At 44.1% G+C, this 274291-nt stretch overlaps 1 protein-coding gene, 1 non-coding gene and 1 pseudogene across 5 annotated transcripts; 2 read left to right on the top strand and 1 right to left on the bottom strand.

Moving 5' to 3' along the window:
* Positions 1-51409: 51409 nt before the first annotated feature.
* Positions 51410-51492, bottom strand: LOC146066125 (U4 spliceosomal RNA; annotated as a pseudogene).
* Positions 51493-138958: 87466 nt separating this feature from the next.
* STAG1 (STAG1 cohesin complex component) lies at positions 138959-263798 on the top strand. Of its 4 annotated transcripts, none has more exons than XM_083178450.1 (34): positions 138959-139342; positions 219612-219736; positions 219829-219958; positions 222085-222243; positions 222793-222889; positions 223695-223771; positions 224191-224395; positions 229129-229280; positions 230399-230472; positions 230660-230783; positions 234998-235096; positions 240099-240178; positions 240435-240542; positions 240959-241073; positions 241495-241612; positions 241771-241874; positions 242161-242253; positions 243952-244041; positions 245544-245747; positions 246982-247052; positions 247909-247996; positions 248083-248163; positions 248286-248378; positions 252347-252521; positions 255402-255541; positions 257088-257189; positions 257364-257512; positions 258260-258388; positions 258982-259190; positions 259283-259454; positions 259756-259866; positions 260005-260119; positions 261477-261557; positions 262455-263798. In XM_083178450.1, exons 2-34 carry the CDS (start codon positions 219708-219710, stop codon positions 262476-262478), a joined length of 3798 nt encoding a protein of 1265 aa, XP_083034576.1. In that variant the 5' UTR covers positions 138959-139342; positions 219612-219707; the 3' UTR covers positions 262479-263798. The 4 variants fall into 4 exon arrangements, with proteins under 4 accessions (XP_083034576.1, XP_083034577.1, XP_083034578.1 ...); XM_083178451.1 differs by having other exon boundaries at positions 138959-139352; XM_083178452.1 differs by having other exon boundaries at positions 139005-139023.
* Positions 263799-266744: 2946 nt separating this feature from the next.
* On the top strand, positions 266745-266851 carry LOC146065967 (U6 spliceosomal RNA). Its single transcript, XR_014472770.1, has one exon. It is a non-coding gene; the product is annotated as a U6 spliceosomal RNA (small nuclear RNA).
* The last annotated feature ends 7440 nt before the right edge of the window (positions 266852-274291 follow it).

The raw sequence follows: 274291 nt of genomic DNA, 5'->3' as shown, positions 1-274291 counted from the left end.
GCATTTAGGTGTGTGCAGGGGCGGATTTAGGAGCGAGGGCGCCTGTAGGCACAACAATAATGTCCGCCCCCCCTGCCTAATTGTATTCTTTTTATTGATTAAGCCCTCATTTGATAGAATAGAACAAGTAAGTAGGACAGTTTACAGGGTCAGTATCTGCATGCCCTATCCATGTACACTCTATACAAGATGGAATATGGAGCAGTACAGTGGATATTGTGCAGTTACTGGTACATTTCAGTCTGACAGCACCAACAAAAGCATCCAAGTGCCGCCCCCAAACATGTGCCACCCCTAGGCACGTGCCTCACATGCCTAATGGGAAATTCGGCAATGGGTGTGTGGAGTGTAAGGTTAATGACTGCATGTGGCATATAGTGCAAGGGGCATTATGAAGTGTGACGTAATGTTTAAGGGGCATGGGGGGGGGGGGGAGCACCAGAAACTTTTTTGGCTGGGGGGAGCAAAATTTATAGTTACGCCACTGCTCATAGGGCAGGTCTGAGCTGGATCTTTTCAGGATTTAGAGAAGTTAATATATTATTCACTTCCTGTGCACAGATATTTTCACAGCCTGACTACAAAGGCCTAGGAGTAACAGGGCAGGTTAATGTATGAAGGGGCCAGTTCTCCCCAGAATAAAATGCAATATTACACCCTGATTTGGTTATTTGGACTAAACAACCCATACACATGGGCAGTACGACTAGCAAGTACCTGAGCGCCCATACAGTACATATGTGTTTAGCAACATTGCAAGGGGAGATACATGTGCATTAGTCTAGGGCACCTAGAACCTTTAATCAGGCCCTGTGCACTCTACAAAACCCCATCTCCACACCCAACACCCTTCCATTTCACATCCAAGTCACACTTGGTGGTCGCACATATCATACTGCCTTAGCCATGACTCTGTATGTAGTGTTATAGGTGTACATTTTAAAATCATTTTAAATAACTCAAATCATTTTTGAATTACATAATGACCCCATTCTTTCCCACTATAATTGCCCTTAACACCACCCCTTGCAATTTTACCTTGCCCACTGTAATTCCCCTTTCACTGTTTCTCCCTCCTACACAACAACTTGCCACCTTCACAGCAACATACTCCACCTGCATGCCAACATGTCCCACTTGCACAGAAACATACTCCTCCTGCATTCATCGCCAGCATGCCAACATGCTTCTTATGCTCAACATGCACTGGGTGTGGTATCACTCACAGTCACTATGTCAACAGCAGAAGGTCAACATTGACAAAAGGTGGACACAAGCAAAAGGGAGTTCTGGAAAAGTTTGACACATGAAAATGTCAACATGATTTTTACAATATTTTATGAACACATTGACCCCCCTTAGTGCACAGTGTCCCCTCAGATGGCTCACTTTGCTTGCCATGCTCTGGACCTGGTGACTCACTGCATTCCCACTGCGCTCACCGCACTTTACTATTCTCAATGTTCACATGGATGGTAAAGTATGAAAAAGTTCCAAAAATTGTTGACTATTGCCATATTGTCAATGTCGATCTTTTTGTCGACCTATTGGTTGTTGACCTGGACATTGTCTGTCAGCCATCTAGATACCACATGTTCCTGTGCCATAAACATGCTCCCAAAACACCAGCAGGCCCATTATCCACATTAACTTCCCCCCACTGCATACCAACGTGCCCCTTTTGCACAAAAGCATGCCCCCTGCACACCAAGATACTTTTCTGGCACACCAACATGCTAACCAGCATACCATCAGGCATCCCCAGCATATCAGCATGCTCCCGAGCCCACCAACATGCCCCCCTTGCAAACCACATGACCCCTGCCTGCCAACATACCCTCTGTACACCAAGAAGCTTTCCCAGCTCACCAACATACCTTCCTGAACATCAACATGCCAACCAGCTTACCAACATGTCCAGTCAGCAGACCAGCATGCCTCCCCCAGCTCTCCAACATGCCCCCCTTGCACAGCAACATGCCACCCTGCACACCAACATGCTCTCTATGCATATTCAAATGGCCCACATCCTTTCTCTGGTCCCCGCGCAGAGAAAAAATAATTTGATGGTTAGTTACCATTGAGGGATTTCTCCATCTCTCCGTGGCGCTCATAGCCACCATGTGACTCAGGAGTCGAGTGGTGAATGCTGCGTTCACTCGACCACCCCCAGCGTTTCTATGGGCGTACCCACCATTTTTGTGGGCACGTGTAATGACCGGAGATTAACAGGCTAGTAACCCTTTGCTTTACCTTGTCTTCCTAGGTCCAGATGTCTTCTTTGAATGATCAACTTTGACGGGATGGTAAGTATCAGGCAAGTTAGTAGTTTGAACAGGTTAGTAGTTTGAACAGATGCTATATGATAGACAGCATACAGGAAAAGTTGAACACTCTCAATACAGTATGAATCACAATATATAAGGATAATATAGATCTCATCTGATCAAGACAGTATGTAACATGGAATATCAATGCAGGATATTTCCCAAAACATGAAGGCAATGTAAGTAGCAAAATATCAATGTTATACAATGTGTAGAATATTAAGGGCATATAGCCAATCAGAATATCAATACGGCATAATTCACGCTATACCGCTGCACTATAACTCTCGGTATATCAGCACAATATCTGTCACGGTAAAACCCATTAAACAATTCCTCAGTGAAGGTGCAGCTCGGCAACCTAAATTGCCCAATTTAGTATTTAGGCTAGGAAGTTGCAAGCTTGCAATAGATACCTCAGTTCAGAGGAGTAGCTAGGTGACATGGTGCCGGAGCAACAGTATGTTTCGCCCCCCCATGGCATTTTAGTGCCACTTACACACAATGCATCCTGTAGTGCTGCTTACATGCATAACACCCCTTGCTCGTCACCCAGGGGGAGGTAAATTGCCCGGCCACCAGCCTGCCACCAGCCTGGCAGTTTAAAGTCCATGGGAAAAAAAAACAGAGATTGTGAAAAAAGATTTCTTTATGTTGAAAATGTCAAACGGATGTCAGCTCTAGATTGCATTGCTTTCAGGATGACGTATTACTGCTTAGATTCCTAGGGTTAAGAATGAGGATGGTATGCATTTTGGCTTTTCAAAGTGAAAAATATAAAAAAAAAAAACTTTGAGAAACTTGCCATCCTACTGCATGCCTGGTATCGGAGACATGTCCATTTATTCCCTACACAAGCTCAGGGGGTCATAATCTAGCACGGCTCCTCATAGGGCAGGTCTGGGGCGAGATCTTTTCAGGATTTAGAGATGTTAATATATTATTCACTTCCTGTACACAGATACTTTCACAGCCTGACTACCAAGGCCAAGGTGTAACAGGGCACAACAGGTTAATGAATGAAGGGGTCAGTTCTCCCCAGAATAAAATGCAATATTACACCCTGATTTGGTTATTTGGACTGAGCAATCCATGCACATAGGCAGTACGACTGGCAAGTCCCTGAGCGCCCATACATATGTGTTTGTCAGACTGCAGCATCCAAAGCTCTTCTTGCATCAACTACACAGACCCTCATCTCCAGCGCCGAAGGATCAAATGTCAGCATAGCGCGTGTCACGTTTCGTGACACACGGGAATTACCAGCCGGAGTGTAACGGAGGCTGGGTGCTTTAATGTAGGGCTGTTGCATAAACGACAGAATGGAGTGAAGCAATTGAATAAAATTAAACCTTTTTTAATGAAGATACTGCGGTACAAAGATATGGATGATGGCACAATGAAATACTGTAGATATTTGTTGAATGACAAAGAAGACAATAATGATAATACTTATTGAAGAAGCTTGAAGATGATTAGATGATTGGAAGATTGGATGGTTGGATGATTGGATGGTTTGAAGATTGGATGATTGAATCATAATAAAGAAGGAATTGAAATAAGATGAAGTCCAATATTAGTTCTTGCTGAATGAGGTTGTGGCTGCCAGAATACCAGGGATACTGGCCACGGATATTGACCGTCAGGATTTGCAGGGGAAGATGACACCTTTGGGGTGTTAACCTTGTCCTTATCCTAAAAGGTGGCAGAGAAATTCCGTGGGAGGATATGGCTTGAGCAGTGGACGACCAGCAGGAAAGATCACGAGAGACTTCACCCAGAAGTTAGAGGAGTCAGCCTGCAGCGGATACTGCAGGAATTGTCAGGGATGCACAGAGATGCTATCTGGTGGACAACATTATACTGACTGCCGGTCTGACCCGGCTAGTCAGTATTTAAGTGCTGAGCTGAATGGTGATTGGCTGTAAGACATCACAGCTGGAGCCGTGCAGTATAGGTTGTGGACACCAACAAGATGGCGCTTCCCAGCCTGAGGCCTAGAAGGATGCAGACACCATCATGGCGGCTCATGCCTCACGCCACCTAGAGCCAGCATGCCAAGACACTGCACACCAGAGCTGACACCCGGCAAATGGACATGGCGCCTGGGTGACAGAGTAACAGAATGTAGCAGGTCGGCGTTGGCATCAGCAGCGGAAGTGAGCGCCAGGGCAGAGGGCATAGCATCAGAGGTCAGCAGGGCTGGAACAGCACAGGGAGCACGGGTAGCTGCAATGGTGGTCGTAACAGCGTGTGAGGGCGGCGCAGTGGAAGGCTTCCTTCCTGCGCCGCATTGGAAGGCTTCCTTCCTGCGCCGCATACTCACTGTGACACAGCATTTCCTCCGCACCGCATGATGTCACAACCCATCCGCCCGCCTCCTCTGCTGCAGAAGTCTGTCTCTTGGTGTAAAGTCCCAGGCCAGGGGCAGGCAAAGGTTCAGGAGCTTCGTAATGGCATCCGCCCGACTGACTTTTATCAACACGGATTGGCAGCCTAGAGCAGTGTCAGTCTGGTTCCCCACACTGCGCACACCCAAAGTTCCCCACACTGCGCACATATTGCCCCAGCCTGCACACTCTACCACTACCTGGCCAGCAGCAGGACAAAGCAGTGCTGTGACTCGTGGGTGGGAAGAGGGCAGGGCCTAAAATAAGCACCATCACTAGATTTAGAAGTAAAATATGCAATAACCAGTGAGAATGGGAAAATATGCAAATGCTATAATCCTGTCTCTAGCGATGACTCCTTTCCTTCCTGCATTTGGGATAGAACTGCTCCCAGTACCCTCTGGCTGGCATCAGTGTATACTTGGAATGGTTTTTCATAATCTGTATAGGCCAATACAGGCGCGTTCGTCAATGCAGCTGCTGTGAAACTACACATCCCAGCATGCCTTGCCATAGTTTTAGAATTTCCTAATTGTAAAAGATGCAAGGCATGATGGGACTTTTAGTTTCACAACAGATGGAGGCCCATAGTTTGGACATGCCTGCTTTAACTGGTAGATGGCCTGTTGCTGTTCTTGTCCCCAGTTGACCGGGGAGGATCTATTTCTCTATGGTCTATGAAACGACAGGGGGTCCACCCCGGTGTGCCCAGCTTGTCAACCAGGCTGCAAGGGGCAAATTGGCTGAAGGCGCTCGCTGCCGGGCCCTGCACATGCGCATTTCGGCAAATGTGGCCAGACCATTGGCCAGCGTCTGTATTCGGACCTGGTTGAACTGGTCTGAATCAGCCTCTCTCTGTATGATAACCTGACTTCTCCAATAGAAGACGTGCTATTTCTTTTCTTCGTTAAATGTGTGTTATGTACAATAAATGTCGAACATCAATGAACATGACTTGTCAGCTTTAAATCTTCATGTTAACAAGCTAATTTAATGCTGAAATCATTCTTAATCATATGTGCTTGATAGGAGCGAAAGTCAAGCAACGTTGCTGCCAATTAGCAAAGTGACACTTGTGGGAAACCTGATTACTGCAGCAGTTTCCTGTCAGTCGCTTGTTTTGCCTCTTTGATTTTGCTTAACAATAAATGAAAGGAGATCATTCACAAACACTGGATAAATATAAAACATGAGGATGACGGAACTCGTGGGAAATATTTTTATCTCGAATGACAGTTCCTCTTCAAGATTTAATATCATCAAGAAAGCAAATGAATCAGTTACAGTAGTGTTTCGTTCTAATAGATTATAAATATTAATCTGCTGCCATTTAATCAGATCTGTATTGAGCTGAGATTGTGCAGTGGGTAACATCATCAGCAGAGAAGACCAGCATCCCAGATCTGCTTACTCCCCATTGAGTGGTACTGACTCCATTGCTGGAAACTCTGTATCACATGATTGAGCAGTAGGATTTGAGCACTCCCCAAAGCCAGCCCTAACCAATTTGGTGCCCCAGGCATGCTGATGTTTGGATCCCTTCTTCAGCAATGGTTCCCTAGGCGTTTGCTTAATGGCCCCCTCTGCCACACCCTTTGTACTTCCTCTAGCACCTTCACTCCAAGCTCTCCCAGAGATTATTATTTATATGTAAGTAGCGACAGCTTCTTCATGTGTTGAGTAGGGGGGCTGCCATGCTGCCTGGTCTGCCGGAGGTGGAGAGCCCCTGCTGTCAGGCTGCTGGCCAGGTCCCAGCATCTGCATAATAACACTGACAAGTGCTGAGTCCGGCACATACTCACAAGCTTGATGGAGCATGTGCAAACCCCAGCTTCCATGGTCTGCATCAGCTGCAGCCCATAGAAGCTGGGTAGGGCTGCTGATAAGGCAGGGAGTGGCTTGTATAGGAAGAAGCCAGCTCTCTGCTCATCACAGTCTGGACTGGCAGCCCTAGAGGGAGAAAGCACCTCCAATGGGACTGCATGTAGTGTCTGTGACTGACTGGTAGGACTTCTAATAGGATCACTCCTGCAGTGACGGATTTTAACGGTGGCAGGCTGCAGTCCTGCAGACTTTAGGTAAAATCCGCCACTGCATGTAAGCAGATATGATGGAAATCTCTGGAACCATGAGGACTAGGAAAATAGGAAAGTAGCTTTATTTTGTGATGTAGGCACCCACAAAGAAGAGGTTTTTCAAAAATCCACTCCCAAAGGGGTTAAAAGTGGTGAAATATGTTTTTTTTTTTTTTAAATAAATTCTTCATTTCTATTAATCGAGATGAGATTTAGATTTGGGTTTTGCATACAAATGTTACCAAATTAAGTGGCAAAAAAATTATTTCAATATTTTTCTAAATTCCACCACATCTTTTCACCCATTTGGGGGAGGAATTTAGAAAAATCCCTTATTCGTGGGTGCCTATGGCAGAAAAGAAAGACATTGCCCAACTTCAAGTTCCTCTTCCTCATGGTTCCGGAGATTTTGGGATGAGTCAGTAAGTCAGTGGTATTTGGCTTTTATATTTGAAGATAATGATGATCACCAGTATTTAGCATATCTTATTGGCTTACTGTGAACTCATCTCTTTAATCCTGATATGTGCTTTTTTCATTGATCGTACATATATAGTGGAGATAGAGACTTGCAAAGGTTCCCGTAAAAGTTAACAGAAAATGCATGTCTTGCTAACAAAACACTTGATTTAAAACATGGGTGTAAGTGTACGAGAAGTGTGTAGAACATAAACTGGATACGACTGGTGCAAATGTGCAGTGGTGCCACTTTTGCATTGGAACAATTTGGTAGATGCACTTTACGCCTGTGATTTTGGAGTGTCATCAAACATTGCACCAGCCACCGGGGACCAGATGTAATGACGCCTGAGTTTGGCAGCCGTGCAGGATGTCGGACAAACTCTAATTTTTTTAAAAGATGCAGCTAAAGCGGACCCAAACTGCACATGTGGTGCACGGATTTGCACTATTGGTAACTCATCAGCTACAGGGCGTCAGTGATTGACAGTATGCTGCTGTTTGGGGTGGGCAGCTGGTGGTGATGGCTACCACTTCTGAAAACAAAGCCATGTCGTCTCATTGTAGGGGAGTAATGAGGCAAGGTTCTCCGTTGGTAGAAGAAGATTTCCTGCCCGCTTTACTGGATCTTTGGCAGGGGGATTAACCAACCCCATGGATCATGCAGCCAATGGATAACATTGACCTGAAGCTGCGTCCTGTGATACAGGAGAGGATCACAAAGGCGTGTCTCAGACGCCTCCTTCTGCATTACCATATCAGTGCATCACTGCCGCTGCTATGTAAGCAGTGATAGCTACTCCCACCACATCTAACTCATTATGGGGGAAATTTACCAATATGAAAAACCTAGTTTTTCGTATTGGTATTTCCCCTACGACTGCATACGACTGTTTCAGTCGTATGCAAAGTCGTGTTCCGGAGGGGAATGTACAAAGCAGTCATATACGACTACTTTGTAACCCACCAATGTCGTAGGAATTCGTATTAGCTGGCCATATATACGGCCGCTAATACGAATTCGTACAGGCAGTCTGCACGGATCAGTCAGATCCGTGCAGGCTGCAAGGTGTAAAAAAAATAGAAAAATTAAATAAATAAAAAAAAAACTAGCGTGGGGTCCCCCCCACAGCTGTAACCAGCACCAGGCTGAAGGAGCCTGGGCCGGTAATTAAAAATCAGGGAACCCGACAAATAGGGGTTCCCCGATTTTTAACAACCAGCCCCAGGATCCTGCTCTGGGGCTGGTTCCCAAAATACGGGGGACAAAATGAGTAGGGGTCCCCCGTATTTTAAGAACCAGCCCCAGGCAAAACCAGCCAGCAGGGTAATGCCACAGCCGGGGGGAGACTTTTTATGCAAGTCCCCCCGGCCAAAGAATTCATCCCTACCGACTAGTCAGCCTGGCCAGGGGCCCTAGGGGAGTGGGGACCCCCCCAATAAAGGGGTCCCCCCCTCCAGGACTTACCTGACCAGGCTGAAGCCTGGTGGTGTCCCTGATGCCCCTGGGAGGTGGGCATCGGGCTGATTCAAGTGTAAAAAAAAGATTAAACTATTGTTTTTTACTGTGGCACTACAAGTGCCAGCAAGCCTCCCCAGCAAGCTGGGACTTGGAGAACCACAAGTCCCAGCCTGCTGGGCATTAAAGGGCCTGCTGGCACTTGTAGTTCCACAGTTAAAAAAATAGTACACAAAACACACTGACACAAATTTTAAATAAAAGTTTAATACACACATCACACACACACTGATACTTACCTATCTTGATCCCGTCGGTAGGTCGCTGGCTCCGGTGTCGGCGGCTCCGGTGTTGGCGGCTCAGGAGCCGACTTTACTTTACTAAGTCCCGGGAGCCCGGCAGCTTGAAGAAAGAAGAAAGAAGATAAAGAAATAAGCCCTGGAAAAGAAGACACAAGACACAAGACCATCCATGGAGGACCTGGTGAGTAGGATTTCCTTCCACAGGTCCACCATGGATTTTCTTCAGACATGACGCCGACCCCGGAGCCGCTGACACCGGAGCCGCCGACACAGGAGCCAGCGACCTACCGACGGGATCAAGATAAGTAAGTATCAGTGTGTGTGTGATGTGTGTATTAAACTTTTATTTAAAATTTGTGTCAGTGTGTTTTGTGTACTATTTTTTTAACTGTGGAACTACAAGTGCCAGCGGGCCCTTTAATGCCCAGCAGGCTGGGACTTGTGGTTCTCCAAGTCCCAGCTTGCTGGCACTTGTAGTGCCACAGTAAAAAACAATAGTTTAATCTTTTTTTTACACTTGAATCAGCCCGATGCCCACCGCCCAGGGGCATCGGGGACAGCACCAGGCTGGTCAGGTAAGTCCGGGAGGGGGGGGCCCCTTTATTGGGGGGGACCCCTTTATTGGGGGGTCCCCACTCCCCCAGGGCCCCTGGCCAGGCTGACTAGTCAGTAGGGATGAATGCTTTGGCCGGGGGGACTTACATAAAAAGTCTCCCCCCCGGCTGTGGCATTACCCTGCTGGCTGGTTTTGCCTAGGGCTGGTTCTTAAAATACGGGGGACCCCTACTCATTTTGTCCCCCGTATTTTGGGATCCAGCCCCAGAGCAGGAGCCTGGGGCTGGTTGTTAAAAATCAGGGAACCCCTATTTGTCGGGTTCCCTGATTTTTAATTACCGGCTCCAGGCTCTGTCAGCCTGGTGCTGGTTTCGGCTGTGGGGGGGACCCCACGCCGTTTATTTATTTATTTTATTTTATTTATTTTTACACAGCAGCCTGCACGGATCTGACTGATCCGTGCAGGCTAAAACGAGAATACGACAGGAAAATGGTGTTCTATTTTTCTGCCGTATACGGCTGCTCAGTAAATCAGACAGGAACCACCATTCTTTTGAATGGTGATTTCTGTCGTATCCTAACGATGGTGTAGACATTCGTATTTGTAAATACAAATACGAATGTTCCATCTTTAGGACTACGAATTGTTGTATTTTGGGGATAGAAAATCCCGAAAATACAAATTCGTAAAAAAAAGGTGTATTTCTCCCTACGAATACACCTTTTTTCTACGAATCCATATTAGTAAATTTCCCCCTATAGGTCTACAGGCAATACCGTAGGTAAACACATGACAAAGGTTGAAATGGTCTAGGTCAGGGGTAGCCAACTCCAGTCCTTGAGAGCTACTAACAGCTCACATTTTCCAGCTTATCTCACAGATGCACAGGTGCACTCCTTACTGACTGACACATTTTTAAAGATTAACAGGTGGAGCTAATTACTTCACTCCTGGTCTACAGTAGGATGACATTGACAAAAGGTTGACACAAGCAACAGGTGTCTTGTTATTACTTCACGACCCAAGTGGGCATAGAGGGAGAATATAATAGTGGCAAGCCATGCTAGGTAACATGCAAGGGGATGTACACAAACACATCCACTCACATGCGGCCGACCATTGAATGATTCCTCTCCCCTTCTCTCCAAAACCGACCTTTATTTCCTTCGGAGTCCACCAAAGATAGGGCGAGCACTGATGTGTGGCGGCATCAGCTGCCCACCCCTGGCAGGGATTAGCCTGCCGGTGTTCTCCTGCTCCAGCCCATTTGCTCCCCCACCTGGCCCTCCCTCCCTGTACCAAACGGCCCGGCGAGTGTGTAACTCGCTGAAGCCCTTCGATGCCAGGTTTTGCACATGCGATGCACAAATCGAGGGTGGGGCCGAATTCGGACCACTACAAGTGATCCTGAATAAACCCCTGTATGTATTTTTCATGGAGTTTGTGCTTTTGACAGCTATGCAACACCAGCAGACACCAGACTAATATTAGCTGGGGGGGGATTTAATAGGATGAGCGAATCAGAAAGTGAGAGATTAGGCAAGAAATCTCCAGGTTTCTTACCTAATCTAAGCTGCAATCATTTACACTGCAAAATCAAATTGCTTTTGCAATGTAAATGATTGCCGCTTTAAAAAAAACCCTGGAGATTTCTTACCAAATCTCTCACTTTCTGATTCTCTCACCCTATTAAATTTCACCCATGATGGTCATTAAGAAAAATCCCCCAAAATGTTAGGATGTTTTATATTTAGCATACCACAGCACATATATTACTCTGTATAGTGACACTGTTTATCTTACGCTGTATATACAACTGTTTCATTGTTCAATCAAAAAGATAACAAAAAAATTCTTACACATTTGGCAAAGTAGACTTTCCGCTGACTTGGCTCAGTGTCTGTGCATTAGAGGATAAAGCAAATATCTGACACATGAATGAAGTACATGACAGATGAGCACAGCACTGTACACTGACACAATGGGGAGGCAATACTTTGGCATGGTACAGTATTTACAATTTTAAATGTAAATGTAAGGTCAACGGCATTTTCTCACCAGAGAGCTATGTATGGAATGCTGCTTAGTCTGTTGGTATTTCGGAGCCTTCAGGGCTCATCGTAGCTATCTGCAGTTGCACTGTTCAGCCACAAACTAGTGCATGATGAGATGGATTTCTTATGCACTCCGTTCCACAATCGTGTTCTAAAATTTTAATGCTGCATTTAAAATGTAAAATTCTGGCATGACCTATTTCTTCTGGTACAGTAGATGTGTAAAGCGTTTGGGAAACGTCTTAAAAATGTATCACAAATTGCTTCTAAAAGGTTTTCGTTTCCTTAAATTTTATCCATACATCAAGCACATGGAAGAAAAAGTTCTCATTTACGGTAACAAAATAACAATCATTTTTTTCGGGGGTTTATTCAGTCGTTTAGGAACACACCCTGAGGAAGACTTTCTAGTCGAAACGCGTTGGTGGTTTGGAGGTACCTGGAACCCCTATCTGAACTTGATGTCAGGACATTATCTTTGGATATTGTATGAGGAGGTTTACCTGGGCTGTGATCTCACATATGCTTCAGAACTAGCCATTTTTAAAAAGGCCAGATATGGCATACCAGGATTTCATTTAAGAATAGTTTTTTGTGTATATATGTGATTGAATAAATGTTTCTCTTTACGCTATGAGTCTTTCCCTTCTATATTTATATAGTTGAGGGAGTTTGGATGGTGAAAAGGGGATGAATCACTTTTAGAAAGGTGTAACCCCCGATCTACAGATGGAGCGCCTCTCTTTTGCCGGAGGCTGGCGATAGAATCAGCCCTCGCCAGCCACCGGAAGGGGACGCATGCGCACGAGACGCACGCTCGTCCCCTTCTGAAGGAGCTCTCCAACGCTCCCCAGTCACTGCCCGCACCCCCCCTAACCATGCCCATATCCCTGAAGCAGAGACGGACAGGGTTTCCACTCAACACCGCCAAGTGACTGGAACGCGCATGCATATGAGATGCTTGTGCATCCCAGTCAGAAGGAGCGCCTCTCCGCCAGCAATCGCCATCAGGGGCAATCCCAATTAAACGATAACCAAGGTATATAAATAAATACCATACATCCCTTAGTGTAAAAACGTTACTCTCCTCCGCCTCTGTATAGACAATTTCTGTGTCACCAGAATAGAGTCCCTCTTTTTCTTAGTTGGTCTGTGAGTGATGTAAACTCGCCCCAAAAAGAGATTCAGAAAATGGCAAAATAGTGTGATACCATTTAATAAGACAATATACGATACAGAAATGACACAGATAAAAGAAGAATAGGTGAGTGGTAGAATGGCCTGTTACCCGATGTGGTGGAGAACATGGATGAACAATCCAGTCCTCATAGATCGCAAAAAGAATGATGGTGATCCCGGGTTTCACCTTCAAACAGACACCGCAGTAGGCACAGAGTGCACCCAGTCCAGACACGCTATCCAAGAAGAAGTCCCAGCTCCAAGCGCTTTCGACCTCCACTGAGGTCTTTTTCAAGGAGAATGTTGGGAATCCCTAGGTTCCGGGTATAAATACCGAGCTCCTCCAATCAAACTCACATAACAAAGTAATATACACTCCCCTAAACCATAGAGCGCCCTATCCACAGTCCAGATAGGTAGGAGATGAGTTCAGAGTGGCCGCATGTTCAGAAACGTGCGGCACCAGCCACAACTTCCGGTCCGCGATACTGCACTTCCGGTCAAGTGTGTTAAGCACGCGGCCTGGTGCTGGGACTTCTTCTTGGATAGCGTGTCTGGACTGGGTGCACTCTGTGCCTACTGCGGTGTCTGTTTGAAGGTGAAACCCGGTGGCTTCTGCTATCCGGAGTTGTATCCGGCAGCCATATTGGTACCCCCCAGCACACCAACATGTGCGGCCCGGATTACTGTGTATAAAGTTGGTCCATGTATTTCATAAAAATGTTAAATATCCGGAAACTCTATAAAAAATATAAAAATACATATAAATACAACATGGATAATACATGAATACATTGGTTTGCAATATTAAGATACATCATAAAAAGGGGGAGGATGTCTCATAAAACGGAGGATAGATATCAAATATGGGACCCCATCAAGTTCAGTCCGGGGGTTTACCCATGCGCATTCGGGGATGGGGATGAATTCAGACCTGTGTGAATAACTGAACGGAACTGGAACACGCATTAGTGCAGCAGCTGTCTACAATGGATGTCAAATTATTTTTTTAGTGTGATTTTTTTTTTTTTGACCCTTTAAAATGTTCTTTTAACCTCAATCTTATTAGATAACACAGTGTGAATAATCATCACAATGGGCCTCATGTGTACTTGTAAGTAAAATAATCTAACTATATAAAAGAGTCTGTTTTAGGCTGTGTCTATTTTCAGCAGTGTATCTTGGCTGTGTTCCTAAATCAAGCATTTGGAAATCCCCTGTAGAAATCCTGTGTTTGCCCTTGCTGTAACCCTTCTGCTATTTACTCTCTGTGCTGCATGTAAAGAGCCACATAGTGGCGTAGTCGTTAGCATTACTGACTCAGGGCGTGGGTCCTGAGTTACATTTCTGGCCATGTCTTACCCGTGTGGAGTTTACACAATGGGTGAGATTTAATAGGATGAGAGATTCAGAAAGTGAGAGATTTGGTAAGAAATCTCCAGTTTTTTTAAAGCGGCAATCATTTGCACTGCAAAATCAAACTGGTTTTGCAGTTTAAATGATTGCCGCTTTAAAAAAACTGGAGATTTCTTACCAAATCTCTCACTTTCTGAATCTCTCATCCTATTAAATCTCACCCTATATGTTCTACCCATGTTTGTATGGGTTCATTGGTTTCTAAGGTTTCTTTCCACGCTCCAAAAACATTCTGGTAGGATAATTAGATTCTGAAAAGGTTAATGTGTGTGAGCTTCAGAAGCGGCCTCCTTCGTTGTGGGGGCGCAGTAGTCTCTGGCATTTGTGTCACGCTCCTGAGAACACCTCTAGTGCAAGTCAACGGAAAATGTCCATGGCGGCCATGTTCCCAGTGATTTTTTTCCATTGCACTGCCAACGCTGGATCAATGGAGAGGTGATCTTAATTGAATGGGTGCAGGTTGGGTGGTGTGTGGGCCCCTTGGACCCAGGGATCCGCGTGCACAACACACCTTGCACTCAGGGGCGCCGACAGGTCGGCTGGGCCCTCATAAAATGGGGGCATTGCCTCTGGAGGGGGCATGGTCACACCCCATGGGGATAAACCCCCCCCCCCCCTCTCGACACTACTACACCCCCATTATATATACACCAGTGCTGAGCTGGTATATTAGTGAGCTGTTACAAATGTTGGGTATGATGCTACTGCCATCTGCAGATGAGGTTACTTACTGGAGGAAAACTAATTTGTGATTTCCTTGGTAATAGTGGTTTAATAAATATCCCTGACCCACACCACCTTTTCCTGTTATCCCCTGTTGGAGTGTGGGGAATCCTTTCGATTTTTGCGGATTGTAATCCTTAGTATGCAGGTGGTGGTGTCCCAAAGTGGTTGCTGCAGCTGGTGGCCCAAATGGAAACAAGTAGCATTTTTTTTTAGACCAAATTGACCCAGTCATTTCTAATCAGCAGGTGAGGTTAATAATACTGTAGGAACAATTACCGAATTTGCCAGTACAGTACCATTTTTTAACGGTCTGTACCGGCAAATTAAACTTGTACGGAATGAACTGGTTTTTTTAAAGAATTGACAGCCAGGCAGAGAAAGCTGCCTGTGCGCTGCCCGGCTGGATCTAGTTTCTGCCGTATAGTCAAAACAGCGGCAGCAGCAGCACCATCACTGTTATCAATTCTCCCTAGTCTGGACGGCCACGAGCCAATAGGAGCTTGCGGTTCGGCAGCCACTCATGATTGGCTGCTGGACTGCAAGCTCCTATTGGCTCGCAGCCGTCCAGCGGGAGAATTGAAAATAGCGACGGACCAGCCTGCTGCCGCTACTTTGACTATACAGCTGGGCAGCACACAGACAGCACTTTCTGCCCGGCTGTCATTTCTTTCAATTGTGTGCGTCTGGCGTATCCCCCTTGTCAACGAGCAATTCCTTCCCCCTTGACAATGAGCAATTTCTCCCCCCCCCCTTAGCAACAAGCAACCCCCCCCCCCTTACAATCAGCATTTAATTCCCCCTTGCATATGTGCAACGCACTCCCTCTTAGCAACAAGCCCTTGGCAACAAGCATGAAGCCCCCTTGGCATCAAACATGAAGCCCCTGGCATCGAGCATGATGAAACCCCAGGCATCAAGAAAGAACCCCCTAGCAATGAGCATGTAGGTAAGCAGCATTTATTTGTCAAATATGTAATGGGCATTATGGTTTGTTATATAGTATGTAATGGGCATCATGATGAGTGGCACAATGTGTAATGGGCATTATGGTGTGTGGTATAATGTATAATACCACTCCCCTTTTTTGTGATGCCAGGCCCCCTTATCATGAGGCCACGCCCCCTTTCTGAATGTGTACCGATTTCTGCCCTTCAGATGTTGGAGGGTATGTAGCTGTATGATTTTTTTTTTTTTTTAATACAGATCCAAAACCAAAACCTGAAAGTGTCATTTTCGTAAAAAACAAGATTCAATACCAAAACACAAAACTTTTCCGGCGCACATCTCTGCTAATTAGTGGTTAAGACCAGAAAAGAAGTCTTGTATATCCTCTGCAGCTTATGAGCGCATAACCCTGGCAACTATAATGTTACACCAATAAAATAACAATATTTCCTAGACCTATTTTGAAACTAGGGTCTGGAAGGTAAGTGGTTAATCCAGGATTATGTTGTCCTAAACAATAGCTGTGAGTCATTTTCTTGGTATATCAATCTATCTGCTTTGTACAGACGGATGAATCATCTTTAGAAGCATTTGGTTACCACACCAATGTGAAATAAGCTTTTTGGTGGCATGTAATAAACCTGCAGCATTAGGATGTGTTCCGACAGTGCCTGGTGACGCAGTGAGTCATTATTAGATAAGAGATCTCCAGGCTGGAGGATGTGTTTTACGTAAGTCTATGCTAATTAGGTTTACACAGAATTATTAGAATGGAAAGGGCCATTGTGTGGAGCCAGGTGGTATGAAGCAAATCTTTTACATTTAATTAAAGCTGACCTAAAAGATGAATGAGAGGGGACTAGATTCTCATGTGACAATGCAGTGTAGGTGCATGTTTCTTACATGGGAAAGTACAAGCTGTGTGATGTAGATACTGAGGGCTTGATATAAGTCAAATAAAAAAATGGTGCATATGTAAAACAAAACCATTTTTGTTTCTGTGGCTGTATTTTGAATTGCACAAATCATTCTATACCTTATGTGCAGGGCAGCCGAGAGGAATGTCTGGCCCCGGGAAAATTTTTTGGGTGTGGCCTGTGTGGGGGTGTGGGCACCTCCTGCACTTAGGCCACCCCCCAAAATGTCTATAGGAGGGTGAAAGAAAACTCTAAAAACTGTAATCTCAGCAGCAGCACACACCTACTGCATGTGCTGTGCTGACAGCAGGCTCAGCATGACCTCTCACGCTGTCAGTGAGACACTCATGCTGTAGAAGTGTGTGCTGCTGTTGCTACCCGGGAGGAATGGAGGGGGAAGGGAGGGGCCCTGCGGTGCCCCTCCAGCAAGCCTGGGCCCAGGTAATTAGTACCTGCTCCCCCCCCCCCCCCTCTCATCTGCCCTGCTTATGTGAGGCATTAAATCCAACATATGGATATTGTAGGTCCAGGGCAGGAATAACCTCATCATCAAGCAAAAACTTGCACCAGGAATGTAAGATGTGCAAAGATATGTTTGCATTATAACGGACATGGTTATGTGGTTACTTAACTTTCTCGCTGTGAAGACTATACATATGTACACCCATGGAATGCTTCTCCAAGCAAATGAGGGCAGATAACACTGTGGGTGCAAGTCGGGCACATACAGTAAGATGAGACATATTGTATTTCATGCAAGGTTAATTAATACATGAATTACCACCAAGGCTTCTGTCAGGGTGACTCCTACCCCAGGCTCCTACTGCTGATATCTGCACCCCAGGCTGAGCAGGTTCCAGTGGGCCCATGGCCAGGATTGTAGGGCCAGCATTTCCATCAGAAAACAAGTTCCACTGAAACTGTCCGGGGACAACGTCTCTAACGTCTCTAATCAGGACCTGCCGCAGCTGGACCAAAAAGGGGTGGAGCTACAGTGATGGAGGGCGTGGCCTTGGGCATATCATCTGGGCAGCGCTCCCTCCCTGCACCGAAGAGATGCTGTGCGCTTGACATCTATTCAGTGATCACAGGCTGCTCTGCTCTCCGGCTCCCCCAACTACCCCCTACCCGCAGGAAATTGCCACCCTAGGAGGGACAGCGGGATAGTCTCCAAATAGCGGGACTGTTCCAATGTAATGAGGACAGTTGGGAGGCCACCAGTGAGTCAAATGCGAACCCTACTCTGACTCTGTTGAGTACCTCGGGCAGATGTCAAACCCCTGCAAGAGCTAGTGTTCACCTGTGGCCTCCGCGTTCGAAGGAGCGAGTTAGGCCCGCTCCAACCCCAATGTAGCCAGGACTTATGAGATGACAAAGAGCTTGCGATCATCAGAGGTATGCTCAAGAGGACACTCTAACCACAGGGCCTAAACTGAAAATAACCCCTATCTACCAGCACCTGACCAAGGATGGGAGTGCGACCAAGTCGCAAGCGCAAGTGGTAGAATACGGGGAGTCTCCACTCGTTAATAACAGGAGACACAATAGTGAATCCTCAAAACAAAACACAAACGGCATAGGGGATTTCCCTGCCTAACCAGGCTACCTAAATGCTGGAGCAAAATAACAGGGAGTAATGCACTGGTTAACCACCAGTTAGAGGGACGGGCCAGGCCCACTGCAGAGCTGAGACCAGAGCCACAAACTGAAGGAGCAGGCTGGGCCGCCAAATAAACGAAAGGAACAGGCAAACTGCCGGGGAACAATAAGGAAATAACCTGGCTCCACTGGAGCACTTACGTGACCCAAGGAAGGAGAATAACAATGGGAAAGGTCTGAGCACCAAGGAGCTGAACCGAAAAACCGTCTGGAGCGACTGACCAGGAGCAGGACCGAGGACCAAAAAACAGCTGATCTGCAGCTACCTGCACAGGAAACAGGAACTGGACAATAGTAGCAGGAAGCTATCACTAGCAGAGTATTGCAGGAGAGCCTGCCCTATAAAGGGCTCAAGTGATTAATTACACCTGGTGGAGATCCAGGCAGCTCCCAAGCTTGTGCTTAATGAGCTCATTACCTCGCAGACTAGTGAATAATTAGCTCCCAGAATATTGAGCTGATATGGCACAGACCTACCACTGGAGGCCACCAGTGAGTCAAATGCCAAACACAACTGAACAGAAAACAAAACAGACTGAACCATTCAACCTGGTTCCTGACAGCAGCAGCAAGAGCCGGGCGACGCAGCTGGCGCACACACGGGTGTCCCTCTCTTTTTCTATTTAGGTAAGTGTTTTGTTCATGCACTGTGTCTTTGAAAACGATCTTAAATTATCAAAATGTCAGCACTTTAGCTGCAGTGTTGTCTGCAGTTTTTTATGGTCTTTTGCAAATACCATGTCTTCCTTGACCATAGGAACGGGGAATGTCAACTCTCCTGCAAAAAGATGAAAGATCCTCACATACTTTAAAAAACAAGGTATCCATATAGCCTTTCTACGGGAGACGCACCTTATTTCTTCAGAGGTACTTAAATTAAATATGCTTGGTTGGCAGGTATTGGGCTCTAGCCCTTATTCGTCTTAGGCACGTGGAGTGTTGACACTGATTCAAAAGAACATCCCCCATGACGTCTGTGATGTAGCCACTGACCCGAGAGGCAGATACCTCATACTCACACTTAAACTGGGTACCTGCACTTTCACGCTGTGCAACATATAGGCCCCAAACACATACTCCAATAATTTTTTCCAACACCTCATTGCGAAACTTAGCCCCAAAATTTCAGACTCCCTCATAGTTTGTGGGATATGAAACGCATATACGTTTCCAAGTACAGACTTCCCTGACGACAGCCTTTCAGTAATATAAGTCCTCCCCCACGGCCACCCATAAACATTTATAGTTCTAGCTAAGACTACTTTCGACCACTACCTACAGACACTAGGTGACCGTCATTTGTTTTCAATTAAATATAGGTACCACAAATTTGGTAATAAAACTGGAAATCTATTAACCAACCTTCTTCGTGGCACTCGATCTCTAGCGACAGTTCACCCGCTTAAGAACTCATCTGGTACTCTTACCACTTCCAACTATACTGCCTTATATTCTGTCCCTCCCTCCCCCTTCTGCCCCCTCCCCTGCCTGATCCCCCCCCCCCCAACTGGAATGCCCTGTCGTGCCCACAAATTTCCCAAACTAATGTCCATGCCTTAATGGCACCTATTCTACTGGATGAGGTCAAATCTACGATATGCCACCTCAAATATGACAAAGCCCCAGGCCCTGACAGGCTCAATGGCGACTTCTGCAAATTGTTCCTTCCACAGACCTATCTCTCTATCCAAGTCCATGAAGTTATAGAGACTGTTATTATTCAAAGTCCAAGAAATATCTTGTTAATTATTCAGTCCAAGAAGTTATTGAGACTGTCTTTGTCTTGTGTATTCTATTATTCTAAAGTTTGCTTGTTATATTTATGAACAAGAATTTCATAAAACCTGCTCGATTTACAACCTAAGTCATCTGCCTCTATCTCTTCCGCTACACCTCCGAGTCCATCAAACACCCCATCAATTGTGAAAAATACATACACATGCAGTAAAACACATTAAATGCACATAGGTACATCAGTGTCTGAGACTTTTGGTGGTCACCTCTGCAAGTAAAAAGTCCTTCCTGTTGGAGATCACTCAGTAGTCCGTCTTTGCTCAAGCATTGGAGTCAGTGTGCCTGCTCCAGTGTTTTCCCCCCTAGTGCTAGCTTATGCAGGAGGAGGGGTCTTAGTGACATAGTTCCGCCTGAACGGAGCAGAGTCTGGTGTTCTTCCTGAGAGAGTCTGACTGCACGGACATACAGCCAACAGTCTCCTGCCAAAAGAGACTTCACCTCATCACAGGCACATGTCACTTACTGTAGTTATAGCTGCCGCATAACTACTGTACCACACTGTCATTTGTGAGTTCCTGCTGCTCCAGAACCTCTTCCATCTTTATCAAGCTGTTATCTCTTGTTTACAAAGTAAACCAACAATCTGGTTGAGTGCTTATGTGTGGATTAACATCCCTATCAAACACCGCAACACTCTGCCAACACTTCCCTGGAGTACAGCCATTCGAATGTGCAAGGACTGAGATAACCACTTCCGTAGCTACACAATCTGGTTGCATTGAATCCTATGGCCAAAGAGGCGGAGCTGGAGTGGGAGGAGGAGTTCTTGCATAGGCAAAATTCAAATAAGGTGTGGTCATGAAAAAGCAACTATGCAAAATACGTAAAGGGAATATGCATACTTCTGATAGGAGTTGTGTCTTGTGCACCTAGTATAGGAAAGAGACGGGTGATAATGTCTACTAGTAGAATATACTTCCCATGCAGAGGTGATCGCATTGCGAGAGGCTAGCATGTTTGCCTATGGGAGAAGATACGCTCATTTCTCATGCACATTTTTTTTATGTAAAAGATGCCTATTTTATTTCCATCAGTACCATAGTACATATTCATAAACCATGGAACAGTCTACAAGACTATCGCCAAGCAAGGAAGAGCCACAGCTAATGCTGAACCATGGCCCTTATTCAGATCTGATTGCAGATTTGTTCTTAAAATGGGCAAAACCATGTGCACTGCAGGTGGGGCAGATGTAACATATGCAGAGAGAGTTAGATTTGTGTGAGTTATTTTGTTTCTGTGCAGGGTAAGTACTGGCTGCATTATTTTTACACTGCAATTTAGATTTCAGTTTCAACACACCCCACCCAAATCTCACTCTCTCTGCACATGTTACATCTGACCCACCTGCACTGCACATGGTTTTGACCATTATGAGAACAATTTTGTACTGATCTCAGATCTGAATAAGGGCCACTGTCTTCTGTGGTCTGCACAGTATAGAATTGATTATAATGCTGCTTTTTCTATCTCCATTATTTCCTTGAGGATTTTTTTAGTCTTAGTATTGTCTTCTCTGTTTTCTGTTTTTGTTTAGAAAGGATTGAGTGAAACAAGAGTAAGAATTCTGAATTAAAAATTCCATTAAATCCCAGTATTGTAGACTGATCTGTACAAAGCCTCTTAGCGTGACTGTAAGGAGACAAAGCATTTACTTTATTATTGATTATTTCTATACCACCCTCATACTGTGCAGCCAGCACATTAGAATGGGGAACAAGCATTAATAAAACAAAGCTAGGTTTCAACAACAGACAAAGTGATAAACTCGCAAGCTAACAATCCATAGGAAAATATTTGTTTTATACACCAGGTTATCTACTGTATTATTCCAGACAGAGTTTAATAGCAAAATTTGCTTACAGTACATGATCCAGCTACATAGCTATGTTGTTGTTGTTTTCCACAGTGACTTCCATACAATACAGATGGCATACCAGTGACTGTTATTTAATACAGAGTGCATCTCAGACTTAGGGGTTAATTTACTAAGATGGGAGAGATCTATTTCAGATGGTTCTGTTTCTATGGGAAACCAATCAGATTCAATTGTCTTCTAGAATGTTCTAAATAAATAAGTAGTAGATTCTGATTGGTTGCCTATTGCAACATCTCATCGAAGTAGAGCTCTCATCTTAAATAAACCCCTTAGAGTGCCCCAGGGACCATCACAAAAGAAAGCTTCAGTGTGAGTGCCATACAATACAGAGAGCTTTTATTGCTTGGAATGCAATACAGAGAGCTCGCCACTCACAAGCACCAGTTCACAAAGATGAAATGAGCACCTCATCCAATTCTGGTTTTACCATACACAGATAAATTTGAAACTCAATTACATATTACACACCTTGGTAACATTCAGGTTATGATGCTTCAATTACCAGAAATGTTTAAGCACTTTTTTCTCTATTTTTAGTAAAAAATGGGAGCGCTTGTAAAATTGATAAACAAACAGTAAAGGTTTAAAATAAATAAAATGAAATGAAGACTGTGCTTGCCTTTTAGGGAAAAATGGGTTAATAGATAATGTTTACAGCCCTTTTTATTGAAGTGGCATTTCCCAGCCACCGCATCCTCCGTCCGTCTACCCGAAACCGGAAATTCGGGTAGCGCGTTTCCAGCTGTCGAATCAGCGCTCCCTTCTTTCTCCCCCTTGGCTGACCACGACCCCTCCCGAGATCCCATTAGGGCTGTTTTGAGAAATTACCCGGGCTGGTTTAAAATCCCAATCTGGCCCTGGGCTAAGATAAATAAAGCAGTATGCCAGACTGCTTCTGTCACCATGAATAGGTAATATTTCCAGAATTCTTTGGAACATCATAAGTATCTTTCTTCATGGGAGTGCAATCTGCCGGCAGTATACGTACACCATCTGTACTCTGGCTGACAGGTAGGCTGGTAGGTAGTAGGCAGTGCTACATGGTGTAGTTATGGAGCATGTTCCAGGTTACAATACTGAGTAGTTAGGCGATGGCCATTCACATCAATCCCTACCCCAGAGCAGCTTACAATCATAGGTGCCGATTCTGTGGGTGCTCAAGGGCCCGAGCACCCACGGAAATTGATGAGCACCCACGGGGCCGAATACCGTTGCTGGGACGCCATATTAACTTGCTAATTTGCGGCTGCAGCACCCACATTGCCGTACCCGCCACCTGGGAAACAGTATGCCGTGAAGAGAATATTCTGTCCGTGGAGTACTTGCACTGTGGGGGCATTTATGTACCTGCACTGTGGGGGCATTTATGTACCCGCACTGTGGGGGCATTTATGTACCCGCACTGTGGAGGCATTTATGTATCTGCACTGTGGGGGCATTTATGTACCCGCATTGTGGAGGCATTTATGTACCTGCACTGTGGGGGCATTTATGTACCTTGATAAACCAGATATTTATCTGATAAGATTAGATATGATAAATAACCCAAACCAAATTTATTTACTTTATTACCTTTAAATATAACGGCAACGCTGAAATGATTGCACACCCACACAACCTTGTTATAAAAGGTATGACAATGCTTTACTTAAAGAATAGCTTCATTACAGATATTTGCAAATGCAGACTAACACAAGAAACATAAAATTGATTAGCTAATACTTAAACAGTAATTCTAAATCAAATCAAAATGGACACCTTTCAAGGACAGTGATCAGCCATGATTAAACCTCCTTCATAATTACCTCCAGCCCCCTGTGCTTCCTTGTTCTTTCTCAACTGCCTTCTCCCTCCTTCTATCACTCTGATATTTAAACCTTTATCACATTAATTAATTAATTACTCATAAGCATTGAGTCTTATTGGAAAGCTCTGCTTTCAATCATGATGTCATAATTAACCCAACACCCAACTTCAGTGGCCTTGTGGGTCTACGCATGTGTGGCCTTGTTCCAATCTTATTCAGTTTGTGGAGACTAGATTCCTGTCCTTGCTACATTATACTGTCAACATCACATTCTTAAGCTTCTAAAACCAAAAACAATATTCTATAAGAAATCACTTTTACAGCTCTGTTCTGAATGATCAGCCATTTTAATAATATTATTATGCAAGTCATGCCTAACAAAATGGCTGCTGCTTCTAACATACAGTATTATAACTGTTTAGCGCAAAGGGAAGGCCTCATACGCAGTGAATAGTACAGTGTGCAACAAGCTAAAATCATCTGCAGCAATAATAGCGGCAGTCAGGAAAACAGAATATAATAAAAGCATAGATTTATTGATTAGTTGATTTTCTGTATTATCAGTCCATCCTCAACTTTTTTCATATCTCCGAAAAAAAGTTCATATCTCTCGTATTGTGCATCATTTGTTTCTCTCTTAATACATCGGAAAACCTGCTTGAAACATTTCACTAGTATACAGAAAAATCAATAATATTATCTTGGCAAAAACATCAAACTTCTTAAAGCATATATAACATTGACTTATGCGAACCAGTTATTGGGGTTCAACCAAATAAACCAACTGTAGGGAATCACATCACTCACACCTGTTCAATAAACTAATTTTTAACCCAAATAATTTCATTCAACTTTCCTTTTAACGTCACCATCAGTTTAGTATTTGTGATGCTTGTACCATATTTTAATTATATTCACAAATTCAAATACAATTTTATAAACTTGGGATAATGTAACTAAGTGTGTTTCTTTAATATACCATGTGTTACTTTCAACTCTTCATGTTGAATCACCACTGTATTAATTAGTAAAAGTAAAATTTTATTACAATAGATCTTGTTTGTAACCATTTAGAAACCTCATAATCCTTGTGGTAATGTCCATGGCTTATGAGATGGTATGTTTGAGAAAACATCATAAGAAACAATTCAATGAGTACCCCTTTTTTTTTTAATCTAGATTTTATACTAGCACACCCAACTCTGTCACATAACTACATGTTTTGTTGTACTCCAAAATATCTACTGTTATTACACTCTTTACTAATTTTAAACCTGGGTAGAGTCAGTAACCTTATAAGATTCACTTGTGTAAATCTTACATAGAAAATTAAGTGTTGTTTGATTTGACTGCAAATATAAGTAGCCATTAACCCAACATTACCGGAGTGATACCGTAGATGACAATATAACCAACAATCAGTTTACCTTATTGTTATTTTTATCAGCTCATGATGAGCGTCTTAAAGAAGAAATGTCAGTTTGCATATAAATATTATGTTTGCACCATTGTTACCATCCTTACTTAGAATGCCTCTTCTTTACTGATACCTTAACTAGATGTATTCTATCAATGGTTCTGGTGTGGGCGTTCTCAGTTACTTTTATGTTATTACTCATATATTTATTTTAAACCTTCTAATTAGTTTAACATATTGGCTATCAGTATTTTATTACCATCCTCTGATGCATACCGAAACCTGGGAGCATCAGTAGTATGATGTATATGAGTGTCTGTTATGATTATACTTGTGGGATTAAAATCAAAAGCAGAAGTAGAATACACCACCATGACTCTAGTAATACCTCTTTGATAACTATACACACTGTCCTTGCCAGCAACCAATCCCTGATAACCCTCATTCACTATAAAAATATGAAAACTTAGAAAAACAAAAATGACTTCTTCAGTTAGCGAGTGTATGGGAAACTTAGTCACTCATGGGGATCATTGTTTTACACCTTGTCCACAACCCGCAGGGACACCACTAAGGGTATCCCCCGATTCCGTGGACCTCTTCTTGCCCACAACCCGCAGGGACACCACTAAGGATGCCCCCCGATTCCGTGGACCTTGTCTTGGTCTGTGTGGGGGCCCTGGACAGGCCCATCATCAAATAAGTTTATTAAGTTAGAATCAAAGTCACAATATTTATCTGCATCAGTTTCTATTTCTTTCAACTGATATCACCACCAGGTCGGAAACCTTCTTGCAGTGAGACGCATTAATTCAATTGGTTCGTTTCACAGGGACGGGTCTTGCCTTTGATCTACGAGACATTTAATTGTAAGAATTTTCTCACCATTGCATAGTCTCCAGGCTGGACCTTATAACAACATCCCTTCATAAGCTTGTTTGCTTTTCTGGTAAAGTATTTAGATGATGTGAGAATTAGAGTGACAAGTCTGCTGCTGGATGTTGAATAGGGATTGATGGTCTCCCAAAAAAATGTATATATCAATTAAAATAATGATCTTATAAGGGGACAGGTTCAGTGGCTGCTGAGGAGTAGTGTGAATGTCATACAAAACCGAAGACAAAACTTCAAGTCAACTCATGGTAATTTCCACACCCACCCTAAATTATGTGTTCTCAATATGCATTTGTTAACATGTTCAATTTTGACTAAAACCTTTTAGTGAATGGTGAGTGCAACCAACCTTCAATAACCATACATTGATTTATTTCTTAGAATACCTTTCCTGTCAAATACCTCTATGATTTTTTTTTTTTTTTAATACCATATACCTTATGGGATAACATATCTGAACACAAACTTCTCAAAAATTTCTTTGCTGTAAAGGATGCTGTACATGGGACAGCTGGGATGTTCCTTATAATCAAGATAACATATCAGATACCATTTAAATATAATGACAATTTCAAATGCATGTAAATTCAATACATTTATTTTTAACCTTAGGAATGGACCAGTGGTAGGAGAAATGTTTGATGGTTCTATAGGAATAATTTTCCTGAGTTCATTCTCTTGCAGATGAGTTTGGGACTTTTCTGCATAAGATGAAATCAAAATACATGCCCTCTCTCTCCTTACATGGGTCATCCCATGGGCAGCTTCCGCATATGCCAGGAGGAGGGGTTTGGGGAGCTACTGGTCTGCCCCCACCATCTTTACATAGGCCATTAGCCTTTTGACTGCATCCATTCATCATCCATTGGCACATTCCTTTTAAATACACAACTCTTGATGTTTTATGAGATTCTGCTAAAAAAAACATTAAATTGTATAGTGATGTGATTCACAACAGTGGCCATCTTATTTTTGTTACCAAGTGCAACAAGATCACTTTATAACATGTGAGCTTGACACTTAACAACTACTGCCTTTGCAGGGAGTTGCACAGCCTCAATGAGCTCCTTTACTTGCTGTGATATTAGCGTATCATATCATAGCAAATTCACGATGGAAAATGAGGATCTCTAAATCCAATACTACCGCATATCCCGTATATGGCCATCCTGAGTCTCCTTGTTGGTGACAACTACAATCTTTGTAGATGGTAGTGGCGTGTCAGAGATATCAGGTCTAATTGGAGAAATTTTGCTTTAAATATTCCTCACAATCATGTTCTAAATCCTGCCTCTCATCCATCCTCTGGGACTCCCGGGTCCCACCAGGTAGCAGAGTAGCAGGATTTAGCGTACCACACCTGACAATAGTCAGGTCATGTGGCGCTGGGAGCAAAAGTTCCCAACGAGAGAACCATGCACTGGAAATGTGTCTTGTCCGTGAAGAGTTCATTAGAAAAGATGTAGCATTAGAGACACATAGTGTGCGGTGTTCTGTAATTTCTATACAAAGGCTGCAGCAGCCGCCACAGTCCTTAAACATGTTGGTAAAGCAGATGCCACTCGGTCAAGTGTGCAACTGTTGCACCTGATGGGTCTATGTGAACCCCCATGTATATGTTTTCAAACTCCCAAGGCCTCTGCTTGTTGTTCATTACAGTAAAGACAGGTATATGATAAATCTGATATATCCAGTGCTGTGGTTTCTGTCAGTGCGTGTATCAGAGCCTCAAATGAAGCAATGATGTCAGTATATTGTACTTTGTCAGCTCTGTGTCAGTTAGATTTAGTAGTAGTAATAGAAAAGGTGTCAGTAAGAGAATCCTGTAAAGAATTTAAACACATCATTAGATCATAAACATATTGAATCAGCATTGTGGTAGCAATCATGCAACTCATTGTGGGACATAGTGGGGCTGTCCATAAAACTTTGGCTTAATTGAGTCCACGTATATTGGACTGTGCTGTAAATAAATGTAGTAAGTACTGACTATCTGCTATGTGATAGTAAGAGATATGCAGATCATAAACCAATGACTAGATGACTGTAATACTTCCATAACTGTAAAGTGAATTGATTTACACTAAAAAAATAATAAGAATAATCACATTGGGCAGATAACCTGCAATAACGGAGTGTTGCAACTACTATAGGTATTAGATAATATGCTTTGTTGTAAAATCGGAAAAAAACTATTTCTTGTGGTCCATAGATGTTCAGAAACTTGTGACAGGATGAGTAGTTGAAAACTCATCAAAATACTAATTGCTAATGCCCTATGAGCATCACTCGTGTCCTCTAATCCCGTGAGGGTCCTCATATCGGTTAGTGCCTTCTGACAGCAGTCTCTCATGGATTCCTGTTAATAATACACAATTTCTTCCAAACCACTCTGAGAAAAAAATAATCATTAAATCATTACAAATATTTGAGAGAATATCATGATTAGTTGTGCAGCAAATACGATTACTAATGGCAGTACCCAGTAGTGCTGCACCTAATTGTGACCTCCATTCCTTATTTGTGGGCTCATATGCATGACCAATGGATCTAGTAAAGTGGCAACATGCAATCAGATAAATCAGTAAGCATAAAAATGCAACTCAATATGCATCTTATAATAATCACTACAAAATCTGTATTTTTAAATAAGGGCTCTGATAAGGATTCTGCAGAGGTACCTGCAGACTCAATATTTTTTCTAAATAATTTCTAGTAGCTCAGTAATAATAATAATAATAATAATAATAATAATAATAATAATAATAATATTTTTTTAAACACTTGCTTTTTCTGTGCAAAATGAAATGCATCAATTTGTAAATTAATCTTTTCTCTGGAATGGTCACACCTCTATTGGCTGGGATTTAATTAATAAAACAAGCAAAAGTAATAGCATTATTAAGCTCAGACATCATATTAGCATTTGTCATTTGGAAAAAAAAAATGGCAGTTTTTAAACAGATGTTGACAAAACAACATTATCACATGAGGGAAGCAATGGGGAGGGGGCTGGAGGTCATCCTTGGGTATGGCTGATCACTGTCCCATACAGAACATTGCAATAACTTTAATCTATTCATTGTGCCTTTTCAAAAGGGTAAACAATATCTTCAATTCTAAGATCTTTTAACACATAATTGTTTATATGTCCTTGTTATGGAAAACAGTTCTGTAACACTCCTTGGATATTTCACATCATTTAGGAATAAAACTTTACTCTCTTATCAATCCCATTAACCATTTCCTGCCTTTAATCTCCTACAGAGTTATTTCTGATGTTACTCTCACCTCATCACTGAAAAAAACTTCTTCCCTTCTGCTTTTTCAAAAATAAACAAAAAATTTCAAAATTATTCTTTTTTTCCCCATTTTTTCTTTTTCTCCCTAAGGCTCTAAAAGACATATCACCTCTCCTCACTTCTCACTGAACAGAATTAACCCCTCAGTGAGACAGTACAATCTTTCCAAACATATGTGGGTTAGTGGGATATACTATCTCAATTCTTGAAGCTTTCACCACCTGTCACCAGACCATTGCGCGTTCACTCTCATCAAATAATCATTACCTCACAGGTGCATCATCATCACCAATTCCAACTAACTATGACCAGCATAGTATTTTCTATACCTTCTCACTTGCTCACACTAGTCACATACTCAGAACTTTCTGTGATCCCATACAAATGCTTAAAAAGGTGTTACCTCTTTCAAAGACAAAAATGTAAATAAAATAAATGAAAAATGTCCCCAAAAAACCTAACCTTGCGTTATATGTCACCCAAATGTTATCATACCTACGCTGCGTTATATGTCACCCAAATGTTATCATACCTACGCATCCCACGTGTCCCACCCCCACCCTGTCTTCTTTTATTATTTTTCCCCATATATTCTACCTTGTACGTAGGTGGCAGATACCCCCTGTGAATCTCGCTACCGGTCAGCACTCTTCACAGGAAAAAATCAACTTGTCAAATCAGAAAAAAATTATATGCAATATGTCATTCTTTGTTACCATATCTGCACATTGTCTAAGCGATCATTACACGATTAGATCACTATCTCCCCTTGTTATCTAGCTAACTGTGGCCACAGTATTAACCCCTTAAGATACTCTATAAATTTAGTACCCTCCCCCTTTCAAAACAAACAAAATTAAATTAACACAAATCAAAAACAAAACAAAAATTGGCTTAAAGAAAACCCCACAGCCTTGAGTCAGTTATCACTGATTACCTTCCATTCATAAGAATAAAAATAAACCCAGGACTTATCTGCGCATTACTCAAGGTATATCTGATTCAATATATGTATCCAGATTAAGCAAATAGGCAATAGAAATTGCCAACAGAAAACACAGTCTAATATGTCAATATGAACCTTTAAGAATAGATGTTATATTGGACTTATATCTCATCGATATATATCACTTTTCTTATCCAAAATGTATTACTCATTAAATGAAAAAAAAACATTGAATTCACATGTTCATTTCCTGTTTCTTCACCTAACATGGACAACTCCTTATCTCGCATTACATCAACTGAATCCATCACTTTAGAGTTTCCAACTCACAGCTGCTTTGTTTAATAAACCAAAAAAATTAAATCAAAAACCCATAGCAGAAAAACATCAGTCCTACATTACGGACTTCATCTCCGCAAGACAGGAGACCAAAAAAACTTTACAATGAGATAAACTCGATCTTACTTTCTTTGTTATAAACAATATTCCAATTAACTTTATTTATTCTCGTGGTAAAAATGAACTGTTACTTGGCTTACAATATTAGCGTCTACTCCTTTAAACTCTGTATTTTAACGGACCTCTGTCTATGGATATAAAGAAATTAGCTCAAACTGTTATTGTAATCCGACTGCTTGCTAGCTCTAACAATGCAGCGTATACTTAATTATTTATTAACATTTTCTTATATAAACCATATACAGTAGACAATCCGGAGGTTTCCAAACAATACAGATTATGGATAAATCATGCATTCCATTTCTTCCACATGTTGCTGGCCAGTCAACCAGAAAGAGACGTAAATGCACAATCTCCTCTACCTATCTCTAATCACCAAATTATAAGCACGGGAAAACCTACAACAAATATATGCAACTTCTTTAAAATTTATAGATTGGACAAACAAAGAAACTCTAATTATCAAAACAACCGCTACAGATTAGTTACTTCAGCAATATCCTCAGCAGACAATATACACCAAACAATCCAACCGCGGTCAAAAAATAAAAACAAAAAAAAAAATACTGTCATTTAAAGAATATCTTTTTTTTTTTTTTTTTTAAAGTAGAAAATTTATTGCCAGCATAACCTTTATACCAATATGCTTGCTATAGTCTGCATGCTTTGCAAATAAACCAAAGAAATACTCTTCCTGACCCAAGCAATGTTGTTTACAACTTCTTGCCAAGTTTCTCGCTGCCCTCCTTATCTATTCTCTGACACAGAGAAGAAGTGGGCGATGCGGGGGGGGGGGGTTTAGCAAGCTGACAGTCTGCAAAATGCAGCATTGTCTTTCCATGCCTTAAATTACGATCTATTTGTTTCATAATTAAAGATCGAAGTTGCTTCAAGTAATATTGGACTATCACACTTTAACAGATGTTGAGAAAGATAAGGGTACACGAAATGCACCGACTTTACAATTTTTTCTACACATTTTTTTTATTTATTTATTTATTTTTTTTAAATAGCCAAAAAAAAAATTTTTTTTTCTCAAACTTTGATTTTCTCAATAACTGATAAAATGTAAAAACTAACATCATTGAATCTCGCTGGGGCCTCCAACTGATAAACCAGATATTTATCTGATAAGATTAGATATGATAAATAACCCAAACCAAATTTATTTACTTTATTACCTTTAAATATAATGGCAACGCTGAAATGATTGCACACCCACACAACCTTGTTATAAAAGGTATGACAATGCTTTACTTAAAGAATAGCTTCATTACAGATATTTGCAAATGCAGACTAACACAAGAAACATAAAATTGATTAGCTAATACTTAAACAGTAATTCTAAATCAAATCAAAATGGACACCTTTCAAGGACAGTGATCAGCCATGATTAAACCTCCTTCATAATTACCTCCAGCCCCCTGTGCTTCCTTGTTCTTTCTCAACTGCCTTCTCCCTCCTTCTATCACTCTGATATTTAAACCTTTATCACATTAATTAATTAATTACTCATAAGCATTGAGTCTTATTGGAAAGCTCTGCTTTCAATCATGATGTCATAATTAACCCAAAATTAGCTATTGAAAAAAAATCATAGAGGTATTTGACAGGAAAGGTATTCTAAGAAATAAATCAATGTATGGTTATTGAAGGTTGGTTGCACTCACCATTCACTAAAAGGTTTTAGTCAAAATTGAACATGTTAACAAATGCATATTGAGAACACATAATTTAGGGTGGGTGTGGAAATTACCATGAGTTGACTTGAAGTTTTGTCTTCGGTTTTGTATGACATTCACACTACTCCTCAGCAGCCACTGAACCTGTCCCCTTATAAGATCATTATTTTAATTGATATATACATTTTTTTGGGAGACCATCAATCCCTATTCAACATCCAGCAGCAGACTTGTCACTCTAATTCTCACATCATCTAAATACTTTACCAGAAAAGCAAACAAGCTTATGAAGGGATGTTGTTATAAGGTCCAGCCTGGAGACTATGCAATGGTGAGAAAATTCTTACAATTAAATGTCTCGTAGATCAAAGGCAAGACCCGTCCCTGTGAAACGAACCAATTGAATTAATGCGTCTCACTGCAAGAAGGTTTCCGACCTGGTGGTGATATCAGTTGAAAGAAATAGAAACTGATGCAGATAAATATTGTGACTTTGATTCTAACTTAATAAACTTATTTGATGATGGGCCTGTCCAGGGCCCCCACACAGACCAAGACAAGGTCCACAGAATCGGGGGGCATCCTTAGTGGTGTCCCTGCGGGTTGTGGGCAAGAAGAGGTCCACGGAATCGGGGGATACCCTTAGTGGTGTCCCTGCGGGTTGTGGACAAGGTGTAAAACAATGATCCCCATGAGTGACTAAGTTTCCCATACACTCGCTAACTGAAGAAGTCATTTTTGTTTTTCTAAGTTTTCATATTTTTATAGTGAATGAGGGTTATCAGGGATTGGTTGCTGGCAGGGACAGTGTGTATAGTTATCAAAGAGGTATTACTAGAGTCATGGTGGTGTATTCTACTTCTGCTTTTGATTTTAATCCCACAAGTATAATCATAACAGACACTCATATACATCATACTACTGATGCTCCCAGGTTTCGGTATGCATCAGAGGATGGTAATAAAATACTGATAGCCAATATGTTAAACTAATTAGAAGGTTTAAAATAAATATATGAGTAATAACATAAAAGTAACTGAGAACGCCCACACCAGAACCATGGATAGAATACATCTAGTTAAGGTATCAGTAAAGAAGAGGCATTCTAAGTAAGGATGGTAACAATGGTGCAAACATAATATTTATATGCAAACTGACATTTCTTCTTTAAGACGCTCATCATGAGCTGATAAAAATAACAATAAGGTAAACTGATTGTTGGTTATATTGTCATCTACGGTATCACTCCGGTAATGTTGGGTTAATGGCTACTTATATTTGCAGTCAAATCAAACAACACTTAATTTTCTATGTAAGATTTACACAAGTGAATCTTATAAGGTTACTGACTCTACCCAGGTTTAAAATTGGTAAAGAGTGTAATAACAGTAGATATTTTGGAGTACAACAAAACATGTAGTTATGTGACAGAGTTGGGTGTGCTAGTATAAAATCTAGATTAAAAAAAAGGGGTACTCATTGAATTGTTTCTTATGATGTTTTCTCAAACATACCATCTCATAAGCCATGGACATTACCACAAGGATTATGAGGTTTCTAAATGGTTACAAACAAGATCTATTGTAATAAAATTTTACTTTTACTAATTAATACAGTGGTGATTCAACATGAAGAGTTGAAAGTAACACATGGTATATTAAAGAAACACACTTAGTTACATTATCCCAAGTTTATAAAATTGTATTTGAATTTGTGAATATAATTAAAATATGGTACAAGCATCACAAATACTAAACTGATGGTGACGTTAAAAGGAAAGTTGAATGAAATTATTTGGGTTAAAAATTAGTTTATTGAACAGGTGTGAGTGATGTGATTCCCTACAGTTGGTTTATTTGGTTGAACCCCAATAACTGGTTCGCATAAGTCAATGTTATATATGCTTTAAGAAGTTTGATGTTTTTGCCAAGATAATATTATTGATTTTTCTGTATACTAGTGAAATGTTTCAAGCAGGTTTTCCGATGTATTAAGAGAGAAACAAATGATGCACAGTACGAGAGATATGAACTTTTTTTCGGAGATATGAAAAAAGTTGAGGATGGACTGATAATACAGAAAATCAACTAATCAATAAATCTATGCTTTTATTATATTCTGTTTTCCTGACTGCCGCTATTATTGCTGCAGATGATTTTAGCTTGTTGCACACTGTACTATTCACTGCGTATGAGGCCTTCCCTTTGCGCTAAACAGTTATAATACTGTATGTTAGAAGCAGCAGCCATTTTGTTAGGCATGACTTGCATAATAATATTATTAAAATGGCTGATCATTCAGAACAGAGCTGTAAAAGTGATTTCTTATAGAATATTGTTTTTGGTTTTAGAAGCTTAAGAATGTGATGTTGACAGTATAATGTAGCAAGGACAGGAATCTAGTCTCCACAAACTGAATAAGATTGGAACAAGGCCACACATGCGTAGACCCACAAGGCCACTGAAGTTGGGTGTTGGGTTAATTATGACATCATGATTGAAAGCAGAGCTTTCCAATAAGACTCAATGCTTATGAGTAATTAATTAATTAATGTGATAAAGGTTTAAATATCAGAGTGATAGAAGGAGGGAGAAGGCAGTTGAGAAAGAACAAGGAAGCACAGGGGGCTGGAGGTAATTATGAAGGAGGTTTAATCATGGCTGATCACTGTCCTTGAAAGGTGTCCATTTTGATTTGATTTAGAATTACTGTTTAAGTATTAGCTAATCAATTTTATATTTCTTGTGTTAGTCTGCATTTGCAAATATCTGTAATGAAGCTATTCTTTAAGTAAAGCATTGTCATACCTTTTATAACAAGGTTGTGTGGGTGTGCAATCATTTCAGCGTTGCCGTTATATTTAAAGGTAATAAAGTAAATAAATTTGGTTTGGGTTATTTATCATATCTAATCTTATCAGATAAATATCTGGTTTATCAACCTGCACTGTGGGGGCATTTATGTACCAGTACTGTGGGGGCATTTATGTATCTGCACTGTGGGGGTATTTATTTATCTGCACTGCGGAGGCATTTATGTACCTGCACTGTGGGGGCATTTATGTATGTGGAACTCTGTTGTCGTAATTTGAATATTGGAGACAACTGTGCTCCATAATATAAATTGGTATTATTATGTGGCCACACCCCTTCCTTATGAAGCCACTCCTCTATATTTTTGGCATGAGCACCCACCAGCAAAAACATAAATCGGCACCTATGCTTACAATAGGAAAAAATAATGTGTGTGGGGCGCTCAAAGGTAACAAGAAAAAATAACAATTTATTAAAACAAGCACACAATACATATACAAACAATGCAATTCTTAAAAGCACATTATTTTTGCACCAATATTAATAACACTGGGATATGAACATGACCATATGGATTGATCCTTTTCTCATCAGGAATAGTTACCGATTGAGTCCCGATAAATTTCTTATTAGGGACTAGAATTGTCCAAAGATATAGACCATAGGGTTTTCAGTAAAGGCTGTTATGCGCAAGTGCCCATGCAATTGGGGGCAAGGACTGCTGTCTGATTGTTGGGATAGACAGTGTCCGTCCTGCCTCCACACAGTTCTGGCCGCACGGCAGTAGCTTCAAATTAAACAGTCAGTCAATGGACAAAAATGCGCCTCAGCGCTCGCTCACCCCTTTGTACCGCTCGGCTTTCCTGGATAGATGCAGGCGCTCAGCCGTTTGTATCGTCCCGACAGCGGCCATCTACTTTAGTGCTGACCTCCCAGATTGTACGGCTCACATGGCGCTCTGCCACTGCGTCTGTGGTGATGGGTGTAGGTCTGCAGCTGGAGGGTATCTTACAGTCGGCTCTGAGTAAAGCGGGTGAAGTGGTAGCGGGGGTGTCCTTTCCAATGTCCTTTTGGAACGCGTTTCGCCGCACGCAGGGCGGCTTTCTCAACCAGGATATGAGGTACATCCTTCCTGACCGGCCTTAAATGCTGGTCTCCTTGGTCTACACAGGTGTTCCTTATTTGTTAATCATCTGCTCAGCCCTGTTGGTCTCACATGGTAATTGTCCCATTTTCAGTTCAATCTCTATGGGAGTGTTAACATTTCACTTGTGCTTGTATGTAGTAAAGGAGCACTTATGGTTTCAGTTTGGGTGTTCACTCCAATTATTCTAAAATTACATGCATCAAATAAAAATCTTTATAACAAGAAATTCATATTTCAATAAAAAGATAGACTTGCTATAGTGGATAGACTTATACTAAAAAAGGTCATATACAGTATGAATCGACATACGGGAGAGTCGACAGATACAAAGCATAATTCTAAAACATTTCACCAGATATATCTAAACATGCAATGTTGCTATATTTCATTTGCAACATTTATGTGGGAGATACATTCATCTTTGTTTCTATCATCCTAACATTTTCATGTTCATTATCACTGCTGTTTATTCATTTTCCACCCCCCACTGACACCAGCATCATCGCGAGTCTTAATCCAATTGTCGGCTACTTTATTGTTGACATTATCTGCCATAGGAATCTTACATCACAGTTATCAGTTACAAGCTTTTTTAGAAGCAACAATTCTACATATCTAGCTTTCTGTTTCTGCAATACCCGTACATAGGTTATACTGGAGTGTGTCTATAGGTTATATAGAATACTAGTAGGGTGGTAATTGTAAAGATCTTCGTATAATGTATTGATAGTGAAAAAACAGCGTGATAGTAGAGGTGAGAGTTAGTAGCAGCAGATAAACAAAGAATAAATAAACATATAATAATACTAATAAATAATTAATAATAAAATATTAAATAATAAAAAATGGGTAAAATAAATAATAATGGATGATGAATAATAAATAAAATATAAACAATAAATAGTATTAATACTAATATCAATAATACTAACAATATTATTGTTCATTAGAGAATAAAGGGTGTTCATGTGACTAGAAAAAGAAGGAGAGTTTCTTATCATATACTAGAACATATATGGGGGTGAAGACTGTAAGGGTTCCCCTATACAGTAGACATATAAAAATGCAATTGAGTTCAGTCAGGAATACATAATAGTTTTTTAGGGATAGGGGTATAGATACATATCACAGTGGTTGCAATAACCAAATTGTGCACGTAAATATTGCACAGATTCATACACTATTGATGATGCAGCTGTGCACTTCATGTTATATAGTTTTACATTTTCTATTCAAGTGTGGAAGCAAGGTAGAAGGAAGGGAAGAGGGGGGATATATGCGGGGTGAAAGGGACTCTGAGCAGAATTCAGGAGTGCAGAATGGATTAGATGGAACCATAGTCTTCTATGTTAAGTGCTACCTAAAGGTTGATTGGTATCAGGGCGTTCACTTGTGCTAATGGGACTGCCCAGCACCCTACACCCCTCTCCACCCCCCACTCGAAAGGGAGCGCGCACACGGCGAACAGATTTAGTGCCAAGTTTGCATGCTCCCAGCGTATGCACATGCGTAAAACATCCATCCACCTTACGAATTCGCACAAGAGCAAGTCAACCAGAATAAGGGCCATACTATGTTTTGCTTATAACTCACTAAGGCTAAAACTAACATCAATATAATCAATGCTGCGCCTGCGATAATGTCATCACTGTATCTCAAATACTAAATGATAAAGACAAATTGAGAAATGACTGGCTTATCTGTATATACAGTAAACATGGATTCAAGGGAGTGGAATGGTATCCGTTTGATAGGTATACAGTATGTAGGTTCATGGTAACCTTTTGCTTGTGTCAACATGTTGTCAATGATGACATGTCGACATTCCGTTCAAATGAGAGTCAGTAACTTTGACTGCACGTGTTAGTTTGGCCCCAATGCAGCGCAATGGCGGGTGACCTTGGGGCCAATTCTGGAACACACTTAGTGATCCAAATTCGTCCCCGGCCTCGATGGTCGAGGTTTGCGCATGTGCATTTCTGCGACTGTGAACCGCCACAGCGAGTTGCTCATTGCTGGGCAGTTTGCAAAGAAGAGGGTAGGACAGGAGCGGTGGCAGCGCTGGGCTATGGGAACACCCAGCGTTTTATGGACATTCCCATGGGTATGCGGGCGGGCCGATGCTGCCAGGAGCGGGAGGCTGATGTCACATGACGTCAGCTGCCCGCCCTGTCTTCGTCCCGGCCAGTGGCGTAGCTACGTTTTGGGCGCCCCCCCGCCGTTAGGGGGGGGGCGCCCCCCCATGTCGCCACCCCGCCGAGCACCCCTACCCCGCTGCCCCGCCGAGCACCCCTACCCCGCCGCCCCGCCGCATATGCAAACCCCCCTCAATCCCCCACAGCCTTACCTATCGCGCTGGTCCCGGCGGCTCTGTTCTTCTGCTGAGGACCACCAGAAAATGGCCGCCCCCATACAGCAGACAGTTTCAGAGAACTGTGTGCTATATGGGGGCGGCCATTTTGTGGTGGTCCTCAGCAGAAGAACGGAGCCGCCGGGACCAGCGCGATAGGTAAGTCTGCGGGGGATTGAGGGGGGGGTTAACTATAGCACCGCAGCCCCCGGCGCCCTCACATGCACAGCGGTGGCGGGGGCTGCGGTGCTATAGTTACGCCCCTGGTCCCGGCGGCCGCAAATAAAAGTCAGTTGAGACTGACTTATATTTGCAAGGCTGGACAAATCCTTTGATGGTCAGCGACCATGGAGTGTTTTCTCCTGCAGCGGCAGCAGCGGCATGCGAGGGGGTGTGTTCTTGTTATACATGGTTGTGAGCGGAAATGGCGGCGGTGGGGGGTGGATTTTCACAAGGGCGGGCTCTTTGGCACACGGTAAGCTGCGATCTTTGCAGCTTACCGGGTCAACCAGAATCAGGACCCTTGTGCCTTGGAATCCCCATCAGTATATCAATGTCCCAGTGGGCAACGCATGGCATCCGCCATCTAAAAAATGATATAATAATATCACAGCGATGTGGTAAGGCTGCATACAGTACTCGACTTCTTCTATTTCCTCCTATCTGGGAGAAGACTATAGGGAGGCTATAAGCTGCACTGTGGGGGACTGGGCCCCCTCCCTAAAAAGTCATGAATATTTGAATGGCTGAGGAGGGGATGCGGGTGGGTGAGGGGGTCTAGGGACATGCGGAAGGCTTTCCCACCCTTCTGAGGGGCCAGGAAGTGGACCCAATGTTTGGTAACCTGCCGGCCATTCGGTGAGGGTAGTCAGGTATGCATGGTTGTCTGTTATTAAGTACTAATTATTAATTATTACTAATCGACAAAACTCCGTAAAATGTTCCAGTCTCCCAGACATTCAGGGTGTCACCTCAGTGACCTGTCAGAGATTTGCCAACCCCATCCTGCTTAATCTCTGGATCTGCACCAGCACTTTCCTGGCAATTGGACTCTATTTTCCAGCACATTGCACTTTATTGAGGAGTATTCACCGTCCAGTCAAAGCAGACTGTGACCCCTCTTGAGAGCAGTGAGGAGAAGTAACAGTCGGGAGTGCCATCCAACAGGCATAACAGTCTTCTAGAGAGGATCACCCCAAATCGCAGCCCCCCAAAAGGACTGGGACACCTCCACTTATTGCTTGGATTACAAAAATTCTGGACTTCATCTTCCTCCTCCTGCACCAGTGCCGGGACTGTATGAGTGACCAGAGCAGGTTATATTACACCCTCATCATTCTGCTGACAGGTTCCCCCCCTTCTTTTATATATTTGCCACACTGTATATATATATATATATATATATATATATATATATATATATATATATATACATTTTTTTTATATTACATGTGAATAATAAATTGTTTTGTTATACTTTTATCTAATTGTGTCATTAAAACAGCGCTGCAAATTATCTCTTTTTGCTTACATTCAGGGAGAACATACAGCACAATATACACTTGTAGCTGGATCTCTCTGGCAGCTTAATGAGGTGCTTGTAAACACATATTAGACATTCTTTTCAGCTGGTAGTGACATCAATGAGGTTTAGCACAATATACCTAATATCTACCCAAAAGCCGTAAGCAACTGTACTACTGATGCACTGAAGGATGTAACAGGGGTGAGCAGAAGAGCATTCACCCCCTAAATAAACAAGAAGTAACAGGACATAGAAGCACAAAGCCGCGGCTTAGCTGGATCTGACGCTGATGCTACTTGAGCGGAGAGGGATTAAACATTACTGATTTAAAATAGGAGAGAGTCTTGTTCTGTACTTTAAACAATACAGAGGTTAAGAAAGCATCTGTCACGGATGATATACAGCCATACGCACTAAGGGAATTAAACAATCAATAGACCGTTATTTATTATATTCATGCAGCATTTTCACAGAGTCATTACCAGGCTGAGAATAGTGGATACAGTACTGTTTCCACATTTAAATCACAGTAACTTCCAAGCAGAGGTGTAGCTTGGAACCATAGTGCCAAGATCATGTCACAGCATCCCCCCCTTGCGCCCTCCCCCATGGCATTTTAGTACCACTTCCACACGATGTCCCCAGTAGTGCCATTTGCACACATATTGCCCCCATAAGTGCAACTCACTCATAATGTCCCCAGTAGTGTCTTATGCTCATAATGCCCCCAGTGGTACCTCACATTTAATGCCCCCAGTAGTGCCTCACATATTATGCCCAAAGTAATACGAACCGACCGCTGGCTTTCCCAGACCCCATAATGCCTACCATAGACCATATAACACCCACAGTTGCCGACAGTAGAAGCACTGCTTATACCCAATGCCCACATTGGGTATAAGGTAGCACATATACTGGTCTTTATTTTTGGGAAGAGGTGAAAGTTGCAGGGTGCAATGTTGGGGCTGTACGATGGGTGTGGCATTGAACTGCAACCCTCTTCCCAAAGATGAAAGGGCACCTTAAGGGTCAACACTTCAACTCTGAAGACGAGGTGGAAGCTGCCATTCAGTGTCGACAACAACCACCAGTTTTCTTCTTTGACAGGTTTGCCCGACTTGTCAAGCATTGGCGAACATGCATGGAAAGCAATGGGGACTACGTTGAAAAGTAAAGAGTGCATTACATAGAGGATAATCTAAGTTATCATGTACAAAAAATAGTGTTCAAATGTGTTCACAAATAGAAAACTTTTAGCCATGGAGGCATTACTTTTCAATCCAGTTCTGAATGGTTTTCCCATAGATAAGTGGTCCTTCTTTGTCCTCCACCTAAACGGCAGCAACATGCATCCATTTTCACACAAAGAGTTATAAAGAAGAAGATACCTTCTTTGGTAGCGCAGGAGAAGGAGAAGCTATACGCAGAACCGCTGAAAGGAATTGTGGGCCCTGATATGGTTGGGAATCTGGAGTCCTGGTATAGTTGCCTCTTGGAGACCCTGGGGACTATACGCTTATTCTGGTTCACTCACAAAGGCAAATTCCTTCTCAATGGACAACACCATGTGCACTGCAGGTGGGGCAGATGTAACATGTGCAGAGAGATTTAGATTTGGGTGAGTTAGTTTGTTTCTGTGCAGGGAAAATACTGGCTGCTTCATTTTTACACTGCATTGTAGATCTCACTTTGAAACCCCGCCCAAATCTAATTCTCTCTGCACATGTTATATCTGCCCCCAGGGCCGGCAACAGAAATCTTGGGGCCCCCGTACACTGTGGGGGCCCCCTTCCCCATTAAGAACAGTTATGGTTAAGGAGCAGGAAGGGAGTAGTGGTGCGGAGCATGGAAGGAGGGTGGGAGTAGTGGTGTGGAGCAGATATGGAGGGTGGGAGTAGTGGTATGGAGCAGATATGGAGGGTGGCAGTAGTGGTGCAGAGCAGAGAGGGAGTTTTTTGCAGAGCTGGGAGGGAGTTGTGCGGAGCAGGGAGGGATGGTGGAAGCTGTGGTGTGGAGCAGGGAGGGTGGGTATAGTGATGAGGAGCAAGGGAGGGAGGATGGGAGTAGTGGTATTGAGCAGATATGGAGGGTGGGAGTAGTGGTATGGAGCAGATATGAAGGGTGGGAGTAGTGGTGCAGAGCAGAGGGAGTTTTTTGCAGAGCTGGGAGGGAGTTGTGCGGAGCAGGGAGGGATGGTGGAAGCTGTGGTGTATAGCAGGGAGGGTGGGAGTAGTGGTGAAGAGCAGGGAGGGAGGATGGGAGTATTGGTGAAGAGTAGGGAGATAGGGTGAGAGTAGTGGTGCTGAGCAGGCAGGGAGTGCCAAGTACAAATTACCTCTTTATTATACCCCCATCCATCAGCTGAACAGCAGCACCCAGGGGTCACTTCTCCGGTGGCTGGACATCTGAGTGACAGAGGGGCAGGTGCCTGAGTGGTTGGGCTCCAGTCGCCTGGGCAGTGGTGAGGCTGGGCATCTGAGCTTTGGGCTCCTTAGAGCCCCCTGTCACCGGGCCTGATGTCAGAAACTAGGGATTACACATACATATACACGCAGAACATACATACACACAAAAGCACACACATAAAATACATATATACACAAAAATGCGTACATGCGCACACACACACTTAGAATACAGATATAGAACACAGACATACACACATACATGTAGTGCACACACTTAAAGCCCCCTTACTCTTGTTCAATTTATTGTCCAACAAGTTGGACCTGATTGACTCGAGATTTATCCTATGTGTAGGAGGATCAATCTCTTGCAATCTCTTGGTTATACCCAATGGAACGGGATTGTGCATTGGGTCCTACACATCAGGCACATAAGATTTTGTCAGTCAGGCGCATCAGATCTTGTCAGAAAAATTGTCCCAATCCATCTGAATTGGGTTTAATCTGACAAAATCTCACAAGTGTAAAGGCCCCCATACATTAGGCCGACTTCGCATGCGATTCATCACATGCAGTCCCCGGGGAGCTGCTGTCAGAGGGAGCCGGGTGCTGAGCTGAGCAGAGCGGGGCGGCGGGGGGGCTGCGAATGCAGAGCCAGTTTACTCACTGGCGGCTAGGGGACCACATTGCCAGGTAGCGTAGGGGAAGCTGGGCAGCAGTGGGCGCACATAGAAAAAACACACAGAAATGAATGGCCAGCCAGTGATTGGCTGAGAGCTCTCTGACAGAGAGCTCTCAGCCAATCACTGACTGGCCATTAATTTCTATGTGCGCCCGCTGCTGTCCGGTTTCCTCCACGCTACAGGTGCCCATCACTGCGTTCACCGGCTCCCTGCTTGCGGCGATCACCGCCCCGGATCACCGGCTCCCTGCTTGCGGCGATCACCGCCCAGGTCAGTGCGCCTCCCCTGCCCCTTGAATCAGCTGAGCTCCCCATACGCCGCGTCCCCTGCCCACCTCCAGGCTGCACATAAGATTTACCAAATCTTATGTGCAGCCCGTCCGACCTCCCGACCCCGACCCGATGCGCACCGGACCGCGCATCGGGTCGGATGGCATTTCTAAACACACGATTTGGGCCGATTTCACTGCCCAATCCATCCGAATCCAACCCAAATCGCACAGTGTATGGGGGCCTTTAGGGGGCCTTTACAGAGGAGGGGGAGAGCACAGCAGCTGTTATTGATGCCAGGTATGCACAGCAGCCTTCTTTAAGCCTCTTACCCATGGCTTAAAAATCGTGCAATTCACAGGTCGGTGGTGAGGGGGCGGTCCAATATGGCCAAGATTACAGGACAAGTGTGTCACTTAGGCTCCACTCCTTCACCACGACCCATGGCAAACAGTCGCAAGGGGGCGGGGCTATGGAAGCCAGCACTGCAGACTGACAAGATGTCAGTGTGAAAAGAGAACAGTTTGCCTAGGCTAGCGGCCGGGCAGTATTGCTGCGGAGAAGCTGAGCAGGCAGGCAGCAGAGCTGGGAGGCTGCTGAGCGACCCGGCAGCAGAGGCTGCGGGGATGCTGAACGGCCAGACAGCAGAGCTGGGGGCTGAGCGGCTGGCTTTGGGGCCCCTGAGATTGTCGGGGCCCGGGACGACTGTCCCCCTCGACCCCCCCTGTCTGCCCCACCTTCTGTGAACATGGTTTTGCCTTTGTGAGTGTACCAGAATAAGGGCCTATGATGCATAAAGGTGTATGACGATGCTAACTTCCTCAAAGCTACAAGTGCAAACTGGTTATGTGCACACAAGCATCATGCCTTCTTACAAATGTAGCACATCTCGTCTAGCCAGGGGCTGGCAGTCGGATCGCCAACCACCAGCCGCCTGAAGGTAACGCGCGCATGAGATGCTCGAGTGTCCCCTTCCAATGGAGCCCACCAACACCCTCTGCTGTCTCCCCGCCGCTACCCCGATGGTGCCCGCAGCCCCCCACACCCCCATCTACCCACCCCCTGCTGCCGAAATCCTTGGATGCACATGCGTGTGAGACGCTCATGCGTCCTTCAGATGGAGCGCCTCTCCGCCGGCGATCGCCAGCGGGGGCATTCTGGCGATCTCTGGGGGTGAATGAGAGGCGCTCCATCTGTAGCAATCATATTATCATGGTGCAGGCAGAATTACAAAATGTTTAAATGAAAAACTGAACCTCTTTCTGGGCCAGATGCACTAAAGTGATAAAATGGAGAGTGATAAACAGCCAATCAATCAGCTCCTGACTGACATTTTTCAAACAGAGCATGTGACATGGCAGTTAGGAGCTGATTAGCTGGTTCAGCAGCGTCACTAGAAAAGTACCTACCCCCGCCGCCAAACCCCCCCCACCCAAACGCACTGACAGCACAAGTACAGACTGAGCAGTACCTGCGCTGCTTTAATGCGTCAGGGCCCGGGAGGAGAGCATCCTGCTCTCTACAAGTGAGGAAGGAGCAGAGGGAGTGGCGGCCACGGTGTAAGGGAGAGCGGTGGGCAGGGTGGAAGGGGGAGTGGGAGGCAGGGTGGAAGGGGGAGCTCTCCGGCTGTCTGTGTGAGGATGCTCAATGACCCGCCCCATGGGCAGGTCATTGAGCGTCCTCACACAGACAGCCAGAGAGAGAAGTCTGCTAATCCCTACTGGCTGCCGTTGCACAGCTCACTACTGGCACCTGCTCCCCCCCACCACCGCTAGGGCTGTGGAACCCTACTTACACCACTAAGCTGGCTGTGTATCACTCTATCCGTTTTATCACTTTTGAAGCTTAGCGCATCTGGCCTTCTGACCCTTCTTTATATCAAAGAAGATAAAACAGGAAAAACTGTTTTCTTGACTTACTATCCAGCTTTATAAAACATATACACTGAGTAATGAAGGACAGAGGTTAGAATAACTTCCCTTAATGAGATGTGAATTGTTGGCAGCCTGAGTCTGACATTCTCCAGTAATAATGCACAGTCACAGACAGGTGTAGTTATTTACCGAGATTGTGTTTCATCAAATACAACTATATACACACACAGTAACGGGCTCGAAAAGCAAGAAGATCTAAAAGTCCTTTAACCAAGTATTCACAAACTATGAGGAAATACATGTTCCCTAGTTATAGAAGAGAGCAATGTGTGCTGTTATTTACTCTGGGGTTTTCTGAATTCTGGACAATATATTTCCCACAAATGATTTCACATGTAGACTTCCTGCATGCCTAGTAATCAGATGCATGACGCTGTTTTGGGGAGGGGCCTGCAAGGCCACGCCCCATTTTTGCTGCTGTGGAGGGCATAAAAAGACACTGTGTGCATGCATTCACAGAGTCTATTCACGGGTGACAAGGGGGGACTGCCAAATGCCCCCCCCCCCCCCCCGTGCGCCACAGTACACTGCTTGCCCCCAAAAAAGGGATGCTCCCATGGAAAGTGGGACAGTTGGGAGGTATGTAAACATAAGATTACATTTCTATTGAAGCAATGTAGAGTAATGCGGCCAATAACGTTGACACAGGTCAAAGGCATGCCACGTGCTCGAGAAAGGCAAGGGGGTCACTGTATATTTTGTCAGTCCTGGGCCCCATAATTTCTGATGGCAGCTCTGATGAAGAGTGCTGTGTCCCTATGGTTGCAGCCCAGTATCCATCCCTTAATAATCTCATGCCAACCCCTCTCTGCTGCTGCCTGGAACTGTGACGATGCACCAGTAGACAGGAGCAGGAGGCTCACATGGGGTTCCAGCCCAGGCACTCAGCAGGACCACTTTGAAGCTGACCCATTGAATGTTTTGCATATGTGAGATATACAAAACTCCTTTGCCTGGACAGCCCTTATGCATGGACTATCTTAGCATGTATTATTTAAACATATAGGCCCAGATTCAGTAAAGCAATAAAGCAAGTAATTTGGTGTTTGGAACAACCCATGTTGCTATGCTAGGGGAGCAAATACATTTATATTGTTTCTGTGAACGGTAAATACTGGCTGCTTTTGCATGTAGCCCAAAGATGTTAGACTGTTTTATTTATCCATTGCTATTTAGATTTCCGTTACTTTGAACACACCCCATCCAACTCACTCTGCACGTTACATCTGCCCCACCTGCAGTTCAACATGGTTTTGCCCATTTGTGGGCTTTTTTGCTTTGGTAACAAAACTGAATCAGGCCCTTAAGGCATTAAACTGCAAACGATATTAATACATTTACCCCACAGGGCTCAGTTCATAGAGCCTTGGGAATATGAGACTTCATCTTCAGACACAAAGACATATGCACAATTCCTTCATGGTAATTCAAACTGTGAAATCGTGCTACCAACCAAACACAGATGCAGCAGATGAAGCATTCATTAAAACAATCTCATTTAATCTGTTTGTCAGTTATAATGGAACATATGACAGCTGTCTCGGACTGTGTCAGTTTGAGTTTGTAGTTGTGTGTGGTAGAAGTCTATATAACCAGCCAGGAAAGTAGACACCGGGTTTCATAACAGATAACAAATTGAGTTTTCCTGTTCATAGCGCACTGAGCAATCAAAACAAATGTCAGTCTGGTGATGTAAATACATAGAAGCCAATAATACAGAGATGAATGTCACACTAATTCCCCTTTCAGACATAACAGCAAATTACCGGGTGAAGCAATTTGTGAAGTGTAAAAGGGTCTAAAATCCTGGGTCACCGACCCTGCTTTTTACCAAGGTCATCGACCCAAGATTTGTGACCTACTGTAGGTAGTAGTTAGACCCTTTCACACTACATAAATAACGCGTGTTTACAGAAAATTGCCGGGTTGACCATTTTTAACCCGGTAATTTGCTGCTATGTGTGAAAGGGGGTCAGACTGCACCCGGCAAAATGACCCGGCACTCAGAATGCCAGGTTTCTTGTCTGAAAGGGGTATAACAGAAAAATCCAGCTTCTGCGAGTCTCATCTCTAGGAAAATCGTTCGATGGTCAGTAACCGTTGAATGATTCGTCCTCTGTGCATGCGAGCGGATTTGTAAGTGTACACATGCGCTTGCATCGTAGTGCGGGGATTCCGGCATGCGTAAGGCAGGGCAAGCAGGTCTGAATTGCCCTCTTTTTAAGTAAAAAAACATTTAGAATCCTGGAATCATATTGTTAATTTGTCTTCAGTTATTACATTTTCTAGCTGAAAGTGAGGGACTATACAGGAAATTCAGAAAACCTTCCTAGCATAACATGTGATTCGGGGTTTACAGTCAGCAAGTCCCACTCAGACTCACAATAAACAGTAAAACTTGTGCTATAAATAGACCAGTAACACTGCATTCCATAATACAGTAAAACAGGACAGACATGACAGCATTCTAATGCCCCGCACACACGAGATGATGGTTACTTGTACTTGTACTTGATGATGTATTTGGGAGCGCGCAAACACTGTCAAACACATGCGATTTAGTCCGAACAATACCTTTAGTTTTGTGATGTAGGCAATGTACCATCTTAGTTGCCCTTCTTTGTGCGATCTGTAATGTATTTATATCCTTCGGGTGATATGGCCTTATCAGTACCTAGATGTAGCTGTACCTGTGACCTATATAGAGGCATTGGTAAAGAAGCTCTCTACACCCTGGCCCTTATTCAGATCTGATCGCATTACAAATTTGTTCTCAAAATGGGCAAAACTATGGCCCTTATTCTGATTGAGTCGGGTGGCTCCGAGTGCGGACGGACGGCCAATGGTTGGTGTTTGCGCATGTGCAGAGGCGTATCTGCGCATGTGCGAATGCCTCACACAGACGAACACGGCGTGAGGTCCGTGCAGAAAATGATCGTACGGAACCATCCGAGCAGGGGTGGAGAGGGGCGTGAAGGGCTGTTTGGGCTCATTACCATATGCGTACGCCCTGCGTTTCATGAGCGTTCCCATGAAAACGCTGGGCGTACGTATGGTAATGCGGCCGTGACGCACATGTGGAGGGCGGACATATGACATAGCCGGATGCCAGCTGCCCACCCATATCCTTGCTTTCATACAGAGAAATGTCCAAGTGGTCTGGAGCACTCGGTGCTGTCTGACCGCTCGGTCCATAATTTGATGGTCAGCGACCATTGGAGGATGGGGGAGGTTCCCACAGATGGAGGAGGTGTTCACATGAAACATCCACTCGTGGTCCGTTCGCTCGGTGTTTTACCGCATTCGGACAGTGTGAGCGATCCGTATGATAGGCGGGGCTAAGAACACTTGGTTCCTGTCCGAAATACACACCCGTCCGATTCAACTAGAATAAGGGCCTATGTGCACTGCAGGTGGGGCTGATGTTACATGTGCAGAGAGAGGGGATGCTATGCACCAATACAGTGTCCATAGCAACTTTGTCGGCATTCGGACAAAAATAAGAAAACCCCCCTGTGCCAAATGTAATAGGGTGAGAGTTTCAGAAAGTGAGAGAACGCTGGGCATTCCCATATGCCAATGCCCCAGCCCAGCACCCCACTCCCCTCTCCACCCCCTGCTTGCAAGACTGCGTGCACTTGGCAAAACAGACTTTTCACCGAGTTTGCACGAACCCAGCGTATACACATGCGAATATATGCAAAACATCAGTCCCCGTGCGAACGAGCAGTCGCTGCGAATGAACCAGAATAATGGCCATTATGTAAGATACTGAAGACCACTTGTAGCACCATATAAATAATATCAGTAAAGATTGGATATTGGCTTTTTTGTTGTACTGTTAATAAACTGGTTATAAAAATGCTACATAGCACCGGACTGGTTTGTTCTAAAACTGGCTACATTACTTATTAATTAGTAACCCATTTATCACTTTTCAAAGTTGTAAAATAAATAAAAAGAAAACACTACTTGAAGGCCAATTTTTATGTACACTGCTATATGTCTTTCTATGGAAAATCATTAAAGAACTATACCCATGTTGCCCCCTTGATCTCCTAGCCCATAATGTACCAGAGAGCTCAGGGCACACAAGCAAGATGGTGACTTCTGCATGGACTTTGTCAAGATGGCCGCCGTTTAGTTGTTAGTTCCATCTAGGAGTGACCTCATTCTGTAAGCAAAAAGGGGCGGAGCAAAGGAATAGCTAAACCTGGTGGCAAATGGAGGAGCAGAGCCTTGAAAAGGGGCTGGTTTGGAGATGCTGGGTTTCCAATTCCTGTTGTGGCTGGAGGGCATGCTGCTGTGGGTGCCGGACGGGGTCCCGACAGTCGGGATCCTGACAGCATTTACCTGACGTCGGGATCCCAACTGTCAAAACACCGACAGCCGGGTACCCGACGGACACCTGCTATTTTCCCTCATAGGCTTCCACGACCCCCATAGAGGGAGAATAGAATAGGTGGCTTGTGTAGCCTAGCGAGCCACCATGCCCGCAGTGTGGCGAGCACAGCGATCCCGCAAGGGGCTTAGTTGCGCTCACCATGCTGTCTGAGTCCGGCCAGTCGGGATCCCGACGTCGGGCTAATGACTGATCCCGACTGTTGGACCCCTGTACCACACCTGCTGCTGTAAGAGCTAAGAAGCACATGAGGGGCCAAATGTAATAGGGTGAGAGTTTCAGAAAGTGAGAGATTTTGGGAGAGTTTTCCCATTTTTTTCTAAAGCAGCAATCAATTACATGGCAAAATCAACCTGGTTTTGCAGTGTACATGTAATTGATTGCCGCTTTAAAAAGAAAAGGGGAAAACTCTCCCAAAATCTCTCACTTTCTGAAACTCTCACCCTATTACATTTGGCCCAGGGTGTGCAAAGAATGGTGTCGAGCTTACACTGAACCCTTGCGAGAACCAGGCCAGTACATACATAATTTGACAAGCTAGTCCCTGAACCAAGAGGGAGACTCCAGTTCTAGGTGAATATGACTATATAACCTATGTTTAGGGCCGGCGCCACCACTAGGCAAATCCCGGCATTTGCCTAGGATGCCAGCCACTGGAGGGTGGCACTTCGCCCCTCGCCTCTCGCATGGAGGCTGCAGGGGTGTCCGTGCCGGGTACCTGCAGCACTGTGTGATCTGGCGGCGGGGTCCCTGCAGTGATGCGCGCTATCCGGCAGCCAGGCGGCGCGGGAAGCGCTGCTGGGTTTGAAAACATTCCGCATGCTGATTGGCTGAGATTCAGCCAATCAGCGTGCGGCAAGTTTTTAAACCCATCAGCGCTTCCCGCGCTGCCGCCTTGCAGGGATCCCGCCGCCAGATCACACAGTGCCGCAGGTACCCCTCCTCCCCCGTAGGCACCGGGGCGCCCCATCCCCCCCTCGCCCTGCCTGTATTGAGTTCTTTATGCACAAGAAACTTTTTCATAATCACATATGAGTGGTGTGCAGATGATTTACCAGATGATAATGAACTGTACAGCTAACAGATCAAACCAGGCATATGAATATCAATTGATAGCCCAGGTCACACACAGGATTCAGCTCTGCTTCGGCAAAGTGTCCTCAGGGCCATCTCTGCACCCGCATCCACCAATGCGTTTTGGACCCAATCTGGGTTCTTTATCAAGACGTATTCTTTTATTTTATTTTTTTAGTTTGCAATAAGCAATAATCACGCCTCGGATAAACCTCATTGGCTATGATACTGCCACTGCGCAAAGCTGTATTCAAGATGTATTCTTATGTACCAAAGAGGTCTCCTGGCTGGAGATGGCCATAAAACACTGGGCGTTCTTCATGAGCATATTCATGCATGCCCATGCACAGACCCCAAATTCGGGGAAGGAGCCGAATTCAGAATCAGCCCCCTATTGTTACTGAACAGCAGGAGAGCAGCCACTAACCTCAGGTTACACCGTGACAATTTATTATACTTGGATCATAAGAGCAAACAAAAGCTGAACCAACCTTGTGTTACTGCACTTTAGTGTTTTCTATTTCTTCTTAAACATAAAAGAGCCCAAGGTACTGTGTAACCTATTGTTAGATTGTCTATTGGCTATTTTCCAGAGATGGTTTTGTTTCCTTTGTTTCAGAGGCTGCTCTCTGCTGACAGTGTTCAGTGAGGTGAGCAATGACCTGTCACTGTACAGTAATAGAGTGCAACCATTAGATCTGATTAGCCGAACATCAATGTAATCTTTCAGCACAGTTACCTGCTCAAACGGACTGTATATTCATATTTCAGAATTACTTATGTCCTGTAGCTGTACATGGGGAGCACGTTGTAACACATCCTTTTGGTTCAGAATTTATCACAAAAGGTAAAATACATTTAATTTGTTTGTTATAGATACTCAGAGAGTAGAGTAGGATAGAATGGTCCTAGATCAGTATGGACAATTGTAATAAGTCCCTCTCTGCACGCCAGGTCTCTCTCTGCAATGCATGCCAGAACCCTCACTGTACGTCAGGCCCCTCTCTGCATCCAAGGACCCTCTACGCTAGGCACCTCGATACTTGTGTATTATCACGGCGACCATCGCATTGCATACCACTAATTAAGGTATGCGATGGGACCCGATTTTTGGGTCCATAGACCCGCGCTGTACACTAAAATATCGCATCTCATCGCATGCCATTAAAATGGCATGCGATGCGATTTTTAATTGTACAAGCACCCTGATGGGTGATTACTATGTTAAATGCCCCCCCCCCCCCCCATTGTTAACGCCACCCCCACTATCAACGCCAACCCGAAGCGTGGAAAGCGCAGCGAGCCCGCGAGGGGCGGCGGTACGCGTCCTCTGACCTTTTCATACCCCCACTATCCACGTCGGCATGGAGTTGATTTTAGATAGTGTGGCGAGCGCAGCGGAATACATGAGCAGTAATCCGCGTCCGCTCGCCACGCTTCAGGCTCGGTGGCTCGCTGCACTCGCCACACTATCTAAAATCAACTCCACGCCGACGTGGATAGTGGGGGTATGAAAAGGTCGGAGGACGCTTACCGCCGCCGCTCGCCACGCTTCAGGTTGGCATTGACAGTGAGGGTGGCGTTAACAATGGGGGTGCATTTAACATAGTAATCACCCATCAGGGTGCCTGTACAATTAAAAATCGGGTAAAATCTCATCGCATCGCATGCGATCGCATGCGATGCGATGTGATTAATACGATGCCCTACGATGGAAATCGTGGGCGCCGTGATAATACACAAGTACCGGCACCTCTCTGCACACCAGGTCTCTCTCTCTGCACGCCAGGTCTCTCTCTCTCTGCACGCCAGGGCTCTCTCTCTCTGCACGCCAGGTCTCTCTCTCTGCATGCCAGGGCTCTTTCTGCACACCAGGCCCCTCTCTATACGCCAGGCCCCTCTCTGCATGCCAGGTCTCTCTCTGCATGCCAGGACCCTCCACACCAGGCACCTCTCTGCACACCAGGTCTCTCTCTCTGCACGCCAGGGCTCGCTCTCTCTGCACGCCAGGTCTCTCTCTCTGCATGCCAGGGCTCTTTCTGCACACCAGGCCCCTCTCTATACGCCAGGCCCCTCTCTGCATGCCAGGTCTCTCTCTGCATGCCAGGACCCTCCACGCCAGGCACCTCTCTGCACACCAGGTCTCTCTCTCTGCAAGCCAGGGCTCTCTCTCTCTGCACGCCAGGGCTCTCTCTTAGCACGCCAGGTCTCTCTCTCTCTCTCTGCACGCCAGGGCTCTCTCTCTGCACACCAGGTCTCTCTCTTTCTCTGCACACCAGGTCTCTCTCTCTGCACGCCAGGTCTCTCTCTCTGCACGCCAGGGCTCTATCTCTGCATGCCAGGGCTCTCTCTCTGCACGCCAGGTCTCTCTCTGCACGCCAAGTCCCTCTCTGCATGCCAGGACCCTCCATGCCAGGGCTCTCTCTCTCTGCACACCAGGTCTCTCTCTCTCTGCACGCCAGGTCTCTCTCTCTCTGCATGCCAGGGCTCTCTCTCTCTCTGCACGCCAGGTCTCTTTCCCTGCATGCCAGGTCTCTTTCTCTGCACGTCAGGACCCTCTCTGCACGCCAGGTCTCTCTCTGCATGCCAGGCCCCTCTCTGCATGCCAGGCCCATCTCTGCATGACAGGCCCCTCTCTGCATTCCAGGCCCCTCTCTGCATGCCAGGCCCCTCTCTGCATGCCAGGCCCCTCTCTGCATGCCAGGCCCCTCTCTGCATGCCAGGCTCCTCCCTGCACGCCAGGTCGCAGCCGTGACAAATTCACATAAATTTGTCACGGCTTCGGGTTGGCGTTGATAGTGAGGGTGGCGTTAACAATGGGGGTGCATTTAACATAGTAATCACCCATCAGGGTGCCTGTACAATTAAAAACCGGGTAAATGCAATTAATACGATGCCCTACGATGGAAATCGTGGGCGCCGTGATATTACACAAGTACCGGCACCTCTCTGCACACCAGGTCTCTCTCTCTCTGCACGCCAGGGCTCTCTCTCTCTGCACGCCAGGTCTCTCTCTCTGCATGCCAGGGCTCTCTCTCTGCACGCCAGGTCTCTTTCTGCACACCAGGCCCCTCTCTATACGCCAGGCCCCTCTCTGCATGCCAGGTCTCTCTCTGCACGCCAGGACCCGCTCTGCATGCCAGGACCCTCCACCCCAGGCACCTCTCTGCACACCAGGTCTCTCTCTCTCTCTCTGCACGCCAGGGCTCTCTCTCTCTGCACACCAGTGCTCTCTCTCTCTCTATCTGCACGCCAGGGCTCTCTCTTCGCACGCCAGGTCTCTCTGTCTCTCTGCACACCAGGGCTCTCTCTCTCTGCACGCCAGGTCTCTCTCTCTCTGCACGCCAGGTCTCTTTATCTGCACGCCAGGTCTCTCTCTTTATCTGCACGCCAGATCTCTCGCTCTGCACGCCAGGTCTCTCTCTCTGCACGCCAGGTCTCTTTCTCTGCACGCCAGGGCTCTCTCTCTCTCTGCACGCCAGGTCTCTTTCTCTGCACGCCAGGTCTCTCTCTCTGCATACCAGGGCTCTCTCTCTCTGCACGCCAGGTCTCTTTCTCTGCATGCCAGGTCTCTCTCTCTCTGCATACCAGGGCTCTCTCTCTCTGCACGCCAGGTCTCTTTCTCTGCACGCCAGGTCTCTCTCTCTCTGCACGTTAGGCCCCTCTCTGCATGCCAGGACCCGCTCTGCATGCCAGGACCCTCCATGCCAGGGCTCTCTCTCTCTGCACGCCAGGTCTCTCTCTCTGCATGCAAGGGCTCTCTCTCTGCACGCCAGGTCTCTTTCCCTGCATGCCAGGGCTCTCTCTCTGCACGCCAGGTCTCTCTCTGCACGCCAGGTCTCTCTCTGTATGCCAGGCCCCTCTCTGCATGCCAGGCCCCTCTCTGCACGCCAGGCCCCTCTCTGCACGCCAGGCCCCTCTCTGCACGCCAGGCCCCTCTCTGCATGCCAGGCCCCTCTCTGCACGCCAGGCCCCTCTCTGCACGCCAGGCCCCTCTCTGCACACCAGGCCCCTCTCTGCACACCAGGCCCCTCTCTGCATGCCAGGCTCCTCCCTGCACGCCAGGTCGCAGCCGTGACAAATTCACATAAATAGATAAGTGGGAGCGACAAAACCACATTGAAAGCTTGCACTGACCAATTACCAATATATCTGTATGTGTAGGCGGGCGAGATTCAGAATTGGATGCAGTTAACGTTGCTGCTGTGTCATTGGAAGCAGCGAAATGCCAATGCTGCACAGACGTCTATGGGAAAACACAGGCAACAGGTTGCAACGCAGGGGGTGAAGCATACTTGCCTACTTTGACAACTTGTTTCAGAGAGATTATAGTTGTTGGTAGAATTTTGCACTATAATCTGTCCCTGCCCTTTGGTCCTATTTAGGTGTGTAGATCCCAACCCGCCGTTCCCACTTTTTGGCACTACCTGTTCCCAGCCCAGCCCCCGGCAGCGTCGTGGACGTGACTAATAATGATGCTGCGCGTTATTGGAGACTGGAGGAATCTTGAAGAGATGCATGATCCAATGACAGAGGATCATAACCTGAAGTCCAGTATTATCTAAAATAGGGGTACTGTAGTATGGAGACAGGAGCGTAAGTAGATATTCATAGGCCCCATAGCAAATGTTTGTAAGGGCCCCCTATTAAGCAACGGATGGTGATAAATGTATGTAAAACATATTACTTAGACAGTAAAGATGGGCCCCCTTCAGCTCTGAGCCCCATAGCAGCTGCACCCATTGCACCTATGGTAGTTACGCCCATTTACAGAAATGAAAGTAGGGGTGCGTGTTGTTAGAAGAGGCGAGCATGATTAAAAATATAAGGGGGTCACATTTTTATCCAATGATGGCCTCACAATTTAGTTGCCCTGGGGCCTCGACAAACCTTAATCCAGCCCTGTTAGGATTTCTGTATCTGTAACCGCTTTTGATTCAGACTGCTAAAAATAGAAAATGATTGTCTTTATTCTAAAAGGAGGATTTAATGGCAAATATTGTATTTCTCTTCAATACTAAGTGAAAGCATTTCTTAATTCTGTCTTTTGCACTTATCCTTCATACAATTCATTTCGCTGATAAATCTGACTGACCCAATTTTATAGCTGCTAGCACTGCCTTAAAGAGCTAACTGCTTATATCACAATAATAGTATTAAATGAGAAACATACAAGGAGAGAGATTTAACGAGCGTGTTCTCCGAACCCCATCTGTACTCTCATTAATCTATCCTTAATTCGCGTCATTATGGAGATTGATTGCACTAATGAGGAAATTGAAATATTGATTTGAGAAGCAGAGGCATAAGAAGAAATTAGTAAAATATCATCGGGTTATTTATCCCCTGTGGTCTGTTTTGGGTCATTATTTATTCATAAAATTAATTTGTATGGCATATTTCTAAAACTCTTATAAAGGCTTACCCAACTTATGGTTCTACAGCAGTTAAACTACAATACTCAGCACTAAAGCCTGAACTAGTTTAATTACAGGTATTTAATGAATTATCCTGTATGTCAGGCATTCCCAGCCACGGTCCTCAAGGCACACCAACAGTGCAGGTTTTGTAGATATCCAGGCTTGAGCACAGGTGACTTAATTAGTATCCGAGGGATACTGATGAAACCATCTGTGCTGAAGCCTGGATATCTACAAAACCTGCACTGTTGGTGTGCCTTGAGGACCGTGGTTGGGAATGCATGCTGTATGTGTATATTTGGGTTCATTTTGAATTTCCCATTCTGAGATCACAGCTGTCTCATGCACCCAGGTTCTTAAGAGTCTGAATGAGTGGTCTTGCAGTGAAATGGGGCCCCTTGGCGTGGTATGGGTCATTGGGTCAACATGCATTGGGTCCACCACAGAAGGTCGACATGGCGGCACATGAAATAGGTCGACAAGGCTAAGGTCGACAGGGTTGTAACGTCGACAAAAGCATAATGTCGACAATGGGTAGGTTGACAGACAAAAGGTTGACGTGGGTTTTTCCATTTTTTTGGCCATAATGTTGACATAGCCGACATAGTTACTGTCAAAGTGTACCGCTGCACTCGCTATGCTTTGGTCACGGTGCCTCACTATGCTCGGCACACTATTCAATTCTCCCTCCACGCCCTAGTGGATGGTAGGGCATGAAATACCGCCTGTCGGCCCCCAAAAGATGTGAAAAACTTGACCTTAATGCTGCTGACCTTAATGCTGCAAGGACCCTGGTGCCCCAGTTTGTAGATAATTGGTAGAACAGGGATGGACAACGGCACTTGGAGGATTTTTTGAAAAAACATGTATTCAAACAAAGTGACCAACGTTTCGGGGCCCAGGCTCCCCTTTGTACAACAGTGAATCTGATTCACTTTTGTACCTTGACAAAGGGGCGTCTGTGCCTCGAAACGTTGCTCACTTTGAATACACATTTTTTTTTTTAAATCCTCCGAGTGCCTTTGTCCATCCTCGTTCTATAGATTTATATATATATATATATATATATACAGTGCTATTTTTGTAGGAAAATAGGTTCAGGAACTGTGGGCGGGGCAAAAAGTGGGCGGTGATGTGGGAGGAGCTACAAAAGGGGCGGGTCATTACATTTAAAAAAGAAAAGAAAAGAAAAAAAAAGAAAAAACATAATTCCTCCCAACAGTGGCAGTAACATAACAATCCCCAGCAGCAAAGTGGATTATATGCACCCAAAAAAACAGGGGTGTAGCCTCACTACAAGGGGCACAGCATTGCAGGAAAAGACTACTTTATACCGCAGTTTTGCAACCTGCACGCCGAGAATTGGCACATTATACATATGCCACACACCGTGATGCCCATTATACATATGCCACACACCGTGATGCCCATTATACATATGCCACACACCGTGATGCCCATTATACATATGCCACACACCGTGATGCTCCATTATACATATGCCACACACCATGATGCTCCATTATACATATGCCACACACCATGATGCTCCATTATACATATGTCACACACCGTGATGCTCCATTATACATATGCCACACACCGTGATGCCCATTATACATATGCCGCACACAGATGCACGTTATACATATGTCACACACCGTGATGCTCCATTATACATATGCCACACACCATGATGCTCCATTATACATATGTCACACACCGTGATGCTCCATTATACATATGCCACACACCGTGATGCCCATTATACATATGCCGCACACAGATGCACGTTATACATATGTTACACACCGTGATGCCCATTATACATATTCCACACACTGTGCTGCCCATTATACATATTCCACACACCGTGATGCCATTATACATATGCCACACACCATGATGCTCCATTATACATATGTCACACACCGTGATGCTCCATTATACATATGCCACACACCGTGATGCCCATTATACATATGCCGCACACAGATGCACGTTATACATATGTCACACACCGTGATGCCCATTATACATATTCCACACACCATGATGCTCCATTATACATATGTCACACACCGTGATGCTCCATTATACATATGCCACACACCGTGATGCCCATTATACATATGCCGCACACAGATGCACGTTATACATATGTCACACACCGTGATGCTCCATTATACATATGCCACACACCATGATGCTCCATTATACATATGTCACACACCGTGATGCTCCATTATACATATGCCACACACCGTGATGCCCATTATACATATGCCGCACACAGATGCACGTTATACATATGTTACACACCGTGATGCCCATTATACATATTCCACACACTGTGCTGCCCATTATACATATTCCACACACCGTGATGCCATTATACATATGCCACACACCATGATGCTCCATTATACATATGTCACACACCGTGATGCTCCATTATACATATGCCACACACCGTGATGCCCATTATACATATGCCGCACACAGATGCACGTTATACATATGTCACACACCGTGATGCCCATTATACATATTCCACACACCGTGCTGCCCATTATACATATTCCACACTCCGTGATGCCATTATACATATGCCACACACCATGATGCCCATTATACATATGCCACACACCGTGCTGCCCATTATACATATTCCACACACCGTGCTGCCCATTATACATATTCCACACACCGTGCTGCCCATTATACATATTCCACACACCGTGATGCCCATTATACATATTCCACACACCATGATGCCATTATACATATGCCACACACCATGATGCCCATTATACATATGCCGCACACAGATGCACGTTATACATATGTCACACACCGTGATGCCCATTATACATATTCCACACACCGTGATGCTCCATTATACATATGCCACACACCGTGATGCCCATTATACATATGCCGCACACAGATGCACGTTATACATATGTCACACACCGTGATGCCCATTATACATATTCCACACACCGTGCTGCCCATTATACATATTCCACACTCCGTGATGCCATTATACATATGCCACACACCATGATGCCCATTATACATATGCCACACACCGTGCTGCCCATTATACATATTCCACACACCGTGCTGCCCATTATACATATTCCACACACCGTGCTGCCCATTATACATATTCCACACACCGTGATGCCCATTATACATATTCCACACACCATGATGCCATTATACATATGCCACACACCATGATGCCCATTATACATATGCCACACACCGTGAGCACATAGTGAAGTTTTGTTTATAGCACTCTGGTGACTTAACTAATTTCATATATTAACTCAGAAAGCTCTGCATGCTTTTGTGGTGTGCGAAGAAAGTGTAAAGCCATCAGCTTGACTGTCAAAGCTGCAGTCGTCCTTCGCAGATAGCTGTCCCCAGAATCAATGGAATTGGACAGTCTCATTAAGTGGTTTAGATAGAGGAAGCAGCTGATGGTTGAATGCATTTACTAGAGCCTCATTTTGCACATCTTTGTGAGATCTGTGAGATATAATACAAGGCAAAATGTATATGATCACAATAGCAACCCAAAGTTGATCTATAGCAGACTGTGCTGTTATTCCAAGGTATTTCTCACTGTGCTCTCGCTACCCGATCACCTGTCACAGTGTCTCTCCCTATACTGTACCTGGTGCAACCTATAGTGACTGTTATCGTAATTACACAATGCAGAGCAGCATTAACAATAATAACTTCAGTGTGGAGGCTGCCCGGAACAGTAAGCAATATTGTAGGCACTTCACGCTGTATACAGTGCAAATGCTCACAAATTGTCCATAGTCCAGGGCTTGACAAATTTTTCTAAAATCTAGGAGCCAGGACAAAAGTTTAGGAGCCAGACAAAATAAAATCGCCCTTAAAAAAGGTACTTCCTCATCTCTGCGGCCACCGCTTACGCTATGGGACTTACGTAAGCATCATCCGCTCGCCACTCTTCAGGCTCGGTGGCTAGCTGCACTCCGCTTGTCACAACTTTACTTAAAGGTAATAGATAGTGGCGTGGACCCAGGGTGGTGGCACAGTGAAAATCCGTAACTGGCATAGGAGGTGGCCGCAAAGATGAGGGAGTACCAATAAAAATGACTGAAAACTTGGACAAGGTGTGTATGCTGCACAGAAGATAAATATATACTGCATTTCTAGAATAAAGTCAGTAACTGGATAATGTCAACTGAAATTTAGTTGACATTAATCAGTTACTGACTTTATTTTAGAAATGCACCATATATAGCTCCTCTATGCATAATTTCTATCTTGACTGCCCACCACATTTATAGTTCTATACATAAAGTGACAGGCCACCACATGCAGTATTAATTATATTATTGTGCAGGGTTCCCTAGAAAACTCCTGCTCTGAGGGGGTCGACGGGGGAGGAGGACCAAAGCATTGCAGGAGGGTGGTTGGATGTTTGGCAGTCTAGAGCCGCGGCTTCCCATTACTGAGGCCGCGGCTTACTGCCAGGGGTACAGAGCTAGTGGCCGGGTGAGCCACCGTACTTACATTTAGCAGGGTGCTGTCTGCGCAGGACGACGGGCAATAACATAGCAGGGCAGCAGGACGGTGGCTGGAGCCGCTCTGACACCCGCAGCTTCCTGCTGCGGATGTGACGGAGTAGAATGCCGGTCAGGAGGCTCCGGTCGGCGGTCTCCGCTATGCCGACTGAGGAGAGAGACGTGGTGCTAGTAAGATTCATATCTCCCGCTGGACCGCTAGCCAATAGGCGCTTGCGGTCCAGCAGCCACCAGTTGATTGGCTGCTGGACCGCAAGCGCCCATTGGCTAGCGGTCCAGCGTGAGAGGTGAATGTTAAATAGCAGCATGTCTCTCTCCTGGATTACACAAACAGTGAGCGGAGGGAGCCGAACAGCGAGCGGGAATAGCGGGGCAAGCGAATGGGCTGGCGGAGCCTGGAGCAGGTTCCGGAACGCCGTTCCTGGTGACGTCATTTTTAATTTGACCTTCAGGAACGGCGTTCCGGACCGTTCCGGCTCAAAAATAGCCCTGTATATATATATATATATATATATATATATATATATATATACTGCTCAAAAAAAAGGGGGAACACTTAAACAACACCATGTAACTCCAAGTTAATCATACTTCTGTAAGATCAAACTGTCCACTTAGGAAGAAACACTGATTGACAATCAATTTCTCATGCTGTTATGCAAATGGATAGACAACAGGTGGAAATGACTGTATAGGCAATTAGCAAGACCCAATAAAGGAGTTGTTCTGCAGGTGACCACAGACCACTTCTCAACTCCTATGCTTTCTGGCTGATGTTTTGGTCACTTTTGAAAGCTGGCGGTACTTTCATTCTAGTGGTAGCATGAGATGGAGTCTACAACCCACACAAGTGTCTCAGGTAGTGCAGCTCATCCAGGATGGCACATCAATGCGAGCTGTGGCAAGAAGGTTTGCTGTGTCTGTGAGCATAGTGTCCAGAGCATGGAGGCACTACCAGGAAACATGCCAGTACATCAGGAGACGTGGAGGAGGCTGTAGGAGGGCAACAACCCAACAGCAGGACCGCTACCTCCACCTTTGTGCAAGGAGGAACAGGAGGAGCACTGCCAAAGCCCTGAAAAATGACCTCCATCAGGCCACAAATGTGCATGTGTCCACTCAAACGGTCATAAACAGACTCCATGAGGGTTGTATGAGGGCCCAACATCCACAGGAGAACGTTCTGTTGCCTGCAACATCCTCCAGCATGACCGGTTTGGCAGTGGGTCAGTAATGGTGTGGGGGGATCATTTCTTTGGGGGGCCGCACAGCCCTCCATGTGCTTGCCAGAGGTAGTCTGACTGCCATTAGGTACCGAGATGAGATCCTCAGACCCCTTGTGAGACCATATGCTGGTGCGGTTGGCCCTGGGTTCCTCCTAATGCAAGACAATGCTAGACCTCATGTGGCTGGAGTGTGTCAGCAGTTCCTGCAAGATGAAGGCATTGATGGTATTGACTGGCCCACCCATTCCCGAGACCTGAATCCAATTGAGCACATCTGGGACATCATGTCTCGCTCCATCCACTAATGCCATGTTGCACCACAGACTGTCCAGGAGTTGGCGGATGCTTTAATCCAGGTCTGGGAGGAGATCCCTCAGGAGACCATCCACCACCTCATCAGGAGCATGCTCAGGTGTTGTAGGGAGGTCATACAGGCACGTGGAGGTCACACACACTACTGAGCCTCATTTTGACTTGTTTTAAGGACATTACATCAAAGTTGGATTAGCCTGTAGTTTGTTTTTCCACTTTAATTTTGAGGGTGACTCCAAATCCAGACCTCCATGGGTTAATAAATTTGATTTCCATTGATAATTTTTGTGTGATTTTGTTGTCAGCACATTCAACTATGTAAAGAACAAAGTATTTAATAAGGAATATTTCATACATTCAGATCTAGGATGTGTTATGTTAGTGTTCCCTCTACTTTTTTGAGCAGTGTGTGTATATATATATATATATATATATATATATATATATATATATATATATATATATATATATAGTAACCAATAGTACCGCACACATCGGGCTTAACAAAGAAATAATAACGTTAGAGCCATAAGTACTACAACGTTTCAGCGCTTTTAAACCCTTCTTCAGGTTTATAATGTCCATTATGAGCCTGAAGACGGGATTAAAGCCCTGAAACGTTGCAGATTTTATGACTCTGACGTGATTATTTATTTGTTAAGCCCGATGTGTGCGGTACTAATGGTTACTATATTTCATGTATTACCTGCACCGCGGCAATTGCTATGTTAAGGATGTGTGCCTACTTCTCTCTCTCTCTCTCTCTCTCTCAATATAGATATCTCTATCTAATACAGCCTCTATCTTGTATTGTATTAATCCTGTGAATCAGTAAATCTTGTATATTCCCTGTAGGCCATGCAAACAGTGAGCATGATGTGAACTAAATTGACTGGATCAGTATTGGGCATGACTGCAAATTAAATAGAGGATACAGTAGCTATCTGTATACAGTATGTGTTCACATTCAACAATGAGCAGTGAACAACAATATCAGTTTATACAAAAGTGCCAAGACGCAATCCCTAAGAGATGCTGGTGACATCATGTGAATACCTCTACACAGCTGCAGCTGGTTTTACAGGAAGGTGGATGGGTTTCTAGGCTCAGTGGAGAGTATCTGCCTTGGTTGTACAAATCTGTGCGTGCTGAAATAGGAAAAGAAACAGGTGCATTAATTGTTCATATTGGGCACCATTTGCATACTAATGTGCAATAACGGGATTTGCTTTTGGGGGATGAGGGAATATAAATTATATAAAAGAAAGGTAATTGCATGTTTGCATGTTTTGCACTGCAGGAGATTACATCTCATTCTGGGCCAGATGCACTAAACTTCAAAAAGTGATAAAATGGTGAGCGATAAACAGCCAGCCAATCAGCTTCTATTGTTTATCACTCTACACTTTATAACTTTTTGAAGCTTAGTGCATCTGGCCCTGTATGTGGAGATGGACCTAGTAAAGTAGGCAAACTTTTACATAAACGTTAGTAAATGGATGCAGAACCCACCTGGGTTATGCTTACTTCCCATGCACAGTAGCAGCAGAGGGATGAGTCACTGGAAATATTATTGATAGTTTGCTCAGGTTACATTCCATTCTGAACAAGTCCCGGGGGTCATATTAGTTCATTCAATAGAAAAATACTGGTATGACCCGGACTTAATCTTCCCCTGAATTGAACATAGATCTATCTATATGTCTGTTGAGGTTGTCGAGTATTTATTTTCATATTTCATCCCCGAGCAAAGATCAGCCCTTTACTACAGTGCCCGCATAGCAAATGAAATGTGCCCCTGTGGGTGAAACCCTGCAATACAGCTGGAAGCAGTGCACTGTTGATTGTATTCCCCCATTGGGGTTATGGAAGTCGAGTTACACACACGCCATTTTAGGATAGTATGGCCGCCATTTTGGTTCGCAGAGTTGCGCAAATAAAGTTTCCATACCCGAGTATGTGTGACAAAGTGGACCAGAAGAGTAGCCATACTATCACACATAAATTCATAAATACATACTGACACTAAGTAAAATGTAGTTAAAGGTTTAGAACGCCACACATAGCTTAGTTAGCCCTGCATACATCTGTCTGTATCGTGTTTAGTATCGTTCCGTTCCGTTCATTGTGCGAAGTATTCCGGTCATTGCGAATATTTCGCAATATACACGACTCGATAGTTATGGACATAATCCATATACCAGGGACAGTTTCTGTTGAAAGAATATAACAAAGAAATCCAGATGAAACCAGTTCTTATCACTGCTGACGCCGAAACCACCAAACAAAGGACTCTTAAAGTTCACTCCCCTGGACCTAGCCAAACCAGTGTATCATCTTACCCCCCAATCACAGCTGACCTGACATTCGACCTCTGACCAATGAGAACGGCCTTTGACCTCCCCTTTCTGACCCTATAAGATAGGCGACCCAGAGCAGCCAAAGTCTCTTCGGCACATCTACCTTTCCCTGACTGTCCACCGGGCTATAGTTCATTCCTGAACGATAGCGAGCTCTGACCGGACTGCACTTCGCATATTTGATGAGAACGGTAACGGTTGCATTAACGGTATTTATCCTTATTGTATTGATTGGCTGATTGTGTCTTGTATCTGTTTTCTTTCCCCCTAGCTGAGCCTGTTTAGTATTCATTGTTAGTATATTGTATCACTTGTTATACCTGTTTATTCTTATTTCTGTAACCCCCTTTTGTCCATTAGGGACTTAAATACAACCTTTTTACGGAGTTCTTATCTCCTTATTTCTATACAGTGGTCGTGTCTGTTTATTCGAATGATAGCGACAAGGTATATTACGGACACTGTCCGATAAGGTATATTCGCAGATTAGAGACAAAATACTGCGAAGGAATCTCTGATTAAGGTACTGGTTCTCTGTATACATAATACAATAAAAGGTACACTACGCTGCGCTACGCTTTGTACGCACGTAGTTAGGTATAAAGGGTACGTTGGTTGCGGACATATTACGTAACCTGCGCTTTTCACTTATTGTCTCTCTGGTCATATTTAATCGCCATTAACAATTGAGGGCTCGTCCGTCCGCTCCACATTCCAGAACTCAGTACCAGGCGTGCGACCCGACCTATACCAGCAAAAGGGTGGAAGTATTTATTTGTTTCCATTGCTGGATAGGCCGAGTCCGCGGCGGTGCGGGGTTCGGGAAGTGCTAGCGCTGAACCCGGAGTACAATAAGTGAAAGCCACGTGTTTTAAAGTATATCATACCTAAGTGTTTAGTAAACTGTACTTCCGCCTGCCACAAGTAGTTTAACGGGGTATAGTGTCTTGGGTTGCTTGTTTATTACAGTATATGTACCACGTGCGATAAGGTTCGCACACGTGGAGTCTGTGTTTATTATAGTACATAGAGGATCCCCTCTGTGCAAAACTATAACTTTTATTGTTAGTTACTGCAAAACCAGAGACTCCGCCACGTGGCGACAAGCCCTGGGCCTTTTGCAGTAACGTAAAGCGTCTATTGTATATTACGCAAGGTGCGCGCGCACGTGCCCATATCGGGAAATTTTCGCATCTTTGTACGTGATTTACGGATTAAGTGCGGGATTTATTTTGCATCTTGATACGTAACTTTCGGACGGAGTTAAGGGATTTATTCCACATTTAGGCGCAATTACTGCGTATAGCGAAACCCGAGTGCAACCTTGCAAATACACTATAGAACACGTGGGTGGCCGATTCATCGGCGGCCTGTGAGCAACGCACGTACACACGTGGTTGTTCATTGGTACTGCACATGCAGCACACATAGGAACTCAAAGGTGAACAGTATTAAACCACTAGCCTTATTTAAAACAGTATAGTAATATACTGTGGATGGGGCGGTGATTTAATAAAGAGAAAATAAGTTTTTTTCTTTTGTTCATTTTCTCATAAGCAAGCAACTCAAGCATTATTTTAATAGATTCCTATAGCGTATTATAAGGGATTTATACCTGCATAAGTATCTAGTGAAAAGCTACCGGCCTGGGAAGATTTTCTGTACAGAAATATTTCAAATATATGCATAAGACCAAGGTGTAACCAGCGCCCAGTGTGAAAAATAACTGAGGCGAACGGGTGTGTGACAACACGACTCAAGCGCAGTGTAGTCCAGTGTAGGACAGTCCAGTTAGGACCGGGTTCACGTGACGACGTGCCCATAGGAACTGCCCCTTCAGTGGAATTGATTCCGCTAGGAGGGTACAAGAAGATACATCGGAACGCACTTGTTTCCGATTAGCTACTTTAGAAATCCAGTTTTTGGGGGTATAGGAAAACAAGTTTGTTATACCCTGGAAAAATTGTGCCGCACCAAGCAAGTTGGCTAGAAGTTCGCTGCTAGTTGAAAGACTTGGTGATTGAGTATCGTACCTCGTATCCTTCGCACCTGCTTGACTGTGGGATGTTCTAGGAAGCTGTAGAAGTGAGTGTTTGGGGAGCTCTCAGATAAGTAATAACCCACCGATATCTATTAAGCTGTGAACGTTTATTCCTGTAATTATGGGTAATAACGGGTCACGCTGTGATAACGTGCATGTTAGGGAGGAAGCAAGCCGGCCAAAAGGATCGGCTGCTTTTATTATGTGCAGGAAGCACGGTGAACTCGCAGTTGTTTACCAAAATAAATGGAGAAAAATGACACAAGGCAGCAAGTTAGAATTTCCCAGTGTTGGTAGCTTCGATCCGGAAATCTTATCGGCAGTAAAAGATGAAATATGCCTACTCTCCAGTCGTAAGGAGAGAGTGAAGCATATAGATATTCTTAAATTGTGGCAGAAGGAAGGACAGGAACAATGGGGAAGCAGAGGTTTGGCAATACCAGACGCAATCAGCCACAATATAAATGCAACCGCTGCCACAATAGAATCAGCTCCCCCACCCCCATATGTGCCCAAGGGGATAATGACTCATAAGAAAGGTATAAGTAATAATGTATCCGTTGCTAACCTGTACCCTGTCTTATCCCCTTACAAGGAAACCCGAGAGGAAAACGAGCAGCTGTTGGCACTGGCCGTCTCTCATGCAATTAATATGATTGAGGGAAAAGTTCAACCCGCTGTTGAGGCCCCAGCACAGGAGGAGGAGACGGCTGATGCCAACAGCATAGTATTGGACTCAGGTAATGATGCACCACACAGCACAGACACAGACGACTCCCAAGCAGGTCCCAGTAATGCGAATGTGGTACAAACATATCCTATGCGCACACTGGAGGTTCCCTATGGTAAGGCAGACAGAGAGGGTGTGATACCTACCAGAAAGATGACCATGCTAAACCCATGGACACGGTTAGAGCTGCGGTCCATCATTACAGATTTCCCTGACCCAAGGAAAGATCTGGCATTGTGCCGGAAATTTGTAAGGGATCTAGGAAACTCTGATGAGCCCACCAACAAGGATTGGAGAATCATGTTGAGGGCCTGTCTCCCCACTCACATAGACATCCCGAAATTCATTCAGGATAGTGGATTGAAAGTGGACAAGGAGATAAATGATGAGATCAATCAGGAAAATATACGCCTGATTAACTTACAGTTGGGAGTATATTTTCCTGCGGCAGTAGAATATAGCAAGATTTTCACCATCAAACAGAAAGATGGCGAAACTGCTGCTGATTATTTTACAAAGGCCTTACTGGAGGTATCAAAGTACACTGGTGTCTCCGAGCCTAAGGACGACCCCCACCTGAGGGAGATGATTGTCTCTGTGCTGGTGGAAGGGCTTAGGGAAAACCTGAGAGCCAGAGTCCAAACTTCTTTCCCAAACTGGCGTGGAATGACAGTGGATGCCCTACGGGAATCTGCTGTAGACCACGACCGCAACATTAAGAAGCACAGGGAACTGCAAACTGACAAACTGATGATGGTTAGCATCCAAGCCCTTACTAATGCCCCAAACAAAACTGCATATCCACGAAACACCAGGGACACAGGTAGAAAACCAATTATCTGTTACAACTGCAATGGGGAAGGTCACTACTCAGCTCATTGTAGGTTAGGAAACCCCAGGAATTATCAGACACATAAGCGAGAATGGGAATCTCACAAAGGTGAGACACGGAGATACCCAGCCCCTAGACAATGGGAGGAGACAGACAGGTCACGCAACATGCCTCCTCCCCATCTGATGGCTGACACTGTGCTAAGGGCAACCCAGGTCAGACAATAGGAAACAGGTCATACCTGTATCCTACAGCCAGTTAGATTAACTCAACACCTTAGAGAGGAACCTCAGGTGAAGGTTGATATAGCTGGAGTAAGGCAAACCTTTTTGGTTGATACAGGGGCGGCCAGATCTGTTCTCAACACTCCTCTTCACTTGGGTTTCACTAACCAATCAGTAGCGGCAATTGGGGTAACAGGAAAAATACAACATTACCCACTGACGAAACCAGCGGAGGTTACAATCGGGCCTTTGCATACCAAACATTCTTTCCTGTTGGCTGCAGCGGCCCCGACTAACCTCCTGGGTAGAGATTTACTATGCAAAATGGGATGTGTCATCTATTGCACCCCCGATGGGGTATTTCTAGACACTCCTAAAAATCTTACACAAGAAGTGCAAGATATGCTGGACAGTCCTCAGAGACTAATGTTGTATTCCACTGTTGTAGAATCAAATCCATCTAGGGTAGCTGAAATTACAGCACAAATACCGAGTTCCCTTTGGACTAAAGATGGACAGGACGCTGGGCTGATGGCAAATGTAGCTCCAGTAGAGATCCGCTTAAAAGAAGGCAGGATAGCCCCAAAAATACCGCAATACCCTTTAAAACCTGAAGTTGAGCTAGGAGTATTCCCAGTGATCCAACGATTGCTCCAACAGGAAATCCTAGTTAGAACTTCCAGCACGGCCAATAGTCCCATCTTTCCTGTGAAAAAGAGCGGGGGGAGGGGCTACAGACTAGTGCAGGATTTAAGAGGGGTAAACAAAGTAGTTGAGAGCCAATTCCCCGTAGTGCCAAACCCAGCTGTCATCCTAATGCAAATCCCACCTCACTGTACTCATTTCACAGTCATTGATTTGTGTTCAGCGTTCTTCTCCGTCCCTTTGCACCCTGACAGCCAGTATCTGTTCGCCTTTACTTACAGAGGAGTACAGTATACCTGGACACGACTCCCCCAAGGATTCATAGACAGCCCCAGCATCTTCTCCCAGGCCTTGCATGATTGTTTACAATCCTTTCAACCCATGAGTGGTTCGATACTGATACAATATGTCGATGACTTATTGTTGTGTTCTGGGTCACTGGAGTCATCAGTGGATGACACTAGACAACTACTGATGCATCTCTCAGAGACAGGACATAAAGTATCAAAGGATAAGCTGCAATTATGCCAGACCAGGGTTAAGTATCTGGGCCACTGCCTTACCCAAGGGCTGAGACACCTCACCGACGACAGAATCCAAGCGATTCAGAACATGGTACTGCCACAGACCCAGCATCAGATCCGTACGTTCCTAGGCATGTGTGGATACTGTCGCAATTGGATCCCAGGATTCTCTATCCTGGCATTACCACTACAAGAGATGGTTTCCTCAACTAAGCCAGATCGGGTCTCTCATACTGAGGAATCCGAGCTGGCTTTCAAGGAACTAAAGGTGAGCCTAACAAAGGCCCCAGCACTGGGAATGCCAGATTATGGGAAACCCTTTGAACTGTACGGAACTGAATCAGGTGGGTGTGCGGCAGGAGTACTTGTACAAAAACATGGTGATGCCAACCGACCAATAGCGTACTACAGTGGCCAACTGGACACAGTAGCACGCTCACTCCCAACTTGCTTACGAAGTGTGGCCGCAATAGCACAACTAGTAAGTAAGAGTGAGAACGTAGTGTTGGGACACGATTTAACTGTTCATGCTCCCCATGCTGTCTCTGCCCTCCTAAATTCTGCCCAAACACGTCATGTGTCCTCAGCACGGTTCACTAAGTGGGAACTGGCGCTGATGGCCCCAGTAAATATTACCATCAAAAGATGCAACACACTAAACCCAGCCACATTCCTTCCTCATGTGCCCTCCAAGGCACAAAGGGTGGAGGGTGATGGGAATGTTGCTGAATATGGTAAAGCAGAGTTTAGTGAGGGTGAGGACAAACATGATTGCATGACCTACCTGAATCCGACCTTCACAGCACGTCCTGACATAAGCGACAGCCCATTAAGTGAGGTAGACATAACCTTATTCACAGATGGTAGCTGTCATAGACAGACGGACACGGGAGAGCTGTGCACAGGCTACGCGGTAGTAGATGGAGAAGGTATTGTGGAAGCTGAACCCTTGGGACCACCTCACTCAGCACAAGTAGCGGAACTGGTGGCACTGACCAGAGCATGTGAACTGGCCCAGGGAAAAGCAGTTAACATATATACCGACTCCAGATATGCTTTCGGAGTAGTCCATGATTTTGGAGCCCTATGGCGCCTCCGAAATTTCATGACGGCGGCTGGCACACCAGTGGCGCATGCGACATACATTAGGAGACTTCTGGGAGCTATTCAGCTTCCAGACAGAGTAGCTGTTATCAAGTGCAAAGCTCACACATCAGAGAAGGACCCGGTGTCACTTGGTAACAGCCGCGCTGATGAGGCAGCGAAAAGGGCCGCATGTCCTGTAAATATTTTCACCCATCCTACCAACCTTTGTACACTGAACATGGTATCCACATCCAAACTGATAGACATGCAGAATTTGTGTTCCCCACAGGAAAGAGCAGTATGGAAGTCGAAGGGATGTGGCCAAGAGCCTACCGGACTTTGGAGAGATGGACACGGGAAACCAGTGGCCCCCAGGGCATACCTTCCTAGTCTAGCCGAGGCGGCCCATGGGCTGACACATCTTGGGAAGGAAGGTATGTGCAAGCTGGTAAAGGCCTACTGGTGTGCACCAGGGTTCGCTTCTCAAGCAGGTAGAGTGGCAATGTCATGCCTCACCTGTTTGAGGAAGAACGTTGGAAAAGCCATCCCAACAGAGCCATCCCACATCCCTCCTACAGAAGGCCCTTTCCAGGTTGTTTGATAGACCGTTGGGAAGGACCGTACCAAGTTTTGTTGACCAGCACTACATCAATTAAAGTCGCAGAGAGAGAGACTTGGATACATTCGTCCCACTGCAAGAAAGCCAGTAACCCAGAATCCCAGTGTGCAGAGAGCGAAAGAGAAGAAGTGTCGCTAGAAGCATTGTTTCGGGAACACTGAGAAGCAGCCAAGGTCGAGCAACCTGAGCGAACAAAGGTCCAAGAGCAGAGCAAAATAAAAGTCTCCTGGGTAGAGATGATGGAAGGACTCCAAGCAACAGGTTCACAGTTATGCATATATTTCTTTGTTTTCTTTCTGTGTTCTTTTCTTCATCCCAAGATACTCGGTGGCTGCCACATTCTAGAGCGATCGGAGCGGAGTTCTGACAGTGTAATAATGGACCCAGATATGGGTGAGGTAGAATCCCTAAACCAGCTTGACACTTTGCCCATGACAGGAGAAGGTAAAAGGTATGAGGGAAACGTAGTTCAAGGGTTATGTGATGAGTTATTGTCTGGCGAGTACTGTGTCTGTAGATATTGTCAACCTAAAATGGAAGAAGAATGCATCCAGCGATGTCAGTCGACAAGTAAGGCAACTACAGGCCGACATCCTTTGAGTGATTATCACTCACTAGTGGGTAAGGTCTTAAACCAAACAGAATGCTGGGTGTGTTCACAAGTGTTACATAAAAGGAGTAGTGTAGGCCTAGTCCCATACCCGCTTAATATTTCAGAGATAAGCGTATTAAACAAGGGGAGGCCATTGGATAAGAGATACCTGTATACCAGGTCCCCTAGTCTTAGATTACACCCATACCAAGTGGATAAATCCCTGGTATGTATGAACTTCTCGAGTTCCAGAGCGATTGGTACTTGGGAAGTGACATGGCATAACCAGACAATAACTTACTCCCAGCGTCCAGATGGAGAGCCTATTGACAAGGAATTGTTGTTAAAAATCCGAACCAGTGGGAGACATTATAAATATGTTTACACGGTGAAGAAAAGTAAAATGATGGCCGGCAGAGTATCAGCCGACTACTGTAATATGACCCTACAGCCAGAAACTTGTGAGGAACAAGTCAGGGAGCAGGGGACGGGAATGTTCTTATGGATAATGTGTGACAAGATCATGAAATACTCTGTCCCTTATTTTCTCCCTGACGATGTTTATTATATTTGTGGTAGAAGGGCGTACAAATGGCTCTCCATGAACTACGTTGGAATTTGTTACCTAGGCAGAGTGTTACCTGAAGTGATGACCCTCACCCATGATGAGATGGTGAGCATACACAGAGGCATACCTCCTCCTTACACTCATACCCATTATGATCAAATCCATAAAAGGGATTTAACAATCAGGAAAGAACCCCTAGCTTCTGAAATGATACACGAGTCATTCGGTATCCAACTTCTCATTGCACTAGATATCACCCATACCGCCAGAGGAGTCATAAATTTTAAATATATACAAGCATTAGCCAGCTTGGTAGATAACATCACTGAGATTTATGATGACACCTTTAGATACACTGGGAAGGAGTTGCAAGCATATAAAAGAGAGCTAGTCCAACATCGGATGGTGCTGAACTATCTGACAGCTATGACAGGAGGATATTGTGTCACCCTCTCTACACAGTTTGGGGTGAAATGTTGTACATATATCACCAACAATACTGAAGACCCAGAAGAAATCATCGATCATCGGATGGATGAGATTCTTCAGCTTAAATGGGAATTTAGAAGGGAACATAATATCAGCCTGGCAGAAATAGGTAACAAAGTTAGTGAATGGACCTCCTGGTTGAATCCAATGCACTGGTTCTCTGGTTTAGGAGAATGGGCGCAAGGGATCATAGCTAGCATAGGAAAACTCCTTCTCTGTATCGGTGGTGCCATCATAGTCTTTGTGCTATTGTTCAAATGTTTAAAGGTGGTGACCCGGGGAAAGACAAAACGTACCGAAATCATGAGTGTAAGAACGAGAGATACAGCGGAAGACCAGGGTTTGGTATATGACCCTAGAATCGAAACCACCTCCCTTTAAAGAAACCATATTTGTGAACGTGTATATGTTGTAACCACCCTTGTTTTTATTTTTATCCCAAAATTGTACATTATCCTTCGTGACCCTGAGTAGATTGTTCGATAAATGCGGCCCATCGTTTATCCGTGATCCCGGATCGGCCAAGAGCAGATGGTTTACTCCCCTTATATGTTTAATTCATGGATCCCAATTTCTTTGTTAGGATTATGAATTTCTGTATTATCGTGTGAAATGTTTTGTATTGTAACAGTTTTATATTTACTGTTAAAGGGTGGACTATGGAAGTCGAGTTACACACACGCCATTTTAGGATAGTATGGCCGCCATTTTGGTTCGCAGAGTTGCGCAAATAAAGTTTCCATACCCGAGTATGTGTGACAAAGTGGACCAGAAGAGTAGCCATACTATCACACATAAATTCATAAATACATACTGACACTAAGTAAAATGTAGTTAAAGGTTTAGAACGCCACACATAGCTTAGTTAGCCCTGCATACATCTGTCTGTATCGTGTTTAGTATCGTTCCGTTCCGTTCATTGTGCGAAGTATTCCGGTCATTGCGAATATTTCGCAATATACACGACTCGATAGTTATGGACATAATCCATATACCAGGGACAGTTTCTGTTGAAAGAATATAACAAAGAAATCCAGATGAAACCAGTTCTTATCACTGCTGACGCCGAAACCACCAAACAAAGGACTCTTAAAGTTCACTCCCCTGGACCTAGCCAAACCAGTGTATCATCTTACCCCCCAATCACAGCTGACCTGACATTCGACCTCTGACCAATGAGAACGGCCTTTGACCTCCCCTTTCTGACCCTATAAGATAGGCGACCCAGAGCAGCCAAAGTCTCTTCGGCACATCTACCTTTCCCTGACTGTCCACCGGGCTATAGTTCATTCCTGAACGATAGCGAGCTCTGACCGGACTGCACTTCGCATATTTGATGAGAACGGTAACGGTTGCATTAACGGTATTTATCCTTATTGTATTGATTGGCTGATTGTGTCTTGTATCTGTTTTCTTTCCCCCTAGCTGAGCCTGTTTAGTATTCATTGTTAGTATATTGTATCACTTGTTATACCTGTTTATTCTTATTTCTGTAACCCCCTTTTGTCCATTAGGGACTTAAATACAACCTTTTTACGGAGTTCTTATCTCCTTATTTCTATACAGTGGTCGTGTCTGTTTATTCGCATAATAGCGACAAGGTATATTACGGACACTGTCCGATAAGGTATATTCGCAGATTAGAGACAAAATACTGCGAAGGAATCTCTGATTAAGGTACTGGTTCTCTGTATACATAATACAATAAAAGGTACACTACGCTGCGCTACGCTTTGTACGCACGTAGTTAGGTATAAAGGGTACGTTGGTTGCGGACTTATTACGTAACCTGCGCTTTTCACTTATTGTCTCTCTGGTCATATTTAATCGCCATTAACAGGGTAATGCATCACTGCTTGCAGTGAGATAAAGGGCCTGATTCAGATGTATATTCACAGCCTAGCAAACAGGCCAGCGTTGCCCGCATACCCGCGCTAGCATACGAGTGGATTTGTACGAGAAAGCATGTGGGCGAAGGGAAGAGAAATCATTCAATGGTCGACGGCCATCAAATGATTTCTCGGTACTTGTGTAGTTTCACGGCGCCAGCATGGCGCCTTGCATCTGAGTCCCCTTGCGGGGCTCGCTTCGCTTGCCCACGCTGCGGGCTCGGTGGCTCGCTACGCTCGCCACGCTATCTAAAATCAACTCCATGCCAACATGGATAGTGGGGGTATGAACTATCCATGTTGGCATGGAGTTAAGTTAGTTTATTTTAGATAGTTGTGGTGAGCGTAGAACCCGGAAGTAGCACGGCGCTATGCTGGCGCCGTGAAACTACACAAGTACCGATTTATCTCCCCTTCCGAAATAGGTCATTCTGAAATGACTTCTATTTCCACCGAAGATGGACAAAAGGGGGGGCTAATGTCATGTGATGTCAGCCACCTGTCCCAAGCAGGCATCGGGCCCTCCTGAATTCCCAGGGGAACACCCAGCCTTTTCATGGGGATGCCCATAATAGGCTGGGGTTTCCCCTGCTCCGGCCTGGTGTCCGCTCACAGGGTTTGCACAGACGCATAAACGCGCATACACAAACCTCCCACAATTGGTGTGAATCAGCCCCAAAGTACCAATCAATTGGCTTCTAACTGCCATGTTACAGGCCGGTATTTTATCTCTCTCCAAGCATTGATGCATATGCCCCATATGTAGTACAAGGGTGGCCAAGAGATTTTTACAGTCTTGTAAATTAGAATGTGGGCAAATGCTGAAGGTGTGATTTCACCGTAATGTATATATATCCCCTGCAGTTACCCATTGACCAAGTTTATTCTGCCTTTACTCTGTGTTTTGACAGTGTAATATTCTCCCATGCAGTTTGCAGCCAGTAATGACAAGTGCAAGGGGGCCCCCCTGTCTAAAGTGCCCCGGGCCCCCCGATGGCTTAATCTGGCACTGGTGCAGGCCCATAACTTCTCTGTGTCCCTGGATTGTAGCATTGTAAATCAGAAACTTCCTATGGAATGGGTCAGGAATTAGTGTTTCCAGTGATAAAACTGCCCTCATATCAGAATCTGCCACACAGTACTTGGCTACTCAACTGTGACAGACAAGAATCAAAATCCAGGCGTTTCAGCCTCACTGATCAAATGCAATAAGTGACATTCCATTCCTGTTGCTATTTGCTAAGAACAGACGCTGACGCATTGTCAAAGGGAAACTACTGAGGTGAAATCATATTTTATTTGCTTGAAGCTTCAGCCTGTTGATAGCAATGACTGATGAAACTGTCCAATGGCAGTGACAGCAAAAACACTCAAATATTATTGCATACGCTTGTTTGCCATCCATCATATAGACTACAGGAAGCTGCATTGGACACAACTGATGTTGTAAACTCTCTATAACACAGATGAATGGGAAACAAATATAACTAATATCAACTAAGCACTGAGAATGCCATTCAAGCTGTCAGCATTGTACAAAGGAGTCTGCTCAATCTGCCTAGCGCATTTGTCCAAATAGCCACTTTCCCTGTATAATCTGCAGGCTGCGGGTTTATTGATCCACCCTAACATGTGTGCCAACCAGAGGGATCACATATCCACTATTTAAAGCTACCCCATACTTGCCTACTTTTGGAAACTAGTTTCAGGGAGATTATAGTTGGTAGTAGAATATTGCATAGTGCCCCATTGAGGGGGCGTGTCATGCTCCACCCAAAGGGCGTGTCTAGTTCCATATATGGAGAGATTGTGATAAGAGATTGTGAACGTGGCACCTAGAAGCGTGGGTGTGTACTGCTACATCTGAGAGGAATCTTTTAAAATGACTTATATCCAAATGTAGGTGAGCGCCAAAGCAGTTAGTAAGAGCTACTATGCTTGCTAACATTCAACATGTGACATGTCAGGGATTGTTCCATATAAATAGCCACAAGAAATGCATGTAGCCTTCATTGTGTTTTATCACCAATGCTAGGAAATGGTGCTGATTCAATATAAATGTATCTATCTCTCATTCCTTTTTTCCCCCATAAAGGTAACAGCTGCATAATGTGGCAAGGAGAAATGAGGGAGATTGCTAGACTAATGAGGGAGAGAGGGAGATTGCTGCTATTTCAGGGAGTCTCCTGCAGAATGCAGGAGGGTAGGCAACAGCGAGCTACCTGGTCTCCCTGATTGCATTTCCACAATGCCCCTCTTCCCATTACTTTAGGGCTATACCCTATCAATCATCAACCATCAATCATATAAAGCATTCTGTAATACATTACACTGGTGGTTACAAAGGACAGAACAGATATTGCAAAGTTTGGAAATGTAACCATATTGGTCAGCTTTAGTATCATACAGGTGCAGCGCCATCACTATATTTGACATGGGGCCAACAAGCCCCACAGATCTGCAAACATTTCAGATCAAGATTTTAGCAGATCTGAGCACTGGCTTGTGCGAGAGCCTTAAACTGCGGTCGCATTGTGACCGCAATCCAAGGTGATGGAGGAACGGTGGGCAGAGATGGAACAATGCAGGGGCTTATTTCGGAAAAATCAGGCTTGTCTTGACTGTTTGGCAGAACGCACAATGGTTGCATGATGTCACGCGCAGCTGGTGCGACCCCCAAACATGGCCGGCCTGTGCAGCAAAGGACTAGCTGTGTGTGACTGTGTAACAAAGTGATTGCACAATAGTATGTGCCCAAAAGGACCTAGCGAGCGGGAGGCTTGCCCTGTGCTGTGTGGCACCCCGGTGCCTAATTGGCTAAATTATCATTCATCCTGACTCAGGTTTAATGCCCACAATATTAAATACTGCAAGACTAAATGGAATGATTAGTAGCTGGAATTCTGGGCACATTCTATGTACTGTAAATAGATTAAATATGCAACATAGAAACATAGAATTTGACGGCAGATAAGAACCATTTGGCCCATCTAGTCTGCCCCTTTTTTTACCCTTCAGGTAAACTCAACCCTTTTTAATCATTATTTCTTTGTAAGGATATTCATATGCCTATCCCAAGCACCTCTGATGGGAGGCTATTCCACTTATCCACTACCCTTTCTGTGAAGTAATTCTTTCTAACATTTCCCCTGAACCTACCTCCCTCCAGTTTCAGTGCATGTCCTCGTGTTTTATTACTTGTTTTCCTTTGAAGAAAATTTCCCACCTGTACTATGTTAAAACCCTTGATATATTTGAAGATTTCTATCATGTCCCCCTTTTCCCTTCTCTGCTCCAAACTATACATGTTAAGATCTTTTAGTCTATCCAGGTAAGTTTTGTGATGTAGGCCATGAAATATTTTAGTTGCCCTTCTTTGTACACTCTCCAATGTATTTATATCCTTCTGAAGATATGGTCTCCAGAACTGGACACAGTATTCCAGATGAGGTCTTACCAATGAGCTATAAAGTGGCATTATTACGTCTTTTTTTCTGCTACTGATTCCTCTCCCTATGCAACCAAGCATCTGACTAGCCTTCCTCATTGCTTTGTTACATTGCCTCCCTGCCTTTAAGTCACTTGAAATAGTGACTCCTAGATCTCTTTCCTCCTCAGTAGTTTCCATTATAGTACCCTTGATACTATATTGAGCCTTTGGGTTTTTGAGTCCCAAGTGCATAATTTTGCATTTTTTAGCATTAAACTGTAGTTGCCATTCTCTTGACAAATTCTCAAGTTTACTTAGATCATCAGTCATTTGATTTACCCCTCCTGGTGTGTCTACTCTGTTGCATATCTTTGTGTCATCTACAAAAAGGCATACTTTCCCTTTAATACCATTTGCAATGTCACTAACAAAGATAATAAGAGCACTGGTCCAAGTACAGATCCCTGGGGTACTCCACTGGTAACATGTCCCTCCATAGAATGCACTCCATTTACTACAACTGTCTGTTTCCTATCCTGCAACCAGGTTCTTATCCATTTAATTGTTTTATAATCCAATCCCACACTTTCAAGTTTATTTAGCAGCCTGCGATGTGGGACAGTGTCAAATGCCTTACTAAAGTCTAGATATGCCACATCTACAGCCCCCCCCCCCTTCATCTAGTATTTTGGTCACGGAGTCAAAAAAGTCAATGAGACTTGTTTGGCATGATCTCCCTGCAGTAAAACCATGCTGTTTTGGATCCTGTAAGTTGTTTAATTTAAGATATTCCACTATTCTTTCTTTTAATAGTGTTTCCATTATTTTCCCTACTACTGATGTAAGGTTCACTGGTCTTTAGTTACTTGCTTCTTCTTTGCTTCCGCTTATTTGCAGTGGAACTACATTTTCTTTTCTCCAGTCCTCTGAAACTGCACCTGTATTTAGTGACTGGTTGAATAAATCTGTTAATGGCGCTACCAACATCCTTGGATGCACTCCGTCTGGCCCCATATATTTATCCACTTTCAGTCTTGAAAGTTCTGTTAGGACTTTCTCCCTAGTAAATGTACCTCCATCTACCTTATTTTTATGAATGTCCGTGCAACTTAACTGTGGTCCCTTCCCTTCTCCTTCTATAGTGAATACAGAGCAAAAGTAATTATTTAGATGATCTGCAATTGCCTTGTCTCCCTCCACCAAATTCTCAGTGTCTGTCCGCAGTCTTATTATTCCTCCATTTGATTTTCTCCTTTCACTTATATACTTAAAAAAAGTTTTGTTTCCTTTATCTACTGACTGAGCCATTTTCTCCTCAGCTTGTGACTTGGCACGCCTGATCACTTTCTTAGCCTCTTTGCGTCTGGCAAGATACACTTCTTTGTCATTATTATTTTGAGTCTATAATAAACATAATACATATTAAGTGACCAGGGGTATAACTACCATAAATGCAGAATAGCAGCTGCTAAGGGGGTCAGTACTAAGTATTCCCATCACGGTGCCACTGTGTAGCGGCCACCTGTACTACAGTATGCCTCCATACTCCACGCTTTCTATGCGTATGCAATATCAGTACTCAGTGGGAGATTAATGAGCTTCCTGCAGCATGACTGCAACCTGATTGGCTTGGTTAATTTAAACACTTAACACTTAAATTGCCAGGGTTTTAATGATTGATTTAGGTTAAGATTACATATTTAACATTTTTCCACATATTTTTATTTTAAAAAAATTATGTTTGTAAAATTTATAGATTTAAAAAAATATATGTATTTTTATTATTACATCAGTGACGATCTATTGGACTATTGCGACATTGTGGATTTGTTTTCCCTGGTGACTGCTGCTTTTTACAGTCGCCAGGTAGACAGAGGGAAGGTGATAACTGGTTTATTACAGTTGCTAATCCCTGCAGCCGTGGGGTGAGGTGGTTGGGGAAAGGGGGTTTCCTGATTAGCAGTGATCGGCTGCATGGCACTGGGGTGAGGTAACCAGGAAGCAGAGAAGCCAAAAGCAGTGGCATAACTCCTGGTGGTGTAGGGAATTCACCCCTCAGTAACAGAGGTGGCACCTGGCCACTGAAATAATGAAAAGAACCGAGCCGCAAAGGCTGAGCTGCCCAGAGAAGTACAGCATGCACCCCACAGGTCAATGTAATGTCTGGTACTGTTCTGCATGTGTTAAGGCCTGTACACACTTGCCGATCTCTAATGCTGCCGGAATTGGTGGCCGTGGGGACGCTGCAGGGTGCATACACACTTGCTGATGCTGGTGGACAGCAAGCGATGGTGGAGGGGAGCAGGAGCCATGCTTCATTCTGCAATATGGCCCTCATTAACGATCCACTCTCTTGTCTTTACCTGCACAGTCACTGAAGGTTTTTTTTAATGACCCTCAGGAGGAGACATAAACACTGATACGTTAAGATGGTCCTGGGCTTTACACTCGAGCTCTGTGAGTGTGCGTGTCACACACTGCCCCCACTCTGTGCAGCTGCCATACTAGCTGCTGTTCTACCCCCATTTCTGCTATTCTGTCTGTCTCCAATATACAGTATAGGGCTGATTCTAGACCAATCCCCGCCCCCCCCCCCCCCCCCCAATTTCAATCCCCATAGCAACACACATAACATTCATTGTCTAAGGCAGTGGTTCCCAAACTGTGTGCTGTGGGACACTTGCAAGGGTGCCTTGGGTTGGTGGTACAGGGGTAATTAGAATTCAAATTGGCCAGTTTAATAGGCAGAACCAGTGCTTGTGGCTTCCCATCATGCAATATGTGGACAAACAGAATCAAATCCAGTCTCTCACCACATAGAGGGTACATACAGTGAGATTTCCACTATTCCAATGGTTTGTCCACATTCGATGCAAATTTGATCCCATTGCAAATTCACGTTTAGTGGAAATCCCCCCCAAAAAATAGGCAAGACTATGGGCGGTATTCAATTGCGACAGCGAGGGGGTCTTTATGGCTGAAAAAAAAAACATCCTTGCCGTATTTAATGTTTTAAGGAAATCCTCACCTTAAGAGGCCGGCGAGGATTCCCTTAAACGGCGAGGTTCACCTCAAATGCGATGAGTCCGCCGCATTTTGTGGCAAGCCTCTCTGTTTTAATGGCCTCACTTGCCGTTTCCACCTTGCCTCAGGGACCATGCGAGGGTGGAAGATGGGGAGTGAACCTCGCTGCAGGGGGGCGTTGAATACCCTAATGGCGAGTTATCTGCACTGTTCACCATCCTAACTCGCCGTCAAGGCATTGAATACTGCCCTATATAGTAGAAATTGAACGTCAGATCAAATCGAACGCCATATTGAATAGAATTCTACATCTAGCCGTGTGTATCCACTATAAGGATGACATATAAACACAAATTACTTAATTTTCAAAAACGTTATAAGAAACTTTTAGCCTAGGGGCGCTGTGAAAATTCTAGCTCTCTAGGGCACCATGATTTTAAAAAGTTTGGGAACCATTGGCATTCACACTTCTGACGAAGAGCAATCCGCTCGAAACGCGTTAAGTGTACCCGCTCATCCCATCTGACGTGCACCAGGACTTGGGACCCGCATAACATCATCTGCCGACCGGACGCCCTGCAGGAGTCCGGAGGACGATAGAGGTCTTCAGTCATAGGTGGCCTGCCAGTGGGATTGTTATTACGCTTTTAACTTGTCACGACATTGTAAGTGCAAGATTTTATTAAACCTTTCATTTTATCAAAGGTTCTACACTATCATTTGTGTCTTGTGGTCGAACTCCCTGTGGAGGGACATAGACCACTCTTATATCATTTCAGAAAGGACAAATTCTCCAATTCATCCTGTGAATCAGGTCTATGTATTCATTTTTAACTCAGCACCAGTGGTGTCAATTGTTTTGTTAAGTGGACAAGGGGAAGCGCCAACTGACCCACACAAATACCTTTGTTGCATGTAACCATTGGCATACCTCCCAACTTTTTCAAGTGAATAATAGGGGGCATGGTGTATGCAAATGAGGGCACCGCTTATGCAAATTAGGCAGCGCCCCCGTTTTCGGCCGCTGAATAGACGCTTTGTCTGTCAGATTGGGGGGGGGGAGATGCCGGAACGTTTCCAAAAACCGGGATGTTCCCGCGTTTTGCGGGACAGTTGGGAGGTATGCACTGGGCTAAGGAGAACATTTCTGTGATGCTGTAAAAAAAATATTTGAATGCTTTGATTGGCTGCAGGTTATTTTAGTTGTCACAATAAGACCAGTTTTGGATGAATGAATGTGATCAATGATCTAATCTTAGATGATCTAACCTAAAAGCACTATACCTGTTTAGCTCATGACATCTGGAAACGCACTGTATCACCTGCTCCTTTATCCTCCCTGGCAAAATTGATTGTACCCTGTTCTCCTACTTCCTGCATTCACTCTCCAAACTGAGATTCATTAGTTCGGCGCTTTCATGTTTGATTTGGCAGATGTAAAATGAATCGCTAAGTAAATCTTTATTTGCTAAAAGATTCTGACTTTTCTTGCTCATTATTACATTAATTACTCGTCTTCTGCACTCAGTCCTCCTCTACACTTTAACAGAGCACATTATATTCCCTCCATGTTCTAATTAGCTATTTGCAGAGACACTTCTAAATCACCCACACACATATTTTGACTGTTTCTGAGCATAATGTAAAATCCAGTGTATAATTAGTTATGAAGGCATATATACATGAATACTAGGGAAGTCTGCTAAATGACTGAGATCCAAGCTGATCATTGTATCACATTCCCTGGCGTTCTATGTTAGAAGCATTTTACCTTGAAAACTTTTTATCTAAAGTGTATCTGTCATATCCATCCATCCTAGTCACTCAAAAAGCCACCCGTAGGTTTTATTATTCCATTATTGTTAACTAAACTAAATGATTAATGACTCTCACATAAATGCAGTCTTGTTCCAAAATGAGTGGCAGAGGAGCACTCCTTTCAGCCAAGCTGTCCTGCTGTTAAGAAAGTATATATCAAAGGGCTTTTGGAGCAGTTTTCATGAAAAGCTGCTCCAAATCATTTTTATTCTTATTTTGCATTAGTAACCAGATAGCTTTTTCCATACTTATAATGTGAGGTGATCTGTCCCAATTTACTAAAAGTCAAAGGATAAAAAACACTGTGGTGAGCCCTGTGATAATTATGCCATCCTGAGATAGCACATTATCACAGGGCTCACTGTGAATCATGTTTATTGCACAGTTTTTCTGGCATAATGTGTACTGGCTGCTATTCTTGCAGGTGACAAGATAGATGATACAGTAGAATTTATTTGGCTGATGTGTATTTTAATGTTGTTTACGTTGCCTTTGTTCTACTACTTTATAAAATAAATTATTTCACGGTATCAGTGCACTGAATTGTGGCGGTTAACTGCTGCACTTAAGGTTGACTGCCTCCTTTAGATTGGTTTATAGTATACTGGATTGTAATGCTGCGCTCTACCTATATGTTGTGATGCCTTAAGGTTGAAATCAAAATAGGTACATGTTTTCTTGTTAAAATTAACTTTACTAGAATTTTTAATGCGTACAATGGCACAATATTTCCTCGTGCAGTTATCCAGCTGATAACGGGGTTCTGTGTGCACCCTAACTGCACAATATTTGCATATTCATTTTTTTATACATATCCACTGTTTATTTTATTTTTACTCTTCTTTTTACGTGGTTAGGGTGCACACAGAACCCCGTTATCAGCTGGATAACTGCACAAGGAAATATTGTGCCATTGTACGCATTAAAAATTCTAGTAAAGTTAATTTTAACAAGAAATCATGTACCTATACTACTTTATAAAATAGTTGTCTAACAATTAGTTGGAACTATACATAGTTGGTGGTGTATAATCCCAGACCCAGGATTTTCCGCACTCCCGTGCAAAAATCCAGGTCTGCGGGGCTGGTGTAAAAGTGATAGAACACAGCATTTTGTCCCTCCTGGAATAGGTCATGTTGGAAGGTACGATTTATTTATTGCCAGTTATTTATATATCGCATACTTTTCTGCAGCTCTTTACAGAGTGGATATTTGAATAATACATTCCATTCATCCCTGCCCTAGTGGAATTTACAATCTATCTTTCCTACCAACATTTTTGTTGTGATCCAACAGTTATAAAATATACATTGGAGAAAACGAACAATTTCATGGAAAGCCTTAACAGGATAGAAATTGCTGGATGGACATTACAAAGGGTGTGGTATAAATCACCGACAGTCGGGATTCCTATTTTATTCTCCCTCTATGGGGGTCGTGGACCCCCACAAGGGAGCAGTTGGGATTCCGACGTCGGAGTAATGACTGTCGGAATCCCGACTGTCGGGGAGCCGTCCAGCACCCATTACAAATGAGAAAACTGGACAAATGTTTTAGCTCCTCTGAATTAGACCCTGTGCTTCCACATTACAGCAGAATCCTTATTAATATTGCTCATTCCTAGAGCAAATAATTAAAATATGTATTAGAATAATATTTATTTGAGCTCAGCTGAGACCAGTCAGTGGTACGAAGGGGATTGTGGAAAGGTGCAAATATTTACTCATGAAAACAGAGATTCAATTAGAAGATAATTTGTCCTGGGATAAATGTATAATTTATGTGAAAAAGAGAATGAAAATTTAAATGCATCATCAACATATTATCATACATGAATCACCCCGAGTATTTGGACTAGATTGTAAGTGCAAGGACTGTGTTGTCAACAATGGTCATAATTAATAAAAAAAAAAAAATGTTACATCACTTGTATTATGGTAATAAATCAAATACACAATATATAATGTTCAATGAGACGGAGACAACTTCCACTGGAAACACTGTACATCATCCCTGCTACCTGGTGGACTCTATAACCTATCACTGACTTAATTCAGGCAATGGCCCCTATTCTGGTTCACTCGCAAAGGCAAATTCCTTCTCAAATGGACAAAACCATGTGCACTGTGTGGGGGGGGGGGGGGCAGATATAACATGTGCAGAGAGATTTAGGTTTGGATGAGCCATTTTGTTTTTGTGCAGGGAAAATAACGACTGCTTTATTTCTACACTGCAATATAGATCTCACTTTGAAGAAAGACCCCACCCAAATTAGAATTCTCTCTGTACAAGTTACATCTGCCCCACCTGCAGTGCACAGTCCATTTAAGAAGGAATTTGCCTTTGCGAGTGAACCAGAATAAGGGCCAATAGGTGTGATGAAGACTGCCGTTGAGGTTTGTCAGCAGCTACTGTAAGTCTCTAATTCTTTGGGCCGGTCCCTGGTTTGCCTTTAGATTCCACAGTCCAGACATTGCCAGTGCAAGCCACTATAAATAAATCAGTTTCATTCCATTGTCCTGATTATTTCAATGCTTACATTCTAGTGCCGATTCAGACCTGTTTGTTAAGGTCGGAATCCGGCCCCTTCTCCGATGGTGAGAGTCATGGGCGCTATTGCGCATGTGAAACCCCGTACATTTTGTTGTGAAGCATTACAACTGCAGTACAAATAAGGAAATGTTTTACCAATGCAGCTACTTTGTCTAAAATCCGGGAAGAGGGGCATGAAGATATTGGCAGGGGCATGAAGATATTGGCAGGGCCAATCACCAGCAATATATGTCTTCCTCAAATTGATGCATCCCATCACAATAATTATCTTGATTTATTTACCAATACTATATCACTGAATGGCAACAACCTGTAATTGATGCTTAGCAGCGCCCTGGGCATTAGTTATTGGTGGTCCGTGGGGGCAAATTTATTAATTTCAGAATGAAAAATCATAACACATCTTTACAGCTGAATTTAAGTTGCTGGTTTCAGTTAGATTAGATAAATCCAGATTTCTGCATTCTCCGTGACCTGCGGGTCCAAATTTTAATATCGGGTCATAAGTCAAGTCCCATTTACCCAAATCATTGGATGCCATTAGTAGATGCATAATTTATTCCATCACCTGCAGGTCATGCTATGACTTCTTGCTTCCCCAGCTCTTCACATTTACAGTTTAAGTGTAAAGAGCTGGTCGGATTTTGAAATGAGCCTATTAATGTGTAGAACATTTGTTTTATATATTTGGCTGTTGTTTCAGTATAGTATAGGGCACATTAACCTGCAGCAGAGGTGACCTACTGTATAATTATTCAAGCTCAGAGACCTGACTCGGTCAAAAGGGAGAACTAATACAACTGCATACCTCCCAACTTCTTTGCTTCAGAAATAGGGACACCCCGAAAAGGGGGTGGGGCGTATGCAAATGAGGGCGTGGCTTATGCTAATTAGCCGCAACCTCATTTTCATACGATAATAGACGCTGTGCGCATGCGCACAGTGTCTATTCTATTAGATTGGGGGGTCTCCCAACTGCCACCCCCCGCAGCGGGACAATGCCTGCCGCGGGTGGGACAGCGGGACAGGACCCGAAAATCGGGACTGTCCCGCTGTAATCGTGACAGTTGGGAGGTATGCAACTGACATTATTTATGTTTTTAAGAGTTTACTACACTAATGCAAATACAAGATCTGCGTCCCAATGCCAGATATTTCAGTGCCTTTGAAAAGCATTAATTTGGCCCCTATGCTACTTTTCATATTTAATATTGTACATCTTTGAATGAGTAAAGCTGTCCATACCTCGTACATAAGAACAATTTCAGGGCCGGATGCATTATTTCGTCAGGTTATGTGATGCATTGTGGGCCTAATTCTGGTTCATTCGCTTGGACCTGAATTCTCACAGGGACCGATGTTTTGCTTATGCGCAGCAGCATTTCTGCGCATGTGTATACGCTGGGTGCGTGCGAACTCGGCGAGAAGTCTGGCGACCAAGTGCACGCTCCCAGGCTTGCGAGCAGGGGGTTAAGAGGGGCATGGGGTTCTGAGCTGGTGCATTAGCATATGTGTATGCCCTGGGTTTCATAGGCATTCCCATGCTCATACGGTTGTGACACACTTGCGCTGGGGGGGGGGGGACAGCTGACATAGCCGGATGTCAGCAGCCCGTCCAATCAGCTGCATTTCTTTGCTCATATGTACGAGTGGTCTGGGCCACCCTTACATATGCGTGCTCCTTCACCATCATTCAATGGTCAGTGACTATCAAAATATGGGGAAGGTCCCCACTGGCAGGTGAATGGATGTTCATGTAAAACATTCATTCGCAAGCCTTGCCAACAAATTCGGTGTGCAAATGGGTGGTGCGGGCTAAACATTCACAAGGCGGGGTTTGGTTCATTCGCAAGGGCGCGTGCACACAAATGAACCAGAATAAGGCCCTGTGTGTATGTGTTTTTGTGCACATCGTGAGGTGATTTGATACGATTGCGATCTGATGCGCGGGCCCGCGGGTCGTGAGATGGATACTATGATCTGTGTGCTGCACACATGATCTGAAGACCAGTACAGTGGCGTAACTATATATTTTGCGCCCCCCCCCCCCGCCAAACTTTTTCGGCGCCCCCCTCCCCCTCTCTCTCTCCCTCCCCACGGCGACCCTCCCCATGCCCATATCTGACAGAGCCGCATCTGCGGTCACTGTCCTGTCCAGTCTCCCGGCACCGGCTGATAATGAAAAGTGACTCTTAGAATATGGCTGCCAAAACTGTCTGCAATACGGGGGCAGCCATTTTCTAAGTGTCAGTTTTCATTATCAGCAGGAGCCGGCGCCGGGAGCGAGTGGCGGGACAGTGACCGCAGATGCGGCCGGGCATCAGCGCAGAGGGTAACTATAGCACCACAGCCCCCCCCCCCGGCGCCCATAGTTACTCTGCGCCTCCCCGCCACGGCAGGGGCTGCGGAGGCATAGTTAGGCCACTGGACCAGTATGACGGCAGATGCAGATCTTATGAAAGATCTTATGTGAAATTACACAGACATAAGATCTATCGTGTGTCTGGGAAGCTGCCGGGGAGTTTAAGGGAAATGGTGACACGATCTGGATTAGATGCTTGTCGTCCTGATTAGATGGCCAGCTTTACATTATTTATTATGGGATCCTTACTACTGATTAAAACATAATTTTCAAATATAAAAGATGACTATCCATCACATTAGATTGAATCTATTTTGCTTAGATGCACCAAAGCAAAACAAACTGAAAAAATTAGAGCAGTCAGCCATCTCAAGACATCACAACTAAGTTTATCTGTGTACAATTAAAGTGCGTTACACTATTGAAAAATGTAATTCATTATGGGAACAAAAATAAACAAGCTACTTATAGGCTGAACAGAGTTAATATAGGGAATTCTGCAGTGGAGAAGGACTTGGGGGGGGGGGGATCATCATAGATAATAAATTGGGTAATAGTAAACACTGCTCAAGTGCAGCAGCAAAAGCAAACCGGACACTGGCATGCATTAAAAGGGGTATGGATTCAAGGGATGCCAATGTGATAGTGCCTCTTTACAAGGCATTGGTGAGACCACACTTGGAATACTGTGTTCACTTCTGGGCACCACACCTTAAAAAAGACATAAATGAATTGGAGCAGGTACAGAGAAGGGTGAGTAAGCTAGTAAAAGGTCTCGAATCACTAGAATACAAAGATAGGTTAACCAGGCTGAATATGTTTTCACTGGAGAAACGGAGGTTTAGAGGTGATATGATTAGTATGTTCAAATACAGGATTGGGAATCATATGGAACTGGGAGATGATTGGTCACTAACAGGCCTATACGTAGGACACGCAGGCATGTACTGAGGCTCGAGGAAAGAAATTCCGTACTGAATTAAGAAGAGGATTCTGTACTTGTTTCCTAGCACGGCCACAATCGCATTGATCTTGTGCCCTTAATAGTGGTATGCGATGGCCCCTGATGCGATGGACCCGATTATTGAAATGCATTGAAAAGTTAATAAATCGCGTTGGTCGCGTCGCATGCGGCTAAATAAGTATTAAATGGTCCCGACGCGATGCCCCCGATTTCCCATAGGGAACAATGTTAAATGGCTCAATTTACCCAAATCAACAGGGAACAATGTTAAATGGTCCAGAAACCCCCCAAAACACCCCTGAACAGTGAAATGGCCCCCCAAAATTAGTTAACGCCACCCCACGATCAACGTGAACCCGAAGCGTGGCGAGCGCAGCGAGCCCGCGAGGGGCGGCGGTACGCGTCCTCCGACCTTTTCATACCCCCACTATCCACGGCGGCGTGGAGTTGAGAATAGAATAGTGTGGCGAGCGCAGCGAGCCACCGAGCCCGAAGCGTGGCGAGCGCAGCGAGCCCCGCGAGGGGACGTGGATACCTTCACAGGTAAACGCGTCCCCTCGCGGGCTTCACAGGTGTCCGCGTCGCCACGGACACCTGTGAAGCCCGCGAGGGGACGCGTATAACTGTGAAGGTATCCGCGTCCCCGCGCGGGGCTCGCTGCGCTCGCCACGCTTCGGGCTCGGTGGCTCGCTGCGCTCGCCACACTATTCTATTCTCAACTCCACGCCGACGTGGATAGTGGGGGTATGAAAAGGTCGGAGGACGCGTACCGCCGCCGCTCGCCACGCTTCGGGTTCACGTTGATCGTGGGGTTAACTAATTTTGGGGGGCCATTTCACTGTTCTGGGGTGTTTTTGGGGGTTTCTGGACCATTTAACATTCTTCCCTGTTCATTTGGGTAAATTGAGGCATTTAACATTGTTCCCTATGGGAAATCGGGGGCCAGATTAGAATCGGTGTGGCCGTGCTAGGAAACAAGTACCGAGGATTCTTCACCATTAGAGCAGTAACATTCTGAAACTCATTGCCGGTGGGGTGGTTACAGCAACTACTGTTGCTGTAGTGAATTTAACAATAATTTATCAAAACTGGATGAATTCTTGGCCACTAAGGGAATCCTATAGATATGACTTTTACTCAAGTCAGTAGTTACAAGTTAGATAGGTTGATCTCCAATGGACTAACGGCTTTTTTCAACCTTAATCACTATGTTACTACTATGTTACTATGTTGGTTACAATTCATTTAAAATAAATCTATGTCTGTGAATGTTGTTCTAGGTATTTCCACATAACTCTTCAGCATGACGTTACAGAACATTCTACGCCAATCCAAGAGAAAGTTAATGAAAAGCACAAATTACTGGATGTATGTAAGATGTTGAAGTTACCAAGATAAATTCCCTCACTAGCCTCTTCCATGATGACTGACCACCTGTGTGTGCCTTATATGCCTTGGTAGGGAAGCCAGTACATTCAAGGTCTTACAGCGTCACACAGAAGAACCACCAAGTAGAACTACAGTATACTTGTATTGTGAAACACAAGCACCAAAAACTTTACACTTAATAAAATTCCAAGTGAACTTTGCACATGCCCTATCCGATAGTCTTTCTCTTATTACCTCCTATAGATGTGTAATCCAGGATAAGGTATCCCAGTTACAGTAGGCCCTCCAAGTTATGGGACACATGGTGTTGAGGCTCTGTTAAAGCCTATTAGTACAGCAGGTCTTGACGTCCCCCAAAATAACAAGCACTCTGCACACTGGGTCCTTCCATTTAAGAACAGATTTCTCAAGTTCTTAGATCAAGCTCATGGATAAGCTTGATATGTTACACAGTCAGAACCACTCTCCCCAGCTGTTATGATTCCAAGCTGTCTAGAAGGCCACAGTCGGGAACAATGGTGATGTACTCATTCTGTCTATGGGGAGGCAACAATATTTTTTCAGATACTTGTCTCTTTTTGGACATGTAATCAGGGTTTCCCAGTATTTACTAATAAACCAGGTTACAACATTATCACATTATCAGTAGAGAGCCTGGCTGTGCCCAGGTACATTACAGGGGGTGTGGCCTAATCATGGGAGGTGTGGCCATGCACCCTTAGAATAAAATACAGAAATAATAGTACTTTAATCACCTCACTGGCTGCATATGCTGAGATGAGAAGATCTGCTGCTGCTAATTACCTGGGTCCTACAGATCTGGGCCCGGGTAATTAGTATTCCCTTCTCTCGGCACTACTGCACATTATAAACTACACTGTATATAGTTTCCACCATATATGCCAACGAAACAGTGTATATCAGTAGAGGTAATGAGTATATACATTTCAACATAATTGTTTACATACAGGCAGTGCTTACATACTACTTAATGTGCGCTCCCGCCCCCCTGCCGCCCCCACCCCCGCCGCAATTTTTTTTCGAAGTGTCACTTTTCATTATAGCGCACGGAGACAGGACCGTGACCGCAGATGCGGCAGGCCAGTTACCGGGTAACTATAGCCCCGCAGACCTCCCAGCACCCATACTTTCTCTGCGCCTCCCCACCACAGCGGGGGCTGCGGAGCGATAGTTACGCCACTGCGTACAGGCTGTGGCTGTTGCGCCTAGGTTTTGAGTCCATTATTGCTTCTACAGACATTATTATTATTATTATTATCAGTTATTTATATTGAGCACACATATTTCGCAGCGCTTTACAGAAAATATTCCCCAGTGGAGCTTACAGTCTTTATTCCCTAACATATGTACACACGCACACATTCACTCTAGGGTTAATTTGTTGTGTATACTCAATATATTTTTGGATTGCGGGAGAATACAAGAGTACCCGGAGGAAACCCATGCAAGCACAGGGAGAATATAAAAACTCTGCACAGTTAGGGCCATGTGGGAATCAAACCCATGACACCAGCGCTGTGAGGCAGTAATGCTAACCATTACACCATCCGTGCTGCCCATGATGAGCATAATGCTAACATGGCCCATATATCCACTAGATCAGTCATAAGGTCCATACACAATGGGCAATTTTGATGGTGAAAGTCGCTAGCGGTTTTTCTAGGGGTGGATGTCTTCCCATAGCAGGACATTATGGAAAGCTGCCCAACCCGTCGCAGAGGTAATACCAGCAGATGAGTGACCGGGCCAGCGATGACGGGGGAGCACACATCACCGCTCACTGCTCATCGCTGCCCCATACACACTAGCTTGAGCTGAAAGTAGCTCAAGCAAGTAAGCTAAGTGTCTTTCAGCTCAAAGTCGCCCATTGTGTATTGGCCTTTAGAATGCACTTGCAATATTATAATCTTGGTTCAGGTGTCTGGCTAAGACTTGAGGAATTTTGTTACATCATCTTAGAAAGTATCTGCTCTGCTGCGGACTATTAAATAACATAGCATTGCATCAAGCTTGTTACCATCAAACAACCCTCAGAGTGCAGAACAGGGGAGGTACATTAGGTAAAGGTAAAAAGTACTTCACCTGCAAGTATATCTTATCTTTGTGGTTTGTTATTAAAAATACTAATTATAATGTAATGTTATTTCATATAGGAACCTATTCATCTTCTAGGGCCTGCCAGCTGTACCTGTGATTAGTAACACAAGCTGTGCCACATTCGAGGACTGAAACTAGAGGGAGGAAGATTCAGGGGAAATTTGAGGAAGAATTACTTCACAGAAAGAGTAGTAGATAAGTGGAATAGCCTCCCATCAGAGGTGGTAGAGGCAAATACAGTAGTACAATTTAAACATGCTTGGGATAGGCATATTGATATCCTTACAAAAAAATAAGGATCAAATATGGTTTGAGGTAACATGTTTAAAAAAGGGGCAGACTAGATGGGCCAAGTGGTTCTTATCTGCCGTCAAATTCTATGTTTCTATGTTTCTATTCATCCAGAGCCAACTGATTGCAAATGTGGGACATGTGGTCATACATGTGGACAGTCTCCTGCCCTCATTACAGTCAGACCAGGCAATATCCCAGGTGTCATAGCAGCATCCAGTTGCATTTCCTAACATAGGAATGGGCAAAGTAACCATGGAATAGTATTTTCGGCCCATTGTTGCTATGTACATTGTCGTTTTTAAAAGTAGATGCAAACACACTGGGCTAAATGTAATAGGGTGAGAGTTTCAGAAAGTGAGAGATTTTGGGAGAGTTTTCCCATGTTTTTTAAAGCAGCGATCAATGATATGGCAAAATCACCCTGGTTTTATTGCAATTGATTGCTGCTTTAAAAAACATGGGAAAACTCTCCCAAAATCTCTCACTGAAACTCTCACCCTATTACATTTGGCCCCCAAAGTCTAAAACTTAGCACCTGATCTCTTCCTCCAAGTCCCGAACTCCATCCTCTTCCAACCTGGGATCTTCATATCCTCTCGTCCATAGAGCATAATTATAGCCATAGAAGTTTATGTAACATCATTCACTTAATAGGAGACAGTGGGGGAAATTTACTAAGATGGGAGTTCTATTTCATGGGATGTTACTATGGGCAACCAATCAGCATCTACTTCCTATTTATTTAGCACAGGGTTGCCGACATTTTAAATCTCCTCTCCAGGAGAAACCCGGAGAGGAGACATTCAGCAGGAGTGCGGGGGCGGGACTTGAAAGTGACATCATTAATCCCCACCCCCATGCTTGAAAATTACCCGATTTGCACATCTCCATGGAGGGGGCGGGGCTAAAATGATGCAATTATGACACTTTAGCCGCCGCCCCCTCATCGGAGATTAGCATATCAGGTTGTTTAAATGGTGCGCCGGGGGGGGGCGTGATCAGGGGAGGGGGGGCGTGATCAGGGGAGGGGGGGCGGGGGCAGGCGGGGGACCCAATTTTCAGGGACCCTCCCGGCCATTCCGGGAGGTTAGGTAACCCTAATTTAGCACCTTCTAGAAGATAATATATAGTATCTGATAGTAGCACTGAATGTGAAATAGAACTCGCCTCTTAGTATATTTCCCCCTTAGACATTTTGTATGTAAAAGGTGTACAATAATTGTTTGAATCAGTAATATTTATCAGCAATCATTTTTCCTTTCTCCTTCGTTTCTATCCTGCTCTTCATTTCTGTGCTTCATTTTACTTCTCTTTTCTTTCACTCTCTTTTTAACAGTTTTAACAATAATCCCAGGTTTGAGTTTGAATATTGTCACTCGTATCCCTCCTTCTCCCCCAATTTTCTGCAGCGATGCCTGATGCCACTGCAATAAAAATCTGAAAACTGAAAAACACACAGTGAAAACATTGTGGAGAGGCAGATAATAAAACCCGTTACAGTACAATGACTTCACATTGGCGACCAGATGAAAAAATTGAAAATTAAACTAACATGTGGTATAAAGAAAACGTTTATCAGAATCACTGTCCAAATGATATTGGGTCATCAGAAAAATAACAGCAAATCAAATTGAAATCATGAAAATATAGATTCAATAACTGTAAGAGCACTGTATACATGTGCATAATCACGCAGGAACAAAGCGTAAGGTACTTATGTATTACCCAGGCGCCCAATTTACATACGTATGGTTGCGGAAGGAAATCTCATCGCATGTCCCGTTTTAGTGCCATGCGTTCCATGCGATGCGATGCGATCCCAGTAGTTTATATGCATACAGTACTGATAGACGTTTGTCAGTTACCGTATCTATGCTTTGTGAATAAGCTTAAGTTACGCAGATGGCGTAGTCAGTCAGAATTTGCGTAAGTGCTCCCGGTCACTCTGAGGTGATTTGGTGTCAGTGATGGATGCTACTCAGTTGTTCCAGTGTTACAGTGACCGGTGTGCACAGCGCAGGCATGGCAGGTGAGCAGATGTCAGTGTTCACCCTGCCGACATCAGAGGAGGAGGCTGTGCTTTTTTTTTCAAGAAAAGCAATTGCTGCCCGTGACGCAGACTTGCGTTAACGGGCATCCGATGAGGCTTTCTGTGAAGGAAGAGACGTGGCGCTGCCACATCAAGTGTTGCCGGAAGAAGCTCAGCATCAGAGCAGACCACTGGTTCCCTGGATGCCGGCTGCTGTTCCTGACCCTGGTCCGGTTTCTCTACTCCAGGGCACAGGAGCTTACCAGTGTGCAGTACTGTCAGAGGGAGCTAAATATGTCTATTAGGACGACTGTGCAGTACAACGGCCTCATGAGGGAGGCCTGCACCATGGATCTGCTGTCACAGCCGCAGACCCAAATTGGAGGCCCAGGCTTGGTGGTGGAGGTGGATGAGACTCTTTTTGTGAATATTTTGGTACTTTAATTGAAAAAGTATAGCAAAGTATCAGTTTATTATTATTATTATTATTAGTAGTAGTAGTAGTAGTAATAGTAGTAATAGTAGTAGTATTAGTAGTAGTAGTATTTGTATTATTATTATTATTAGTAGTAGTAATAGTAGTAATAGTTGTAATAATATTAGTAGTAGTAGTATTTGTATTAGTAGAAATAATAGTAGTAGTAGTATTTTTAGTAGTAGTAGTAGTAGTATTTTGATTATTATTATTATTAGTAGTAGTAGTAGTAGTATTTTTATTATTATTTTTAGTAGTAGTAGTAGTAGTAGTATTTTTATTAGTGGTAGTAGTAGTAGTAGTAGTAGTAGTAGTAGTATTTTTATTATTATTAGTAGTAGTATTTTTATTATTAGTAGTAGTAATAGCAGTAGTAGTATTTTTAGTAGTAGTAGTAGTAGTAGTGGTAGTAGTAGTAGTAATAATAGTAGTAGTAGTATTTTTATTATTATTATTATTAGTAGTAGTAGTAGTAATAGTAGTAGTAGTATTTTTAGTAGTAGTAGTAGTAGTTTTATTAGTAATAGTAGTAGTTGTAGTAGTACAGGTTGAGTATCCCGTATCCGAATATCCGTTATCCGAATTATTCCGAAAACCATACATTCTAGAAAAAAAATTTTTTTTTGCTAAAAACTTACTGGGGACATCTGTAACAGCACTACTGAGGGAATGATATGTAACTGGCACTATATATGTGCAAGACAATTATTGCTTGGCATTTAAATTCAATATTTGAGACAAATAAAATATATTTGTGTTTATTTCATGTGTTTGATGTATATGTACAACATAAATGCAAGATACCTCAAGATACATCATTGAAATATTAAAATATCCGAAATACGGAATAATCCATTATCCAAAATTCTTCTGGTCCCGAGCATTTTGGATAAGGGATACTCAACCTGTAGTAGTATTTTTATTAGTAGTTGTTGTAGTAGTAGTAGTATTTTTATTATTATTAGTAGTAGTAGTAGTAGTAGTAGTATTTTTATTATTATTATTATTAGTAGTAGTAGTAGTATTTTTATTAGTAATAGTAGTAGTAGTTGTAGTAGTAGTATTTTTATTAGTAGTTGTAGTAGTAGTAGTATTTTTATTATTATTATTATTAGTAGTAGTATTTTTATTAGTAGTTGTAGTAGTAGTAGTAGTATTTTTATTATTATTATTATTATTATTATTATTATTATTATTAGTAGTAGTAGTAGTAGTATTTTTATTATTATTATTATTATTATTATTATTAGTAGTAGTAGTAGTATTTTTATTATTATTATTAGTAGTAGTAGTAGTAGTATTTTTATTAGTAATAGTAGTAGTTGTAGTAGTAGTATTTTTATTAGTAGTTGTAGTAGTAGTAGTAGTATTTTTGGTACTTGTTTCCTAGCACGGCCACACCGATTTACATCGGGGTGGTCGTGTCGGAAAAATCGGGTCAATTGCATCGCATGCGATTTGGTCGCATGCGATGCGATCGACGCGACCGACCCGATTTTCGACCCGATTTTTTGATTGAATGAAATGTAAATCGGGTCCCTGGGACCCGATTTTACATTGGATTCAATGTAAAATATTCCCTAGACCCCCAAATTTAACGACGTAAACCCCACCCCACGATAGATGCCAACCCGAAGCGTGGCGAGCGCAGCGAGCCCGCGAGGGGCGGCGGTGCGCGTCCTCCAACCTTTTCATTCCCCTACTATCCACTAGGGTGTGGAGTGAGAATAGAATAGTGTGGCGAGCGCAGCGAGCCACCGAGCCCGAAGCGTGGCGAGCGCAGCGAGCCCCGCGAGGGGACGCGGATACCTGTGAAGCCTGCGAAGGGACGCGTTTACCTGTGAAGGTATCCGTGTCCCCTCGCGGGGCTCGCTGCGCTCGCCACGCTTCGGGTTCGGTGGCTCGCTGCGCTCGCCACACTATTCTATTCTCACTCCACGCCCTAGTGGATAGTAGGGGAATGAAAAGGTCGGAGGACGCACACCGCCGCCCCTCGCGGGCTCGCTGCGCTCGCCACGCTTCGGGTTGGCGTCTATCGTGGGGTGACGACGGGGACATCTATAATGTGAAATGGGTCATATTGGCCCATTTCACATTTTTCACATTTTTTTAAAGGTGAGATGGACTTAATCAAGTCCATCTCATCTTGTGCCATTATAATGGCACAAGACCGACGCGATCCTCACGATTTCAATGTTAAAAAATATTTTAACATTGAAGCCTATGGGGAAATCGGGGGCTTCGCGTCGGTCGCGTCGGGACCAATGTTAATGGTCCCAACCGACGCAATGCCCCCGATATTGTGTCTTAGCCGGCAAAATGGACCTGATTTCAAAGGAAATCGGGTCCATCGTGTGGATCGTGTACCTTAACTTAAAGGTACATGATCCATAAGATTGTGGCCGTGCTAGGAAACAAGTACCGTATTTTTATTAGTAGTTGTAGTAGTAGTAGTAGTACTATTTTTATTATTATTATTAGTAGTAGTAGTAGTAGTATTTTTATTAGTAGTTGTAGTAGTAGTATTTTTATTATTATTATTAGTAGTAGTAGTATTAGTAATAGTAGTAGTTGTAGTAGTATTTTTATTATTATTATTATTAGTAGTAGTAGTAGTAGTAGTATTAGTAATAGTAGTAGTAGTTGTAGTAGTAGTAGTAATATTTTTATTAGTAGTTGTAGTAGTAGTATTTTTATTATTATTATTAGTAGTAGTAGTAGTAGTAGTAGTACTAGTAGTATTTTATTATTATTAGTAGTAGTAGTAGTAGTAGTAGTATTTTTATTATTATTTTATTGCACTACAGTTCCCTCAAACATGCTGGAGCTTTAAACAGGTGAGACTTGTAGTTTATTCCCATACCATACAGTTCTTATTTGCACTGTACATTACATTAAAAGGGAAACAACACGGGTGGTAAAAGAAGAAAAATCAATAGAGCTGAGTTTCATTGGCAAAGTCCACACACATGGAAGAGATAAAAGAAAAGCATAAAAGCCAATGGCAAAAGTAAATGGCCTGTAATTTCCAGGGGATGCAGTTATGGAGCCTAGCTGTAGGGGAAACAGAAGAGAGATAATCACACAAATCAGCACATCACAACTGATGCTTCCTCCACAGGAATTGACATATAAAATCAAGACCTTCACTCTTCAAAGAACATAGGATGATGCGCACACTTTTATGTGCTTTCAAGCAACAAAGCGCATGATAGACTGATGGCAGAATACAGAATATACAGTCAGGTGGATATAAACCTGTGTCTGTTAACGCTATCACTGCTGATACACTGCACTGCAAGCATCATTGGAAACATCGCTGATTGTGCTACATTGTTTCAAGGGAGTTAATTCCTTTCATGTTTTTTAAGGAGTATGGTGGGAATGGAACCCATGACCTCAGTGCTGTAAGGCAGTAATGTTAACCATTACACCATCCGTGATGCTAATGACAGGCGGGGACCCCCAGGTTTTTATTATCTTTAACTCTTTATGGGGAACATTTACAAAGAATACGAAAATTCATATTTTTTATACGAATGAATACGACTGGCATCGCCGTCGTATTTCATTTACAAATTTGTATTCCGGAAGGAAATTTACAAAACAGTCGTATTTGACTGCTTCATATTTTCCGATGGCGTATATATTTACCAATACAAATTCATATTTAGCGGCCATATATACGGCTTCTAAATACGACTTCGTATCGGCAGCCTGCAAGGATCAGTCAGATCCGTGCAGGCTGCAGTGTAAAAAAAAGAGAAAAAAGAAATAAATAATTTTAAAAAATGGTGTGGGGTCCCCCTCCCAAGGCCATAACCAGCCCCAGGCTCAAAGAGCCAGTCCTGGTTTAAAAAAAATAAGGGAACAATTTAAATAGGGTTCCCCTTATTTTTTTAAACCAGTACCAGGCCCAAGGGCCGGTTCCGGTTCCCAAAATATGGGGGACAAAATAATTAGGGGTCCCTCGTATTTCAAGAACCAGCACCAGGCCCAACCAGCCAGCAGGGTAACGCCACAGCTGGGGGGGGGGACTTTTTATGCAAGTTCCCCCAGCCAAAGCATTATCCCCCTGACCGGTCAGTCTGGGCTGGGATCCTGGGGAAGTGGGAAACCCCCCTCCCAATAAAGGGGTCCCCTGCTTCCACAATTTACCAGCCCAGACTGAAGCCTAAAGCTGTCCCCGGTACCCCTAGGCTGTGGGTACCGGGCTGATGTTGGTGTAAAATTAGAATAAAGCCATTGGGTTCTGCTGTGGAACTATGTCCCAGCAAGCCTGGACTGCATAATGTGTATTTTCCAGGCGTATTTGGATGCCAATTAGCGGCTGTTTACCGCTAATTAGCAGCCGTATTTTCAATTTGGCGGCTTAGTAAATTAGGAATCACCATTCTTTTGAATGGTGATTCCTATTTGTATTCTGTCTATGGACTGTCTTACACTGTATCCCAGTGTAAATAAATGAGGGCATAAGTAACCCTCAAAAATTATGGATGATCATTTTGGTTTTAGTACATAAAGCCTTGTAGCTCATACACCAAAAACATTGGGCCTTATTCTAGTTCACTCTTTCTGACAAAATCCTTCTTAGATGGACAAAACCATGTGCACTGCAGGTGGGGCAGATGCTACTTGTGCAGAGAGAATTAGATTTGGGTGGGGTTTTACTTCAAAGTGAGATCTATATTGCAATGTAAAAATAATGCAGCCAGTATTTACCCTACACAGAAACAAAATAACTCACCCAAATCTAATTATCTCTGCACATTTTACATCTGCCCCACCTGCAGTGCACATGGTTTTGTCCATCTAAGAAGGATTTTGTCAGAAAGAGTGAACTAGAATAAGGCCCATTGTGACTCATTATAATTCGATTTGATAGTCTACCAACTGCCATAAAATGCTGACAGTATTTTCGTACATTTAAATGGACATTGTGATTTGAGTGGCAACTGTCGTCACAATACAGTATCCCCAATAAATGTTTTAATAATGTCCATTAAAAATGTACAAAGATTTAATAAAACATTCATTAAATTGATATATTAAAAAAATGTTTTAACAGCAAACTAAAAAGTTTTCTTATTATTAAATGACTAGTACAATTCAAGCTTTCTTTAATTTTTTAAGATGTTGATAAATACTGTATGTGTAAACCCACATTATACCACTATGTTCAAAGACAGTGAGTGCTGTTGCACACTTCCTCCTGCTATTTTGGTTACTGTACCCTATTTCAGCATCACACATTGCCAATTTTACACAATGCCTTGACACAACTTGAATGATCACAGATTTTAGATTGTAGGTTTATGACCTAGATTTGTAATCATAACTTTATGGTGAACATTTCTTAGATGCTTGTTTGAAAATGAATTATCTAGGTTCAATTAAATTGCAAATGTCCAATATAGAACTGAAATTGCATGGAAAAAGAGCAGAAACCGTAATATTACAGCAAAAAGTGCAACAGAGGAATTTTCAAACCTCGATCCATTGGGCAGTATTCAATGAGCATTTTGGCGATGTGCAGCGAATCCTGTTTAGGATTCGCTGCACATTCGCCACTGCTCGCTGCGTTCCGGAGCCTCGCCTGCTCCAGTATTCAACGAGTCAGGGGCTCGCTGCCCCTGACTGGCGAATTTTAACTCCTGCGGCGATGCCGCAGGGAGCCCGAGGACGGCGGCAGGCAGGGAGATGGAAGTCTCCCTGCCTGCCCCAGAACGTTTGTGGGGGGGAGGTGGGCTCCCCGGGTGCCAGGCAGCACAGACTGCCCCCCGGGGGTGCCAGCAGGGGACCGGGTATATTCACTACACCCGATCATGCATATGTAATGATCGGGTGCAGTGAATATATGAATATCTAATAAGCGGCTCGGCTCCGGCCCCCTGCTGGCTGGTCTGTGTAAAAAAAAAAAATATATATATATATATATATATATATATATTTTTTTTTTTTTATTAAATATATATTCATGTGCTTACAGCACATGAATAAAAATAGCATGTCCCTCCTCAGAATAAAATTCCTGATTTTTTGACACCAAATGTAAAAAACAAAACACTTTATTTTAAAAGTTCACATTCCACTTCACCATAAAAATATAGCGATTGCTACTCGGTGAATCATGGTGAAAAAAACCTTGAAATGTATTCGCCATCTGGTCATTGAATAGGGTGATTCACCGTTTTAGTCAAAAATTTGCCTTACAGCACAAAATCGCCATAAAAACATGGCGAATCAGCCTCATTGAATACTGCCCATTGTCTGCATTGCTGTATTGACCTTCCATGCCTGTATGTTTATGCTTACTTTTAAATGAGTATAGTTTTTACACAATTTAAAACAATTGATCCAAACCTCAAGTGGGAATTTACAAGATTTAATCTCAATGGGATTAAAAAGAGATTAAAAATTGTCTGTTTATCCCATTAATGATTACACAATTCTGTGGTTTGCAGACTATTTCTGTGTGTTTCTTTTTACACTTCTGCTTTTATATACTGTTGAATGATTCTCAAAGCAAAGAAAGGATCAGGCCAGATATTGACACCACTTCAGTGGAATTTCGCAGATTGCAGAAACATAGAAATATAGAATTTGACTGCAGATTAGAACCACTTGGCCCATCTAGTCTGCCCCTTTTGACATGCAGAGATACACTAAAAGATCCTGATCTGCAACAGAAAAACATTATTAATCACCAATGAACATGAGTAAAAGATGTGGATTTATACTTTGGTACGATCCTTTAAAATGATATCACAGGGCTCAATCAGCATTAGTGAGGTTTGTATAATCTGCAAACAAAAATCAAGCGAGGAATTCAGGAAAGCCATAGTATATGTTCTAGAAGAGACTGGACACATTTCCTTAGAAAGAACTGTGAAGGCTACAGAATGTTCTATTTAAAGGTGTGTGGTTAGCGGATATCTCAGCCAAGAGCATATATAGAACTTTGGGGCCACCGCTGTGACCTCAAGTAGCCAGATAGCTGCTTCCTCCTCCTCCGCTGCCAATAAACTTCCTTCTCTGAGAAGAACACTTCTCTATGAGAGGAAACAAGCTATGGTACTACAGAACCTCCTTGCCACCAGTAATTTACTACTTCATCTTTGGGTTTCTCTTTCTATGTCACCTGCTGTGACTGGCTACTATTACTGGTGTAACAACTATGAGTCACAACTGTACACTAGGAGTAGGTACTGTGGCACCTGGAACCACTTATTTATGAGTTTGGTGCATAGATGAGGCAGTACCACCAGGCTGAAGACCGGTGGGACTGCTCTTTATCAGGAGAGATATGCAGGCAAGTCAGTCATCCTCCACACCAGGGATAAAAATAAGCCAGGATATGGTCAAATGTGGGTGGGTTGTATTGCAATCTATTTTTAATAACTGATTCATCCACCCACAGTCTGGCAGAGTGCACTGTAATGTAACAGCCACTGAGATGAGATAGTAGTTTCCAGGACATTGAGAAATCCTTATATACAGGGCTGGGCATGGAAAGTCCAGAGCACCTGGGCCCAGAAAAAGGATTCTGGGCTGTGTGTAACTCCTCTAGTGTCGTGATGTACAGTAAGTATCCATTGGAATGCCAGGACAACCTCGGCATGGAACCTCTAGAACATATGTTTACATGGTTGAACGTAACTGTGAAATATTCCCAAAATACCATTTTATGTTAAAAGCCGGTTGCCACAATTACATTGATCTTTCTCCCCGTCCTGCCTGCTTCACTAGGTAGAAGGTGGTCTGCACCTGCGCAAATATGTGCATGCGCAAACCCCCCACCACTGCAACGGGGCCGAATTCAGCCCTGTGCGGTCAAATCTGAATCACCCCCATAATGCTAATGAAGAATTTGGCGACAGGTTTAATTTTCGGGAGGGATGAGGGTAGGGATGGCATTTGTCTTTGTTTCAAAACGTTTCCTGTCTGCGGGTCAATGGATTAGACTGCGTCTTGTAGGTATCAGCAGGTCAAGTCTACCAAATGTTTTAAAGGGTATGGGTCATTGGGTCAACCAAATTATGGTCGACATGCATTGGGTTGACCGGCTTTAGTTCAACACATGAAAAAGGTCAACATGGCTAAGGTCAACATGGTCAAAAGGTTGACTCAAGTGTTAGGTCGACAATAGGAAGGTCGACAGACAAAAGAGCAACATGAATTTTTCACTTTTTTGCCCCAAATGTCAACATAGTGGACATGGATGCCGTATCGGTGCACCGCGTCCCCTCGCATGACTTGCTGCACTCACAGCCCAACCACCATCTATATGGTTCCCACAGCATATTGCCAGTTGCTCTAGCATACAAGGGCTGAAAGGAAGATGACTTTTATTTTACTGTAAAAGATTGGGCAGTCTTGCATACAGAAAATGGGGGCCCAAGCCCTTGTGATAATGGCTTGTTAACCACGTTGTTGGTATGCTTGGAAATTTCTCAGGCTGAGCTGCGGTGCATGCCCCTGATAATTAGGTGTATGCCAGTGGTGCCTCCAGGTGTGCACCACTGGTGCACCACCTCTAGGAGCACACATGACCCCTGAGTCGCTCCCCACCCTGGCACATAACACCACCTGGAGCATACCTCCCCCGGCCATCATACGCCTGAAAGCCGGGGCTCCCCTGCTGCTGCTACCTCCAAGGGGCGATGCCAGGCCCCGCTCATGAGCCCTCGGGAGTTTGTGTGTTCAGCGCCTGAACACACGAATGCCCAAGCACGCTCGAGTCCCCTCCCTCTACCCCTGAGCAGCTCTGAACTTAGCTGTCTGCCAAGTGGCCAAGTGAGCCCCAAGTGGCCAGAAATAGTCAAGATCAACAGCAGGCTGGGGCTTGAGTGGTGAGTATTTCTGGAACAGGACAAACCTGCCCTGGTAGGATTGTCCTGCCCCAGGGAAAACCACCACTCAAGGGATTAATATAGAACCCCCCCCCCAATAAAAGCCATATAAATGAAAATGTGTTATTGTGTGTGTGTGGGGGGGGGGGGGGTCCTAATCAAAATGCCTTAAATTCCTTAAGTACCAAAAATCTCTGTCAATGCATTTTGTACATCTAATAACTAATTAAGTAAAATAAGTAACAAAATATTTAAAAGAACAATGAAAAAAATATATATATATATATTTAATACATTGTTCATTGATATAAATACCGACTAACATTGCAATGTCAAATTGTCTCATGTACTGCCAGAAGGGATATGGGAGTCAGTCTATATTTTATGGCATCAGTCCTCAGTGTAACAAGTTTTTTCGATGGGAGTTCTATTGAAGATGGGATGTTGCTATCGGCAACCAATCCAATTCTATCTATTTTCTTATATATCTTAGAAGGTGCTAAATAAATAAAAATAGATTCTGTTTGGTTGCCCCTAGGAACATCCCATCTTCAATAGAACTCATTTTAGTAAATATACCCCTAAGAGAGTGGTTGCGATTTGCACCTTTCCATGTAAGGACAGCAGTGGCCATTTTCTTGTAGCACTGCAGGGATCCAGAAACTGTAAGGCATAGGCGCCAATTCTGTGGTTGCTCAAGGGCCTGAGCACCCATGGAAATTAATGAGCACCCACATGCCTGAGTCCCGCTGCTGGGCCGCCGTATTATTTGCTAATTGGCGGTTGCAGCACCCACATCGCCAGACCTGCCGCCTGGGAAACAGTGCGCCAGGACGGAGGGAAGTGGGGCGGGCCAGCCTGTGCGTGCTGTGCAGTGTCAGCATCTGATATCAGATGCTGGTGCTGCACAGCGCGCATAGCGTGCACTGACCGAGTAGCTCAGCAGCGTTCCACCCACCTATGTCCCACCGCACTTCCCCTCCCCAGGGCTGGATTATAATGGGGGCACAAGGGGTCAGTGCCCCTGGGCCCCCCTCTAGCTAGGGGCCCCCTGTGGTTGGCATGTATTTATTTAAAATAAAAAATAAAAAAAAATGTTGCCAAAGGTTTTGTGCATGGCAGTGGGGTAATGCTGCAGCTTCACCTATCTGCCAATGTGACAATGATTAATGGTGCTGAGCATTGGGAGCCAAGTGTGCAGTGCATTACTGGGAGTTGACTAAGTCCCATGACACTTTGCACCAGAGGGCAGAGACTGAGCCGTTTGTGCTGAGCTCTGATTGGTGGAGCTCATTACATGCTCTCAGGCCCATGGATAACAGCAGCAGCAGCTGTCATGGGAGGGTTTTTAATCAGAGGCAGCACTGGGACTGTGAGGTCTCCTACAGAGTAAGGTGCAGAGGGACAAACACAGGCTTTTTATGTTGTATGTATGTATGTATGTATTTGTGTGTGTGTGTATGTATATATATATATATATATATATATATATATATATCCCCTGAAGTTACCCATTGACCAAGTTTATACTGCCTTTACTCTGTGTTTTGACAGTGTAACATTCCCCCATGCAGTTTGCGGCCAGTAATGAAGTGCAAGGGGGCCCCCCTGTCTAAAGTGCCCCGGGCCCCCGAAGGCTTAATCTGGCACTGCCCCTCCCTTGTCGCCGGCACAGGTACTGTGGGGGCATTTATGTACCTGCACTGTGGGGGCGTTTATGTATTTGGCACTGCTGCCGTAATTTGCATATTGGAGACAACTGTGCTGCGTAATATAAATTGGTATTATTTTGTTGCCACGCCCCTTCCCCATGAAGTCACTCCCCTATATTTTTGGGTTGAGCACCCACCAGCAAAAATATAAATCGGCACCTATGCTGTAAGGAGTTATGTTGTAGCTACTGTATGTCTAAAGATCCATATACTTATGTCATTTACTTTATTTCCTTCACCATGGAGATAATGCTGGGAAACAGCATCATGTTATTACATGACATTCCAGTTTAGCTTATATACATCTCAAGAGAATACAATTACAGCGATCACATTACTAGCAATGTAGTTACCCAGCAACCTGTAAATAAACCCTTTGTTTATACTGTACATAGGGCCGATTCAGACCCGCTTGCTAAGCAGCGTTCTTTCGCTGCCTAGCAAGCTGGTAAGCGCAGCCAGTCACCCTGCAAAAACCCCCTCCCCCCCCCCCACACACACACACCGCCTGCATCGCCCGTATCCCCTCGGTAACATGGGGATAGAAATCATTGGATGGTCGCCAACCTTAATGGTGTCAACATAACGACTGTATACCGTTTAAAAGGGCAATAAATCATTTAAAAGGCAAAAACTTCTCTAGGGTCTGAAATCCTGTTGCAGATCTTACTACGACTTACAAATAACCTTTCCTGGTAGACCACAAATATTATCATTAATGCATGTATTAAGCCACACATTATGGTGCTGCTAATAATAAATACACCACACACAAAAAACAGGAAGATGCAATAAAAGAGTTTTATTTCCCAATATACCAGTCTGGCTAATACTAGAGACCAAGAGGCAAATAATACTGGATGTTGGAATAAATAAAGCAGCATGCTGGTAACCAGTGCAGTACAGGTATTTATCTGGGGGTGTGGCCACAGCACAGGAGGCGTGGCCAGTCACCCTTAAAATAAAGTACTATTTTTTTCTGTATTTTAAGTGCCTCCCTGGCCTCACTGCAGCCCGGTAGCATCAGAGAATTCAGGATGACACAGTACTGGGAAACACAATGATGTACTGCAGGACTTGAGTAATGGCAGAATTATGAGCATTGATGAAGCCGAATAAGATCGATAACAGTCTCAGCAGAGCTGCCTGGTGCCAGGAAGACAGAAGCGACTGGAAGGACAATATTTTGCTATAAGAAGGAAAAGTCTATTCCACAAAGCAAGCAGAGTCCGGCCTAGCGGATATGAAGGTAAAGGCAGGCAGGCAGCAGACAAGAACGAAGGCCCAAATAAGAAGTTAAGGTCGTTTGTAGTTTTGGTTCTCAGACAGTTTTGGTTCTCAGACAGATACTACACCAGTGCAGCCCACCTCACACACAAGACCTTCACCACAGGCCTTAAATACGTTTGGATGTAGTATTGGGGTTTGTGTATATGGGCGCTTAGGTGATAAAACAATTAGAACAGGGTTGCCGACCCTCCCGGAATATGCGGGAGTCTCCCGAAAATCGGGTCCCCTCTCCCGGCCCCCGGAAGGGTGGGCAACCCTCCCGGAATCAGGGGGACCCCCACTGAGCCCCCCCCCCCATCGCGGCATTTAAATGCCGCAATCCGCGGGTCTCAGAGGAGGGGGCAGAGCTAAAATGACACATTTTAGCCCCGCCCCCTCCGTGGAGATCAGTTATTTCGGCTATTTGCCGTAATGGGGGCGGGGATTAATAAAATCACCGTTAAGCCCCGCCCCCGAACTCGTAATGAAAGATTCCTCTCCGGGCTTCTCCCGGAGAGGATCGTGTGCAAGTCGGCAACCCTGAATTAGAAAATTAGGTACTTGTGTATTTTGGCGGCGCCCCCGATGTCCGTCGTACGATGAACGGATCGCATCGCATGCTATGCACCCGATGGCATGCGATGCGACGCGATTTTGACCCCCTATACGATCAAAAAACGTATAAGCACCCTAAAGGGTGCTTACAATGTTAAATGCACCCCCACGCCACCCCCCCACTATAAACGTGAACCCGAAGCGTGGCGAGGGGCGGCGGTACGCGTCCTACGACCTTTTCATACCCCCACTATCCACGTCGGCGTGGAGTTGAGAATAGAATAGTGTGGCGAGCGCAGCGAGCCACCAAACCCGAAGCGTGGCGAGGGGACGCGGATACCTTCACAGGTAAACGCGTCCCTTCGCGGGCTTCACAGGTATCCACGTCCCCTCGCGGGGCTCGCTGCGCTCGCCACGCTTCGGGCTCGGTGGCTCGCTGCGCTCGCCACACTATTCTATTCTCAACTCCACACCGACGTGGATAGTGGGGGTATGAAAAGGTCGTAGGACGCATACCGCCGCCCCTCGCAGGCTCGCTGCACTCGCCACGCTTCGGGTTCACGTTTATAGTGGGGGGGTGGCCTGGGGGTGCATTTAACATTGTAAGCACCCATTTGGGTGCTTTACATTGTATAAGCACCCATTAGGGTGCTTATACAATGTTTAATCGCATCGCATCGCATTGTATGGCATCGTATGCCATCGTGCACTATCGTACGATATTGCGTCGCATCGCATACCATCGTATGCGTTATGGTATGCGATGCGATGGGCGCCGCCAAAATACACAAGTACCGAAAATTATGTTAAATACATACACACTTTGAAATCCACCTGTTTGACTGAAGGTCTGAATTTTAAGACCTCAACCTGATAATACACAAGTCAAATGCAAAACATAGTGCAATTCTGTTAAGCTTAAATGACAATTTATTAGTCTCACAGGACACTTACAAACAAACAGGGCGAAAAAGCATATAACCACCGACTGTGGTAAAAAGTTCCTCAGATACCAGGATATTACCATCCGCAGCAGGTCCCAGAATGAAATTAGGGAATGTGAGGGAGAGAGTGGCGTCTCCACTATCCTCCACCAATGCTGTGCTTCTGGATAACTCCTTGGTTCTAAATTGCAGTGTCACCAGCCTGGTTTGTAAGTGTCCTGTGAGACTAATAAATTGTCATTTAAGCTTAACAGAATTGCACTATGTTTTGCATTTGACTTGTGTCTTATCAGGTTGAGGTCTTAAAATTCAGACCTTCAGTCAAACAGGTGGATTTCAAAGTGTGTATGTATTTAACATAATTTTCTAATTGTTTTATCACCTAAGCGCCCATATACACAAACCCCAATACTATAAGAAGCCAAGGTCAGCAACAGAAAACACGGCAGCAGTAATTCACACAGGACAGCACAGAAATCAGCAATGAACTGCACAGGTTGCATAGGGAGACAGGCCAATAACATACCTCCTAACTTTTCAGCATGCCGAGGAGGGACAAAGGTGTACGCCGAAGGCGCGCTGCTGGAATTGTGCGAGCCTCTAGCCATGCCCCCAGCCCCCCTGGCTGCGGGAATAGATGCTGTGCACTATTTACTGCTGGCCAGCAACTGACAGGGGGGACTCCCAATTGCGCTGTCCATGGGAGGGATATGGGAACATCCCCAAAAACGGGAACGTTCCCGCGGTAATCAGGACGATTGGGAGGTATGCAATAAGGCATTGGCACAGGTGCAGGTGACCACCTGGTACAGAGAAGTTAACTGATGCATCAAGAGCATTGCAGGATAAAGGCTAGAATATGACTGACAATCTTACCAGCCCTTATTTGATTGATGTAGTACACAGGTTCTCAAACTCGGTCCTCAGGTCTCCACACAGTGCATGTTTTGCATGTCTCCTCACAGAATCACAAGTGAAATCATTAGCTCCACCCAGTGGCGGATTAAGCACGGGGTGACAGGGGTGGTCGCCCCGGGGCCCCCACACATTTGGGGCCCCCACACCAGCACTTCTGCCAGTGTGGGGCTCCTGTCGCACCGCGCTTGGGCAGCGCAAGCGGGCAGGGGGTCCTTGCAGCGGTCTGGGCAGTCAGTGCCGGCCAGGATCCCTGCCGTGAATGGGAAGTCAGCGGCGGGGTCCATTCGATGGATGGAAACTAGTAGCCAATACCGCTACTAGTTACCATCTGCTGCAGGTACCCGGACGCTGACTTCTCATACACCGCAGGGACCCCGGCACTGACTGCCCAGACCGCTGCAGAGACCCTCTAGCCGCCTGACCAGGTACTGTACCAGCCTCGCCTGGGGGGGGGGGGGTGTTTGTCTGGGGGAGAACAGCGGGGTGTCTGGGGGGGCCCCCACAATTTTGTTGTCCAAGGCCCCCACAGACCTTAATCCGCCACTGGTTCCACCTGTGGATCATTTCAAATGTGTCAATGAATAATGAATACATAGGTGACCTGGAAAACGTAAACTGTGTGGGGTCCTGAGGACCGAGTTTGAGAACCCATGATGTAGTGTAAAGGAATTTAATCAAAAATCCTCACAAAGGGGCCTACGTCTGAGCACCTCAGATATGGCCATGAAACAGCGTTGAAGGCCTTGTCTAAGCTCAGAAGCATTTATGGAAGGCAAGGAGTGTAGTGGTGATGATGATGCCACCACTGCTATTGCTGTAATTTAAGATAACATTTTTTTTAAAGGGGCGGGGCTAAAATGATCATTTCCCGTCATTTTAGCCCCCTCCCCCAATCCGCGGACCCGCGAATCGCCGCGTTTGAGTGGCATGGGGGTGGGGTTTGCTGACATCAGCCAAGTCCCACCCCTCCTGGCAGCATTATCTGGTCTCCTCTCTGGGCTTCTCTCGGAAAAGGAGAGAATAAAAGTCATAAGTAAGAATATAAACCATCCCTTGCAACCTTTCTTGGCTATATACTTGTACTGTATATGCCACAATATGTGAGCTGCAGAGTCCCTCCCCTCACAGTTCTGTATAAAGTCTGATGGAAAACAGATCAGACAGATCTGATGTTCGGGCGAGATGTTTTATTTTACTTGAATACATCTTTTATTGGCATCCAGCAGGTGTTCAATCAAGCTGAACAGCCTGTAATAGAAATTGCCGCCTTTGGAGATATTCTCTGCCATTTGCAAACAAAACGCAGGCTGTATTTTAAATACATTTACTTTGTTGGAAGGAGGCGGTCCTCACAGCGGAGAGATGTCAAACATGCTCCGCAAAATGAATGAACGTGCTGGGAAAATTCATATTCAAGGCAGAAAATAGGTCTCCTTGTACAATAAAAGCAACAGAAAAAAAAACCATAACCCCTCATTTTTGTCTGAAGAGTATAGTAATATAACCATAATTGTTGAACTACTATAATAAACATATATACCTGTTATTATCCGACAAACATACTTGTGGTGTGTGGTGAAGATGTGCACAGAAATCGTGGAGATGGTCACTGCTAAGGCGGGGCAGGGGAGTTAATTCTCTCAGAAACTGAGGAACCCACCTTATTGGAGCTCCCACAAGGAACCAAAATAATTATCTGGACAAAGATAGTGCCTCATGTTCACTTGGGTCTTGCCGTGAGGAAGCTATCCTGTACAATTACAGTAGGTTACAATATATTTTTGCATTAGAATGCATTTTCATTGCGCAGCTTGTCCAATGGGAGGTTAGGACAGTGATCCACTTAAAGATAGTTACTGGCCATTTGAAATCGATGCTGCAAGTAGAGCAGCTTCCGTAACACGGTAAAGAAGAATTAGGGAACATCTAAAGTAGCAAAGGTGCGCATACACGGTACAATATTTCCGTGTGTTTTCAACTAAATTGCATCGCATGCGATTTGCATGGCACCCTCGCGCCGTGTATGGGCACCTTTAGAAATAAGTCGCTGCACTGAGTTCAGGAAGATTCACCACTTGCCAGAAATTTGTAAAAAAAAAATTAAATATACAGAAAATAGTACTGTACAGAAGAAAAAGACAGGCTAGGTCACCAGGGCAACCAATAAGGGATGTCCCGGTCTTAATGGTCATTAGACATGTCAATCTCTCCCGTATGCTCCTTAGGCCTTAGTTATGGGGTAGGCCATAGTTCTCCCCCTATTTGGGAAATCACCCCACCAATGTGGCCCATGGTGAGGCTGCAATATAAGACTCAAACAGATAACGCTGAGGCACTCCTCTGCTCCCCTGCAGACAAACGGACCCACCTAAAAAGACCCATTCCGACCTGAACACTCCTTATAAGACCCATGCGTGAGATAAAGATGTCTTCAACCAGCTCTCTCGCTCATGCCTGTGGCCTTATAAAGGTATACAGTCATTAATATACCCTATTAAGGGTGACATGCATTGGGTTGACCACTGAAGGTCGACAGGCCTTAGGTCGACATCTGAAATAGGTCGACATGGGTAAGGTCGGACGGTAGACAAAAGCATTAAGTTGACAATAAGAAGGTCAACAGTCAAAAGGTTGACATGAGTTTTCACTGTGTTTTTTTGGCCGACATGTACCGACAGGCGGTATTTCATGCCCTACCATCCACTACGGCGTGGTGGGAGAAAAAAAATAGTGTGCCGACTATGTCGACCTTACCCATGTTGATCTATTTCAGGTGTTGACCTTAGGCCTTTCGCCCTTCAGTGGTCGACCCAATGCATGTCGACCTAAATTGTGTCGACCCAATGACCATACACCTTACAAACCCTCTTCTTTGTCCTAGCACTTTTCCCAGCACAGACTTTAAAAAGCTCAATTATCTCTTGTTGACAAAACAAACAAGCACCAACAATAGTTACCAAGCTGCACAGAGACCGTTCACCATCATTAGTGTCCTTTCATGTCTCAGTGAGTGAGAACGCTTATCCACAGTCAAAATAAAACATAGGAGCAGTGTCCATAATCATTGGTATTTACTTCAATTTGTAATCCACATCATATATAACAACAAAGGATCCCAGAAGCAGATAATCGCTTATCTCATACATCAAACAACAGACTTAAAAATTGTTAAAATAATGAAAACATACATCCATGTTCAATAATTAAATGTGTTAAGGTACCCATACACTTGTCCGATTGGGGGCTAAGAAATTGGCTCAAATCGGATGTGTTTGACATCCCTTCCGACCTGATGCGCTGTCCCATGCACATTGGGTCAGAGTGAGGAGGTCAGACGGGCTGCACATTAAATCTATTGGATCATCAGACCCATCAGTAGCACATCGCTGGTACACACATATGTGCGGCGGCAGGGTCTGGTCGGCACTGCGCGGTGACTGGGAGCTTGCAGTGGTATTTGCCGGGCAGCGGGGTGGGAAGCGCTGCTGAATTTGAAAAAAATATTTTGAAAAGACTGGCTGGATGCTGATTGGCTGAGAGAATTCAGCCAATCAGTGTCCTGCCAATCTTTTTAAAATATGTTTTCAAATTCAGCAGCGCTTCCAACCCCGCCGCCTGGCAAATACCACTACAAGCTCCCAGCTGCTGCTGCAGGACCCCGCTGCCTGTTCCCCGTCACTGCTGCAGCTCCCCATGCGATTTATTGCATGTAAAAATGGCACATCAAGTGCTAAATTGTAAGTGAGCCTCACGGAGAGCTGCCACGGGGGCTCTCAAGGGCAAACTGGTCCGACTTGTCCTAAGTGTATGTGGGCCTTTAGTATAAGCCAGAAGCAGAGAAATGAAAACTGATAAACACAAAAGTCTTTGGTAATGTTACTATTACGCTTCTCTCCAAGCAGCACAAAAGCAGCAGCAATAAATAGCAGCCAGATACTCAGTCATACAGTATAGTATAAAGCTGCCCATACACGGTCCGTTTAACGGATCCGTTTGGGACTTAAACAGCACACATCGGATCAGATCGCATCCCTTGTGCATGCACTGCGATCCGATACGATGTGTACATAGTACAAAAAAGTATGTGCAGCACATACTTTTTGTACCGTACTATGTGATGCGCGGGAGCGCGCATCGCATAGTACAGAACGGATGCCGGCGAACGGCTCCGCGTATGGGCAGCTTTAGGCATGCACATTGGGTTCATTAGTCTCCAAAGGTTAGAATTTGTTTCCACTGGATCCAGCCTGGCAGATGTAGGTCTAAGCAAAGCTCTTATTAACAAAGGCTCGTGTCTATTTCACATGAGAATTTCAATGGTGGGGATTCTGCGCATGCGGAACCCCCACTTTTTGGTGATCTCCGACGGTAATCAAGTCACACCATTGAATGATTTCTCTCCCCTTCATCCACATGTTAGCGAGGCGATGCGGGTGTCTGGGGGGTGCGGGTGTTCTTCGTGGGGGGCGGGCTGTGCTGACTTGTTCACTAGGCTGTAAGTGTGCCCAGCCTAGCGTACAGGCCCAGAACTTCAGCTGTAGTCACAGCAAATATAAAGCTCCTTCTCCAGCTGTATGATAACCATGGGCATTGCCATCTTGTATGTCAACGGAACAGTGGTCTGTAATGCACACTGTGGCCTGGCCAGCATTGGGTCCTGATGGTGAGAGGACAGGACTGGTCTGTACTGCACACTGTGGCCTTGCCAGCATTTGGACCTGATGGTGAGAGGACAGGACTGGTCTGTAATGCATACTGTGGCCTTGGCAGCATTTGGTCCTGATGGTGAGAGGACAGGACTGGTCTGTACTGCACACTGTGGCCATACCAGCATTGGGTCCTGATGGTGAGAGGACAGGACTGGTCTGTAATGTATACTGTGGCCTTGCCAGCATTTGGTCCTGATGGTGAGAGGACAGGACTGGTCTGTAACGCGCACTGTGGCCTGGCCAGCATTTGGTCCTGATGGTGAGAGGACAGGACTGGTCTGTAATGCATACTGTGGCCTTGCCAGCATTTGGTCCTGATGGAGAGAGGACAGGACTGGTCTGTAATGCACACTGTGGCCTGGCCAGTATTTGGTCCTGATGGTGAGAGGACAGGACTGGTCTGTAATGCATACTGTGGCCTGGCCAGTATTTGGTCCTGATGGTGAGAGGACAGGACTGGTCTGTAATGCATACTGTGGCCTTACCAGCATACAGTATGGTCCTGATGGTGAGAGGACAGGACTGGTCTGTAATGCATACTGTGGCCTTACCAGCATACAGTATGGTCCTGATGGTGAGAGGACAGGACTGGTCTGTAATGCACACTGTGGCCTGGCCAGTATATGGTCCTGATGGTGAGAGGACAGGACTGGTCTGTACTGCACACTGTGGCCTTGCCAGCATTTGGTCCTGATGGTGAGAGGACAGGACTGGTCTGTAACGCGCACTGTGGCCTGGCCAGCATTTGGTCCTGATGGTGAGAGGACAGGACTGGTCTGTAATGCATACTGTGGCCTTGCCAGCATTTGGTCCTGATGGAGAGAGGACAGGACTGGTCTGTAATGCACACTGTGGCCTGGCAAGTATTTGGTCCTGATGGTGAGAGGACAGGACTGGTCTGTAATGCATACTGTGGCCTGGCCAGTATTTGGTCCTGATGGTGAGAGGACAGGACTGGTCTGTAATGCATACTGTGGCCTTACCAGCATACAGTATGGTCCTGATGGTGAGAGGACAGGACTGGTCTGTAATGCATACTGTGGCCTTACCAGCATACAGTATGGTCCTGATGGTGAGAGGACAGGACTGGTCTGTAATGCACACTGTGGCCTGGCCAGTATATGGTCCTGATGGTGAGAGGACAGGACTGGTCTGTACTGCACACTGTGGCCTTGCCAGCATTTGGTCCTGATGGTGAGAGGACAGGACTGGTCTGTAATGCACACTGTGGCCTTGCCAGCATTTGCTCCTGATGGAGGGAGGACAGGACTGGTCTGTAATGCGCACTGTGGCCTTACCAGCATTTGGACCTGATTGTGAGAGGACAGGACTGGTCTGTAATGCACACTGTGGCCTTACCAGCATACAGTATGGTCCTGATGGTGAGAGGACAGGACTGGTCTGTAATGCACACTGTGACCTGGCCAGTATATGGTCCTGATGGTGAGAGGACAGGACTGGTCTGTACTGCACACTGTGGCCTTGCCAGCATTTGGTCCTGATGGTGAGTGGACCGGACTGGTCTGTAATGCACACTGTGGCCTGGCCAGTATATGGTCCTGATGATGAGAGGACAGGACTGGTCTGTACTGCACACTGTGGCCTTGCCAGCATTTGGACCTGATGGTGAGGAGATAGGACTGGTCTGTAATGCGCACTGTGGCCTTACCAGCATTTGGTCCTGATGGTGAGAGGACAGGACTGGTCTGTACTGCATACTGTGGCCTTGCCAGCATTTGGTCCTGATGGTGAGAGGACAGGACTGGTCTGTAATGCACACTATGGCCTTGCCAGCATTTGGTCCTGATGGTGAGAGGACAGGACTGGTCTGTAATGCATACTATGGCCTTGCCAGCATTTGGTCCTGATGGTGAGAGGACAGGACTGGTCTGTACTGCACACTGTGGCCTTGCCAGCATTTGGTCCTGATGGTGAGAGGACAGGACTGGTCTGTACTGCACACTGTGGCCTGGCCAGCATTGGGTCCTGATGGTGAGAGGACAGGACTGGTCTGTACTGCACACTGTGGCCTTGCTAGCATTTGGACCGGATGGTGAGAGGACAGGACTGGTCTGTAATGCATACTGTGGCCTTGGCAGCATTTGGTCCTGATGGTGAGAGGACAGGACTGGTCTGTACTGCACACTGTGGCCATACCAGCATTGGGTCCTGATGGTGAGAGGACAGGACTGGTCTGTAATGCATACTGTGGCCTTGCCAGCATTTGGTCCTCATGGTGAGAGGACAGGACTGGTCTGTAATGTATACTATGGCCTTGCCAGCATTTGGTCCTGATGGTGAGAGGACAGGACTGGTCTGTAACGCGCACTGTGGCCTGGCCAGCATTTGGTCCTGATGGAGAGAGGACAGGAATGGTCTGTAATGCACACTGTGGCCTGGCCAGTATTTGGTCCTGATGGTGAGAGGACAGGACTGGTCTGTAATGCACGCTGTGGCCTGGCCAGTATTTGGTCCTGATGGTGAGAGGACAGGACTGGTCTGTAATGCATACTGTGGCCTTACCAGCATACAGTATGGTCCTGATGGTGAGAGGACAGGACTGGTCTGTAATGCATACTGTGGCCTTACCAGCATACAGTATGGTCCTGATGGTGAGAGGACAGGACTGGTCTGTAATGCACACTGTGGCCTGGCCAGTATATGGTCCTGATGGTGAGAGGACAGGACTGGTCTGTACTGCACACTGTGGCCTTGCCAGCATTTGGTCCTGATGGTGAGAGGACAGGACTGGTCTGTAATGCACACTGTGGCCTGGCCAGTATATGGTCCTGATGGTGAGAGGACAGGACTGGTCTGTAATGCATACTGTGGCCTTGCCAGCATTTGGACCTGATGGTGAGGGGACAGGACTGGTCTGTAATGCGCACTGTGGCCTTACCAGCATTTGGTCCTGATGGTGAGAGGACAGGACTGGTCTGTAATGCACATTATGGCCTTGCCAGCATTTGGTCCTGATGGTGAGAGGACAGGACTGGTCTGTAATGCATACTATGGCCTTGCCAGCATTTGGTCCTGATGGTGAGAGGACAGGACTGGTCTGTAATGCACACTGTGGCCGCACCACCAGCCATCAGGCTCATTAGAGAGATGATACTTCCTTTAACAAAAGGGTTCTTAAGCTTTCTGTGATTGCAAATCCCCAAGGATTTACATATATGTATGCCATACCAGCTTTACCAGACTGTTGAAATCATCATCAACTTTCAACTAAGATTTCTCTGTAATAGACTTTCTCTAGCTCCATAGATAATTGATTCCAACAAATAAATCAACCCCTTTGACCCCAACAGAGGGCTAACCTTCCCCGCTAGTTCCTAACCCTAACTCGCGCACCCCACCATCTAAACCTAACCTCCCCTGCAGCCTAACCCTAACACACACACACACCCCCCAGCTTAACTAGTGCCTAAACGTATCCCCCTAGACACAATGAGAGCATAGGATAAGTCCAGCAACAGAGCACTGTGTCCCTCCTGGAATAGGGCATGTTGGGAGGTATGCATACGCAGTGCGGCTTTGGCGCATTTGCAGTGTCAAAAAAGTACTTTACCGCATCTGGCAGCTATACTGCGTACAAGGCAGTGTGTGTAACTCAGACTTTGAAGTATTATTACTAGCATGCATTTATTGGGTGCTGCTGTAGTATAAACAGGGCATACTTGCCTACCCTCCTGGAATGGCCGGGAGGGTCCCCCTCCTGGCCCCCGGGGAGGTGGACAAGTCTCCTGCATCAACGTCACAGCCCCCCCTTCCCCGTGGTAGAAAATCCCAAATTTCACCGGTCCGCGGGAGGGGGTGGGGCTAAAATTACACAAATTTCACCCCCCTTTCACTCCTCTCCGGGCTTCTCCCTTCTAAAAAGTAGCCAGGTATGAAACAGGGTAAATTCAATTATAGGGATGACAGAAAAATGCTACAGCATAACACAAACAGATCTACAAAACCCTATTACAGGGACAACTAGCATACAATAAGGGTAATGTTATAAAGGTATCATTTTCAAAACGCAAATACTATTATTTAAAAGAAGCCAAAGGAAGCTGAGAAAGCCGAAAGGTCAGGGGTCAGGGGGTGGGGTGAGAGTGGAGGGGGGACACTGTGATGTATGTTTCACAAATTTAAGTAGAATGTTTTTGTAGCGTTCCTAGGGAAATTCAGGCCATAGAAATGTGCATGTTTTGTCTTGCATTGTCTCCTTGTATCACAGCATTTAATGATAGCCCAGTCATATATAAACTGCTGACCTGACCTAGATATTCTCCCAGAATGTTCGTTCTCCTTTCCGCTCTGTTTCCTAAGATCAGCCGTCTCTGATACAAAATGATGTTTTGTTTATTAGCACAAACAACCGCCTAATGACAAGCTGTAAATAATTCCCCGCCAGTCTTTTCTCCTTTCACTGCTGTTAGATCATCTGTTGTAATTATTCCCAGGATTTACATAAAAAAGTGCCTAAAATGTGTCTAGCTTTCATTACAATATGCCTGTTTATGGGGGGGGTTATAATAAGTATGGCATGGTGTAAACCCTCCATATGACTAAAGCCCACATGGACCTGGCATACCTCCCAACTTTGCCTTGTCGGAAGGAGGGACACCTGCTCACGTCCGAAATCTGGGGGTGTAGCATTATAGTCAGGGGGCATGGCATATAACTCCACGAGGCCATGCCCCCCCCATTTTTCGATGCTGTGGGGGCATGGCCAGAGCTCTGAGAGTTACTCATAGCATCTATTCCCACTGTTCTGCTCAGTAGACCGGCAGGGGGCACTCCCAACTGCCCCCCACCACCAACACGGGACACTGTCGGCCTCGGGAGGGACGTGGGACAGTCCCAAAAAACAACAACTGTGCCACGAAAACCACCATGGGCCTTTCATACCTACCTACCCGTCCAAATACCACCCTGGGCCTTTCACACCTACCTGTCCATCCAAATACCACCTTGGGCCTTTCATACCTACCTGCCCGTCCAAATACCACCTTGGGCCTTTCATACCTACCTGTCCATCCAAACACCACCTTGGGCCTTTCATACCTACCTGTCCATCCAAACACCACCTTGGGCCTTTCATACCAACCTGTCCATCCAAACACCACCTTGGGCCTTTCACACCTACCTGTCCATCCAAACACCACCTTGGGCCTTTCATACCAACCTGTCCATCCAAACACCACCTTGGGCCTTTCACACCTACCTGTCCATCCAAACACCACATTGGGCCTTTCATACCTACCTGCCCGTCCAAATACCACCTTGGGCTTAATGATTACTTTGCTCATTCCCCAACCTGGATAGTATATTGCGCATTCTCTCTTCTCAGCATCCCTGAAACTGGTAGTTTAATATTTGGTGCCTTGGCTGCTTGTCCTGACCATTTGCTTGAGGTATAATGACCACTGAATAACGACATGACTTAGGTTGACACCTGGAATAGGATGAAATGGATGGGAGGTCGACACAAGCAGGGCCGGTGCTAGGGTATCCGGCGCCCTCCTGCAAACCATACATTTTGTGCCCTTTCACATTGCCATTGCAACAAGCTGCAGCCCGATTGTGGGAGCGTATGCAACATGCGATCCTATGGAGGATTTCGGGTGCATGTACATGTATGCATACACCATCTCAGTGCTGTGTTCGCAAAATGTTGCAGGCACTAAAACTGCACATACACGCTGCGAGAATCGCATGCGTTATGGGCTAGATCGCATCGCACGGCATGCATGCAATGTGTGTGCGATGCGATCCGAGAGCAGTACAAAAAGTATGTGCAGCACATACTTTTTGTACTGTGCGATGCCCACAGGAGCAAACATCGCATCGCACGCTGCTATTGCAGCGTGTATGGCCACCTTTAGGCACATAACCCAACCCATTATTTAAAAAGTGTCTAAATTAATATAAAAAATCTACAATTATTAAAAAAATTATTATAAACATGTATAATCAAATACACTGTTCTTTTGCTGTTTAACTCTTGTGCAGTCCCTCCTCTTCTATCTGCGTAGGCAGGAAGCTGAGGACGCCATTACACCCCTCTCATGACTGAGGGGGAAAGGAGTGGAGAGAAGGAGGAGATGGAAGAAGAGGGGATGAGATAGAGGGGGCGGAGTGTTGAGGACTGGCAGTGGCACTGGCACAGCACACTGAGAAGATGGAAGGACGGCACTGCTGCCTGTTCTTCATTTGATTGACAGTTGACAGGCGCAGGGAACAATAGGTAGGGGGCAGATCCAGACAGGACATATCATCCTGGCATTCACAGACAGTGCTACATGCCTCAGCACAAGTGTCCGTGAGGAAGAGGGGGCAGGTCACAGGAGGAGGACAGTGTGTGCGCAGTGCAGGGAGATGCTCAGCTTCTCCATACTGCCACCCGCTGTCAGACAGACTCTGCGGGCGGTGTGAAGGCTGTGTGAACTCGTGGTGCAGGGAGCAGCTCTTTATACTGCCGCCCGCTGTCAGACAGGCGCTGCGGGTGGCGTGCAGGAGGTAGTGACAGTGAGGGCTGAGGCAGCTTTAGCAGAGCAGGGAGGGAGACAGCGCCTTTTCAGCATGGCGCCTCCCTGCTTTGCAGGAGCTGCTGAGTGGGTAGCGCCGGCCCTGGACACAAGTATTAGGTTGACAACGGCTAGGTCGACAGTCAAAAGGTCAACACTTTTTTTGTATCACCTTGTTATTAGCCGCCTGTAATTGATCTATAGTGAATTGTTGTACTGTTATTTCCTGATCTACTAAATAAAGTTATACTTAAAAAAAAGTTGCTTGAATCATAGTTAAAGGTATCTTAAAAGCTTTGATTAGACCAATTATGTGCTGTCATCACCAATGTCATTGTCATCAATGAGCAGTACAGTCTCCGCTGCACAAATGTATCACCTGCTCACGTGAGGATCCACTGTACGACTCCTCGAATCACTCCGATCTCACACATGAAGGAGATAGCTTATATTTGTGCCTGCAGTTATGTTTCCGAGAACTTCTCTTTCATAAATGGGAAATGTCATTTTATAATCTAAAAAAATCACTATCTGGTTTGGAGGTGCAAATCCTGTGGCCAGCATATGGCTATGTCATACATTTACATTCTGTGCACTGAAATAGTTCATGACACTTAAATGAGTTTCAAAGAATTCAAAATACAAGAAAAAAAAAGGAGCAGAACATCAAAGGAAAACTAGAGTGTTCTACTCGAATCAATTTACTTTTCTATCATTTGTGACATAGTGGCGGCTGATCCTATCACCCTCACAGGCGCTTCCCCTCTGCCCTAAAGGAAGGTTGATTCCTGACTGGAATATTAACTACCACGCCACACAAGCTGAAGATAGACTGACATGTTGACATCTTTAATTCATTGAACTCTGCTTGGCACAGATAAAAAAAACGATTGCTTTAACTTAGAATTCCACTAGGACAGCTAATTCTAACGTACAAAAGAAGTGACTAGGAGACTACTTCTGTGACAGTGACAAGCAGAGATGTAAGGACTCCCATCTGACATTGTGGCCGGGGTTTATTTAGATGCATGTGTGCTCCGATCGCACATGGTTGCCACCCCATCCCTTTAAAACTGGAGACATATTAATTACACAGGTTCTGTGGCTGATTAAAAAAACACAGTTGGAATGAAGTCTGATGGCTGTTTAAAAAAAAAAAACAGTTGAAATTGAGTCTTGAAGAGAGCCAGCCACAGAACCTGTGTAATTAATATGTCTCCAGTTTTAAAGGGATGAGGTGACCCAAGTAAAAGTAAGTGCATAAGTTTCTTTGGATGCACATCGGGATACTTTTAGGACAAAAACAGTAGTCTATGCTCTGGACATAGGCCAGGTGTATAACTGTATACGTAGATGTGTCCCTTCATGTTGTCGCTGCATTGTGAACATCCGAGTGCCAGCATTGCAGGGGGCATGTGAACTCATACTCTGGGTCACATTAAATCACAGATCCGCGGCATAGTGGGTCATAGCCCGGCAGGGCTGCCATCAGCAATTGTGGGGCCCCAGGGACTGACAAAATAGGCAGGGCCCCCCTCCCTATTGTGCCCATCGCACACACGGCTTGCGCATGTGTACCGTACACACACGCGGTCATAATCGCTTGTGTGAACATGTCTGATTTGGTCCAATATCCCAATAGAACAGAGCATTTAATACATAGCAGACTCCAAATGGAACAATAATAAAAAAATAAAAAACAACAACAGCGAAATAGATCAGCGGCCAGCTGGGGGTTGTTCTGGGCAGGGGCGGATCCAGGATAAAATGACAGGGAGGGCACCATGATAAAAGAGGGTTTAGGTGGGGGAGGGGCGGTGTTAGTGGTGCCAGTGTACATGCTAAGAGAGCAGCAGAGAGAGGGTGGGAATGGGATTAAAAATAGGCGCTGGCATTTAAAGTATGCAGGCCCACCATGGCGACAAAACAGAGGATGTAGTTGTATGCACGCCGAAGGAGCGCTCCGGAAAAGGGGTGTGGCCACTCAACAGAGGTGTGTCCTTGAGTGTAGTCTACAACACCATATACAACTTCTACACATTATGCAACAAAATACTAGACCCCTTTATACTTCCCCCTTACACATGATGCCAAATGGAATGAAACTATATTCACATAATGCCACATGGATTGAGCCAAAATTCACATAATGCCACATGGATTGAGCCAAAATTCACATAATGCCACATGGATTGAGCCAAAATTCACATAATGCAACATGGATTGAGCCAAAATTCACATACTGCCACATGGATTGAGCCAAAATTCACATACTGCCACACGAATTGAGCCAAAATTCACATAATGCCACATGGAATGAGCCAAAATTCACATAATGCCACACGGATTGAGACAAAATTCACATAATGAAACACTGATTGAGCCAGAATTCACATAATGCCACACAGATTAAGCCAAAATTCACAATACGCTTCATAAACAGGGACATTGTCCACCAAAGGCGCGCATTAAACATTTACACCATAATGTCCATTACACGTTAAGTTACATGCCATTATGTCCATTATGTATTATGCCAAACACCATAATGCCTATTAAAAATTATGCTACATAAGTGCTGCTTATCTACATGCTCATTGCCAAGGGTTCCATGCTCATTGCCAGAGGTTCCATGCTCGTTGCCATGTGGGATTACATGTTCATTGCCAAGGGGGAATACATGCTCGAGGTAAATGGGGGACAGCCGCCGCCAGGCAGAAGTGATTGCCACTGACAGTGGCAGAGCCTGGCTGTATTCAGAGCACTGCAGGTACCGGTTATTTGAAATAATACCCCTTTCACACCAGAAAATGCATTCCCAGTTTGGCCCCTTTTTCACCAGCCTAGTCCCTGCATTTTCTGGTGTGAGGGGGAGAGAAACCCCCCCTCCCCTTTAACCAGTTATCTCATTTAACCGGCTATATCTTCGGAAGCAACTGACCCATTTACATGAGTATCATATTGAAGAACTTTTGAGTGGGCTTTGAATGATTTTGGTCCAGTGAAACTGGAACGTTTGGTTCCAGAGTAATCTGCCCTCAAAGAACATGAACAGCCATGAAATTACATTTCAAAAATAAAAAAATCGGTTTACATGCAACATCTCTGGAACCGATTGACCGATATGGACCAGCCTGGTATCATATTGAAGGCCCAGCGATTTGGAATTGAATGAGATCAACCACAAGCTTCTGTGATGCCAGGGCGGGAACTGGAAGCCTTCGGAACCGGGTGGGGGTCGGAATTGACGGGTCCCATATTATCCTATGGGGAAAAAACGTTACAGCTTTGCCAGGCGATATCTCCGGTTCCCGGGGGGCTAGAGACACGGGGCTGGGCTCGTTGGAAAGCCCTGGTTCTCAGCTAGAAAATGAAATGACAGGGGGGGACACGTGCCCGGGTGCCCCCCCCCCTGAATCCGCCACTGGTTCTGGGTACTCAGCCCCCCCACCCCACCCCCACCCCCACCCCACCCCTGCATGTTAATGTCACTTACAAGCCTAATGATAACATGGTGCCTCAGGCTGTGGCTACTTGCAGTGTCCATAGTCTGTCCATATCCCTGGGACATTTTGCAGCACCTAAAGACTGTTGAGCTTACTGGCTGTAGTTCATCAGTCCCCACTTCATTTTGAAGCTTAGTACATCTGGCATTATGATTATTCACCTGCAGATATGGCTTTCTGAGTTTAAGTGGAAATAGCTGGGAGTCCTGAAGTGCTTGCATAAGAAGACCCAGGAGGAAAGTGGTGAACCACATGATTAATACAGGTTATACAAATTATTCTGAAAATCATAGCTTCTGAAATGTACTTATTTCTGTGTATGTGTGTGTGCGCTAAAAGCTCTACTGAGACACCTGTAACTGACACTACTGGGGACATAATATGTAACTGGCACTACTGGGGACATGATATGTAACTGGCACTACTGGGGACATGATATGTAACTGGCACTACTGGGGACATGATATGTAACTGGCACTACTGGGGACATGATATGTAACTGGCACTACTGGGGACATGATATGTAACTGGCACTACTGGGGACATGATATGTAACTGGCACTACTGGGGACATGATATGAAGCTGGCCCTATTAGGTACATCTGTACAGGGGCGGATCCAGGAGAAAATGACAGGGGGGGCACCATGTTTGGGGGGGTTGGTGATAGCGGTGCCAGTGTGCCCTCTCAGAGAGTGGGGAGATAGAGATATAGATAGAGGAGAGCAGAGAGAGGGACAGGAGTGGGATTATAAATAGGCTCTGGCCTTTAAAGTACACAGGCCTCATGTCGACCTTTTGACTGTCGACCTAGACACTGTCAACCTAATGCTTGTGCCAACCTAATGACGTGTTGACCTAAACCCATGTCGACCTAGACCAAGGTCGACATTGACCCACGTCGACCTAGAACCATGTCGACCTATTCCCATGTAGACTTAAACGGTGTTGACCCAATGCTTGTCGACCAACTTGCTGTAGACCCAATGACCGTATCCCCTTATGAGCAGGGCCCTCATACTTTTGACTGTCTGTAAATACCTAGTGTGATGTACAGTATCACTGTCTCCTATTGTAACGCGCAGCGGAATCTGCTGCTCTATATAAGAAACTGTTAATAAATAAATAAAATGTATTTGTCTGTATTTTATGCATTTTGTGTCCACTCTTGGGTCCTGCCCTAAAGATACCTAATTGAAATCCAATATGTTTCTGGCCCGAGCAAAGGCGTAACTACCATAGGTGCAAGGGGTGCAGCTGCTATGGGACTCAGAGCTGAAGGGGGCCCATCTTTGCTGTCTAAGTATATGTTTTACATACATTTATCACCATCAGTTGCTAAATAGGGGGCCCTTACAAACTTTTGCTATGGGGCCCACGATTATCTAGGTACGCCTCTGGGCCCGAGCATTTTGTAGAAGGGTTACTCAGCCTGTACCAAGGGGGTGATTCTGATTGATGCGCTCCCATGCAAATTTGCACGGGAGCACAATGTTTTTCTTTTGCGCATGTGCGTTTCTGCGCATGTACTGTCTGCAAGTGGCCACGGCGAACATAATGTTTGCTGGGTGCTTGCACACAACAGTGCGGGCAGGGACGTGATGCAGAGGGCCGGGGGATGCGCCCATGGGAACGCCCAGCATTTCCCATGAAAACATATATATATATATATATAGTGCACATACAGATTAAAAAATGAATATTTGCACCAGCACCTCAAATGAATAACTGCCTACAATAGGGTCCATTCCTAGTATGCCGCCTAATTTCCTGGAGGAGAAAATCTCCTTATGGTAAGGTAGTGGAGGTATATTTACCGCAAAGGCAGTCCAAAAGTGGGTTATTCCATTTAGGATTGCATGTCATCAAAGTCCAACAGTTGGTATTGAGGCGATCAACCCCAAAGTTCCATATAAGCGGTATGATTATAAGCGGTATGCAGGGGCGGATTTAGGTGCCAGACTGCCCCTAGGCACCACATTATTTGCCGCCCCTCCCCCCCCCCCCCCCCGCCACCCACACACCTGTTATAGAGAGAGAGAGGTGGGGTGGGGGTTAGAGAATGAGAGAGGATGCTCTGTTCAAAGCAGCGCAACTTCAGCTGCACGAGTACTGTAACTCCAGGTTGCCAATCCCGGGTCACTCACTGTGCACTATGACAGCAGCCCCTAGCATCCCACACACACTGTGCACCCAACACAGCCACACACAGGGGGCTTACCTAGGCTGACGGCAAGCCTCCCTCGGACTGCTCTGATCCTCCAGCGCGTCCCAGCGGCACCTCTCCTTGATATTCACCACTGTCTATAGCAGCCGGGGTCTTCACTGCAGGCACCAGCACGCAGGTCTCCCTCTCTGTCTGCTGCTTGCAAACTTCAGTAGCGGCCGCTGCAATCTTTACTTATCTCCCGGGGATGACGGCTGCTGGGTCTCTCTCTGCCGCCTGGAAGCTGAAGCTGCGGTCGTCGCCATCTTCGCTGGTGACCTCCCAGGGGACATCAGCAGCTCCGGGGGATCGCTTCTCTGCAGCCATCAACAGGCATCACAGGGCTGCCTTTCACCTGCGCCGGATATTCAGCACTTGCCGGTTCACAGATGCTGAAGGGGGGCACTTTCAGCACGGCGCAACAATATTTGCAAAAGATAAAAAAAATCACGCCACTGCTTGCCGCCCCCCAGCTGGTGCCGCCCATAGGCCCGTGCCTCACGGGCCTAGTGGGAAATCCGGCCCTGGCGGTATGACTTATACCACTTTCACACTGCCAAAACATTTCAAAAACTGGTATTTTTAAACGGTTTTTAAAACGGGTCTGAGCCTTCACATTGCAGTAGATTACCATTTTAAATACCGTTTAAGTACCATTCACATCAGTCAACCAGTTTAATCCCCTGAACACGTTTCAAGGCAGAATGCAGGGGCCAGCCTATCACAGGTCTGGAATCTGTTGTTTTTACTAAATACCATTTCAGAGCCATTCTCACTGCATAAAAAAACGGTTCTGAAACGTGTAGGACTCTGCTTTTTAAACGTTTTGAAATACCGGTTATCTTTAACCGGTAAGTCAACTCTGGCGCTTTCCCACTGCAGCATTAAACGTTTTGAAATGGGGAACAAATGGCAATATACCGTTTAACAAGTGCGGTGTGAAAGGGGTATTAATTGAAGTTTAGTTAAATGTTGTGCCCCAAAACAACAGTCACTGTGAGCGACGCTGGTATTTTTAGAGGATATTTTGCACATCTGTCACAGCAATGTTGGCACTCTAAGGGTTAATATTGTACCAGCTGGTTTAGGTTACAGTTTTTTTTAAGAATATATTTTATAGTCATAAGAAAATAAAAAAATTTAAATTGCATAATCCTGATTGCCAGCGCTTTTCTTTTATGTTCTATATTTTTATGGTAATTTTAGGATACCGAACCATGACGACCATGAAGCGATGATCGTGCCGCCCCAGGACCTTGTGTCAAGTACACACTAGAATTCAAAATGCTGAAACTTGTTAAAATTTAAGAAAAAATCTACTGAGAACTCTACTGCTCAGGATGTTCTATAGGAAGCGATATACTGATTATTTATGATACTAGCCCTGTGTTGCCGCTTTTGAGTATAAAAGATAGAAATCGGCCCAAATTGGGTGAGTGTGATGTCCCCTCAGGTCCGATGCAGGGTACCGTGCGCATCGGACATAAGTCGGAGGTCGGACTGGCATTCAGGTCTGACCTCGGACCCTTCTCCCGGCGGCGGAAATCAGGGGTTGCATGCAATCGATCACATGTGAAAGGACCGCATGTGACACATCACATGCGACTACGGAAGCCAATCACGGGGCATTTTTTCAATCCCGGAATTCGGTATTGAAAAATGCTCAATCCCGGGATTGCCAGGATACCCGGGATTGAGTTCATCAATGTAATGATGAACTTTAATCCCCCCTCTAACCCTAAATCAATTGACCAGCAGTGTATTTACAAGGAGCTGGACACAGGCAGGAGGAGGTGTGCGGCTGTTAGGAGCCGGGCCCTGCGGCGCACAGTAGAGGACCTGGGCAGCCGACTGTTAGGAGGCGGTGTGATAATGAGGAGGACCGTGTACGCAGAAGAGAGGACCGGGCGTGCAGTTGTCAGGAGGCGGTGCACAGAAGAGGAGGTCCGGAGCTGAGCGTGTGGGGGGTGCAGTGTCAGGACCTGGGCCAGAGGCGGTGAGATGATAAGGAACCGGAGGAGGCCTTGCGGTGATTGGCTGGCAGGCTGCGCAGCGTGACCTCTGACATCATGTCACGCTGCGCACGGCCGGGGTCAGTAGCAGCTGGGTGTCCAATCCCGGGATTCAAATCCCTGTGTTTTTAGGGCCAAATCCCGGGATCCCGCCGATCCCGATCCCGGGATTGGCCACCCTACATGCGACCCTGCTGTCCCCGATGTTTCTTCTACTGCTTGAAAGTGTTTGCGTCTTACCTTTTTCATTTTATTGACGGTGTTATTAGCTCTCTTTGAATTTTTTTTATTATACCATGACATTGATTGTTTAGTAATATGTTAAGTTTAAATCGACAATTCGCAAGCTGAATTACATTCAAAGGTTTTATTTTGATTGCATTGACACTGTGCATTAATGCTAATATATGTTGATGCATTATACTGCAGCTTTCCTGATGACAATCTTAAGCTCCGCACACACAGAGCAATATATTGCTCAATGTTCAGTTTTCATCAAGGACCAGAGATGGTCGCTGATAAAAAGGAGACTCTCTATCGGGGGAACCAGCTGGTCCCAGGAGCATGCTCCTCCGACCGGCGACCACCCCAGGGCTGCAAATTTGTGCAGGTCCACCAGAATAACCTCCATTGTGTATACTTATTGGCCCTCATTCTGGTTGAATCACTCCAATGTGTGTTCCCACAGGGGAGCGATGTTTTGTTTGTGCATGTATGCGCATGTGCAGCCTCTTTGTGGGAGCGGCTGGCGAATTGATTATTCACCGGCCCGTCTGCATGCAGCAGTATGAATGGGGGGCATGGGGCGCGCCCATTAGTGTTTCCATGAAAACATTGGGCATTCCCATGGTGATTCGCCGGTGACTTAGATTTGCGAGTGCTTAGGAAATCATTCGATGGTCGGCAACATCAAATGTTTTCTACCCCGGGGGAAATCGGCATGTGTACGGCAGACGGGCATTTGTGCAGGTGGCACGAACCTTGCATGAAATTCGCAGCTTTGCGAGTCAAACAGGATGAGGGCCATTGTTTGTATTGAATTTTTGAAACATCAATAAATCGTATGCGGAAAAAAAAATTAAGAAAAAAGATTAAATACAAATCTCATGATGCGCATGTGTTCTTACTGTGCATTTAAATGGAAGGTTGAACTGAATTTATGAATGCATTAGAAGTGCTTACAAGAGCGCACTGCACTGAATTTTGATCGCATGAAAACACCAATGTTTATCTGATTTGGTATAATGATTTATTTAAATTTCACATAAACTTAACAGGAACAATACATACAGAATTTTATTGCCAAAAGTGTAAAGGCCCCATACACTATGCTATGATTTGACCTGCTTCCGGCATATCGGGCAGAGAAATCGGGTGAAATCGTCTCAAATCGCATGTGTATGACATCCGTGCGCATTGAACCTGAGTCAGAGGTTGAACCTACAGAGCATAAGATAAATCAGAATTAGACCCTTCAGCGGCACATTGTAGGTGCTTTTTAGCACCTGCGATGAATTGCATCCGATTTGCGACTGACCTCCTTTCGGCCAGCAGATTTAAAAAAATTAAAAAAAACATTCAAAAGAAAGGGCAGCCGCTGATTGGCTCAGAGATCCCCCTTCATTTAGGTTTTTTTTTAAATTCACCCCTCGAAATTGCATAGTATATAGAGTCATTTAACCATCTTCCAAAAGGGAGATCAGAGGCCAAATGTAATAGCCTCCCAGTTCGGCGGCTGTGTGGGATGCCGGCTGACAGGGATGAAATCTGGCCCAGTAGGGTGGGGGGTCCCCTCTTTCCAGGGGTACAAGAATTTTAAAAATTGGCCCTTGGGAACCGGAGATATCTGACTTCAAAACAGTGGTCCCCATCCAAGCCTGTTAATTGCTCTTCCCAGTCAGATATTTCAGGTTCTGTCTGACTTGGAGTTTTTCTGAGGGTATATTCCAAAAGATGTGACTCTCCCCCTTTGATGGGCACTAGTAGCTTGTCTCTACTGTTCACAGAACCAGAGATATTAGCCTTCTAGCAGCTGGTTACTGCTCCAGCTCCACACACCTGGTATGTAGTTTTATATCCTCGTGGGCAGATTGCTCTGCCTCCTGAACTGGAGATATCTGCAGTCAAGCTGTCCTCCCACCAGAAAATTATGTATAATAAGCCCACTCCACTATACACCCCTCCTCTGCGTATTAAACATCCTCTACCACCCTGGAAGTTATGTATCAGGGCCCCTTCATTCAGCCCAATGCCCCCTTCTCCCACCCCATCTCCCACCATCTGTGCAGTAAAGGGGTAATTAGTGGAAATTACTGATCCAGTCCCTACATGCTGAGCAGTTGATATAATACCCCCTACCACCCGCGGGACATCAAAGCTTCCCCCACCCCTACCGCTGGAGAATCAGTAGGAGCCCCAATACATTGTTATGCCCAGGGGTCTACACTGCTGTTATATATATATATATATATATATATATATATATATATATATATATATATATGTGTGTGTGTATATAATTATTATTTTTATAAATTTGGTCTATCTATAATACTTAAACTGACCCGGCATATACTGGGTCTCCTAAGTGTCCATCTCCGTGCTTTGCTCCGCCCCTCTGGAAAACCCCTTCTAAAAATCCTCCGCTAGCCCCTGCCAGGAAGGGGGGGGGTGTTGGGGGTGCTAACGCTATGGCCCGGGGTGGGGGGTTGCAGAGGTTTGTGACCAGGCTGCAGCCGCTTCCAAATATTGGATGACGCCAGCCCTGGAACCACGGTCAGCGGCCCAGCCAAAGGGAAATCTGGACCGCCCCACCGGGAAATGGCCCGGTTTCCCAGTGGGCCAATTCGCCTCTGTCGGCTGACCTTGGAGGTTTTTTTAAAGGGGCAGTCATTTACAAGGCAGGGTTTTGCTTTGTAGATGACCAGCAAACCACAATAAAAGTGAATTTATTTGATACAGAGTAAATGTATTTTTGCTACTGTCATTTCATCAGTGTATGAAATAATCCCCTGCTCTGTGGAGCAGCCATCTACACTGCACTAGAAACTCCCTGCACTGATTTCACAGCTAAATGTCCTTTTCTGCTTCAGTTGAAGTGCTAAAGGCACAGTTCTTGTCCAGATGGATGTATCGTTGCGGGAGAATGGCCAGCTGTAATCAGAGTCCTATACTGATATCATAGGAATGCTCACTGTAGTTTATCACATTATTCATCACCCTACTCACACACACACACCCCCACACACACACACCTTTTTGATGCTTGAGCTGTTGCACCAGTGACGATACAGAATTAAATGAGAAAATAATACAATTTCAAATCGCACAGCCGGGTCAGACCCTGGATCGCCATCCCGGGTCCGACCCAGCTCAGACGCTTACACATTAAACCTGGGTTGTCCATTATACAGAGGGCGACATTTGCATCATTTCGCATACCGCACCTGTGTGTACACACTCCAAGACCAAGGGGGTTATTCTGGCTGAATCGCACCCTTGCGAGTCCACCAAACCCCACCTTGCGAATTGTTGGCTGGCACCACCCATTCGCAAGGGCGGCTAGTTCCCAGGGCCTGCAAATGGATGTTACACAGTAACATCTATTCGCAGGGCAGGGGGAACCTCCCACATCTTTGGATGGTCGCCGACCATTGAAAAATGTGGAAGGTGCACGTATATATAAGGTAGCTCTGAGCAGCCTTACATATGCGCGCATGCTGGGGAGGGAATGGGCAGGCAGCTGCACCCGCCTCATGGCCTCATTAGCATGAGAATGTCCAGCGTTCTCATGGGAACGCCCATGAAACGCTGGGTGTTCCCATATGCTAATTAGCCACCCGCCCCCTCTCCGCCCCCTGCCCGCTGTCCTGGGTGCATGCACCCGGCGAACAGTCTGTTCTCCGTGGGTGCACGCACCCTGTGTATGCACATGTGCAGAAATGCGCCTGCGCAGAACTAAAACGTCGGTCCCCGTGCGAACGGAACAGAATCCCAAGTGTAAGCAATTGCACCCAAGTTGTGCGCATTGCAGACCGGTCTTCTCTGACTATTATTTATTTAAAGTTTCCTATATAGCGCAGTAAATTATGTTGCGCTTTACAATTTGAAACACAGATAAAACAATCTGGGTAGTAACAGACCAACATAGAGGTAGGAGGGCCCGGCTCGCAAGCTTACAATCTATAGGGTGGGTTTACTCCGGGTACTCCGGTTTCCTCCCACAATCCAAAAATATACAGATAGGTTAATTGGCTTCCAACAAAAATTAACCCTAGAATGTCTGTGTGTGCGTGTACATGTGGTAGGGAATATAAATTGTAAGCTCCACTGGGGCAGGGACAGATGTGAATGTTCAAATATTCTCTGTAAACGCTGCGGTTCTGTGTGCGCTATATAAGAAACTGTTAATAAATAAATATATATAGGGATAATAGGGGATTATAGGGATAGGATAGGATTCCATAGCATGGCAGTCCCACCAGACTGCAAGCCAGTCCTGATGGGATGCAATTAGATATGAATGCTACTGGGGGTTGTGTGGGGTTCTGGAATATGATAAGCTTGCAGGGGGCAGATGTAACATGTGCAGCGAGAGTTATGATGCCCATACACTTATTTAATCGGATGCAATGCGACATCGCAATGCGACATCACGTTGCGATGTCTCATCACATCTTGTGGTGCTCAGTGTGTTTTTTTCCAGCATCTGATGTCGCATGCCATCTGCGATGCCACATCAGGTCCTGGAAGAGAGGTGGCGGTGAAGTGGGCACCGGAGAACTGGTGGCTGTGGAGTGGAGACCGGAGCAGTGGAGCAGCAGCGCTGTGAAGGAGCGCTGTCAGGTGGTGGAGCTCAGCAGCAGCAGCAGAATTTGAAACATTGGGCGGCCATCTGATTGGCTGACAGAGATCTCTCAGCCAATCAGCGGCCACCTGAATGGGAGGCCGCTGATTGGCCTCAGAGGGGCCTGAGTCCCCTGCCGCAAACACTCCATCACAGTGCTGCTACTCCACCGCTCTGGTCCCTGCTCCACCACCGCCAGCACTCCGGTACCCGCTCCACCGCCACCCAAATTCCGGCCCCTGAACCCGCCGCTGATTGCATTCGAGTGATTGCATGTGGTTAAAAACCACATGCGATCGCTGATGCCATTCAATAAATATGTGCAGGACATAATATTTTTCGATGCAACATGCAACCGGTGGGCCCGTGCATCGCATCGGGGGACCCATTTTTCATGCATACAATCCTTCGATTTATCACACAGATGTAGTCGAAATCGAAGGATTGTGTGCAATATTGCCCTAGTGTAGGTGGGGTTTTCACTTCAAATTGATGCGACGCGATTTTACACCACTATTCGATAAAAAATTGTACAAGCACCCTAATGGGTGGTTTTAAGCACCCTAATGGGTGCTTACAATGTAAAATGCACCCCCACGCCACCCCCCACTATAAACGTGAACCTGAAGCGTGGCGAGTGCAGCGTGCCCGCGAGGGGCGGCGGTACGCGTCCTACGACCTTTTCATACCCCCACTATCCACGTCAGCGTGGAGTTGATTTTATATAGTGTGACGCGCATAACTTCACAGGTATACGCGTCCCCTCGCGGGGCTCGCCGCGCTTGCCACACTTTATAAAATCAACTCCACGCCGATGTGGATAGTGTGGGTATGAAAAGGTCGTAGGATGCGTACCGCCGCCCCTCGTGGGCTCTCTGCGCTCGCCACGCTTTGGGCTCGGTGGCTCGCCACACTTTATAAAATCAACTCCACGCCGATGTGGATAGTGTGGGTATGAAAAGGTCGTAGGATGCATACCGCCGCCCCTCGTGGGCTCTCTGCGCTCTCCACGCTTCGGGTTCACGTTTATAGTGGGGGGTGACGTGGGAGTGCATTCAACATTGTAAGCACCCATTAGGGTGCATTTAACATTGTAAGCACCCATTAGGGTGCATTTAACATGGTAAGCACCCATTAGGGTGCTTATACAATTTTTTATCGCATCCCATCGCATTGTATGGCATTGTATACCATATACAATGTCATACAATTTAAAAATTGTATGCCATTGTACAACATCGTGCGATATCGCATCGCATACCATCGTATGCCTAATGGTATGCGATGCGAGGGGCGCCGCTATAATACACAAGTACCGGGCATTCCATAGTGTGAGTTCTGCCTGACAAAAGTCCTACAATTGTGAATGGGATCAACTAATGAGACGCAGATCTTGTGCAGAGCGTAGAGGTCGGATGGGGATACATTTTGAAATAAGCAAAGAGATGTATGTTGGTGTGGTCAGGTTAATGGCTTTGTATGTGAGTAGAAGAATTTTATATTGAATACGGTAGAATGTTGGCAACCAGTCGAGTGACTGACAGAGTGGATCAGCAGACGTTGGACGTCCAGCCAGGAAAATCAGCCTCACAGCTGCATTCAAAATGGATTGTAGTGGTGAGTCATTTCTTCCGAAGACTGGTAAAGAGGCTATTGCAATAATCAATGCGTGAGATACATGAGGGCATGAATTAGAGATTTTGCAGTGTTTTGTGTAAGATACAGTTGAATTTCTGATGTTTTTTAGATGCATACAACACCATGTAGAGACAGATTGAATGTGAGGATAAAGGACAGTTCACAGTCAAGGATGACACCTAGGCAGCAAGCTTGTGGGGTAGAGCAGATTTTCTAGTTGTCAACAGTGATAGAGATATCAGGTTGGTAACTACTCTTGGCTGGTGGGAATAAAATTAATTATGTTTTGGAAATTTGAGGTGGCGAGTTGACATCCAAGATGAAATGGCAGAAAGTCATTCGGAGACACGGAGCAGTACTGATGGTGACAATTCAGGGGAGGATAGATAGATTTGAGTATCATCAGTGTATATATGATACTAAAATCTGAAAGAGCTGGGTAGTTTTCCTAGAGAGAAGGTATAGATTGAGAAAAGCAGAGGACCTAAGACTGAGCCTTGTGGTACTCCAACGGACAGAGGTAGAGAGGAGGTAGAGTCAGAGAAGCGAACACTAAAATAATGATTAGATAGGTAGGATAAAAACCAAGAATGGGTTGTGTTCTGAAGACCTATGGATTGTAGTGTTTGTATGAGAAGAGAGTGGTCAACCGTGTCGAAGGCAGCCAAGAGATCTAGAAGAATAAGAAGTGAGAAATGGCCTTTAGATTTAGTAGTGGCCAGATCATTCGCTACTTTAGTCCATGCTGTCTCTGGGGAGTGTTGAGAACGAAGCCTGACTGAAGTGGGTCCAATAAGTTGTAGGAGTTAAGAAAGTGTGTGAGGCGAATGCGACTAAGTGCCCAGACCTGATTGCACTGCTGCTAATTTTCGGAGCCCGCCGATCTGGTATACTCTGCCCAGTCAGAGTGAAATCCCACCCTATGCAAGCCTGCTAAAATTTTGTAGCCCTGTGATTAGCTGCAAATCCATTCACAATCACTCACCATCGAATCAAGTTTCCACTGTGTGCAGTCTGTGCTGATCAGGGCCGGAGCAGACGTCAAAGATGCTCCCTTAAAACGCCTAGGCCTACCGGCAATTTCCCTGACACTCCCAGAAAATGGCTGGTTACCACCCACAAACTCCAGATTTCTGTCAATCAACTTGCATACACCCTGAGCCGGCATGTGCCTCACACAACACATTACAGATGGTGGCACAGAGAAGGAAGTTGGACACCGGGCCGCTCACCAGGTTGCCCTTCCTGCCTTAAGTTAAATACAAGTCCTATGGGGGCAGTGACAGGGCCACTTCCTCTGTTTTGTACCCTGGGTGAGTGCAGTGGTTGCACATCCCTAGTTATAGCCCCGGTAAGAAGTGTTGCAAGATCTATTGACCTGATTCAAGATGAGTTGTCATTCTGTGAATTTTTGAAAAGTAAATCTCCCAACGGTAGGGTGTGGGGGGTGCCCAACACAGGGCAAGGTCAACCCACATCCCGGGTCCTCCCCTCGATGTGTCCACAATATTTTGAGCAATATTAAGCCACTGACTTCTTATGAAACACTACTCAGATTATATTTGTGCCGTTAACTATGACTCATTCATGAATCACTGTGCATGCAGCATTGTGTACACTGCCTGGGTAATATAATCTACATATAACCTCTGTCTCCCCTGCTATAGAGTGTGTGTCTACAGTTAAGGTGCATACACATGGTGAGACAAGATGAGCGATATTGCTTATTTTAGCCATTCCGAGCGATATTGCTCATTTTATCGCACCCTATGTAATTCTGCTCCTGACAGCCAGTGCGCAGGCACTGATGATGGAGCCTCATTAATGAGGGCCATGCATAATGCAGCATAGCCCCTGTTCCCTACCGCCATCGCTCATCAACATCGGCAAGTGTGTATGCACTTGCCAATTTCGGCATCCCGCTGTGTCCCTGCACACTTTTACGGTCTGTGTTTCTACATTGAGAGCCTTTAAGTGTGCCTACAGTGAGTCTAAAATTTAGACCCGGAGATTTGCTCTATAACACTGGGTTTTCTCCTGTGTGAAAGGGTTGATCCGGATCCCCGACCCTGGTCTTTTGTAGGGTCGGAGACCTGGAGTTTAAGAACCAGATCGACACTTTTACACAGGGTCTGGTCTGTACATGGTACTGGTATGTACATGGATTTGTCAAACTTGTCTGTGAGGACCTGGTCTGTTTGTGTTGCGAGTTTTTTGGTAACGTTTTTCCAAAATCGCATCCTATTAAATTTACGGGTTGTGTACTTTGCAATGGGAAAACATCTGAATGCAAATTGAAGTGTGTTTAAAAATTGACAGTTCAAATTGTATGTTTTGAAATTTTTTTATAAAGAATTTATAAATGTTAAAAATAAAAAAATTGACAGGTCAGAATGTGCGATTTTCATGGCAAAATTCGCATCCTATTAAGTTGGCGATTTCAGAAAAACGTGCGAATATCTCATCCCATTCAATGTCACCTCTAGTCTGTATGTTAGCAAAATTCTAGATGTGTGTAGTATAACATTCGTCTGTACACCATTTAATACAACTAGTAAAGGGAGCGACTGGCATGTCTGGATAGTTAGTCACATTAATAAATGGTCAGCGGATTAGACCATGGTGGCACATGTAATGGTATCTGACATTTCTGGAGGTGTTGTATGTTGGGACAGGTTGATTTTTTTTAAATCAGCAATCATTTACCGGGCATGGTTGCCTGGTAAATGATTGTCACTTTAAAATAATGCCTTTTACATACAGTATGCCCCCAGATTGAAGTGCAGCATATGTGCACGCAGCCAATTATATCTCAATATACATAATTCCAAAGCACATACAGAAAAGAAAATTGCACATAAGTCCCAATTATCTACCTCTGCATTGCCATGACACACTCAGCCTTCAATGCTTTATTTTAATGTGCAGGTATATAGATCTATATATAAAAGCATGTTTCACTGCAGTAGTATTTACTAAGCCTTGGTAGAAATATGTGTAATGTAGTTAGTCCTTCAGTAGATGGCAGCACTGAGTAGACCACTTTAATTCTCATCGGTGCCAGTGACGTTCTTGTTACCAAGACTACCCAGCGATCTCCCCAGGGGCGCGCGGCACTGATATTGCGCATGCGTGTAGCCACTGTAGCGCACATTTCGCGCCTGCGCACTGCTCCCTCCGCGAACAGAACATGCGCACGCGCAGTGCATAGGAGGGCTCGTCGGCTGGTCACGAATGCTTGCGCAGGCGCAGTACCGATGAACATCAACCCGCTCGCCTCAGTTTCCATAGTGACGAGACCATCGCAGGGTTCCACCCACTTGCTTGTTACCAAGGTCACTGATAGACCCTGCCCTCTCCATGTTCATGATGACCGTGTGGGCGCCGCCCCCCCTTCTCCCGCCCGTTTCCATAGAGACGGAATGGACCCCGCCTCCTCTTGGCCTCTCGGTCTGTCTCCGCCAGAGGGCGCCCGTTCTCCGAAGAAGCGGCGGCGCCATTCCGGTGAGCGAGATACCGCCAGATGGCGGCTTAGGATTGCTGCTCCCTGCCAGGCGCGGCCCGGGGGTTACCCCCGTTATTATCCCCCTTACCGGCCCCCCCCGCCCCCGTGCACCGCGGGTAATACAATATTATCCCCGTATCCGCCCCTAGTGGTGCTCTCCGCCAGGCCTGGGCCGCGGCCGCCGGGGCATTAACCCCCCTCCTGCCGGATCCTTTGTGCCCCTCACCCGAGGACACCAGGTGGATCGGGAACTGACCCCCCATTACCGGGCGCACCGGGACGAGCGCGGAAGCAGCAGACCGGGGATGTCCGTAGGAGGTGAGCTGGGGTGTGTAAGATGGAGGCCGGAGCGCGGGAACGTGGGGGGTGGGGGGGAAGCGGGCGGCTGTGGGCAGCTTCCCGCCACCGGGTCACACCGACACTCCTCCCCCTCTTCCCCCCACCCACCGTGCTCAGTATTGTGTGGGCGCCAGATATGACGTATGCCCGTCACGGGATCTGCCAGGTGCTGCCTGGGCGCATTAGAGTGTCAGCTCTGTGGCCCAGTTGCTCTCTTGTCCTTGGACACAATGTGGCAGACTTGTATTCCCTACTTACCTGATGACAGCTGATAGTGTCAGCCTTGTGGCTCAGTAGCACCACCTTCACCTCATTATACCTGTGCTAGCCTAGCTGTAGAGTGTCAGCTCTGTGGCCCAGTGTGACCTGTGAGTGTACAGTACCTCTGATCAGCCTCTCCACCAGGATCTGTGTGTCTGTCAGTATTGTGTAGGTCTCCCAGCGGCCATATGTTCCTATGTGATATATGTAAATAGAGGTATATGTAAGTTACCCCAAGTCCAGTGTCCTGTAACTTTCTCCTGCACCTCTCCATGCAGCAGCCTTGTCACATTCAGAGATGTTACAGTAACTTATTGGGCCTACACGGTCTGACCTTACATTGCCTCTTTGTTCATATATTTAGCATTATGTGCTATTATTGTTACATTAGCACATGCCGGAGGAGACTGTTATGCTTACTATGCTTATCATTTATTTCTGAATATCTTACAGTACTCGGGCGGCGTGCCGGTTAATGGGCACACCTATTTGTATTTGGTGTACATTGCATTAGTGAATTGTTGTGATGGCACCAGAGCCGCCCACAGTGATTGGCATAGGTTTTGGTAAGAAAGGATTGGCCGTTGCCTCAAGTGGATGCTCTTTATAAGTCTGAAGTGTCAGAGTTGGCATTGTGTTTAATATTAATGATTTATTTATGTTTCTAAGTTGTAATCAAATCTGTGTGGTCTAGCCGCAAGTATACATGTGCCTATTTGATTATCATCCGGATCTCAGGTTTTGGGTGAGGTATGACTCTGACCTATGAATTGCCTTTCCTGTAATTTAGAACATGCTAACTGTAGTTGCTGTGATCTAATGATCGCCAATGCTAATCATACAGGTGTGCACATTAATCCTGTGCATTGTCTGGTACTTTTGTACTGGATTTTAGCGCACAGGTTGTAATATGTCACCTTTCATCTGATATTCCTAGTGCAGAGTTGAAAGTATTGTTATGTTGTCTTGGTCAGTAAACTGAAGGTGCCCATACACTAAGGCTATTTTGCAATTTGGTCACACTTCATGCGATTTAGTTGAGAAATAAGAAGAAAAGTGACCAAATCGCATGGGTTTGGCATTAGGTCCGATGCGATCGCATGGGCTGCACTATAGTGAAGTCACCTCTCCAAACCTCCCGGCAGGCTTGGCTGGGGATCACATAAGGTAGGTACATTTTATGCAGTCCCTGCCGCCCAGGAGGGTTCCCGGACAGTTCAAGGGAGATCGCAGGCAACTTCTCACATGGAAGAAGTTGCCTGCGATTTCCCTTAAGTCATTGTTACTTAGGGTGGCTTAGTGTATGGGCACCCTAAGTAACAATGGCTTAGTGATTTAATGGTGGAAACCTTTAAAATAAAAAAAAATGAAGGTATTTAATATATTTTGGTTAGAAGGCCGCTGCAATTTGGTTGGTCTAGTCGGTAAAATGTAGCATTTACGGTCAGGTATCAGATGCCCGTTTCCCTATTGATTTGTGAGTTGGGCCCTCCTCTTACCTCTTTCAGTCTGCCATGTATTGTTTTGTTCCCAGTTAAGTGCAATGCAAATGGTAGCCATAGAGAAGTAAATGTTAATAAAATAATTCCTGTGACTGATCTTGACAGAAAATATGACCTTTGTAGCAAACTTGTTATTGCACCTGGTCAGATAAGGACTGTGTATTGTGGTCGCCAGTCCACAGCCTGATATGCAGAATGGTCTCTCCATAAGCTGGATGTGCACGTGTAGTGATCTAAAATTAGGGCGGCTGATCCAGTTTTAGTTGGCCTTTGGAAGTCATTTTGGGCATGTGTAAAGACCAGACGGGACATACAGTGTAGCCTTTGCTATCTCTGTGTCGCCCAGCATTAGATTTCTAGCCATTGACAACAACGTGATGGTTGGTATAAAACAAGTAATAGAACTGACCCAATAATACTTCATTTAGAAACGTCTTCCATTCTTGGTATTGTTTGCTGACACTTTGCACATGCTTCAGGAAGGCTCTTCAGGTCACATTCCATAAAGTGAGCCCTGGGGCTGTGGATGTTTCCTTGCGTGTGAAATGGGTGTGCTAATGCTTTGTTGCATGCTTTACTGCTCGCTCTGCTTACAGCATAATTCAATTATAAATGACAATCGGAAATTCCGGTTATACAGCAACTTTTCTGTCTTTCTCCTTTGTCCTGAACCCTGTGGTGGGGGCTTGGTTTTTTTCAGTCGTAGCCCCTGTCTAAAGTGACGAGCTGTTCGGTTGTTTGTGCTGCTGGACGTGATCGCCGCGGGTCGTGGATTTCTGCTTGCAGGCTCCTGAGTTGCAAACAAATGTTTGCACTCCCAGAAGTTTGTACTGGTTTACCTGCTTTATGCGGCAAATCCCAGTGCATTTTTGGTTTAACATTCCTGATGAGCAAGGCCGCTTGCACTTCTCACGCCCAGCAGCACAAACAATCACAAAGAAATATGTCCTCCATGATATTTGCCGATTTGGCAGTTTTTTAGAACCATACCCTGGACAGTTGGTTTTTACACACCTCTTATGACTGTGGGTAGAAATGTAGTACAGTGTTTCCCCAAACTGCGTGGCCTAGGCACCATGGGGTGCCTGAGGACAGTTGCTGGGGTGCCTTGGGTTGGTGGTCCAGGACCAATTCATATTATTTATGGTCAATGTAATAGAAAAAAACAGTGCTACTGGCTATCAATCATAAAATGTGTACAAACTGAAGCAAATCCAGTACTTCAACATATTACTGACCTTAAGGATGACTTATGAACACAATTGGCAAAAAAAAAAAATATTTTCTTTTGGCCTGGGAGGTGCAATGGAAAAAATATCTGATACTCTATAGCAGTGGTGGCCAACCTGTGGCTCTTGAGCCTCATGCGGCTCTTCCCCTTGTAAAGTGTGGCTCCTGCTCCCACTGCTGCCCACCGTCTGTCCCAGTCCCCCCTGCTGCCGGTTCCCTGAATCCCTTCTCCTTCTGAGGGGAGGAGAGCATCTCTCCTACCCCTTACTGTGCATCCTTGTGACTGGGCCGTCCGCCAATCAGAGCTCGTGGGCCAGCAGCCAATCAGGAGCCGGCCAGTGAGCTTTGATTGGTGGGCGGCCCAGTCACAGGGAAGGGAGGGGGAAGGAGACGCGCGGTGTGCTGTGCTCTCCTCCCATCGGTGACATGACAGGAGGACTGCAGGGGGACACCAGACTGTCCTCTCCCTCCTGGCAGCAGCAGCAACAACGGTGAGTGCTGCTGCTGGGAAATTTGCACTGTGGGGGCATAGCAGTTTGTGGCACTGTGGGGGCAATAGCAGTTTGTGGCACTGTGGGGGCATACCAGCTTTTTGGCACTGTGGGGGCATACCCAGCACTGTGTGGTGCATACCTGGCACCGTTGGGGGCATATGTGTATCTGGCACTATTGGGGGCATATGTATATATGGCACTGCACTATTGGAGGCATATTTGTATCACACCCACCCAAGGGGTCAAAATAGGCTACGCCCCTTTTTTGGCGCATGCGCCTTCGGCGCGCGCATGATGTCGGCTCTTTAGCTTGACTACCAATATTTTCGGCTCTTTACCTCTGACCGGTTGGCCACCCCTGCTCTATAGAGTGCCATGATTAAAAAAAAGTTTGGAAATCACTGATGTACAGTAGTTCTTTGGAGTCCTTTCACATCTTTGTTGAAATGTACATTGTATTAACGATCCATTTCTGTTTGTGGGGTTAGCACTCACACTTTCCAATTTGTGTGGATCTTAAAGCTCTTACCATATCCAATTATAAAATGTGACTATGGGTGAAGTACAATTCAAAGGGAAATGCCAATAGGCTCTTTGGCGGTGCTTGGTAGCGCACAAATTGGGCTCTATGCAGTGCAAGGGAAAACCTGCAATGCTGCTGTGTTGTCATTTCAGAACGGCGCTTAGCATCCATCACTTTCACGCTTTGTATTATATTGAAGTATGGATGACACTGTACAAGGCTAGGTATAACAAGTTTTTCTTTTTTTAATAAAAATGACACACAATAAAAAAAAATGCATGCATCAATATGAAAAGAGCCTCAAATTAGCCATTATCTAGTGTGGTCTAATATTGTATACTGCACCTCCAAGGAATCAATTGAGGGTGAATTCAGGGTATATGCCACATGTAAGTCTCCGGTCTATTATCCAGCTAATGGGATTGAATCCAGGCAAATTTGTATCAGTATGGTAAACTCTTTGTAATATGCAAGGGGTCCACAAAGCTGATTATAGTGGAGGCTTCTCCTCGCGGAGTTAGATAACGGTACCTGGAGCCATTCCTTGGGGACTTCTGGTCCAGAGTTGAAGAAATAAACCCTGGAGTGCAGTCCAATGTAAACTAAGGCTCAAGATATTGTAGCAATGCGTTTCAACATGGAAAGATTCACTTTGTCTTCAGGAGCATGTCTCCAGGTACCGTCATCTAACTCCACTATAATCAGCTTTGTGGACTCTTTGCATATTACCAAGAGTTTACCATACAGATACAAATCTGCCTGGATTCAATCCCATCAGCTGGATAATAGACCGGAGACTTACATGTGGTATATAACCTGAATTCACCCTCAATTGATTCCGTGTAGGAACAGTATACAATATTAGACCCCACTAGATAATGGCTAATTTGAGGCTCTTTTCACATTGACATTTTAATAGATGCATGCAATTTTTTTTTGTCATATTCATTAAAAACCCTTGTTATACATAGCCCTGTACAGTGGCATCCATACGGCGGTATAGTACAAAGCACTGTTCATTATTACTTTTTTTTTCCTTGTTTAACTTTTGTTGGGGGAATAACCCCCCCCCCCCCCCCCAAACTTAACAGCTGCTAATTGAGGCGCGAAGGTCTATTGTTTCCTATTTTGTATCCATTAATATACGCATAGGCCTGTTTGTATGTATTGTTACAAGCTAGAGGAATTCTGCGTTCAGTCGTATGAAGAACTCTCCGTAGCTATTTCTGGGAACAGGGTTGTCTTGATATTGTGCCTTTCATTATCAATATTAATAATTTGTAGGTTGTTGATAGTTTTACCTTCACTTTGTCTTGCTGTATGTTTTAAGTATCAAACCCGGAAATCAATACCCTGGTAACTTATTACATATTGTACCTTGTCAAATACTAATCTTCTGTAATCTATTTCCCTGTCTGAGATTCGGGTCAGACAATGCTTTCCCATCTACATAAATGCGATGTGGTGTCTAAAACTGAATTTTTTATTGGTTGGGAATTTAGTTGTTAGCGCTGACATTGGTCCATGTCAGGCACCTGCCGGAGAGTTGCTCCATTCTGGTGTGAACAGCTGCCGCCGCTGTTATTTCTGCTCGTAGACCCCTCCTCCATACTGGCGACCAGAAATCCGCAAAAAGGCTTTGCCCTCTTTCTTTAGATAGGTGTAGCTGCTTTACATGGCCATAGCCGGTCTGCTTATTTTGGCAAGAGCATTTAAAAATAAATCTTTAGATTTCACCCCCGCTGTCCACTTCTGCTGTGTATAAAATATACATCAGTCCCTGCCTAGTGTTAACTCTAGGATTTTTTTATGGCAGGGCACTGACCAACAGGCAGGGTGGGAGGGCACATTTTATATTAGAAATTTACATTAGAAATAAAAAAAATTATACAAAAAAATTGCACACTGCATTAGGATTACGCTCATTACACATTGTCATTACTCTGACCATTACATATTCTGTTGTAATGACAATTACGCATTATACCACACACCATAATGCCCATTACACATGATGGCACACATCGAAAGCTCTCAGCGGCATGTCAGCACAGCAGGGGGGCAGTGTAAGGGTGCACAGTACCACACAAAGGGCAGGGTGCATTTTGAGGTTTTAAAAAGGGGCAGGGTGCGGCACCCTGCAAAAGAAGCTTAGAGGGAACTCTACCTGCCCCAGTGAAATTTACAATCTATATTCCGCACGTGTGGACACTAGATTTAATTTTGTTGTGTGTCATAGCTGAATTACTTTACCATTTATGTATTTGCATTGCGGGTGGAAACCTGCACAAAACGTGTGGAGAACTTACACTCCAAGTAGGGTCTTGGTTGGTAACTGAACTCTGCTCTGTGAGACAGAAAGGATCACCTCTATGCCATTGTGCTTGCCATTAACATTCATTTCTTTCTGTCTAGTCTAAATACACTTATCCTCATTCCTTTGAAATTGTTTTCAATATGCCTGTACTAAAGCCAGCATGATTTATTCATTTCCTGTATTTGTGTGCAGAAGAGGGATGGGTTGAATGGTTAATGGCAATGTAGACAACACCAAAATAAATAAAACTCTAGACATAGGGCAGAATTGTTTGAGCCTGATGCCAGTATTCATTTGTTTCTGCATGCTACCATTATTTCAGCTTGCTACCCACAGGGGTGGCGAGTGGAAATGTGCAGAAGGTTTGAGTGCTCAACCAGCGCATTTCACGTTGCCCCCATTATTTTGGTAGGGTTTTAGCTATGTGTGACCATAATGAGGGCGATATGCGGAAGAAAAATTCCAATGAAGTGAACATCGCGCTGCAGTATCCCCATATTGTGGCCTGTTTCCACTTGGCAGGGCACAAAAATCACCAATGTTAATGGCACATGAGCATTACTATTTTATGTTATGCTACCTCCTTTTTTTTTTTTCTTTGCAAAAAAACCTTTGAGTTGGATGAGGCCGAGATCTGATGACTAGAACGGCAAAAGGATATTGTTTCAATCTCTTTAGAAATCATTCATTGTTTCCAAGCACTGGGTGTGTGGAGGACAGCTTTGTCTGTTCCAAACCATTTGTGTATGGTAATGGATGTCTGTCTGATACCACTCTATCTCTCTGTAAGCCAAGCTGAGTAAAACCAGCACATACCACAATAGATCCACCAGAACCCTTAGACAACTGAAACGAACATGGGATTTTGATAGAATCTAGTCAACATTGAACATGCAGCACAGACAACGATGAGGAGAGGGGTCGTTAACAATGCGTAAGACCTTCCATCATTCACAAAATAGAACATTCTTACTAAACGATTTTTAAACCATATTGCTTAGTAGGGCCAAAATAAGCAATATCTAATTAAAAATAGTCTGTGTATATGGGGCTTCAATAGTAAATTTGCTATTCAGTCTTATTTACAAAACTGAACCCACCCTTGTATTTTGTCTGAGAAGTCTAAATTGCCATTAAAAGTGTTTTCACAGGCATTACTGAAAATGATGATAATCACAGCACACAATGGAAATATATTTATGTTATTGTCTGGAATGTGCATATAAGTACCCAAGTGGCTTGGAAAATTGTGATTGTCCCATGAAACCGATATGTGCAGAGTTTTGCCAGTTGTGCATGAGTTTGTTACTATGGGCTTGATTCAATTCAGCATGATATGAATAGCGCTGGGAAAGAGGTCCAAGAGCTATACATTTAGTTGAGCAATGCCGGATAAAACGCCTTGAATTTGGTGTTTAGTTGATGTTTCTGGGGAGGGGGGCAGCAGCTAAACCTGACCAAAGTAATGGGCGTAACGCGAAAGCCCTGCAACTGCTCGCTCCTGAACGGAGAGAGAATTGAATGGCTCCATTGGGCACCACCTACTGGCTGCCTGTGCTGAAAACCTTTGCATTCTGCCTATAGACTTGTGATTGTGCCCTGTATCTCTACCGGTAAAAACCTATAAATAGGCTTGAGGTTTAAATTCTATGGACCTTTGGAAAACCTCCTCCGTGACTATTTACACTTATAGCCATTCATACAGTCTGCTAAATTACATATGTTTTGACAACTGTTTTTATTTTCATTGTGCGGTTTTTACTTATTGCCTATGTGTAATAGACTGTTATGGTACTAAAGGGTAAAACTCTGTTGATCTGTTTCCAATAATGCAAATGAGGAGTACTTGGTTCCTGCGGGAGCGGAGACACACAGATGGCCTTGGCTTATTTGTTAGCTTCAAAACGGCAAAATGTCTACATACATGTGTTGTGCAAAAATACAACATGTTTTGTTGTTACTATTAAATAGACAATGTTATTATCTGCTTTATAAGGCTGCTAATACTATAATATTGTGCTGGACTTTTGGGCCTCAGATGTGGAAGCCAGTTTGATATTTGCTATGGTATATTTTAACAGTATCTTTGGTAAACTGAATATCCCATAACAAAGCTTTGTATAAAGCTCCATACACACTTGGCGACTATGCCCAGCGTATATGGACAGTGATGTCAATCATCGCTGAGGGGAAAGCCGCTCAGTGCATACACACTGAGCGGCCTTCCCCCTGCCCACCGCCGACGGAGGGGGGGGGTGGCTTTGCATAGCACAGATCTATGCAAAGCAGTCCTGAAAGCCGCTCATCTGCTGGTAATACCAGCAGATGAGCAGCTTTCCCGACGATGATGCGGGAGCGCGCAGCAGCGCTCATTGCTGGGGCATACACACTGGTCAGCTTTGAGCTGAAAGTCACCCAGTGTGTATGGGCCTTTACATAAATGTGTTATTTTCTCATTAGACATTTGTAATGTATTCGGGCCAACACTGTCACCGACAACCCTATATGGTCGTTATGGAAAAGATTTAAGGATGCAAAAAGTAGACATTTTTGTTTTTGTGTCCTATGCCATTTTTTTTTAGTAGTCATTGCAATGGTAAAGGGTGAAAAAAAATTCTATAAAAAAAAACCCCTAAAAACTTGACCAATGTTATTTTCTTCCCCTTGAAGTTGTCGACCTTAAGTATTTGTAGGACACCATGCAGAGCAAGCATGTAAAACTGAGTAAACAAATTGAAAAAAATAAAACCAGACATGCATATTGTGGCCGTAGATCTTTCACGTTCCCTATTTTTTAAACGGACAATTCGGTGCTAGGCGCCATAGAATGTTGTATAGGTAATGTGTTTTAACGTGTGCTGTGCTCAGTTGGAGAATTAAGGGGAAACGAGAGTAGACAATGCACATGAGGAATGTTTTTAAGGTATATTGTTTTAAAAGGCTATGACATTTAGGAACCAATTGTCCTTGGGAAATTCTCAAATAGTAATTGATATGTTAATGACTCTTGTGCCTGCAAGGTAGTCTCCGGACAAGCCGTTTCATTGAGATGCAATCCATGGGAATATTTTTGTTTCTGTGTAGAATTTATAGAGACTATCTGTTTTTCTGAATTTTCTGTGTGGAATCTTCTATGAATGCAATGCGAATTGAGTTCTGATTACATTTGTGAAAGGCACCCCCCCCCAACAGGTATATTTTAGTCAGATTGTGCTAGGTTCTATTTGTTCACATTGTTTGTGGTCACTATGATGATAGTGTACATGTGATGCGGTTCGCGATAACTTACTATTGATGTGCTCCCGGCAGGTGTGTCATTCACAGCAGTGTGGGGTATAAGTTAAGCACGCTTTTTACGTGTTGTATTCTGATCATTTCTAGACTGAACCGTTGGTTGCTACACTGGCATTCGTTAATTTTTGCTAAAAGCCTGGCGTTGTGCACTTGGATTGTTTGTTATATGCCTCATGGATCTTTGGGCACAGAGAGCAGCTATTAATATATTAAAGTACTGGATATTTTTTTTTTTTTTTTTTATAAAAGGAAATTGCTCAGTTTTTTCTTTTTTATCCTTTTGAAATGTAATTACCGTATATACTCGAGTATAAGTCGACCCGAATATAAGCCGAGGCACCTAATTTTACAACAAAACACTGGGAAAACTTATTGACTCAAGTGGGACCCTCACACGAGTATAAGCCAAGGGGGGCTTTTTCAGCATAAAAACTGTTCTGAAAAAGTAGGCTTATACTCGAGTATATATGGTAATGTTTTTCGTGAGATGGAAGGATTGGTTAAAAATAAAAAAAACACGGAGCGGAACAACCCCCTTTGGTACGGTGTATAAAAAAAAAAATAGGCAAACTGTTTTTATAGACTGTTTTTATAGACTATTTGAGCAATAAACATCTTGCCTTCCTAAAATGTCCATCCATATCCTGCAAATAACCTAGACTTAAAAGAAATACTGGTCCTCCAATATTGGGGTAAATAAAACTCTGCTCCATATGAATAGCACCTGGAAGGAGGTTCCGAAGTTATTCAACTAAGCTTTCTGTTCTACCCAACCAGAGAATTTCTTCTCTCATCCCTCTTGTGATGCAAGCAGAAAATCTAAGCTTGTGCTGCGATACTGTTATATAGTGGTAGGTATAAATCTTCTAACGTGTAATATACTGGAATGCGCTAAATCAGTTTAGTGCAGAGGTTCCCAAACTCTTTTGAATCACGGCATCCTGGAGTATCAGAATTTTTTTCACTGAACCCTAAGGCCAAAATTTTGTAACTGAGAAATTGAAGAAAAAAAAAATATGAATTTAAGTAAATCTTAGGGTCTGTTATGTGGTGAGGGACAGGATTCACTTCTGTTTGTCATCCTATTTTGTGATTAGCAGCCTCATGCAATGGGTTTTGCCTATTAAATTAACCATAAATAATTTTGAAATGGTAATGGATCACCAGTCCGAGGCACCCCAGGGTGCCATGGCACACAGTTTGGGAACCACTGGTTTAGTGATATCACTTAGGTGAGTGAAAGGAAGGGGTAATACCCTAAGAAAAAAACTGATTGTTTCCTCCAGGACACTGGGAGGATTTAAAATCTGTTTTGGTGTGCATGGGGAAACAAATGGTCTAATGTGTACCCAGCTTTAGAAACCTGGAATTTGATTTATTTTTTATCCTTTGTTTAATCTCAACCCTTTTTGATCCTTGGTTCTTCGTAAGTATATCTCTGTGCTTGTACCAAGCAGGTTTTAAAATGCTTTCTTAGCCTCTGCCGCCTCTGACGGGAGGCTATTCCACTTGTCACACTACCCTTTCTGTGAAGTCCCTTTTCCTTACATTTCCACTGAACCTACCACCCTCCTGTTTCAGTCGATGTCCTTGATTTCTAATAATTTTATCTCCTGGAGTTTAAAGCCCCTGCTATATTTGAAAGTCTCTATCATGTCCCACCTTTCCCTTCATTTCTCCAAACAGATGCACATTTTTAGATAGTAACTTTGTTGCTGCGCCTAAAGAAGGGAAATTTTGTCTAAAGAATTCTCAACAACAACAAATAGCAACGTATTTATCCAACTTCTTTCTCTCCTATGTATTTTGTTTATACAACATGCACAGAAATACACACCATTAGTTACAGGCCACTGGGGAAATTATGTTGTAATAGAATAGGTAACTGTGCCGGGAACGTTATTTATAGGATGATAAAATGTTTTAGTGTACTGTGTCTGAAACTGTCTGTTATCAGTACACGTCTTTTATTATTTCATGGTCTATGTCTATAGATATAGGATAGTGTTTGTCAGAATAATCTAAATTATTCAAAGAGGAAAGTATTCTTAGAATAGTTCGCTCTAAGGTAACCATGGAAACTATTTATAAATTGTGTATTAGGTGTGCATTGCAATTATGGAAGGTTAATCAGTGTTCATAAATTAGCTAAATATTGTGAACTAGCTGAGGTCCATGGCTTGTGCAATTAGCATTACTTAACCTTTATCCTTTTTGTTTTAAGGTTAACCGCTCGCCATGACCATGGTGTGACCGGCATACACCTGTCTGTGGTGGACTTCCGCATCTGAACCGTTTTTTTTATTTGTCTTAAACCCCATGTCCTCTACCCCATTTATGTTATGCAACTCTGCCATATATTACATTCCTTACCCACTTTGTAGTCCCCGGCAGGGTCAGGATTGGGGGCCTAAGTGGCCTAGAACCTAATCTGAAACCAACTAATGTCATCTACCCCTCTGTTATGCAATTAGCCATATCTTGCTTCCCTGACACACTTTGTGTAGTGTCTTACCCCCACAGTATTTTTTTTACAGTTTGTAAGTCAAATGTGTACCAAGTTTGTTGTAACTTGCTCCAGGCATTCCAGAGCTTTGCTGGAATGTACATACACACATCTATCTAATCTATCTATATCTATGTGTGTGATCCAACGCACATTAGTATTTGTATCTAATATTTTGGACCAAAATTCTATATAATAGAGATGAGAGCAAAAGGGTGAGTTTCACTTAGTGTTACTTCTAGGAGCTGGGCGGGGGCAGAATCAAAGGGGCGGACCGTGCTTGCCGATGTCACCAAAGGGTGTGGGTTAGGCCCTGCTGAAGTAACTGCGGGAAAGCGCCTGGCATCTACAGTGGTGCTGGGCTTCTCTGTGCGCACCGGCCGGGGACAGGCAGCAGGCTGTTCTAGCAGGGCGCTGCTAAAGGGGCAAGGCAGCTTTTTGCCCTTTAATACAGCCTAGCATGAGCACTACCTTATGCCTCAATTGATGCAATGTGTAAGGAGCTATTAGCATGTGTTAGGAAGGTCATACCAGTAGTTTCATGGATATTAGATTAACACACTCTAAAGCAATATGTATTGAGGAGCAACATTTATACAGTAATAAGTAGCACTCCTGCCACATCTGATCTCTTATATCAGGGCTTGACCATTCTTTTCTTTTAAAGTTTTGTGATTATGTGTGGCCAGATCATTTGAGTGTGGTATGACGGCCTGACGGTCGGCATTCTGACCGCCGGTATCCAGACATCGGAATCCTGACCGCCGGTACTCCAACAGGGGGCGAGCACAAAGAAGCCGTCTGTGAGCTTGATGGCTGGCTTTGCTTGCTGCAGGTTGTATTCTCCCTCTATGCCGGTTGTGGACCCTAACAAGGGAGAATAACCACGGTCAGTCAGCATCCCGACTGTCGGGCTGTCAAAAAATGAAGTGAATAATAAATAAAATAAAAATATATAAATATGAAACAGCTCTTTAACAGATCTATGGGAGTCCTTATGTATTAAACCTATTCTTGCCCTGTCTCTAGGAAAGCTGTTGGTACTTGTGGTAAGTGGCTGGGAGAAAACTAGCGATCCATCATGTCACCTGGCTGTGTTTCTCAGTGTGCAGTAGTGGATTTTTGCAGCAGATAGATAGTGGGCAGTAGGGACTCCCGATGGCCATTTCAATGTGTGCACTTTATTAAGATTATTCTTTTATTAGCCTTCTGCAGCCGCCCCCGCAGACATCCCCCCCCCCCCCCCCCCCCAGTGGAAGACCACTGCGGAGGCCCAGCAGCAAACCACTCAGAACGGTGTACATCCACAGTTTAGGCCAGGGAAAGTACTCCAGGAAGGACATCAGCATCTCTGCAGCAGCCGGGTGGGAAGGCAGACTGTGCCGTGCCACCTATGGTACTCCTGCGGGTACTTTCTTCCATCCGCAAATTGGCAGGGCGCATTGCCCTGCAAAAGAAGCCTAGAGGGAACACTAGATTTGAATAGCTCCCGGAGCTCCCTCCCAATGCTATTAACAGTGCACTGAAGTGAATCGTCCCCTGTATTTGATAATGTGTAAACCTCTAACTTCCCAAATTGATCGCATAACTGTTTGAGACCTTTTTACACTAAGAAAAGAAATGCGCAGTTACATGCTGATTGGCTCTGCAGGCTGTAATCACTAACCAGAAATATTCTATTAAAGTGTACCTGTCACCTGCACACATCTGTATATTATACAGACAGCTTTGATGAATGGTTCTCTGAAGTGGAATCTGCAAAAAACTGCATGTTAAAAATGCTCCCGCTCCCCCTGACCCAGCCATGGACAGAACATTTATTTATCCTAATTCCTGCTTGTTGTATGGGCCCCATTACATAAAACTGATAATACACAGCTTAAACCATGGGGAGGGGACTTGTAATATTTTAATATTCAGGAATTTGGGAAGCTTGTCTAAATGAGTTTTTCAGAGAACACTTTTAAAGGTTAAGCATGAGCTTGTGTCACGAGGGAGGGATAAAACTGAGGCACAGATGGTAGAGCTGATAATTCTAGATGGGAGAATTATGTCATATTTGGAGGCAGAATTATGAAGGATCCTGCAGTTTGCAGGTTCTATGCATCGCATCCAGTACAATTGCATAATAATGGCAAACTCTCTATCAAATACAATCTCTTAAACCTGTTAAGTATGATATAGTACAGGCCACAATGTCTTCAGATTGTGTTTATGCAGTCTTATTAATTGGTGCAAACAAGGGTCTGATTCATATCCGTGCATTGGTTAGTCTCGCAGGGTGGTTTTTACCTGATCGATGGGCTCTGAAGATTCGCAGCCCAGCGATAAGATCTGAATAAGGTCCAAGTCTTCAACACAATGGAAAAAAAAAATTCAATTGAAAAAGCAAATATTCACATTTATCTCAGTCCAACCTGTTGCAGCTTTGAAAGAGATCCAAAATCATTAATAATGAAACCGTGATGGCTTCTAAGAATCCTCTGCATGGGCCCATAAAAAGGAAGAAAGCTTGTGAGTTCTGCAACAAAGCAATACCTTGTAATTGTCATGCACTCACCTATACAGTGCATGCTGAAGCATTACATAGAAATGTTCTTGATCATTTAAAACAGATTGATTTTTTTTTTTTGCCGATCAGTTCTGTTTAAAGCAGAAAATGCTCTTACCGTATTTTCTGCACTATTAGGCGAACCGGACTATAAGGCGCAGTCTCAATTATGGGGTCTATTTCTGTACTTGACCCATACATAAGGCGCACCGTATTATAAGGCGCATGCTAAAACAGCATGTGTCTTCACTAGTGCCATTTTCTGGGGTCATCACAGTGTACGTATTACGTCCCGGTTTCAGCAGGTCCGACAGTCAAACTCAGTGCACACATAAGGCGCACCTGATTATAAGGCGCACAGCCTATTTTGGTGAAAATTTAAGTCTATTAGGTGCGCCTTCTAGTTCGAAAAATACGGTATTTAAAAAAAAAATTTTTACTTCCAATTTATATCTGTTGGGCCATTAAAAAGATTGTGTTGATAATTTTAAGCAGACTAGGGCTGAAGGTCTGGTTAGTGTAAGTAAGAAGTGAATTGCAACAACTGTTAAACGCTGAAAACGGCACCCTTTTAAGCCTATCTCACACCCTTCGCAGGGCTGAATTCGCTTAAAATTGCTCGCACCCCTATAGAGGTGCGTGCATTTTTAAGCAAATTGTCTGCCGTAAAGTGTGCCCGGTGCCATGATTTCGCAAGTGTGAATCATCTGTGCCTAATAGGATCAACCCCTTTATCTCTTGCACGCAATATCATTATTGTTGCGCTTTCCCGCACATCATTAACGACCCCCTCCCTCATCTGAACATGTACAAATGAGGATGATCCTCGTTAATGACTACCATGCTTATGGCCCTTGCTCACAGTCGCTGCTTCCCCCGCCAACAACGGCAAGTGTGTGTCTGTGTGCACTTGATGATACTGGAACTCCGCCAGGCCGCTGCCAATATCTGCATCGGTGGGGACCATCTATTGTATATGGAATATCATCCATCCACGAAAATGCTTGCTTTGTAAACTCTTGTTGTGTCTGGCTACTTATAGCGAGTTCGGAACTGTATAATGTTCTTGCACCCAAACATCTTCCAGTTTAGGTCACACTGGTTTCTCTGAAGAACCCTTTCCTCATTGTATTCTCCAGATGTTACAGCTGTTTTCCTACAAGCTAGGCACAAATTAGACGTATCAGGTTTGGTGTTTTATTGTTTAAATGTATATTATTGCTTTTTGAGAAGATTATTGTAATTTGAATCTGCAAAATCATTTCCAGAGGCTATACAGTAGTTGCTTAGTAAATGTAAAATCTATTTATACAGTACTTTGTTTTTAACACTGCTCAGATGTTTTCCGTTTTCTTTTCTCTGAGCTAGAGCCTTTTTAGTGAGACTTTAATGCTGCTTTTTCATTACTACGCTTGAACCGTTGAAAGTGAAAACTAGTTATTTCCTGTTATTATTGATTTTTTTTTTTTTCCTCTTTCTTCATACTCCGTGTCCAGATAATGACTTCATGACTGCAGCAGATGGTATAAAACAAGCTAATGCTCTCACTTCTCATATTTGTACGAGCAAGTGGTGCCTCTGTGAAATATGGGATGCCAGTAAAAAGGTCGACATTCATTAGGTCAACCACTGTTGGTCGACACAGGTCAAAGGTCACCGTGAGTTTTTCACTACTTAAAAAAAAAAAAAATAGTACTTGTTCATGCTTTACCATGCCAGTGTACATGGAGGGGGAATATAATCGTGTTCCAAGCACGGCGAGCAAAGGCAATGTACTTAGCTGTGTCCATGTCAACAGAGATGCTCAGAAAACCTAGTGTCCACCTTTCCCATGTCGAACTTTTTGCTTGCGTTAACCTTTTTGTTTATGTTGACTTAATGCACGTCAACCCTTTTTGAGTGTTGGCCTGTGGGCCGATGGTGGTCAACCTAATGACTGACCTTAAAACCCACACCCAGAAAATTGCGGTGCTAATGGGTGTACGGTTGCGTGCAAATTAAATTCTAGTAACATTGACCAGGAATGGGAAGGGAATTCAGTAGTATGCAGAGTATTCCAAAAAGCTATGGGAAAACATGTAGGTATTGATGATATTCCTAATAGAGGTGCAAGAATTTGTGAAGATTGAAAGAACATAATTTGCCGATATGAGCATGGAGTTCTGATAGAAGTAGGTCAGCTCTGAGTAGCCTGATATGATCAGATAGATGGATTACAGCCACAATTATGCAGACATATACTGGGGCTGATATGCTGCTTCCAGTTCAGATTTCAGCTTGTTCTTCTCTCTCTGGGGCAGATGTATTAAGCCTTAACAAGAGATAAATGCGAGGGTGATAAAGAGAGATAAACGTCCAGCCAATCACCTGCTAACTGCCATGTTACAGCCTGTGTTTGAAAAGTCAGTAAGGAGCTGATTGGCTGGATGTTTATCTCTCCTTATCACCCTTGCATTTATCTCTTGTTAAGGCTTAATACATCTGCCCCTCTGTCACTACTTAAAAGGCAGCACGGAATTGGGTATCCATGGAGCAGTTATGTAGAGCAGCTACATGGTCCTCAGTTCATACATTCACCAAATTCTAAAGTTTCCATGCCTTTGCGTACATTGAATCTGACTGTAGGCGTATTATTAAGTATAGTCAGGACATACCCTCCCCTAGGGGCACAGATTTTGGACATCCCCATTGTTCTAAAGTGTCCTCCAAATGAAGGAAACAAAACAGGATTTTTTGGTAATCAAATGTTAAATCTTTAACCTACATCTGGGGTACTGATGGTCGATCTTTCCCTTATGGAGTAGTTCAGAAATGTTAATAGATTTTAGAACAACCTATCAATGAGGCTCTTTGGGTGGTATTTTATTGTCACATGGCTCCTGGGATAACGCTGGGTGAAATGTAATTGAGATATCTAAATTTTTTTTTTTAATGCGTTCATCAAGGTTTCTTTTAGTTGCACATAGCAGATAAACCCAACCAAATAATGGGTGTACTGCAATAAGTCCCATTTGAGTGCTCGATTGGGGGGTTTATGTGCAAACTGAAATGCTAGATCCCGCCGAACATTTCAATGGCTTCAGTGGGTGCCTGCTGCTCAAACATTTGAATTGGTCCCATTATCTCAAACTGAGGAAAGTAGATTATGTACTACTAATGGTGGAATTCAATTGTTATGTCGCTCCCAATCTGTGGTCTAAAGTGTTGATCGTTTGAGGTGGCGATATTCAAGTGTTCTTTATTGTGCACATCTCACCAAGAGAGTTTGGATTTAGCCATGTAAAGCAGCTAAACCTGACCAAAGTTACAGATGCGGTGTGAAAATTCCTGTTTGGGTGCCTGAACAGGTCACACTTAGCACATTTCAGCTGGCCACCTTACATGGTAGCAAGCTGATTGGCCAGCACTGTGCACGAACATAGAAACAATTGTTGGCTCATTGGGGCAGATGTATTAAGCCTTAACAAGAGATAAATGCAAGGGTGATAAAGAGAGATAAACGTCCAGCCAATCAGCTCCTTACTGACTTTTTTCAAACACAGCCTGTAACATGGCAGTTGGGATGTGATTGGCTGGACGTTTATCTCTCCTTATCACCCTTGCATTTATCTCTTGTTAAGGCTTAATACATCTGCCCCATTAAGTACTGATTCCTCTGTCCATGATGTATCCACTGGTGAAGACACAGTTAAAGGTTTGTTTTATTTCCGTGCAATTTTTTTATTAATAGCTTTGAAGTCACTGCTAATACCGGCTGTGAGAAAACAAAGACCTGTAATAATAATCACATCACCATGTTAAAATCAACAAAAATGTAAAGGCAAAAGGTGGGCGAAGGGGAGGGGATAGAGTGGAGCAATACAGAGTCAATGGAGTTGTTTACATATACGGTGGTATGTAAAACAAAGCATGGCCCAGAACAAAACCCCATATAATACACATTACTGTAAAGTCACGGTCCTTATGGCTGAACCATGTAATTACCTGAATGTAGAGAAATAGTAACCTTATTTTTGTGCACTGCCTCATTCATAATGTGTTGTCTGCATCACTTTATTTTTTGTTTTGTGCTTTTCCAAATACTTCAGGTTCTGTTTAAATAAATAAAAAGTCTACATTTCTAGTCCCTGGTCTATGTATGCTGGCTTGGGAAATATTTGAGCTACCATAGCAAGCTCTATTGTTAATGCAACTATAAAAGATTAATTGAAACCATTTTGGAAGTTGATTTTTTTTAGTCACAGACCTTATATAAGACAAAACTGCTTGATATACTTTCATACAAACACATGTAAAGGATACATCATTGCTCGCAACAGAATGTTTTTCTCACCAATACCAAATAAGATGATGCATTTTTGTTAAACCGAGCTGCTCATTATAGAGGGTCGAAGAAAGGTAAAAAAAAAAACAAATAATCTATAGTGATCTTTTGAAAGTAGAATGTAAGATAGTCTCAGAAAATGTATGTATTATGGCTTAAGGTGCCCACACACTTGAAAGATCTGCGATCGTAAGATGTGCGCATAAATTAGCCTTGAAATCTTTTTTCCGTCCTGGACTGAAGATTTCAGGCAAGCGCACATCTTTACCAAAGATTTTTCTTAAGATCCCGTGTGCGTTCCTATGGATTTTTTGTTAAATCTTCTGATCTTTTGTGCAGCACGTAAAATCAGAAGATTCAGCTAAAGATCCACGGGAGCGCGCATCGGAGAAAAATCGGCCGATTTTCATCCAATTATCGGTAAACACGGACGATATATTTGCTGAAATCGGCCCAAAAATCGTTCTAGTGTGTGGGCACCTTTAGACAATTGCACATGAATTGCCAATCCTAAAACCTTGCAAATCATTATTTTCATCAGGTTTCTCTGAGCATGCATAAGGCACACCATCAGACCCCACAGGGAAAGCACATTGCCGCCGCCCCCCCCCCCCCTTCCCATGAGAAAAGATGAACCCATTGGCCCTGATATGAAAAATACAATCACACTGGTTCCCATAGTTAACAAAACTAAAATACATTGGCCCTCACATGAAAACCAAATATCACATTAGCACCCTGAGTTGCCTTCTCTAAATCCGATTCATGTCCTATGCAGTCTCCAGGCAGCTTCTAAAGCAACAAGCCCTTGAACCGGGACTGACACAATCGATGTCAGAGAGGAAGCAACAAGAGCTGCCACCAACCAATGATGATTAGTGGATGACAAGAGAAGGAGGGGCCAACAGCCAGATCTGGATACATAGATGCCAGTAATGGGTGGTCCCATATGCCCAGGATACAGAGACAGGACTGGAGCAGGAAAAGTGAATAACAGTTGAACTAATGGTGGTAGCTGTAAACTGATGGCACACTTGAACAGCTCAAGGCACAGTGGTTGGACACCACTGCTGTGCAGGGTACTTTCTAACATTTAACCCCTTCACGACATTTGACGTATATATACGTCATGGTCGGGAAGTACTTCCCGACACATGACGTATATATACGTCATGACTTCTAACTGTCACTGCGTCTAGAGACGCAGTGACAGTTAGGTGATGTCTGCTGTCCCTGACAGCAGACATCCCCCCTCGCCGCCCAGGGGGGGCAGGGGTGCCCCCCCCCGGTCGGCGATCGCTGTGATTGGCTGTTCAAATCTGAACAGCCATTCACAGCGTTTCCTGTGTTACCGGCGGCTAAGCCGCTCGGTAACACAGGGATTCACTGGTGATCGGTGCTGTCAAGTACAGCACCGATCACCACCGATGTGCAGCCCCCCCTCGAACCCGCCGGGCACTCACCCGGCAGCAGCAGCGGCTCCCCCGGAGCGTCTGGAGCGCACGCAGCGCTGCCCTCCTCCCCCCTCCCCCCCGCAGCAGCAGCATCAAGCTGCAGAAAAAGTTAAAAATTAAATGTACAGTATGCACTGAAAAAAAAATATATATATATATATATATGTGTGTATATATATTTGTGTGTGTGTGTGTGTGTATATATATATATATATATATATATATATATATATATATGTATATATATATATATATATATATATGTATATATATATATATGTATATGTGTGTGTATATACCGCACCGATTACCACCGATCGCCAGCTCCCACCCGGCAGCCCCCCTCCCACCCACCCGGCTGCCGCAGCGCCAGCCCCCCTCCCAAAGCTGGTGACTAAAATGGGGTCACTTGTGGGGGGATTCCACTGTATTGGTGCTTCGGGGGTCTTGCTAATGCGACATAGCACCCACCATTCATTCCACCACCAAAAATCACTCCTTCCCTTCTGAGTCCTGCCATGCACCCAACTGGTATTTTTTGGTCACACGTGAGGCATTGCCGTACTCGGGAGAAATTGGGGCACAGATTTTGGGGTGCTTTGTCTCCTTCATTCCTTGTGAAAATAAAAAATTTTGAGCCAGAACTGCATTTTTCTGTAAAAAATTACATTTTTTTACACAAAAATGCAGATCTGGCTCAAAATTTTTAATTTTCACAAGGAATGAAGGAGACAAAGCACCCCAAAATCTGTGCCCCAATTTCTCCCGAGTACGGCAATGCCTCACGTGTGACCAAAAAATACCAGTTGGGTGCATGGCAGGACTCAGAAGGGAAGGAGTGATTTTTGGATTTTGCAGCACAGATTCTGGTTGAATGACCCCCGAAACACCCATACAGTGGAACCCCCCCACAAGTGACCCCATTTTGCAAACTACACCCTTCAGGGAATTCATCAAGGGGTATAGTGTACATTTCAAACCCCCCGGGGTTTCACCAATTTTGATACAACTGAGCTGTGAAAATGAAAAATTAATTTTTTTCATTTTCACTGCCCAGTTGTACCACAATTGGTGAAACCCCTGGGGGTTTGAAATGTACACTATACCCCTAGATGAATTCCCTGAAGGGTGTAGTTTGCAAAATGGGGTCACTTGTGGGGGGGTACCTAACTTTTAGCATCTTATGGTGCCTAGAAACCTACATGGTGCCTAAAAAATAATCTCATAAAAAGGAGGCTCCAAAATCAAGTAGGTGCTCCTTCTATTATGAAGCCTGTGGTTTGGTCACCGTGCACACTAGGGCCACATATAGGATATTTATGAAAACCAAAGAATTGGGGGAATCAATTTTTAGTCACATTTCTCTAGTAAAATCTACTGTGTTCCTTAGAAAAATGTATTAAAATTGCAAATCTGCAAAAAAAAATTTGAAATTTCACCTACACTTTCTTTTAATTCCTGTGAAACACCTAAAGGGTTAACAAACTTCCAAAATGCTGTTTTGAATACTGTGAGGGGTGCAGTTTTTGAAATGGCATCATTTATGGGGGTGTCTCACATACAAGTCACTCAAAGTCACATCATAACTGACCTGGTCCCTAAAAAAATCAGAGTTTGAAATTTTCTTGAAAATTTGAGAATTTGCTATTCATATTTTAAGCCTCCTAGTGTCCAAAAAAATGAAAATGAGGTTGAAATAATGATGGCAACATAAAGTAGACATATGGTCTATGTTAGTTATTCACTATTTTGAGTGGTAAGATTATTTGTCTCACAAGCAGAAAATTTAACATTTTGCAAATCGCAAAATTTTCCATTTTTTTCCGACATTTTGGTATTTTTCACAAAAAAACACAGACTGTATCGACGAAAATTTACCACTAACTTGAAGTACAATGTGTCACGAGAAAACAATCTCAAAATCACTGGGATAAGTAAAAGCAAAAAAAAGTTATCCCCACTTAAGTGATACATGTCAGATTTGAAAAAAAGGGCTCTGTCAGGAAGGCAAAAACTGGCTCTGTCATGAAGGGGTTAAAAAAATCTTCTGTTCGAGAGTTTCACAAATTATTCTATTGGGATATGGAAACAAAAACTTTGAAGATTCTGGCTCATCATGCTTGATCTTAAAACACAAGTATCCTGACAATTGCTGAAAATCATTCTTGCTAATTTAACCCATTGCAAGTTGGGCTCCCAATGAAAGCTTTTCATTTTCTATTGGGTACACATGCTCCATTAGTGTGCCCGTTAGCACTGGGTTTACTCGTTCAAACTTCTGTTTGAGTGGCAGCAATCCGAAATGTGTCTTCCTGAACACGTGCACTCTCAAACAGACCAACAATTGAATAGGCCCCTCTGTATTACGAAAGGCTAGGCTATAGGACAGGATTCGGAGAGGAATGCATTGTCGCTGTTGTACAGTGGTATTGCATATTTTTCACAATGGCATTGCCATGAGTCAGCGATAATTTCTTCTCCGTGACAGGTAGCAATTGGGGATATACTCGGGGATTGACCACTTAACGTAAACATATTGTGATCATTTTGGTGACATGTCACAGCTTACGACTGCAATCCTGCACACCCTGGCAGTGGCGATCTGATGTCTGCAAAAAGTCAACGGTTTTGAGTGCTGAAACGGCTTTTTGCGGCTCACCTATTAGTTGAGTTTAGCCCTACGTGCAACTAAATCTGATCTTTTTGTTGAGTGCAATCAGCTCCGAAAACAAATATATGCATATCTGCTCACGATCTTCTGGCGCTTTAGACTGATTGGGTGCGATATGACAATTGAATATGTACCTATGTGTTTTTACTGTGAAAAAAATTGAGCTGTCCTTTTTGTTGCAACTGAAATACAAAACCTTATCTAATTGTTCTTGTTTATGCTGATGCCTAACAAACTGCTCCCTAAAACCTATCTAACCTTTCTTCTCTTCAATATATGGAGTTACATAGTAGTGTGAGATCACGGCTGTCAATCCCCGCCAACAGCCGTGATCCTGGCCCGTTTGCAGTCAAATCGACCGCATATCGACAGACGGGATTCAATTGGCCCGCCTGCAAATGGGCACAAAGGGGTAGCGTGGCCGCGGAAACGGCCGTGGATTGTCGATCTGCGGCCTGGATCACGACAATCCACGGCTGTTATCGGCAGAACGAACCTGACAGCTTCTGAAGTTGGGCCCGTTCTGCTGTGATTCCGCATCAGTGCTGTCATTAATGACAGCATTGAATAGGGAGCCGCCGCTATTTCCCATGTCGGAAATAGCAGCGGCACATTACGTACCCCCCTTAATGTGGACAAAACCTAAGTAGTCGGACACCTGACCATAACACCAACGGGGACTGTAATGACATACTCCTCCCTCTAGTTGTAAGCACCTTGGAGCAGGGCTCTCTTCCCTCCTTTTCTCACAGCCCTCTTCTCTTGCACTTCAAGTACATCTAAAGCTGGGTACACACCTATACAATCTAGGTGTTCATTTGAGCGTTTGATCAAGCCTGCTCCCGATGAAACCTCCTCAAACTGCAGCTGATATACGCATACACACCTATACAATTTTACTTGCAACGTTCAATCTCTTCCCGGCCAAATTATCGCAAGAAAATTATCATACCAAGGGACACACTCTCCCGATTCGGGTTACCAGTCACATCAGATGTAAACATAATTACCATAATGGGTTGGGTTAGGGTTTGACTACAGCACCTAAACTAGTGATCCTTCTAGGATCTGGGTAGAGCGCTGGGGTAACGGTGGCAGCATGAGAGGGGCTGGCCAGGCCGGCCGATGTCACTGTTGGGTGTGGTGCAGGCCCGCCCATGTCAGTGCGGGGGGCGGGCCCAGCATCTACAGCGGTGCTAGGCTTTTCCCAAGCACACTGGTGGGGCTGGGCGCTGCTAGAGCGGCAGGGTGCATTTTGTCCTTTAAAAATCATGCATGGAGCGATGCCCTGCTAAAACAGCCTGTAATGAACGCTACCAAACAAAGTAATGTTCCATGTGTTGGCAGAAAACAAGGTAAATTTAATGAGGAAGGGGAACCCGATGGTGTTTAAATTCAGTGCTGTGGTAGAGACCACACAACTAGTAAACACGTTTCTGCTTATGGTGTATTATTGCAAGAACGGCCAGCATATTGATCGAACTTGCATAGACCCTGCATTTTTGTTCCGATATGGGCCATTCGGTCGAATGAATATTAAACTGCACATAAGATCTGACTGACCGAGGATGAATGTCGCAGAGCTTCATAGCGGTTTATTGATCACACCACATAAGTTGGGACAGCGTACATACCTATACAATCCAACTGCTGTTCTTCTGAGGTCAAAATAGCAGGCAGATAATTGTGTAGGTGTGTACCTAGTTTTACTGTGCTACCATCTATTCAAGCATATCTTCTCACTTGGGTACATTCATGCCTTTGCTTCCCTAGGGAGTGGTATGATGATCCAACAGTTGGGATTCCAAAGGTCAGTATAGCGACATCGGAATCCCAACCACTGATGCTTGACTGGAGCAAGCGCAAAGAATCCCCTTGCGTGGTCACCACACTGTGGGCTTGGTGGCTCACTGTGTTTTCCACATGTTCTATTCTCCCTCTATGGGGGTTGTGCACCCCCATGAGGGATAATAGCCCCTGTGCTCTGTTTTTAGTTTCTCTTTGTGCACTGGGTCAGAGTCATGTTGGAATAGAAAAGGACCTGCCACAAAGTTGTGTTCATAAAATTGTCCAAAATGTGTTTGTAGGCTGGGGCAATAAGATTGCACTTCATTGGTGTTAAAGGGTCTAGTCCAAACCTGGAAAAATAGTTGGCATAATGCAGTAAGGCTGGTAATGTTTTCCTGGCATCCGTCAAACCCAGACTTGCCCATCTGACTGCAGTGGAGCATAAGTCACTCTACAGAACGCGTTTCTACTTCATCCAAAAAAGGAGTGGTGATAGAAGTCGTCACTTTAAAATCCTTTCAGTGTGTCAGGCTCCTCCCCCTCTATTTCTCTCCCAGACATCAGTCTTAAGGCCCCCATACACTACAGCAACTTGGGCCGCTTTTCACCTGACTGATCGGGGTGAGAAATCGTCCCAAATTTAATGTCTGATGTCCCCCTCGGGTCCGATGTGCGGACAATTGCACGCTCTTCCTAATTGAAAATCGGGCCTATTATATCTTACTTTTAATTGTAGTCAGATATGATCTGCTTTATAATCTGATGTTTTCCGTGAATGTGTTAAGCTGTTCTTAAAACCTGTAACAACCCTTGACCATGCATAAAGAATGCAAGCAGTCTTTTTTACATGGATGTCTGGCTTTTTTTATGCATAAACTGGTATTCTGAGTTTAAAGACCGACACATTGTAGATCTCCTTTGTGTTCTAGCTGTTATTAGACTCTTTTGTTTTACTAGTTACCAATCCGTCAAAATGACAGCACAACATAATAGTAATATCAGCACCAGTGACTGTGAACGGAGTAACACTTTAATTGCTCCCCTGGGCACCAGTTAGTGGCTGCCGTCTCGCTAAACACCTGAATTTCCCCACCGTAGAGATTAGGAGCAACGTTACACTGTACATTAACTAATCATGTAATAGTCAGGCCCTGTACAGTAGGTATGTATTTCTGCATGCATATATTAGCTCACTGTTTATGTATTGTATGACATTATATTGAATAATTCAGTTATAAATAAAGTTAAACTAGTTTTTTTTTCCCCCCACCATTAATAATGAAATAAAAAAAATATAAAATTGAATCCTGCTTATTACATTGATAATGTGAAACATTACTATGTACTAGAAGGGAACCGGATGCTAAATCAACATGGTCATAAGGTAATTTTTGTTGGTGGGGGGTTCATTTAATCTTTTCCATTCTTTACCATCCACGTGGACTATGAAAGGGAAATGGAAAGTTTGCTGAGCACAGTGGAATAGTGCAATGACTAGTAAAGCGGTACACTCATTGGGGTTCCATGTGTACAGGTGTCGGGATAGACACCAAAAACCAGTGAAAACCTCATATCAAACTTGTCATTGGTAACCTAAGATACCACTCCCTTGATCATCCATGTTTTAATGCCTTAAGGTCCCCGTACACCATGCGATTTTGCGCCCTATTCTGGTGGATCCGGGTGAGAAATCGAGTAAAAGCGGCCCAAATCCACTGTTTGACATCCATTCCGCAGTCCTGTGCACATTGAACCGGAGTCCGAGGTTGTACGTGCAGCCCATCAGCGGCACATCGCGGGTGCTAAAAAGCACCCGCAATGTATTGCATCATATCTTCAAAGTGGGGAGTGCAGGGCAGGAGATGCTCTCCACGGCACGAGGCAGGTTGCGAATGGCAGGCAGTAGTTAAAAAAAAATAAAAAGAATGGGAGGCTGCTGATTGGCTGCGAGCTTTCTCAACCAATCAGTAGCATCCCATTCTTTTGAATGTGTGATTTTTTTTTTTTTCCCTTCTAAATACTCCTGCCCCCTTTTTTTAAGAAGTCGCTATGCCATGCCTGTAGTCACAGCACAAAAGTGGTTTAAAAAAAAAAAAAGACTAAAATTTGATTTAAACAAGCTAACCATGGTAATATATAAACACCTTAAGGGCCTATATACACTGGGCGACTTTGAGCTGAAAGCCACTCTGTTAACTCGTTTGATCGGCTTTCAGCTCAAAAGCCACCCAGTATGTATGGGGCAGTGATAAATGCTGATGCATGCATTCCAACCCTGGGAAAATCGCTAAAACGGGTGAAAAACGCTCAGTGTGTATGCACAAAGTGTTTTTCAGCCCAACTATATATTTTTTTCCCCCATCGTTATCCATACATAGTGTTCACTCAAGGAGTGACAGCAGGCAGGGCGCTGGGGGGCGGACGGGGCACGCCGACGTCACAGCTGGGGGCGTGCCCGGGCCCCTGCCGACTTCATGAAAGGGGCGTGCCCGGGCCACCGACGTAATGACTGGGATGTGCCCGGGCCGCCGCCGTCTTGAAAGAGGCGTGCTTGGGCCGCCATTGTCATCAAAGGGGGCCGGCCCGGCCGCCACCATCATCAAAGGGGGAGGACCTGGCCCCTCCGAAGCCACTGTGCTGCCGGGGAAGCGCCAGGCATCGCCGTCTACGGCGACGCCTGGCTTCTCCGTGAGGGTGTTTTAGTGGGGCGCTGCGAGAGGGGCAGGGCGCATTTTGCCCTTTAAAAATCGGGCAGGGCGCAGCGCCCCGCTAAAACAGCCTAACACTAATACAAAAATGCCCAGTGTGTATGGACCTTTTATTGTGATCTGTATTACTCTGGTGGTGTGAAATACACATACAATAGGTCAAACTTGAACATTAAATATCCTTTTATCGGCATAAGCTGAATATCTTTCTCATTTTATTGTGTTACGGGATTTTTATTTTGGCCTGTGGTTGCAAGATGTTCTGCAAATCAAGCAACTTACAAGGTTGAGGACCTGTTCACTGAACAATTTATGCTGTAATTTTTTCTGCCATTCTATTTTTTGACTTGAATTACTCCTTGCTTTTATCAGTCTATCCGGGATGGAACGATTCCAGCTTTCTTGCAAGGCAAATATTCTCAGTAATATGATGTGTTTTAAGGATTACAAAATGCCCTACTTGGGGTTATTTTGATTCAAGTCAACTGAATGTGGTTAAGTAAATTGTTCGCAAGTTTTCTGAATGTAATGAGGTGTTACTATGTCAGGCACCAGTGTGTTACTGATTGATGCATAAAATTAATAATTAATATAATCAGTGCTTTTTTTTAATACATACTTAAAAAAAACTGTTCATTTTAGTCACAAGGCGCTCACTACACTAAAACAAACAGCCTATTTTATTTTTCTTTAATTAAATTCAGCTTATTTCCATGGTTTATATTCTTTAACCCCTTCCCGACATATGACGTACATTTACGTCATATGTCGGGTGCGGGGGAATCAAGCCAGCTCACGGAGTGAGCTGGCTTGACAGAGAGCAGGTAATGGCTGTATATTACAGCCAGGTCCCTGCTCTCACGGCCACGAGCGGCGAGTTCGCCGATCGTGGCCGTTTAACCCTTTAAGCACCGCGGGCAAAGCGACCGCAGTGCTTAAATAGCTGATCGGAGGGGGGGCGCCCCCCTCCGGCGCCGATCGGGGCCCCCCGCAGCGAGATCGGAGGGTGCCGATCGGTTGCCATGGTAGCCAGGGGTCTAATGTAGACCCCTGTGCTGGCCGTGTATGCATACCTATTATAATAGGTAATAGGAAGTGCATAAAATCACTACGTTCAGCCATAGAGCTCTATGGCTGAACCTAGTACAGGCGATCGCGCCCCCTAGTGGTCAAGTACACTAGGGGGCCTTGTAGTAAAAGTAAAAAAAAAAAAAAAAAATAAAGTTTAAAAAAATATTAAAAGTTCAAATCACCCCCCTTTCCCCATTTCACAAATAAAAATAAATAAAAAATAAAAAAAAAAAAACATATTTGGTATCGCCGCGTTCCTAAAAGTCCGATCTATTAAAATATAACATTAGTTATCCCGCACGGTTAAAGGCGTAAACGGAAAATAATTCCAAACGCCAAAACTACGTTTTTTGGTCGCATCGCGTACCCAAAAAAAAATAACTAAAAGAGATCAGAAAGTCGCCCATATCCCATAATTAAATTAATTAAAAAGTACACTTCAGCCCGCAAAAAATGAGCCCTCACCCAGGTCCGTAGGTGGAAAAATAAAAAAGTTATAAGCCGCAGAACATGGCGACGCAACGCAAATTAGAAAAACCGTAAAAGTTGCGATTTTTTTTTTTAGTGGTAAAACATAACGAAAACTATATAAGTTTGGTATCACCAGAATCGTAACGACCCATAGAATAAAGATAACCCATCATTTTAAACGAACTATGAACTCCAAAAAAACCGTAACCAGCGCAAAATTGTGGAATGGCGGTTTTTTTTTTTTTTTACCCCACATTGAATTATTTCCTGATTCCCCAGAATATTATACGGTATAGTAAATGGTACCATTACAAAGTACAACTTGTCCCGCAAAAAAAAAGCCCTCGTGTCTATATAGCCGGAAAATTAAAAAAGTTACGCTTATTTGAACGCAAGGAGGAAAAAAAAAAAAAATTAGCATAAAAGGCAATGTCGGGAAGGGGTTAACTGCTGTTTTTAATAATTATTATTATTATTTTTTTTTTTTACTTTTTCATCATTAGCCGTTGCTACTGGTTATATGTCATAACTTGACCCACTTGTCCTTACACCATTACTTTCAGTTCATTGACCTCAAATGCTGTTATTAAAACTATTTTTTTTTTTTTTTTTTATTAACAATTTCTTATATAGCGCAGCAGATTCAGTTGCACTTTACAGTTGTAAACAGAAATAAAACAAGCTGGGTAACAGACAGACGTAGGAGGGCCCTGCTGCAAGCTTACAATCTATAGGGACATAGGAGGGAAACACAAGGACGGGCACCAGTAATAGCAGTCCCACCAAGTTACAAGTCCAGAAGAAAAGCTATATATATTACTTTTATTTAATTTGCTATTAAAGTACCTACATAGGATCTCCTTAGAGTTTAGTTCTGGTCCTTGATATTCCCATTGGATACATTTTCTGTTTTTAGCAATTCAATTATAGTTTTGAAGTTATGCTTGGGATTATTGACCTGTTGCGTGACCCAGTTTTGGTCAAGCTTTAGAAAAAAAATGTAATTACCAAATTCTTGCAGATGAGTCCTTGGCAGACTCTAAGCGGGTGATTTCAATTGTGTTCCACTAGGGGATGCAAAACTGTACAGGTTAATTGTTGCCCAGTTCAGGAATCTGTTAACGGCAAGAGTGCTATTTCTTATTGCAGCCTTTTGTGGTGCAAGAAGAAGTTCATGACACGTCACCACTTTACACATCCAAATGGGAATTTGGTCTCACAAAGGACGAAGAGTCACCTGAATGAGCGCTCACACTGGACTTTTTGCGCCGCAACTAAGGGGGTAATTCAGGTTGGTTTGTAAAAAAACGTCTTTAATGGACAAAACAATGTGCACTGCATGTGTGGCTGATGTGCAGAGAGAGTCACATTTGGGTGAGTTATTTTGTTTCTGTGCAGAGTAAATACTGGCTGCTTTATTTTTACACTGCAATTTAGATTCCAGTTGGAACACACTAACCCAAATGGAACTCTCTGCACATGTTACATCTGCCGCACCTGCAATGCACATGGTTTTGTCCATTAACAAAAGAGTTTGCTTTTGCAAACCAACCTGAAAATCACCCCTTAATCCAACCATAATGAGCACAATATGCACAGAAAAAAATCATTTGAATTTCTCCCTCGGCCAGCAGGGGACACTGCAGTCATAACGTGTGGGATAGCATGGTGTACTGGAGGAGTCGGCACTTTAAGAAAATTTGAATGTGGCTGGCTCCTCCCCCCTTCTATCCCCCCCCAGACCTCAGTCTTAAAAAAGTGCCCGGAGGAGTCGGTCTCCTGGGCAATAGTCTCCTTTGGGAGATTAGGTTTTTTATTTAATTTTGTTTATTTTCTACTATTTTTATTAATAGAGACAGGCAGACAGGACGGTCTGCCTGCAACGAAGAATCCTGGAAGGGAGCAGTCGACACTGCACGCAGTGTTTCCTCTGCTTCCCAAGCCACCGGAGCTTCGCTCCGGGGACCCGCCGCAGCTGCATGCGGCGTGCGTCCGGGTCCAAGGCTACGTTCCCCCGGCTTCCAGGACACAAAGAAAGGGGGCCAGCCAGAAGCGCACTGGCTGGGGAGAGTGTCAGTCGGCCGCAGCCATTGATGGTTGCCGGCAGCGCTGACGCGGCTGGCTTCAGGTTCCCGCCCAGCAGATCGGCGCGGGAAGCGTACGCGTCAGGAGGGCGGTGCTTCCCTCGTGCTTCTCCTGAACAGACGACGCCATTACACGGAGCGCAGCATCTCTCCGCTACTGTAAAGCAGCATCAACCCTGCAGTCCCGGTGTACCGGCTCCTGTTTGGGCTTCAGCGCATCCCCAGGGACCTCAGCAGTACTGTGAGTCAGGGGAATATCCCCAGTTCAACACAATCGGGGGGAAGGCTTGGCTCCTCTCTCCCTGTTCTCTCTCAGGCCTCTGCCTTACCTGTGCTTAGAGCGCCTGTGACTGTGTGTGTGTGTGTGTTGATTAACAGGGGTAGTTGCTTTGGGGGTCTTCTGTCTACACTAATATGGCAGGAAGGGCTACCTCCTCTAAGGCTGCACAAAAAGTGTACACTTGCAAGGACTGCAAGCAGCAGTACACGCAGCACATTAAGGGTGTCTCCCTTTGTGGCCCTTGCTATACACGTATACAGACCGCTGCAAGGGTGCAGGTTGCTGTTACTCCTAGTTCCCCTGGACCTCAGGATACCACCCAGAACTCTGGGGATGTGTTACAGACCCTCCTTTCTAACTTCACAGCTGAAATGGAGGCTTCCAGAAAGGACAGGGAAGTTTTTCACTCTCACCTGTCGCAGCTTGCTACTACTGAGCCACTATGGGCTTCATCCCTTATTCAGTCGGTTGACTCCCTAAAACAGTCTGTATCTTCCTACTCCAAAACTAGACCCTCTTCACCTCCAGTGAAGAGAAGAGCAGTGCCGGCTATAGTCCTAGCAGACGACACTGATAACTGTATCCCCTTAGAGGAGGGGGAATTTCCTCCAGATCTGGCTCAGGATCCTATTGGGGATGACCTTCCAGAAGATGAGGTGCAGGGAGTGGAAGGCCTGATCAGAGAAATCCGGGACACTTTTCAGATTGCTGATACCTCAGCACCACCTCAGGTATCTATTTTTGGTAGGGCTCAAAAACACCCCCTAACCTTCCCAGACTCAGAGGAGTTAGATGACCCTCTTTTAAAAGTCTGGAAATCTCCTGACAGAAAATTTCAAATGTCAAGGAGATTAAAGGTCCTTTACCCCTTCTCAGATAGCTCAAGAGAAAAATGGGAGACCCCTCCCACTCCGGATGTGTCTCTATCCCGCCTATCCAAGAAAACCACACTCCCTATACCTGGGGCAGTGTCCCTAAAAGAATCTCAGGATAGACGCTTGGATAGTTCTCTTAAGAACATTTATTCAAATGTAGGAGTTCTGCTCCGCCCTGCTCTGGCATCTGCTTGGGTAGCCAGAGCAATGGAAAAATGGGCCTCTGACCTTGTCTCTGGTTTAGAACAAAACACTCCGCGGGATGAACTACTTCCCTTGGCAGAGTGCATCAGGGATGCCTCTTCATACATAGGTGAAGCGGCTTCTGATATTTCAGTTTTAGGAGCTAAGGCCTCGGCCTCCGCAGTGGTGGCCAGACGCTCTGTTTGGCTGCGTTCATGGCAGGCCGAACCAGAGATCAAAAAGGCTGTGGAAGGCCTTCCTTTCACGGGTGACATGCTTTTTGGTCCAGATCTAGATAGGCTGATCTCACAGGCAACGGGGGGAAAGTCGCCTTTCCTTCCTTCTTCTGCTCCGGCTGCAAAAAGGCCATTTGTGTCTCCTACTTTTCGGTCCTTTCGAGGTAACGCAGGGTTTAGAGGTAGGTCCAGGGGAGGTTTCTCATCCTACAGAGGCCGCCGAGGACGTGGTGCTAGAACAGCACAACCCTCAGCCACTTCCTCCCTTAGAGACCAGAAGGCCACTGAAAAACCGGTGGCATGACGGTCTCCCTGCTCACCTGGGGGATCCCGAGGTGGGCGCCAGGCTGTTGTTGTTTGCAGACACTTGGAAGTCCCACTGCAAAGACGCCTGGGTACTCCAGATAGTGACTCAGGGTTACAAACTGGAGTTCACGGCCCCACCTCCAACCTTATTTTTTCCAATAGGCCTTCCATCTTGTGTGGAAACAGCCTCAGCTCTCTGCGGCTCCATCCAGTCTCTCATTCTCTCAAAAGTAATCATCCCGGTTCCACCTCATCAACGGGGAACCGGGTATTACTCAAGCATCTTCGTCGTGCCAAAACCAGACGGCTCCGTCCGTCCTATTCTCAACTTAAAGAACCTAAACGAATTTGTGTTTTATCACAAGTTCAAAATGGAGTCAATTCGTTCAGTAGTAACATCTTTGGAAAAAGGGGAATATCTTCTTTCCCTGGATATAAAAGACGCATACTTACATATCCCCATTTGGGAACCACATCAGAGATTCCTCAGGTTCGCCATCCAAGACAGTCACTACCAGTTCAGAGGTTTACCCTTTGGCCTCTCATCCGCCCCGCGGGTTTTTACAAAGGTGCTGGCCTGTATGGTCACCGCTCTTCGTCTACAGGGCGTGACCATCATACCTTACTTAGACGATCTCCTCTTAAAGTCGCCATGTCAACAGAAGTTAGAGGCAGATGCCCTTCTGACCTGCAATTTCCTAACACAAAACGGGTGGATAGTAAACTTCAGAAAGTCACAACTAAACCCGTCTCAAAGACTTCAGTTCCTAGGCCTGATACTGGACACAGTCCAGGAAAGGGTATTCCTTCCAATGGACAAAATCAGGACCCTTCAGTCGAGAGTACGTCAGATCCTGCTTCTACGCAGAGTCTCTGCACATCTTTGTACTCGCCTGTTGGGGTTGATGGTGGCCTCCTTCGAGGCTCTCCCATACGGCCGCTTCCACTCACGGGAGTTCCAAGGGAATTTGTTATCCCAGTGGTCGGGATCACACCTTCAGATCCACAAGAGAATCACCCTGTCACAAAAAGCCCGCACCTCTCTTCGGTGGTGGCTCCATACCCCGAATCTGTTGCAGGGCCGCAGTTTCAGACCCTGTACGTGGACCATAGTGACGACGGATGCCAGCCTCCGAGGCTGGGGAGCAGTGGCCCTGAACCACAGGTTTCAGGGAAGATGGTCACTCCAAGAATCCAAACTCCCCATAAACATCCTGGAGTTGCGAGCCATCAGACTCACCCTGTTGCAGGGACACGACCTGCTCAGGGGACGTTCAATAAGGATTCAGTCCGACAACATGACAGCAGTGGCCTATGTAAATCGGCAAGGGGGCACAAGGAGCCGTGCCGCCATGAGAGAGGTTCGACCCATTTTAGAATGGGCAGAGGCTCATTCCACAGATTTCTCGGCAGTTTTCATCCCAGGGGTGGAAAATTGGCAGGCGGACTATCTCAGTCGACAAGATTTCCACCCAGGGGAGTGGGCCCTCCATCCGGAGGTGTTTCATCAGATCACCCTCCGGTGGGGGACTCCACAGATAGATCTGATGGCCTCCAGACTGAACCATCAGCTGCCTCTCTATTGCGCCAGGTCACTGGATCCAGCGGCGGTGGCAGTAGACGCCTTGTCCATTCGGTGGCCATACAAACTTGTCTACATTTTCCCTCCGTTTCCTCTTCTGCCAAGAGTACTCAAAAAGATAAAGAGGGAGGACACAACCGTCATCTTAGTGGCACCGGATTGGCCGAGGAGATCGTGGTACTCCGACCTCAAGCTCCTGTCAGTAGACGCTTGGCGCCTCCCATTGCGTCCAGACCTTCTTCAACAAGGACCATTCGGTTACCAAAACTTAGGTCATCTGCATTTAACGGCCTGGCTATTGAGGCCAATCTGCTAAAAAGGAGGGGAATCCCATCTTCGGTTATTCCCACCATGTTAAAGGCCAGGAAGGGGGTCACATCGGCCCACTATCATAGGATATGGCGGGCCTATATCCGTTGGTGTGAGTCCATGAAGTTTCCAAGGGCTGTATTTCATTTGTCCAGACTACTACAATTCCTACAGGTGGGTTTAAACTCCGGTCTCCGGTTGGGCTCGTTAAAGGTACAGGTCTCTGCCCTTTCTATCTTTTTCCATCGAAGGTTAGCCCTTATACCGGAGGTGCAAACATTCCTAAAAGGAGTACTGAGAATACAACCACCGTTTGTATCACCTACAGAGCCATGGGAACTCCCACTGGTACTGAACTTCCTTAAGTCAGACCTGTTTGAACCTCTTTCCTCGGTAGACATTAAATATCTCACATGGAAGACGGTCATGTTACTGGCTTTAGCTTCGGCGCGCCGAGTATCAGAGCTTGGGGCTCTTTCTTGCCGAGCTCCTTTCTTAATCTTCCACAAAGACAGAGCAGAGCTAAGGACCCGAAAGGATTTTTTGCCAAAGGTAGTTTCGGCATTTCATGTAAATGAACCCATCGTGATTCCAGTCTTATCTGGAGAATCTAAGTTGCTGGATGTAGTTCGGGCCTTACGAATTTATCTGAAACGTACGGCAGATGTACGAAAATCTGATAATCTTTTCATTCTGTATGGAGCCGAAAAGAGAGGATGGCCAGCCTCGAAACAAACGCTGGCCCGCTGGCTTTGCCTGACCATAAAGGAAGCCTATGTGCAGGCTCAAAGACAGGCACCGGCTACCATATCAGCCCACTCCACCAGGTCGGTAAGTACGTCCTGGGCCCTGGCTAGGGGGGTTTCCCTTGCACAAGTGTGTAGGGCGGCCACTTGGGCTGGTACAAATACCTTCGCTCGGTTTTACAGGTTCGACACCTTTGCCACTTCTGAGGCATCTTTTGGAAGGGCGGTGTTGCAGGAATCCCAGGGCTCTCCCACCCGGGAGTAGTGCTTGGGTATTATTCCCACACGTTATGACTGCAGTGTCCCCTGCTGGCCGAGGGAGAAATAAGGAATTTGGTACTTACCGATAATTCCCTTTCTCCAAGGCAGCAGGGGACACTGCACGCCCACCCAGCGCTAGTCTTCCTGCCATACAGAAATTGTACTTACCTTTAACATAAAGGGTGAACATGCAATTGTATGTTTGTTAAAAGTTCTTCTTTTTCTATGTTCTATATGTACAAGTGTGTCTGTTGATACATATTTGCTGTTTTTTCAATGTGTGTTGGCCTAATCTCTGTTTTCTCTGAGTGACAGTATCCTCCTCCTGTCGGTTGCTTGCCCTATCATCTCCTCTCGCGGACACAGTTTTTTAAGACTGAGGTCTGGGGGGGGATAGAAGGGGGGAGGAGCCAGCCACATTCAAATTTTCTTAAAGTGCCGACTCCTCCAGTACACCATGCTATCCCACACGTTATGACTGCAGTGTCCCCTGCTGCCTTGGAGAAAGGGAATTATCGGTAAGTACCAAATTCCTTATATTACCTCATGATCTCATGTCACTTAAGATAGGAGATCGGACGCCATTAAAAACTGACTATGGCCCTAAGTGATGCGTTGCATTGTTTCAAAACCGCACCCTGTGATCACCGACACGGCAAGTTTTCCTTTACACTCCCATAAATGGGTAATTTTGTTTGCAGCCGCACACAGGCATGATGCCTGGTGGCACATCGCCTTCAAGTGAATTCTCTCACCCCCCAAGTTATTGCATGGTAAACAGGTCTTGTGGCCTTAATACAACCCCAAACCCCTCAGCCATTGTCATGGAAAACCAAATCCACTTTGATCTATTTCCAGGAGTCAGGTTGGTGAAATTGTACAGGTACCTTGGAAAAACTGGAGAGGAATTACATTTTCTCTCCACTGCTGCCACTAGATAAAGCCCAACTGAGCAATTCAATTGTTGTGCCATTTGGGTGTGATTACTAGTGAGGGAACATATTTTAGCCTGCAGCCCCTAGGGCTTTTTATTTAAAAAGTTGAAATGCAGTGTAAGCACCAAATATTGCTGATATTGGAACGATTGCAGACCATTAAGATTGTTAAGGAGCCATTTAAAAAATACAATGTCGGGTTGATTAGATACATGCTAATTTTTGGTTCTTTGAGACAGATTAATGTCACAGCAGATCAGACCGGACTAAGAACGAGCCTCAGCCTTGGTGTAATTATTGGATTTACCTCAGTCTGTCTGATTGGCTACTCAGTCTGTACCGCACACCGCTGTAGTTTACCGTCGGTGGTTCTTCCATTTATAAAAATGACTTCTAAGGTCCAAGTGGTGAGTTATCTTCTGAATTAAAGCGGACTGTCTCTAATTAAACACTTTATTTAACAGAGTGGTTTATTTGTCATCTGTCAGTGCTGGAATGTAATACGCATTGATGGTTGTTTTTTGCTAGACACCAATTCTTCCAACGTGTTTTTACAGTAGAATAAGTCAGGAGTTAATTGCTCGGATTTGTGCTGAGTTGGTGATTATCACATCAGAGTGGAGTGTGCGTGTCTTTGTGTGTGTGTACCTACAGTATACACGTGCATTATGGTTCATAATCACAGCCTGACTTTACTGCTGCTGATAGATGTTGCTAAGATTTGTTACAAAGTAAGAGTCTGGAGGTGTGTGCATTACTAGTAACATTGTTCTGTGGCAACACATCAGCACAGTTCAGTCTGCTAATATAATGCAGCACTAAATGCAGATACTGTTACCTGAGCTGGAATTTAAGATGCAGTTTATTAATAATAATAATAATATCTGTATTTATCTGCTAGTTGGGTTTCCCAACTTTCTTACATTTGACAAATAACTGCACGTTTATAATGAGGAAAGTTGGTCTGATGTGTGGCCAACATAATAGATGGTAGATTGGGCGTGTTTAATCAACCGCCCCCAAATATGTTCATTGGTAATCAATGTGCTACAGTAATAAGGTATTAACCCTTTCAGTGGTGGTTTTTTTTTTTTTTTTTTTTTTTTAGGGAGCGCTCCCCACTGGGCGAGGTGTTTTTTTTTTTCTGGGGAGCGCTCCCTAAAAAAACAAACAAAAAAAACACCACTGTGTCCCCGGGTCCGGGCAGCGCCGCTGAACCAGAGCATCAATCACTGCCCGGCACCTCGTCCCTGCATGCAGCAACCCGGCTTGTCATAAGCCGGTGCTGCAGGCTGTAATACACCAGCTGGGGGGGCGGGGGTGCGGCGCGGCGTAGGAGAGGCAGCTGAGCAGTGCTGAAGCCAGCTGAGTTCAGCGATGCGCTCAGAAGCACTGACTGGCGCTAAACACTGGCAATCCCGAGTATTTTCCGGGCTTGCCAGTTTGGGCATTAAGGCATAGCTTGGAAAATTATTGTGATTACCAGTGAAAGGGTTAAGGTGTCATTGTTTTGTGGTCTTTTTAATAGTATTTTAGAAAAAAAAGTCTTTCTTGCTTGAAAAGCAGTATTGAACTAATTTGTACATTCCTGGCACACCTTGCTGTATATTCGTTACTCAGAGAATACCCATGGGTTTACTCCTTGCAGTCTAGACCAAATCATGTCCAGTTTACTGCAGTCAACTGACTTATTGACTTATTGCTTGGCATTAGATATTCTAAGCAGTGTTTTGTGTTCTTGTGGTGTATTGGAGACTGACATTACCTGTCGGACATCTTTGGATAGCCTTCTATAATAACTTGTAGTTTCATAGACTTGCTCACATCTACATTTCTTTGTACATTCTCATTGAAAGGATATACATTGAACTGCTCCTTGCATTATACTGCACTATACCACAAACTTTTGGGAGAGCATTCCATCGCTGTCAATGATCTTGCCTGGCCGAATTTTGTGCAACACCTGCCGTACTATACCCGTGCAATTCCTCTACTCTGCCTAGGGTATTGGTCTCTGCTGTTGTACTTCTAGCACAGTGTGGTCTGTATTTCAGCACAGATGCAGATCAGACCTGAGCTAAAAGCACCACAGAGTGACACCACAGGCAGTGAAGAGGAATTGCGTGTGTCTTGGAGTTATACAAAGTGCTATTATAAACACTAAATCAGATAAGTGGTTTGAGAGAGAATGTAGTCAACGTTGCCCCCAGTTTAACGCGGACACAGCAAGCTATGTGTGGATCAACTCCCCTTAGGTTGTGCAGTAGCAAAAAAACCTAAAATGCAAGTAGGCATTGATTTGGCAATTCTATTAAAAAATGGATGCAGCTATTGTTGTGCGCATTCCCCATATGTGCACCAATTGGCTGAAAGCGGCTGAACTTGTCTGATGTCCCAGTTTTGGGTGTTCAAACTCCTGTGTTTTCGCACATTTACGCTAGCACCTCAGGAGGCAGAGTACCAGAATGTGGTACTCCCCGGATGTCTGTACTCCCGAACAGAACAATTGAATTGCTCTATTGGGCACCATCTAGTGGCAGCTTGGGTGCAACTGAACAAATGCAATCCGAACCGGGTAAAAAGCAGTGTTCTCACCGGTTCGTTGCCATGCATTGTGAACGGGTTAACTGGGGCAACCAGTCTTCCGTTCACACCATGGAGGAGGCAGCGTTTGGAGCAGCGCTAGCTCTTGGAGCTGCCTCCTCCACCGATGATGCTTCGCCACATGCCCACATGACATCAGCGAACCGGCAATATTGCACTGAACAGACCGCACATACAGGGTCGCACCGGGACTGAACCATTTCAAAGTCCCGGTGCGACCCTGTATTTGTGATCTGAAAGCCGTGTTATGGTGTGTACACACGGCAGATATGCCGTGCTATGCGAGTCCCGATACGATCAGATGGTATCGGGACTCGCATAGCACAGCATGCTGCAGAGGGACAATTTAGACTATATAGTGCAGATCTGCGCTATATAGTCTTGCCTGCCTTCACTATATCGCTGCCGATTTGCGCTCACTTGGGAGCGCGCATCAGGCTCGTTAGCCCTAAAAAGCCGACAATTAATATGCGATATGGCTTCCGATGTTCACTATATCGGGAACATCGGAAGCCATATCGCCCCCGTGTGTACACCCCATTAGTCACCTCAGGACAGTGGGATCAATATTGAAACGCATTCCCCGCCACTTGCACACTGACTGGACAATAATTAAGTAGTTCAGTTTGGCACCCCCAACCCCCAAAAAAAGCAAAGAATCCCATAAAAGATAGCCCAAAATAATAATTTCATGTTATCTTATTTACCATATTTGAGGCGTTCAGGGTGATTTCCCCACTCTGTCGTATTCTCCCAGGTTGCAATGTTTAAAATTGAATCGTGAAAATTATTTGCAACGTGGGAGATCTTTTTGAAGGCGCAAGTTTGTGCTACCAAACAACCGCAGAATTAATTTTGATCCCTTGGACTATTTAAGTATTTAATGAGTGACTGTCTAATCCTTAGTAATAACACTGGACATTGATTGAATATTTACACGTCACACATACGCTTGCAAAAATGCTACGGCAGCCTTACTCCTTTCTTAGTGCAGCATTTGCTTGCTGTTCTGTGTACTAGAACAACGGGGCCTTGCTTGGGCAGGTTGTTAAATTCATTGCTGATCAGTGGTGGCTAGGGAAATATATATAGAAAATGCTCGGTGGTCTTCAGCTCCGTGCTATGTATAGCCTTTCGTGTCAATATTTTATTTTCACGTTTTTTCCTTTTCTTTAATTGTCAGTTGCCGGGGACAAATTCCTGTAGCTTATGAAGAGGGCACTTAAAATGCATAACATGTATCCGAGAAAGCAGTGTTCCTATAGCAACCACCCAGTAGGTCACAAGCATCTCCAAGTACATGATTGGCTCTTAATGCTAACTAATATGAAACAAACGATCAAAATATGAGCGCTGAGAATAAGCCGTGCAGGACGTTTGTGTTGTGAGCTTTGCCTTTGATTCATGTATCTCTGAGCTGCTGACTTTTGCAGCTTTCACTTTCTGTTGTCCATGCTACAAAAATGAAATACAAGTTGTTGCCTGGTTTGATAGACTGCTAGTGGCTTAGAGGATTCCTTTGGTTAATGCTAAGGTAGACGTAGCGACGCAAGCTAAGGATTTCACTCAGAATGTGTGGGGGAACTGCATGTACTGTGGCATTGAGAAGTCGTTTTCTGTAAACTTTAGTACTGTAGTATGAAAATTACAACCATTCAATATCCTCGGCCTGTGCTTTGCTTTACCGCCTACACTAACTTATTTTGTTCGTTCGAAAAGAAACTGCTTCATTTTAGGTTTTTAATGGAGCATGTTTCATAACGCAATAATAAGGCAGAAAATGGGGTTATAATTGAGTGCCTAGGCCCAACTATGCTTCTAGCCAGGATTGGGAAGGGGGGGGGAGACGTTTTTTGGTTGGGGGGGGGCACAGGATATAGTCTTAGTTTGGCACCCCTGAATTGCTATTGGTCGCCTGTGTTAGATGGTAGATTGTGAGGGGGGCCTTGCAAGTGCTGCGTGAACTCTTAGATATGACAACTGTCCCTAACTAGCCAAGTGCAGGGCCCTGGGAGCAGTTCTAGCGGTGCACAGGCAGAGGGTTCAGTGTGTTACGCGGCAGCACACTCCCAGCCCAGAACTGCTCAATTATTTGTAACAAAAAACTGGCGGTGCTGGGCCGGGTTTACTTGCCGCTCCTCAGCATCAGTATATGTATGCCTCTGTTACTTGGGGGGCAAACTGCCCCCATTATGACTCCAATAACTTACAGCTGCTATCATTAGAGGAGGTGAGCGGCCTGTCAGCGTGGCGTGGGGCAGGATGTGACTGGAAGAGCTTACATGCTGCTCTGGGTTTAGTGTATGCGGTGGGATTCGATGCAACATTTTTGGGTGCAAAAGTCAGCACCCGATGTCGAATGCCATCTTCCGATGACACATCGGGTGCTGGCAGGGGGCGGCGGAGTAGTGTATGCTAGCAGTAGCACTTGCTGGTGGTGGGAGTCAGTGGCGGAAGAAGATTTGTTTAATACACTGGGCTGGCCTGTGATTGACTGAGCTCTCTCAACCAATCACAGGGCAGCCCAGTATTTTAAACAATTCTCCCACCACCACTGACTCCTGCCGCCCGCTAGCGCTACACTACTCAGCCGCCCCCTGATACGAGACGCAGGTACACGGCCATTGATCCCTAGGGCCCCCGCTCACAAAACCCCACAACGCTGAATGCGTCCCCTCTGCCCCCCACCCCCAGATTTTATTTAAGCAATCACATGTGGTTAAAAACAACATGCGACTGCTCCTACAATTCAATAGATATTATGTGCAGCACATAATATCTGTCGACGCGACATTCGACGGCGTGCCCGCGCATCGCTTCGAAAAGTCCCTTAAAATGCATACAATCATTCGATTTATCGGCCAGATGTGGTCGAAATCGAGGGATTGTATGCGATATCGCACATATGTATGGGCAGCATTACAGCCGCATCCCGTGTGTATGCACCTTTAGCCTTTTTGCATGCCTAAACCCAGTGTGTCTGGGCACAATAAATAATGGTTACCAGAATACACGAAACAATAAAATTTTGCTGGCACTACGTGTTCAAAACTATTTTTCCCACCTAAAGTTTGGATTCGGCATGGATCGCAAGAGCAAAATTATCTATAATGGGCAAAACTATGTGCACTAGGGGTGGGGCAGATTTAACATGTGCAGAGCGTTATATTCGGGGAGTTATTGTTTCTGTTAATGTTAAATACTGGAAGCTTTATTTTTGCGCCGCAATTTAGATTTCCCTTTAAACATACCCCACACAATACTGTTGTGTGTTAGATTTTACCCACCTTCAGTGCAACATAATTTTGCCTATTAAAGCCGAGGTTCCTAAACTTTTTTTTTTTTTTTTTTTGAATCACTGCACCCCTAGAGCATCAACATTTTGTAAAAACACCCCTAGGTCAAACCTTTGTATTTGAGAAATTTGGAAACAAATCTTAAATTAAGTAAATTGTGTTTAAATGTCAACCTTGGGGTCAGTTATTTGGGGATGGACAAAATTTGCTTGTGTTTATAGATATACAGTATTTTATGATTGGAAGCCACAAGCACTGGTTTTGCCATTTTACATGGACCATAAATAATTTTGAATATTGAAGAATTTGCTGATAAATTATTGGGCTTACTGTGTAAGTTTTTAAGATTTCAAACTTTGGTTAACAGAAATGTTTTAATTAAAAAAAAATTTACAGGTTTTTTTTTTTTTTGTACTTTTTTTTTTTTTTTTTGTACTTTTTTTACAGTCCAAAGGGAAAGTGAAATATTTCAGAAGTAAGGTAAAAGCTACCTGAATATGAATGCTATTTACAGTATTAATGGGTGGCATTCAATTGTTCATGGTACCCAGCTGATCTATTCATATTTTTCTCCATTCAGGTGGGATCAGCTGCCGGTTCCTGCGTTTTGTATTGCTACCCCCTGAGGTGGCGAGTTTAGAAGTGTGAAAAGTGACCTACTTGAGCGCCCAAATGGGACTTTTCGAGTTTTTACCATTATTTTGGTTGAGTGTAGCGTCTTTTTGCAGCATCTTCTCTAGGCACAGATGTGTGCAATTAAAAAAGGACAATTGAATATTGCTCCCATCACTTTAGCGGAAGGTAAATTTCCTTAGAATATAAACGTTACAAAAGAAAACCAAAAGTTAAAACCTCTGTTTAAAAAGTCTTATATGATAAAAGCCTATGTACTGCTGCATCAGAGAACCTGTAAATTGTGGGTAGAGGGCTACATTTAAGTCCTAGCTCTGGAATTGTATATTCACTTTACAGCGGTATTGGCTGGTCCCCAGAGAATGGGCTGTTGGAATGTTCTCTCTGGTACACAGTGAATGTAACACTTTAAAAACAGATTTCACTTAGTGCGGAGCAAATTGGCTGAGACATTTTGAAGCAATGTTAAATGCAGAAGATGTGAGACCCAAACTGAAGGACACCTTTTGGCAGAAATAGAGAAAATGAGTCAACTTCGTTCAGTAATTGGCTCTTAAAGCTGTGTCTTGGGAATTATAGCCCCGCTAATCACAGGAAAACTTACACAGGCTGCTTGTATCTCTCATGCTGCCCGTGTTATGTGATAAAATGCACAGTATATATTATATGCAGAGTTCTGTCCTGATCAAATTATAGTTTCTAATTATTAGTATAAAGCTACAATGCAGGTTTATGTATGTATGGCCATCCGATCCTCCTTAAGCTGCTCGTGAACTTCCCGGGTGGCAGGATCGCATGCTATAGATACATGCAACATAGGAAAAAACAAAAGTGTTTTTGGACACGCTCAAATATTTTCAAAGGCCACAAATTTAAACTATCTGCCCCTTTTGTGCCATTTTGCAACATCCTCTGCCCCAGTCACATCCCTGAATGTGAAACCTTGCACTGTCCATTTCAAAATCTACTTTAAACACAGCTTTCATGCTGCCGACTTGTTCTGTGCAGAGTAATCAATACCCCGTGAGTCTATAGCTTTATTAGACCTTGATATTTGCATAATCTCTTCTGTTTATAGGTACAAAAAAAACTATTGTACCTGCAATGGCGAAATGCAATTAGAGCTAATGAAATCAGTGTACAATAATACTGTATAAACTGGTCACCAAGCCCATAAATATGATATTAAACAGTCATGTGGCAAATTTTAAGGGTAGAGTGATTGTTTTATCAGCGAAACTAAATTTGTTTTTGCAATATCAGTGTATTTAGGAAATATACACATTTCTGAAAAGATGCATTTTCAGAGACCTTTAAAGCTTCTATACCCATACACACTTTGAGATGTATTCAAAAGAGGTATATTCAATGCGGGCGACGAGCCCCCGTTGGTGAGCTATATACGGCGAGAAATGCTGATAGCTCGCCCCTCAGTATTCAACGCCATACCCTTCACTCACCATTTCCCCCTCGCTGGTTCTTTACAGCAAGGTGGAAACTGCAAGTGAAGCCATCAAAACGACAGGGCTGACCACAAAATGCAGCGGGCTTGTTGCATTTGTGGCAAACCTCGCAGTTTAAGGCAATCCTCATCGAAAACAAGTCATCCTCCTCTGTACAAACCCCCTCGCCGGCGGCATTGAATACACCTCTTAGCAATGTGTGCTAAGCAGCCTGTGCTATGTGATGTTTTGTATGCATAAAGGGCCAAATGTATGAGCCCGCGATTTGCTGGAGCCGAACAATTCCACAGATTGTGTTTGCTTTTATCTGTTTGGTATTTTAAATCTTACGCATTTCTTGCTGGGCTCATGGGGGCTATTGCAGCCTATAGTGTATTGGCCCTACCTCTTCCGAAAATATAAGTTGTTGTTTCCGTGGGCTCTCATTAAAGGAAATAATAAAAATGTAAAAAAAAAAAATGATGGGATGTGACCGCAACACACCGCAGGTCTGTCAACAGGAGCTGATGTGAATAGCTCCCTTAGATATCTGATATATCGCTTCATTGAACAGAAGACCAATATGAGATTTCACTATCATTCATATGGTATACTGGGTTCTCAATACATTGGGGAAGAAGAGGTCCTCCGCAGGAGACAGGCACATAAAACTCTCTACATTGGGTGTACTGGCTCCTCCCCTCTACTTCCTCCATTTAGAAAAATGTGCCCACGGAGAGGCTGCACTTAGAGCTCTTGAAGAAAGTTTTTTTTTTTTTTTTTTGTTATTTTGGGGGGCCTGTTTTGGACTAAACATCTCTCTGCTTCGTGGGAAGGCAGGGGAGGGTTACAGTTGCTGGGCTTTCAAGGTACTGAACTGTCCCTGCTGCAGGACCACTGTCCTGTGTGGGTGATAGTCGTGGCGGGCATTGCGGTGCAGCTTTTCACGCCCCCCGCTTGCCGCACACCCCTGGCTCAGTCCGAAGAAGTCTATGGTGAGGGTTACCCAGGGTCCCCTCTAGTGGGGTACCCCGGTTGATGTGCGGCATGATGGTGGCAAAAACAGCAACGGCGCCACGAGAACCGCACAGCCGCCTGTCCACACTGAATGCTTTATGCTGCCTCTGGACCATTAGTGCAGGTGTTAATGTGTTTGCTAGGAATAGCAACAGCGCCAGTATAAAGATTAGTAAAAGCACCAGCACCATTGTAAGGGGTGGGGCTTAACTCAGAGCGGGGACACAGCTCTGTCACCAATTTCCTGCTTCTCTCTGCATGCTTTGGGCGCTAATATACAGCAGCAGACACTCCTCAGCGGTGCTGGCTGCTCCAGACTGGGTGGAAGAGAACTTGAGCAGAGACAGCAAGTGAAATTGAGCTTATCAAATGCTCATTGCAGTGTTTATAGCATTGCACATACTTAAAACGTTGTCCCACACACCTAACCAATTTTTTAATCATATCAGCAAACCAGCCCAACTTCTCACCAACTTGTGATGTCACTGAAGTAGGTGGTCAGTGTTTGCCCACTTCAGGTTTAAATACATTTAAATTAAGTATCCATATGTTAAAAATGTCAGTTTATGACGGTCTTAAGAGATGAGTGTCACAAGTGTAGCAAGCACTCCCTAAAGTGTGATTCCTGGTCAGGGTTTTTTAATGCCTCCAGAAATTAAGCCTTTTCCAAATGGAACTTGCACTGTGGTGACCACACTAAACTCCAGCGGGGGAAATACATTCCTTTTCCTACAGACCTGTTACTAGATCTAAAAAGTGTTTCCCATTTGAATGATCTGCTATTACAAATTTAATTTTAAGTTGAATCACAAAAAATTAAGGAGCAGTCTGGCTATTGTAAGTAAAGAACACACTTACATAAAATACCTGTTATTGCTGCATCCTTTAATAGCACTGTTATAAAGGAATGTGTAAAAGGCACAGCACTCATCTGGGGATAGGTATCTCTGTAAACACATGATCTCATACCTGTCCTAAGCTTTAAACTGAGGCAATTAAAAACAAAAAAAATTCTTCACCTGGATTACCTTTTATTAAGACACAGGAGTTCATTTCCTTTTTAGGGTTTAGACATAGGCTGGTATTCAATGCCCTGATGGAAAGCAGTGCCGATAGCTCACCTTCAGAGTATTCAACTGCCTCCCCTTCACGCTACTTCTTTGCAGCGAGTTGAAAACAGCAAGTGTGCCCATTACAATGGCAGGGCTCGCCACAAGGTGCAGCAGACTCGCTGCATTCGCGGCAAACTTCGTTGTTTATCCCAAACATCGAATACGGCGTGAGGGGGATGTATGGCGAAAATGGCGCTTCCACGCCAAAAATAAACTATCCTCACCGTACAAAGGTAATTATTTAGTTTTCATAGTGTTAAGCAGTTTCCATGGTATCCACAGACACGTCACATATGGTGAGCAGAGAGGTTTTGGGTGGTTCAAGGGAAAACATAACCTATACAGTACATCTCCCTCTTTACTCTTAAAAGTGTGTCCATGCATTTTTATATTTACTTTTTTAATTACAGAATTTTGAAAGTCTCAACATTCCCCAGTGCAGAAACTGAAACATGATGTTTTTCGGTACTTGTGTATTATCACTGTGCCAAGATTTGCTACGTATGCTTACGTATGCTTACGAAGTGAAATCGCATCCGATTATTGTATAACAACATGCAATGCGATTTTCCTATGTAATTTATTGACTGCTCTGTCAGTGAATACATTACAAGAATCTTATCAGAGATCGGATGCGATCGCATCGGATATTGGATCCGATTTTACATGGTTTTATGGCATTTAATGTACTGTACAATGAGATGACATACAATGTAATTTATTAATGTGATTTACGCCCCCCCACCCCACTATCCACGCCACCCCAATCATGGCGAGCCCCGCGAGGGGCGGGGGAACGCGTCCTCCCGACCTTTTCATGCCCCCACTATCCACGTCGGCGTGGAATTGATTTTATATAGTGCAGCGAGCAACCGAGCCCGAAGCATGGCGAGCGCAGCGGATTACCTTATATGTATTACGCGTCCCCTCGCTGGGCTCGGTGGCTCACTGCGTTTGCCACACTATGTAAAATCTACTCCACGCCGACGTGGATAGTGGGGGTATGAAAAGGCCGGGAGGACGCGTTCCTAAACCATGTCAAATCGGATCCGATATCGGATGCGATAGCATCCAATTTTATATCGGATTAGATTTTTGTAATGTATTCACTGACAGAGAGCAGTGAATAAATTACATAGGAAAATCGCATCGGATGTGATGCGATTTTCTTACGCAGATTAGCCCACTAAGCGGGTGCAGTGATAATACACAAGTACCTTTTTTTTTTTTTTTTTTTCTCACCCTAATTAATAATGTTGTGCAAATAGTGTTTATGCTGTGAAGTGTAAGCATCTAGTGACTGTATTGGAAACGGGTGAATAAAGATTGCTCACATGAGACTGTCAGTAGAATCTTTTACATCTATCTTGCAGGTAATTGTAAAAATATCCATAAACCCTATTGCTTAAATGTAAGGAATTTGAGCAAGTTTGTTTCCACTGTTCAATTTCCCATTTTAATGTTATTATAATGAAACCAGAATCCATTGGAACTGAAATAGTAATAACTTTTGATGAGTGTCTAGTGCGTATGTGGACTCTCTCAGGACCGTTGGCAGAATTCAGTTTTTTGGGTGCCTGTTAACTATCATGCTTGTTGTGCCCAATTAATCAAGGTTCAGCTGCGTAAAGCAGCTTAACATGAGTACACTAATGGGCATGAATGGGTAAGTGCTAACCAGGCCCTGAACCTCCAAAGGGGGAAGGGAAGTTCCAGCTGAAGTGTATGCCATATCTGCTGGGCGTCTGGCACAACAATTCGTTATCTCTGGTAGACCTTAAGCTATTGAATACCTCCCCCGATGTATTGTAGACTGTTCTGGGTGACTGCAGACTGCCTGTTGCACATACCGGTGCCCTACATACTTCAATGTAGCTGGTTATTAAGAATCTAAACAAAAGGCTAACTTTCTGGTTAACTCCATTTTGGCTTCCTTTGCTCCTGCTCTACTGAATGAATAGAAAGCCACTTTTATTTTCCTCACTGCATGGGACTGGTTTAGTTTTGTAGGTGCCCATCAGAGCATTTCGATTGTCCCCACGTTGGGCATGTGCACTTTTTTTTTTTTTTTTTATGAATTTCGCTTAAACCTCCTGAGGTGGTGAGCAAAAATGTGCAAGTTTATTTGCACACTTTACGCCAATATAAAAGGTAACAAACGCCAGGTCGCACCCGCGATAAAACTGGGTCCAAAAATCTTGGTTTTAACCTGGCGTTTTGGTGTAAAAGGGGTATTACACACTTCTCCTAGATACATGGAGTTGAAGCGATATCAGCACCGATAATGGCTCCTCCCCAATAACAAATTTGTTATTGGTTTCTCCCCAATAACAAAGTTCCGTACATTTACCCCTGTGTATTACTGGGCTAGAAATGAATTAACACACTATAATCTATAAAAAATAGCTTGAGCACTGCAATGCCATGGATTGTACATACTTAAAGCATCTTGTTACTGGAAATAATGCAGATTACACTTCGGAAAGAATAATGCAAGGAACTGCTTGTCCTCTTCACAAATATGATTTGAAATAATTACATTTCGCAGAATATTTGTGTTGTGTGATGAAATGACAGACCTCTTTTTTTCTTTTTCTTTTTTTCTTTTTTTTTTTTTTTTTAAAGAAGCTTTTATGTACATTAAATGGTTATCAAGTTAAGAGATTACTGTTTGTTTTATATCAACGTGTGGTATTGATGGCAAAGCTGAAACCAAACAACAATTGGCCAATATAGGGTTCAGGAAAAAATCTAACTTGGTGTGCTTAATCATTATATAAACCACAGTCTGACTTGTGCCAAAGCAGCTGCTTAGGTGCGTTATTAGGTCAAATCTAATGATAACTAAAGAAAGGGGTGTACACACAGGATTGAATTGCAAGGCAAACCAACTCGATTTGGACTATATACTGTAGTAAAGGTCTCTGTACTATATTGTCTTGCCTGCACAATCTATTTTTCTGTTAGATTTTGTTGTCGTAGGGCCATGCATCCGCATCAAATTGAATACATTCGATTTCCTTTCCATTTCACTTATTTAAACAAAATCTAATAGAAAAATAGACCACATTGAACCGTGTGTTCGGGGGGGATTTTGGCCAATATCGGTGGCCGCCTGTGTGTTTTGTGTGCTGTGGGCGATAAATTGCTAGGAGCGTGCTACCACAGCCAGCCCTTGGTCGCTGGCTAAAAATTGCTGGTTGCTGGTGCACAGACCAGCAATTGTAGTCAAAATAGAATAGTGGTTAAAGAAAAGATAGAATTGCTGGTCGCTGATGAAAATGTACACGGAGCAATATGGTCGGAGTACAGTCAAAGGAGGGAAAGGTTACAAGTGGAGTACCAGGGATCTGTACTTCTACCCAGTGCTTTTTAATTTCTTTATTGGTGATGTTGCAAATGGAATGGAATGCAAACGCCAACCCGAAGCATGGCGAGCATAGCGCGCCCGCGAGGGGCGGCGGTACGCGTTCTCCGACCTTTTCATACTTCCACTATCCATGTCGGCGTGGAGTTTAACTTTACATGTGTTATGCGTCCCCGTTTTACTTTACATGTGTTATGCGTCCCCTCGTGGGGCTCGCTGCGCTCGCCACACTATATAAAAACAACTCCACGCCAACATGGGTAGTGGGGGTATGAAAAGGTCGGAGGACGAGTACCGCCGCCCCCCGCGGGCTCGCTGCCCTCGCCACGCTTCGGGTTGGCGTTGATAGTGGGGGTGCATTTAACATTGTAAGCACCCATTAGGGTGCTTATACAATTAAAAATCTTATATGGGGGCCAATTAACATTGAAAGCAACCATTAGTGTGCTTATACAATTTAAAATCGCATCTCATCTCATTGTATGCCATATACAATGGTATACAATTTTAAATTGTATAAGATCGGGTCCCATCGCAGCACATCTCATCTCATTGCATACCATATTAAGCCTTATGGTATGCAATGCGATGGGCGCCGTCATAATACACAAGTACCAAACTTTCAAATATATAAAGGGTTTTAACAAGGTACAGGTGGGAGACAGTCTTCACAGGAAGAGGAGCAGCAGAACACAAGGACATGCACTGACACTAGTAAGTTAGTTTAATTTATATAGCGCACTTTCTCAAGGGAGGATGATTCATGGGAAATTTGAGGAAGAATTACTTCACAGAAATAGTAGTAGATAAGTGGAATAGCCTCCCATCAGAGGTGGTAGAGGCAAATACAGTAGAACAATTTAAACATGCTTGGGATAGGCATATTGATATCCTTACAAAAAAAAAAAAAGGATCAAATATGGCTTGAGGTAACGTGTTTAAAAAAAGGGGCAGACTAGATGGGCCAAGTGGTTCTTATCTGCCGTCAAATTCTATGTTTCTATGTTAAAATTGTTGAGCAACCAAATTGCACCATGTGTACACACCTCTTTTTTTTTTTTTTTTTTTTTTTTTAATTCCTTAGTTAGAATGGCTGTTTTAACTGAAATACAGAATATACTGAACAGATTAATTCTAAAATGGCTAGTGGCTAGGTGGCTGGCTGTTTACTTTGTTGTACAGAGCCTGATGTATCAAGGTTTAGAAAGTGATCAAGTGGAGAGTGATAGAACCTAGCCAATCAGCTTCTAACTTCCATGTTACAGGTTGGGTTTGAAAAATGACAGGAATGATCTGATTGGCTGTTTGAAGCTTGATACATCTAGCTCACAGTCTTAAATCACTTGTCTGCCATGGTCTCATCATATGCGACCACCCCAAGCTGGGCTTTTCCTGATGATGCATCTGATGTAACCGGTCAAAAAAACAAAGCGTGTTCCAAGTTGGATATTTTGGTCCTATGGAAACTCTAAATATTAAGCATTTGCTTTTGCTATGTCTAGTAGAGTGCTAATGTCGCTGATTTGTTCTATGTATGGCACCAAGTCACATGTATTAATAAATACCGAAATAATGATCAGAGTGAACACTGAGTTGTGTCGTGTCTTTGGAGTAACATGAGTGCCACTTGTATGGAATGAAAATATATATTAGCCTATTGTATCCAGATGCGTGGCCCAGCAACATCAAAATCAAATAGAACAATAGACTGTGCAGACAAGACTATATAGAACAGATCTGTAGTATATAGTCCAAATCAAATGCGTCTTGCTTGCTATTCAATCCCAAATCACAACGTGTCTACACCCCTTAATCTGACCAAGCAGCTATAGATTAACATCTGATAGGGGAGTACGGACTTGCGTTCTAGAACTTTCAACTTTTGATATTAAATAGTCTGGGTTTACTTTATGGACCTGCTGCTGTGACATTTACACAAGGTAATCTGGGTTTACTCTACCTCCCCATGGCAGCCATACTTCTGGGTTCATCCCCCTCATGGGTAGATGAACCCAGAAGTATGGCTGCCATGGTGGAGTAGAGGAAAGCATATTACCCGGTCAGAATCTGTACTTTATACAGCATCATGCTCTCTGTGCAACTATCGGTTTGTCACACTCCCTAGTGCTGGAATGTTTTCCCTGCTCTGAAACAAAGCTACAGTAACACTAAATCCAGTTTCTCTTGTATGGAAAATCACAGCTAATATTTGTTTGTTAACCTTGTAGTAAAGTATGACACAATATATTTGTAATGTTTAATTAGCACACAATGGATTATACCTCTCCAGACAACGCCAACATCATTGGCAAGGCTTTATGCCATATATGCCTATGGGGGTTCCTGGTGCAGCAGTTAGTCTCTCCCTCCTGTATTAATGTGGGGTTTAGTATTGTATGATGGGAACTGTATGACAATGTCATTATTAATGCTGCTTTCTTTGGGAGGGTGTGACTGTATACAAGCCAGTGTGTGAACATTGGCACTGACTGTTCTGACAGCTGCAGCTATTGGTAACAATAGCAGCTGCAGGGTTCAGTGCTGTGCATGGGGCATCTCTTGTATGCCCATTTTAAGTGGGCTTGAAGGTAAGAAAACTAGGCTGGTTCTTCGCCTCAATAAAGAGATGAACAATACCAGCCCAATCTGTGGCAGTGGAATACCTTTCCCCCATAGTTTTAAATAGATTGCAAATATCATTATCCAGGGACAAAGCCATGCATGGTTTGGTTCAAGTAGTTGGCAGCAATAATGCTCTAACTCTTTCAATAGAAGGTTCAAGAAACTCTATGCTAAGGTAAATTAATGCCATAAAATGGCAAGCCTGCTTACTTTGCCAAGGGGTACCCAGGGCGTTAACTGTGTGATGGGTGATAGTGTGTGGTGTCCACGGTACAATAGTTAGTTTAAAATGTTATCTAAAGGCCCATACACACTGGTCAATTTTTAGCTGAAAGCTGCTCAAAACAGCAAGTTTGAGCGGCTTTCAGCTCAAAGCCATCCAGTGTGTATGATCGCTGTGAAAGCTGGTATTACCCCTGCATTCCAGCTTCAGCCCACACTTGGATTACGCGGTGGAGTCATCAGGCCTGCTGAGTGGACCCGATCCACAGGTTATGATGTTAGCTGTGTGCCACGACTGCCGCTGCGGAGCTACTTCTGGACTCATGTGATGATATCATCACCTTGCGAGTCCCAGTAGACTCTGCAGGTGCAGCCCTGATGCCGGGCACACGGTAGCCGCCATCCCAAGCTCACTGTGCAGTCCAAGACCAAAATCCCGGTGATAGTAGCCGCACGTTATAACATCAATTACTACCTATAAACGATTAAAGTACACAAAGGGTGCAGGAGATTGCCTGCTGGGCAGACGGGCCCCATACCAGCTGCATCCCCTGCACCCTCCATAGTTACGCCGCTGTGTCCGCCCCCTCTGACAGCGCCTGGCAGGGGGAAAGCGGCTCAGTGTGTATGCACTGATCGGCTTTCCCCCCAGCGATGACAGTGGTCATTGGCATGTTGCCCATAGCAACCAAGCAGATTTTTATTTATTTAGCACCTTCTAGAAGACCATAGAATCTGGTCACTATGGGCAATATCCCATATTCACAGTATTATAACAAATGGGATTACATTTTTTGTTAATGCTAAAAAATTATTGTTTACCCCCAAAAAATAAACCTGTTTAAACCCAAAAAAAAAAAAAAAAAAGATTTTTTCCCCCCCCCTTAACCCTTGTCATAATAAATATAAACCAAGGGGAGAACAAGACTCATGTATAAAGTTTGCAGTATAGAGCCAGGCGCTTTCAGCAGGGGCTATCTGCTGTGAGTAATGTCCTCATAGAACCTTGGATAACACGGAAAGGTTAAGGAACGTTTGTCAATCTGCATCTCTTCAACTGTCGTCAAACTACATATCCCAGCATGCTCTGCCACAGTTTTTACATGCTTTAATAGCAAAACTCTGGCAGGGAATTACTTTTTTCACAACAGCAGTAGAGATGCAGGTTGGCCAGACCTAAGAGGGGGTGGGTAGGTTTTTGTAAGAGGCATCATACAGAGCAGGTCATTTGTTGCTCCATTTGGGAATGAGTAGACGCAGGTGTGCTCATTTATGCTCGCAGACTGAAGCGACTAGTTGAAAATTATGTTGCACCCATTTCTAGATGTGCTGAATCAGTTGTGATATAAAAGCCGCCTGTGGCAGTCATGCCCAAAAGGAATAATTGAATTGCTCCATTGGCCACCCTTAAATATGTGTGGCCCATAAACAACTGAAATCCCCCCTAATGGGTCAGCACGGACGGGTCAGATAATTTCAGTGCAGTCGCTCAGAAGCTCCTGCACATCTCCTGCATGTGTGCGGGCAGATGAGCAGGGCCTCTGAGCGGGCAATGCCACCCCCCCCCTCCCATTGCGGCTTCCTTCCCCCTCCCCCACTTGCGCCAATTCTGAGCCCCCTCCCCCACTCGCCGCAGTTCTGAGCCCCCCTCCCCCACTCGGGCAATAACGCACTTTTATTTTAATATTTCCGGTACTTGTTTCCTAGCACGGCCACACCGATTTACATCGGGGTGGTCGTGTCGGAAAAATCGGGTCGATCGCATCGCATGCGATTTGGTCGCATGCGATGCGACCGACCGATTTTGGACCCGATTTTTTTTTTTTTAATGAAATGTAAATCGGGTCCCTGGGACCCGATTTTACATTGAATTCAATGTAAAATATTCCCAACCCCCCCAAATTTAACGTCGTACACCCCACCACACGATAGACGCCAACCCGAAGCGTAGCGAGCCCGCGAGGGGCGGCGGTGCGCGTCCTCCGACCTTTTCATTCCCCTACTATCCACGTCGGCGTGGAGTTGAGAATAGAATAGTGTGGCGAGCCACCGAGCCCGAAGCGTGGCGAGCGCAGCGGATACCTTCACAGGTCAACGCGTCCCTTCGCGGACTTCACAGGTGTCCGCGTCGCCACGGACACCTGTGAAGCCCGCGAGGGGACGCGTATAACTGTGAAGGTATCCGCGTCCCCTCGCGGGGCTCGCCACGCTTCGGGCTCGGTGGCTCGCTGCGCTCGCCACACTATTCTATTCTCAACTCCACGCCGACGTGGATAGTAGGGGAATGAAAAGGTCGGAGGACGCGCACCGCCGCCCCTCGCGGGCTCGCTGCGCTCGCCACGCTTCGGGTTGGCGTCTATCGTGGGGTGACGACGGGGACATCTATAATGTGAAATGGGTCATATTGGCCCATTTCACATTTTTCACATTTTTTCACTATTTCAATGTCAAAAAATATTTTAACATTGAACCCAATGGAAAAATCGGGGGCATCGCGTCGTGACCATTATTAATGGTCCCGACCGACGCGATGCCCCCGATATTTTACCTTTCCCGACACGATTTCAATGTTAAAATATTTTTTAACATTGAAGCCTATGGGGAAATCGCGGGCATCGCGTCGGTCGCGTCGGGACCATTGTTAACGGTCCCGACCGACGCGATGCCCCCGATATTTTATCCTAATCGGCCAAATGGACCTGATTTCAAAGGAAATCGGGTCCATCGGGGGTAATCGTGTACCTTAAGTTAAGGTACACGATTAATCCCGATTGTGGCCGTGCTAGGAAACAAGTACCATATTTCCTTTACAGGGGGGCTATAGGAACCGGCAGGCCTTTAATGCCCCACATGCTGGTACCTGTGGTTCTCCCAAGTACCAGCATGTGGGGCAGGCTTGCTGGGACCTGTAGTCCTACTGTAAAAGACAATATTACTGTTTAAACAAGCTATCAACCCTGCACCCCACATGCCTTTTTTTTTTAAATTACATTATGTATTTGTTTTCCTGTTATAGACAAAGAAGATAACACTCCACCAGGCTCTATTCCAACCCATTATTTCAATTTGAAGACTTTTTATTATTATTCCCCTGAAGTCGCCGAAACACTTTGTGAGAGATTTGAAATCTCCCATGCTGAATCTCTTATTATGAATCTTTGGCACAAATCTCTGTGTGTGGGCTCATTATCTGAGAGATTCAGTTTAAGGGAAATCTCGGTACTTATGTATATCTGGGCTCCCGTTTTTCTCATGAGACCGCGTCCCCTCGCGGGGCTCGCTGCGCTCACCACGCTTTGGGCACGGTGGCTCGCTGCGCTCGCCACACTATATAAAATCAACTCCATGCGTAGTTGGATAGTAGGGGTATGAAAAAATGGGGTGCATTTAACATGGGAGCCCAGATAATACATAAGTACCGAAATCTCTTATGCTGAATCTCCCGTTATAAATCTCTGGCACAAATCTCTCCGTGTGTAGAGTCCTTAACTCCCGAGTGGGCGTAGTTATCAGTTTACACTTTTTGTATTTGTAAAGGTTTTTTTTTTTTTTTTAACATTTATAATTACGTCCAAATATTAGCACATCTCTGACTGAAGTTAAGGGGCAGATGTATGAACCAGCGTTAAGTGCAGAAATGCACTTAACGCTGGTTAACTGGGGGGGGGAATTACTTTTAGCCTAATATGTCACTAGTGCACCTAACGTGCTAGTAACAGCCCGCCAAGTCGGCAGGACTGTCCCCTGCAACCCCTGCCCCCCCTCCCTGTTTAGTGGCCGGGGCGATTTATTAACAGCCGCCCAGGTGTTAAATCGCACCGACCGCTTTGCCAGCCCAGGGCTAGCGTTGTTTTATCCCCCACTGCTAGCCCTGCTGTTGTCTCAGGCTGTGCTGGAGATCTTGCAGTTTTAGCGAGATCTTGCGCATGCCCAGACAGCAGGCCAGGGGTAGGAAAGCTCATTGCGCATGTGCGGGATGCTGGGGGAGCCGATAAGGAGCGCTGTTCATGATGGGCTCTTATCGGCTTGGGGGGGTTAATACATCTGCACATAACGGGTGCCCGCTTCTCCACATTATGCTGGAGAAGCGGGACCCGTTATTTACAAAACGTTATCGGCAATTTCATACATCTGCCCCATAATTTTATTATCCTTCCGTAGATTATTTACAGTGTAATTGCTAAACCCCTGCTAAAACACTAGACATTCGCTAGGCTTTTGTGAAGAATTTTATAGATGTATAAATTGAGTGTCAAGCTGTGTTAGCAAATCCCTCCACAAGGAATCTCCTCGTTCTACATTCACGCAGTCTTCCTGCTAACAGAGATTGTCTGTCTTCAGTAGTAATTAGTGTATTCTGTGTCACACTGGCACTATTTATTTTTCTCCTTATACTGTACAGTTGCATGTGCCTGTAAAGTTTTTTTTTTTTTTTTTTAGTCACCTCTCACATAGTGGTTGATTAATACCTCATTCTCACTGCCTCAAAAACCCAGGATTTTGCCAGGGCAAGCAGTAATTTCCCGTGTCATGGCTCAGTGTGAAACCCATGATTTTGCCAGGGCAAGCAGTAATTTCCCGTGTCATGGCTCAGTGTGAATGGGTGTCAGAAATTCCCAGGTGTAATGCCCTGGGAATTTCACACAGGTTTTTTGCAGGGTTATGCCCCAGAATTACACGGGTGTACCCCGGTGTGAAAAGGCACAACCTGGGTTTTTCACACAGGATGTGAAAAAGAAAGCTGATGAGGAATGAGATCAGGTGACATGTGATGTCCATTTAATGCTGCAGAGAGGAGATGAGACATGGCGCACTGGAGAGATGAGGAGGTGCTTGAGCTGCTGGCTGTAAGAGGGGAGGAGGATATAAAGAAGCAAGTGACTGGCATTGCCAAGGATTCTACAGTGTACTACAACATATCAAATATACTGTCTGGCCGTGGCATCCATAAAACAAAGTAACAGGTTGTGAACAAACGTAAAGCACTTCGTAGGCAGTACTCCAAGGTGCATGATCTCAATCGGAGGAAGAGTGGTGGTGCCCGTATGGACAAATATAGCTGCTCTTAAATTCCACACACTTGTTGGCAGGGCAGACCCAGGAATTTCCTGGGTCCTAGGTGCAGTGTGAAGGGGGTATGTGAGCTTAGATTATCTGTGCCCTGCAAAAAAAAAAAAAAACAAGATCAAAAACCTGGGATGTTGCAGGGGCGGCAATGAGAACATACTAGATTGTAAGCTCCTCAGAGCAGGGCCCTTTTCCCTCCTGTCGTCTAAGCCCACTTCTCTTCACATGTCACTCACAGCTCTCCTATACTCCAACACTCAGTGACCATCTTCATCTGCATACTCATCTCCATCATTGGCATCAAGCCTCTAGTTGTATGTTGATTGAGTCCTCACTACTTATATCCAAGCTGTAATGTGTATTGAACTGTGGCGCTCTTTATTTGTACTGTATTTTTGTTATTTATTCAATGTTTTGCCAAGCTTTGTCTCACTGTATTCTTCCTTTTGTACGGCGCTGCGAAACACTTGTGGCGCCTTATAAATAAAATTATAATAATAATAACATGGTATTAGTTGTCACCATCCCTGCACCCTCCGGCAGCTTTTCAGTTTCTTCAGACAGGTGTACTAACCTTCTTTGTACTCACGCCTCCTGGGGTGGCAAACAAATATGCGAAGTGTCCCGTTTGGGTGCTCACATGGCAGGTTTGTGCACCTAGCCGTGGTACTTGTGGATGCAGTCAGTATGATTAACAGTGGACACCCAAAGAGTTGCATATAAAATGACAGCTATTCAATTACGGGTGCCCATTAAACAGTTGAATTCCCCCTATAGAGTTGCTGTGGATTTGTTGTGTGTACACATGCCTGCATATTTTAGCAGATGCAGAGGAAATGATGGATCTTTATTGGTTTAAGCAATGCTTTTCGTGCTGTGCTTTGGGAGAATACATCTCTCATACAGCTCTGGTGTGAATGCAGGTGCTGTGTTTTTGTCTTGTGCTAACTGCAGGCCTGTCAGAACTGTTTGTAGCTGTGTTTTTATATGAGCAGAATACTGTAGTCTCTACATTAGCACCCGCTGAAGATATAAATGCATAGCTCTCAGCATGTGTGGGATCTCCTCTTACATCCTCTATGTCCATTATCTCCTTTCAGTGATAAACACTTATGTCCACCTGGGCAATGTCAACGATTTTTGTCTTAAAGATGATCTAGGAAATTAGCAAGATTTCTTCCTCTCACTCACAAAAAAGCTGAGGCGACTGTGCTTGCTGGCCTGCCATGTGGTTTCTTAAATATCAGGTTACACTACATATTTATGCACAGACCTCAATTATTCCTCTGCTGTACTGTTACTGACTATTACTCGCACATGGAAGCACTTGTTATGTATGCTGGAGCAAAGGCTTGCAGCTGGGTGATTATTTCCCAAACAATCCCTTTAGCTCCCCTACATCTAGAGCTAGTGCGGTCACATGTTTTTTTTTCTGCTTCCTTGTCATTAGTCTCACTGTTATTAACTGATCATCAGTAGTCATGTGGAGGACTGCAATGGTTTTATCACTGGCAGCCAGCAGATGGCGCCCATCTGATCTATTCGATTGTTGCTCTGCTAGAGTGCTATTGGCTGCCGGAGCCTGTACTTTGGCTTGCATCCCTCAATGTTGCTGTCTAGGTATCTTATACGGACTCCGATGCAAGAAATAAATGTGTGCTGTGGGTAATTGGTGTCAGACAATTGAATTGCTCTAATAGCCACTAATTACTATAGACCAGTGGAGGGCATGTGGCACAAGTAACAAAGAGTCTGGTTTCTGGGCAGTCCACTACCTGTCACCTCTGGTCTCTCCCAATCCCAGAGAGCTCCACTAATTTGAGTTTTTTTAACTACAATTTTTTTACAATTCTGGAAAACTGTCTTCACTAGGGATAGCTGGTGAGTAATGTAATACAGCAGCCGCCACGTACTCTTTCCATTATTACAATAAACGATGATAAAGATGTTTATATGGTATAAATAGCTTCATATTTTTTTTTTATTTTTTTATGTCAAAACTCTGGTGTAGATCTTCTGAACCTACTGCACATCCTTGACTGTTTTTAACTGTTGGTTCATGTTTGTTTTGTACATACAATTACCTTTTGTTTATTACTAGGCCAGTATTAAACCCATTTCACACTGCACTTGTTAAACTGTATATTGCCTTTTTTTTCCCCACTTCTAAACGTTTAAGGCTGCAGTGGGAGAGTTGATTTACCGGTTAAAGATAACCGGTATTTCAAAATGTTTAAAAAGCAGAGTCCTACACGTTTCAGAGCCGTTTTTTATGCAGAATGGCTCTGAAACGGTATTTAGTAAAATACCGTTTTTTAAAACGTTTTGGCAGTGTGAAAGCGGTATTACTATCAGGCTAGTCAGTATTGCTTTTGTGAACATAAAGCATGCAGGACACAACTATCTCTTTAGGGCAGGCATGTCCAACTATGGCCCTCCAGCTGTTGTGAAACTACAAATCCCATCATGCCTTGCCACAGTTTTGCTATTAGGGAATACAAAAACTATGGCAAGTCATGCTGGGATATGGAGTTTCACAACAGCTGGAGGGCCACAGTTTGGACATGCCTGCTTTAGGGTCACATTGCTACTGTGTTTTGCCATACCTTATATTGTGATTTCTGTGACTTGGAGCTTCTGCTTGGGGTTTTTGCACGTTATTCTCTACTCATGTCTTCAGTATACTAGGTTATACTTACATATTGCTTACTTGACACAAGTGCTTGTTGTCTGCTGCCATGTTTGGTCCTGATGATGTGCCTCAGATCTTTGCCTGTTTAAGTTCTATAGTGGGTGATTGATTCTTTGTTGCTGACCCAGTCCTGACCTTTTGTCTGAGCCTAACCATATAGTTTCCTTCCATACTATTCTTTCACTTTCTCTTGCAGATTACACAGCTCCCCAAGGGTGCTGCTGGAGATTTAACATTTCCCCAGTTGCTGGAAAACCAAATGATTAAGTTGTAGGATCTTGTTTTCTGCTAGATGTCTTGAAAGAATCAAATACATTTTCAGAGATATTTCCACTGCTGAATAAATTCATTTCAGCCCTCTGAAGGATTTTTGAAGATAAGAACACAGATTTTGGCTAGTTTGTATACCCAGCATAACCTCTATATAGCGTTTTGCTAATCAGTGGCAACAGTTGTTGCAGCAACTAAGGTTGAATTATGCTAATGCTGAAGGAAGCCACTCTTGTGATCCACCCACTTTTGCATCCCATGCCATAGAATTGGATCATCTGAGTAACCCACAAGTTAGGTGAGACAACTGGTCTTTTCATACTGCCAAGGAAATCGGTCTGAAGACACGAACCATGGCATTGTCACAATGGCCTCTTAAAATGGGCGATGTCCCTGTTTTGTAAACCGCTCACCGTCGCTGCCCCCAAATGGCCACAGCATGCAGCTTCGGGGCACTGCGAGCGGTCTCGCAGAAGTAGGCCAGCAGGTGCTCAGATCTCTCACCTGTGTTATGCACCATCTGCTTTGAATCGGGCCCATATTCAGCAGACCATGCTTGTTAAATATGTGCGCATTACCCTTCATTTTCTGGGTCTTGAACCTTGTGTGACTTGATTACCTGTCGATACTATTGATTTATTTTAAGTAGATTCATGTGGCACAGCTCAGTGACACGTTCCAATCTTATTTGTCGCTATTACCTGTACTACAGTATATTGTTACTTATTTTAATAATAAATAAATTAGGAAATGTCCTGAGGGGGTGAGGGTATATTAGTTGACCACTGTCTAGGTCGACCGCAAATCCAATACACTATATAAGGTATGACAGGCAGCCTCCCGTGCAATACCTCAGAAACTGCCCACTGTGTAGCAGCCGTGCTCCCTGGAGGCTGGTACACATACCATAAATCATATTGATGTATCGTATGTGACCCCCAACACGTGCTGCCGGATTTGAACACTTTCCCTCGATTTCTCAGCCCGATCCGTTGAAAAGGGCCCAAATTGTTTAGGTGTATGGCCAGCTTAACAAAAGCAAAAGGTCGCCACTTGAAAAGGTTGCCATGAATGTTTCACGTTTTTTGGCGTCAATGTAACTACCTCTGCGCTCCTTACCATCCATGTGAATGATTGGGAATGGTTAAGTATGAAAAGGTTTTAAACCACTATAATTAAACCCCACCTCCCCAAAATTATAAAACTTGAGTCCACATTTTGCTTTTGTCGACTTTTTGACTGTTGACCACATACTGTCGACATACCATCCGGATATCCTGAATGTGTTCACTGCACTGGTAAGAGAAATTATTATTCTGCAGTGATATTTTGTCTCACAGGCCACTTGAGAGAACTGGTGATAATTCTGGAAACTGTTCAAGTCTGTAGAATAGAGATCTATTGACTTCAGTGGATTCTGTTCAGTCTTCTGTTTTGAGGTTATAAAAATAGCAAGTGTTTGTCTGTTTGCCAACTATGGCTTACAGTGTAAAATAATATACTGCGGGAAGACTGCAGATTAGGGAGGAATTTCATTTAACCGTATACAAGGACGGTTTCTCGGGGCTAGCGTACAACACTAAATACTGTGACTACTGTTCTCTCAAATACATCTGTATGGAGACTGCCTTATTTTTATACCTGCAAGACATAAGATGATGAAATGTATTTTCCTAAACCATTACTAAAATGTTGCTATATTCTAGTGCAGAGGCTGCATCTGAACATATATTTGTGGTGTTATGACAGGTTGTTCCAGTAATGATCAATTGTGCTCCATATGACAGCAAATTGAACGTGTGTGCGCATTAAACTTGGATGCAGTGTCCCTTTTTACAAAGTATAAGTGTAGCCCTGATATGTAAGCACCCTGTCGGGTAGGGCTACATGGCTGGTCACGTGCTGGGTGTGTCTGACACGTCACATGTAAGAAGCTGCTTAAAGGATCTAATCCGAGGCATTAGGTAGCGCAGGAGAGGCCATTGGGGAAAATAAGTGCAGTTATTAAATAGTTATTTTAGTCGGGTGCTACAATACCCGTAAACCATTGTTGTGTATGTCTATAGCTGCTATTACCAATATTCCAGCATCGTGTAGGAAATGCCTGGCATCATTACTTGACTGTGATTTTGGGGTATAAGGATTATTGGATTATCTAACCTCTGTCTGTAGCTTCCCCAGCTGGACTGGTCACTGCCTCCCACATGACCAGTGCACTCTAATTCAGTGGTAGCCAACTCCAGTCCAAGAGAGCTACCAACAGTTCACGTTTTCTAGGTCACCCAGCAGGTGCACAGTTGTACTCATTACTGACTGACACCTTGTAAATGATCCACAGGTGGAGCTTAAATGCTAATGATTCTTTGAGGAGATCTGGAAAACATTAACTGTTGGTAGCTCTCGAGGACTGGAGTTGGCTGTCCCTGCTCTTGAATACCAATTGGTTTCCCTTCTTGCCCATTTAAAAATGGTGACTCGGAAGCAGAGTAAAATCTAAAGGAAGCCATCCAAACCTTTGAAAGCCAAGCTGAGTACACACCTCAAAATGTAGCTGCCCAGTCTGTGGGAGCATATGACAACCAACCATTCGCTTCCAAATGCTGGGAAAAGGACAACAATGATTGTTAAATACGGAAATCAAACAGATTAACCAATTTGTCCGAATCACCAGTTTGTTTTTCAAGTATTTGGGAACAATTGGTTGATTTTGTACTTTTTCATACAGTACATTGCCAGATATTTGTGTTCACCACACATTTTGGAAATGTAAAATCATTAATTGGGTTCCCAGCTTTTGTCAGATTCTATATAGTTCACTTCTAGGGATATCTTTTACAGTAACATGATTAACTGTTTTTCAATTGTTTCTTTGGGAACATGATGGAACAATTAAATTGTTCTGTCCATCAGGTACAAATGCTTGGGGCACCTATCATTTCTGGTTGCATTCTCCTAATGTGGTGAGCAAAAATCCACCTGGGCCTGACATTGGGCATGCTCATCAGTAATGACCACCAAGTTTACTTGCACCTGCTGGTACTAAACAAAATTCAGTGAGGGTTAACATTGTTAGTGGGACTTACTGCGTGCAAATTCTACACGTGTACCTACTTCATTTCATTTTTGAAAATTTTTTGAGCTACTTTTAGTCCAATAAGAGACCTTGGGGGTTATTCAATCCTGACAGCCGTGACAATGGCCATTTTTATTTTTACCGCAAATCAGCACGCGTGATTTAATGGTCCCGCCTGTCGATTGGCGAAAAGGGGGCGTGGTCACGTAAACTGAAGTGGATTGACCAGATCCGGCCATGATCGCGACAATCCACGGCCGTTCTCCGCAAAACGGTCCAGACCACTTTTAAAGTTGAGCTCGTTCTGTCAATCTGTCTTGTAAATGCTGTTGGGAAAGACTGCATTGAATAGGAGCCCGGCATTATTTCCCCCGTCGGTCGGAAATGAAGGCGGGGATTGAATATTCCCCCATGTATTCAGTACTGTAGTATAACATTAATAATTGTCATATTTGAAACTTAAGTAAAATATATAGAAATTCTGTTCTAGTCTATTTATAATTCTATTTGAACATAATATGGCAAATGTGTCTGGTTTCCTGCAGCACACTAGTCTCAAAGGTTTGTTTAGCACAGAATTTCATGGTGAGAGGGTTTTTTAATTGACTTTTCAGCCTAATAACTGTGCATCATGTTTAGTACTTTTCATTATTACTGAACATACACATGTATCCTACAATACATAACACATGGCTGATCCTGTAGCTTGTCCAGTGTTGAGCAAGAAAATAACATGGCAGTTTGGTTACAAATATATAGCATCCTTGAGGACTTTGAGACAATGGGTCTCAGGGTGATATTCAGAGTAATGCCTGGTACACACCAGGACGACTAGGGCCCGATCCCCTCAATCTAGATCCAATTGGATGTAGATTGTGTGGTGATTGGGCCCTTTTCTGTCCTGGTGTGGACCGATACGATCCGATGCGCGGTCCTGCGGGTCGGTCATTATTCAGATCCTACCTGCTGCAGGTAGGATCTGAATAACGACCATACTGCCGGGTGCGGGTCACCATTGGATCGGACCCGCTCACAGTGCACATCGTGAGCGCGGGTCGTGCCCCCCGCATCATCGTGAGCGGGTCTGAAGAAACACTGACGACCCGCTCACAATGTGCATCGTGAGTGGGTCGTCGTGGTGTGTACCCTACATTAATCACTGATGTGCAAATTCCCAGTCTGTTTGATCATAGAGTGAACGTACGTATGAATTGTGAGCAAAAATAGTGAAAGAACCTATTCACAAAACCGTTCCAATGTAACAGCATGCAGTCATTTTACCTACAGTCAAATGACTGACTGTCAAAATACCGCCATTGACCGACTGTTGAAATACCGACAATCAAATGCTGACATTGTTTATGCCGACATTGAATGAAAGAGACTTTTTTTTTTCTTTTTTTTTTACGATCACATTGGCCATGGAGTTAGATTCTATAAAGCATGACAAACGCAGCGAGCCATGCGGTACGCTTATACAGTGTTCATGGCAACCTATGTTGACATAGATATCCCCCTAAAAAATCATGTTTACTTTTTTGTTACCTGTCAACATTTTGACTATTTCAGCATAATGAGTCTGTGTTTTGTATTTTGATGCTCTGTCAATGGTTGTCAATATTTTGACTGTCTGGCACTCATGGGACTTTGTGTTGCAGAGATCAAATAAACATGGACACAGCGGTCTCTAGGTGTGCAACATTTCAAGCTTTATTGGCTGCTCTTCAGCTATATTTAAACCTCCTACAAAACTTTATAAAATGCATGATGTGATATGTTCCAGGTCTTACAACCTATAAAGTGGAAGTACAAGTTCCCCCTCCCTGCTGCTAGATAGCCAGGTATTCTAATGGCTTTGCTACTGCGTGACAGTGATTTGTTTACATTCTTTCATCTGCATCTAGAGGTCTCTTGCATTCATTCTGTAGTCTGCTTTCAGAATGTGTCCCGTGTGGATTGGAAGTTTTACATTTCTGAGTTCACACCAGTCTGTTCTTCTCCCTTTTATCACTACAGTTTTGTTCCTCCTTTATGAATGTTACCAATCTTATCTGCAAATAAGATATATACCGTCTCTTCTAATCACAAGTAATATCACTTATTAGGTAGCGCTGATCCCTGAGGTGTACTCCAGGGATTTACTAGCACTGCACCTTGATTTACAAGGCATTGATCATCTGTGATACTGTCATGCCCCATACACACCGAGCGAGTCATCCTTTGGCTAAGTGATCTAGTTAACCACAGATCGCTCAGCAATGGGCATACGGTCGTTATGTCGGCATTCATCAGGTTGTGCACTAAAGGATAACAGGCACTTGTTTGACACCTATATTGTCAAAAGGTTAGACACAAGCATTAAGTTGACATGGCTAAGGTCGACATGAGTTTTTCATGGTTTTTATTCAAAAACATGTGGCGTTTCATTCTTCGTTAACCAAGCGGGCATGGCGTGAGAATATAAGTATACCGAGCATAGCAAGTCACCCTGCCTGATGCATGGCGAGAGAAGCGGCACGTTAACGGTGTCCATGTCAGCTGTGTCCATTTAGCGTATGCTAGCTGACCATTTTACCTAGAACAGGCCCCAGAGTGAGGAAAACTACAATATAGGCCTAGTGACAGGAGTATAGTGCACACCATTGGTTTAAATTGTGCAAAAAGGATTGTGATTGGTAGCTCCTTTAACTGGCTTAACCGGACTTCTCATAATACAAATACAAAAACTGAATTTCTTCTACGATCCCCATGGCAGCCAAGACCTTGGGATTTCATCCCTCTCCCTCTAGTTAGACAGGCTGTTTTTTCCTTAGGACCTCCCTCTGTTAGTATAAATCCCAGCTCCTCCCCATCCACCTTGTCTTTTTTTCCTGTCTCCTTTCGTTTAGTTAGAGAGGCAGAGCAGGTTTGTTTTTTTTCAGGGAGCTTACCTTTAGGTAGGGGCACTCTGGGGGACAGAGCAGCATGGGAGTGTGGACCTGCGGTCTCCTGCCCATGTGGAAGCGTGCCGGGGATCGTGACCAGCATTGAGTCCCGGTTATCATGGCGGTTGTCTTGGAGCTCCGGCAGGGGTAAGTCTCCTGTGATGCGGTACAAGCCGGCTATAGCGGCGCGCAGCGTGTTCGCGGCTTCCGGATGCGTGGTCGCGAACTACAGCACCCAGAAGTCAGAGCGTTACAGACGCGACTTCCGGGTACGGATTATAAACGCCTGTATGAACTACACTTCCCACAAGGCCGTGCGCGTGACGCACTTCCGGTGCGGGCGCGGCGGGAAAGGAGCACAAGATACAGGCTATTTAAACCCTGTGTGTGCTTGTAGCAGCAGTATGCAGTTGCTGCTGGTGAGAGAGGTTGCTGCATCTGGTGTGATTTACTGCTGGATAAGGTGAGACTGACTGCTGCTGCAGTTAGTAGCTGGAGTATGGACTATTGGACTTATTTAATGCAGTGTGTCTATTATAGGACTGCGTGTTTATTCTGCTAAAATGGATTTGCCTTCCCCCCCAAGGACAGATAGTGCCCCTGTGAGGTAAGCTCCGGTATTACAGATAGGTAGGAAGATTTAATTTATTATTATGATAGTGACAGGCTTTTTTACTGTTTGTAGTGTGCCTGCCAATCCGGTGGTTCCCAAGAAGAAAATAGCAAAAAAGAAGAATATTGATAAAAGCTGTATGGTCTGCGATAAAGTGTTCTCCGGACCTCAGGCAAAATCTGTATGTGATAAATGTGATACTCAGCAAGTTTCTACTCCTGAGCAACCAAAAATCCTAAAGGATTTAATGGAATGGATGAAGAGTGCATTTGTTTCCAAAGAGGAATATTTGGGAACACAGAGTAAAAGATCTAGGGATCAGGCCGGGTTCGATGATAACGATGATGATGACGATGAGGAGGCTGCGTCAGGAGGAATTCCGGATGCAGACTATGTGCCCTCTGACGAATCTGGAGAGATTAAGGAGGAGACTAGGAGTTTCAGTTTTGAGAAAGTAGAAAGTGTTTTGAAGGCTATTTACAAAACTATGAACTATAAAGAGCCTGTGAGTACTGAAACAGGAGAGGACATTCTGTTCGAGGATAGGTCCAAAAAGAACCGACATTTTCCTATTCATAAAGTAATGAAGGATCTAATTACAAAGGAGTGGTCTAACCTGGACAAAAGGCAGGGTAAACTGTCTAGGATAGACAGGATGTATCCGGTTAAAGATGATGTGTTTTTGAGTTGGTGTTCCCTACCCAAGGTGGACGCGGCAGTGGCGGAGCTTACTTCCAGGACCACTCTCCCGCTCGAGGATGGGGCGTCGTTTAAAGAACCCATGGACAGGAGAATGGAGGGAGCTTTAAAAAAGCTTCATTTCTCATCTGCAGTGTCGCTTAAAGCAGGAGTTTCGGCTGCATCAGTTGCTAGAGCACTGAGACTGTGGGGAACCGAATTACATTCAGATATAGAGGAGAGAATCTCCAAGCAATATCTGTTAAAAAAATTGGAGACCATGCAGAAGGCAACCGAATTCCTCTGTGAGGCCTCACTAGACATCGTGTCTTTTGCAGCTAGGTCTATGGCGACAGGCGTGACGGCGAGGAGAGCGCTCTGGCTGAGGTCATGGGCCGCCGACGCTAACTCAAAGAATAGGCTGGTGGCTCTTCCTTTCGAAGGCTCTCATCTGTTCGGCACAAAGCTGGATGCGTTGATCCATAGGCTGACGGGAGGAAAATCCCTGAGGCTCCCTCAGGATAAAAGGAACAAGTTTCCATATCCAACTTCGTCCAGACAACAGTACAGAGAGGCCAAGGCCTACAGGCCGGGAAGACCTTATGGGCAAAGGGGCTCCTTTTCATTGTCAAGACAATCCTTTCGGCAGTCTGCTAGGAGAGGAGGCCGGCAATGACAGCCACAGAATACCAGAGGTGGGAGCGCGGCTTCTGGCCTTTGCCAACCTCTGGAAAAGTCTAGTACAAGACAAATGGGTGATAGACATTGTAGAAAGGGGTTATGCGTTAGAGTTCCTAAGACGACCCACAAGAGATGTTTTTTGGGAGTCCAGGAAGCCCAAGACACCGTTGGAAAGGATGGAGCTAAGAAAGCTGCTAAAGCAACTGAAGGAGATAAAGGCGGTGGAGCCAGTTCCAGTCCAACAAGAAAAGAAGGGCTTTTATTCAAATATATTTTTGGTGAAAAAGAGCACGGGAAGCTTTCGAATTATTTTAGATCTAAAAAGATTGAACAGCTTTATAGACGTGAGAAGATTCAGGATGGAGACCCTGAAGACGATTCTGGCGGGGATAGAAGAAGGCGATTTTATGGTCTCGCTAGATCTAAAAGACGCGTATTACCATGTGCCAGTAAGGATCCAGGACAGAAGATTTCTGAGATTTTCTGTGATGAAAGAGCATCTACAATTCACGTGCCTGCCTTTTGGCCTAGCGACGTCCCCCCGAGTCTTTACGAAGGTTCTAGTCACAATGATTGCCGTCCTGAGAAGAAGGAAGATTCGTATTTGGCCTTACTTAGACGACTTGTTGATAGCGGCGTCCTCGAAGAAGAAAGTAATGGAAGACCTGGGGCAGGTGATAGAGATGCTTCAAGACTTAGGATGGATAATAAACTTTCAGAAAAGCCAGTTAACACCAACAAGGTCGATTCAGTTTTTAGGGGTTCTGATAGACTCAGAAAGGTTCGAGACCCGCCTGTCAAGAGAAAGATGTCAGAAGATCAGAGATCTGGCAGAAGATGTTATGGGCAGGGAATCCTCACAGCTGAGGTTATGTCTGCAGCTTCTGGGCATGATGATGTCTTCCATCGGCACGATCCCATGGGCCCACTGGAGGTTAAGAAGGTTTCAGTGGGCGCTTCTTCCCTTCATAAAGAAAAAATGGCCCCTCACAAAGGCCGTCAGACTAGAGAAAGCAGTGAGAGACTCTCTGTTATGGTGGACGGATCAGGAGATGGAGAACAGGGCAGTTTCTCTAAGTCTTCCTCGTTTCGCGGTGTTAACTACGGATGCAAGCGCCTCAGGCTGGGGGGCCCATATGGAAGATCAGAAAATTCAAGGCTCTTGGTCGGAGAAAGAGAGCAAAAAATCTTCCAACTGGAGGGAGGCGGAAGCAGTTTGGAGAGCCTTAATAGGACTCGAGCACAGAGTCAGAAAAAAGCATATCAGAATTTTTTCAGACAACATGTCAGTGGTCTCGCACGTCAATCACCAGGGCGGCACCAGGAGTCGAGCTCTGATGGCGGTTATGTCGAATATCCTGATGTGGGCGGAGAAGAACGTTCTTTCCATTACGGCGATCCACGTGCCAGGCAAAGAAAACGTGTTGGCAGACTTCTTGAGCAGGAGCAAAATCCTTCCTGGCGAATGGAAATTGAATGGGGAAGTGTTCCAGGAGATAGTCAAGTCTTTCGGGGTCCCGGATATAGACCTGATGGCTACGAATGCCAACAGAAAGGTGAAGAAATACTTCTCAAGGTACTCTCTACCCCAAACATCAGCGGTAGATGCCTTTTCGATTCCTTGGACATGTCGTCTGGGATACATCTTTCCTCCAGTTCCGTTGATCCACAGAGTGCTAAGAAAGATCGTGCAGGAGAGAGTGACGGCCATCATAGTTCTCCCCTTTTGGCCAAGAAGGTCTTGGTTCGCGACGGTGCTGAAGCTAGCTATACAGGAACCTCTGACTCTCCCGGTCATTCCAAACCTTCTATTTCAGGGGCCCGTAAACCATCCAAATCCAGGGATGTTATCTCTAAAGGCTTGGAAATTGAAAGGAAGTTACTGAGAGAAGAAGGCCTGTCAGAACAAGTTACCTCGTTGTTGCTAAAAGCTAGGAAAGAAGTGTCATCGCTGGCATACTACAGAGTGTGGCAGGCGTTCATCCGCTGGAAGGGCTCAGAAGAAAGAGTTGAACGAGCCTCCAATCCTGAAGTGCTTCAGTTTCTATTTAATGGCTATGCAGCTGGCTTGGTCTTATCGACATTGAAAGTACAAATCTCTGCTCTGAGTATATTACTTGACAGAAAACTGGCAGAAGAAAATCTCATAAAGAGGTTCTGCAACGCGGTTAAAAGAATTAGACCTTCCGTAAGATCACTGGTTGCCCCATGGGACCTAAACTTGGTCTTGAATGCCCTTATGAGGGACCCGTTTGAGCCACTAACAGAGACTCCCTTGAAACTTCTTACTTGGAAGATAGTGTTTCTAGTTGCAGTCACTTCCGCTAGAAGGGTCAGTGAACTTCAGGCGCTATATATTGAGGAGCCCTACCTGAAGATTTTCATTGATCGGGTAGTCTTAAGGACACACCCCGATTTCTTGCCGAAGGTTATCAGTTCATTCCATCTTAACCAAGAGATCACACTCCCGGCCTTTCATCCTGAACCAAAGGGGAAGAAGGAAGAGGAATGGCACACATTAGACTTGGTGAGAGGAATCACCATTTACCTAGACCGTCTTAAGGACATAAGAAAGTCGAAGAATTTGTTCATTATCCCAGAAGGGGTAAGAAAGGGTCTGTCACCCTCGAAACAGACAATCGCGAGGTGGATCAGAGAACTGATCATATTCGTCTATCAGCAGGAAGACAAGGAAGTTCCTGGTATTATAAAGGCACACTCCACCAGGGCCATGGCAACCTCATGGGCAAGGAAGGCTCAAGCCTCGGTTAAGGATATCTGCGGTGCAGCAACTTGGTCATCCCTTCATACTTTTGCAAAGCATTATGCTCTTAATGTATCGAAATCTTGTTTTGGGGATCAAGTGCTCCAGAGTGTCCTTGAGGATTAAAATTATTTTTGGCATTGATATAGTTTCCCTCCCTTTGTTCTTGCTTTGGTATTATCCCAAGGTCTTGGCTGCCATGGGGATCGTAGAAGAAAACTGCGGATTATACTTACCGATAATTCCTTTTCTTCCTAGAGATCCCATGGCAGCCATTAGTTTTCCCCCCCTTGTGGTGTTTTTTCCAGGACGGAGTAAAGGAGACACTAAAAAGACAAGGTGGATGGGGAGGAGCTGGGATTTATACTAACAGAGGGAGGTCCTAAGGAAAAAACAGCCTGTCTAACTAGAGGGAGAGGGATGAAATCCCAAGGTCTTGGCTGCCATGGGATCTCTAGGAAGAAAAGGAATTATCGGTAAGTATAATCCGCAGTTATCCCACTCCCCTACCACAATCTGCTGTAACTTAGACTGGAAACAATTTCCAGTCAGCCTCAGAAATAAGCGGTGACTGCAGCGGCTCGCTGGTTTGTTTGAGTCTTATTGAACAGTTATGGGCACTGATTTTAGCAATATTTAGATTCCAGTACACATCGAACACATTTTATGCCTAAATAATCTTTCCAAATTATAATATTTGATCATATTTTTGTGGTGGGCTATAATAATTTTACATGTAACGTAGCATCCCCTTCCTGCTTAGAAGTACTGTACTGTAAATGAGATATTTAAGTATTAAGTTGCCCATACACCTTGCAGTAAGCACTGTGCGTTTTGTACTAGATCGCATAGCATGAGCTTTGAACGCGATGCAATGCAATCTAGTACAAAAAGTACATGCAGCACATACACATTTTTGTACAGTGCGCTGGAGCGCACATTGCACCTGTTATAGTGTACTATGTATGGGCACCTTTAACCCTTTACTTTCATGCGGTGGTTGTGTTCAGTTAATGGCTGAAATATAAAGCCTACAGTCATTTGAGGAATGTTCTACCCAAAGTGCGGTCATTTGAACGCTCTACTTTACATTGTAGCATTTTTCCTAACCTGACAGTTTATCGTTACTCGCGTCTTTGAAGAGGTCGTGGACCTGCCAATATTGTGACATTCCGTAATCTATACCATGCGCCTCCAAGCTTTCTATTAGTAATGATAAATAGGCCTTCAGGACAGTTGACCTCCCATTTTTAGATATTACCAAACCTTAAGGAGATTGTTAATAACTACCTAAATCTGAAGATAATCAATATGGCAGATCGGGACTTTACAGGGAGGCTTGCAGTTTTTCTAAACAAAAAGTGATTAGACATTTTGTAAGAATAACAGGCCATTATTGCAACCATGCTCCATTGATAGCAAGCGTTAAATATTTAGCCAGTTCCCTTCCTCTAACTGGTATGATTAAGGATAAGGGAGGTTATAAACTCTTAGCAGACTTTGAAATTATAGAAGGATCTGATTTTTACGAACGTCTGCCAAAATATTATTCCACTTCTTTTAACAAAGAATAGGCCTAATAATTATCGAGGTAGCCAATCCCCAGCAAAATAGCTATCCTACTATATTGACTGTCTTGATAATTAGTTAAGAGTGCTAATCAGTGTTTGTGTCCTTCTAGAGACATGGGCTTCAGTAACAGGCCCCCAATTTGCCAGAACCGGCGCAGATCTGTTGATGTAGTCATTAGATTTAAAGTGACAATACATTTTTAAACCGTCCGGTAACATTGCTGGAGCCTGATAATCGCACGGCATGTATTAGTTTTTTATAGCGGGCTCCTTGTTTCATTTAGCAGTCATTTTATGTGAGACCTTGGCTTTCTTGGTTTATAATCCTGCTGGAGATTGTTCCTTATTCATTTTATTCAGTTATAATTTAGCAATATAATGTTCCCATAATGATGTCAGAAATGTGCTTTACAGATTAATGTACCTTGAGCTAGCATTACTGTTTGCTTTCAGGAGAGGAATGTGAAGTATTGTATATGATTCTTGTATTGTGCTGTAGTAGTGCAAGTATCCCTAAGCTAAAGGTATCTGGGTTGTGTTTCTGTCCTTGAGCGTGACACAGGCAAAGGCATGACGTTATCTGTGCATGATTGTCTAATGTTCCCTTACCTACTAAACCCAGCACAATAGGCACCCTTCCTCCTGGCATGCACTACATGGGGAGGGAGTGGAGCACACAAGATTGCAAACTATTTCTTGATACGAAGAGCCTTGTATACAGACTTTTATGTTTTTGAAATTCAGACAAAAGCATCTGTAGATGGCACACTAGCAATGTCACAGTTATGTTGTGCGAAGATATTACGCAGGCCTTTACAGAGGCATATTTCTGCTAAGTATTCCTCCCTGCCCCAGTGGATCCTTAAATCTTTAATTCTGTAGCATAAGCACACAAAGGGGTATATTCAGTTGTTTCAGTGTCCATCAGGTGATATTCAGTTGCTTTGACGATGGGAATGAGAGCCACAGGCACCCATTACTTGTCGTGCCCAGAGGCATCTGGTTTAATGTTACAGATCTTTACATGCTCTTAATCTTCAATGTCTGTAGAGTGTAATTGAAGTATTTAATTCTAGTATCCCAAGGACGACTTGTTCAAGTGGAGAAGTCGCCTGAAGTCCCCACTTGAGCCGACCTTCCCAGGAGGCAGGATTGCATACGATATATTGCATGCGATCCCAGCCAAGATTGCTCGGCTCTGATGCAATCCAACAGATCAGTTCTGCAGCTGATGCGATTTACGTTCTCCGCTGCAGTGCACTAAGCAATGGATCTGCCGTCAATTGCGTTTGGATGCTTTTCATGCCATTGATCCACTGCAATGGCATGAAAAAAGCCCAAATCTCATGTTAATCACCTAGTATATGGGCACTTTTAGGGGCAATTCACTTGTTTCCCCCCTGCAGCATTCACTAGTGGGGTGCATGTGCGAGCAGTTGAGAAAAAATTTTGTTCAGGTGTCGGTTAGCTGCAGGAGACGCATCTTTGCTCGCAAAAATGTGTGATTTCAAAACAATTGAATCACCCTCTAGTCCTGGGGTAGCCAACCCTAGTCCTCGAGAGCTACCAACAGTGCATGTTTTGCAGGTCTCCTCACAGAATCACAAGTGAGCTAATTAGCTCCATCTGTGGATCTTTTAAAATGTGTCAGTGATTAATGAGTGCAGCTGTGCAGCAGCTAGGTTGTCTGGAAAATGTGAACTGTTGGTAGCTCTCGAGGGCTAGGGTTGGCTACCACTGCTCTAGTCTTCCCTCCTATTTTGCTTTTTGTCATTTTTTTATGTGAACCTGTAGAGATTCTTTGTTTATCTTGCAGGTAACTGGTTAAACCTTTCGTTTAGGTTTTATTAAATGCCAGATTTTATGACAAACCAAACAACATGCAGTTGATCTCTTTGAACATGAATTTCAGTGTGTGAAAAATGAGTTCAAATAATGATTCAAAATTTTTTTTTATTTTTTTCTTATTTAACATTGTAACTTAAATGAATGTATGATTCTTAGCCACCTAGTGGTAGTGACTAAAACATTGTTCTCCATTAACTGCTTCATTGTCTGATTTTTGTTTTTATTATTATTTTGTATTTTCAGTTTTCGTTTTATTTATTTTTTCCCGGTGAAAAGGTGCACATACACATTACGGTTTTAGCATGCGTTTTGAACTTTTAAAGTTCAAAATGCATCACATTGGTTAGAATCGCACCGTGTACCTGCGGGGATGCAGTGCTCGTCCCCGCGGGTACAATATTGTATGGCACAAAAAGTATGTGCAGGCTGTACTTTTTGTGCTGCATCGCATCACTTTTGTAGTACAGGCGATGTCCATTAGGTGACTATTAACTTTAAAAAAAAAAAAGAGGCTAAAATCGCATCGCACCCACACAGTACATCGCATCCCCTACAAGTGCCAAAATCGCACGGCACTTTGAAGTACAAAGCACACAGCACAGAAAATTCTCAATATGTATGGGCACCTAAACTGCTGTCATGATTGTTCTAATATTAAGCAATAATAGTGACACTATTGATTGCCAAATATCTGCATTTTCAAACTTCTGAAAATACGTCCATCCAATAATATGGGATTAAGCAATTAAACTAATAGCTGCGCTACAATTAACATTTCTAATGCTGAGATACCACATTGAAAATTCAACCCAAGTGGTCAAAAAATAACTACCGTATATACTCGAGTATAAGCCAAGTTTTTCTGCCCAATTTTTTGGGCAGAAAACCCCCTCCTCGGCTTATACTCGAGTCAAGTGGAAAATACACATCGGCGGAGACGGCAGAACACTAGCTCCGGGCGCAGACATATCACAAAGCGCCGGAGCTGTGCACTGCTGCCGCCGGCTCCCCTGCCTTATCCGCCCGCTCTCCCAGCTCACCAGCCGGTTTCCCTACCTTGCCCGCCCGTTCTACCGCCGACGCCGCGCTGCAGCAGGACAGAGCAGGGGCTGGACACACGCAGGAGTGTCAGAGGTTGACACTTCCTGCCTGGTGCTCTGCTCCCTCTGCTCCGTCCTGCGTCTAAAGTACCGGCACTGTGAATAAAGGTACCAACATGAAATGTTAAATAAATTCTGGTGTGTGTGTGTGGGGTGGGGTGGGGTGGGGGGGGGGGGCAGTGAGGGGGCTCTGAGTATGTCCTGTAATAAATTACCTTTATGCTGTTTTTTTACACACTATGTGTACTGTGCATGTCTGTGTGTGTGTATGTAATGTATACTGTGCATGTTTGTGCGTGTATGTATACTGTGCATGTCTGTGTGTGTGTGTGTGTGTGTGTGTGTGTGTGTGTGTGTGTGTGTGTATACTGTGCATGTGTATGTATACTGTGCATGTGTATGTATACTGTGCAAGTGTGTGTATGTCTGTGTCAACTGTGTGTATACCATTTGTGTGTTTTTGTCAGTATTGTTTGTATACATTGTGAGTTCTTCGCTGTTTGTATGTATACTACCGGTAATACCGTATGCGTGTGTGTGTGTGTGTCAGACCAGTAACCGCTGTGTTTCCCACCCCCGGCTTATACTCGAGTCAATAAGTTTTCCCAGATTTTTGGGGCAAAATTAGGGGCCTCGGCTTATATTCGGGGGTCGGCTTATACTCGAGTATATACGGTATTAAAATTATTATTAAAATATATATTCTAATGTGTACATAGCGTGGCTATGTACACATTAGTATAATGGTATTTGATAAGAGATTGTATACAATTTCCCTTGCTCTCCTGGACATGTGGTATCTTGTGTACACTATAAGAGGTCACATAATATGTGCATAGCATCCCCAATATCTTACCAGCCTGCATGTAGGGCTGTCGTATGATGTCTCATAAGATGCCTAAGGTTACGCATCTTATGAAACTATGGGAGGTATTTAATTGTTATATCACGCTCTGATCTCCTGTCTAAAATGACGGGCGATCATAGGGCGATATTCAATTGATCAAATTTTTTGCGCATATTGCGCTCATTCTAATCTGGTTTAGCTATGCATTCATGCATTTCAGATCACCGCCCCCGGGGATAGCGAGGTGAAATGTTTACACATTATACAATATTCTCCTGAACTAAATCGTAACCATAGTGTACAATACTGTATAATGTATATGGACCTGAATGAAACCTTATTATTTTAGTATATAGAGCAAGGGTGGCTAAATTGGTCCTCGAGATCTACCAACAGCTCATGCTCTCCAGGCTACCCGTGGATCTGCAGAATGTCCGTCAGGAATGAAAGCAGCACACATTTCAAAATGTGACCGTTAGTAATGAATACGACTGTGCTCCAGCTAGTTGGTCTGGAAAATTTGGACTGGTGGTAGAACTCAAGGACCAGTTTGGCTACCCCTACTTGCTTATGGTGGTTCGACCAGTTGGCCATTCACAACCTCACATTAAGCTGGCTTTATACACATGGCAGCTATCTGGGTAATTCTCTTGTCCATTGATGATAGCATGATGTGCCCAGCATCCAAATGATTACAAAGGAAGTTTTTGTTTCTGAGTAGTTATTGAATAGTTCTCCTCTAATCTATCTTGTCCAGGAGTATGGATGTGAAGGTCTTTATTACAGAAACATCCCCTTACGTTATGATGATGCCTGTCTTACAGAATATAGCTCACTGCTCGTGGTGCAAGATATTGCTGCGCCTTGCTGCCATTTTCCCCAAGGTATTATGTTCTAAGGCACTGCACCTGGTCACTGGACTTCCTGTTCCACAGATTCTTGTATGCAGCTACAGATTCTTGTATGCAGCTGTATATAGAATCATTTTATTAACCTTTTGGCTACTGTAGGTAGTAGTGCACCTTGACTTATTCTTACAAGGTGGCTCTATCCACTTGTCTGGAACCATTTCTGGCTACAAATGTTGTGCTGTCCCTTGTCTGTCAGATGGGGCTAAATTACACAGATCTAGTTCTTTCAAGTACCGGTTTTTATTTTATTTGGGTAGCACAGATGGCGTAATGGTTAGCATTTCTGGCTCAGAGCACTGAGGTCATTTGTTTGATACCTACCATGGCCCTAATTGTACATAGCTTGTTTATTCTCCCCGATCCAAAATATAATGGTAGTTTTTTTATTGTCTGAACTAAAACTAACCCTAGCGTGAATGTTTGTATATGTTGTAGGAAATATAGATCGTAAGCTCCAATGAGGCGGGGGTGATATGGATTGAAAATATTCCCTGTAAAATGCTGCAGACTGTGTGCTATATAAATAGCTGGTAATAGTATACACTTGTTTGCCTTTAACTAAATCGTGTGAGTTTAACATGTCTTAATAAATTAATACAATTATTGTTGTTGCTGTTATAAGTTTGTATGGATTGGAACTTGTGTGCTGTGAAATGTACCATATTTCTTTGCACTGTTTAAATACCCCCACTCCCCTCCCCCGGAAGCGGTACATCTGTCAGAATGAACTTAGGTCTACAGTCATTAGGTCGACCCCACTAGGTCGACTGGCAGGAAGGTCAACCTGACTTAAGGTCGACATGGGCCAAGGTCGACATGACTTAAGGTCGAATTTGCATAAAGGTCGACATGAGGAAGGTCGACTGGTCATAAGGTCGACATGGGTTTTTCACTGGTTTTTTTATCTGAATGTCGACACAGTCGACATGGACACAGTTGGCAATGAGAATCGGACCCTCGCATCGCTCGCTTCGCTCGCAATGCTTCGGGCACGGTGCCTCGCTGCGCTCGGCACACTATTTTATTCTCCCACCACGCCCTAGTGGATGGTAGGGCATGAAATACCGCCTGTCGGCACATGTCGGCTCAAAAAACAGTGAAAAACCCATGTCGACCTTATGACCAGTCGACCTTCCTCATGTCGACCTTTATGCAAATTCGACCTTAAGTCATGTCGACCTTGGCCCATGTCATCCTTAAGTCAGGTCGACCTTCCTGCCAGTCGACCTAGTGGGGTCGACCTAATGACTGTAGACCTAAGTTCATTCTAATAGATGACCGCTTCCCCCTCCCCCAGCCGGTGTGCTGGAAGGTCCATGTTTGTATATTTGATCAACACTGGGAACATCTACATACATTAACCTTAAAGTTCTTATACCACACGCCATCTGACTTTTTAGTAGGCAAATTGACGAGACGTTTGTAGAGAAATAGATCTAGAGAAATTGAATGCAAAATGTAATAAAATTATACTTCTAAAGCATTATTCTATCAATGTATATAGGTCTTGTGATGTGTCCTCTGTACATAGTGTAGCTAGTATTCTCACCTTGCAGTGTATAGTTAATACAAATCTATTGTCCAAAGAACCGTGACCATATCAATATTGAAGTTCTTTTGTATTGAATGAGTTACGTTTTTGCATTGATAAATTTAACATCAATAGTGGAACAGTGCCCCCATTGGTAACTGCTAACCAAGGCATCTATTTATACCAGACTCCTTGTTTCAGTTCAGAAAAAATGATATCATGCTAAACCATCACTTTTATAAAATATGTGACTTTAAAGGTTTCAAATGAGAAGGTTTCCTTAAGGGTTTAATAGAAAAAAATTAAAAGGATGCTTTTTGATTCTAAATTTGTAAAATTGCATTTTTATTCATTTACTTTTTTTTATTATGTTAAAATATTTTTTTTCTTTTTATTCCTAGATTCACGTGTCTGCAAATTCTAATAACTGAACCTACGGAATCTCCTTTTGTCAGTTATTGTGGGGCTAAACCTCTCTGCACAAGAGGCCCGCAAGCATGATCACCTCTGAGCTGTCTGTTTTGCAGTGAGTACATAACTTGCACCTGCATAGTTTGAATGAGCCGATTTTAATGGTATGGAGCGCAGTGGATGAAGTGGTTTTCTTCCTTTTTTTAGGGACTCTACAAATGAGAGCGCAACAGTACACACAGACATGTCTGCAGTTGCCAGTGAAATAAGCTCGGATATTGTGGAAGATATAGAGGTTAAGGGGAAGAGGAAAAGAGGACGCCCTGGAAGACCACCAGTGAGTACACATTAAGAAATGAGTTTAGATTTTGCTTACTTATGTTATGTCGCTCACTGTGGTTGCAGTCTGCCACTTCTCTTTTCACACTGTCCCATATTAAAATTGGGTATAAAATGGGGTATGCTGGGCAGTGAGTAAATCCACATATTTGGTTCCCAGTTTGTGTAGAGAGTGTAAAATATGCATCTATCCCCCCCCCCCACCCCCACCCACCCTCTTCCTCAGTATTGCATAACTCTGTGCGCTTATGCTGGGTACACACTGGGCGATTCCTGTGGAGAATGCTTTAGTGCATACACACTGACCAATATCAGTCAGAGACTTCACCCACTCTGTACATGCAGTTGCTGGCGATATTGAGCTGTATGTACAGATGACGAGGGATCGTTAACGATATTGAGCATACACACTAAGCGGCGTTCATTATGTATCGTTACAATATCGATTTTGTTAGCGATTATATTGCCCAGTGTGTACCCAGTTTTAGTCAATTTTAACATTTGATTTATAAAGGATAAAAAAATTGTGAGTAACCATATTAAAGGGTTCTTTGATTTTTGTTTTGTGATCATGATGTATTCATACAGTTAAACAGTGTATACTTATGTCATATTTATTCTAAAATGTATGTTTTACCCTTTCCAGTGTATCTTAACAGGTCAGAGCACCCCAACAATATAATGTAGCAGATAAAAGTACTATACTTTTTTTGTTTGTTTATAGGACTCCCCAGAAAAAGGTCTATGTACTGTTTTACCAGTGTGTAAAATATTTTAATAACGAATACAGTTCTATAATTTTCAGTATGCCTTTTTTAAAGTCTGATTCAAAGCTGTTTCTTCAACTTTTGAATCCGATAAACCCCTCCCCCACATAATCCCAGGTCAAGACACTTAAGACTGTAGTCCTAACATGCCTGGTGTTTCATTGTAAATTCCAGCAGATGTCTCCTGTCAGCTAATCTGAATTGCTAGCACAGAGCTTCTCAAACCCTTTTGTTGGGACACCCTAAAGGTGCATACACACTATGATTTGTTGACAAATATCGTTCATTTTGGCCCTTCTGAACAACATTGGTTAAAATATCGTTCAGTGTGCATCCAGGTTGTCTGTCGACTGTGCAGGCATGTCCATTTCAGATAGATGTCAGAGAAAGCTATAGAGTCTAGCTAGATCGTTCATTAGTCCTATCATTCAGTGTGAATGCACCACATGTTACATCCAGGACACTCGGGAAGTTCAAGGGAAATTTATGCTTCTCATGTTCCTCTGTTGCGGCCCTTCTGCGTGCACTGGCTCCACTTCAGAACACATGTCAAACGTCAGACTCACCTAAAACTCTCGCCATTATATCCTCCTATTTGCATATCTGACCTCTTCTCCCTTCACACTCCCACCTGCACATATATCACCACAAATGTCCTCGAAGATGTTGGCTTAGCTATACCCACCTGGAAAACTTTTCCACCTCTCTATAAAGTTTCAAAGAGGCTCTCAAGACCTGTGTTATCAAAGCCAGCTAACCCACTGCTTCATGCTCCTTACTGTATTTCCATTCTGCGTCTCCCTTGTCTGCCACTACCCTTTTTATATTGGAATATATCTCGAGCAGGGCCCTCTTGACACCTGTTTTTTTCTTCTTCTTTCCTTCACTTGTACCATTCCCTCCTCCTCACTGTTAATAACGGCACCAATCTTTGCTACTCAAGAAGTGCTGTTTATTTGAGTATTATGACTGCTGTTGCAGGGTATAAATCAGTGATGGGGAACCATTGGCCCTCCAGCTGTTGAACCTACGCATCCCAGCATGCCCTGCAACAATTTTAGCATGGCTAAATAGCAAAGCTTTAGCAGGGCATGCTGGGATGTGTAGTTCAACAGCTGGAGGGCCAAAGGTTCCCCATCCCTAGTATAAAGCTTGATACCTGATATTCATGTTCTGCAACTTTTGGTTAGTTCTGTTTTTTTTCCTCTTGCTTTAATCATACTACTTCTGCAGACCCCTTGTGCTACCATAAAAGTAAAGAATAATACAGGTTATCCAAATTGCGCAGGTTCATGTAAGTTAAAGTTTGGGTCAGTGGTTATCTCTACAATCGGTGTAACTGTTCATTTGTATGCAGTCTGCCATAAAGAAGCCTCGGAAAACACCTGGTGAACGGAGTCGGGGAGAACCCGGAACAAGAGGACGAGGGAGAGCGAATGGACATCCCCAGCAGAATGGCGAGGGCGAACCAGTCACCCTGTTTGAAGTTGTGAAGATAGGAAAGAGCGCCATGCAGGTATCTTATCTCTTCCACACTGTAATTCCCAATCTCACTCTGCAGCGGTTATGGGTGGTATTCAATCTCCTGCCGCTATTCCCAACAGGGGAAATAGCGGTGGGGCCCTATTCAACGCTGTCTTTCCTGACCGCATTGAGCAGGGATCTTGGCAGAACGGGTCTGACTTTGGCAGCAGCCGAGCTCCTGGCTGTATCTCGTGGCCACACCAACTTTTAGGCGTTTGGCAGGCGGGACATTGAATCCAGCCTACGGATTGGTGGTCAAGCCGGCCGAAAACAGAACAGCCCGACAGACATTTAAGTACAAGTCCTTGAAAGTCTCTGCTTGTCCCCTGTCGTTACATAATCTAAATGTGTTCCATTCTGGTTTTGCCGGAACTTTTTTCTGTTTTAATGCTTCAGTGGCAATAAGGTATTAGCAGAGTCTTTCTGTTTAGGTGTTACAGTGACTTGTAATTGTGCACGCTGATATTATTATATTTCAATTGGCTACTGAGATGTTCGGAGAAGGCATGTTTATGTGACCCTCCTGTGGTTTCTCTCGTAGGCTGTTGTAGATGATTGGATAGAGTCCTACAAACAAGACCGAGACATAGCTCTTCTGGACTTAATCAACTTCTTCATCCAGTGTTCAGGATGCAAAGGTTGGTGTTTTCTTTGTCATAGGAGGTTTGGTCTCCCCATGGCCCCAGAAACTGATACACAGCTGTATACACGACTTGTAGGGAGGTGCTAGATGTCGCACAGTCACTGCCATTCTATCTACTAGATAATCATAGGACTTCAATTTCAATAAAATGTAAACACCTTAATTACCGCAAACCGTAGATATGTTACAAAACAAAAGGAAAAGGCAAGCAATATATGGGAAGGGTGGGGATAGAGGGTGGGTAACACTCCAAGCAGTTGTAATCGTTGGTTGTATGGGTAGAGAGAGACCACTCTGATCAGTACTATGTTTCATAGGAAACAGATTTCGTATGAGGGTTCACGAACAAGAGGGGGTCTATAGGACTTTTCTAAACCAGAGACTGCTAATTTATGTGGCTGAAAAATAAAATCCATAATAGGGGTCCAATGTGGCTTAAATGGCCTACCCTAATCATTGCCACAGCACTCCTTTTAATACATCCTTGCATGGGCATTTTATGAAATATCTTGTGTTTAAAATGTTTATCCGCTATATGCAAAGAAGATCACTGGTACTCTCCAGAGAGACGCACACACACACTCTCTGAAGGTGTTTTGGTTGGGTAATTCAATAATATCTGTATTACGTATTTTACTACCTAAAAGTTTACATTGTCCTCCTGCCTTTATTGTTTTGACTTCTGTAAAGGGGAGAATTGTGCACTTTTTTGTTTGCTATTTATCTATAAACTGCTTTTAGGTTTTGTCTTTGTAATTGCTTAAACTAATAAGTTTGATACGTTTATTTTTACTGTGCAGGTACTGTCAGAATTGAAATGTTCCGTAATATGCAGAATGCAGAAATCATCAGGAAGATGACTGAAGAGTTTGATGAGGTAAATGAGCTGTTGGACACTTTGTGGCTAAAGCAGTTATTGTGTATAATTAATTTACTAATCCTTTGGTTATATATCGCACACATTACATGGTGCTTCAGAGAGTATTCATTCACGTTAGTCCCTGCCCATGTGGAGCTTAATATATATTGTTTATCACTTGTGCCTCCATACTCACTGGGGATAATTGTCAGTTGCCAATTAACCTCTTAAAGTGATCGGCTACCCAAGCAGATAGTGGGAGAACATACAAACAACACAAGTCAAAAATTAAACTCTTGAGATGTGAGGCAGTAATGGCTACCACTGCGCTAACCATGGTGCAGTTAATTTTCATTGCTTTGGGTGCAGACACTGCACATTCAAACTATAGCTGTGAGAGAGTTTTGATTTCAGTGATTCATTCTTCCCTCCTTCAGGACAGTGGAGACTACCCTCTAACAATGCCCGGTCCTCATTGGAAGAAGTTTCGCAGCAACTTCTGTGAGTTTATTGGTGTACTGATCCGACAGTGCCAATACAGCATCATCTATGATGAGTACATGATGGACACAGTCATCTCCCTGCTCACCGGTCTCTCAGACTCCCAGGTCCGAGCGTTCAGGCATACGAGTACACTGGCTGGTAAATCTTTTTACTTTGAAATGTTATACTTTGTTCATTACCTTTGGGGTTTCTCCTTATTTGTTCTAATAATTTTAAAGCAAATCCTACAGACGTCATCTCCAGCACTGATAAATAGTGTAACGCAATCAGGTTATCTGCTTGTAAATCTAGATATGATTATATAGGAGAATTATATGTTGTGGCCAAAACCACGGTCTGCCTGCCGTTTAACACCTACTCTGCTCTTTTGCACGTGGTTGAGTTAATTTATAATTCAGGTGAGACATTGGTTGAGAAATACACTATTGGCTTCTGAGAATGCTTAGAGCAGTCATCATTATTATCATTTAGTGCATATGTTGAGGGCGCCTTTAAGCCTTTTCACCAGTACAAAACATGCACAGTGATTGAACTGCCATGTCCTCATGGATGCCATGTAGCGGTGACTCTAGATCTACCATGTTTTGGTCAACTATGCTTAGTCCGACTGTCTAGTCAGGTGCCTAAAGATAGTCCACCGCATCTAGATCAACCGTAACGAAAGTTAGACGCAAGTGTTAGGTCACCTAAAGCGTGATCGACAGTCACAATTTGTTGCTGGCTACGTTGACATAGGTAAATGTGGATACTGTATAAGTGCACAGTGTCTGTTTGTCGTGCTTCGCTACGCTTGGCACACTATTATAATCTAACTCTGTATCCACTTGGATAGTAAAGTATGAACCAAGTCGACCTGCACAAAAAAAACCTTGGAAACTCGTATTGACGTTGTGACGGTTGAACAAGTTCCTGTCAACTGAACGCTTTTGTCTTAACTTTAGTAAATGTCGATCTAGATGCGGTGGACTATCTTTAGGCGTCTAACTAGATGGGTTCAACTACGTGTGGTCCACAAGAACACGGACGATTTAGACACTGTTGATCTGTCGACCGAATATGCGGCAGGGTCTCCACACAAGACTAGAGCAGTGATTGGGGTTTCCAGTGCTGACACATTTTAGTTTGAGCTAAATGGACTCTGCATCAGCCGAGTTACCACAGCTACCCTGTCCCATCCCCTCTTCACTGCATCCCATTGCACAGCAGGTCCTACTTTTTGGGTGGCTGTCATTGTGCCTGTGGAGCTGGGGCTCGCACAAAACATGCGCAATGGCTTACTTTTTATCAAGCTGCAATTTTCTAATATTAAAATTGCAGCATGATAAAAATAGATCTCTATTGTGGCTAGTTCTCATGAATACAACATTGTGGGCCAGATTCTCTAAGCTTCATAAGTGATCAAATGGAGAGTGATAAACAGTCAGCCAATCCGCTCCTGCCTGACATTTTTCAAACACAGTCTGTGACGTGACAGGTAGGAGCTGATTGGCTGTTTATCACTCTCTCTTTTTTATCACTTTTGAAGCTTAGAGAATCTGGCCCAATGAATTATAGTGATGCAGATTGGCAAGTATTGGTTCTAAAAGTTACCCGCTTGCTAGGTTTAATGGTCAGAATTAAACTCCTAATTGCAGTGCTATTTAGCAGCCACTGTGCTGCCAAGAAGGTTATTAGGAGCATGTTCAGTGATAGTTGCATTTATTTATCTGAGGTGTTTTATATTCCTGTTAGTTTGGTGATATTGTTAGATTAGCGTTTTATTTAAAAAGTTGTCTTCCTGCTCAGAAGAGTCCTGATTAATATGTCCATTAATAGATGTGTGGCTTTCTCTATCCCTCCACCCCCTCGCATCTCCCACATATTAAAGATATTTAGCAAATAAAACAATGCTTTAATGTGTTTCCGTCAAAAAAAAGCAATTAGTAGTGACTCAAGTCTTTCCATTATTCTTTTTCTTCTGATATACAAGTCAGTCTGTGGATGGCTGTATTTTCTTATGTATCCAAGTTTTCCTGTGTACAGTAATGCAATCTGTACTGCCACCTTGTTTCCATGTGCTGTCTGCTCCGTATCTGGGGTAAATTGCTCTTCTGAATATCTTTATGCTGCTGCCCCACACTGGTAAACTCTAGAACTCTAATTACATCTCACGCAGTCCTGATGTATTTTCCTCACAGCTCGGATAATGTGGCTCTCCATGTTCTGACCTATGTGTCGGCTTAATACAGTTCTGTTTGCTATCCGCTAGTGACCCTGTTGTTTACATCTATTTATAGACCCTGGCTCTGGGTGGAATGTCACAAACCTAAACTGAAAAAGGATATTTTGAAAATTGGGTGTAAATTCCTGCTGAGTGTATGTTTTAAACTAGGGTGAGCTGGTTTAGGTTCTACTCGGATTTACTCGGTTCTTTTCGCCAAATGATCGCAGTATTGGATTTTTTTACGATTACCGATCGGCTGTCACATGTGGTTGATAGCCAATAAGATCCCGTGTTCAGATCCGTGTAGAACCAAACTCGCTCACCAATGGTTTAAACCGATTTTAATTCTTGACCTTTTTATTGGAGTGCATTTTTTCAAATTATTCAAAGATCTTGCGTTAAGCGTCATGACCTTGACGGCCATTTTCATTCCGGGTGTGGACAACTGGGAAGCGGACTTCCTCAGCTGTCACAAGTTGCACCCAGGAGAGTGGCGTCTCAGTCCCCAGGATTTTGCACAGATTGTAGATTGGTGGGGATTACCACAGATCGACCTGATGGCGTCCAGGGTCAACAAGAAGGTGGACACATATTGCTTCAGGTCCAGGGACCCTCAGGCAGTGCCACTCGAACTAATGACGATTTGGTCGTTCAACCTGGTTTACCTGTTTCCCTCCCATTACTCTGATAAGTCGCATGTTAAAAGAGTGGACGCAATTCTGGTGGCCCCGGACTGGCCTCGAATGGTGTGGTCGTGAAAACCCTGAAGCGTCTACCTCTCGTAGTCGACTTGTTCACTCAGGGGCCCTTTGTTTACCAGGACTTAGGGAGGCTTTGTTTGATGGCCTGGAGGTTGACAGGCAGATTTTAGCCAGGAAGGGCCTTCATGCTTCTGTCATTACCACCATGACCCAGGCAAGGAAACCGGTGACGGCTTTCCATTACCATAAGATCTGGAGAAAGTATGTAGCCTGGTGCGAAACTTATTTCTTTCCACCTGCGGATTTTAAACTGGATCGTTTTCTCCGGGTTCTGCAGTTAGGCTTGGACCTGGGCCTACGGCTAGGTTCCTTAAAAGTACAGATATGGCTCTTTCCATTTTCTTTCAAAAGAAATTGGCTAACATTCTAGAAATACAGACCTTTTATCCAGGGGGTTTTGAGGATTCAACCCTCCTTTGTGCCAACTACGGCTCCCTGGGACCTTGATGTGGTCTTACAGATTCTGCAGTCATCTTGGTTTGAACCATTGGCGTCTACTGAATTGACGTACCTCAGTGAGAACAATGGTCCTGACCGATTTAATATCCAGCATGCTGGATGTTAATCGTCAATCGATAGTGACACGTGGAGCCACGCATTTCCATTGCTATGGCCCCTATACACGTAGCGATGTAGGGGCATTTTCTAAGCGATCTAGTGAGATCTGCATATTGCTGTGTAGGCCCTGTAATTCTACCAGAAAGACAATGGTGTAATGCTTTTTCCTCTCCTTTGCCTGGCTATCAGTAGTTGCAGACATTTATCTCAAATTAGCGGTGAGAAATTATTGCAGTTCTTGCTGGTATTTTACACTGTTTCAGTGAGACGTGTTTTTATGGTCATAGCCCTTTTGCATTAAATTGGGGAAGCTTTTGGGGATTTTGTTTTGCCTGCCTGAGTGTTCAGTGTAGGCTGTTCAGTGTAGGCTGTTCAGTGTAATTGTATATATCTACCTCCCTTCTGCTCCCCACCCCTTCCTTTCCTTTTTGCAGCCTAACCCTAAAGGCCCCTCATACATTAGTCAGATTTGGGCCTGTTATACCCGATCCCGACAGATTGGGCCAAGAAATCGAACCAATACCGATGTTTTTGACATCCAATCTGATGTGATCAGTAGGTTGGATCGGCAAGCAGGTCTGACCTCCAAATCTGACCTCCCCTCCCGCCCGACGTCTGAACGGGGTCTCGCATGTGAAGGTACTACATGCAATGTATCCACCGCCGTGTACTCAATGCTTCCGATTCTGACAGCATTGGAGGCAGATTCCGATAAAACAGATCTGACTTTAAAACAAGTCAGACCTGTTTTGTCAAAAATGGCCACGGATTGTCGAATTCCCGCCCGGTTTTCGACAATTTGAGGCAGTTTTCGCCGATATGCCCGCTTTCCAACAGTCAGAACAATGAATTCCAACTGTTGAGCTGAGCAAAATTGGCCCAGGATTCCGACAGTCTCAATCCCGGATTGAATACGAAATCTCACGCACGTAACCTAAACTAAACCACCTGGCCAAACTCTTTCCTGCCCTGCACTTCTTTGAGTTCTGGTCTTGGCATCCTCATCAATGTTGGGATTCCAGCACCGCTGATGTGGATGCAGGTGTCGGTATTCTGACTATCGGCATCCAATTGGACATTCTCTTTATTTACCCATAAATGAAGAAATATGAGATTTTATTTTTTGTCCGGTTACAGGTCTGAGCTACTTATTGGGGTCACTGTAGCATTACCTGACATTTGATGTCTTCAGTGTTGTCAGTGAATGTCCATCTTCAAAGCCATACCCACCTTTAAGATACTGTAGAGGGTTTATCAGCACCCATGCACTTGATACCTTTATATTTATAATGTTTATCCCTTGTTAAATTGCTTGGAAATCTATAATTTGTATAATTTGCCTTTTGCAGCCATGAAGCTGATGACTGCGCTGGTGAATGTTGCTCTTAATCTGAGTATTCACCAGGACAATACTCAGCGCCAGTATGAGACCGAGAGGAACAAGATGATTGGCAAGAGAGCCAACGAAAGGCTTGAGCTGCTGCTGCAGAAACGCAAAGAGGTAAAACCTGGCTTATAGCCTCCCTGAATGCTGAGACAGAAAGTTACTTTGGTACTTGTTTCCTAGCACGGCGCCTGCGATTTTGATTGTATCCATCGGGTCCTAAAAAATCGCGTCCATCGCATGCAACCAAATCGCATGCGATCGATGCGATTTTTACATCGGAACCAATGCAAAATGGTCCCTGAGACCCGATTTTACATTGGGCCCAATGTTAAATACCCCAGACCCCAATTTTCATTGTATACCCACCCTTATGGGTCAAATGCCCCCCCCCCCCCCCCCCCCCCCCCTCACCATTGTTAACGCCACCCCACGATGAACGCCAACCCGAAGTGCGGCGAGCCCGCAAGGGGCGGCGGTACGCGTCCTCTGACCTTTTCATACCCCCACTATCCACGTCAGCATAGAGTTGATTTTATATGCGCTCGCCACCGAGCCCGAAGCGTGGCGAGCGCACGCGCATTACTTCACAGGTATTACGCGGGGCTCGGTGGCTCGCTGCGCTCGCCACACTATATAAAATCAACTCCACACCGACGTGGATAGTGGGGGTATGAAAAAGTCGGAGAACGCGTACTGCTGCCTCTCGCCGACTCGCCACGCTTCGGGTTGGCGTTCATCGTGGGGTGGCGTTAACAATGGGGGGGGGGGGGCCTTCACATGTAAAATACCCATAAGGGTGGGTATACAATGAAAAATCGGGTCCATTGGCCCATTTAACATTGTTCCCTATGTAAAATCACGTCTATCGGTCGCATCACATGCCTTAACTTAAGGCATGCGATGGACACGATTTCTTAATTGTCGGGTAAAAGGCTAAAAATAGCCCTGAAATCACGTCGGTCGCGTCCATCGCATACCTTAAGGTAAGGTATGCGATCACCTGCAACAGGCGCCGTGCTAGGAAACAAGTACCGTTACTTTCTATGTCTTTGGCATCCTGCAACTCTCCAGCTATTGTGGCACTAGAACTCTAGAACTATAACCATGTTATGCTGGGACTTGTAGTACTAGAACATGTGAACGAAAGGTTGCTGCCACAACTGTCGGTTAACCCTCGTGAAGCCCAGCTGATTTGTTTGATTGATCATGTATCATGTGGTTTTCATTAACAGCTTCAGGAGAACCAAGATGAAATAGAGAACATGATGAACTCCATATTCAAGGGCATCTTTGTTCACAGATACAGGTAATGCACTTTGTAAGTCACCTGAATACATTGAGCTTTCCACATAAGCCAGCACAGCAATTGTGGTGATTTAGTCACGTGATCGTCGCCTGAAACAAATACACTGCTGAAGTTCTTCATGTCTATGAACTTTCTGTGTCCTGTGCTGATGCTAAATTTGTTCTGTGTATGATTATTCTCTCTATAGAGATGCCATTGCCGAGATCCGAGCCATCTGCATTGAAGAAATAGGGGTGTGGATGAAAATGTACAGCGATGCTTTCCTCAATGACAGCTACTTAAAGTACGTTGGCTGGACTCTCCATGACCGGGTGAGTTTAGGGAAAGATTGTGCTGTTGGCAGAGGGATGGGTGCCCTGTAGTATTGTTAGGTTTAAATTGTAGTGGTTCCCCCCGTGTGTGTTTTCCATCTTCAGTTAGCCACTCTTCAGGAGTGTTTCTGGTTACTTTTATCATCTGTTTTTAGTGTGTACATATTTATAACTCGTGTGTATTAGTCTTATTTCGGGATTGCTAGTGTAACTCTTACCCTAAGGGACATGTAGACAGTGTTTCTGTTCATGAATGGGGGCTGTCAGTCATCGCAGTACCATTACCTTTTAAATGGGATCTACCCTATAGCTATTTTAGATAAAAGCAAGGCAACTATAATTGAATGCTGTGCGCGCGCGCACACACACACACACAGTGCGATTGTGACTATTTTTAGTCAAAAACGAACTGAACGTTAAGTCAGAATTGCACAGTATTCAGCCAAATTCAATGCTGATCCCATTTAGTCAGTATCGAATAGAAAAATATACTGTGAAGGCAAGTCTCTCTTGCATGTATAATGTATTTGGCCTAGGCCAGATAGTCTAAATCTAAAGTGCAGTTAGCCAAAATAAAATAAAAACCGGCCATGAGACAGAATCGAACAGTGTGTACACACCATAGGCTGTATTTAATGCGGCCGAAAACAAGCGACCCTTGCCGTTCAACACCTGCGCCGCCCGCTCACTATATTCAACGTTCCGGGGGAATCCTCGTGGTCATGTCAGCAAGCATTCCCACAAAAGGAAAGGTTTGAGGCATTTAGCAGTGAGCCTTGCTCTTTTGGTGGCCGCATACAGTTTCCACATCGCTGTAAAAACCCAGCGAGGCGCAAACTGTGTGTGCAGGGGGGTCAGTTAAATACTGACCGTCCGAGCTGTGATCGTGAGCAGTTAGCCCTGCTCGCGGTTACAGCTCGCAATAAGCATTGAACACTGCCCCATAAGTGAAAGGTGGAGGAGTAGCTAATATCTCCATATCTGAGCTTACCATCTGTACGTTGTGGCTACCTTGGTGAAATAGGGGCTACACAAAGATAGCCAGGGATAGCTACCCACAATGGGAAGCCATGGCAAGATAGCCTTCAGCTTCTACCTATTCAGCCTGCTATCGTTTTTTGGTACTTGTTTCCTAGCTTGGCGCCCATCGCATTGTATACCATAAGCCTAAATATGGTATGTGACTCGATTGGACCCGATCTTGTACAATTAAAAATCGTATAGCATCGTATATGCCATACAATGCGATGGCATACGATTTTTAATTGTATAAGCACCCTAATGGGTGCTTACAATGTTAAATGACCCCCCTATACGATTTATGTTAAAAGCACCCCCACGCCACCCCCACTATCAACGTCAACCCAAAGCGTGGCGAGCGCAGCGAGCCAGTGTCCTCCGACCTTTTCATACCCCCACTATCCACGTCGGCGTAGAGTTGATTTTAGATAGTGTGGCAAGCGCAGCGAGCCACCGAGCCCGAAGCGTGGCGAGCGGACGTGGAATACATGTAAAGTAATATACGTCCCCTCGCCAGGCTCGCACGCTTCGGGCTCTGTGGCTCACTGCGCTCGCCACACTATCTAAAATCAACTCCACACCGACGTGGATAGTGGGGGTATGAAAAGGTCGGAGGACACATACTGCGCTCGCCACGCTTTGGGTTGGCTTTGATAGTGGGGGTGGCGTGGGGTGCATTTAACATTGTAAGCACTCATTAGGGTGCTTATACAATTAAAAATCGCATCGCATGCGATGCATAAGATGCCATACGATGCAAATCGTGGATGCCGTGCTAGGAAACAAGTATCAGGGTTTTTTTTGGGGGGGGGGGGGGGGGGGGGGTTCGTCCCATCACTGACTAAGTTACTACAAATGAGAAAAAAAATCTAAATGTTATCAAATGGCAAACATGTCTATTTGAGATGGGCTCATCATTTAATGGGAAAATATTACATTTCTGTACAAGATAACAGAATCCATATTTTGTTTCAGAGTCTTTATATCTGCTCATCCTGTTTGAACAGTGTTTACTCCAATAAGTGTTTTTAAATGTGTACATAAGGTGCTTATAACTGATTGATAGTTACATTCTGGTAGTAGGTTTAGGATGTATTGCTAAACTCAGAATATTGTTTTTCACTATTGAAATGGATTATTCTAATGACTCAGCCTTGGAGAGAAATAAAGTAGTAAGAGATAAGGTACCAACCTGTCAGCTCCTAATTACCATGTTACAGGCTGTGTTTGAAAATAAGAAAGAAGTGGATTGACTGATTCTTTATTTCCGTTCACTTTATCTCTCCCCAATGCTTAGTACATAAGCCCCCTTAATGTCTTAATTTTTTTTTTTGAATCACGGCACCCTAAAGTATCATTTTTTCACGGTACCCCTAGGCCAAAAAAAAAGCAGAATAAATATAACAGTAAGTAAATTAGGTTTATAAGCAATTCTTAGGGTCAATTATGTGGTAAAGGGCAGCATTTGTTTCTGGTTGTACACATTTTATGATTTGCAGCCGCCAGCACTAGTTTTACCCATAATTTTTTTTTACCATAAATAATATAAGTTTATCCTGGGGCACCCCTGCAAGTGTCCCTAGGCACCCCAGGGGGAGCCGTAGCACACACTTTAGGAACCACGGTCTTAAGGAAATCAGATACTAAACCCTTTGATTTGCTAACGTTGCTGTAAGAGATCCTCAAAATATCCGCTAAAAAGCGACTATTCTTTTATTATAAATAAATACACATACAGCCAAGTCATTTAATTGAAGGTTAGTTAAAAATTGGGTACTTGTTTCCTAGCACGGCCACAATCTTATGGATCGTGTACCTTTAAGTTAAGGTACACGATCCATACGATGGACCCGATTTCCTTTAAAATCAGGTCCATTTTGCCGGCTAGGACACAATATCGGGGGCATCGCGTCGGTCGGGACCATTAACATTGGTCCCGACGCGACCGACGCGATGCCCCCGATATTTCCATAGGCTTCAATGTTAAAAAATATTTTAATATTGAAATCGTGTCGGGAAAGGTAAAATATCGGAACCATCGCGTCGGTCGGGACCATTAACATTTGGTCCCGACGCGATTCCCCTCGATTTTTCCATAGGATTCAATGTTAAAATATTTTTTAACATTGAAATAGTGAGAAAATGTGAAAAATGTGAAATGGGCCAATATGACCCATTTCACATTATAGATGTCCCCGTCGTCACCCCACGATAGACGCCAACCCGAAGCGTGGCGAGCGCAGCGAGCCCGCGAGGGGCGGCGGTACGCGTCCTCCGACCTTTTCATTCCCCTACTATCCACGTTGGCGTGGAGTTGAGAATAGAATAGTGTGGCGAGCGCAGCGAGCCACCGAGCCCGAAGCGTGGCGAGCGCAGCGAGCCCCGCGAGGGGACGCGTATAACTTCACAGGTATATGCGTCCCCTCGCGGGGCTCGCCACGCTTCGGGCTCGGTGGCTCGCTGCGCTCGCCACACTATTCTATTCTCAACTCCACGCCAACGTGGATAGTAGGGGAATGAAAAGGTCGGAGGACGCGCACCGCCGCCCCTCGCAGGCTCGCTGCGCTCGCCACGCTTCGGGATGGCGTCTATCGTGGGGTGGGGTGTACGCTGTAAAATTTGGGGGGGTTGGGAATATTTTACATTGAATCCAATGTAAAATCGGGTCCCAGGGACCCGATTTACATTTCATTCAATAAAAAAATCGGGTCGAAGGGCGATGCGATCGACCCGATTTTTCCGACACGACCACCCCGATGTAAATCGGTGTGGCCGTGCTAGGAAACAAGTACCAAAAATTGCACCTAAAAATTGTTGCTGTGAGCGGCGCTGGCATTTTTAGCTGATGTTTTGAGGATCTCTCAAAGCAACATTGCCACTCAGAGGGTTAGATATCGATCTACAGGTGGCTCCTAAATTAGGAAGCAGTACTGCTATTATCTTGTCTTTTTGTCTGTCTGGTATTGGGCCTCCAGAGTCCTCATTAAGCAGCATCTGAGAGGTCACAAAAGTTATTAATGCATAATTGTTGCAATTAGATTTATTTATTTATTTATTTAGGAACGCTCACTTGTTTTTTTGTAATAACTATTTTAAACATTTGACATTTTTGTGATAAAGATGAAATAAGCTTTTGCATTTTCGTATATTTGCTTTTTAACAATTGCTTGATTTTGTGTGTGTTTTGTATGTAGCAAGGAGAAGTGCGGCTTAAGTGCCTGAAAGCTCTCCAGAGCCTGTACACCAATAGGGAGCTGTTCCCTAAGCTGGAGCTCTTCACCAACAGGTTTAAGGTACGTCCCGCTCTCATGTCGATGTATGCATAATTACACAGGTTTGTTACACACACACGTACACACACACACACACACTATAAATTGTATCTCTGCAGGTAAATGTAGACTACTGTACTGGAAGGAAGTCTGGGTAAGCATACAGGTTAAAAATAGTCATTGCGTGGAATTGGATAGCAGGAGAGACCCTGGGTTATAGTTATGGTGTATAGCTTTGGGGTTTAAAACTGCCAATAGCACAGACATCAATACAATGCTCCATACACACATTGGAACAGTTATGCAAGATGTGCAGAATCTCAGGGCCACCCTAGTAATTCCTCTATGCACCCAGCATCATCTGTTCCCCACACAAATCCCTTCCTTGCTCCTTTCATTTCCACCAGAATTAGCCTCACACAACACTTTCTGTCCTTGTATTGTTTTTATGAATGGATAGTAAACCAGATCAATGTTAACCACGAGATCTGGTCCATGTGCCTGATGGTGTAACAGCTGGGTTTTTCCTTTACGCCTCCGTTTATCACTAATGTTCTGGTTATGTAACCTACCATACTCTTCTACTGCGAGCCGTAGTAGTAACTGCGCATCCCAGCATGTCCTGCTACAGGTGGCTTTTTTTTTTTTTTGCATTTCTAAATCACAACTGTGGCAAAGGATGCTGGGACCTGAAATCTCACCACAGTTTGGAAGCTACAGGTTGTCTGGGACTAGCCCAGAGTATGACATTTATGGTGTGTACACACGGTGCGAGTACCGTCCAATGCGATCCCAACACCATCAGATCGCATCGGGGGTCGTATGGCATGCGTGCAATCTGCATACAATTTTAGGCAAGAGATAGACAAACAAAACATCTTAAGCGCTAAAAAAACTGTCCTGCTGCTGCTTGTCCGTCAAATAACAGTTCAACTGGAAACTATAAAAAAAATCAACAATTTTTAAAGTTTTTAGGACCTTTCACAGCGCTGAACTTTTGGATTTAGAGTGAACTAGAGGTTTTAAATATGATTCACCATGATGTCCAAATATGAAGCAACAAAATCCACTTTTCATAAATTTCCAAATTTTATTACATTCAAAATATTGTGAAAAACTTCAATAAAAAAATGAATGAAAAATTCCACAGAAATTGTCACTTTTCAGATAGTCAAAGGGAAAATTTTGATGTAATAAACCAGACCTTTTGGGGTGCTCCCTCTCTGTCACAAATAGCAACTATACTATGAGTTGTTAATGTATTAAAAGTACGCACGAAGTATGGTAATCCAAGGGAGATATGACATTTACTCTGTATGATATATTTTCCGATGAGCAGCTCAACTGGATAATAAAGCTAAAGTTTTTTTAAGAAAATATTCCATGAGGCTTTCTCATTAAGACCCCTATGGGTTTTAATGAGAGCGCATGTAGCCAGAAGATATTTTTTACCGATCAATGCCTTTTGTCTATCACCACCCCTCCCCCTTAGAGAAGGGTTGATATGAGCAATGATTTTGTATTTGAGACAAGACAGGGAATATCAAAAATTCTGAAATGCCGGTCCACCGGCTGATCACTGTTTTCCAGCCAGACCGAATTGCTGACCTATTTAAGGCTGTGGGTTTGGGAAACTATATGATAGTCTGCCCGACGTAATATAATCCGCATGTACAGACTATCAAATAAACAACAGATTGGGAAGAGTAAGCACATGATTAATCTTGTACTTATTGCTAGTGTGTGGATGCTTAGGGTGAGATTTAATAGGATGAGAGATTCAAAAAGTGAGAGATTTGGTAAGAAATCTCCAGTTTTTTTAAAGCGGCAATCATTTACACTGCAAAATCAAACTGGTTTTGCAGTGTAAATGATTGCCGCTTTAAAAAAACTGGAGATTTTTTTACCAAATCTCTCACTTTTTGAATCTCTCATCCTACTAAATCTCACCCTTAGTGTTTGTACTAAGCTCCATGAAGTGCAGGTCACACATGATGGGCGTTTAGAACACCCCGATCTGTGTAGAGCCCGCACACACTTGTGTGTGGATATATAGTTGTTGCCTGGGTTCCCTTGCTTGTCCAACCTGCGGCCCTCCAGATGTGCTAAAACTACACATCCCAGCATGCCTTGCCACAATTTGGCTATTAGGAAATGCTAGAATGATGGCAATGCATGCTGGGATGTGTAGTTTTAGCACATCTGGAGGGCCGCAGGTTGGACAAGCCTAGAGGAAATCCAGATAGATGTGAAGAAAGGCTGTGGCACTCTGTGGACTTATATTGTATAGCAATACAGGTACATGTTGGCAATCACACATTTCAATGCAGAACAATCATTTTTATCAAGGTTGACGGACTTACGGCTGCACTCTAGATCCTGTGAAAAAAAATGGTGAAATCCACTTCAATTTATTAACATTTTGGGGTCATGTTCCCTTTCATCAGAACAATTAAATGAAACACCAAGTGAACATTTATAGCTACCAAACTTACACCCACCTCCACCTTACTGGTGCCAACACCGCTGCTGCAGGTCTGTTTCCGCAAACCACACTTACAGTCAAGGAACCAGAAGTGACGCCCACGGGCCGGCACCCAGTGTCAAACTGATCACATGTCACCAAAGAAACTATAAAAATCCATTCGTAATATACAAAAAATTTAACCAGAGCATCACAATAATGTGTTAAATCTAAATTAATAGAAGTATGTGTGTGTGTGTGTGTGTGTGTGTGTATGTGTATATATATATATATATATATATATATATATATATATATATATATATATATATATTGTGTGTGTGTGTATATATATATATATATATCTATCGTTAAATTTTTTTTAAATTGTGACAAAAGAAATCCACACAACTACATAAAAACATAGAAGTGCACACCAATTATATTACTCATGTATTTAATATTAGAAAACAGTGCTACAAACAAAGTGCACCATAACCACTAGAACCCACTAAATACTCTGAATCTGGATTTTGATGTGCGTCAAAACATAAAATATGAAGAACGACAAAATTCTTTGGATGTGACCTAAGTACTGGAAACTTTTTAAATTTTATATAGGACCCCAAAAAATAAATTGTAATAAGGACCCAAGAAATAAAAATTGTAAAAGAATAAGGAAGAGTCCTATACGGTAATTGTGTGTATAGAAGACTATACAAATGCTGCTAGTGTGGAGACGCGACTGTGACGGTTTCAGCTGTAAAACTATAATATGATGCGCAAAAACTATAATATGATGCGCAACTATAAAACTATAATATGATGGCCTTTGCTTGAGAATATGCTACTCTAGACACAGGGCCCTAGGTAAAATAGTGAACTGGCTGAACTTTCATAAAAAGTGGTGCAACCCTAAGGAGTCGTTGAGATCCCTGATGTGTAGCGTATCCAACTGGTATATCCACCTAGATTCGAACTGCAATTCTATTTTCACTCTATTGCCACCTCTCAGAGACAATGGCGCATGATCATTGATTTTGTGCCGCAGAGTGGCCATGCTATTTTTTATGGGGGCAAAATGTCATGTGACAGGATGATCACGGTCTCCTCTTTGTAATGCAGTTCGAATAGCACTTCTGTGTTGCACCATCCTGCTTTTAGGTTGATGATCCATATTTCCAATGTAATGGAGACCGCACGGGCATGATACAACACCACGTATTTTGTGTGGTACATGTCAGAGGCCATTGTATATCAAACTTTTTGCCTTAATATGGATGTGTGAAAGAAGGTCCTGGCACCATATAAGTAGACGTGGTGCAGTCCAGGCACTTACGAAACAACTGTTTTTACGTCTGAGAGTGTGACTGGAAGGTCCAGTAAACCCGGATATGTTTATCCTCGCCATATAATCTTTCATGTTTGCGTGGCCGGAAGTGCAGCTCCCGGAAACAGACCTTCAGCGATGTTGCAGCCAGTGAGGAGGAGGAGGAGGTGTGGTTGAGTTTGTTTTTCAACCCATATATATACCAAATATTTTTTCAAAACCTTTTTTTTTCTGTAATTCTTTTTGTTTTTATATTGGAAACCGTAATGTAAGATGTTAGTTCACCTTTTGTTAGAGAGTGTTATGATTGCAATGCTTTCAGTATTTATTATGTTATCTTTATGAATACATTTTTTTTAATCTTTATATTTCCTTCTGTATGACATGATTATATGTACATGGGGAATAACATGGCTGTGTAATCCAGCCTTCATGACAGTCATACAATGTGCTGTTTATTGTTACCCCAGTATGTAAGTTCTCCTGAAGCAGACTGACATACACAGCATTGTTGTGTCTGTCACCGTTCCAATCAGTGGCTTCTCAGAGGGTTTTTTTGTATGCTGTGGATTATAGCGCCCTCTAATGGATATTGTTGTTGTTGCAGACATCACAAAACGCACCAGTTGCTCCAATCATCTGTCAAACATGAAATACACAAACATCCTTGTAGAAAGCTTGCAAATACTTTATTTCTTGCTTGCTTGAAGGATATAAAGTTCATATTTAGAACTAATATAATCAAGAAACATGACTTATTGGTAGTGGTAAACTGTTTATTCCACTTCTAGAGGCGTTTCTATACACTATAGAGCAGTGTTATTTATACAAATGAAATCTATTAATATTGCTGATTTCATATCAGTTTGCAGAAACATGATACCGTAACGTTTGTGGTAATTTCTACAGGACCCAGAGATGCCAAATCTTCTTATCCTACATAAAGGTCCATATACACTGGGCGCCGTCATCGCTGGGGGGGGGGGGGGGGGGGGGGGGGGAGCTGCTTTCCCCCTGCCCAGCCGCTCATCTGCTGGTAATACCAGCAGGTGAGCGGCTTTTTCGGCGATGATGCGGGAGCACGCATCACCGCTCATCCGCCGGGTCATACACACTGGGCGGCTTTGAGCTGAAAGCCGCTCAAAACACGAATTCTGCTGCAGTTTTGTGAAGTCTGTGTTTGAGGGACAGTAATAAATTGGGATTAATATTTCACACTTTGCTTTCAGGACCGAATTGTATCTATGACCTTGGATAAAGAATATGACGTTGCTGTTGAAGCAATTCGGCTGGTCACCCTGATTCTTCAGTAAGTTTTCCTGACTCTATTCCATATATGTTCTCTTCTCACTCTAAAGTCAGGGAACGTTGGCCTGTAATTGCACCAGTTTCTCATTTATTTATTTTTTATTTTTTTTAATAAATTTTTGGATAGCGAGCCTCAGAAATCTCATTTGCATCGCATGTTTATTGTAATAATTTTATCAGTTTTATATACTTACAGAAAACTGGCACTGCATATTTTTCTTGTGTTATCACTTATTTCTTCTTGCTACATATTACAGTGGCAGTGAGGAGGCCTTGTCCAATGAAGACTGTGAGAACGTCTACCACTTGGTGTATTCTGCACACCGGCCTGTAGCTGTAGCAGCGGGGGAATTCCTGCACAAGAAGTAAGAATATTGTTTGGGATGACATGCTTCAGGCCAGTGCATAGGTCATCTGTGTATTAGGGACACAGTAATGCTGCATTAGGATGGTTGTGTTGGTTATTGTGTGCACTATGATAATGCTGCACTGTGTGGTATATTAAAGTTGGAAAGACGATGTCTGGGGAGGGGTTCCAATGAGAGTAAAATTAAGTATTTCAAAAGGAATACAATTGATACTTCAAGAAAAAGTGTGTGTGTGTATACACATATGCTGCTACGGCCAAGTGTAGAGTGTAGCAAGAATATGGTTGCCTGCACTGAATATTTGGCCGGGCGATGCTGTGGTGCCGCGCAGACTATGCTCTGTGTAATAAAGATTAGTCTGATTGTGATTGCTAGGTGCTGATTCTGCAGCTTTGTTTCCATCTTGTTTCTAGATTGTTTAGCAGGCACGACCCTCAAGCAGAAGAAGCTTTGGCTAAAAGAAGAGGACGGAGCAGCCCAAACGGAAACCTTGTGAAAATGCTGGTACTTTTCTTCCTTGAAAGTGAGGTAAGATATTGATCTCCTACCACACAAAAGCCTAGTTTTCTGGCCATAGAGTAGTTGCCAGTAAATATTTAACATTTTTAAGGGGGTATCTAATGATGGTAAATTACCACGATTACTTGTCTCGTTGGGGGCTATACAATTAGGGGCTGTGACTTATCAGGGATATTTTCCCCTTACTCAGCAGCCCCATTTATGAGTGTAATCAGGGTTGCAGCTGCTGAACCTCTATGTTTTTGGAAGTTCATTCCCCCCCAGACTACCAAATTTGGGTAGCCCCCCAAAAATATCGAGAAAACCACCGGTTTTCACTCCCGATGTTTGTTTGTAGATAATTGAATACCCCCTTAGTATTATTTCCTTAGTAAAATGTATATGATCTATGTTATCATCTGTCTGACTAGACCTGTTTTCCATCCCACAGTTACATGAGCATGCTGCATACCTGGTGGACAGTTTATGGGAAAGTTCTCAGGAACTTCTGAAGGACTGGGAATGTATGGCAGAGCTGCTGGTGGAGGAGCCAGTACAAGGGGAGGAAGGTAGGGCTGCGTTTCCTAGGCCAATGCTCTCTTTACGTACTTGGACACTCTTCCAACATCATTGTGGTCTGATACAGATTATCTGCACAGTTAATTTTGGGTAGTATTGCTTAGACTAGGTGTATGCGCTGATGCAGATGTGATGTTTTTGCTTACAGTGATGTCTGAGCGGCAGGAGAGTGCGCTGATTGAGCTTATGGTGTGTACGATTCGGCAGGCTGCAGAAGCACATCCGCCTGTAGGAAGAGGAACCGGCAAGAGGGTAACTATTTTCTCACCTTCTCGGGCAGACTCTGTTACTAAGGGATCTCCCCAATTACTCCCCTTTCCTGTATAAGTTATTCTGCTTTATGGAGTAATGATCTCCAACACATGCCGTAAGCTAGAGCCTTTTATAGTATCGTAGAACATAGAAATGTATTTCATTTTTGGATTGTGTGTCTCACTTACTTTACAAAGAAGCTGAGAAAGGAAAGGCTAGCGTGTAATGTCCCTGTCCCTCCAAGGCAGGAGTGACCAGGCTTTTATTGCACTTTTCTGTTTTGCAGGTTTTAACTGCCAAGGAGAGAAAAACTCAGATAGATGACAAGAATAAGCTGACGGAACATTTCATTGTTGCACTTCCCATGCTGCTGTCTAAGGTACCAGTAGCACACGTGTATACGAAGGCTGTTCCTTGATTGTAAATGTTAACCAAAAGCAGCTTTGTGGTCTTACTCAATTTGGTGTCACTAATCTTTATAAAAGTGGATATTTGCAGATCTTATAATATTCAGGTTGCTTGTATTCAATCTGGGGGTCAAGCTGTACAGCAGTGACCCTGTCCCGTTCTCGGTCTGCTCGGCCGAGAACATGCAGGCGGGATGGTATTGTATGTATAGTATGACCCTTTGGGGTAGATGTATGAAGCAGTGATAAGGGAGGAGAGGTGAGCCAGAGGAGAACTGGTCCATGGCAACCAATCGGCACTGAAGTGACATCTATAATTTGGATACTATAAAATTATACAGAGAATCTGATTGGTTGCCATGGGCCACTTCTCCTCCGGCTCACTGCATCATACGTCTACCCATTTGTGTGGTATTTAATTACTCTTACCCCTCACCCAGGACGGTCTAGTTATTCTTGAAGGCAGGTGAAACCAAATACCTGATGATGCACTTTTTTCAGTGATGGCATCTGCAAAAATGCATAGATCTGCAGCTCTTATGTGTTCTTATAGAAAAAAAATCTCAATTTTTTTTAGGGGGATGGGAAAAATGGGGTATTTTGAATAGCACGAAAAAATGTTTTTGCAGAAATCCCCAAGTTTTTTCCCTCTCCCCCTTCTTTGAAGCTGAATACACACTGACAGATATATGTATTCTCCATACACGTTGCCCAATCTGTCCTGCCTGATGCACAACTGGGTGGGCGCACTCACATGTGCCCACCTGTTTAAGCTGTCATTCGCCGCCGGTGCAGGTGTACGAGCATTTGGGGGATCAGCCGTACACACATCATAATGCGCCTAATATATTTTTCGATATATAGGCCATTGACTGTGTTTAACAGCCGATGCGAAATGTCTGTGAATGATGCCAATCAGACATATCGCTGGTAATGCTAGCCGATGTTCCATCCATATATCGCCCAGTGTTTACCCAGTGTTTGTTTCAGCATTTTTGTTTTTTATTATTTAACTTCTTCTATGAAGTTCAAAACACCAATACACAACTCTTAAGGCCCCCTTAAGCTGGGTATACACGGATAGATTTGAAGCCCGATGTGGGCGTTCCCGATCGATGGGAACGACCAATCGTTCAAATCGTTCCGTGCATCGTTAACGATGCGCGTACCCGTGAATCGTTAACGATGGTCTATGATCTTTCCTGCATGCAGGAAGATCATAGACAAATCTTTTGTCAAGTGTATCCAATCGTTCCGTGTGTAAGCACGATGAACGATTTGATACACTCGTTAACGATGTCGGAACGCTTCCGACATCGTTCCGTGTGTACCCACCTTTACACTTGTTCAACTTATTGATCAAAAAATTGAACCTGATTGACTTGAGATTTATCCTATGTGCAGGAGGTTCAATCTCTTGGTTATACCCAATGGCAAGGGATTGTGGATTGTGTCCTACACATCAGGCACATCAGATTTTGTCAGATAAATTGACTCAATCCACCTGAATTGGATCAAATCTCACAAGTGTAAGGGGGCCTTTAATTCTAATAACTAACATTATACTTTTGTTTAATGTGCGGTGGCAACCAGACATGTACAGCATGAAAAATAGACATTGATCCTGGTTGTGGGCTACTTACCTGTCATTTCTCTTTTCTTCCTCACAGTATTCTGCTGATGCCGAGAAAGTGGCAAACCTTTTACAAATCCCTCAGTTTTTTGATCTGGAGCTTTATAGCACTGGACGAATGGAAAAGGTACCTCAGCAAATATTCAATAGGTGATATTTAAAAATTTCTTTGGCCCGGTCTGTATTTTAGTTAAAATATTATATATGTTTCCACACTTACATATAGCCTCATTGGGCAGTAAAGAGCAGTTCTATTCCATAGTAAAACTTTAGCACCAAGAGACTTTTTGCGACTTTTTACGTTAAAATGTCTTACTTACAAAACGATGCAAATATCATGCGCAGTCAGCAAGGAAAGCACTGTAATACCCCTTTCACACCAGCCTAAACTCCCAGGTTGCGCCTGGGAACAACTGGCAACTAGCGCTTGTGTGAAAGGTTCCCGGGCCAAATTCCCTGGAGAATTTGCTGGGATTTCAGCAGGGTTGGTCCCGGGCCCTTCCCGGACTACTGGCTGGTGTGAAATGTACTCACCTGGCTTCCCGGCTTGAATGTCACTGTCCGGGTGGGAAGCCGGGTGAGATGACTGCTGGGGACGGAACTGCCGCTGCGAGTCACATAGGGCTGGTACCATCCCTCTGCACACAGTCATACTGCACAGAATCCCAAGAGGAATGCTGGCATTTGTAGTACTACACCTACTGGAGAGCCGCAATCTGTCCTCTAGTAATCTAAAAAAGCAAATAGTGCTGCGCATGTGCAGACACTCCCTCTTCCCCAGACTGTCCCAGGAGACCTTTTCAGCAATTTCCCTGTTTACATAGTCTATCTGAAGCTCCAGCATCACCTGAGGGTCCCTGTGCAGCCGCACTTGTGCCATAGCTCAGGGCGCATGCGATATTACCCTTTTACACCAGAAAATGCAGGGACTAGGCTGGTGTGAAAGGGGCCAACCCAGGAATATCCCTGCATGATCCAGGGACTATGTTCCAGGGTAAGTACCAGCATTTTCTGGAGTGAAAGTGGTGCCAGGTACCATTTCGTATGCAGATAAAACCGCAGTTACACGCGTAATTTAGGCGTAACATTTCTTTAAGCTGCTTGTGATGTATTACGATAATTTTGAGAGACGCCTTTTAATGGAAAATGTAGCACCAAGACTCTGGGCACTACATTGTGAAACAGCGCTCATGTTCTATGTAACATGACTTGTAGCGCACAACTGATGGACAGATTTGTACGTTTCATTGGATATTGTCTGAATAATAGTTTTATACTGTATCAGTTTTTCTCCACATCTACAGGATCAGTTTAGATGATATCTACACTGTTGACACTAGTTACAATACTGCATAGGGTCACTTAAACTGTTTTTATTGTACATTAACAGATTTGTACTAGTGAGATTCCACCGCTCTGTTATCAATTTTACAGCTCTGTACTAATTTGTTACATTGTATAATTTGCTTTCATTTTACAATTGTTCATATTGGATCAGATGAGTTCTTCAGGCAAAACTAGGGTTTTGAAGCTAAAATGTTAACTCCCTCAATGAAGCGTTGTATAGTATATTCACTTTTAGGTCACATGGTATTCGCTGACTTAATCCTGTTCTGTTTTTGTGTAAAGCACCTGGACAGCTTACTAAAGCAAACAAAGTTTGTGGTGGAGAAACACACAGAGTCGGACGTATTGGAAGCCTGTAGTAAAACCTACAGCATTCTATGCAGTGAGGAGTACACAATCCAGAACAGAGTGGACATAGCACACAGTCAGCTGATCGATGAGCTGGTAGACAGGTTCTTACATTCGGTGGAGGATCTGTTACAAGACGTAAGTGTCAGGGTACTTGCGCTTCTAAGTTGCTTTCGTGTAGAGTAAACACAAGTGGGCTACAGTAATTCAGTATTACAATAAAAATGGTTTGAGCAGGGTTCAATTTTTTTTAATATGCTGTGACTACAGGCACAACACTGACTTTTTTAAAAATAAACCTATTGTAAAGGAATCCCCGGTATTATTCACCATTGTTGCTTGTGGTCTTCATCTAAGTAAACTGAACCAATGCAGTAAATCCCACACCTCAAAGATATAAGGAGTTAAATCAGTTGAGAGGTGCTAAATCTGCCTAGCATCAAGTTCCTCTATTTAAGTACATTTGCCCATGCCTTTTCACTTTTTGGGGGGAGCGAAATGGCATGAGCAAAAATAAGTGGAAACGGCTGGGAATTCACTAAAACCATGTGAATTTGCGTAAATTTTGCTGATACATGTGTTTTTCGCTAATACTTCATTTTTTTTTGCCCAGTTGAAAAATCAGCAGTGTGATTGAATAGGCGAATCGAATTCACCCCAAAAAAGGCAGGGTTGTTTTTTTGTTTTTTTTCCTACCTGCTGAAAATTTTGGCTGGGATTGAATACACCCCTAAATGTTAGCCTGTTTTCTAATACAAAGCTGGGTACTTATCTAGTATCTGGACGCCCGATTAAAAACTCGGGTCCATCGCATCGCATGCGACGCGATGCGATGGACCCGATTTTTCCATAGGATTCAATGTTAAAATGGACTGAGTCCATTTTAACATAGGATTCTATAAGAAAAAGGGTCCTTTTCATTTCCCCACTATCCAACTACGCATGGAGTTGGACATAAACCTGTGGCAAGCGTAGCGAGCCACCGAGCCCGAAGCGTGGCGAGCGCATGCGGAATACTTTTTAACTAATCCGCGGGGCTCGCCACGCTTCGGGCTCGGTGGCTCGCTGCGCTCTCCACAGGTTTATATCCAACTCCATGCGTAGTTGGATAGTGGGGAAATGAAAAGGACCCTTTTCCCATAGAATCCTATGGAAAATCGGGTCCATCGCATCGCATGCGATTTGGTCGGATGCGATGCGATAATCGGGCGTCCAGATACTACATAAGTACACAAAGCAATGTTTCACAGTATTATAACAAACAGGATTAAAAGGTTAATGAAAAATAAATTGGTTTAAACCAAAAAAGTTTTTGTTTTCTCCCCCAAACCTTTGGTTTCAGCTAGTAACACATTTTTTTTCCCAACATCAGGTAGATGAAGCTGATGAAGATGATATATATAACGTCTTGGCGTCATTAAAACGGTTAACTTGTTTTCACAAGTGAGTATGATGATTTTTTATTTTGTTATCATTTATTTATTTATTTATTAACCGTTTCTTATATAGCGCACACAGATTCCGCAGCGCTTTACAGAGAATATTTGAACATTCACATCAGCCCCTGCCCCAGTGGAGCTTACAATCTATATTCCCTACCACATGTACATGCATACACAGACATTCTAGGGTTAATTTTTGTTGGGAGCCAATTAGCCTACCAGTATATTTTTGGATTGTGGGAGGAAACCGGAGTACCCGGAGTAAACCCATGCAAGCACGGGGAGAATATACAAACTCTGCACAGTTAGGGCCATGATGGGAATTGAACCCATGACCTCAGCGCTGTGAGGCAGTAATGCTAACCATTACACCATCCGTGCCGTGCCGTTATCATGGTTCTTCTTTCACTTTTCTCTGTCTTGGTTATAATTTAAGGACAAAGGTAATTACAGGTGTGATATCTCTCACACATTAAGTTTATCCAACAAAAAAATATAGCTATTTAGCAATAGTTATATGCCTAGACATGAGATTAAGTACCTTTCAGTCACAGAGGAGCGTTGTGTTGCTTTTATATGTGGGGGGCAATGCCAGATACAGGTGAGTCCAATAAGGTTTAGATTTAAATGTTCCCACTGATTTGTGCTCTGAATTATGGGTATTTACTTTTTTTGAGTCCTGCTATTCCAGTAAATGAAGCTTGAAGTAGAGTGTGATGCCTACAGCTCTTTTTAACCAATTTTCACATGTTCCTGAGCATTTTTTCAGCAGCCGTGATTTCTAATGTAGCTTTGTTACTTGGCAGTAAGTCTGATTATCTTAGTTAAAAATAAGACTTATGTCATTTATTTTGCAGCGCTCACGATTTGACCAAGTGGGACTTGTTTGGGAGCTGTTACAGGCTGTTGAGGGCGGGAATTGAACATGAAGGCATGATCGAGCAGGTGAGCTAACATTCCTATTGTGGAAATGCTGTTATGACAGATTGAAGTGGGGGTTGTCTAATATAATAACTCTTCATTGTGTCCAGATTGGTGTCCAGGCTCTCCAGTGCTCTCACTACTCTATACTGTGGCAACTGGTCAAAATTACAGAAGGCAATCCTTCCAAAGTAAGTCACGCTGTAGAAAGTGTTCCAGTATTGTCTGTCTTCATTTCTGATGGCTTCAATTGTGTGTACAATCTGGTATTGGATTGGATAATTTAATGATTGATGCTATGGTTTTCTTGTAGGAAGATATGTTGATTTTGAGAAAGACAGTGAAGACCTTCCTAGCTATCTGCCAGCAGTGTCTATCCAATGTAAATACACCAGTGAAGGAGCAGGTAAGACCATGCAATATCTTTTTATACTATTTAAACTCTCTTCTCCCAAGTCCTGACCAATAGGAGGGCACAGGGAAAACTGGGTAAGAGTCTGGTTACCAAGCTGTTAAGAGTTCTTTTCCAGCAGCCTTAAACTCCCTGTTCACCAGACCACATCACCTGCAAACCGGTTTAAGTTTGGTACATTGAGTGGGCAATGTGCTGTGGTGGGGGTGCTACTCTTAAACCGTCCCCCGATTTACATATTTTTTGACTTACTTTCAGTATTACATTCACTGTTGCATGGTCTGTGTCGCTGTACTGCAGAACGCCCACACAGCAACTCCGACACCCATCCCCAGGGTGGCAGCACCAGCGACTGAGCTGGTGACTCCCACCACAGGCACCCAGGAGGACAGGTAAGAGACAGGCTTCTGTCTCAATACCTGGTTCTAGTTGCCTGGTAGTATTCTTCCTCCTCCTTTCTGTGTGCATGTATTTCTGTACTGGTGGCGTGTCCTGCTGATTCCGGTAGGAACCAACCCATGGGTATGCGTGGTACTCTCATTTGTTAATTATCTGGATTGCACCTACATAATATCTTTAGGTGCACTGCCACTTTTGCGCTACGTTAGCCGTTGTGTGTGGGGTAATGCTGGGATTATGTTTTAATGTGTTCGAAAAACAAGGCTTCCAAGGAGGTGAGCATTCTAGTGTCCTACACTTGCAGGGCCTGTGTTAATACTCTCTCTCCCCAGGATCAAGACAGATATGGCTTATGCAGCCGTTGCTTCATGACTAGGGAGACCACTTAAGTCACGCCATCCACTAAGGAGCTGGCATTGGCTTAGACACATGTAGTGTCTCAGCTAGTGGACCGGCTAATGTGTGCCCATCCACAGTCAGCATTCCTCCTGCGCAGATGCCCTAGGTAGATCCAACATGAATTACATAGTTTGCAGTCTGTGCAGGGATTAGTGCAGGTCTGTTTCTGTGCACCAACTACTAAAAAGGGATAGATCGTCTAAACGCGCACCCTCAATAAGTAAGTTTTATTTCCCTGTCTTACAAGAAGTTGGATAACGACTTGCCGTTATATGAAGCGGCTAGTGTCTCAGGCACCTCCGATGTTGAATATTTTTGCATGCGACTGCCTGGCTAGCTAAGGCCGTCGGTTGCTGGGTGGAAAAACTGTAAGATGGTCTCACGTCTCTCTCCGAGGTAAGCAGGGGGACCTGTCTTTTGCACAGGGACCAATTAAGTGTTCTCTCTGAGATACGCATTGATTTTCAATTTTTTTATTTAAACCTCCTCAGATGCTGTTCTTTTATAATGGATTTCCAAGAAATTATTTTCCTTAGTCAATGCGCATTCTTCTGTTTGCCAAGGTCATCATTCTGGTCCCCCTGTTCTAGAGGTGCATGGGTCCCTACACCAATCTTTTACTGCTTCAGAAAATGGGCAATGAACTGGTATTACTATTTGGACACTTCCTGTCTTCAGAGTTCTTGGCAGCGCACCTGCCTCGCAAAAGTGTCAGCATTCTTCCTCATCTCATAGTTCTGCTTTTACTTGCTTGGTCGTCAAAGATTTTCTCAGATCGCTTTCACTTGGTGACAGTCTCCTATCGCACAGATGCTTGATCAATTGGCGCATGTCTTCCTTGACAACTTCTCCAGAAAACTATTTGGGGGCATTAGTAGTTATTGCCTTACGCATGCTTTTCTTCCATGGGGCAAAATTCAGACCTTGCAGTTCCTTGGTCAGCATATAGGGCTCTTCCATTCTGCATGCAGTTACGAAGTACAATGGTCACCACATAAGTCATGGTAGAGTATGCGCAGTTTCAATTTCAGTGCTCTTTTACTGGAAGTTATTTCCCTGTTCAACAGGTTACACTGCCACATAAGGCACAGGCACTCATCTCGCCATGGATTTAGTGCCCTCCTTCAACCTACTTCTGTCCAGCCTGGACAAGGGATGCCCCTTTTGGATCCAGGACTGGTTCTGCTTGCATGCGATTTCTTGTTAGAAGACATTCTAGGGTAGGTGGACTGCTGAGAGTCTGCTCCCAAACAATGTGGTGTACAGGACTCTGTACTTGGCTATGCCTCTCCTCGAGGGGTCTCAATGATCCCATTGGGTACTTAGCACATTCAAGCTGGAGGGTAAAATTAATTAGTGGCTCTGTATTGACAACAGCAAGTTTGGTAAGCCAATGTTCTACACCTGTCCATCGATGCCAATCTGCACCTGTCTAGATCTCCAGTCTTATGGTAATTCCATCCCCGACTCACTTTGACAGTGTGGCTCTTGAGACCTCAGTCTTGAAAGCAAAATGCTTTTCCAAAAGGAACTATGCTCAGTGCCCATAAGCTGTCTGGGTGTGGTGTAGCTCACAGACTACGTCTAGTCAGACAGTCAATAGGCTGTCACCAAAAGTTAGTCATGCATTAGTCTAACCGTGACAAAAAGTAAACTGTCAACATGGACATGGATACCATATAAGTGTACCACATCCCCTTGCAAGGCTTTCTTTAGTCGCGGGCACGGTGCCTTGTTGTGATCGGCACACTATTCTGTTCTCACTCTATGCCCACTGAGATGGTAACGTATGTGCAAGTCTGTTTCAAAAAGTTTGTCTGGATATTTAATATGTTGGCATGTCTAACTTTTGTCAATGTCTAACTAATGTCGACCTGTCATCTGTCTAAAACCTGAGCTGTCCTGTGCTCGGATTTCCCACATAGCCTTTCAAACGTAAGCTGCGTGGGCTTCTGTCAAGGGTTTGGTCAATCGGTCAATCGGTCATTCCAGATAACCTCAGCCTCTCTCCTTTTTTTTTTTTATAACAAGCAAGTCTAGACTTGGGGCTCAATTTCTCATCTCATCAAATGTTCAGGTCCTTGCCTGTGTGCCCTGTCTGTCCTTTTCCAAAGTCCACAAATTCTGTTGCTGGACGTTCTGACTTTCTTGCATGGTGTTCTTCATGTACAGCTACCATTTGTTCCTCTGGTAGGCCTGTCTTTAGTTATTTGGGCTATTTAATCTGCTCCATTTGATCCCCAAGGTTTGGTGGGTCTTAGCTGGCTTACTGCCATTTGCGTAAGCCTCGAGGGTTTGAGAATTGAGAGCCTTATTTTGGTGCCCTCTTTTCCTGTTTTTTCTTTATATTTGGGTTGGGCAGTCCTAGAGACTCTCCTGGGTTACTTACCCATGGTATATCTGGTTTCAGATTAACCAGGAGTCTGTGGTGCTACCTTTCAGCATCCCCACACAGTATGTCAGAGGAAACCTCTCTCGATATTGGAAGGGCTCTCAAGGTTTATTTGGATAGATCCACAGAGGTCCGTGGATCAGATTCTCCTGTTATCCTTTACGAAGTTCACAAGCTGTGCTGGCTGTCTTCAAACCAGACTCTGGTCAGGTATCCCCGCTTTTTCATCCACCATGCCTACTTTGTGGTGGCTCTTTCTCACTTAGCTGTTCTGATGGCTGACTCCAGCCTGTCCCTGGGTGCTGCTTCTGCCTAGCATGGTGCTTCGGCTGAGCAGCTTTACTAAGTGAGCAGTTATGTCCTCTCCTCACACCTTTTACTGTTTATTCCGTGTTTGACTCCTTTTGATTTGTGCATTTGGGCTTTAAGTTCTCAACACCGCTTGGGGCTCCACACCAATAAGGGTAGATCAATGTAGGAAATCCCAGTGTTCCCTGTGCCCCATAGTATGTAGATGATGATAGGATTTATGTTCTCACCTCTTTAAATAATGTCTCATTACATCCATTGGGGCACAGGCGCCCACCCTGGCGAAGTGAGTCTGAGGCTGCTAGTTAAGAAATTTCGAAACATTTAACAGTAATGCGAATAATGAAATATTGTAACGTGCTGCATACTAGAAATGTTAATAAACATGCTTTGGTACATGGTAACTGTTGGGAGTGTGTAGATGACAAGGATTTGCAGTAATATGTTCACCTTCCTCTTCTAGGCCTTCATGCTGCTCTGTGATCTTCTAATGATCTTCAGCCATCAGTTAACCGCTGCTGGAAGGGACAACCTCATGCTGCTGATCTTCAACCCAGACCTAGGCCTTCAATCAGAACTACTCACTTTTGTCATGGATCATGTCTTTATCGATCAAGATGATGAGAACCAGAGCATGGGTAAAGAGAAGGGTCCTGTTCATGTAGCCAGTCACTGTCCTTAGCCATTGGTCTTACACTATGATAACAATAGACTGTGAGAACCCACTGTTCTGCTAATTCATGCTGACTTGTAGTCAGAGCTGCTGTGCCATTTCTTTATTGACTGGGCTAGAACCACACCGGTATCCCTAATTTAAGCAAAACTGCTTAGGTGACACACCTACCATTAATGTTACCAAAATGCATTATAAGATCATACAAACTATTGTCTTCCAGTTGCTCTTATCAGGAGCACAGAACGTTATCAAATAACTTTGAGATTATATAAACACTGCATTTAGCTTTTTAGAGAACACAAAGTACTGGTCAACAGGTAAGGTAAAAAATAACCACTCAGGGGACGTTTCCAGTTTACGCAGAAATATGGATAATTTCTTTCTTTGTATTAACTCTGAAATGTCTGTATCCCCACTGCACTCGTCAGACAAACAGAAATCCGTAGTGTGGGACTGTCATTTCTTTATAGGCACACTACAGTCCGATAAACACATAAGCTTCGATACACAACGCATCACAGGGTTTTTATTCATTTTGACGCATATGGATAAAATACATCAATTGGCACAATAACAAATGAGATGGCAAATGGGTGTGATCATTCATCAACCAATTGGCATATCATTTAGGTCGCAATCTGACTGCGTTGGCAGAAACCATTGTGACTGCTATCATAGGGGGGTAGCTCCCTGCATTTACAGCCCAGGCCTTACACCATGGGTCCTCAAACTGTGGCCCTCCAGATGTTGTGAAACTACAAATCCCAGTATGCCTTGCCACAGTTTTGCTATAAGGGAATGTTAAAACTGTGGCAAGGCATGCTGGGATTTGTAGTTTCACAACATCTGGAGGGCCGTAGTTGAGGACCCATGCCTTACACACATCCAATCTGATAAGGCGAAAGATCAGGGAGAATGTATGTAGAGAGTCAAAGCTTATGGAGATTGCATGCTGACGTGCACGACAAAATATTGTTTTACATCATCGTCAATAACAAGGTCACATACATGATTTAAACCAGGCATGTCCAACGTTGGCCCTCCAGATGTTGTGAAACTACACATCCCAGCATGCTTTGCAATAGTTTTAGCATTCGCTAATAGCCAAACTGTGGCAAAGCATGCTGGGATGTGTAGTTTCACAACATCTGGAGGGCCAACGTTGGACATGCCTGATTTAAACGGTTTAGCGTAGCTGATGCAACACGTTGTCAATCTTCCATTCAGAATTTTTACTTTTTTTTTTCTTATGTATTTCGCCTGTTTCTCTGTATAACAGGTATTGCCAATTTATTCTACCTGCAATACTATTTAGTCATTATTTTTGGGCCCTTGTCCACAAATGGTTCCTTGTTTCATATACAATAGTGTAATATGGGTAAGGGTGATATACTTGGAATTTAATAAGGTGTGGGGTTCAAGAGGAACCTGTGGATGTCTATATTATCAGCCCTCTCTGCTCCCGTGTGTGTGTGATGATCTCATTGCCTGGGACATACACGTTTGCCTTCACCCCAGGAATCCTGTGCAAACACAAGCAGCACGTCCCATAAGTTCTCATGCATTCGTTTCATGAAAGTGTTTATGGAAATATTCAAATTGCACCATTTAATGTCCAGTTATGGCATATTAGGTTGACTATTAGTCGACTGCCAGAAGATTGACATGGACACTATCAGTGTAACGTGTCTTGTTTAGGCACGGTATTCTCCCTCTATGCCCACTGGGGTGGTAAAGTATAAACAAGTCGGCTAAAAAAATCACAAAAAACTAATGTTGACCTTTTTTCATGTGTCAACCTTTTTTCATGCATTCACCCAGACTCTGTTGACTTAATGACCACATACCTTAATGTCCATAAATGAAAGATTTATGTTATGTAGGTTATATTCTATTTGTTTGGGATACAATGAATATAATGCTATTTATGGTGATCCCTCATCAGTGAGCAGAAAGTAGTATGCATTTTCTATTTTTAAATGCTTTAAGTTTTTTATTGATTTATATTTGTGGGGAACAGCGCATCGTATTTCATCTCTGTTGCTTATAATTCTGCAGACCTAGTAAGCAATAAGTGTTATATTTAAGTGACTGTCAATATTAGAAGGTTATAGCCTCTACTATATATAGGACAGTGGCACACAATATGCTTTGTATCTATTCGCACACAGACTTAAGCTATGTACATACACTTTGTTTTGCTTTTGATTCAATGTTAGATTTTCTATTAGATCTAGCATTAGATCTTCCCAATCAATTTGACAATAGATCTGCACTTTTGCATTAGATTTAGATATCAAATTCGATTTACATTCATGGTACATTGTACACATTCGATTTACTGGATCGATTTTGATATTTCCTTGGCTGCACAGTATTTTTCTTTTCGATTTTGAGAAAACGGGAGGACGCATTGTATCGAATGCAGATCGAAAGTGTCCTATAAAACAATTCGATGTGGATTCGATTTTGCTTCTATAAGCAAATTCAAATCAAAAACAGGGAAAACTCGAAGCATGTGTACCCAGCTTCTGGTTTTATCTTTTGAAGAACCCTGTTTGCTTTGTGGTCACTTTTGTTACTGAGCATTGTGGAGACTCTCTATTGTAGGAGTGCCAGCTGCTATGCGGGGGAATTACCATAGCGGGAAGTGTTTTGCTTACTGCCCTTCATAGCGGGAAGTGTTTCTCCATATTTCTAATCACCCAAATCTTTTGTACCCAGCTATGTAGTCGTTTTTACAATCGACCTATAAGGACGTGACTGACATGTCCTCCTTCTTGAGCCCCACATTGAACCTGAGACATTCACTTATTTTCTGTTTCCCAATCTCTGTCTCCAGAGGGTGATGAAGAGGACGAAGCCAACAAAATTGAGGCCTTGCACAAGAGGCGAAACTTACTAGCCGCATTCTGTAAGCTAATCATCTATGATATTGTAGACATGCACGCGGCAGCCGACATCTTCAAGCACTACATGAAGGTACCATTATTGTTATAGTGCTGTGAGCTTATTTGTTCCTGTTTTGTACTAATCCCTACTATATGCTGAACTATTCCTATTTTTGTATTGTTTTTTGAGAACTTTGCAACCAACATCTTGTGCGTATTCTTGATCTGGGAAAGTAGCACAGATTCCATTACAAGTAGTTGGCAGATGTATGTGAAGGCAGATGTATGTGAAAGCAGATGTCTTTGTTGCTTCAGGAAGGATGCAGTTAAACCATGGATGAGGAACACATGAGTACTGTAGGTCAAGTGCTACGGTCCTCCAACTTTTGTCCTTGTGTTCCTGCTCATACATCATCCTGTGAGCTTCAGTCTCTTCTGCCATTGTCCACATACCATAATACAGTAGATGAGTGATCAGTTACACCCAGGACTCTATAGAAACCTATCCAATCTGCTCCTCTCCAAAGTGGACTACTGTAATCTTCTATCAGGGCTCCATAATAAATGCCTCTCTTCACTCCAATCTATCCTCAATGCTAATGCTCAGCACATAGTCCTCACCAAACGTACTAGGTGCACCTTTCCTCTCTTACAAGGTCTTCCCTTCCCTTGCAGAATACACTTCAAGTTTCTGTCACTTACATAGCTGTCACTCTTCTCCCATTCACATCTGACCTTTTCTCCCTTTAAGGCCCCCACACACTATGCGATTTGGGCCCGATTTTACCCGTTAGCAGTGGATCGGGCCGAGAAATAGGCCCAAATCACATGTGTATGACATCTGATCCAATGCACGGTCCCGTGCCTATCAGACCGGAGTCGAAGGTTGTACGTGCTACACCTCTGACTAGAACCCCCTCCTGGCAAAGGGGAACAGGCTTGCATGTGATCCATCACATGCAGAAGGACTGCATGTGATGGACCGCATGCGATCCTGGCTCACGGCGCATCCTATGGGACTTCTTCCCTTGGAGATGTCGCATAGTGTTTGGGGGTCTTTACTCTCCCATCTGGCTTCTTCACTCCACTAATGCACGCCTCCTCTCCTGCCTGGTTACTTCCTCCGACTACTACCGCCAAGATTTTGTATGTGCTGCCACTTCCTATTAGACTCTACAAATCTTCAAACGTGCTTTCCAGACCCACTTCATCATAAACCCAGCCAACACCTCCATTCTATGCTTGCGGTCTACCCCCATCTCAGTCAACTTTCTGTCTCCCTTCCCCTTCAGAATGTAAGCTCTTATGAGCAGGGCCCTCTTCCGCATGTGCTCTTCCTACCCTTATTTTAACGATCACCTACTCCATGCTACCTACGACGGAATCCAATCCTGCGGTTTTCAGCCAGCCTGATACTTATATCAATGTCGTTTGATGTAGCTAAGTTTATATACCATGTACTTGTCCTACATTGTGTTTAAACTATAAGTCACTTTTTTCTTACTAGCGTACTTTTTAATTGGGCGATGCGGATCCCTTGCAGTGCCATATAAATAGAGGGTAATTATTAAATTGTTACCCAAAAGTATGTCATCATTTTTTGTCCTAATTTTTTTTTTCTTTCCGGTTTGTTTTAGTATTATAATGACTATGGGGACATCATTAAAGAAACTCTGAGTAAAACAAGACAGATAGACAAGATCCAGTGTGCCAAGACCCTCATCCTCAGTTTACAGCAGGTAAGATGTGATACTGGCTTGAGCTTTCCCATTACTTTCACACCTTCCCTTTAATCAGTGTATTGGTCCTGTTCTGGGAACCAGTCACTCATTTCATACCCCTTCCACCTGTACCGTAATATCCATTTGGTGTGTGTGTAGTAGGCTGTAACGCCAGTTCTCATTTATCCCTAGCTATTCAATGAGCTGGTGCAGGAGCAAGGTCCCAATCTGGACAGGACGTCTGCACACGTTAGTGGTATTAAGGAGCTGGCACGCAGGTTTGCACTCACTTTTGGGTTGGACCAGATAAAGACCAGGGAAGCTGTGGCCACATTACACAAGTAAGTATGCGGCTTGAGATTTCCTAATACTGAAACTTTTACATTTAGCAATTTTTAAATTCTACTGTTAATATTTGTTTAGCAAACGTGCTAACATTAATTAAGGGCCCTTTGTAATAATTACAGCTGTGTTGAACTTTCTCTCAACCTTTTAAAGCCATTCTAAAAATGTGTAATGAGCTAATGTGTAATGCATTTGTATTAGAGTTTCGGTGTTCTGCAGTTGGATCATTTGTCAGCTGTACAGTTACATGCCTGTCTGTCACCAGTGTGTAATGTGCTTCATTGTTAATCCACATACACACTTACCAATTAAAAAAATATATATATTATAAGTAGGTCCCTTCTGAGCTATATATTCTAATAATACTGGTAGTGTGTATGCTCAATATCATTAACGGTACGTGCTCCCGCACATCGTTAATGAGCCCCACCACCCACCATCTGTGCATGCAGCTCAATCTGACTCTATCTCTAGCGATTGCATGCACAAGGGGATTGCTGGTGACGTCACTGAATGACATCACTTACAGATATCGCTCAGTGTATAAGCACTAATTTGTTTGACCAGCGCCACCTCTGATATAGGTAACTACTGTATATCTGCAGTGCTACAAGATGGTAAGTGTGTACAGGGCTTAACAGTCTCTGAGGACACAAAGATACAGGTTCTAAAGTACTGTATGTGGAATATATTCATTGTGTAACTGTTACACTAACCATATTTATGTGTGTTTCTGGATTTAGAGATGGCATAGAGTTTGCTTTCAAATACCAAAATCCCAAGGGCATGGAGTACCCCCCTCTGAATTTGGCCTTCCTGGAAGTATTGAGCGAGTTTTCCTCGAAGCTCTTGCGGCAGGACAAGAAGACGGTGTAAGTATTACATGCACGATACATGATTCTGGCAATGTAATGACGTTGTCGCAGCAATTAGTGCTACTGGTGACTGGTGCAGCTTCGCTTGTATCCATGAATCTGTAGGAGGAGGAGAATATACAGATTGTGTGTAGTAGTACATCTGTTCATGTATGGGGAATATTCATCTATTCTGGAAATAGCTTCTGTCCTCTTAGAGAAGGCTTATGATTTTTTTTCTCTTATACAGAAAGCTTCCTATAACTAAATATCTAATGCACTGACACAGTGCGTGAGGGGGGTTCCATAGATTATTGCGCTTTGCACTACCTTATACCCTCTAAAGTTGCAGAGACCCACATTGCCAGACATCCGCGAAGTCCAAAATAAATATTATCTATCCCACTGCCCGCAGCTCACACCCAACTCTCAGATGTGGTTCTTACGTTCTACAAACGCACCTTGGTATTAAGACCAAAGTAAAGAAATGAGCCGCTGCTCAATACTACGCTACACACCAGGCCCTCTTAGTCTGTGTATTAATACAGCCATCCCTTAAACTGTTCTCATTGAGATGAGGTTTATAGTGACTTATCTCTCCTCTCACTCAGACATTCATATCTGGAGAAATTCCTGTCAGAACAAATGATGGAGAGAAGGGAAGACGTTTGGCTGCCGCTCATCTCCTACAGAAACTCCCTAGTAACAGGCAGTGATGAGGACCGGTTGTCTGTGAACAGTGGAGGCAGCAACAGCAAAGGCTCTTCTGTTAGAAGTAAGAAGGGCCGGCCTCCCCTGCACAAAAAGAGAGGAATGGAAGGTATGATGTGACCGGGCTCTCACCATGCAGAAAGATTACGGTGTATGGAGAATTCATTCTCATATTCTATGCAATTACTCCTTGTGTTACAGAAGAGAGCATTGACAACTCCTGGGTAACCAGGAACGACACCATCCAAACCCCAGGAGCACTTAATACACCACAACTGACATCCACTGTACTGAGGGAAAATCCCAGACAGATGCCGGAACAGATGCCTGAGCAGGAATCGGAGCACGGCTCGGAACAAGACTTCTTACATAAGTATGCAATGCTTGTATACATATTGTACAATCATCTTTTGCTTAGCTAATAGGTAGATCCCAAGAAGTTGTCTCCATTTTTAAAACTTTTTTTTTTTATCCCTAATAATTGTACCATACTGCCCTATTTAGGCTTTACTTCATTATTTACTCTGCTTTATTAGTGGAGTTGTGGGTGGTTTTGCTGTGCAGTGACTTGCTATCATTGCTTCTGGCTGTCCATTGGCAGTATTGATGACCAAGCTAGTGATACTCTGTATGGGAGAAGGAATAGGTTCAGTTACAGTCATTTTTTATTATAGTCCACAGATGCAGATGTCATGGTTGGGTCAACAGAAGTTAGAAGACTTAAATAGAAAAGACCGAACATCAATGAGTTACATGAAAGTGCGGAGTGGTGTAAGGCATACAGTGTAAGTATCTGGGATATATCTGTTGTGCGTTAGGGCTAGACATGTTTATGTAGCACATTTTAAGCTATGAGTGCCGCACCTATGATTCTGTTTGCATTTATTGTGTATATATCCACAAAACCTTTCCTGCCTTTACAGACGAGGTTTGATGGAGGATGACGCAGAGCCCATTTTTGAGGACGTAATGATGTCCTCACGGGGGCAGTTGGAAGACATGAATGAGGAATTTGAGGACACAATGGTTATTGATCTGGTGAGTTACTGTACAAGTCAGATTGGACTGTACCGCATATTGACACTTATCCTTGTGGCAAACATGAGGGCTGTGTATTTGGTTTGGCTATAGTATATAATAAAACATGCTAATGTTATTCATGGTTTGTTCTACTAGCAGGAGCATTGTGACAGAGTTAAGCTAAGGGCAGGATAAGTCGAGCAAAGAAACTGGGTGCAAAGGGGCAAATCGCATGTGTTTTAGATCTGATCTGGTGTTTATCGATATGAGCTCCTAGTTCGCAAGTGCTTCACTATAGATATATCTGATCTGGCTGCACTTTCTGGGGTCGCATATGATACATTCTATGCAAAAGGACCGAATATGGTGTATTAAATGCGAGAAGCTGCCGGGCAGTTCAAGGGGGATCTGCTGCGACTTCTCGGAGAAGTCGCAGTAGTGTATAGGGGCCTTAAGTAGTTTTTTTTAAATACCTTTTCGAATAAATCAAGGTGGCTACATGTGTTTGTTCAGACCTATTGATGAACTTTTTACCTTTTTTTTTGTTGTTGTGGCTGCCATGGCAACCACAGTTACATGACCCACGATTTAGTGAGCAGAGTACACCCATTAGAGCTGTTCTAAATGTGAGGCCTCCTTTTCCCCAGTCACATGGCATGCTGAGGACTGAGCCTGTGGCAGCTATGTTTATATACCCCCCACCCCTACACACATCAAAATGGAGATTTGTAAAAGGATAGCGAAGATACTTTATTATGAAGAACTTAACATTCTATTAATAGGAAGAGGGCGGTGGAGCAGAATTGTTGGATTGCTACTTTGATATTCATTGATTCTTCACACACAGGCCGACACTGCCATTCAGTTTATGCACTAGGTTTACTTCCAATTATCGGGGTATTCAATCTTCATTTCCAACGTCAATTCGACAGTCGGAATTAAATCTGAAACTGATGTAACTGTTCAAACAATTGGAACGGCTGTGGATTTGAAAATGGCCAGGATGGAATACTGATTGCCAATATTCAGACTGTTGGAAATATCAGCCAGAATTGAATCCCACTAAATCCCCCCCTCCCCTGTCCAAAACTAGTAATTTCTAAAAATGCAATCATTTAGGGTAAACTCATTTTTCCACACATCCTTATTTTGAGGTGACTAATGCAACAAGTTCTCTTATTGGGACAGATGTATTAAGCCTGGTAAAGTGGAAAGTGATAATGAGCCGGTCAATCAAGTCTTAACTGTCATTGCTCAAACACAGCTGATCCACCTATCCGAACACAGAGATCAGATTTCAGTCTATTTCGATTTGTCACAATTATTATTATTTTTTTTGCATATTGTAATTCTTGTGTATTTTGTTGTTTTCTAGCCACCATCACGAAACAGACGGGAGAGGGCAGAGCTTCGGCCAGACTTCTTTGACTCTGCAGCCATTATTGAAGATGATTCAGTATGTATATTCCTTGTGGTTTGATGTCCTCACAAATTCTAAACTGCCATATTAATTGTGGCCGTTTGTTGCTCCATAGGTGTATGATGCATATTGTTCCGTTGTGAAGTGTCAATTTTTCCACTGGCTGAAAACTCTGCACGTATTCAATACCCCCCTTAGTTAAAAATATTTGCATTTGGAATAGGTCCGTGGAAGTGTATTCAAATCATGCATTTTAAGGGGGGGTATTCAATCTGTGTCTATTTTTTTCGACGGGAAGTCTAGACGATTGCCTATTCCATGCTGTCCTTAACAATCTGTTTTGTCGGAATCTGACTTGAATTGTCGAATTCATGGCCGTTTGTCGACAATCCGCTGCAGTTTTTGCCGATCCATAGACTTTTTGACACGACAGTTGGAACATTTAAATTTCAACTGTCTAGTTACTGTTGGATCAGACTAAAACGGCCCGGGTTTCTGACTGAATGTTCCGACCGCCGGAATCCCGACTTGAATACCCCCATGGTCTCTTTTCAGGTACTGGGGAGGCCAATCCAGTCCTCAAAATCTACTAACAGTTCATGTTTTCCATTCCACCTGTGGATATGTAGAATGTGCTGCATTTATTTCTAACCAATACGTTTAAAACTGTGACCGTAATCACTACGCCTGTGCACCAACTTAGGTGGTCTGGAAAACGTGGCCTGTTGGGATGTCGATCTCCTAGGACCAGTTGGTTCATCTCTGCAGTATGTTTTCACCCAAAAAAAAGTTCCCTAGTTTACTTGTGAATGATATAATCATGCAATATGGTTGTAATTGCTCCTTCAACTTAGGAGAGAGTCTGACTGTATTGTGGGGTCTTCCCTTTGTAATTGTGTAGCTTATTACATATTTTAACTTCTTGTGTTTTAGGGATTTGGGATGCCGATGTTCTGAGGTTCAGCACACGTGGAACTCTTGTTTAAAGGCCTGTATACTGTGAGCTTCTGTAAGAAAATTAGAACAAAGACTTTTTTTAACACATAGATTTTGTTCAAACCAAATGCTTGCGGTATTGATGGATTCTGTACGAACTACAAATGGCTCCTGGTGTCTTTCAAGAACACTACAAACACCGACATTTGGATCAGCGCTACAATACGTGCTTACTGCTCGCAGCTGTTTGAATTTTGGTCAAATTTTCTGCAAAGAAGTAAATGGAAAACAATTGGTTACATAGCCCGTTTTATGGACAACTGGTTTTATCTATTTTCCTGCTGTATAATTAAACACTTTAAATTTTTTTTTTTTTTTTTTTGCGCCTTCATATGTTGAAGTCTTGGTTTTCACTAATTGGCTGCCAACTAGCCAAGCGGACAGCTGTAAGCGAACACGGCAATGTACAAACATATATCACAAAATGCACTGGAAATGGCAACGTAAGAGGGGATGCAGACCAGGCCAAACACATTCAGCATCACAGTTTAAAAAAATCGCCAGTGTAAAGAATTTTATTACTCAATGGATGTCAGACCTATAGCATCTGTTTCATTGTTTTGCCAGAGGTTTTGTATTTTTAATCCACAGTACCTGACCCCCTTACAGAATGTTTTGATTTAGTTTATTTTTGTTCTTTTTATATCAAAAAGAACAATTTACCCTTTTTTTTTTTTTACCGTACCTGTCCTGCACATTTTTACCAGCCGATACCAGCAAACCAAGGACAGCAGAAATTCACTCAGTTTCACCACTTGCAGTTAATGAAAAAAAATCTTTATTTAATTTTTTTTATGACATTGTGTTTTTCCTTCCTTTTTTTTTTTTTCTTTTTTTTTTAGTTTGTCACCTTTTTTTATATTCCTTGTATTGTTCAATTTGTTCAACACAACCGTACATATTTTACAATGAATAAAGGAAACTTATAATAGTGGGACTTACCAGAGTCTAATATCCATGCGGTAAAATACAATTCAACAATAATATTTTTATAAGAAAACAAAAAATTAACAAAAAGTACAATTTTAACCTGTTTTACTGTTGACTATAACAAGTGCTTGGATGGGTCTTTTTTTTCTTTTCTTTTATAATTTCCCCTATGGTCAATGTTGAAAGTTATATCATTTTCAGTGTTAACTGTCCCAAGTTTGGCTCTTTTTAAAGGGGAATAAGAAAAGTATTTTCCCCTAGCACAATAAATCCCCATTTAACTGCCCTGTTCTGTATTGTAATAAAACTCGAAAATCACATGTCTTAAATAAAAGTGATTTTAACAATATATATACATTGGTTTTACATCTGCACTTTTGTGTTCTGAAAAAAAATAGATTTTTATTTCTGTTTTGCAGTGTTCTGTTTTAGGTACAGCTGTATCTGTATGGGAACTTGTAAGAATTGATTTTGTGCCGAAATTTGTTTGTACTTCTATCTTGGGGACCATATTTCTGCATTAACAATGGCTTTTATTTTTTTCCTAAAAAGTTCCACGAAGACGACATACCGACTGTTGTCTGTTGTGCGTTTGTACAGTACCATTGATTTTCATGCCTACTTTCCAACACTGCCAGTTCCATTCATTTCAATATGGCCTTACACATGGGAGTTAAACAGCAAGTTAACTATGTGTTTTGTTGCCCTCTTAATTACAGTTCAAATTCCAGTGGGGACCTGGCCCAAGGATTTGGGATGACTTCTATGGTTGACTATTACTTGTTAACGTAAGACAGGGAGTTGAAGTAGGAGAAAATGCACCAGCTTTTGTAGGAAGAGGGTAGAACATAAGAACTTTGGGGATGGATGTTAACTTTTAAGAAAGGTCTCTGTGCTATTTATAAATGTAGGTTTATAGCACTACTCACAAATTCTAAACAGTATAACACTGTAGTCTATAGCAGTGGTTCCCACCCCTGGGAGCACTTGAAAATATTGACACTAGCTGAAGTAGAGTAATGAGTCTCCTGATGGTAGAAGTCTCTCATCATGCAGATGAACTACTTCACTTCCGGTTCTGTCTGCAGCATCATCAGCTTCTTTGTGCTTTTGCAGACCAAAAATCTTCTTAGAGCTAACCGCACTGCACTCAGACATCAGCATTCATCTGCCCCGCACTGACATGGGCTGAGGAAGTAGTGGCATTAATCCTACAGGCATTAGCATTCACATCAAAGGCCGCACACAGCCAGTGGCCAGACACAGAGGGACCCAATTCCTGATCGCATACTACGCCTTAATATAAGGATATGCATACCGCTCACTTCCACTCATTAGTACTGTGGATATTTCTAATTGAGCGTAGGGGGTACTCCTAAATAAAAAGCCTAATCAAGGGCTACGGGAGAGGGAGAAAAAGTTGGAACCACTGATCTCAAGTCTTTTTGAGGTTAGGAATTTGGGATTGGCTTGTTGTTTTGGGCTAAAGGTAATTGTCTTAGGCACCAAACAGTAAATTTGACTGGATAGGGAAACCTACTCTAAACTCTTCTATGGACACTGTGGCAATAAAAATTGCTTGTTGCTCAATCTGTTTAATAATCTTTCTCAGGTGCATAAAAGGGAGGGGTAATTGTAGACAAGAGGAAAAGGAAATATTCAAACTGCAAAATTAAAGTATCTTCAATAAGCTTTGAATACTATGTATTAGAAATATAGAGGTCTCGGTTGCAAGATAGGCCTTGACCCCGCTGGCAGCTTAATCCTATCTTTCTCATTCATGCAGCAGGAGCCACTGGAGTTAATACACTGGTTTTAGACTTGGGAATGCTGGGAGCTAGGCACACTAAATTTGTTTAGGAGAAGACTAGCTCCTCCCCTCTAATACCCATCAGCCCCAGTTAGAAATTTGTGCCCAAGGGAGCTAGTCACAGTTTTCCTGCTCCTGCAGGTCCCTTAGCACAAATAGGTTTTTATTTTTATTTTTTAATGCTCTCTCCCTTCCCAGCTTATATCAAAAGCTTGGGTCCGGGAGCTGACAGGCGCCCCTGGATTTCATTCAGGCAAGTCGGTCAGGGCCTCTGCTAAAGGCCTCTGCCCAGACCTTCGGTGTTCCTGCGGTCCCTCTATCAAAGGGACCGTCATACATCCCTCAAGCAGCCTCCGGGGGTGAGTACACTCTCATCCGATCCCTGCGCCCTGCTCCTTCTCCCTCCCTGCGTGTGTGTTCTGTGCGCCGTTTTGCAGGGGAGAGCCGCGCCGCTGCAGTGCTGGACCCTTTTTGACACTAAACAGGGCACTGCTCCCGGTCAGCAGGACGGGCTGTGACCCGTGGTGTGGGGTGAGCGTGGTCTGCGCGCGCTCTCCCCTCGCGGCGGCGCCATGTTGGATTACAGCGCTTAAGCGGTGGGGGACTGGTGGGGTTGCGGGGAATCACTATGTAACAGCGGAGGCGGACATGGCGCGGCCCCACATGGCTAAACACTCTCCTAACACGCAGGTCAGTGTGGACTGAAGTACTGCTGTTCCCCTATTTTATATAGGCACACAGCTTCATGTCAGGTTTAACCTGCACCTGTTAACCCTTCACTCCCTGGCTGATTGCAGGCTCTAGGGATATATAGGGTATATATATATACATATATATGTATGTTATTTTTTTTTTTGTAACTGCTTTTCTAAGCATCTTCCTCTCTGGTGCCCTACAGTCCACTTATAGCTGTCCTGTTGTGTGTTTGTGAGGGAGTGATTTGGTGTGTCCTTTTAGTTAATGGTCAGGGACACTAAAAATGACGGGCAGGTCAAACACTAAACCATCTTAAAGTGTTTTTTTTTTCCTGCTTTAACTGTGGTGTTAAATTGACCCTGTACACACCAGAGGGCAAGGCCACTATGTGTCAAATGTGCATAGTAGGCCCTCCTGCGACGCAGGATACTTCTTCCCCTCCCCCCCAGGGGGGGCTATTTCCTCAGTTCTCTGAGGATTTAGCAGAAAGTTGCAGGGCTGAAAAGGGGGGGGCATTTGATCTCTCTAAATTAGTAGAGACTTTAGCCCTTTTCCTTGACAGCGGCTCAGAGGCCGCCAGCCGTCCGTCTAAAGAGGCCTTTTATGGCCACTATAGGAGCCTCAGTTTGAGGCCGAGGACGGGGAATGGGAAGAGGTACAGTAGTTGCCCTTGGAGACAGAGCCCACTCCATTTGGAGTGGGGCTCTTGTTGTAGCGGGAAGACAGGTACTCAATTTGCCTGAGGGTCCCATACCGGCGCCACAGGAATATGACCTGTTCGCAAAGGATAGGTGCCTGCTTCGGCAGCACATATACTAAAATCAGAAGGATACAGAGAAGATTAGCATGGCCCCTGCGCAAGGAGGACACGCAAATTCGTGAAGCGTTCCATAACAGCACGGATGGTGTAATGGTTCCCATTACTGCCTCACAGCACTGTGGTCATGGGTTCGATTCCCACCATGGCCCTAACTGTGCTGAGTTTGTATATTCTCCCCATGGGGCTATTTTTCCTTTTCTTCCTACGAACATGGAAAAAATGGAAAACTCCTCCGGCTGTAGATGCGTCGGTTTCCAGGTTTTCGAAGAAAACAATTTTTCCAGTTCCAGGGGCTTCTTCGCTCAAGGATCCCTCGGGCAGAAAGCTCGAAGCTACTCTCAGACCATCTATACGGCAGTGGGGACGCTGCTGCGCCCAGCCATAGATTAAGCGTGGGTCAACAAGACCACTGCTAAAGGGGGCTGAACAGACCGTTCTGGAGAGATGCATCCAGGGACATCGCTCTAATTTCCTCCAGCATTTCGGTAATGTGGTCTTAGCACGCCAAGCTCTTTGGCTGAGATCATGGCAAGCTGAATCTAAGGGGGAGGTGTAATGTCTCCTAGTTTCAGGGGACATCCTTTTCGGTCCAGAATTGGAAAAATGCATTTCTCAGGCCGTGGGAGGCAAGTCAGTTTTTTTTTACCGTCGGCTCCTCTGCCAGCTCGCAGACAATATTCTGGAACATCGTTCCAGTCCTTTTGACCTCAACAACTCCTCGAGCTTAGGCCACAGCCCATCGTCAGGAGCCTAAAGCCCCAGAAGCCTGTGCCATGACGGTCTCCCGGCATTTGTAGGCAGACCGCAAGTGGGGGTGCGTTTACTGGATTTTCGAACCCAGTGGCTCACCCTATCCGTGGATCGCTGGATTCGACAAGTAGTATCAGAGGGTTACAAGATTCAGTTTGTTCAATCCCCTCCAAATCTGTTTGTAACCACGGGGCGTCCGGTCTCTCAGGACAGCCTTACTACATGCAGTCTGCTCTCTTCTGGAGGCGCAGGTCATCATTCCGATCCCAAGAATCGAAAGAGGTCGGGGCTTCAATTTCAGCCTCTTGGTAGTCCCGAAGCTGGACAGATCCGTTCGGCTCATCCTAAAATTCAGGCCACCGAATCTTCTTGTTTTCTATCTCTCATTCAAGATTGAGTCCATCCATTCGAGGATAGCGTCTCTAGAGCCAGGGGAGTGGACATCAAGGACCTACGTGCTCCTATCTCTACTATGGTGGCTGCACACTGCCAACCTGAGGGGGGGCCGGGCTAGAAACCTCATCAGGCTTTTCTACGCTTTGCCATAGGCAGGGATCATTATAAATTCTGGGCCCTGCCATTTGGATTATCTTCAGCTCCCAGGGTATTTACCAAGGTCCTGTCTGTAATGATTGCCTCGCTTCGACAGCAAGAAGTCACCTTCATTCCCTACTTGGACGACCTGCTCATCAAGGCGCCGTCTCCTTCAGTCCCGGTTAACGGCAGAGACTCTCACTTCACATGGATGGATTCTGAGTTTCAGGGAATCCTCCCTCACTTCATTCCAGAGGATCCTCTTTCTCGGGCTCTGGTTGGGCAAAAGGGTACAGAGTGTCTTCTTACCTGACGAAGAGATCTTAGCCATCCAGGATCTGGTTCGCCGAGCCCTTCAACCCAAGAGGGTACAGATACACATTTGTACTCAACTCTTGGGGTAGATGGTTGCGCCCTTTCCGGTACTGACCTTAGGCCGATTCCACCTGGACCTCGTCAGACAATGGTCGGGATCTCGCCTATCCATTCACAGATTGTCCGCCTGTCAGGTCAGCCAGAGAGGCATGGGAGTAGTGGTCCTGGTCTTTCATTTGCAGGACAGTTGGACACCGTCGGAAAGTCGGTTGTCCATAAATGCGTTGGAACTAAGAGCGATTTTCAATGCACTAGTGGCAGCTCAGGGTCTCTTGCAGGGCAAGTCCATCAAGGTTCAGACGGACAATGCGACGGCCGTCTCATACGTGAACCGTCAGGTAGGCACAGAGTCGGAGGGCCAGAACTGAGGCCTCCAAGATCCTCAGGTGGTACGTATGCATGCAGGTCATACTGTGGGCAGTTCACATCCCAGGGGTCGACAACTGGGAAGCTGACTTTCTCAGCCGTCAGGATCTGCATCCAGAGGTGTTTCAGGATTTCATACACCGCTGGGGGACTCCCCAAGTGGACCTAATGGCCTCTCGCCACAACCACCAACTACAACGGTACGTGTCAAGGACCAGAGATCCGTATGCCATCGCGGTAGACGCTCTATCAATCCCAGGGGGGTTCCGGTTCGTTTATCTCTTTCCAACAATTCCTCTTCTAGGACAAGTTCTTAATAGACTGAAGCTAGAATGTACTCACGTGGGTCTCATCGCTCCTCATTGACCTCGCAGAAGCTGGTTCTCATACATTCAGCTCTTGCTCGCGGACAAACCGTATCTGCTTCCGCTGCAACCAGACCTTCTCCTCTAGGGCCAGTTCACTCATCAGAACCTCCCACAGCTACATGTGTCGGCGTGGCTGTTGAAACCGATGTCTTGAAGAAGAAAGGGGTTCCTCAATCTGTGATCCCCACCATGTTGCGAGCCAGGAAGCCGTCCTCCGTGACTTATTATCATCGAATCTGGAGGTCGTACGCTGGTGTGCGTCCAAGCATTGGCCGTTTTGCTTTTTCAAATTGGCTCGCCTATCATTGTTTCTTCAGAGAGGATTGGACGCAGACTTGTGTCTGGGCTCTCTAAAGGTTTAAATATCTGCAGAAGCTGCCTTACATTCCTGATATCCATACCTTCCTTCAGGGAGTGCTTGGGGTACAACCTCCTTTTTTTTTTTTGTACCTCCTACTTCACCTTGTGATCTTAACTTAGTGTTGGAATTTCTTCAGTCTCACACCTTTGAACCTCTTGAAGAGGTAGACTTCAAAATTTTGTGTTTGAAAATTCTTCTTGTCCGGGCCTTAGCATCGGATAGGGTGCGCAGTTTTATAAGCCGCCTTACCTTATTTTCCATGACGACAGGGCAGAACTTAGGACTCATCCATCCTTCTTACCTAGGGTGATGTCCTCATTTCACGTGAAATAACCCTTAGTGGTTCCGCTTCTTCAGGATGACTTTCCCAATTGTCAGACATTGAATGTGGTTCGCGCCCTGAGGCTAGGTCACTAGAACTGCCTCCATCCGAAAATCTGATTGTCTGTTTGTTTTGTACGATGCCTTCCGCCGCGGTGGGCCGGCTTCAAAACAGACGCTCGCCAGATGGATTCGGATGACTATTTGGCAGACCTACATCCAGGCGGGTAGGCCTCACCTTCTTCAGTAACAAGACATTCTACTAGGTCCGTGAGCACGACGTGGTGCCTCTGCAACTCAACTCTGCAGAGCGGCCACCTGGTCTTCGGTAAACACCTTTGTCTGATTTTGTAAGTTCGACACTTTTGCCTCATCTTCGGCGGCATTTGGCCGGCTGGTTCTGCAGACGCCTCTGAGCTCTCCCGCCCGGGGATCTGTCTTTGGAACCTCCCCAGTGTATTAACTCCAGTGGCTCCTGCTGCATGAATGAGAAAAGAAGATTTTGGTACTTACCGATAAATCCTTTTCTCTGAATCAGCAGGAGCCACTGGACGCCCTCCCAGCTCGTGTCGCCTGCCCGTTATGGTTAGTGTTGTAAGACATTTGAGAGGCAATGTTTCTGGTTTTATGAGTGTTTGTGTTGCATGATGTTTCATGTATGTTACACTGTTCTCCATCTCCTCTAGTTGGTCAAATTTCTAACTGGGGCTGATGGGTATTAGAGGGGAGGAGCTAGTCTTCTCCTAAACAAATTTAGTGTGCCTAGCTCCCAGCATTCCCAAGTCTAAAACCAGTGTATTAACTCCAGTGGCTCCTGCTGATTCAGAGAAAAGGATTTATCGGTAAGTACCAAAATCTTCTTGTTTGTTAGTCTCTAATGCAGGAATGGGCAATGTCATGCCTCACCTGTTTGAGGAAAAACATTGGGAAAGCCATTCCAACAGAGCCATCCCATATCCATCCTACAGAAGGCCCTTTCCAAGTAATACAAATCTACTTCATACAGTTACCACCCTGTAGAAATTTAAAGTATGTGTTGACATATTTCCTATTGGGTGGAGGCTTTCCCTGCTGCCTCCAACACTGCTACCTTCATAGCAAAGAAAATGTCAAGAGTTTGTTTGTAGATATGGTATCCCAAAGGTTATCGAGAGTGACAGAGGCACTCATTTCACAGGAGAAGTCTTCCAAATCATGTGTAAACTCCTAGGAATTAATTAACTTCATACTCCATATCGACCCCAAGCGAGCGCCAAAGTTGAGAAAATGAATGGTACTATTAAGAACAAACTGTGTAAAGTTATGGCTGAAACAGGGTTACTATGGCCAGAGGCACTGCCTATTGTGCTGTATATTATAAGGACTACTCCCAGAGCTCTGCGAACTTGTCCCCCTTCAAAATATTGTTTGGCCGGCAGCCACACATCATGATAGACCCACAGGATGATCTAAAATGTAACCATGAACTGACTGTGCAATACATACTAAAGATGAACAGACAGCTGAGAAAACAGAAAAAGGGTTTGAACTTGTTGACACCTGACATGCCTGTTGAGAACGGTCATAATCTTGAACCAGGAGATTTTGTTATGATCCCAAAAAATTTACGCTCCGGTTGTTTGATAGACCGTTGGGAAGGACCCATACCAAATATTGTTGAACAGCACTACATCAATTAAAGTCGCAGAGAGAGAGATTTGGGTACATTTGTCCCACTGCAAGAAGGCCAGAAACCCGGAAGTTCCTTGTGTTGAGAACGAAAGCGAGGAAATATCGCTAGAGGCATTGTTCCGGGAGGACTGAAAAGCAGCCAAGGTCAAGCAACCTGTACAAGCTACAAAAAAGACAGCGTAACAAAGACCCCTGGTAAAAAGGATGGAAGGCCTACAATTACCAGGTTCTTGGTTCTATTTTTATTTTCTTGTTTTCTTTTTTTACCCAAGGACATTCTGTGGCTGCCAAACCCTAGAGCGGAGCTCTGAAAAAGCATGAGCTGAACCAGGTCAGGGTGAGAGAATCTCTAAGTAAGCCTGACACGTTACCCAGTACTGGAGATGGTAAGAGGAATGAGGAATACGTAGTTCAAGGGCGATGTGATGAGTTGTCGTCTGGTGAATACTGTGTTTGTAGGTATTGTCAACCAGAGATGGAATGCATCCAGAGATGGGTAAGACTATAACGAGCCGACATCCTTTGAGTGATTATCACTTATTATGGGTAAGGTCTTAAACCAAACAGAATGCTGGGTGTGTTCACAAGTACTATACAAAAAGAGTAATGTAGGCCTAGTCCCATATCCATTAAAGCTATCGGAGAGAAGTGCTTTGAATAAAGGGAGGCCCTGGATAAGAAATACCTGTATACCAGGTCCCCTAGCCTTAGGTTACACCCCTACCAGTGGATAGATCCCTGGTGTGTTTGAATTTCTCCAGTTCCAGACCGATTGGAACTTGGAAAGTGACAAGGTTTAATCAGACGATAACTTACTTACAACGTCCAGATGGAGAGCCCATTGATAAAGAAAGGTTATTAAAAATCCATACCAGTGGTAGGCACTATAAATATGTTTACACTGTAAAGAGAAACAAGGTGGTGGCTGGCAGAGTATCGGCAGGCGATTGTACCAAGACCTTGCAGCCAGAAACCTGCAAAGAACATATCGGGGGGGGGGGGGGTGTTTTTTGGAGTGTTTTTATGGTTATTGTGTGACAAAATTATGAAGTATTCAGTCCCTTATTTTCTCCCTGATGACGTTTACTACATTTGTGGCAGACGGGCATACAAATGTCTCTCCATTAACTACGTCGGAATGTTATTTGGGCAGAGTGTTGCCCGAGGTGATGACCCTTACCCGTGATGAAATGTTAAATATACACCAAGGTATACCTCCTCCTTACACTCAAACACATTATGACCAAATCCATAAAAGGAATTTGACAAGCAGAAAGGAACCCGCAGCCTCAGAATTGATACAGGAATCTTTTGGTATTCAGACTCTCATCGCTTTAGACCTGGGGTAGCCAACCCTAGTCCTCGAGAGCCACCAACAGTGCATGTTTTGCAGGTCTCCTCACAGAATCACAAGTGAGCTAATTAGCTCCATCTGTGTATCTTTTAAAATGTCAGTGATTAATGAGTGCAGCAGCTAGGTTGTCTGTAAAATCTGAACTGTTGGTAGCTCTCGAGGGCTTGGGTTGGCTACCACTGCTTTAGACATTACCCATACCGCCAGGGGAGTCATAAACTTTAAATATATCCAAGCATTAGACGGCTTGATAGATAACATTACAGAGATTTATGATGACACTTTCAGATACACCTGTAAAGAGTTGCAGGCTTACAAAAGAGAGTTAGTGCAACATCAGATGGTACTAAAATATCTGACAGCCATGACAGGAGGATATTGTGTCACCCTCTCCACTCAGTATGGGGTAAAGTGTTGTACGTATATTACAAACAATTGGATGGATGAGACTCTTCAACTCAAATGGGAGTTTAGGAGGGAACACAATATCAGCCTGATCGAAATTGGTGACCAGGTCAGCGAATAGACCTCCTGGTTGAAACCCATGCATTGGTTCTCTGGACTAGGAGAATGGGCTCAAGGAATCATAGCTAGTTTAGGAAAGCTGCTTCTCTGTGTTTGTGGTGCTATCATAATTTTCATATTGTTTATGTGTGTTAAAATGGTGACCCGGAGAAAAACAAAACATACCGAAATTATGAGTGTAAGAACAAGATACCTCAAGGAAGATGAGGGTTTGGTATATGACCCTAGGATTGAAGCCAACCATCCCCTGAAGGATACCATATCTGAAAATGTAAATAAATGTAACACCCCTGTTTTTATTTTTGTCTGTATATTATTATCCCTTGTCACCACTGAATAAATTGTTAGGTAAATGTGGTCCCCATTTATCCATAATCTAGGATTGGACATAGAGCACGATGGTTTATTCCCCTTTTATGTATAAATTCAGATATCCCAAATAATTTCTGTTAGGATTATGAATTTCTTTTGTGTTTTTAGGAAAATTTTGAGATGTTTTATTTTTCCTGTCAAAGGGTGGACTGTTGAAGTCGAGTTACATACATGCCATTTTAGAGTGGTATGGTTGCCATCTTGGTTCGCAGAGTTACGTAAAGGTGTATAGGAATTAGGTGAAATAGTATGGCTGCGCACAGGGTTCGCATTATTATTACACATAAATTTATAGTCCACACTTACACACAAATAAAATATAGATAAATGGTTTTAATTTGCAGCACATAGTTTAAATGGTAAAACACGATCTTTCATGTACATATTTCGCATCTATGTGTTCCATCTCTAATGCGCAGCACTCCGGTTTGGGTTGGAAGTTCACATCTTGTAACAGTCAGAAGTTATGGAGCTATTACATATTTAATTGTTATTTCGCCACGAGGACAGTGTAACCAGAA

The sequence above is a fragment of the Crinia signifera genome, chromosome 3 (genome assembly GCF_055691185.1).
Source record: "Crinia signifera chromosome 3, ASM5569118v1, whole genome shotgun sequence".
Lineage (NCBI taxonomy): Eukaryota > Metazoa > Chordata > Amphibia > Anura > Myobatrachidae > Crinia > Crinia signifera.
The sequence above is the reverse complement of the archived record's forward strand: the minus strand, read 5'-3'. Positions and strand labels throughout refer to the sequence as shown.

Bases quoted from the DNA above. Each gene is read 5' to 3' on its own strand.
- STAG1 (XM_083178450.1), top strand. From the start codon at position 219,708: ATGATCACCTCTGAGCTGTCTGTTTTGCA. The intron at 222,244-222,792 runs GTATCTTATCTC...TTTCTCTCGTAG, and splicing joins TAGGAAAGAGCGCCATGCAG to GCTGTTGTAGATGATTGGAT. The intron at 261,558-262,454 runs GTATGTATATTC...CTTGTGTTTTAG, and splicing joins CCATTATTGAAGATGATTCA to GGATTTGGGATGCCGATGTT.